General features: G+C 50.1%; 4 protein-coding genes, 1 long non-coding RNA gene and 2 other non-coding genes across 21 annotated transcripts; 4 read left to right on the top strand and 3 right to left on the bottom strand.

The window, feature by feature from the left end:
- Nucleotides 1-46,984: 46,984 nt before the first annotated feature.
- ST3GAL2 (ST3 beta-galactoside alpha-2,3-sialyltransferase 2) lies at nucleotides 46,985-140,600 on the bottom strand. 5 transcript variants are annotated; one of them, XM_043495191.1, is made up of 8 exons: nucleotides 140,381-140,600; nucleotides 79,048-79,120; nucleotides 68,270-69,536; nucleotides 62,132-62,325; nucleotides 55,327-55,506; nucleotides 53,924-53,969; nucleotides 53,175-53,294; nucleotides 46,985-51,794 (listed from the first exon to the last, which is right to left on the bottom strand). In XM_043495191.1, the coding sequence occupies exons 3-8, from the start codon at nucleotides 68,597-68,599 to the stop codon at nucleotides 51,621-51,623; spliced, it is 1,044 nt and encodes a 347-aa protein (XP_043351126.1). In that variant the 5' UTR covers nucleotides 68,600-69,536; nucleotides 79,048-79,120; nucleotides 140,381-140,600; the 3' UTR covers nucleotides 46,985-51,620. The 5 variants fall into 5 exon arrangements, with proteins under 5 accessions (XP_043351126.1, XP_038224510.1, XP_043351128.1 ...); XM_038368582.2 differs by having other exon boundaries at nucleotides 68,270-69,542; nucleotides 140,381-140,582; XM_043495193.1 differs by lacking the exon at nucleotides 140,381-140,600 and adding an exon at nucleotides 139,667-140,348.
- Nucleotides 140,601-140,762: 162 nt separating this feature from the next.
- FCSK (fucose kinase) lies at nucleotides 140,763-181,757 on the top strand. Of its 8 annotated transcripts, XM_038368342.2 has the most exons (25): nucleotides 143,902-143,986; nucleotides 146,398-146,420; nucleotides 150,488-150,581; nucleotides 152,232-152,383; nucleotides 153,136-153,186; nucleotides 156,891-157,016; nucleotides 157,498-157,570; nucleotides 159,186-159,283; nucleotides 161,057-161,137; nucleotides 163,849-163,968; nucleotides 164,986-165,157; nucleotides 166,186-166,313; nucleotides 166,847-166,948; nucleotides 168,011-168,181; nucleotides 168,532-168,602; nucleotides 169,413-169,777; nucleotides 171,639-171,849; nucleotides 172,485-172,651; nucleotides 173,353-173,580; nucleotides 174,785-174,928; nucleotides 175,635-175,754; nucleotides 177,424-177,611; nucleotides 179,381-179,480; nucleotides 180,525-180,748; nucleotides 181,042-181,757. In XM_038368342.2, exons 1-25 carry the CDS (start codon nucleotides 143,917-143,919, stop codon nucleotides 181,267-181,269), a joined length of 3,507 nt encoding a protein of 1,168 aa, XP_038224270.1. In that variant the 5' UTR covers nucleotides 143,902-143,916; the 3' UTR covers nucleotides 181,270-181,757. The 8 variants fall into 8 exon arrangements, with proteins under 8 accessions (XP_043351117.1, XP_043351121.1, XP_043351122.1 ...); XM_043495182.1 differs by lacking the exons at nucleotides 143,902-143,986; nucleotides 146,398-146,420 and adding an exon at nucleotides 140,763-140,920 and having other exon boundaries at nucleotides 150,462-150,581; XM_038368335.2 differs by lacking the exon at nucleotides 146,398-146,420 and having other exon boundaries at nucleotides 143,854-143,996; nucleotides 150,462-150,581.
- On the bottom strand, nucleotides 159,454-177,427 carry LOC122456331. The gene is made up of 3 exons (XR_006275195.1): nucleotides 176,328-177,427; nucleotides 167,438-167,442; nucleotides 159,454-159,465 (listed from the first exon to the last, which is right to left on the bottom strand). It is a non-coding gene; the product is annotated as an uncharacterized LOC122456331 (long non-coding RNA).
- A 1,856-nt stretch (nucleotides 181,758-183,613) lies between the features above and the next one.
- On the bottom strand, nucleotides 183,614-212,966 carry COG4 (component of oligomeric golgi complex 4). 4 transcript variants are annotated; one of them, XM_038367743.2, is made up of 19 exons: nucleotides 212,652-212,966; nucleotides 211,409-211,491; nucleotides 210,405-210,519; nucleotides 209,499-209,673; nucleotides 206,227-206,420; nucleotides 204,820-204,925; nucleotides 202,929-203,086; nucleotides 202,000-202,058; nucleotides 199,040-199,173; nucleotides 197,469-197,587; nucleotides 195,778-195,944; nucleotides 194,054-194,219; nucleotides 192,518-192,580; nucleotides 189,651-189,767; nucleotides 188,010-188,102; nucleotides 186,033-186,116; nucleotides 185,506-185,607; nucleotides 184,854-184,982; nucleotides 183,614-184,539 (listed from the first exon to the last, which is right to left on the bottom strand). In XM_038367743.2, the coding sequence occupies exons 1-19, from the start codon at nucleotides 212,796-212,798 to the stop codon at nucleotides 184,405-184,407; spliced, it is 2,346 nt and encodes a 781-aa protein (XP_038223671.1). In that variant the 5' UTR covers nucleotides 212,799-212,966; the 3' UTR covers nucleotides 183,614-184,404. The 4 variants fall into 4 exon arrangements, with proteins under 4 accessions (XP_038223671.1, XP_043351124.1, XP_038223672.1 ...); XM_043495189.1 differs by lacking the exon at nucleotides 212,652-212,966 and adding an exon at nucleotides 212,294-212,635; XM_038367744.2 differs by lacking the exon at nucleotides 212,652-212,966 and adding an exon at nucleotides 211,942-212,285.
- Nucleotides 212,967-213,035: 69 nt separating this feature from the next.
- Nucleotides 213,036-267,382, top strand: SF3B3 (splicing factor 3b subunit 3). Its single transcript, XM_043495243.1, has 26 exons — nucleotides 213,036-213,189; nucleotides 219,602-219,718; nucleotides 220,135-220,461; nucleotides 221,547-221,719; nucleotides 222,944-223,085; nucleotides 224,176-224,288; nucleotides 225,510-225,647; nucleotides 226,990-227,093; nucleotides 230,602-230,767; nucleotides 231,441-231,536; nucleotides 232,732-232,804; nucleotides 239,899-240,050; nucleotides 240,557-240,712; nucleotides 241,187-241,342; nucleotides 245,122-245,265; nucleotides 246,120-246,230; nucleotides 247,875-248,029; nucleotides 253,084-253,258; nucleotides 254,273-254,478; nucleotides 255,388-255,544; nucleotides 258,974-259,099; nucleotides 260,855-261,067; nucleotides 262,645-262,743; nucleotides 263,675-263,818; nucleotides 264,278-264,382; nucleotides 266,296-267,382. Exons 2-26 carry the CDS (start codon nucleotides 219,649-219,651, stop codon nucleotides 266,434-266,436), a joined length of 3,642 nt encoding a protein of 1,213 aa, XP_043351178.1. The 5' UTR covers nucleotides 213,036-213,189; nucleotides 219,602-219,648; the 3' UTR covers nucleotides 266,437-267,382.
- Nucleotides 220,810-220,887, top strand: LOC119841500. Its single transcript, XR_005288572.1, has one exon. It is a non-coding gene; the product is annotated as a small nucleolar RNA SNORD111 (small nucleolar RNA).
- LOC119841499 lies at nucleotides 223,283-223,359 on the top strand. Its single transcript, XR_005288571.1, has one exon. It is a non-coding gene; the product is annotated as a small nucleolar RNA SNORD111 (small nucleolar RNA).
- Nucleotides 267,383-284,924: the final 17,542 nt, after the last annotated feature.

The raw sequence follows: 284,924 nt of genomic DNA, 5'->3' as shown, positions 1-284,924 counted from the left end.
TCCTCCAATGATGGGGATTTCATAACCTCCCTTGGAAGCTTGTTCCAGTGCTTAACTATACTTATAGTTTGGAAGTTTTTCCTAATATGTAACCTAAATCTCCCTTGCTGCAAATCAAGCTAATTTTTTTTGTTCTACCTATAAGGGAGATGGAGAACAATTGACCACCATCATCTTTGTAACAGCCCTTAAGACTATTTCCAGTCCCCATTCAGTTCTCTTTTCTCAAGACTAAACATGTCCACATTTTTTTTTAAACCTTTCCTCAAGCTTAGCTTTTTTAAACATTTTATCATTTTTGTTGCTTTCCTTTGGTCTCTCTCCAATTTGTCAACATCTTTTTTTGTCAGAGTTCCTTCCCCACTCTGAACTCTAGGGTACAGATGTGGGGACCCGCATGAAAGACCCCCAAAGCTTATTCATAGCAGCTTAGGTTAAAAACTTCCCCAAGTAATAAACTGTCTTGTCCTTGAACAGTATGCTGCCACCACCAAGTGTTTTAACAAAGAACAGGGAAAGAGACCACTTGGAGACATCTTCCCTCAAAATATCCCCCCCCCCCCAAGCCCTACACACCCCCTTTCCTGAGGAGGCTTGAGAATAATATCCTAACCAATTTGTACAAAAACATCAAAGACCCAAACCCCTGGATATTGGAACAATGGAAAAATCAGTCAGGTTCTTAAAAGAAGGATTTTATTTTTAAAAGAAAAGAAAGAAGGGTAAAAATCATCTCTGTAAAATCAGGACAGAAAATACTTTACAGGGTATTCAGATTCAAAACACAGAGGATCCCCCTCTGGGCAAAACCTTAAAGTTACAGAAAACAGGAATAAACCTTCCTCTTAACACAGGGAAAATTCACATAAAACAAAAGATAAACTAATCCGCCTTGCCTGGCTTACCTCTACGGGTTGCAATATTGGAGACTTGGATTAGGATGGGTTGGAGAAGATGGATTTCTGTCTGGCCTCTCTCAGTCCCAAGAGAGAACAAACACGTAAACAAAGAGTACAAACAAAAGCCTTCCTCCCCCCTCCTCCCCCCCCAAGATTTGAAAGTATCTTGTTCCCTTATTGGTCCTTTGGGTCAGGTGCCAGCCAGGTTAGCTGAGCTTCTTAACCCTTTACAGGTAACAGGATGTTGCCTCTGGGCAGGCGGGATTTTATAGCACTGTATATAGAAAGGTGGTTACCCTTTCCTTTATAGTTATGATGTTCTTAAAGTGTGGCACCTAAAACTGGACACAATATTTAAAGGACATAAATCCACACTGTGTAGAGGTCAAGCACAGGAGTATATTACATACAGCGCTGATAGAGTGTCACCTTGCTTATTAGGATCATAGAATATCAGGATTGGAAGGGACCTCAGGAGGTCATCTAGTCCAACGCCCTGCTCAAAGTAGGACCAATCCCCAATTTTTGCCTCATATCCCTAGATGGCCCCCTCAAGGATTGAACTCACAACCCTGGGTTTAGCAGGCCAATGAGCTATCCCTCCCCCCTTACAATGGAATATATGGATTTTTTTATGGGTGCGGGAAAATGATGGGGTAGGCAGTCCCACACCCTCTGATAGGTCTAGCAGCAAGACATGATAGCACAGTAGCCAATGGTCAAAGGTTACATAATGTCTTCGCCCATGATCTCAAGTTGTCAAATTAATGTTTAATTAGTACTTTAATAAATATATTAGTATAAAATATATATGTTGAATTCTGATTTGTGGTCCATAAGAATGAAGTAGCTCCTTTGATTGTCTGACAAGTACATATCTAGGGGTAAAAGCAAAGAAACAGTGAAAGTATATGGCAATAAAGATTGTCTTTCAAGTTGTTCATTTGTGTTTTATGGCAGGCATTGGTCCCTGGGAAAGGGAGGAGGCCATATCTTATACTGACATGCTTGAACCTTTCATAAACTCAAGGTTGGATGTGTGGAAAGAACATCTCCCTACAGAAGAAACTAACACAACAGAAACAGGGCTTATTTTTTCTGTTTGCAACTTTGAATAAGACACAATTATTGCCCCCAACATCTGGCATTTTGCTGACCAGGCATATCTTAGCAAAAGCAAGGTTATCTTTTGGTTATTCTGCTTTCTCTTAGCTCATTGCTATTTGCTAGGCCTCTGACCTCTTGACCAAACTCTGGACTTTGGGCCTGTACACAAATCCATATACCAGGTTATTACATCAGCAATGGATTTTAACCATTCAGTATTCCAACTGGTGTCTCACCAGTGCCAAGTAGAATGGAACAATGAGCTCCGGTGTCTTATATAGGACACTACTGTTAATACACCCCAGAATGATATTGGTCTTTTTCTCAACTGTATCACATAATTGACTCGGGTTCAATTTGTGATCCACTGTATGCCCTAGACCCTTTTCTGCAGTTCTGTTGCCTAGCCTGTTGTTCCCCTTTTTAAGTTGTGCATTTGATTTTTTCCTTCCCAAGTGTAAGACTTTATTTGTCTTTACTGAATTTCATCTGGTTGATTTCAGTCCAATTCTACAATTTATCAAGGTCATTTTGAATTCTGTTCCTATCCTCCAGACCACTTGCAATCGCTTCCAGCTTGGTGTTATCCACATATTTTATAAGCATACTCTGCACACCATTACCTGAGTCAAATGAAAATAGTGAATCTTTCTGAATCCAGGACAGATCCTGTGGGACCAAACTAGATATACTTCCTAGTTTGACAGCAAACCATTGATAATTACTCCTTAAGAATATTTTTTCAACCAGTTGTGCATCCACTTTATAGTAATTTCCTCTATACCACATTTCCCTAGTTTGCTTATGAGAACGTTATGTGAGACTGTCAAAAGCCTTACTAAAATCAAGAGGAAAAGGAATACTTGTGGCACCTTAGAGACTAACAAATTTATTTGAGCATAAGCTTTCGTGAGCTACAGCTCACTTCATCGGATGCATTCAGTGGAAAATTACAGTGGGGAGATTTATATACATCGAGAACATGAAACAATGGGTGCTACCATACACTCTGTAACCAGAGTGATCACTTAAGGTGAGCTATAACCAGCATGAGAGCGGGCGGGGGCGGGGGAACCTGTTGTAGTGATAATCAAGGTGGGCCATTTCCAGCAGTTGACAAGAACATCTGAGGAATAGTGGGGGTGGGGGGAATAAACATGGGGAAATAGTTTTACTTTGTGTAATGACCCATCCACTCCCAGTTTCTATTCAAGCCTACGTTAATTGTATCCAGTTTGCAAATTAATTCCAATTCAGCAGTCTCTCATTGGAGTCTGTTTTTGAAGTTTTTTTGTTGAAGTATTTTTTCACTTTTAGGTCTGTAATCGAGTGACCAGAGAGATTGAAGTGTTCTCCAACTGGTTTTTGAATGTTATAATTCTTGACGTCTGATTTGTGTCCATTTATTCTTTTACATAGAGATCAAGGTATGTCTACAGCTTCCACCAATCTTCTAGGCGAGTAATACCACCCCTCCTTCCTGCCATCTCAAACCTCTCCCCTCATGCCCTGTACTTCTCCACCGCCTAATTCTCCTCCCAGCAAGTATTCACGTGTATAATTTATTTTCAAAAACAACTTGAGTGCCTTCTACAGTTTTCTGCTGTACTTAGATTACATCACCCTCCCAAAAAAAGCCTTTGACCGATTCTAACAACCTGCCTCCTTTTTTTTATTTTATTGAGTTTCTGTTCAGGGTTTGGTTCAAACTTAGTGGCTGTGTGATACTAAGGTTCAACAGCCAGAACATCTTCCCTTGTGCCACACAGGTGCTCTGAGGCACAACTGGCTAGCAACCTTCTTGAATGCTAAGACTTCACATGCTTAGTGTAATCTGCTTGGCATGCAAGTATTAGACACGTGGCTATCTTGAGAGTTACATGCTTTGGCAAATACTATCGAAATAGGGTTTTCAATTTTGCTCCCCCACAAGGGTAAAGATCAGAGCCCTGGTTTGATTCCTAGGTCTGTGCAAAAAAAGGTAGTAGACTCTGTGAGCCTTAAGAAATGCTATTATTCTTGGGGAGGCTGTATCTCAAGAATCTTAGTCAAATAACTCCAAATTTGTATCACTAACCCTATCCCACAGCCCCATGAGGCACACTAAGTTTCAAGGCTATCTGAGTAACCATGTGGATTTATAGGACTTAAAATAGTCCAGCTTTAACAACAGCTGAGGCAACCAATAAAGAAATGTACTGATGATTCTCTGCAAGAGACACCTGGATGTTACTGGACTTCAGATAGAACTATTGGGCAGCCAACCTTCAAACAATGGCAGCAGAGTGTATTTCTTTAGGTTCTGGATGGCTTAATAGCCTGGCCTATTATGAAGACCCAGCACACAAATGCTGGACATTTTCTTGCTATTGTGAGCTCTCAACTGGGGATCTGTGGCCCCCTGAGGATTCGCAAGCCGTTTCAGGGGGGTCCATAACTGATTTCACCAAGAAAAAAATCTTACAATTTAAACAACACACCCTGCAGGTTTACAGTATATGGTAAAAGTGACACATTTTAAATCACTTTTTAAAGTAGCATTTGGCACTATGACCAAACTGACATTGCTGAACAGTGACACTAGAAGTCCATGGAAGTGGGGGCAGAGGGAGAAGGGGAGTGTGTTTGTGTGTTGGGGGAGTGTGTGTGCGCCTCGGTGAGTGTGTCAACATGCTGTCTCTTTAAGCAGAGCACTCACCAGCCTGAACACTTGTTCAGACAGCAGCTGGCAGCAACCACTACTCCAGAGCCAGAGGCTGGTGCACAGACAGACGTCCTTGTATCCCTCTATCCCATCCCAGTAGAGCTCGGGTACACTGGCAGGTGGAGGGGGACAGCCTGACATCAGCCCATCCTTCCCTGTTCTGCACAGCAGATCAGGAGGCTCCAGATTGGAGCAGTTCAACTCTCTTAAGCGCTGCTACACCTAGCTCGGCCATGCAGAGCTGTCTTCCTGCCGCGGTGGTCCTCTTAGTGCTGTGGAGAGCAGGATTCTGCATTAATGTTTTGATTCCGTGATTCTGTCTGTGTTCTCGTTTAACACAGATTTCATAGGGCCCTATCTAGGCATGGGCATAGAATGTCTTTAGCTGTGGATTGCACTGTAGAGCTGATTCTCTGTAAAATCCTGGGTATGTCTGGCAACATGAAATGGCATGAACTGGTCCTTTCGTATGGTCTGGCTCTGGTGAGGTAAGACTAAAAGGTCATCTTTGCACAGTAGGAAAAGGACAGACTCGGGGGAATGAATTAGTCTTTTCAGCAATTCTACTTTGTAGTTCCTTGACAGCAAGATCCCAATGGAATGTGTGGATTAACCCTCCCCGGCAGGGTCAGGTTTTCTGTTTGCTCTTTTTAATTATTGAAATGCTCTTCTCTTGTTTGTAACCTATGCATATGTTTGTGAATCTAATTGCGGAGCAGAAGCAGACTGTTGTCGACATTCCGCTGAGACAACTAGCTAAAGAGAGACCTTTTCAGTAAGACCTCCCTGCAGGTTTACATGTGCATGGAGACAGCATACACGTTGGTGTCTTATTGTCAGTGAAGTTTCTCTTTCTGTTATATGTTAAATGTTTAGCTACTTGTTGCCTGGCTGTTGCCAGCTAAAAGGATTTAGTATCTGAGGAAGGATGCATCCTCCTGGTTAGAAAAAAAAGCACCAGATTTCATGACCAGATTGTTGATTTACAGGCAAGGGTACCCGCAGGCAAAGGCAGTGCCAGGGCCAGTATAACCGTGAGGCGAACTAGGTGGCCGCCTAAGGTGCCAAAAAGTGGTGCCCCCCCCCCATTATTTTTACACCATTACTGGAAAACGAATGAATAAAGAAAAGAGAAATGTCATAGAACTTGCATTTTTACTTCCGTGTTTTCCCAGACATGTCCGGCTTTTTGCTTCCTAAATCTCCGTCCGGGAGGCATTTCCAAAAAGCCGAACATGCCTGGGAAAATGCGGAGGTATGGTAACCCTAGTGATACCTGCAGGAGCCGCATGTAAGCTCCCGCTCCCAATTCCCTACTTCTGGTGCACTGAGCATGCACATCCGAACTGAGCATGCCCAGTAACCGTCGCTGTTGCCACTGCCCTCTCTCTGCCCTCACTTCTCCTTACGATTTGGTGCCTCCTCTTTGAAGGGGGTTAAAAAGGATCAAGGGGGGCAAATCGCAGCGGAGGAGTGTCAGGATCTGAGCAGGGGGCAGAAATTTACTGGCTGGGTGGATCTAGCTACTGTAGATAGCTGCAGGAGAGGGGATAGAGGGGAAAAATCGGGGGTGGGGGGTGGGAGCCAGGGTTAAGCCCGGGGTGAGAGACGCTGCCAGACCCTGTGCGGGGACAGAACCCCCGTTTCCAGAGGGGGTAAGGGGGTAATGGTTACCCCCTGGGATGAGCCACTTGCTGTGCTCGCAAATCTGGGGGGGGGGTAGTGGGACCAGAGGCGTTTTAAGTTCCCCTCCCAGGACGCTGCATGTCAGCCCCAGAGCAGAGGACAGGTTCCTGGGGCCGGGTTCTTAAAGGCCCGGGGCTCCCCATCCCTAGATTTTCAATGCTCAGACACCACAGCTCTTTTCTATCATATCCAAGTGCAGCAGAGCTAGAGCCAGGAGACTGATATTGTACAGACATGCCGTCCCTCAAACTCTGCCTCTCACATTTTGAATATGTAAAAGAGTCTTCTCTCAATTTCTATGTCTATATGAAATCATTGCAGCTCCTTTCTCTTACATAACGTCTGAGTTGGTAACTCCCTCCCAGAACCCACATGTCTGCACCCCCTCCTGTAACCCAATCCCCTACCCCAGGTCAGAGCCTGCACCCCTCACTCAAACTCCCCATAGCCTGCAACCCTCCTGCACTCCAACTCCATCCCAGAGCCCGCATCCCGAAAAGGGCCAGATTAACGTTTTGTGGGCCCCCATGGGGGCAATGGGGACATAGGGCAGGGGGGCAGAGTCCTCAGAGCGAGGGGCTTGCCGGGAGCAAGGGGAGATGGGTCACAGCATGGCAGGGACAGCCCCGCTCCATCCAGCCCAGTACAAGGGCACTGTTTACAAACCGGGAACTGCCAGACTCACACTGGCCAGCCTGGCCTTGCACTGCCATCATGCTTCTTCCCCTTGGGGGCGAGCCCATGCTGCACCAAGCTGACCCCCGCCCAGCACCCCTCTGACTCCCTACGCCCTGTGCCACACCACCCAGAGACCCCCCACAAACCTCCATGCCCAGTGCCCTCCCACAGACCACTATGCCCAGCACAGCCCCCCCCACCCCAAACTCCCCCACAGGTCCTCTCACTGCCCAGTCCCCCCCACCGCCACAACTGCACAGTGTCCTGCACAGACCCCCCACACACACTTCCCAGCACCCCGACGCACACAGATCTCTCCACCCTGCACTGCCCAGCACCCTCCCAGACCCACTAGAGACCTACTCTGCCACACCCTGACCCCCGGCCACAATAGCCGGCCCTGATGGGAGGTGACTGTGTCTGCCAGGCTGAGCTGGCAGTGCAGCCAGAGCTGGTCCTGGGGCAGGATAACTCCGGCCCCTTGGAAGTGGTGCAATCAGCCAGGCTGGAGCAGGAGCAAAGCCTACCCAGGCCAGGCTCCCTCAGGACCCACATGCCTTGCAGGACCCATCCAGCTGAGCCGCCCCACCCCCACTGTCCCCTGTGACTGGCTGAGACTGGCTCAGCCTCTGCACCAGTCCCAGGTGGCTCTTCTCCCAGGGAGGCAGGTGGGGCCCCACAGGTCCCAGGCAGCAGAGACAGCTCAGAGCTGGAGCAGTGGTGGGGAGCAGGGCAGATCCCTGGGACATGACTCCCGAGATCTCACACAGCCCACCCACACTCATTAGCCCTGTGGCCAGCAGCCCTGCCGAGCCCGCATGGTGGCCCCCAGCTGCTGGGTGATAAGCCCCCTACAGGCGCTGGCTGAGAGCTGCTCACACAGCAAGGCCTGTGTGCTGGACTGCCCCAAGTGAGGGGCTAGACCTGGCTATGTGGAGGGGTTAGAGGGGTCTGTAATGGGCCCCCTTCCCAGGGTGGGCCTGGTGTTACGGCACCGTTGGCACCATTGTACTGGTGCCCATTACTGACCCCAAGCTCCCTCCCACAGCAAAACTCATGAGTTGTCTATGTGAAATCTCATAACAGTTCACAAATTTTAGGGTTGCCTTTTGCTGCATTTATCTTGCCTGTGAATCTAGCTCCTGTGTTCACACATCATTGCTTGTGTGTAGAAGCTGATTCACCAATATTCAGTAAGTGTATTATATGGGGTCATCTTACATCCTTCCCAAGGGCAAAAATCTTCTGCAACAATGAAGGCTTGGGCTCATGAGCAGGGGCTGCAGAACTTTTGGGTGCGCAAGTCCAAATTTCTGCATCTGTATGCAAAACTCAGCAAAATAAAAGCTGCATTTACAATGGAGAAGAAAAAATAATTGCACTCTGGAGATCTGCAGCTCCAGATTCTTATTGGTCAGTCAGGGGTCTCTCTCCTAAACCAAGGTGGAATGAATTTCTTTAATGTAAGTAGTCACAACCAAAAAACAGGAAACAACGGCATCATGGAGATCTGTGTTCCAGATGTTAATGAACTTATGCTGCACACACCCAGCTCAGCAGTTAGACCAAGTCTAGTCGTGAAACCTTGATTGGTATCCAAAATACTGAAGCAGTCCAATTTCATTGTCAGCCCTCTAAAGGAACACCAGCCCATAGTTAGAAGTGATCAGCTCCTATTGTCTGACTCTAACCTAAAGAAATTCCTTGAGTCATCAGTGTATCCATAAACAAATCTAGTGTCCTCCCTTGAACCATTGTATTTTCTCTACAAAACTATCTACTATGCTCCAGTAAGTTTTCAGATGCTACTGCGGTTTCATCTACTGACTGATCCAAGAGTCTGAGCTATCACCATTGCCTAGGAAACCTCAAGCTTCTGGAGTGTGTGAGATCCTTATTTTCCCTCTCTGTTTCCTTTTCTACTTCAGGTATTAACCTATAATAATGTAACTTATTTTGTCTAGGCTCTCCTTGAGTAGTTATCACTATTAGTCCATAAATAACTTTACTCTTGTATTTGTATCTTCCACATTTATTCTGCAGCAATGCTTCTTTTACCTAAGCTACAGATCCCTGTAGTGCCCAAAAATACTCTAGGGTTTGCTCATCAAGTGGGTTACTACCGGTACAATTGTGATGTAAGAGTGGGGATAGGGACATGCTACATCTGGGAGAAATAAGGGTGTCGGCTTGCAATTGCTGTTTCATTCATTCCATTGGGTACTCAGTATATTGATAAAATTACACAAGCACACACCCCCCCGAAGAGTACCTCAAAGTAATGGGCAAAGCTGGTCACAAATCATTGAACAAACGCAGGCAGCACGTGACCCAAATCACATGTTAATTGTTGAGTAGTTGCTGTGGAGTAGGGAAACTGAAGCACAGACCTGAGCAAGCTTTCTTTTTCTTTTTCAGATCAAGCTTCTTTAGCAAGGTCTCTCTTTCTCTCGTATAGAATATTCGTTAACCTTCTGTTAAGAATCTTGCTTAGAATACCTATAGAACTGTGCAATAAGGAGTTAAGAGTTGTGCCTTAAAAATAAAGCTTTTACAGCAATACTGTTAGTAGTGAAAGAGAGGTGCTTTACAACAGCTTTATACCTAAGCAGTACATTAGTGGGGGGGGGAACCAAAAAAGTAACCCCAATAATGAGCGTACCCCAAGTAATGAGAAAATCTGGTAAAAGTTCACAAATACTAAGGGTCTTCCTGCCTAACTGCATGAATAATCAAGAATCTTTACAATACAGTTATAGTCATTTCTTAAATGGTTTGTATACCTGTAATCATGGTGATTTATTTATTGCTCCACATTTCTATATTGTTTATCTGTGTGGTCTCTGTTTTTTTTATTTTCTTTGGCTGATGTATAAGTCATTTTGCTAGGTGTAAACCAATTAAGGTGGTGGGATCTAATTTGTTAGATAATCAAGTAACATTATGTTAGGATTGATTAGGTAAATAACAGTAAAATGATCGATTAAAGGCATAGCTGAGAATGAGGTGATACTGACATGTGAATGTTATAATGGCTTCTTTATTTCAGTTTCTTCAGAATTTCAGAAAACTATTTTCTCCCAAAAAGTTGCACCAAGCAAAAAATTACCTCTACAACACACATAATGGCAAGTAAGTAGAATATTTCCACGTGTTCACATGGGGGCGGGGAGGAATAGCTCAGTGGTTTGAGCATTGGTCTGCTAAATCCAGGGACAGTACTTGGTCCTGCTAGTGAAGGCAGAGGACTGGACTCAGTGACCTTTCCAGTTCTATGAGCTAGGTATATCTCCATATATCATTAAATATTATATTACTTATTCTTTTTTTTTCAGAACCCATTATCTTCAAGAAACTCTGCTTGTGTTTTCTTTTTTTATTGACATCTTTGTGCTGTTACATTTACTGTCCTGAGTCACTATGTGTATACATGGTTACAATATTATAGGTGATATCCTTATCTCTGATAATATTCAATCTGCATTGATCGAATACAGACATAATTTGCAAGCCACAAATACTTCAAAATTATGCACGTCTTCAATTTTTTTATGTCTCTCTTGTGACTGCCCTAGGAATGATGCGTTGTTGGTTTTAGGTTTACCCTGCTTATAGGTCATGTACATCTCATACTTTCTAACTCAGCTTTGAGTCTTATATGGAGTGATATGCCACTTAAGTAACTTTTCTCTTGTAAACAATTCTCAGGGAAATCTTTTGAGGAAAAAATTGCAAATGTTTTGGCATACCTAAGGAGTAGAATATATCCTGAAGTAATGAATAAAGCAGGCAGACTGAACCTGCATCGATTTGCTGTCAACTTTTCTTTGGAAGGCACTGAATACTTTTTTAAAGGTAATACTGACACATTACACTAGAAACTTCAGCCTGTAAATGTAAATGATGGTCCTGATGTCCCAAAACTGGGATTATTTGGAGTGTTAACCTTACCTTCAAAGGGATCGGAATTGGGATCTCTAGCTTTATTAAAATTTTCCAGAAAATCTCCTTTTCTATCTATGTCGGTGGTGCAACAAACGCAGTGTACGGTTATGTGAGAAATTAGTATAAATTTTTAAAAGAAACCCTATGACTTTGCTTCATTGCTTAAGTATGTTATCCAGTCTGCTGCACGCAGCAACAACAGTCACTATATGTTCAATGAGCAATGATTTCTAACTATACACTGAACTCCCCCCCTTGTACGAAAGATATTATGAACCATACTGTATATAGATGTCTTTGATAGGCATATGCCTTATAATTAATTAATGGCTTTGCAAATAACCGGTCATAGCTTAAGTGCAACAGGTTGCCCCCACCCCAGCCCTGGCAGAAGCCGAGGGGGAGCAGGGGAAGTCCCTATGCCCGACCCAGTCTCCAGTAGAAGTGCCTGGTGGAGCAGGAGAATCTACAACACCCGCTCCTGGTCCCCTAAAGAACCGCAGCATCCAAACCCCCGCCACAGCCCTTGGACTGGAAGCGTTCTCACTCCCTGGTACAACCCTGGGGCTGTGACACAGGAACAAAGCTTCTCCAGTCCTGGGGCAGTGTGGGAGAACGGGGCAGGTGGGAAATGAGCAAAGGAGTTGTGCTGCAGGCAAAATGTTGGAGAGCTTAGGTGGGACACAGGTGAGATCCTGGGGAAGAAGATGAAAGGGATAGGCCCATACGTGCTGCAACCTGCGGACAGGGTGGGTAGGGGCCCCCTGAGAAATCTTAATCATCCTCCATGCTTAATCTTCTATGATCAACAGAGGGGACATTGTTCCATTCTTCAAAAGGAAGAAAGGTTGTCTTTGTGCATACCATGAAAGAAGCCCTGCAACTCTTTGAAAGGTATCATGACAGTCTATTGGGTGGACATGTAGGAATATTCAAAATGAGGAATATGATGACATCAAAATACTGTTGGCCAGGGTTGACCAAAGACATTGCCAGTTGGGTATGTAAAGTAATGCAACTAAATCCTGAAGAATGCTATTAACAATTGAAATAGAAGTTCAATATATATAAAAGAAATATAAAAATATATTTGGTGTGCAAAGTTGAACTCTGTGGTGCAGATTTTCAGTGAATTCAGTGCATGCAAAGTAAAGTGGAATGTGGATGTTAAAAATTAAATGCAATAAAAATCATTGATAATGTAACTTGGAAGAATGCATTCTGTATTGAATTGATCAATGATTTCAATGATTTTTCTTGTGTATTACTGAGACATTACAAACAAGAATATGTTAATTTCATAATGATTTTTGCTAACTCAGTATAACATTTTTTAAATAATTGCATTACCAATATAAATTGTGACTATATTTACCATTACAGATAGCCTTGATGAAAAAAACTGAATTGTTAATAATTGACTCCTTGTGTGATGAGATGAGATATGAACGAACATACCTGAGGAATTGGAGGTGATTTATTAAATACTGGATATGATCTGTTCTGCTGCAATTTTTTTTAAAGGAATGTAACAATAGTGAGAGTAATATCTTCCAGTTAGCTACAACTAAAACTTGAAACACCATGTACTTGTACTAAATACGCTTAGTAATGGACTTTGAGTGAACTTGTCTGATTTGACTGTGGGAAAAGACTTCATAGAATGTGGACACAAAACAGTAGCATGTTGCATGATTGAGAAGGTCTTATTATCAACATGGGGCACAGCAAATCAGGTGATACATTGTGTAAGAGTGAGACAATCATATGAAAGTAAGTGTGTATATGTGTGAGCAATAAGTCATTTCAATTGATTTGTATCTATGTCCAGAAACCAGAGGGGGGAAAAAAAGGAAAGTAAAGCTCATTTATGCAGTCCGCTAATGTACTCTCTAAAAATTTCAGAAACTTTATCAAACGATTAACTAGAAAATCCTCCTCTGATTGGAATAATAAAATTCTTCAGCATCCTAGACAAAGTGATGCCCACAACTGCGGACCACTGATCTTGAAGGTATTGCACACCAAATTACCATTATCATTTGTTATTTATGTGTAATTATCTAGGGTGCAAGTAAATGCTAGAGATTACCAGTGGGCACTGCACCGGCATCCTTGCCAAGGGTTTGTGGCCCCCAGAAGGGATGGGGTCTCTGCCGGTGGCCAGGAGCACCAGGCTCTTGTATATTGCCAGAAGACAGGGCCCCTTTTGCTCCCCCACTGTCGGCGGCCTTGCCAGTAGCATTCAACAGCATTGCTGGACCCTAAGGCAGGGCCGCTGATGCGGAGGGCGAGGGAATGTGATAAAGGGGGCAGGCATGTTAAAGCATCAAGCACTGCCACAGCAGAAGTGTAACGTCAGCAGTGTACGGGCCGGTACCGGTGGCCGGTTCTTACTGGTATGCTGGACCTGCCCACTTTCACCTCTGGTAATTATGATATTTATTCTAAATATGAGTGTTGTTAGTTTACAGAAACGTATTTGCAGCACAAAGACATCAGTATGGTAGAAACAAAACATGGGGCTAATACTGCGTTTAGAAGACAAATAGCAATTCTTCTAATGAAGGAGTCAAGTAATTACTTTCTACCAGGTACATGTGAAGAGAATAGGAAGAGTGGAATTATGTCACGTAGCAGACAGTTATCTCACAGGTTTGGTTCTGTAATGGTGACTATGAATCAATAATATCTTTAAGTACACAAAAATTTGAATGGGGTGAATGGTTGCTATTGATTGACCAGTTGAATGAAATTGGTATTCTTATATACAGGTGCAGTAAAGTAAAAATTTGAGAAAATATTATTCGCAAAAAAGAAAAACATATGTTCAAACCCATGACGGGATTAAAATATTAACATTAATTAATAAATCAAGATTTGCATTTTCAGCGTTGGTCGTAATGTATTCATCATTTCATAGCGCTATATTTATTTTTAAGAAAGCTTGGAGGACTACTGCATATACTGCAACCTTGTCAACTGTGAAAAGGAAAGATAAAATATGATTAAAAAAAAGTCTCTTGTTCAAAACATAATGCAACCAAAATAATTTTTTTATTTATATACCAGATTATAATAAACGTTTTTCATTTGAAAAAAAAATTCTTGGTATTTGTGTCCACGTGTACAATGTAAATTATAAAAGCAGCAAGGAGGAAGCAAATCAGGAGTGCTTTTGACCACAAAACCCCATCCCTCCTGATTGCAACCATCCCAGGACCAGTGATAGGTGCATGGCAGCCAAGTCATTGGAAATAAGCAAGGAGGAAGTCAGTGAATAAAATCAAAGGGGCCACTGTGGTATCACCTTGAGCTCTTAGGCATGCTCCATACCCCCAAACCTTACCTCCCTTTTCCTATACTCCCACGCAAAATGAAGCAGCACTGCTCAATCATGAAACACATCAATTGCGAACATTGCGTAGAAGGGAGGGAATTGTGACTGTTTTCGAACAAAAACCCCATCGCTCCTGATTCCCAACCCCTGGACCAGGTGGTAAAATCAATCTGTTACATTAGCAAGGAGGAAGCAAATCGTGAATGTTTTCGACCAAATCCCAATTTCTTCTGATTTGCCACCCTGGCTAGGCAGTAACAACTCCTGAGAAGTAGCCACAATGGTCACGTTGCATGGCGGAAACTGCACCTAGTTGCAAAAGGGGAGGGGTTGAAATTTGTGTTGTCACACCTGCCAATGTGTAACCTGCTTCCCCGTGCTGTGCGGGGTAGCGCCGCAGCTTTGATCAGCTCCAGCCACCAGGAAGTGCTCTCATTCCTCCGGCCGCTGGGGGCGCCACCCTGCAGGTGCTATGCGGGCCGCTGGGCCTGAGCAGGGCTGCTCTGCTGGCCTGGGCTCCGTCCTGCTGCTCCATACGCTGTTGCGCCAAGCCCCTGTCCCCCTGAGTACCGCCACCATGACACAGCCAGCCCCTGCCGCACACCCTGCCCTCCCTGCACCAGCCCTGTACCCCCTGCCCTGTCGCCAGCCAGCCTCTGCCGCACCCCCTGTTCTGCCTGCAGCCTGACCCTGACCCCCCCACGCCATTGCTGACCCTGCTCAGCACCTCCTGCCCTGTCTCCAGCTAAACCTGCCCCAGGCCCCACGCCACTGTCTGCAGCCGGCACCACGTTCACTGGTGTCCTGCACTTTCCATGGCAGTAACCTTACCCACCTGCTTCAGTGAGGGGGGGAAGGGAGCAGATGGGACCCACACATGTACACACCCTAGGGTGACCAGACAGCAAGTGTGAATAATCGGGACGGGGGTGGGCGTAATAGAAGCTTATATAAGAAAAAGACTCAAAAATCTGGACTCTCCCTATAAAATCTGGTCACACTAGCACACCCGCAGGGAGCGGCAGGGACCCACACATGCAAAACGGAGCTCATGTCTAGTTCAAGTCCAATTTTTTTAAAAAATGAAAACTTGCAGGCTTAACACACGTCTGTATTTTCCCAGACATGTCTGCCTTTTTGGTTATTAAATCGCCATCTGGGAGTAACTTTTAAATTTTAAATTTTTAAAATTTTAAAATTCCTCGTGGGAAAATAAGGATTTATGCTAATCCTATTTAAATATCTAAAAATGTCCTGGAATGCAGCTGCAACAGCGACGGTCCCCACCACCGGTGGAGTGTCCTCTCTTTTGAATGTTCAAATATGGTAACCCTTATTTTAACTTCTTCTCGGGTACATTACAGCGGTAGCCTACGCCACCTCTGTGTTGCGGCCAGGCAGAAGCGTACTTTTTCACTACGGTACAAAGTGGCTATGATGTCATTTTCTCCTCTTGCGCAGCTGTTACCCGTTCTGAGAGGCTGATTACAATATTAAGTTCACTAGTTTTCGGAGCTTGTCGGGATGGGGGTAGGGGGCAAAGTGGAAGTTTAGCCTAGGGCGCAAAATATCCTTACACTGGCCCTGCAGCGCACAGATTCTTCTGTCCTCCCACACCCAGGGGCTTCAGGGACGTGCCACTGCCCACTTAGCCCACTTAGCCTGTCTTAGCCCTGGTGCCATCCCAGAGCTGCTCCAGGTAAGCAGTGCCGGGTGGGAGCCCACACCCCAATCCCCGCCCTGAGCCTCCAGCGCATCACTCCAGCACCCCAACCCCTTGCCCTGAGCTCCTTCCTGCACAGTGCAACCCTTCCTACACCCCACACCCCCTGGCTCTGCTGTAGTACTGAGCCTGGACTCTGGTCTCCATACGTTATGAGCTGCCCCGCTTCCCCTGCAGCAGCTGATATCTCAGCTTGCTCTCTAGAGCAGGAGCAGGCAAAGTTTTTGGTCTGAGGGCCACATCAGGTTTCCAAAATTGTATGGAGGGCCGGTTAGGGGAGGCTGTGCCTCCCCAAACAGCCAGGCATGGCCTGGCCCCCGCCTCCTATCTGACCCCCACGCTTCTCGCCCCTGATAGCCCACCCAAGACTCCTATCCCATCCAATCCCCCCTGTTCCCGGACTGCCCCCGGAATTCCTGCCCCTGACTGCCCCCTGCCACCGCCCCATCCAACCCCTCCTCTCCTTCCTGACTGCCCCCCCGGGACCCCTGCCCCCATTCAACCCCCCTGTTCTCCGCCCTCTGACTGCCCCACCCCCATCCACACCTGTCATAAATATAAAGGGAAGGGGTTAAGAAGCTCTGATACAGTACTATAAAATCCTCTTACCTGTAAAGGGTTAAGAAGCTCAAGTAACCTGGTGGGCACCTGACCAAAATGGGGACAAGATACTTTCAAATCTGGGGGGAAAGATTTTGTCTGTCTGTGTGATACCTCTGCCCAAGGACAGATCAAGAAAGCAAGCAATCCAACTCCTATAGAGTTAGTAAGCAGAGCTAAAAAATGCATTAGATTGTCATGTTTTTGGCTTGTGCAATTCGCTGTGCTGGAGGGAATGTGTATGCCTGTTTTTTGTGTGTTTTTTTTTGTAATTTAAGGTTTTGCCTAAAGGGATTCTCTGTTTTGAATCTGGCTGCCTGTGAGATTATCTTCCATTCTAATTTCACAGAAGTGCTTCTTTTACCTTTTTTCTTTCTAATAAAGATCTGTTTCTTTTAAGAACCTAACTGATTTCTCTATGATCCTAAGATCCAGGAGTTTGGGTCTGTGACCACTTTGTAAACAATTGGTTAGGATATTATTCTCAAGCCTCCCCAGGAAAGGGGGTGTAAGGCTTAAGGGGAATATTTTTAGGGAATAGGAACGCCAAGTGGTCCTTTCCCTGATTCTTTGTTAAATCACTTGGTGGTGGCAGCGTCCCCCCCAAGGGCAAATTGTGCCTTGGGGAATTTTTACCCTAAGCTGGTAGAAATAAACTTAGGGGGTCTTTCATGCGAGTCTCCACATCTGTATCCTAGAGTTCAGAGTGGGGAAGGAACCCTGACAACACCCCGACCACCACCCCAAACTCCCCTGCCCTCTATCCAACCCCCCCTGCTCCCTGCCCCCTTATCGCGCTGTCTGGAGCACTGGTGGCTGGCGGCGCTACAGCCGTGCTGCTGAGAGCACCGGGTCAGGCTGCAGCGCGGCAGCTGCGCTGCCTGGCCGCCCAGAGCATTGCGCTCTATTATCTCAAGCTGACTAAACAAAGTTTTAATATTCCCAATCAAAAGAGCCTCAGGCAATGTTACACTATCTATAACTTCATGTTTACCAGCATTTCATTCAAGATGGATTCTGGCTAAAGGCACACTTACAGTAAACTCATATCTGGCAAATAATCTTCCTGCTTTAACAAGAACGATGTTAGAACAGGTGGGCAAACTATGGCCAGCAGGCTGGATCACCTCAGGGCTTTGTATCTGGCCCACGGGATTGCCCACCATGGTGCTGCAGGCCCCGTGCCGCAATCACAAGTGGCCTGCACCACGTCCTTGCGACCCTGGGGGGCGACGGGGGGGAGGGCAGAGGGCTCCATGCATTGCCCTTGCTTCCAGGCACCGCCCCCCTCAGCTCCCATTGGTTGGGAACGGAGAACCGTGGCCAATGGGAGCTTCTGGGGACGTACCTGGAGGCGCAGCAAGGGCAGCGCAAGGAGCCCTGTGCCCCCCACCACGAGGGGCCGCACAGTGACGTTGTGCCAGCAGCTTCCCAGAGCAGCGCGGTGTGGGGCCAGGGCAGGCAGGCAGCGAGACTGCCCTGGTCCCGATGCGCACCGCTGCCACCCTGGAACTGCTTTAGGTAACTGGTGCCGGGCTGCAGCCCTAAGCTCTCTGCCTGCACCTCGCACCTCTCCTGCACCCAAACCTCTTTCCCTGAGCCCTCTCATACACCCCCACCCCTCCTCTGCCCCAATCCCTTGCTCTGAGCCCGTTCCTGCACACCGCAAACCCCCTGCCCCTGCCCTGCATACAATTTCCCCATCTAGATGTGTCCTTCGCCCCAAAAAGTTTGCCCACTCCGGTGTTAGAAGCGGTAATTTGCCCTAAACAGCTTTTACCATTGATTTTTAGATTCTCTGCGCAAGTAATGGGATTACTTTCACCTGAGCTCACAGTAAAGCATTTACATAAAAGGTGGCAGTGTTGAAGTATATTTAATTACATGCAAACAACTGCTTAGAGTGAAACAACATACCAACAGTGAATAGATTCTCTACCCATCTTTGCTGGTGAGAGGACCTGGCTTTCCAGAATGATACAGTTCCTCTTGTTCCTTTATTCTCTTGACTTGAAGCTTAATCTGTCCACTTTTGCCTTAGCTTCTTGTTCCAGCAATGGAATATATGCCATTCTTTGTTCATATTCAAAACACAGGCGTTCTCTGTGCATATCAGTTATTTTTTGCTTTTCCAGCAACTGAAGATATGCCATTCTTTGTTAAAACTGCTTCCTTATCACTGGCAATTTGTCTTGGAAACTGGTCCAGATTCTTCCCTATGTGAGCGTTGGGGGAAAGGCGGCAAAGGCTTCTTGAACTGAGCTACTCCTGTTTGCTCATGCACACAACCAGCTGAGTTTTGCACACACAAGTTCTCTAGACAGCCAGCGGTCTCTAAGGCTTTGGGCTTGTTTGCCAAGAAAATCTTTGGGCCAGATTGTCAAGAAAAAAAACTTCCCCCTTGCCAATATCAGCAGCTGAAGGCTCCGTTTTGTTCACACCCAATGCAATATTTACACTGAGTGTAGAGTTCAGGCTGCTTATGGGGCTGTGGAGAAAAACTCATCTCTCTCTGTTAGCTGTGCAGAGTACACATGGATACTCTTACTTAGGTCTTCTCAGGTTGTCACCTGTGAAGCAGTAATAAATGGACTGATACTAGGCATCAAGGTCATCGGGGCTCTTCTGTGGGCCTAGGCCTGCTGGACTGACCTTTTCTGGGCCCAGGCCGGGCTGTATATGGGCCTGCGCCAGGCCCGTCCGGGTGGGCCAGGCTCTTTGTGGGCCCGGGCTGGGCAGGGGGCCTGGGCCAGGCCTGTGACGAACTGGGCCTTTGGGGCCTGAGATTGGCCAGACCAGCCCTTTGGCCATTTAAAGACATCTTGGCTACAGCCACTAGGGGAAATATTGAAAGGGTGAGTGGGAGGGATTTAGGGGAGGTTTCCTGAGCACCCGCCTCATTCATGGGCATAGACTTGCTATGCCTCTACTTGCCCTAAGTCAGCGGGAGCAGTTGGGCAGTACGGCACTACCCTACGGAGAACGCCACCAATTGCTCCCTAGCAGAGCCCACAGGCTAGTGTTCTGCGTGAGTCTATAACACAGAAGGGGCCCCTCGAAGCGAGGTACGTCGAAGGCTGTCAAGGCTGATGCCCCACTCTGGCACTTCGAGTGCAGAAGGTGGGGGCCCGCAAGGATTCTAAAAATTAATACTGGCCACTCCAGGCGTGTATTAAACTCCCAAGGTTACAGCTTCTCTCTGACCTTGTCTTGGAAAAGGCTGCCACCACCCAAATGCAAAAAATCCCCTTTGACCCAAGAAGGAGCACTTGGGATTCCTCACTGTGGGGTACTCTCAAGCCCTTTAACGCCCCCTCACCCACTCAGGGAAAGAGCTGAGAAGAAAACGAAGGAAATTAGCTGTTGTCACCAACTAATCAAACAGCATAGGCACAAACCTCTTAGGACACAACAATCCAAATCCTGTTCTTAAAAAAGGTAAATTTTATTAAAAACAAAAAGAAAGAAAATCCATCTGGAACTTAGGCTTTTCCTAGATTTTAAAAGAGCAATTCCAAAAATTAAGCACCCCGAATAGCTTTCTTGAGGGTTCAGCTTAAAGGTTACAAGCAAACAAAAGCATTTAGGGTTGGCACAGAGCAGTGTTACCAGATTTGCCCGTTACTTTGGGATACGCTCATGTGACACAGTAGGGAGTGAGGTGGTGTGACGTAGAAGGAAGGGGTGAGTGTTGACCTGGAAATGTGGCAGGGGAGTTTCAAATGGGATGGGATATCTGAGAGTCTGTAACCTGAGCCAAGAGGGGGACCAACGGAACATGAGCTGTTAACACTGTGGCCAGAGAGGCCAGTGCCCCAGGCTCAGGCACAGACTGAGGAGACCTAACCTACCCAGGGTTAACTGGGTAGGGACCCAGCTGGACTAGGGGCAGACGGCCCAAGCAAGGGGGGCTGACAGCTTAGCACCTGCTCAGGAGGGAAGAGTACCTCAGGCCAGCTCCGCCAGAGGGCTGGATGCTCCGGACTCAGGGTTCTCAGTTTACATGGTGGGCGCGGAGCTGTCCCGCCAGTGAGTGCCTTGTTCCCCTGGAGGTGGATACGAGGAAGGTCAATGGATACTGGGATACAGGTGCAGAGGTGACGCTGGCCCAACCTGAAGTAGTGCCCCCAGATCGGGTGGTGCCCGATACCTACCTGACCCTGAAGGGGTGGGTGGGACCTCATTCAAGGTGCCCGTGGTACATCTGAAATGGGGGGGCAAGGAGAGCCCCAAGGAGGGTGTACCATTATTTGCCCACTGAGGTGTTGATGGGGGGACCTAGAGGACTGGCCAAGCAACACCCAGAACGCCCTGGTCGTGACCCGTAGCCAGAGTCTGGTGGGGAGGGAGCACCGAGGGGCATGGCTCAGAGTCGATGTAGCCTCAGACCCAGCCAGTGAGAGGGAACTGGTCCCCAGCCCTTCCCCAGCTGCTGAGTTCCAGGCCGAGTTGCAGAAAGATCCCTCCTTGCGGAGGCTAAGGGATCTGGCTGACCTCAGTGTGGTACAGAACATGGAGAGAGGTTGCCAGGAGAGGTTCCTGTGGGAGAGGGGATTCCTGTACTGAGAATGGGCTTCCCCAAGGGAAATGGAGCCCTGGAGATCACGAGGCAGCTGGTGGTACCCCGAAAGTATCTCCGCAAGCTACTGTACCTGGCACATGACAGCTCCCTCTCGGCGCACCTGGCAGAGGCTGCTGCCGAACTTTTACTGGCCTGGGGACTTACCTCACCTGCTGTTCCTGTACAGGGAGATACCCCATGAATCTACCGGATTTTCGTCTTTCAAACTGTTATATAGAAGGAGGGTAAGGGGTCCCCCGGACCTGTTGAGAGACAAATGGGAGGGAAAGGCCACTCCCAATGAAGAGTCAGTGGTGGAGTATGTCCTGATCTTCCGAGAGACTTGCTGAACTCATGGGCCTGGTCAGGGAGAATCTGGCTAGAGCCCAGAAGAAGCAGGCCTGGTATGACCGCACTGTGCGGACTCGCACCTACGCCACCGGGGATCAGGTGATGGTTCTCATCCCCGGGAAAAAAAAACATATTACAGGCCACCTGGGAAGGCCCTTTCAAGGTTGTCAGGCAGCTAAATGATGTAAACTGTGTGTTGGAGCTGTCTAACTGGGCACACTGCTGCCGGGTGTACCATGTGAATAAGCTGAAGCTATATTATGCCAGGGGGAACGTGCTGTTGGCCTTGTGTGGACATTGGGAGGAGCAGGGAGACGAGCCTTTGCTAAATATACTCCCTGACCGGGGATGGTACCTCCTGGAAACAATTCCCCTCTTGGATTAGCTCACCCCTGCCCAGCAAGCTGAGCTCAAAGGGGTGCTGTATCTCTACCGACAGCTGCTTCCAACCACCCTGGATGTACTAATCTGACTGTCTAGGATCACATTCTCCTATAAGGTGCTCCCATTTCCGAGACAGAGGGAAAAATGCTCAGGACCTGGAAAGAGCAGTCAGGGACATGGCTTTGGGGGTGATCCCGCCATCTTCCAGCCCTTCGGCCTCGCCGGTGGTGCTAGGCCCCAAAATGGATGGCTCGATCCGTTTTTGTGTGGACTATCGGAAGGTCAGGGCCATCACTGTATCTGATGCCTACTCCATGCCCAAGCCTGAGGAGCTGCTAGACAAATTGGAAAGGGCTCGTTACCTTACCACCATGGATCTTACAAAGGACTACCAGCAAGTGCCGCTCGATGCAGATGACAAACTGAAATAAACCTTTATCACCCCTCTGGGGCTCTATGAGTTCCTGACCCTGCCTTTCGGCCTCAAGGGAGTGCCGGCCACCTTCCAGCGCCTGGTGGATCAGCTACTGAGGGGGATTGAGAGTTTGGCCGTGGCATATATTGATATCATCTGTCTCTTTAGCCAGACCTAGGGAGACCATGTGTCCCAGGTTAGACGTGTCCAACTGACTCCAGTAGGCGGGACGGACCGTAAAAGTGGAGAAGTGAACGGTTGGAATGGCTGAAGTATCTTACCTGAGCCATCGGGTGGGGAGCGGCTGCCTAAAGCCGGAACCAGCTAAGGTGGAGATGATAAGACACTGGCCCGCTCCCCAAACCAAAAAGTAGGTCCAAGCCTTTATTGGGTTGGCAGGATATTATCAAAGATTTGTGCCCCACTTTAGCACCATAGCCACCCCCATCACTAAGCTATGCAAGAAGGAGAAGCCAGACAAGGTGGTCTGGACCAAGGAGTGCCAGGATGCTCTCTGGGAGCTGAAGTAGGCTCTCGTCAATGACTCAGTTCTGGCAAACCCAGACTTTGAGAAGCCCTTTATAGTGTTCACCGACGTCTCAGACACGGGACTCGGGGAGGTGTTAATGCAGGAAAATGAAAAGGGGGAAGACACCTCATTGTGTACCTGAGTAAGAAGTTGCTACCCCGGGAGAAACACTACGCGGCCATTGAGAATGAATGCCTGGCCATGGTGTGGGTCCTTAAGAAACTAGAGCCATATCTCTTTGGGCAACACTTCATCGTGTACACCGACCACTCTCCCCTGACCTGGCTACAGCAGGTGAAAGGAGGCATCGCTAAGCTCCTGAGGTGGAGCCTGCTCTTGCAGGATTATGACATGGACGTGGTCCATTTGAAGTGCCAACATGATAGCGGATGCACTGTTCTGGAGAGGGGGCCCTGTACTTCCCCAGACTCCAGTCGGCTGCCCCTGGGCTACTTCCCAACTTCCCCTCTGGAAGTACTTGAGTCAAGGTGGGGTCCTCGCAGGGGTGGAGTCTATCACCATTGGATCTTTGGGGTAGTTATTGAGGGGTAGGCTCGGCAAGTCTCCCACATGCTGATCCGTTAGTGGACTCTCCCAGCAGGAGCTGGGCCAGAGGCGTCTGGCCTCTCCAGCAGCTGCCTTCCAAGTGAGCTCTGAGGTTGGGCACTTATACTTCCCATCTGGCCTCTGACTTTCTGTGGGACGGGCTTAGAGTGCTCTGGCTCCACCCACTCTGGTGTCCAGCAGAGCTCGCCCCTCTCTGGGGCACTGGGGAACCACCCCCCTCCACCCGACACCACATAAAATTGAAAATATAGTATAGTGAAAGACCAGTTCTCTAGTTTTCCACTGAACTACTGCACTGAGAATATTTCGTAAGTATTTGGTTCAGAAATATTTTTTAGCTACCTCAGAAGGCATTCTACATTATGGAGATTAAAAGATGCCTGTAGATTGTTTTTACATAAAGTATTACTCCTAGAAAATTATGAATCTCCAGCATGTACCAATTTCACTGGGACATTATTTCATGCAAATGTTTATGTATTTGTGAGTCCAATAAAATATCTTTTCTAACTTTATGAAATATTGAAGATGAAAACATGGATAGTATGTACCAATCAGAATAGGTAGAGCCCAAAGTTCTAGGCCAGAACCCCCCAATCTCTGGAGGTGAATGGTTGGCAGGCAGACAGCATTGCCCTGGAAGTCCCAACTTGTTCCACTGTGTGGAAGAGGCTGTCTTGTTCTAAAGGATGTGTTTTGCAGAAATCATGGCTTAGACCTTCGGGCTATACCTGTTCTGATTGGTACATGTTTCCCTTCTGAGATGGCCTGGGGGGGTGAAACCTATGTCAATTGGTAGAGGGTGCTGTGAGGACATCTTACGGGGTCATGGAACCCTCTTGAGGGCAGGTCATCCCAGTGCGGAACTTCCCCTATCTTATTTCTCCCCAACTATGGCCACTCTCACAAGAGGGTTCAAAAGAAGTTACTTTAGTTGTAATACTGAACCGAGGTTACGGCATGGAGGTTTTTGGATGGGCCAAGAAGATAATGTACTTTGTTGTAACTGTCTAGTCATTTTGTTGCCTCATATTAAAGAAGTTCTGTATTAAAATCACAAATGAGTTTAATTCCCCATAGTTTAAATTCCAGGGTATTACTAATTAGGAGGTCAATTAAGAGGTCTCTTGGTTTTTGGTACGGTTTCTCTCCCTCTCTATGTGATGCTTGTAAGCTGTTAATTATGTTAGTACATTTTAAGACAGAGTCTGTTTGCAAACCAATTCTTTGTAACAACAACTACTAACACACAGAGAGACTCAAAGCAATACTCTGTAAAACAGAAACAGCACACAGAGACTCCCCGCCTTTTTGTTGTATTTATCTCCCTTTGTTAACAATTGTTATTAAAATAGAGATAGAGGATGTATGTGGATGGATGCTTGGTGTGGAAAAAACTGAATGATCAGGGAGGTGCCAGCCTAAGAATCCAGGGTCCATTCGCTGAAGAAGGCGTCAAGTGGAAACAACCAGAGCACCCCCGGAGGCCAGACTGGAATCCACCCAACAGCCTCAAGGATGGGAGAACCGAAGAACAAGATAACATCTGGCAGCACGAAGCCATCAGGAACATGCCATCTGCTGATTGATTCAGCAACAGCATGATGACGCAATTCCCAGAGACTGGCATATGAATAAATTCCTATGAAAATGGAGTCTAGAAAGTGAGAACTTTGGAGTCTGATTCTGCAATCCAACTTCCAGGAGCATCAGATGAGCATCTCAGAAAGGTCTCTCCTCATGTCCAGGCCACCTGGCCAGTGGCTTGGCAAGAGCAACTCTAAGGCTGGTAACTATGATAACAACATTGCAGAACCTGTGTGTATGAATGAATGTGTGAATAAATATGAAATTGAATGGAAAGTTATAGTTATAACTAACTGCTTACTATGATTCTTTCTGTATTCACAATAAATGTGGCATTTTGCCTTCTCCGCTTTAATAAGCTCCTGCTAGTTGTTATTATATTGGTTTAATACTTTTAACTCTTTCACTGCCTTTAACCTGATAGTAAATCCAGTCTTCTTCAGACCCTGTATTTATTAGGCAGGAAGGAGAGTAGAATCCTATTATAAATTCAGCAAACCCTTTCTCTAATGCCCTACTTTGAAGGCAATTTTTCTAATATGAGCCAAGCATGTTTATATAGTTTACAAATATGGAAAAAATGGTAAAGTTCGCTAGAAATGGTCTGTAGAACTTTTGCTTGTAACTTTATTCTTCCTCTTAAAAGTAATAATTTATAAAAATGGTTTAGCGTGTCTTAATCGGCTAGTTTTCCTTAGAGCATTCAACGCTCCATGGAACTTGGGGGTGTCACCCTCTGTGTAATCCATGAGTCATTAGTCAGAGTGCTCAGGTACTAAGCTGGGAATGATTGTTTACTAATTAGGAGGTCAATTAAGAAGTCTCTTGGCTTTTGGTACGGTTTCTCTCCCTCTCTATGTGATATTTGCAAGCTGTTAATTGTGTTAGTACATTCTAAGACAGAGTCTGTTCGCAAACCAATTCTTTGTAACAACAACTACTCACACAGAGAGAGACTCAAAGCAATACTCTGTAAAACAGAAACAGCACACAGAGACTACTCACCCTTTAGTTGTATTTATCTCGCTTTGTTAACAATTGTTATTAAAATAGAGATAGAGGATGTATGTGGATGGATGCTTGGTGTGGAAAAAACTGAATGATCAGAGAGGTGCGAGCCTAAGAATCCAGTGTCCATTTGCTCAAGAAGGCGTCAAGTGGAAACAACCATCAATGATTTCCCACTCTAAAGACTGCGTGAACAGATCACGTGTGGATGTTCTGAGAGCAAAGCAGTGTCAAAGACACCCCAGGCTAGAGAGCACACAGCAGTTCAACAGTCCAGAGTGTACTCTAGGGAATGTCCCAGTTGTGACAAAGTGTGGGGTTCCCCCTTTGTTATGTTGCATGTAAGTCTTACAGTCTAGTATTTATACTGTGTGTACCTCAGTTTCCCTGTGTAGTGCACCAAGGTCTAGGTGGTGGGAACATGGATGTGTAACTTTTCCTGTGGCCCTTGGGGGCAGATGAGGCTGCCCAGTTGCCTCCATATTAGCAAAGGATAACTTTCATAACCTGATAACCAGGAAGGGGATGCAACCAAGTGACACGTTGCCCTGGAAGCCAGACAAAGACCGGAGGTGGGGCAACAGGAGGTTGGGAGCCTAGGCAACTGGGTCCAGGTCAGTCTGCTGTTGTGGATTCAAAGACAGTGGAGTCCAAGGCATCTGGCCTGGGGTTCTCCCAAGATGGACTTGGGTGAAAGTCACTTATTTCTGTACTAACAAGTTTTGTTCCATGTTAAGTTCCTGTCCATGAATAAACTTTCCATTTTACACGCCGACTGACTGCGGAGTAGGGGTGTAGGGTCCTGTCCAGGCACACTCGCTGTGGGAAGCGCACGGTGTGACAAGGGAATGCTCCAAGATCAGACCCAGAAGGCCGAAGCTGTATAGGCTTCTTGCCCTGGAGACAGTAGGGAGGCATGCTACACCAGCGTCCTGACCGGCCTAGTGACTCTGTGACACACCCGTGGTGCAGCAATTAGCAGAGTATACTCACAGCTTGTTGTTCTGAATGAAGTTTACACTTTAAGCACTGATGTACTGATTTTAATGAAGGTCATTTCGGTTAGCTGAAAACAGTCAGAGGTTACAGTTTTATTATTTTTTGATTGCTTATTTTGGGAGAGGGAAATAGAAACAGAAAAGCATAAAAATTAGAAACAAGCCAAATTAAAAGCAGAAGGAAAAAAGGGAGGAATGCCAATATCAGAAATGGGGCACTAAGAGTAGAATGACAGAAGGAATTGTAGCTGAGAGAGAAAGAGGCAGCAGCTGCATTGGAAGAACATTTGCTAACTCATGAGATCACTAGACTGGGCCACAAAGTGTTACCTGTTCACAGAACTTTGCAAAAGGTGATGTGTTAGACATTACAATGTTTAGAAATACTCGGGAGTTATCTTCATGGAATGGTGATCTCTTTCTCTCTCTCTCTGCTTTCCTTTTCTACCTCAGATATATGTTTCTAAACCTTTCCTGCAGCCTTTGTCCAGTTTCCCAGGCAGAGGTGTTACCCTCCCTCATCCTGCTCCTGGCTCAGGTTACATGCTCTCAAGTATCCTATCCCCAGTGGAACTGCCCTGCAACATTCCCAGGTCAACACTTGCTGCTCCCTGTTACGTCACACCATCCCACTTCCTACTGCGTCACATATCTCCACCTTTCGACACTGAACTGAACGGGGTCACTCTGACCAGTGACATGGGAAGCCGGAACCAATGTCAGTATGTTGCGGCCAGGATCCCCACTGACAAAGCAGCGGGCCTGGCTGCTGCTAGTGCCCTGGACTGGGAAGCAGTGAAGTGGGAGTCAGTCTCCCCCACTCTTGGGTGAAGCCTGGGTGTGCTATTTACCTGTGTTTGCTCAGTCCCAGCCTGAGGGCCTGAGCTATGACTCGGAGAGAGACGAAGCCCAACAGACCCTATCTACATGACCTTTAGGGATCAGCATACCCTAAGAAAGGTTCAAAAGGTTAATTGTTCCAAAGTAGCTAACAATGAATGCCTTAAAGTCACACTGAATTAAACATTTTCTTGTCAAATTTCAAGAAATGGTATTAATTTCATAGCTTAAAGAATCTTAAAAAAACTGCTGGCTATTTAATGAGTTCCATTTATTTGAAAGATCACTTTTGATGAAAGTTTTATATTGCTTAGGAAGGGACATTATTTCATGCAAATGTTTATGTATTTGTGAGTCCAATAAAATATATTTTCTAACTTTATGAACTATTTAAGATGAAAACATGGATTGCATAATATAGAATTAAATTGTAATTAGTAATTTATTTATCTTAAGATTCTTATTTACTTGTATCCATAGAAAAGTTAAGCAGTACTTACTGTTGAATAGTTTTTAATGTTGTGATTTACTGAGCTCTGTTGGGCATACAGAGCAACTTGTCATCACTTTGGTTAAAATTGAAAAAAAGTATTATTTCAAACAAATAACTCCCTGAAACTGTTTTCCAGTACTAAGAGCCTAGATACTTTATTTCTGTAATTGGCCTGGTTGCCATCTTGGTAACAGGTAAAGGCCTTTTATGTAACCGAGGTGAACAGCTGATTGATTTTTTTTGGAGGACCCAAAACGACTTCAAGTGTTCTCCCTGAATAATTAAAGTAGTAACTTGCCATTCTTCTTAGAGTTCTTGACTGTGTCCACTCCAATCAGGTGTGCGCACGACAGCTGGAAGGTTTTTCCCTTAGTAGCCTCTGTAGGGTTGGTCTGGCCTCCCTGGAGTCGTGCCTCCATGGAGCCCAATATAGGGCCCTGCCGATCCCACATCCTCTCAGTTCCTTCTTACCGCTGGTGACTGCTACTTGGAACAACTGTCGCTCGTTCATTGCAAGCACTTTTGACAGTGTCCACTTCAGTCTTTGTTTAAATTTGTTTAAATAGTTGTAGATAGTTATTAGTTATAGTTACTTGTTGTAGTTGTCGTGATTGTTGGGGGTTCCCCCCAACAACATTTCCCCCTGTTTTGGGGCATGCCCCAATCCCCAGATTTCAAACTCTGTGAGGACTATGGCAAGTTTATGCCAAAGACTCAAGATCCTGCTAATGGAAGTGGCACTCCGACTGCAGTCCGACGTGGGATGTGCAGAACCCATGCCGAGCACTTCCTCGTCAGTCCGCAATGCTCCGGCGCCAGCGGTACGTGAGCCAGTGCTGAGGAAGGACTCTAAGGACTCACGACACTGCTACAGCTCCTCCGTCTGTCCAGCACCATTCTCAGTCCCCTGGGGCACAGAAGAAAAAAAGGCCAAATATGGGGTCTCTCTCCCTCTCTAAAGACTAAGGGACCTGTGGCATCCAAGCACATCTCAAGCCAGGCCACCTCGTCTCTCCTGCCCTCCAAGGTCTTGTTGACTCCTGCCCCGTTTGGGGTTCAGTTGAGTCTGAACCTTCAATGATCCCTGGCCTGCCAAAGTGATGACCTGGAGCTCCCCTCGTCGCCGGAGGCATTCGAGGCAGCCAAAGACCTCACATGCCTCATGGCGTCGTCCTCCTTGCAGAGGAGAGAAAAATCGGCGGTGACTGTGTGGCCCCAATTTCCATCAAGGGGCAAACCAGAGCTGATGGCGCGCCGATCCCTATTTCCAGCACACCTCTCCCTCCACGCAGGGGAGCTGCACCTGTTCCCAACCTCTCCTCAGTGTTCTCCAGGAACCCAGAGTACCGCTCCTCCATGGTCCTCCTAGTTGGAGACCTTGGAGGCAGACTCCTATCGTTCTGACAGGCTCAGGGGCAGGAGGTCCAGATCCCGCCAAGACCAGCAGCCCTACCCGGCACCCTGGCCTCCGCAATGGCAGTCTTCGACACAGTGGCCCTTTTGGAAACCCTGGGTGTATCGCCAGGGACAGGTACAAGATCCAGGTTGGCACCGGTGTCCTCAGCATCTTTCGTCCCCCTGCAGGCACTATCTGCAACGGCATCGCTGACAGAGGTGCCGCCAACACTGCTGTTGTCCCCTACAACTGCCACACCGCTGATGGCTGCAGCATCAGTACCACTAGCGCCGATAATGCCAGCACCGCTAGAACCAACAATTTTGGCACTGCCTGCCTCGGCACCGGTATTTCTGCTCCCAGTGGCCCCGGTATCACATGCTTCGGAGCTAGGAGCTCAGCAATACCGCACGCCGCGAGACCCACGGCCAGGCGGTTCTGCCCCATCTGCAGGTGCCAACCCTGCAGCTCCCATTTGTCCCATTTGCTAGCCAATGAGAGCTGTGGGGGGCACTTGGGGCAGGGGCAGCGTGCTGAGCCCCCTGGCTGCTCGTACACATAGGAGCCACAGGGGGACGTGCCACTGCTTCCAGGAGTCACGCAGACCAAGCCCTCGACCTTGCTCCCACGCCCCGGCAGGAGCTCGAGGGCCGGATTAAAACGTCTGAAGGGCTGGATGCAGCCCCTGGCTGTTGTTTGCCCACCGCTGGTCAAAAGTTACCCTCTTCATGGAGCTTAACATTATTAACAAACAAAACAAGAAGACGATACTATTAAAGAACTGGTGAGACCTTGGCTGCTGTGAGGATTCCTCTGTCACCACTGCTCAGCCCACACCTTAGAAAAGCCTCTATCTCTTAGCACCAGTCCCCCCTCTTATAGCCACAGGGTAATAAGACACATGCCTCAGTGAATCAGCCAAACTCACTTCTCTCTTTTCCAGCTGTATTAACACTGGCTAACATGGTGAAGTTTTTCAGATAAACACTGCCAGCCCGTTACCATTAATTGTTGAAATCTTGGCCCAATTGAAGTCAATGACAAAACTCCTATTAATTTCAGTGGGCTCAGGATTTCACCCACTATGTTTCATTTAGCTATGTTGCCTTTGGGAAAAAATTGCTCTATATACCTTTTAAATGACAATTGCACTAGGATTGCTATTAATTTATATCATGTACAGTAATTTAACTCATTTTGGTTTGTTTTTATTGTGTGGAAAATCTGTTCCTTTCCCCCACCGTGCACAAGCCAAGCTGAGGGCAGGTCTACACTTAAGTCGATGTAACTTACGTTGCCTGAGGTGTGAAAAAGACACCCCCTGAGAGAGGGAAGTTACAGAGAGGTAAGCACTGTCCACATCAGCCCTATGTCAGCGAGAGACACCTTTCTGCCAATACAGCTTCGGCCTCTCGCGGAGGTGGAGTAATGATGCCGAAGGGACAGTGCACTCCTGTTGGCATAAAGCGTCTTCACCAGACACCCCCCACACGAGCTGGCTGATGTACAGTTTCTAGTGTAGACATGCCCTCAGGTATAATGAATTCAGAAATTGTGAAACAGAAGCCAAAAATAATTTGTACCAATCTTGGGGGAGAGACCATTGGTGGTGAGAGGAGAGGAACAGGAGTGTAGTGAGCGATCTGTGTCCAGTGTACTGGATGAGACAGAGAAAATAATATTACGCTGGGATTTTCAAAGAAGCCTTGGACAGTCCCAGTCTTGTCATTAGTTGAGCTGTTTAAAAAAATGCATTCAGACACTGATACAAAATAAAATAGCTTGGCAAGTATATCCTGATTACACCAGGGTTTGGGTGTGCTCTCAAAATAGGGGAATTGTCAGGTGACGGTGGTATTTGTCAGAGCTCTAGAGGACGGCAAATTGTGAAGCGAATGCTCCGAGACCCTTCAATCTGAAGTGGACACATGTTATTTTCTTTGTTAAGAATCCAGTAGATAATTGAGGACCGTTTGTTTTGTGTTTACGTGTGGCTGTGGCCCAGTGGCTCCCAAATTTTAACAACCCGCGAACCCCGATCACTAAAATGATAAATCTCGCGAACCCCTCCTAAAAATGAACATTTCCAGGGATTTTCTCCTTTACCTGAGTATAAATGATGAGAGCAGCGATTTTGGAAATATAACATGTGTTTTTATGACATACTTATTACACACTGTTTATTTTTAATTATTTATCATGACAATATTTTTATTACATTATGAACAGGGTAACACTCTTCCCAGTTCTCACTTTCGTAGCTGGTATCACTTGCAATAAGTCTATTATAAGACAAAGCTCTTAGGTTTCATCAAGGAGTGTCAGATGTGAAACAGCATAAAGATGTTAAGAAACCAACTCAAAGAGTTCCTCCTGCACAAACATTCGGTTCTTGAGCAGGCTCTGGGCTGGGATGAACATACAGGCTCTGGGAGGGACTTTAAGGGCGGGAGGGGTGTGTGGAGGGGCTACAGGTTCTGGGAAGAATTGGGTGTGTGTGTGGCGCTTACCTAGGACTCGTAAGCAGGGCAGGTGGGGGGGCCTCCGCGCGCTGCTACCCCCAGGCACTGTCCCTGCAGCTTCCTATTGGTTGCAAGGGTGTTTGGGACGGGAGCAGCACGCGTGGACACAGATCCGACCCATCTAACCCAGGGGCTACCGGGAGGGGCCAGCAGTCATGTGGTGGGTGGGGGCTCTGAGGCATTTAAAATCACCTGGGGGACATGCAGGGGAAGCACTTGGGGGGGTTGAAGGTGGGGCCGGGGAGAGACCCGGTCTCAAACAGTGCTGGGCCAGCCCATCGAACTCTCTGCCTATGGTTGCTGCCCCATGCTGAATTGTAGAGTAATGGCTGCTGGACAATTTTACATTTTAACTGAAAAGCATTTTGTTTTATAATTTTTTTGTTAGGTGTTTTACAAAAGGAAGGAATGAGACAGTGTCATATGTGACTCAAATTCTTAGGATTTCAGCTATATCCAGGCTAATTCCAGAACAAAGAACAAAAGTCCATAAAGCTGATGTGTCTTGTCATGATTTGTATTATTCACTGGGCACCATCTCTGTGCTCAGCACTGTTCAGAATATGTCTAAAAAATGTTGTTCACGCACATTGCGGTGAGATGCCCAGTCACTGACAGCCTGGATCTTGTGCAGATCCATCTTGATGCCTTCTATGGACAGGATGAAACCCAGGAATTCTGTTGAGGTATAATCAAATGCTCACTTCTCTATTTTAGTGTACAGACCGTGTTCTCGTAGTCTCTCCAGGACTCTGCGGCCATAAGTGGTGTGTTGGTCCAGGTCATCCGAAAACATCAATATGTCATCTAAGTACACTACCGCAAACTGGTCCAGTAGTTCTCATAGCACATCATTAATGAAATGCTGGAATGTTGCTGGAGCATTAGTCAGCCCTAATGGCATAACTAAATATTTGAACTGGCTGTATTGGATCAGCAAGGTGGTCTTCCATTTATCACTTTCTTGGGTACAGATGAGATTGTAAACTCCACACAAATGTAGCTTTGTGCATATGCAGTCAGCTCCCATGCGGGCCAACAACTCAGGTATCGGGATAGCAAGCAGTGGTTCCAGATTGTGATCTGATTTAGGGTGTTCGATAACCGACACAGAGGGGGATGCTTCCATCTTTTTTTTTTTTTTTTAATGGAAAACACCAGGTGCTGACTGGTGAAGTCAATTTGCGGCTGAACCCCTGCACCAGGTTGTCTCGGAGATATTCTCGCAATGCTGCTAATTTGGGCATGACATTTGTATTTGTCCAAATTGTATCTTTGCCCCTGGCTGATGTTCTCTGAGGCAGTTGAGCCAATGTAGGGGGTGGGGTTTCTGCTTTCTTCTTCTTCTCAAAGATGTCAGTGTAGTCACAGTACCTGGAGGGGAGTTACTTAATTCTCCCAGTAGGAGTTTCAATGCAGGCAACTACCCCTACTCCAGCCTCCTTGTCTCTGAGTGCAATGTTCGTTGGTCCCTGGCCATGGTGTTGGCAGAATTCTGATGGAAAGGTGACTTTCTGTTCTCTCCAGTGAATGAGGGTGTCATGAAGGATCAGCAAAGAGATGCCAAGGATGAGGGGAGAATGCGGGGAATGGATCACACTGAATTGTGTCATTTCTCTGTGTCCCTGAATAACGGCCTTCAGGGGGACAGTCTCCTTCACAACTGGACCTGAGGACACTGGGGAGCACTCAATAGTTTTGACTGTGTCAGGCATAGCCTTGCGCAGCAGGGCGATCTGTAGGATCTGAGCTGCAGCAGCATCCATGAAGTTCTCCACTGCTTCAGAATCAATGAGGACCTGTTGGAGGGGAATCTGTCAGGGATCCCACAAGCTGCACATCTGGACAGGCACCTGCAAATGAGAAGCCTGTGATGGGGTTCAGGGTGCAGCTCAGTGAGAACTAGGGTACAGGGAAGTTTCCTTCTCTCAAGTTCCAGTCGTATTCCCCCACTGGACCTGGGTCAACTTGTTTCCCCATGCTCTTCAGAGTGGGCGGGTGAAAGATGGCCTGGCCCGTTTCATCACCGTAGAAACAGAGAGAGTGCTTTTCTTCAGATGTGAGTTGCTGGCGAGCCAGATTGGCTTGCTTGGGTTTGGCAGGTGGTACAGAAGCTGGAGACCTGGTACGTGGCCAGGGAGGCTGCAGGCCCTTTCTTCTCCCTTCATTCTAGCAACCACAAGAACCCTGACATGGCACAAAAAATTGCACTTCCATATAATGCAGCAGACTGGGCAGTATTCTTACATTATCTTCCACAAGACATTAGGAGACTTTCACTGCACCTTTGTAAATGTCCAGCTCTCACTTGTATCCAGCCTGCTAGTAGTTCAAGCTGAGGTAGATGGAAGCATGTTTCCCTTTGACTGACTCATCAATTCATCCAAAAATTACTGCAGTCCCAAGGCAAGTGGAGGCCACAGAAGAGATGCAGAACCAGCAGCAGGCAAGGGAAAAGGTGAGATACACATTACCACTGCCCAAATAAGCAGGAAAGCCAGGTCTTTGCTTGGGTACTTGTTTTCAACATTACCAAACTTCTACTGGTCATTCTCTGTAAATAAACCCTTCTCATGTACATCCAGCCTCTGTGATTCTTACAAGGGGACAAAAGTGCACTTTGGGAATTGATCCACCCCTCTCTGTTTGTCCTGGGTGCACCCTGCTTAGCTTGGAGGGGTGCCACAGGTCGGTGGTGGGAAGAATATGAGCCCAAAGTCCTAGGCAAGTGCTCCCAAGTGCCAGGGATGCCTCAGGTGGTTTTGGGGGTCTCCTTTGGAGGAAATTGGTGTGTGGGGGGTCAACACCTGCTCCTCTGCTCTAATTCTCTCTCAGGCTTGGCTAGGCATGGGTGACAACTAGTAGCTTTGAAGTGGCTCTCTGTAGCTCTGGTGGAGAAGATGGGGTCCCAGGGCTACCAGACCTTCCCCCCCCAAGTGCCATGGATACCTCAAGTTGATTCTGTGGGTATGTTTCAGGTGATCCAGAGAACAAATGCTACCTTATGCAGACACTCCCTTCCTCCTTCATTCTGGCCAGCCTGGCTGGGACCTCTGACCTCACCCTGCCTGTGGAAGCAGTGGCTCAGGATGGAAGCTGAGTTATCCAGGGGTCCAGGCCTGCTACCCGAGGTGGATCCCTGTACTCCTGGTCAAATTGGTGAGACACAGGTATCAGCTGTGGTGGGCCGAGGGGAGACGGGGGGAAAGAAAAAAGCAAAAAGAACAATTGCAACAGGAAGAAAGAATTATAAAGAAAATCTGCCTATATCTCCTGGGATTCCCAGATGTTCTCCCAACCAAGTACTAGCCAGGCGCACGAGAGTTCAGCTTCTGCCATCAGACAACACTGGGCGCATTCAGCCTGGTATAGCTATAGGCACTTGCCTCCCTGCCTCCTTGCCAGCTTCCCTGTACTGACACACAAGCCTGCAAAAACCAAAACCAAACCAAACCCCACACGCCCTGCCATGCTTGGAGGGTGGGATTGGCGCCCCCTTCAGTTCTTCAAATTGGCTTCTCTCATTCTCCCCAGGAAGCTAGGTGTGGTGGCTGTGGGAGAAAATACAGACTTCCAGGGGCCCGATCCTGGCTGAGAAAGAGGCTTCCCGTCGCTACTGCTGGGGAGGGAGAGCCCTAGACAGCTTGTTGGGTGGCAGGCAGCCTGTCCCAGTGGGCTTGATCTTTTTTCCCCTTTGAGTTCTGGGGCTCCCTTGGCTGGTTCATCAGTTTGGACTGGATCCTCCCCACACCGTCAGGCCAAGTCCCGCCAGCCAACAGGTCAACTGCAGAAAAAGTGGAAAACATTTTCTAAGTTTAACTGGCCATCAGGTCAACCCCATTCTAGTCAATTGGTTGATGTAACAGCTGGTAATATCACAGCTGTCCACAGGAGGCCACTCAAATTCTGTTTGTCACCTGTTCAAACCGCACAGGCAGATTCGTCCCCCTGCACAGCTCCACTGATGGAGCCTAGTGCCTTCCCATTAACTCCTGTGCAAAAAGTCCATGGAGACTTGGTGGACAAGGTTTTCAGCACCTGCTTAGGACAGAGCTGAGCCCAGGGGCTCAATCCCAGTGTTGTTCCTGACCTATACGAGGGGAAGGCAGACATTTAAAGGTGGAAACCAGCCCTCCGGTGCTCCTTCCAGTCGGTGCCGTTTTCCCTGGCTCGTGGTCTCGGATGACTCTGGAGCCATCCCAGTGGCCCAGACTCGAGATCAGACAGTGGGTGGCCTTGCCTGGGAGGGCCGTCCGTGCACTGACGCTGCTCCCAGGATGCCAGTGCACAGGTGGGATGGGGTCATCTTCCTTTTCTCCTGCCAGACCCCAGGATAACGACACTGTCCTTGGGGAATGGGCATGGGTGCCCCTCGGGGAATGGATTCGGGTGCATGCCTTGGCTCCTACTCCTCTTGCCGTCTGACCATTTACTGGAGTGACAGGGAGGGCCCTTCATGGGCCAGCATCTCTCCCAGGGTGCCAGTGTTGAAGCAGATTGGGACCACTGGTCCCTCTAAGTTGTGCGCGTGCACGCGCACACACAGATCCTAAACCCTGCGCACATCAGAACACCACGCGCACAACCATTTGCACAGAAGCACAATTTGCACAGAAGAATTTTTTTGCGCACACGGTCTGTCAAAAATTAGAGGGAATACTGACTGGGACCCTCCTCCTTTTTGTGTACCACACCCAGGGACACCCGAGGGTCTCCTCAGGGAAGAGAGTCTGGGTAGGGGGCTGGCTGATCTCTGCCAAGTGAGGCTGAGCTGCTCTGTGAGCCCATCCGGGGATCAGCTACGTCCCAGAGATGCGAGTGTCGGTTGCAAAAGTGAGTAGGGGCATGCTGTGGAGCCCACCACACACGGTGGCTCACCCTTGTGCATGCTGGGGTGGTCCCCTCCCTCTTGGTGGGACCCTCATAGTCCCCTCTTGCAGGAGCTCCAGTCTGCCCTGCTGCCAGCCCGGTCTCTGTTGCTGCTATCTTCTCTACAGTTGTCTCGAAGGCATGCATGGGCCCCATGCCAGCTAGCCATGTTGTCTCAAAAGGCCCTTGGGAAACAGGGAGAAGGGGGTCTCCATACCCCATCCTATATTCCGCTGTCCTTTGCTTGTGTGACCCAGGGAACTGGGGGAAATGCTTTCATGATTCTAGATAACCTTGGGCCACGCACACGACCCTGTGCTGAGATGGTGCAACAATGTCTGTCCTATCAACTTTTGATGGTATTTCATGTACCTAAGATGGTGACCATGGGTAACAGGAAATCAGGGTTCAATTCCAGAGACGGAGCCTGGGAAACAGCTACCGCATCTGAGGAAGGCGGCAGGCATCCACATTACCCACACTCAACCTGGGGAGGTAGTTATTGAAAAACAGCAATATGGGACTCTTTTGAGGCCCTGTGATTGGAATGAGTACACTTTAAATCCTTTAACGAGACTCCATTGGTGCCAGCAGCTGTGGTAATTCCAGCTCAAACAGGGTATATTGAAATTGCTGCAATTAAAAAGCTTGTACTTGGATACTGGAATAGGCATCAAGCTCCCCTCTACCTGGAGGTGCTCGACCGCCCCCCCAAAGCCTGTCCCCACTTCACTCCTTCTTCCAAACTCCCACCCCTGCCTGGCTGCCTCTTCCTGCCGCCCCTCTGCCCCAGATCCCACCCTCACTCCACCCCTTCCCCCACAGCCCCACCTCTTCCCACTCCTGCTCTGCCCCATCCCTGCCTCTTCCCTTCCCCTAGAGAGCCCCATTCATGCTCCTCCCCATCCCTCCCACAGCCTTCTGCATGCTGCTGAACAGCTGTTCCACAGCATAGAGGAGCTGGGAGGGAGTGGGAGGAGTTGATCAGCAGGGCCGCTAGCAGGCGGATGGGCGACACTGTGGGGGGGAGGGGGGAAGCTTGGCTGCTTGTGGGTGCTAAGCCCTGGAGCACCCAGAGTCGGCGTGTATAGATATTGGGATCGACCTTGCAGTCTGCAGTGAGGCGAGCTTCTGCTTCTGCCAGATGCCTCTCCATGTGCACGGTGGGGTGCCAGGCATGGGGATGTTCAGGCAGTCCCCTCCCTGGTAGTCCTGTCCCCTGCCACATGAGAGGGAAAGATTGAGGCTATTCAAGGAGGTTTCTTCCAAGCAGGCTGGTCCACCATGGGGTCACTTTAATGCCTTCCTCCATGTATCTGAGCTGCCCCGGGTGCCACTATGCTTCTGTTTGTTCCTGTCACCGGGACTATCCTTCCCAACTGCATGCTGTGCTGGCAAATGCGAGTGCTTGGACAGGGCTGGGACTGGGCATGAACTGAGACCCCGCCCCCCCCATCAGAGGTGATGCGCTCTAGAAGCCCAGGGAGGCAGACTTACTGGCTAATCCACAATTGGGATGGCTCATCCATGGAGGGGAGGCCTGAGCAAGTGAAGAAGTGGGTCATTTTGGTAGAGTGGTCGACGAGCATCAAAACTGTTGTAAATCTGTTGACCCTAGCCAAGGTCTTTATTCAGAAATTCACTTCACCTGCCTGGGCACCCATCCTCTTTGTTAAAAATAAAAATGACAGAACACTTTAACTATGTGTTGAGTAGTGGGCCCTAAATCAAGTGACCAATAGAAAACGATATCTGTTACCACGAAGCCTCAAGCTAAGGGACCGTGTAAGTATCACCCAGCTGTACACAAAACTAGACCGCCTGGGGCATACAAGCTGGAACACATTAGAGATGAGGATGAATGGAAGACCACCTTTTGAATGCATTATGGTCACTTCAAGTATCTCATGGCTTTTTGGATGACAAACACATCTGTGATGCACCAACATTTTATTAATGATGTACTCCAGAACATTCTGAACACAGTAGCATACCTGGACAGCTGTGACCAAATGCACCCCTGCATTCACATCCTACACACTACTGCAATAATCTTCATACAGATTATGCCTTGGAAGATATCATTTGAAAACTAACAATTCACTGGTCAATAGTATCATGATGAAATGTGTAGCATCATTATATATAAAGTTATAAACTTAAGATGAAATTAGGTCTGAAATGTGTTTACTGGACAAGTTTGAGTAAAACAGTTTCTCAGTGACAAAGGACAAGCTGGCACTAAAGTGTCATTAAAGTTCTTGGGCAATCATCGGTCAAGTGGCCATTCTTTGGCAAGGAAGGAAGCCGGGAACAAACAGATCTGCATTTTAGCGACCAATAGCATGTCACTTCTTTCACTATGACACTCCTTGTCTCCATCCTCACAGTGGGAATAAAATTTATCTAGGGATAACCCTCAGGAAAATGCTTTTCAAAAGTGGCATGAACTATAAAAGTGAGCAGCAAGAAGACACCCCCCCATGTAGCTCTCCCTCTCTCTCTCTCTCTCTCTCTCACTTAAGATGACAAAAGAAACAGACTTTGTAATCAGATCCTGGCCTGAGAATTTGGTCATCAGTGTTACTGGGAACATGGAGTTCACTTTAAACCAAGTCCAGTTTTTTTTAAGTTTTAGTACAGGGCAGCCTTTTATCTTCATTTCTCTTGTAATCATTTCTGACTCTAATACCCTATAGCTGTATTCATTTAAAATTTCTCTCTTTGAAGTTAAATGAACTTGTTTTATTCTTTAATTAAAACTAATTCACTGTTGTCATTAAACTGAACTGAGTGGGTAACTCCATTTAAAGTAACAAACTGTTTTATATTGCTCCTTTACAGGGGCAGCAGACCTAAAATATCTGAAATGTCCAGGAGAGGGCTGGACAGTGCAAAACACACGGCAGAGGCAGCGGAAATTTGGGACTAAGATTGTGTTGGAGGTTATCCTGCAAGTAGTAACCAAGGCTGCTAGAAGCCTGAGTGTGGTTGGTGTGCTGCTGATCAGCTGCTGGGTTCAGAGTTCCTGGACCAGGTCCGTAGCTATATACAGACACTCGGTGTGATCATGAATGATCCAAGTTCGAAACCACAACAACAGCTCAAGTATTAAGCCTTCCTGTGAGGTTTCTGCTGCTGGGGAGCCTAATCCCCTGGGGAGGGAAGGGGCATTTGGCGGCAAATCCCACTCAAGAAAGAATTCTGGCTAACAAGTCAACCCATTTGGTGGCCTGGTGATTTAGTCCTTGGGGCCAGCAGGTCAAGCCAACTCTCCAACAAGTATGGGAGGCGGCCACTGAGATGCCCTCCCAGCTCCAAATCCTTGTCAGCCAGCTGGTCAGGCCAGGAGCCCCAAAAGGGACAGCAAGGAGGTGGCCAGATCATCTTGCCACCAGGGTCTCACCACCCTCTCTCTTCCCCACTGCCACTGGGCCCCAGTCCCGTTTGGCTGCCATGTCAACCCAGGAAGTAAGGTAGGAATGCGGCAAGGGAGAAAATCAAGCTGAGCATGGCAAGCAAAGCTAATCTTGCCTTGCTGGCCCGCCTGCGATAGTTTTCTTCTGGAGTGCCCTGACTGAACGAACAGCCTCATGAGAGTAGCAACAAGCAAAAGGCAAGGACCAGAGTAGCTCAGCTGTGAGTACATTAGACTGAAGCTCCCTGGCTCAGTCCTGAGCTTTGGCATGCCTCTTGCATCCAGGGTGTCTTTTGCTGGTGATGCATTTTCTGGGAGTGCAGCTGCGCCCTTTTAACCAACAAGAATTCCTGGGGCCCGGCTCCTGAGCAAAGGAGAGTGTGTGAGCGTATGCTTCTGCACCTAGGTGGCCCACCTGACCTTTCTTTCTTGCCTTGCTCAGGAAGGCGAGGAAAAAGCAGCTCTTCTTCAAGCCAGAGTCAAATCAGCAACATACAAATGACTTCCCAAGCCCCCGCTACAGCCCTCCACTCTACCAGCTGAGCTATCAAAGGGCAGCAACAGCAGGTTGCCGGCTGCTGCAGCCACTACTTCTTCCAGGTTCGTCCAGAAGCAAGTGGAGTTTCTGTAGTTTAGTGGTTATCACATTTACTTAAAATGCAAAAGGGCCCCACTTCAACACCAGACAAAGCCTCTCACTTTTTGCAGCTCCCTTTGCTATCCAAGAAGACGTGCCCCTTTCTGCCACTGGCTGGTAACAGGGATTCCCCCTGCACAAGAAATAGCAGTAACAGCAGCCTGGGCAAGTTGGAGGCATGAGGCCAGTCACCTCTGCAAGGCTTGGCCCTGGAGGCTAGCTCCTCCTGCTGGCTCCTTTGCACCCCTTGCCAAAGGAGGAAGTAAGGCAGGATGGGGTGAAAGAAGCAAGTCACCATGAGGAAGGCAGGGCAGAAGTTAAGCGCCTCCATGAGGCTAACGGGGCTCAGTCGAGTGCCACCATTCCTTCTGCCATAGGCTGTGGTGGTGCGGTTGGGCCCAGGGAGGTTGAAGCGTGTTGCTGCCTCTTGGTGGGCTAGGGAGGGTAACTTGGGACCCAGGAGAAGGGGGAAATGGGTGGAAGGAAGAGGAAGCAAAGTAGAGTGAGTCGGCGTGGCCCAGCGCTCCTTTCTGGCCCAGCTGGGTACTCCGTAGTGGGCTTGCGGGGCTGCCTGCTGGCTGTGGGCACCTGTGATCCAGAGAGAACTGCTGCTCCTTTCTGGCTGTCCTGGGGCCCCATTGATGGGTTGGGAGAGGGCGGGGGGACTGGCTGTGAGGGAATGAGCTCCAGGAAGCCCCAGCCTGCCCCTCAGGGGCCTGAGTCTTCTGCTTCTCCCCTGCCTTGGAGCACCAAGTCTCAAGCCTGCCCAGCATGTGCTAAGCCTTTGTGTGTGGATTCTGCTGCTGCGGGGGGGGGGGGGCTATTTGGGGGGAAATCTTGGTTGGAAAGAATTCTGGCCACCAGGTCAACTCATGGGGTTGAATGGAGCAAGCTTGTGGCCTGGTGACTTAGTCCTGAAGGCCAGCAGCTCAAGTTGACTGGCGTGCAAGTGGGGGAAGTAGCCGCAGAGGCTTGACCTCCCAGGCCCTGTGCCCCAAATCCCTGCTGGCAAGCCCATCAGGCCAGGAGCCCAGAGGGGGCTGGCAAGGCGTTGGCCAAATCCTCATCTCACAACTGTGGCCCAGCACACTTTCTTCCTCTCTGGAGCTAACCAGCACATCTAACTATGGGGGTGAGGAAACATGTCAATCTGAGGAAGACAGGCAAAAAGCTAACTTGCCTTGCTCAGCTTCTTGAAATTACTCCTGGGGGAATTCTGCATGACTGCGCACCCACAGAAAATGCTCCCCCCGGAAGAATTCCTTTGCTTCTGGGCAGAAACCAGCAGGGAAGCAAAGAAACTGTGTGGGAGGAGAGGAGGGGGGTGACCCTAGCACTACCCCCAAAACAGAGGCAAGGCATGGAGGGGGGGAAAAATGGGGTTAGATGCCACTTCCCCCTCCCCATTTCTGCAAGCACAGAGCTGCGTCTGGGCTGAATGCAGGCTCCTAGGTCATAGTGCCAGTTGTGCTCCCCTTCTAGGTGCTGGGAGCCTTCCTATTTTCTGTGCAACAGTGAGTGGCCTTGGTGGGGCTGAGGAAATGAGGGGGGGAAGGGGGGGAAGGGAGGGGGGCTGGAATAGGGCAGGGGGAAGGGAAGTGAGGGGAGGGGGATAGAGAAGGGGAGGGGAGAGGGAAATTGCAGGAAGCAGCAGGAGCCTGGCATGCAGCATCCTCGCGGCGGCGGCAGCTGGGGGTCCCCCATTAAGCAGGCCCATCGAACCCTCACCCTGACAAACCATACCCCCTACACCTGAACCCCTCAGACAAGCCCTGCCACACCCAGACCCCCACCCCACTGATTCTCAACCAGCTGCACCTGGACCCCCATCCCATCAAGCCCCACTCCCCCAGCACCCAGACCCCCCTACCAACCCCCCACATCCAGACCCCACCCACGAGCCCCAACCGTCTTCACCTGGATCCCCTGCAGAGTCTCATTGCTCCTGCACCCGAACCTCCCAACAAGCCCCTGTGCATCCAGATCTCCCACTGAGCCGCCCACACAGAAACCTCTCACCCCACACCTGGATCCCATCATTAAGCCCCTCCACACTTGGATCCTGCTGGGCTGAGCCTGCCCACTCACATCTGGTGCAGGGGGGCAGGGCCCTGGGGCGTTTCTGGGGCAGGTCCAGTCCTTGCACTGTGTCAGGGTCAGATGCAGCCTCACTGCCGAGTCCCTGTACTGGGGGGTTGAAGACTTCAGGGTGATCTCCCACCTGCATGTAGCCAGGGTCTAGGCTCCCCATTGCCATGCTGGAGCCACATTTATTTATTGACAAATAAAATTTGCAGAATTTTAAAATATTGTTCACAATTCTAAAACTTTTGGTGCATAATTTTACATTTTTGGGTGCAGAATTCCTTCAGGAGGGTGAAATGACTTCCTTCTTGTGTGTCATGGCTGCCAAAACTGTCTCTGACAAAGTAGCAATGGGCAAAAACACCAACAGTTCTGTAGGCCCAATCTCTATGCTATGATAGATGTCACTAACTACTGGTAAATCCATCAGTGATCTTCCTGAAGACACCATCTTGGCCACTATGGATGTTGAAGCCTCTACACCAACATTCCACACAAAGATGGACTACAAGCTGTCAGGAACAATATCCCCGATAATGTCATGGCAAACCTGGCGGCCGAACTTTGTGACTTTATCCTCACCCACAACTATTTCACATTTGGGGACAATGTATACCTTCAAATCAGTGGCACTCGCATGGCCCCACAATATGCCAACATTTTTATGGCTGACTTAGAACAACGCTTCCTCAGCTCTCATCCCCTAATGCCCCTACCCTACTTGCATTGATGACATCATCATCTGGACCCATTGAAAAGAAGCTCTTGAGGAATTCCACCAGGATTTCAACAATTTCCATCCCACCATCAACCTCAGCCTGGACCAGTCCACACAAGAGATCCACTTCCTGGACACTACTGTGCTAATAAGCGATGGTCTCATAAACACCACCCTATACTGGAAACCTACTTACCGCTATTCCTACCTACATGCCTCTAGCTTTCATCCAGACCACACCACATGATCCATTGTCTACAGCTAAGCTCTACAATACAACCACATTTGCTCCAAACCCTCAGACAGAGACAAACACCTACAAGATCTCTATTAAGCATTCTTAAAACTACAATACCCACCTGCTGAAGTGAAGAAACAGATTGACGGAGCCAGAAGAGTACCCAGAAGTTACCTACTACAGGACAGGCCCAACAAAGAAAATAACAGAACGCCACTAGCCATCACCTTCAGCCTCCAACTAAAACCTCTCCAGTGCATCATCAAGGATCTACAACCTATCCTGAAGGACGACCCATCACTCTCACAGATCTTGGGAGACAGACCAGTCCTTGCTTACAGACAGCCCCCCCAACCTGAAGCAAATACTCACCAGCAACCACACACCACACAACAGAACCACTAACCCAGGAACCTATCCTTGCAACAAAACCCTTTGCCAACTGTGTCCACATATCTATTCAGGGGACACCATCACAGGGCCTAATCACATCAGCCACACTCAGACTCGTTCAGCTGCACATCTACCCATTTGATATATGCCATCATGTGCCAGCAATGCCCCTCTGCTATGTACTGGACAATCTCTACGCAAAAGAATAAATGGACACAAATCAGACGTCAAGAATTATAACATTCAAAAACCTGTCAGAGAGCACTTCAATCTCTCTGGTCACTTGATTACAGACCTAAAAGTGGCAATTCCTCAATAAAAAAAACTTCAAAAACAGACTCCGAGAGATTACTGAATTGGAATTAATTTGCAAACTGAATACAATTAATTTAGGCTTGAATAAAGACTGGGAGTGGATGTATCATTTCACAAAGTAAAACTATTTCCCCCCCTATTGTTCCTCACATGTTCTTGTCAACTGCTGGAAATGGCCCACCTTGATTATCAGTACAAAAGGTTCCCTCCCGCCCCCGCTCTCCTGCTGGTAATAGCTCACCTTACCTGATCACTCTTGTTACAGTGTGTATGGTAACACCCATTGTTTCATGTTCTCTGTGTATATAAAATCTCCCCACTGTATTTTCCACTGCATGCATCCGATGAAGTGAGCTGTAGCTCATGAAAGCTTATGCTCAAATAAATTCGTTAGTCTCTAAGATGCCACAAGTATTCCTTTTCTTTTTGCGGATACAGACTAACACAGCTGCTACTCTGAAACCTGGTAAACATATAGTGTCTATCAGCTAAGCACATCCCAAATTAACAAATCACTTCACCCAGTGTCAGTATGCAGCCACCTCTGAAACTGAATCCAGTCACTAGCTAATAATATCTAATCCCACTGAATGTTCATGAGAAAAATCTCTGCAACTGGAGGCAGTCACCCATGCTGGAATTTAGCCAGGACACTGAAGGTCCCACCCTTGCACTTTTGAAACAGGTTCTTGGATCTTTAATGCGCAACATTTGTCAGTATCCCCATCTCACTCTCCCAATGGCCAGCACCTGTCCCTGATCACTTGGCTGTGGCTTTGGCTCAAGAGTGACTCAAAGGGAAGGCTGTCAAGTGGTCCTGTTCTGCCATGGCTGGTCCTCAGTGCCGACCAACTCCCAGCCCTGTGGATCAGAGATGATCACAGCTCAAGGGGCTGCAGCTGCCAGGTAGTGACAGCAATGACTAGTCTAACAGGACAAGTGGGTGATATTTGGTTGGGGTTTGAAAATCTGCTCTGCAGGAGGGTCAGTGATCCTGAATGATGGACAGTGCATGTCTGTCAGCTCCATTGTGGTCCTGCAGTGGGATTGTAGAGAGACAGGACACTGAAAAAAGTCAATTGTATCAGCTGTGAATCATAATCAGGTCTCCCACAAAGCACGGTAATAGTCTACTAATGAACTACCGATGCTATCACTAAGCCACCAGCCTTTCCACAGCTTATTTGTGGTCTCACTGACATAAGCTATGCCTATATTTCTCTCTCACGAGTGGGAGAATTAGTATCTCTTACACTGGAGACAGGGCTCAATTCCCAGCCCAAGTAGAGAAATCGAATTTCTGTACAGCTAGACCTGGAATAGCAACTGTGGGGAATTTTTTGCTAACATTTCCTAGAAGAGACAAAGCCTGAAAATGCAGAAGGGATTTTTCAAGAGCGAAATTAGAATTTGGCCAGGAATAATTCCCTGGGTCTTATGGAAAGCTATTTCCAGTCTGAATAACATTTGTTGAATAGCATTTGGGTTATGGACAAAGTGAACAGCTCACTTTGCCTTATAAAAACAAACCAGACTATTGAATGAAAACTGTTGAATTTATGTTATTCATTAAATGTGCAGTAATCATTTCAAAAGGAATCAAATCCCCAAATAAATTAGAACAGAGCCCTATGGGTATTTCCTCCTACTCTGTATTGTTGAAGTAGAGTATGTTTATTACAAGAATTGGAAAGGCCAACCTAGCAGGTGTTATGATAGGATGGTTTAAGTGAGTATGAGAAGAACTTGTGAGACTGTATTCTTAGGTATATTGGGTAGCAATTAATGTATGTAACGCTTTGCATGGAGTATGGTAAGGCAGGGGTTTTCAAGCCCTATCCAGAGAAGGCTAGTGTGAAATCAGAGCTTTGGCCAATCTGACCAGCTTTCCTCATTAGACTAGTGACTTCCAGCTACTGCTCATCTCCAGATGAAATACCATGCAACACCAGAGGCCTAAAGTACACAGATGCCAGGAGAAGGAACAGATACAGATTTTATTTTGTACAACACAAAATAAACCCCATTTTTCCAGCCGTGGCACATGAAAGAAAACAAACCCCTCCAATACAGTAAAAGTGTGCATAATACTGAAACCAGAGGGCAGGGGAGAGCAGGCACAGCTTTGCAGGCTGCTTACAATAGAAGGAGAGGAACAGAATGCTTCAGATTAAATCCTTTTATTAACAAAAAAACAAAACAAAAAACAACAAAAAGTTTTAAGACAGTCGTGTGTAGACGTAGCAAAGTACACAGAGGCTATCGGGAAGGCTGCCAAGCTGCTTTTCGGACTGGTTTATAGGAAGAGTGGACGAAGACAGGGCTGGACCATAAGTCACCTTTACTAAGAGCCAAGCACTGCAAGGCATCTGGAAGATGACCGTAAATTCATTAGGATACCACAGGACCCATGGGTGCACCACAGAAGAACCCTCCATTTTTCCAGTTGGTGGTAGGATTTTGGGCCCCAGTCCACCAGAGATGCACATGAACAGCCCCACTAACTCGAATGAAGCTGCATGAACCTGAGCACGTGCAGGAGGAATCTATGCAGAATTGGGACCTTGGGTCGTCTTTCAAAGTTCCTCAAGACTGAACCATCCTGGACCAGCCTGAATTGACAAACTTGCTCTCTGCTGCTCCCAGCATGTCAGGGCTGCTCCGATCCTTGGGCAGCCCTGACTAAGTGCAGAGCTATTTCTGAACTGTTTTGATGGTGATGGAGATGGAGATAAACTGGGGCAGTCTCAGCTGAATCCAAGCTGGTTCCACTAGTCTCCTCTCCATCTCTGCTCCATGCTGGAAGGCACCAGTGCACCTTGCCCATAGCCTCTGTGTAGTTTCCTCTATGTACAGAACTGTGGTATTTGTAGACAATGCACCCCACATTCTCATTTCTGTGGGGGTAGGTTGCAGCATGCTCATGCAGGCGTTTGTTGGCCAGTCTGCCAAGGAAAAGTGTTAGCAAGTCCTTGTAGCAGGGTGAACTAAAGATTGTTTTCCAAGAACTAACTGGAAAATGGAATCATTCATCCTCCTACAGGACTGGCTCTTGGATTCGAGACCGCATGGAAACATCCCATTTGTTGGTAGGGTGGCTCCTGTCACTCCTTGATTGTCAAGCCAGTCCTGCCTCTGCCCATGAGCCAGGAGTGAGACCAGCCCTTCCAAAGACAGCAACTGGATTTTTAATCAGGTGCTTCTCTCATCCCGTTGCATCAGCCAGCACCGAGAGCAGCAGCAGGTTTGGAATTGCAGCAGCAGCTCCAGAAAAGGTGGCATCTGGCAGCATCTCTACTCTCCCCATGAGTGGCATTTTTCAGCTAACCCCAGCACCTCGCCCAGATATGTTTTTAACATGGCAGCATGGAAACAATGAAAGAAGCAGCCAAGACTGCCACTAAAAGCAAACATTGACATCCTGGCATGGTTCGTGAACCCCAGACACAGCATGGTCAGTGGGTGGAGTCCAGTGTGACAGACAGTATGTGATTCAAGGCACTCTTTGGTGCTCATGGTTTGTTTTTTATTTCTTAAAAAAAAAAAAAAGATAGCAGAGACTAGGCTTGCACTAAATCATGTCTCCCTCCCCTGGTTCCCAAAAAGAGAGAGGTGCAGAAAGAACACAGGTTTTACTGTCCTGTCAAACACCCCAGCATGCAATGGCTTGACGACTTTTGGTTTCCAGTACATTACTACAAGCCTCAGAGGGTCACTACTATGGAGTTACCTCTTTTATCCTTGATTATCCAAAATGACTGCTTGGCAAGCAGGTCATGTGATTGCATGACATCACAAGCAGAACCTTTCGTTTTTAAAAACGGCTTCAGACCTTCACCCACCTCACTTCTTTAGAGCACTGTAGACTGAAAACAAGAGCCATCCGTTTGGCTGCTGAAATAGGCCCAAGAACGTACATTTCACAACTGCAGAAGAAACCTCAAAAACGGGAGAGATTGCCATATAGAAAAGTCACAGATATAAAAAGAACTCCCTTTCCCTATCATAATTTCTTTAAATAACTATTTCAAAAAGGAGATCTGGCCGCTCTGGGCCCTGCATCTCCCAATATCACACAATCCAACTATGATACAAACCAGAATAAATTATTCCATTCTATACTGTTTGGCATGATTGCATTTTATTTAATTCATCAGATACCTACCTGAAAAACCCAGCCAACCAAGAAATAAGAAGCCATTCTCCTTTGATTTAGCCAATACCTGTGAGAACATTTCATAGCTGCAGGCTTTGCTCCCTAATGGAACACACCCCAGTTTGGACCAATCCCCCCAAACAAACAGGGAAGCCTCCTTTGTAGTTGGATGAGGTTATTTCACTCTCTCTTTGCATCCTACCACTAGGCCAGGAGCTCTCACCTAACTGTGTCTGTAGCCTTAAACCCCACGAAGGCAGAGTGCAAAGCAGGGACTGGCTTAGATGGCTTAGGCTGGGCTCCAGTACAGTGGCATGGTCCAAGTCAAGCTAAAATGAATGCACAGGAAGGGCAGGACATCCCTATTGGGTGAGAAGAGTTAAGAGTATGCAAAGAGGTCTCGGCTTGCGAAAAGGAGCCTGTGAAAGTCAGTGTATGAGATACTCCTTCCAGTGGTTAATAAGATTTCACTGAAGCCTTTCCCATTACCTTTAACTCAGTCTCCTGCCCAAAGGCAATTAGTCCATGGATGAGTCAAATCCTAGAGGTCAGTCATGATTAAAAATGGGGCAAGCTCTTCTAGATTTGGGCCATCTAGATTTAGTTTTCCATTTTTAAAGACACTTGATTCACCAAAATTCTAAGTGTTCTTCAATTTGCTCTTTCATCTTGCAACAGAAAGGAAATCTATTTTTTTCTTTATCTAGTGTGCAGAAGCACCCCCAGCCCAAGCACTAATGTTGTGATCTCCATCAAGGACGGCCCCTATCTTGATTCAGATAGCTTTCAGCTGATGCCTCCCTAGCAAGTTCTCTACAAATCCATCCTCCCAGCTCCTTTCTAGTCTTCCTTTGATGACCACCACCCAATTCTCACTACCTGTCCCAGCTCTCTCTTTGCAGGGGCAAATTAGCATCAGCAATGCTGAGAAGCAGCTATCTAGAGAGGAGAGTCTCTGCCCATAACATCAGCAATGAGATCAGCTGTCTATCTGCTAGGACATCCCTTTGCTACAGCTTAGCAACTAGCCATTTAGCTGGAAGTTGCCACCACAGCTTCATTCTGATGTGAGGATGAGCTGGGCAATTTATAACGAACCTGGAAAAGCAGGATCTTACTCAGCCACAGGCCACCACTTCCCAGTCATCATAATTTATAAGAATGCTGGCTTCTTGCAAAGACAAGGACTGCTTGTTGCAAGAACATGCTCTGGTGGAAGAGATAATGGAGGCAACACTTGTGGGGGAGGGACTGTGTGGGACGGTAGGGTGTGGTTTTAGATTAGAGAATTCCCCCTTCCCTCTCTGAACCCAGATGGGGTTGGGATGGAGATGGGGAAGGGGTCTAAGACTCTGCAGATTTCTTAGCTGCCTTTGGCATGGCTTCTCTTCATACCAGTCAGTCCTAGAGCAAGACACTGCCCCTTCTCATGGGAGTAAAAAGGCAGACTCCAGGTTTTAAACGGAGGTTCCCCCTCCTCTCCTTTCCTCCCACTTATTGAGACTAGCTCCCGACAAACTTTAACCACTGGGCAGTCTCAGAAACTTGCAGTCTACCAAGACCCTACATCAGAAGCACCCAAATGCTGCTTCTCCACCAGGGCAGGGTCGTCTTCCTTCCTCTTGATGTTTCCAATGGCTTTAAAATCCTCTGCTCAGCAAGAACTCTTCTCAGCAGGCTCCATTCTGAATGGTTTGGACCCAGCTGGCTGTCAAAAAGCCAGGCACAGCCCGACACCTCTTCCTCTAACTCCCTCATCCCCTCCCTTTGCCAGGATGGAACTTTCCCAGTCAAACTGATTGTGCCGACACCGAAAAGGAATTGACTGGCTGCTCAGCATTTTGAATCAGATTGTACAAAATAAAGTGACACTGGAGCCTAAAAGGAGACATTAAAAAAGGCGACGTTCACCTGGGTGTTTCCAAACTTGTTCCTAACAGCTCCGGCTGGGGCGGCTCATGTAGAAACCAACCCACTCCATAGGGTCAGTCAGGACTGAAGCTCACAGGCTAGTGTCATTGCACTGGGAGATTGGGCCAATGTGGAAAAAAAAAAACTGATTGGTCGAAACATGCAGCTTTGCCTTCAGCCTGTGGCCATGATTGGTTGGGCTTTGTTCTGAAATTATCATGATTGGTTTTAAAAAAAAAGAGCAGCATTTGGTTTGACCATGAGGAAAACCGGGCTGGAAGCCTCCAACATAACCAGGGGCCGGTTTTCTTTGTAAATCCTTTTCATCCGAAAGTTTTAAACAAAAAGAAGTTTCCTTTTCTCTCTAAACATGATTGGCCAGCAGAACCAAGTACCCCCACTTGGCCACTGGTCAGGTGGGGTCTCAGACCGAACCCTGTAGCTCATTGTGATTGGTCGGGGATCTGTCACAGCGAGACCTGTGACAGCTATCCCGTCTCTTGAAACCTGATTCTGAAATGAAAGCTAGAGGACAGAGCCCAGAGCATCAGTTGCCGCGGTAAACTTTGATCTTGCTGGTTTTCACCAGCATGTCAATGATGTGCGCCTCAAAGTCCGCATCGTGCACCCCGGTCTTCCGGAACTCCCCTGCGTAGCGATTGTTCTCCCAGTAATGGTGCCAGTTGCCCCGGCTGTCTGCCCCAAATCCAAAGACATTCACCTGCCACCAGAGATGGGGGAACACCAATTACACCAGAGCTGGGCAGGAAGCAGCACTGGGCAGGAAGGTGCATTGTGGGTTTTTCTGCCTGCCTCTGACACATCAGGCATTAGCCAAGACTGGACCCAGGATGCTGGACCAGTGACCGATCCAGCCTGGGAAATCCTGCACTCTGGTGTAACATGGGAGCTAACATGGTACATGATAGCAATCTACTCAGGGAAGCCTTTCTGTACACCAATCCAGAGCCCAGGAATTTGGAGTCATCCTACTGAGATATATGCGGACCATCGGACAGACAGAAGTTGATCCCACAAGCAACCTTTTGCTCCAATTTAAAGTCTGCATAACCCTGGATGTGCAAGGCAGGTCACGAGCACGGCCTCATTCTGTAGTTTGGTGAGGAGTGTCAGTGGCATGGGCTGGAATTAAGGTCTCTCTAGCTTTTAAAGAAAAGGAGTACTTGTGGCACCTTACAGACTAACAAATTTATTTGAGCATAAGCTTTCGTGAGCTACAGCTCACTTCATCGGATGCATTCTGATGAAGTGAGCTGTAGCTCACGAAAGCTTATGCTCAAATAAATTTGTTAGTCTCTAAGGTGCCACAAGTACTCCTTTTCTTTTTGCGAATACAGACTAACACGGCTGCTACTCTGAAATCTAGCTTTTAAGATTGGGTCACAGTTTATGGGCACCACTGTGTTACGTAACGCTGTGGAGGGGAAGGTCTCTGGCCTGGGTCACGCAGGAGGTTGGACTAGATGATCACAATGGCCCCATCTGACTTGGGATCTCTGAAACATGACCGTTTTTGGCTGCATTTTGCCTGAATGAAGAGATTCTAAGGGGCGGCTGAGGAAAGGTACCAAGTGGCACAGTGGGCTTCAAATAAACCCTGGGAAGAAGCTACCCGAGTCCAAAGCACAAAGCAGAACCCTTAGCCTAGCCCAGCCTGAGTAAGAAGCCCTGCCACCACTCCTGGCAAATCACCACCACTCCCAGAGGGAGCTGATGCTTTTCCCAGAGTAAGGAAGCCTGTAAGTCTGATGCAGAACTTGGATTGGCTTTTTCAGGTCATTTCAGCACGAGATGGATAGACATAAGAGCAAACTGCTGTCTAGGAGACAGTCACCACTGGCAACCATGGACAGACTTTGGCAACACTGTGCTCCCGTGCAGGGATGCTAGGCATGGTACCAGGTGGTACTATGGTTACTGGCCAGTGCCCTGCTTGGACTGAGTGTTACTGGCCAGTGCCCTGCTGGACAATTTGTCTCTTGCCAGCGTAGTGTGGTGGCGAGGGCAGGGGAGGGCGTCACATAGAACCTCAGATTTCTGGCCCTGTCCCGATGGCCTCACCAATTATTCCTAAACCCACCTCATCGCAAACATGAAGCGCGAAGAACAGCACTAGCATCCCCGTGGAGGGGTATCTCCCGTGGTGCTCAGTCCACCTGTCGTGAATGTATTTGAAGAAGGCTGGGTTGTAGATCTGCACCTGCAAGAAAGCCAAGGTCCAGAGGTCAGGCTATGTAAATGCTCCTCAAAATCAAACATGGGGGGGGGAGCACATGAACAAGTAGCTCAGGAGTGTAGACAGGTCTAGAACCTCCCTCCTCTGATGGTCAGAAACGTTCTTATGATTTGGGCACTGCAAAGTCAGTCCCACATTGCTTGGTTCTGCAGGAATCTGGCATGCTCTCCCAGTACTGACCAGCTCCAGGCCATCCCTCTCATGGGGACACAACTGAATGCAAAATCAGCTGTGGGAGCAGCAGAACATGGTGCAACCTTTCGAAGAAGGCAACCCCCGAACCACAAGAAGCGAAGAGTCTGAGACGTTCACGCTACCCCTCATTGTGAAGATACAGCAACATCCTCTGGCTTCTAGCTACCCCAGAGCCCACACAGCCTTGTCTGCACTAGGAATGAAACTGTTGGACAAGACTGGGTTGGAACAGTTGCCCATGTTCTCAGTGCTGAAGAGCCAAGGCAGAGTTAAGGGGAACGCCCCAGAGGGGACCAGGATTGGGGGTTTCTCTAGCCAGAAGGATGCTGAGCAGGGTGCTCTGCAACCTCCCTACGCTCAGGGCTGGGCTAGGAAAGGGAGCCTGGAGCCAGCCTTACCTTCTCCTTGTCCACGCGAAGAAAGGGCTTCACAGGCGCATATGTGCTGGAATAGCAGAGAGGCAGATTATCTCCGAGGCCACACAGCACTCCACAAGGCTTTATCGTTAGAGGGTACACACAAGGCAGGGCACAATTAACGGGAGAAGTCAGTCACTTGCGGCCCAATTCAGGAGGGTACTGCAGCACGTGCCTGGTCCTACTGACATCAGGTGCAATGCTCAGGTGCTTGAGGTTACGTACATGCCTAAATACCACCCTGAATCGGGGCCTTTGAAACAGGGATCCAAGCCTGCCAAGGTCCCCTTCTGCCCTGTGGTGAGGGGGAACTGCCAATGCACTCCTCCCTCCTGCTAGGGGGAGACAGACAGACCCCCACTTTACAAATGGGGGAACAGAAGTCCAAAGACATTATGCATTTCCCCCACCATTTCCTTTTATTTTCCCTGCATTTACCTTCCAGTCACCTTGGCAATGGCTTCTCATTCTAGTATTATGGGATAGTGTTAGAAGGAGGTGCCCTTCCGAATACTTGGGTACCTCAGGCAGTACCACACCTTTCCCCTGGTGGGCAGCAGTGAGGGGGCCCTCCCTGCATTAGGAATGGCTCCAGTTCACTCTGTGGGTAAAGCAGCGAGGGTGAGTTACCAGCCTATGAGGGCATCTGCAGAGGGTGGCAGGCAGGGATTACTGCAACACTCGCAGGGGCATGCTCTGCTCAGCATTAAACAAGCTTGACGGGGAGAGACAAGCCCAGAGATGGAAGAAGAGCTCCTCAGATTCTCCCCAGGGCACCCTTCGCACAGTCGGCATTAAAGGGTTCTGGTTTGGGATCGCAAATTCCAAGTGGGCTGGTGCCCCAAATTAAGTAGGCAGATGCTGTAATTCTCCACCCAGTTTGTGGCTCCCAGTCAAACCACCAGCTCTCGCCCACCCCGCCCTCCTGCCTTCCAAGGGAGTTCAGCACTGGCGAACGCTACCAGCCCTGCGGATCTAAGTTCCCCGTTCTGAGCACCAGCTCATGCATAGCCTGGCCAGCCTCCCTAGCACTATGTCCTACTAGCTAGTCTCCTTCCCTACCTCAAGGGGCTGCCACTTGGGGTGTGCCCTGGGCACTTCTGAATACCACAGAGAGCTGAACGAGAGGCTCATTTAGGGCCTGATCCTTTGCCCAAGGAACCAATGGGAACATTCACACTACTGATTTTCAGTGGTGCAGAATCGGATTCTTAGCAGAAGCATCATAAGATGGTGGCTTCTGTTCATTACCAGTCCTGTACTGGGAGCCAGCAGCCCAATAGGGACAGGCTCTGTGTCCCCCACGTGGCGCCAGAGGGGCTGGCACACAGCATCACAGAGCTCGTTGGCCAAAGGTGTGCTTCTTCCCACAATTGGCTACTCACAATCTGATCTGCCCGGTCGACAGGGCACTCGTGATCCACAGCAGGTCCAGGGCTTTGAAGGGAACCAGCACGAAGCTGACGTTGGCAGGCAGGTTCTTGGCACTCTCTGGGTACATGAAGTGATGGGTGGTCCTGCCCCCAACGTCTGCTTCAAACCCCACTGTGGGGGCCTGGTTCATTCTGCAGAGAGAGCAACGGTCTCATGACCTTCAGGTCATTTCCACAGAGCAATTGGATTGGTTAGACACACAGGGCAGCAATTAGAAACTGCAATCCTGATTCAGCTAGGTACACTGGGTATGTGCTTAGTAATCAACGCAAGAAACCCTTTCTATTCCCTCCCCCACTGGTCAGTCTCCAGCCTTGGTGCCGCATTAATTGAGGGCTTATTATTTTCGGCTGTCTCCTCTTTTCTTTAAAGAGGAAACAATTTTTTTGTAAAGCAATCCCAGCTACAATCCTGCAGGGTTCAGAACGGCACGGTCCCGAGCCAGCATACCTACACCTGCTCTCAGGCACACAGCCAGGGCCAGAGCTGGAGCCACGCTAAACACCCACAGCAGCCTTTGAACATCACCCGGAGTTTCGGGAGCTGAGCAGCCAGCCCTTAGCTGTAACACGACGTCACGGTGAGCGGTGTCAGTGCGACAAGAGAAGCAGGACTGCAGTCCAGCAAACATGCACTCAATGCCAAACTATAACGCTGCTTTTAAAGCCATGGTTTTCCACTTTTGGGCAGGGATTATTTCACGGTCGGTGTTTGTACAGCACCTGGCCCTGTGAAGCCCCAGTCTCAACAAGTTATAGGAACAGAGACACTGCCAGACTGGACCAGGCCAGGGATCCATCCCAGCTGAGAGCGGCCTGGGCTAGATGCTTTAGCGGAATGAGCAACTATGGGAGAACTCAGCCCCGGAGAACATACTTCCCAACTCCCAATATTCCTCAGTGCAGACCAGCTCCGTGGGCCAGAGTGAGTGACCTTGGGAATTTAACCCCCCTCCCTGCAAAGATTGGCCGAGTTCTAAATAACGAGGGCAGGGCAGGACAGTCATACAGAGCGATCTGAATTCCTTGGCAAGATGGCACAAGTCAAACAAAATGTGGTAAATATGTACACCCAAATGCAAAGTTATACACCTAGGGCCAGGACTGCAAGGAAACCAGATGGGAGACTGTGCCCTAGACAGCAGTGACTGAAAGAGATTTAGGGGCCACATGAGCTCTCGTGTGATGCTGTGGCCAAGAAGGCTCGCATGATCCTTGTTGTACAAGCAGGGAAGTGCGGAGCAAAGAGGTGATTTTACCTCTGAACATGGCATTGATAGGACCGATACTGGAATCGTGCAGCCAGTTCTGGTGTCCACATTTTTAAAAGGATGTTGAAAAATTGCAGAGGATGCAGAAAAAGAGCTGGAGAAGACACCTTAGAGCGAGAGAGTTAAAGAGCTCTGTCTGTTTAGCTCGTCAAAAGGCCAATTGCAAGGTGACTAGATTAGCATGCAGGTACCTTCACAGGGAGAACATCCCTGTTGCTAACAATAAGAAAAGGAGTACTTGTGGCACCTTAGAGACTAATAAATTTATTTGAGCATAAGCTGGTACTAACAGGGTCTTTAATCAAGATGAGAAAGACTGAACGAGAACCACTGGCTGGAAGCTGAAGCCAGACAGAAATTAGGCACAAATTCATAGAATCATAGAATATCAGGGTTGGAAGGACCTCAGGAGGTCATCTAGTCCAACCCCTGCTGAAAGGAGGGCCAATCCCCAATTTGCCCCAGATCCCTAAATGGCCCCCTCAAGGATTAAACTCACAACCCTGGGTTTAGCAGGCCAATGCTCAAACCACTGAGCTATCCCTCCCCCCATCAATTGTTCCCAGTCAGGGTGACTAGCTGACTAGCAGGGTGACACTGCCACGGGAAGCAGCGGGTTCTCCATCTCTTGATGCCTTCAGATCAAGGCTGGATGCCTTTCAGGAAGATCTCATCAAAGTCAAGTTATCGGGCTTCATACAAGGCTATCTGGGTGAAATGTAATGGCCTGTGATACACAAGTGCTCAGGCTAGCTGATCTAATGGTCCCTTCTGGCTGTGAACGCTATTAACATAGGAACTCAATGGCTCTTCCCATCAGCAGAGTCATGATGTCACATTTCTCTTGTGACTGATCTTTTCCACCAGCCAGAGCTCCTTGCTGCACTGTACCACGTCATCCGAAGTTTAAGCTGCATTTCACCACTACGTTGCAGCAATGAAGCAGGAATTGGACAAGGAGACAGTTTCTGGAGAAGCCCAGGCTGCACGTGGAACGTGACTAACCCATATATGTTCTGTTACGCATCCCCCCCACAGTTAAGTACTCGAAAGTCAGGAAACACCCCAATTACAGCCGCCTGTGCAGCCTCCCGTTAGCCCCTGGTGCTGCTGCCTGACGATGCAGGCTTTAATGACATGACCACTTTCCATGCAGCACTCCTGGCTCATTTTGTGCACAGGATGGGGCAATGCTCAGATAATGAACAGCTATGGACAGTTCTGACTGCCATCCACAGGCTAGTAACCACTGCCCCCCAAACAAACAGTGCCAGAGGCTGCTGGCACGATGACATAAGTTAGCATGGATCCCGGATCGAGCCATTGCGGGGACCAGTCTCTGCACCATGCACAGGCCAGCCTGGAAAATATTCTCCGTGAGCTTCCCTGAGAATTGGCAATTAGACAGGGCAGTAATAGAAGAGCTTGTCAGTGTCAAGAGCTGGTTTCTGGTGCAACGTCCTAATGGAAGGATCGATACAATTCCACTAGGGCAGCGAGACTGCAGCAAAGGTGGAGATGGAACGATTCCTGTCTCCTGCAGCAGCTGCTGCATTCTGGTTCCAGCACCCTTCTCGTCTAGCTACATATAGGTAGGGACCTGCCAAATTCATGGTCCATTTTCGTCAATTTCACTGTTGTAGGATTTTAAAGATCATAAATGTCATGATTTCAGCTATTTAAAATCTAAAATTTCACGGTGTTGTAATTGTAAGAGCCCTGACCCAAAAAGGAGTTGCGTGGGGGATCACAAGGTTATTGTTAGGTGGGGGTACTGCTACCCTTACTTCTGCACTGCTGCTGATGGCGGCGCTGCCTTCAGAGCTGGGCAGCCACAGAGCAACAGCTATTAGTCTGGCACCCAGTTCTGAAGGCAGCACACAACAGCTGCCGCTCTGCAGCTAGCCAGCTCTGAAAGCAGCACAGACGTAAGGCAGGCAATACCCCCCCCCCAAATAACTTTGCGACCCCCCGGCAACTCCCTTTTGGCTCAGGATCCCCAGTTTGAGAAACACTGGTCTCCCCCGTGAAATCTATATAGTGTAGGATAAAAGCACACAAGACCATATTTCCCAGGGGGAGAGCAGATTTCATGGTCCGTGATGCGTTTTTCATTGCTGTGAATTTGGTAGGACCCTACCTATGGGGCAGGAGGAACAGCTTGATTTTCAGACACCAAGCTGAGCTGGCAGGTAGAGCGAGTTTTGTTCTGGCTTAGGTGAGTGAACGGCATCGGAAAGTCAGAGGGAGATAAACAACAGCCAGGCATTTCTACAGTGCCTTCCATCCCAAAGGCTCCTCAGGACTTCACGAAACCTTTACAGGTACGGTGCAGCACCACAGAGGAAGCTGCCACAGGACGAGGATGCTGGGCTGGCAACCGACTGGCAGCATCCTGCATAACAGTCAGGTAGAGCAATGCACATAGTGAGGGCAGATTCTGGTCAGCAATGGCTGGGTAAGCCTCTGCATTGACGAAGATAGATGGGACCAGTTATCCAGGCAGACTGCCAGCCCTGTCTTGCAGCTGAGATTTTGGGGAGAAGCACATTCCTGATCACAGCCCTACTTCAGAAGCTAGGATTGTTTCCCCAGGATTCTCCCAGAAAATTACACTACACAATCTCAGCGCTTAGCACCCGACACTTGCTGCAGAGGAGCCTGGAGGCACAGGCGTGGCCTCCCACGTCATCCAAGGAGCCCCAATTCGTCTCAAAGCCCTCACCTGGGTTCGGATACTTTTGGAGCCATAATTTCCCAAGGCTGCGAAGCTCCAGTGTTTTTGATAACCCTGGGTCAGCATTAACTTAGACAGCATTAACTTAGACTCCATGAAGCTGAACCTTCCCAGCCCCATGCAGAGTCAGGGTGACATCTTCTCCTGCCCCTCCACTTCCCTTGCAGAGCAGCAACTCCTCATGGGAAGCTGGTCCCCACAGGCCTCCCTCCTGCACATAGGACAACCCGGCCCAAATATACCCTCCCTGATCCTGGGCAGTCCCAGGGCACCCAGAATCCAGCCTCAGCACAAATACAACCCACCCGTGCCAGCAGCCCCAGGGCCCGGATTTATTGACTCCTGTGTTAGAGGGTGAGCTCCAGCGGGCAGAGGACAAAGCCAGCAGGAGTGATCACAGCCGTGAGACAGCAAAGGCAACTGGGCCACATCCAGATAGAATCACAGACTAGAATCATAGACTTTAAGGTCAGAAGGGACCATTATGATAGTCTAGTCTGACCTCCTGCACAATGCAGGCCACAGAATCTCACACACCCACTCCTGTAACAAACGCCTAACCTATGTCTGAGCTATTGAAATCCTCAAATTGTGGGCTTTCCTCCTGCCTAGCTGCTAAGGGAAGAGGGAGAAGGAGAGTCTATGACAGGAACAGTGATGCGGCCCTAGCTACGCCTTGGTGCGGAGCCAGGCCTGGCCAGGAAAGGGATTGGAGAAAGAGCGCGGAGAAGGGAGGTGACTGAGAATGGCAGGGGAGCAGCCAGGTGTTCTAGCTGCTGCTGAGGGTCATCCAGTGACCAGCTCAAGGGAGACTGATGAAGATGGACAGTGAGTGGCTGATCCACCTGGACCATTCCACCAAGGCTCTTGGTAAGAGGCCTTCGGGCTTCCTGAGAGGGGAAACAAGCATGCAGAGAGGGGTACGCAGCAGTGGGGTTTTCAAAAGGGTCCAACTGACTTATGAACACCAGCTCCACCAGGACTTGTGCTTCCCAGGTGATTCAGGAGCATCTGAACCCATCCTCCAGAGATTTAAAGGGCTCTTGGGCCTATGTGAGCAATTGCACCCGGCCGTTCTTATTTTTGGGACCACATCTTTCGGGCACGGAGCATGGATCAAAGAGCAGAGTTGTCTCAGGATGCAGCTGGACTGGGAAGCGAAGGCCGGATGGAAGGAAGGTCCTCTCAGCAAGGTTATACACCTTGGAGGCCAAAACACCCAACCAGTGTCTACCCCGCAGCCTCCACCACAGCTGCCACGCACAGCAAGTGAGGGATCCCTGGTCCCTCAAGTGCAGAGATGGGCATCACGGCGGGGAGTCAAGGAAGGAAGGAGGTGGGAGTCCCCACCATGAAGGCGGATGAGCCAGTGCTATAGCCGCTGGCTGATCTGGATTTGAGGGCCAGTTCGGCACATCGTGGTCATGTAGTCTGACCTCCTGCATCACCCTGGCCAGGGGATCTCTGCCAGCGATTTCTGCACCCACCTCAGCGTGTGCTTCAACCAGAGCATGTCGTGGGGTCTCTAACCCTGGATGCTTTTCTACTGGTGATCCTGAACATTGCAAGTAGCCGACTCTTTCCTCCTTGAGCCTGCACTGTGCCATCAAAGCATGCTGAGAAACCTGCCTTCCCACCGCACCCCATTGCGGGAGGCCATGGGGAAGTTGGATACAGAGATTTTATAGTTTCGCTGTTTCAATGATCTGTGTGCAGAAAGGTCTTTAAAAGAATGGAGAAAGATTGTTCCTCCCCCCCACCACTATTTACTAAAAAGGGCCTGAGTACTTGGCTTGAGCCTCCCAGTTGGGCTTAAGGCGAGTATGAGGAGCTGGGAACTTGTGAGCGGGGAGCAGCCGCCTTCCCTTATAGCTGCTGGGCTAGGGACTCATTCCCATTGCAGCTCTGGCCCCACACCTGGCCTCCGAGGGTACATCTACACTGTATTGTAAACCCAGGGCTGGGGGACCTGGGCTTGTGGACTTGGTGTTTCCCAGACATGGTGAACCTGGGCTGACAGCTGCTGGACACAGGTCTCACAGTCATGCTAAGACCTCCTGCTTGAGCTGCAGCCACACTATGAAACAGGGCTTGGACCTGAATCACAGCGGACTCGGGCTCTGACTCACCTGCTAGCATGCTCCTACGCCCGGGTGCCGAGTGCTGGCTGACCCGAATCAGACTGACGTGTCTATGGATGGAAGAGGCTGTGGACTCAAACCTGAGTTGCAGCCTGGGCTGTGTGCAGCATAGACATAGCCAGAGAGGCTGCGACCTGACACAGCAGATGCTAAACACTGCAGCAGCAGGTCAGAGGCAGCCGCCCCTCTGCACACCGCTGCCTTCTAGGGCAGGTCCCAGCCTGGCTGCCACTCGGTGTGCATGCGTTCTGCTGTTTGTCACAGAGACAGCCACTCCTCAGTGACACGACAGCCCCGATACATGCAACTCTTCCCCTGCTCAGTGGCCATGTCCAGAGACGTGAGTTGATGAAAGGAGCCTGGAGGCAGAGGGTTCACCCCCCACAGAACCAGGCCCGAGCGAGAAGGGGGCTCAATTGCCTGGAGGAGGAAAACATGCTCTGAAATGCAGGCAAGAGCAGCACGTGTGGACAAAGCACTTCCACCTAGTTTGCTCAGACATTATCCAAAGCAAAAGCCGGCCCAACGCCGAGACTGTGCCTCCGCCCTCAGCTCACCACCCCATGGGAGCCAGCCACAGCCCCTCCCCAGTAGCACTGGCCACCCACCTCATGACGAAGTCATGCCTGTCGATCTCTCGCCCGTAGCCAGAGCCACGCAGGTTGCCCGAGTTGCCCACCACAGCGCAGCGCCAGCACTTCCTGGGGTCACGGAAACCATAGGGGTTCTCGCCTGGCACGATCTGGAAGAGCTTGCCCAGGACTTCATTAGTGTTGTGGGACTTGAACTGGGGCTGCAGCATCTGCAGAGACACACAATGGCCAGTGAGATGTCAGGCCAGGAGAGGTTTCTATAGCACCCATCTCCTTGGCACCCAGCCCCAGCCTCCCACCTGGGCTAGACAGTCCTACTGCCAAGCACTACTCAGACTGCACCCATCGACATCAGACTGGTAGCTGCTCCTGGGGCACTGGGCAAAGGAGATGGTGCCAGCCTTAGCAGCAAGTTCCTATGGGTATGGGAGCAGCATGAACAGCGGTCCTGGGACAGGACCAGAGACGTGGTGGTGGTGGAAATGGGAGGAGAAAGGAAGGGTCGAGGGCTCTGGTTGGGGGTCTGGTTGGGCTCCAGGGTGGGGCCAGAAATGAGGAGTTATGGGTGTGGGAGGGAGCTCTGGACTCTGGGGGGGTGGGGGCTCTTGGCTGGGGATGAGAGATTTGGGGTGCAGGAGGGTGCTCCGGGCTAGGATCGAGGGGTTAGGAGGGTGGGAGGGAGCAGGGCTGGGGCAGGGGTTGGGGCAAGGGGGAGGCTCTGGAGTGCAGGCTCTGGGCAGTGCTCACCTCAAGTGACTCCCGAAAGCAGCAGCTCCTATGCGGAAGCTCAGCCAGGTGACTCTCCAAGCTGTCCCATCCCCAGGCATCATCCCTGCAGCTCCCATTGGCTGTGGTTCCCAGCCAATGGGAGCTGCGAGGTCAGTGCTTGGGGTGCGGGCAGCATGCAGAGTGGAGCCCCCTGGTTGCCCTATGTGTAGGAGCCGGAGGAGGCCATGCCACTGCTTCCGGGAGCTGAGTAGAGTGGCTCCCAACCCTGCTCCCTGGCTGGAGCGCCAGAGCGGGGCAAGCCCCAGAGCCCGCTCCCCAGCGGGAGCTTGAGGACCAAATTAAAATGGCTGGTAGGCTGGATCTGGCCCATAGTTTGCCCACCCCTGTGTTAAAGGAACAGCAACATATTTTCAGGCTGGGCCCAAAACTTCTGCACTGCCCCTCAACCCCTGTGCCTTTAAAGACAAAGTTAAAAGTGCAAGACCTTGGGATGGCTTCGATCCCATCAGAGGCTCAGCAATCTGAAATACAGCTTCAGCATTAAGTAGGGTTAGCTGCAGCACCCGGAGGGCACAGACCAAAAATAGCCCACAGGGGATTACTCATGCTACCTGGGTTCAACCCCCCAGCTGGATAACAAGCCAAAGCAGTTGGCACACAGCTACCGCACATCAGCCACTGCTACGCCTGTTCGGGTCTCTCTTGCAATTGGGTGGTTGGGGAAGCCAGCGTGAGCTGTGCCGCTGAGAGGATGCCCTATCTGCAGCTTGGGTTTCTTAAATGCTTTGAACGGACTGAAAGACTTTGCATTTAAGCAGAATCCTTTTGAGACAAAAGCGTTTTGGAGAGGAGAACCAGCAACATCAGGTTTCAAATTATTTGCATTTTTAACTATGCTGTTTCCTTCCCTGTGTCATCTACACTATTTTGGCTTACTAACGTGGGAAGGCAGGGTGGGCTTTTGTCTGGTTTTCCTTCTGAAGATGGAGCTTACGACCAGGATGGTATTATGGAGTTGTTTGTGACAGCAGGGCTGGACTTGGTCTGAAAGGGTCCTCTTGGCTGGTCGTGTTCTTATGTTTGAAACCTCTTTATTCGGCACCATTAAACAGGAACACAGAATTGCCAGGCTGGATCACACCCAAAGCCCACCTAATCCATGTTCCTCCTCCAGCAACTGCAGGGACCCCAGGATAGGCATAATCTGCCTACACATGAGGTCTCCTCCTGGTCCCTAAGCCCATCTTCTTGCAGTTTTCTCCAGGCTTGGACAGCAGAACTGAGCTAATAAAGTCACCCTCCTTTCCAGTGCACAGCCCAGCCAGACTCTTTCACACTAGTGTGGCAGCAGGCTGGTTTGCCAGCACTGCAGGGGAAAGTTCTAATGAAACCCTTCGCCAGCCAGATGGAAGTGTGTCGAAAAGGATGGTTCACATAGTGCCAGCGGCAGGCCTGGTGCTTCAGAGATAAGTGAGACAACGAGGGACCCAATTCTCACTCACACTGTTCTTAACTCCGCTCACTTCCTTATTCTTAAGTTACACTCACACACAAGTGGACGTGGGCCCACCCTGCTTAAAAACAATCGCGCTGGAGGGCAGGAGGATCTAACGGATGGGGCAACAGGCTCGGACTCTGCAGATCTGGGGTCAGCTCCCTGACTCTGCCACAGATTCCCTGGCTGACCCTGGACAAGTCTCTTATTTCTCCCTGTGCCGCTGGTTATCTATAAAATGGGGTTAGCACTTTACTGGGGTGTTAAGGAGGAACTCTGTGTTTGTGGGGCTAAGGTACTGCAGGGATGGGAGTCCTCACAGGTCCCAGCCGGCGATTTTGGTCCACGTTGCCCTGAAAACATCTCATATGAAGCACTCGCCTTGTTCTGCCCAGCAGTCAAACACAGCAGGCTACAGAAAGGGAGGCGGAAGGGCAGATTGGTGCTGAGAACCAGAGTGCCGGCTCCGAGACACTGCACTGGCCCTTCCACACCTCCCAGGGCAGCAGTGAAACATGCCGTTGTGCCAGCCAATGGTTCCAAGCTGAACTTCTCCCATCCCTGCAGAGGGATGCTCTCCTGAGCTCCCACCCATCAGCCTGGCCCAAGAGCACCATTGGCTTTTACAACAGTCACTGAACACACCCTGGATGGTAAGAGTTTGCAGGACCAGCGAGGTCATACTGGAGCCAGCGACTGCGGTGGAGCAGCTCCCAGTTCCCATCCCCCCCATCCCAGTGTGGGGACTGTCTAGGAGTAACGCTGCATGAGGGCAATCATCAATAGTTAAACGGCCCAATGCTCCTGCTCCCATAGCTAGACTCAGCTGTCTGACAGAAATTAGGCCATTCCACTCCAGCAGCCATCACCTCCAGCGACAGCCCCCAGGCACGAGGGGTGCCCAGCCAGGCAGCCGCAGTGCTGTGGAAGCGGGCAGGGTCCAAGGCAGGTTCTGCAGGGGAGATACTGCATGCCGTTCTGATGCCCAGTGAGCAGCGCTCCCTGGATTGCTGAGAGTCAGGAACATGCCAGTAAAGCTCCTGTGCTGGGCAAATAACCATTCCCGAGGCACTCGCCGCAGCACAGGAGACATGGGTGGGAGTGAAGATGGTCAGTGCTAACAGAAATTCCAAAGGAACAATCCAGCCGTGCCAAGGAAAGAGCGAGGAGCACTCTATTGCCCAAGGGATTAGGGCAGTCGCCTTGGATGTGGGCACCAAAGTAATTTAGACAGAGTGGAAACAAGGAGTCCTTGTGGCACCTTAGAGACTAACAAATATTGATGCCACAAGGACTCCTCATTGTTTTTGCTGATACAGACTAGCATGGCTACCACTCTGAAACCTGTTAGACAGCGTGGGATAGCCTGAGAAAGCTCCATCCCAGAATAGCCCATAGCCCAGTAGCCAGGGCTCCCTGCTGCAGTGGGGAAGAGCCAACCTCAAAGCCCTTCTCCACATCAGGCCAGGGGGCAGGAGGGGGGACACATGAATCCAGATCCTCCCCTACCCACGGGGCTAAAGCTCACAAGGGTGGGGCCTTACCCTGGCCATTTTGGGAACCTGGCTTGCTGTTGGCAAAATGCCTGAAAGTTGAAACTAAATGTGGGGGTCAAAGGAAGCATTTAACCAAAGGAGACATTCCAGCTTCTCCCATTTGGTGGACGCGATTCAGGGAACTCGGCAGGAATTCACCAATACTTTGGGTCAGCCCCAAACTGCCTTTTTCAGCAAACAAACCGTTCAACTGAAAAACGTCACCCAGCCTTACTCGTTCGCCAACCGCAAATCCAGGGCTAGCTTAGGGAGAGTGGTGGAGGTGGGGGCCTGTGGGGAGGCAGAGTTTGCCCCCTTCTCATTTAGGAGCCTAGGTTAGTTCATCCACTAAGCCACTGGAGCTGGGCTCTCGGGGCCAGGAGCCAGCATCTGGTTCAACTGCAAGAAGAAACCCGGTAACGGAATGAGCCTCTTGTGGTGTACCGAAAGCCCATGCACCATCACTAGCAGGGACGGGCGGGAGCACCGGTGCTCTTGTGGACGTGGGAGAAAGGACCTGGGAGATCCCAAGGATGAGAGCAGACTAAGACTCTCCTTCTGCTAGCTCAGCCTGAGCCCCGCCGCTAGCAGCTGGGCAGCCTAGGCTGTGCCAAAGCAATAGCGGCCTCTCCATCACACAGCCCCGGCAATCTCCGCACAGAGCTGTGCGGCAAGAGGCAGCAAAGGCGGCGAGCCCATGGACAGACAGGGCTCGTTGCCCAGAGCTACTGGGCAAACAAGGGGCTACTGTCTCCATGCCACTCTCTCTGCCACCAATCCTGGAACATCAGCTAATGACCCTGACAGGAGGGGCGGGACAGGTCCCCCCAGTACAGGCCAGTGTTGCACATGGAGCAAGGAGAAGAGCAACCCGAATGGAAGCTGAACAGCTGGCTGGAAAACCAGAACCAAGGCGTCTCTGTGTCATGGTTCCCAAATTGCCTCTGGCACATGGCATCCAGCAGCAGGGCAGCTGCTGGCAGCAGGGCAAGATCTAAAAAGCAACGTTTTCACGTTGGCATCGCCTTTCCCATGGAAAAGAATCTTTCTGTGCATAGGCGGCAACACCAGCAGCAGAGATCCCCTCACTGCCCAGCAATCCCTGGCATCTTAATTGGGTCTCAGGACATCTGCCTCACACCTAGCCAGGTGCTCCCACAGCCCTTGTCATCTGCATAACCACCAAGACTGTGCGCCAGGAACGTGCCAGGATTCTCTAGCCAGGGTAACAAGGAGATGGGATCTTTACTTGTGGCACAGTTAAAGCACACGAGACCGGATGCGTATCTCCAGAGCAGAGGGGGTCAATCCCCGACAGCACACACTGGGAAGTGGAGTGGGAGAGCGGGGGAAGCCTTCAGCCCATGCAAGTTGATGTTTCATAGATTCATAGATATTAAGGTCAGAAGGGACCATTCTGATCATCTAGTCTGACCTCCTGCACAGTGCAGGCCACCGAATCTCACCCACCCACTCCTGCAATAAACCTCCCCTCCCCTCCATGGATACATTCATCTCCCTGCGAGGTGAGGTTCACCCCATTTTAAGCTGGGGAAAGAAAGGCCAGCAGAGTGACTCACCCAAGGCTAGGGAGCATGTCAATGGCAGATCTGGGATAGGAGCCCAGGGGTCCCGATTCTCCGCTGCCACATGCACTGGGGTGTGACTTTACACCTGTGCCGGCAGGACAGAACGGCAGAGCTGTTCTCCCTGGTGGAAGTGACTTGAGAGGCAGGCAATGGAAGGTCAGGTCCAATCGCCAGCACTGCTGTGTGCACTAACCACTAGCCCGGGCTGCTCCCTGCAGGCTAGACATGGGAGCGCCCCTACTTCCCCAAACTCCACCCTCTGTTCAGTGCACCCAGCCCCAGGGAAGGCAATGGGGCGGCACAGGGGTCAGAGGCAGCGCCCAGCCTGGGAGAGTGCATCATCAGGGGGACATGAGCTAGGAGGAGCACAGTTAGGCTCAATTCCAGCAGGGGCTCATCTCATTGCCAGATGGCCAGGGCCCGTTTGATCAGGAGGCCCCAAGAGCCAATGGGGCGGTGCCCCAGCAGGCCACTTGCACAGAGACACGTCACAGATTAGAACTAGGCTGCCAGCAGGTTCTGGGCCCCTAGAGGGGAGCGGATCAGTCATTCGAGCAGGCCAAGGAACGCGGCCTGCCCAGCAGCAGTGCAGCCTCCGGGTGGATGAGACAAACTGCAGGGAAACAGGGGCCGGGCACTATTTCCAGAGCCCGAGCTGCGGAGTGGGTGGCCAGCGGGCTGGGGTGAGGGTGGTTCTGGAGTAGAGCACGGACTGGAGGTGGGGGGACGAAGAGAAGGGGACTCCCTTCCAGCGCGAGTGCTTGAGATCGACTGACCCAGGGCCCCCTGGCAGGGGTTCACTCACCATCCACCACCTCTGGACATCCAGCGGGAGCTCCATGTTCTCCTTGGTCCACACCGGGGAGATGCTGCTGTCATAGTGGCTGGTGAACCACTCCGAGGCCCCTGCGTCCCCCGTGCACCTGTGGCAGGTGCACCCCTCCCTGAGGTGCCTGGTCTGGCTGAGGCGCTGCATGCCAGCGTAGCCGGGCACCAGTCTGACCCGGTGGAAGCTCCCCGGGCTGTCGGGGTCCAGGTAGGCCATGCTGGGGTGTGAGTACGTGAAGAGGAGTGACATGACGAATACCAGCAGGAAGGCAGTTGAGAGGAACCAGAACCGCAGGGAGCACTTCATGGTGGAGGGGGGAAAGAAAGGACCACCCTGCCGGGGCAGGGATAGGGTCACTGGGTCCGCTGCGTTGGCTGCTGACGTCCCAGCCGGCCTGTGCCACCCTCTCCGTGGCAGCAGCAGAAGGGCATAGAGCAGGCTAGGGGGACACACAAGGCCAGGGGGAAATACACTGGAGATCAGCACAGGGACACGTCTGGCTCCCTGGGGGCTCTTTAGTAACCGCAGGTGCAGTCACGGCTCTCTGGATGCCACAGAGCCCAGCTGGGCCCCAGATGCTCTGTTACAAGCCAAGGCGGGGATCCAGGGAGCTGCTGGAAGTCTGACTGCCAGGCCCCGTGGCTTTTCGCAGAGTCCCCAAGCTCTGGATTAATAAGCAACAGGAGCCCTGGTCTCTCATGGGCAAACAGCTCCCCTCTGTCTTGAGCCCCAAAGGGGAGCCGTACTTCTCATCTCCTGCAATCTCTGCTGGCCCGGGGAGTGAAGGGAGCAAGTCTTGGTGCGCGCAGACCCAGGATCTAGCCCCTTGTCGGTCGGTCACCTGCTGCAAGACCCTGTCCAGGAGGGAGAAGAAATATGCATCTCAGGGGAACTCTGTGTAAGGGGCTAGAGAGCCAGGTTCCCACTGCGCCTCACCCACACCTGGCTGGCTGCTGCTTTCCATCAGTGTCTCCTTGCAGCTGAGGGGGCCTCCCCGGCTCTAGTTGCCTAGGAGACAGCTGATATCTTGAGGAGCTCCACATCTGTAGCAGGCCCGGGAACAGCTGCAGCTCGGTGGGGGTCTCTCGACGGCTCCTGCTCAGCCCTTCCACAGGCTTTCAGGAACCTCCATCTGGCATTCAGCTGCAGCTTCCCTCATGCTCTCCGGAAGCCAGCCTTTCAATAATCCCCTGGCAATCTTCCCCTGCTGCTCAGCTGGAGGAGCTGCTGCTGTGACAAAGCCCTGGAACTGCAAGGGGGCAGGGATGGGGGAGAAAAGAGATTAAAAAAAAAATCACTAACAGCAAATAAAAATAGCTCAACTGCTAAACCCCACAGAGCCAGACACTGCCACTGCAAGCCTAAACTCAGCGAGGGGGCAGAGGTGAAGCAGAGGAGAAGCTAGATGAAGATCTCCGTGAGTGGCCAGGGAGAGTCCTGAAACGTGCCCCCGTCTCCCAGTCCTCCCCAGGCTCCGCCTGAATGGAAGACAACCATGTACATGGTACACCAGGTCCTCTCCAGTGGGAGAAGAGGAAGGGACACCCCTGCTCCGAGACCACTTTGCATGGGTCTCTTGTTCAGTGTGCCACCGGTCACAAGTGCAGTGAGGTTGGAGGTCCCTGCGTGAGTCAATCCCGGGAAATCCCCCTCTGCCCTCCCATCACGAGAGGAGACATAGCACGGTTAGGAGCGGTTGTTTGGAGAGACCCAGGGCTTCCACAGCAGGGGTACTGCAAGCTAAGACTGAGCTGTGTGGGGAGCTCAGCCCTAAACCAGGTCAGGACAGAGGTCTCCTGACAGCTGTCTGGGGGAGGAGCTGGTGATAAGCAGATCATCTTCTCTGTGTAGGTAGGTGCACTGTATAGGGAGCCCCTCACTGCCTGGAGACCCTGCCCCATGCCCCAACCGCATAGGTCCCATTAGAGCCAGCAGGTGCCACTGCCACCAGAGTTCAGGTTAGCGACGTGCCATCAGCCTGCACAGATAACACACTGCTTCTCTGGGCTAGCCCGTGACCACCTCCAGAGGGTCAGCAGAGTCACTGCAGCTCCTGGGAGACGCTGCTCGGCCCGACTGTCAGGATGGAAAGGGCAGCCCCCACACTGGCAGTCTGTCACAATAAGACCATGCTTCTTTGGAGGCTCTTTGATGCCTACCCTCCCCGGGTTTGCTGGGACACAACGTGAACCCGCTCCTGACACTCCTCTCCCTGCTCCACCTGGAGGCTGCTCATCAGCCCGCCACTGCAACACCCGAGGCACTCAACACACTCAGAAGCAGGGCCTGACCCAGACCCACAGAGCCCATGGGACTCAACCCCCTCCCCCCATGGCAACCTTCAAGATGTGACCAGCGTTTCAGGTGGACCTATGCCTGCCAGGAGGAATATCCCTGCCTCTGCCCCAGGCCAAACCAGAGCAACCAATGCCACCAGCAGGCAAAGGGCTCTGGCTACAGATCATTCCAGGGAAGGCGCTGCCCATGCACGGAGCAGCTCAGGACTGACTAAGGGAGGAATGAGCAAGAGTTAGGGTGGCCGCGTGGCTCAGGATTGGCAATGGTGTCTAGGACCTTTCACTCCTAGGTGGCCGGTTCAAACCTGGCTCACATCAGTGGCCGCCCCACCTCAGAGCCTTTGGGTGATCTTAGTCCAGTTCCTCCTGCATTTGAGAAGAGAGCACTCTCCTCAGAGATGCAGGAGGCCACATGCAGTAAGGGGGTCAGGTGCCAGTCTGGGACTCTACAGAATTGACCCTCTGTCTCCACCACCATCAGCTTCCTGTGGGCAAGTGGCTTGGTCTAGTCCTCAGTTCCCATCTGTCCAATGGGGACAGCAGGCCTGCCCTCCACAGGGGAGGAACCATGTGAAGATAGGCACATGAACCACAGGGGATGCTCAGACACCATGGTGACAGGTAGGTACCAGAGGCAGAGGAAGGCTGGGCAAGTGGTGAAGGTACAGGTGTGTGTGAGGGGTTGGGGCATCAGGAGACCCAAGTTCTATTCCCAGCTCTGCCAGTGGACACACTACACCACCCTCTGCAGGCCAGCCCCCAAGTAAGCCCCTCACTAGGGACGAGTAATTCCCTCTCACCCAACCCCACAGGGGAGGGGGACGTGTGAGATAATTTCTATCAGTGAAGTAAGTCACTGGTACAATTCATTAGTGTCTTACCAGAGCACCCAGATGCCCCAGTCACGGACCAGCATGCAGCAGTGCCAGGCGCTGTACAAGGATGCCCTTTGCCCCAAGAAGATTCACCAATGGACCGTGCTGGAGGAGTGCAGAGCCTCTGTAGGGCTGGTCTGATGCCCCTGCCTGGGGAACTCAGCCAGTGTGTATCCAGCTTTTCAAAGAACGGTCCATGTGAAATGGTTGCATTTCTGACACAAGGGAAATGTACACAGGGGTATGTATAGAACAGGATCTGGCCTGCCAGCCATTTTAATCTGGCCCTCAAGCTCCTGCTGGGGAGTGGGGTCTGGGGCTTGCCATGCTCCAGCCAGGGAGCGGGGTCAGGGGCCGCTCCATGTGGATCCCGGAAGCAGCAGCATTGCCTTCCTCCGGCTCCTATGTGTAGGGGCAGCCAGGGGGCTCCACTCTGCATGCTGCCCCCACCCCAAGTGCCACCCCTGCAGCTCCCATTGACCAGGAACCACAGCCAATGGGAGCTGCAGGTGCGGTGCCTGCAGACAGGGCAGCATGCAGAGCTGCCTGGCTGTGCCTCCGTGTAGGAGCTGGAGAAGGGACATGTTGCTGCTTCCGGGAGTTGCTTGAGATAAGCGCTGCCCGGAGCCTGCCCCTGAGCCTCTCCTCGTGCCCCAACCTCCTGCCCTGATCCCCCTCCTGCCCTCCAAACCCTTTAATCCCAACCCTGAGCATCCTCCTACAGCCCAAACTTCTCATCCCCAGCCCACACCCCCAGCCAGAGACCTCACCCCTCCACCCCCCTGCCCCAACTCTGATCCCCCTCCCGCACCCTGAACTTTTCCTTTCTGGCCCCACCCCAGATCCCACACCCCCAACCCCAGTTTTGTGAGCATTCATGGCCCGCCGTACAATTTCTATTCCCAGATGTGGTCCTCAGGCCAAAATGTTTGCCCACCCCGGTATAGAATTTCATTTCACGTGTTTGCCTACAGGCGGCTACTAGGAGGCCTATTTATACCTGCCTAGTCTCTTGTGGAAGCAGATCCTTCTCACCTAGTGAACTGCGGTTCCAGTCTGCGAGCAGTGGGCAGCATGGCCTTTCAGAAAAGCCTCCGCACTGCATTCAGTTCTGCTGGCCCTTGCTTTCCCTGAGACTGGATTGTGCAAGGATGCGGGACGAGCGTTCTGTGAGGGCGGAGGCCCCAAGTGCTGTCGAAGGCAGAAGCGTGCAGAGCCTGCCAAGGCTTGCAGTCAACTGCTCACAAACCCAGCCAAGCAGAAGATGGACAGTCTTTTCCACTGCATTGCCTGCCCCCCTGGCGGCAGTGCCAAGGTGAGCGGTGCCTCTCTGGATTTCTACCCTATTGCAGCCTTACAGCCTGAAAGACTGGAAGCACAGGGAATTTAAAGGCAAGTTCAGTGCATGGGTTATTGGAGACCTGTGTTCATTCATTGCTGTGAGCCAGGAGACACATCCCCCGCACTAACAGGCCTGGATACCACCTTGGGCAGCCTCAGGCGGTGGGCCACAGCTGGTAAGATCTCAGCTATTAAAGCCTGCCTCCCATTCAGCCCACGCACTGGCAGGGCAGGGCCCTGACATGAAGGAGTGGGCCCTGCGGACAGCCCACCCCATTGCAATAGCCTGAAGTCCCAGTCATTGGGAGCCATGTGACTTGCTGCCAGAGACAATGTCTGGAAAGTCCAGCTGGATCCTGGCTTCCAGGCCCAGAGCAGACAGGATAACGGGATGAAAGCAGGAACGTCCCATGCAGAATGGGAACGAGAAAATCCCAGCACTTTGCGGGACCTGCTGGTACTCTCGGTGGCACCTGCGATCACAGCTGTTGACTGGTATCAGAGGAAGGGAGTTTAAGCTCCTTTTTCAGTTTGCCATCACATGGGCAGAGCAGACACCATGTGCCGTTAGCGTCACAGATCCCTCTGCAACGTCCGCCCCCTTCCCTGTTGGGGTGGGTCTTTCAAACAGGGAGAGAAGACCCCAGAAAACACAGGAAAATCCAGTTGTAAAATCACAGCACCCAGTAAGGGTATGCAGGGCTGGGATAGGAGCTGGAACTACTTTTAACTCTAGGTTAACTAGCTTTTTAAGTTACAACCCTCTGAGGCCCAAACGTGGCCCTGGGTGGAGCTTTGCGGAGCAGAGAGACAGCACAAGCTTTTGGTCCCAAGGATGCAGAGAACAGCCCACTGCCCTTCCTGTGCCTCAAACACAAGCTCAACTTTCCTTCCCTGCCCCTAGCAGCAGCCCAGAGCCTGCTGGGAGTCCAGGCAAAGATTTGGGAGCAGATTGAAATGAGAGGGAGAGAATACAGAGCCTAGGGATTTCTGCGTGCAGGGGTTGGGAACAAGGAGCATGCCTGCCGGGAGAGGTCGAGTCCCCTGTGCTCACCAGAGTGAGTCCCTGTGAACAGCACTGCCGCAGGCCATGCCCCATGACAGGTAAGATGCACAGGCTACTACCAGCAAGGGCTTTGGCTTATGAACTGGTAGAGTTGCCCCAAATGGGGGAACTCCTGATTGTCCATCCCTGTACTATTTCCTCCACACAAGGGCTCCTGCTGGGAGAGACTGGGATGGGGATAGCTCAGAGCTACTTTAAACTCAAAGCAAAATATTTCCTGGACCCATCAAATGCAGAGTGGGTTCCCTATGCTCTTTGGAAAGGAAGTCAAAGGTCACATGGAAATTCTAGCTTCAACCACAAGCCAGAAGATGCTTGGAGCAGAGACAAGGGCATCATTCAAGGTGTTGATTCACATGTTACTGAAATCACATCTCTGCACCAGTGACAGGCACCCTCCAAGACTGAATTTTGTGAGTGGGCCTCCCACCCAAGTGGGACACAGACACGTGCATCTCTTCTGCAGAATGGGATAGGAACCAGGCACCTGCAAGGAGATCAGGGACCGGCTATTAATGAGGTATAACATGATTATATGACTAAGCCACAGAGAATGGGGGAGGCAAGCTAAATTAACCCTGCCAGGAACAGTGTCTGTTGGCTGCCATCGTGGGGCTGCCTCTGGTACCAGAGGGAAGGCGTAATAGCCTGGGGCCAAGGGTAATCTGAGATTGCAGGACAGCCGGGGTAAAGGAATATAGTGTGACTAGGAGAAGGAAGCTGGGGGCCACAGTTTGTGATTAAAATGCTTTCAGACTCGTGTTTTTCCAGAGACTGTCTCGGAAGCAGCCCTGAGGAGTCTCTCTCCTCTGCCACCTAGCTTAGGGGTGTCACAATCTTCATCAAGTTCTGCTGCTTGGCCAGATTTACAAAGATGACAGAAGTCCCATGTATAAACTTGGAGTCTGCACACTGGCCCAGCTGTGATTGGGCCGTTCCCGTATGCAAATCCCCATAGCATAGGTGCAAGTTGACAAAGTGCTTATATACAAATGCTAGAAGTCTAAATACTAAGATGGGTGAATGTGAGTGCCTGGTATTAAATGAGAACATTGATCTGATAGGCATCACAGAAACTTGGAGGAATGAGGACAATCAATGGGACATGTACAGAGTACAATATATATATAGGAATGACAGAATAGTTTGCGCTGGTGGGGGAGTGGGATTATATGTGAAAGAAAGTGTAGAGTCAATGTAGTAAAAATCTCACATGAATCAAACTGTTCTATAGAATCTCTCTGGATAGAAATTCCAGGCTTGAATAATAAGAGTATAGCAGTAGGGATATTCGGCCAACCACCTGACCAGAATGGTGATGGTGACTGTGAAATGCTCAGGGAGATTAGAGAGGCTATAAAAATAGAAAACTCAATAATAATGGGGGATTTCAATTATTCCAGTATTGACTGGGTACATGTCACCTCAGGACAGGATGCAGAAAAAGTTTCTAGACACCACTAGTGATTGCCTCTTGGAGCAGCTAGTCCTGGAACCCACAAGGGGAGAGGAAATTCTTAATTTAGTCCTAAATGGAGCACAGGATCTGGTCCAAGAGGTGAATATAGCTGAAGTGCTCAGCAATAGCGACCAGAATATAATTATATTTAACACCTTTGTGGAGGGGGGGAAAATACCAAAAAAACCCACCACAGGAGCATTGAACTTCAGAAATGGAACTACACAAAAATGAGGAAGCTAGTTAAATGGAAATTAAAGGGAACAATCACAAGAATTAAATGTCTGCAAGCTTCATGGAAATATTAAAAACACCAAAATAGAGGCTCAAATTAAATGTATACCCCAAATTAAAAAGAACAGTAAGAGGACCAAAAGAAGCGATTAGAGGCAAAAAGGCATCCTTTAAAAATTGGGAGTGAAATCCTACAGAGGAAAACAGAAATGAGCATAAACTTTGGCAAGTGAAATATAAAAGCCCATAATTAGGCAGGCCAAAAAAGAATTTGAAAAGCAGCTACCAAAAGACTCAAAAACTAACAGCAAAAAAAAAAAAAAATGTTTTAAGTACCTCAGAAGCAGGAAGCTGCTAAATAACCAGTGGGGACACTGGATAGTCGAGGAGCACTCGAGGAAGACAAGGCCACTGCGAAGAAACTAAATGAATTCTTTGCATCAGTCTGCACTGCAGTGGATGTGAAGGAGAGTCCCACACCTGAGAATCTTTTTAGGTGACCAAATCTGAGGAACTGTCCCACATTGAGGTGTCAATAGAGGTGGTTTTGGAACAAATTGATAAATTAAACAGTAATAAGTGTAAGTAAAATTACCCAATATAGTTAAGTCCAAAGGAGACTTCTGTTCATTCCCTCTGAAGCAGCTGGCACCAGCCACTGTGGGAAGACAGAATACTGGGCTAGATGGACCATTGGTCCGACCCATTATGGCCATTTTTATGTTCTTCATTCCTGCGCATCCCCGTGCTGAGTGTTTATTGAGGAAGTTCTGATCTATTTCCTGTTCCAGCGCTCAGGACTTAGCTGAACCCCTGCTGCTGTGTGTTTGGCTGCTTGTCTGGGACACACTGAGCATCCCACTTGAAATGTTATCCTACAGTGAGTCGCCACAGATAAAGAGCTCTGCTGAGAGCACAACCAGAGCCTGTCCCCTGATGCGCAGCCAAGGCAGAGATGGGGTTGGAATTCCATGGACCACATCCAGGATGGGTTCCAGATACAATGTGCCGATCAACTGCACAATGAGCTTGGAGGCTAACGAGCTCCCTAGAGTTAGAGCTGGGCCAGCATAACCTTCCTCCATGCTGCACCTCCCACCCCCCACCAGCAATGGGCCACAGTCCTCCCTAGAGGGATCAGCCAGTTTCCACAGCAATCCTGTGCCCTCTGAGTGGAGGACAACAGCAAGGAGGTGCCAAAGGTGGCATTGCTGCAAGTCCCTGCATCAAGACCCCACTTCCACAAAATCATAAGCCACCTAGGAGCCAGACAGCCACAGCTTTCCTCTGGGTCAAGCTGGGCTGAATTCAGACTGGTCACTGAGAGGTCAGAGGCACCAGATCCCCATTACCCATCCCCTCAGAAGAGGCAATGTGAGAGCAATTGAAAATACCAATGCAAGTGGCTTATTCATTGTGCTCAACTAGCCTGATCTCCAGCATAACAGGCCAGAGACCTGCCCCACAATCATTCCTAGCGTAGATCTTTTAGAAAAGCATCAAAGCTTGATATAGATATTGTCAGTGATGGAGAATCTCCCATGTCCTTTGGCAAATTGTTCCAATGGTTAATTGCCCTCGCTATTAAAAAACTGCACCTTATTTCCAGTCTGAATTTGTCTAGCTTCAACTTCCACCCTTTGGATTGTGTTAGACCTTCTTCTGCTAGACTGAAGAGCCCATTATTAAATATTTTCTCCCCATGTAGATATTTGTAGATTATAATTAAGTCATCCCTTAATTTCTCTGTTAAACTAAGCAGACTCAGGGATCTCAATATATCATAGAAGGCAAGTTTTCTAATCCTTTAATCGTTCCCATGGCTATTCTCTGACCCCTCTCCAATTTATCAACATCCTTCTTGAATTTTGGACCGCAGAACTGGACACAGTGTTCCAGCAGAAGTTGCACCAGTGCCAAATACAGAGGTAAAATAATTTCTATACGCTTACTCGGGATTCCCCTATTTATACATCCCAAGATCGCATTAGCCTCTTTGGCCACAGTGTCACACTTGGAGCTCATGTTCAGCTGATTTTCCACCACAACCCCCAAATCTTTTTCAGAGTTCCTGCTTTCCAGGATAGAATTGCCCACGGTGTAAAAGCATGACCTACAGTCTTTGTTCCTACATGTACACATTCATAATTTAGTCATATCAACATGCATGGTGTTTGCTTGCACCCAGTTTACCAAACGATCCAAATCTCTCTGAATCAGTGTCCTCGTCTTTATTTACCACCAATTTTTGTGTCATCTGCAGACTTTATCAGTACTGATTTTATGTTTTCCACCAGTGCATTAATAAAAATATTAACTAGCCCACTGGAAACACACCCACTCAAAGATTCCCCATTTACAGTTACATTTTGAGACCTATCAGTTAACCAGTTTTTAATCCACATAACGTGTCATGTTTATTTTATATCATCCTAGTTGTTTTTGTTAAATGAAAATGTTGTGCAGTACCAAATCGAATACCTTACAGAAGTCTGAGTATAGTATGTCAGCACAACTACCTTTATCAACCTAACTTGTAATCTCCTCCAAAAACAAAACAAAAAAAAAAAGATATCAAGTTAGTTTTACAGGATCTATCTTCCATAAACCCTGGCTGATTTGCATTAGTTATATTACCTTCCTTTGATTCTTTATTAAATTGAGTCCCATATCAGCCTCTCCACTATCTTACTTAGGATCCATGTGTCAGTTTTCTACAATTCCTAACATCTGGTTTATAATTCATTACTATTAATTTCGGGAAAGACACCATGGTACCATAATGGTAAGGATATTTGCAGCTATGAGCAGAGTCTTGCAGCCCTGGCTCATGCAAGGAGCCCAATCTAAGTCAGTAGTAGAAGAGGGTTTGCCAGGCTAGCCTTGTACTCTGATATTTCTCCGCACTGAATGCTACATATTCATGAGCTGTCTCTCACATCCAGTCGCTTTAGCTGGTCTCCCCCAAGGACCTGGTTTTTCTTTTGACTTGGCTACAGAAGCCAACAGGAGCTCCACGCCAGCAACACCAGACTGGCATGGAGCGAGAGGCAGAGGTGGCTTGCAAAGGGAAAGGAAAAGAGAAGCCATGCTGCAGATGTAGATCTGACCTGGAGGCAGATGAGCTGTGTATGAACCAGGCAGGACATGGCATATTCTGCAGCAGGTCAGCACACAGCAGGCAGGTGCAGCGCCAGGCAGTGGTTGTGTGGCACATGGGATGCAGCCTTCACAACATTTCCTGGCAACATTTCCTGGGATCCATCATTTCTCTCAGGGAATAAACACCTCATTACCCTAACAAAGCTCCACTTCAGATCAAAGCAACCAAACACAGCTTCCCTGGGCAGGAGAAAACCTGCATGGGCACATGTGTTTAAACATGGGAGCATGTGAACTGGAGCCAAAACGAATCAAAGTGGGGAGAAGGGGGAGCCAATTCAGACTGAATCCCTCCCTGCAGCCCCAGCCACCTCACTCACCTCCTCAGGTGTCTCCTCTATCCATTCAGCTGACCACCTGCTCACTCGTGCAAGCCACCACCCCTTCTGCTACCTGCAATAAAAACACAGCATCAGTGCTAGCTGCCAGCGGGTGCGGTGCACAGTGCACATTGTTCTCTCAAGACCTAACCCAATGGCTCTGCAACTCCGTCACCATGCAGGGCAGAGACCATATCCCCTCCCACCAGAACAATACCCCTGTCCCACACCCTGGTTCCCTGGCTCACTGCTTCATTTCACAGGCCACGCTGCGCTCAGACCATAGCTGAGAGCCACTGAGCTAACTGGGCTCAGAGTCATTTCAGAGGCAGACCTGTCCCTCCTCAGTTCTGCCATCAGCGATGAGGCTTTGTCTGCCAGTCCCCAGAGCCGAGCTTCTGGGGGCAGGAGGAGAGGCACTGCCTGGCTATGAAATGTGTGTCTGTCAGGGCCCAGACCTCACCCCCGGCTGCTCTTGTGGCAGATCTCTGGCCTGGCTTCTCAATGGGATGGGCACCGTACCCATGGCAGAGTTCATTCTTTCCTGCGCAGTGACCAAGTAAGTGACTGTGTGTGCAGAATGTAGCCCGTCCCCAACCCTTTGAGGGCAGGACCCTTGCTCTCCCTCTGTGGTCTACATATCACTTCACCAGCCAACCCCCAGCCCCATCTTAGGGGCTGGAATAGTAGCTGTGGCCCCTCCAAACAGGGCTCCAGACCCAGGGGGACCCAGAAACAGATCCCAAAGCCCTGCCACCTACAGCACCCCTCTGTGCACCAGCCTCCCCAGACCTGGCACAGAGGAGTTCTGCTCCTCACGGCTGCCCTATCCACACCCCTCTCGGCAGGTCTGGAGCAGGAGCATGACTTCCTGAAGAGAAGGCATCATCTGTGATTCCCCGTCAGACATGGGCCGCTCTCTTTACAGGGGTCCCTGGCAAGTTGCCCCAAGAACTCCCTTCTAGCTCTCCAGCACAAGGTGAGAGGAGAGAGTCATCTCGGAAACCAGAAACACCCGGGCTGCAGATGTTGGCACCAACTCTTGCCACAGCCAGGACGTTTCTTCCACAGCTCCCTCCCCTATGAGCTTGCTCCTGCTCGGGGGACAGACCGCTTGTAACAAGGTAAATACAAATGAAAAGGGAGGATGTGCCAGCACTCCGGTGGAGTTACAAGCAAATTCTTGACCAGAACTCCTTAGAAAGCCAGAAATAATATTTCCTCATTTCCTCTTCCCATCACAGCCCCTGAGTGCCCAAACCTGGTCACCAATCGGCAAGATGCTTCCCTCCTGCGAGCTGAGCCACCACTTCTCCCCAGGCACAGGATGGTGCTGGCGCGCGGGAACGTGCTTTGCCTCAACAGCACTTTCAGCCCAGGGGAACGCTGACCCTTCTCTGCCACGCGGAGCCCCGGACCAGGAGGGCTGGCCCAGAACGAGAGGGCAGAGCGCTTTGTGCAGCTTTGCAAGGACACCAGCAGCACGGTGACCTTGGCCCCAATTCAGATTTTGTAAAAATACACCAATAAAAAGCTCCAGATCAACAGAAATCCTCGAATGAGATGATTTAAAGAGTGATTCCAATGGAAAAACATCCCATGGCAGCAAGTGAGCCAAACATTGCAGCACTGTGCGAGTGCATGAGAACTGGAAGGGGGTGGGTGGGGGAGAGGACTAACTCACGCCCCCCCCCCCCCAAGCTGAGGAAGAGGCAGAAAGGGAAGGCAGCACAAATAGCCAAGGAATTGGTGTCTTAAAAAGGGACATGTCTCTGCTAAGAATCTGATCATTTAAAGCCCGATCCTTGAAGCATTTCCTGAGGCACACAGCTGTTCCGAACAGGTGCAATTGCATTCTGAGGCCATTATCTCTGGAAAGCCTTTAAAAAAAAATCACAGCCTCTGATAAATCTCCTGGGAGCTCAGCCCCTCCACTCCTGTCAGGCCATCTTTCTTACAAGATTCATAGGGGCCCTTTGCAAGTGGCAGAGAGTTGCTCTCACCAAAATGCAGCAGCAGACAGCTCGCGATAACCTGTGCCAAGCTGATAGTGTCCGGATGTCACATGCAGCATCCGTATATCTAGGAGACCCAGGGAAGGGAGAGTGGCTTTGACAGCTTGTGCTATTCAGAGCAGAGGCCTGGGTGCAGGCCAGGACACTGGGTAGATTCTCTTCGAGCTGCCGATCTTCAAAAATGTAAATGAGAGACAAGGTCATTTCCAGATTAGACTGTCAACAAGCTGTCGCAACACCCTCCCAGTGCTGGACAAGTGTCACTGCTTGTCAGGCTGCCTCCAGCTTAAAGCCAGGGCTTTTTCAGTCTGCCTGATGAAGCAAAGAATCTGCAAAGAATCTCCTCCACCCCCCAATAGCCCAGAGGGTAACAGAGCTGCAGGGGGCATCAGACTCCAGTTGCCCTTCCCACTTCCCCAGCAGAGGCTCCAGCCTGCAGGTTGGGGGCATGTCCCGTAGGACCTATGGAGCCACAGGTGTTTAGATCATTTCATAAATTAAGACATTTGCACAAAAATAAATGTGACCTGATGCAAGGTCCTGACCCACTCTGTGGCCGAGCAGAATCCCCTGCCATGTGCCCTCCGAATATGCATATTGCCAGGGTGAATGCATTTCCCCAGCAGTCACAGTAGGTCACTTCCAGTCCTAAACACCTGTCTTGTGTCATCGGGCACCAGCTCTAGCACTCCATTCCAGAGGTGGCTGCATTTCAGTCCTGGGGAAGGAACTGCTGCAACTCTGTGGTTTGTAAAGTGCTCTCGAGTTAGGATTTCTTAACCAGGTTTATTAAAAACAGAGATTAGGAACCAGTTATTCCACCCAAACTCATTTTGTCTCACTGATGGATCTTATCAATGCCCTGACACTAGACATCGGACTCTGTTTAACCCCTTTGCTAGAGGGCTAGGAACTCACTAGGCAGAACAAGCCAAGGGGAACCATCCCCCAGAGTGCTGGGCCTCCCACAAGAGAGTCGCAGAGTGATTGCATGCACCTGACCCCACTGTTCGGCTGAAGCCACCCCTCAGTCACAGGCATGGAGGGACAGCTGCAATGGGTCCCTTGAGACCCTTTTCCAGTGCAATGGAGCTAGAGCTGTATGGCCCCATCACTTGGGGAGCATATCATTTGGTGCTGGGGATAGTGGGGAAAGGACAGAAATGCTGCAGCCCCGCCCCGATTGTCCAACTACAAGGCTTGCACTGAAGCCATGACCTACCCCACAGGCCAAGCTCAGCAGCAGTCCTGTTCAAAATGGAGGCAAGGCCGAGGCAGCTGCCCCTTCCCCACATGCCTGCTGGTCTGGTGTCCCACAGCTAGAAGTACAAGAACAGCAAAGATCTCTTCCATGAGATGCCTTCAAGAACATGTGCTACAAAGGCAGCGGCCTCCTGGCTGTGGTCTGGTACCCAGCACCCACCCCCCAATAAGGTGCAGAGTCCTAGTTTCTCAGAGTCCATCCAGTTCTGGGGTGGGATGTAGGGTGCCCGTGGACATCAATACAAGCCACTTGCCAGGAATCACACATGGGCACTGGCAGCCAGCTTCTTTACCACACTCAGAACCTGGTGGATACTTTGCATCACCAAAGGATTAGACTAGGGAAAGGGGCCCACTGCCTTAAAAAACAGGAAGGAGACAAGCTGCGCTCACCTCTGATCAGGTTCCAGCCACAGCCCTGGGGCATCTGTAGTCCCAGTGCCAGAGATCCAGCCCTATGCTGAACCCATTGGCTGGAGGGGGATCATAGTCCTAACTCTTCTCACACGTCCGCTCCCTGAAGCAGTGACTGATCCAGTCAGAAGGCTGGCCTGAATCTTGGCTGCCCAAATTAGATTCCTTGGACATTCTTTAGATGCCCCACAAGAGATCAAATGAGGCAATGTCCCGTTATCCATAATCCCCTCCGCCTGCCCCCCAGCACTCGTCTCCAGCTCTAATGATCTCCTCTGCTCCCAGCACAAAGGCTTATGCTAATACCTCTGATCCAATCAGCTTTTATTTCTGCAGAACAGCTGAAATCTGCCTCCCTCGCTCCCCACCAGCAGGCCTGTAAATTCCTGGAATATGCTCATGCAGCCCTAATCAGCATTTATTTTAATCACATTAAAAATGATTTATGGATACAAAAGAAAGTCACAGAAGCCATGTGGGCAGCCGAGCCAGGATGGAGCTCAGCCATCGTTCCATGCTCAAAACGTTCCCACATCCTGTCAGGCCGAGCCCACAGCACTGGCCCAGGGGGTCAAAGGGAACAGACTGGACGGAGACAGAGCTTCCAGTTAGTCCCATGGCCATTAACTGTGGCCAGAACAGCTGGAGCTCTGCAGCTCTTCCTTGGCATGCAGCCCTCACCTCCCTCCCAGGATGGGTTAAAGAGGAGATGAACACTGTCCTCATCCCACTACAGAAGGGACTGACACCCCCAAATGGGGGCCAGCTTGCAAGGAACACCAAAGGACATTGCCAGGCTCCAAGAGAGAAGCACCGGGAAGGAGTTTGGATTCAAGGAAAGGGGACGGTGGCGATATGGAGGGCAGGATCTGAACTTCCCCATCGAGGGATTTATTGATCTAGCATCTTAGGAATTAGCCATAATGTTCCAATAGAATCAGGATGAATTTAAGGAAATTGCTGCAATACAAAAAACATAGATTCAACCCTTCTCCTGAATTCAGATTAAACTTAAACCCTACGCCATTAAAAAAAGTGAAGCCACAGAAGAAAAATTTGATCCCTACAGAAAATTAACTTCACACAAATTCTTTTCTTGTTTTTACCTGGGTGACAGCCAAGAGGAAAACTGCCTGTATAATCCTAAATGTTATGACTCCATAATCAATGTGCTCCTTTTTGAGCAAATGAGACAAAAGGTTTCTGGATCAAGATGGGTAACAGCCATGAGATACAGAGGGACAGGAAAAGAGATGGCCTAATAAGTAGGGTGGGAAATTGTCAACCTGGTCAAACCTGCGTGGCTTGCAAAGCCAGCACTGTGCCTTTCAAGATAAACCAGCCTCATTGTTTGAGGACAGAAAGCAATGAAGGTTCTGCCCTGGCTTTTTCTTCAGAATTCCCAAGTATTTCTCAAATCTAGGGAAGGTCTTTAAGCAAGGGAGACATTTGTTGCCTTAACATCTGCCATTTCCAATTGTTTAGAAATATTTTCAGCTCTAAACTGAATTACAGTTTTCACTTTTAAGAAAGTCTTGACCAAATCTAGTCCCAAAATAATCCAAGAACACATAGACCAATGGGCTTGCAAAGCCAGGAGAGCTTAAGCGTTAGACTTAGGCAGTTTCTCCAGCCATTGCCTTGGTAGCGGATATAAATTCATAATCAATAATCAAGAAGCACTATGCTTTGGTTAAAACAGAACGTCATCCACCCCTGCTCTACACATAGCAGCCGGAGCATAGTTAGGGAGACAGCATTCTCAAGTTTTGCACTGCCTCTAATGACCTAACATCTTTTCAGTCCCAAATTTCCACACCATGGGGCACAAATGTGAACCCTGAACCTTCTGTATCTGTGTCTGCTCTCAATCAAATTGCCGCCACGCACATAAAAAAAAACAAACCTGCCTGCCTGGAAGGCTCACCCCTTAGTCTCCTGTATATGTTTAGTCCATTCACCCCGTATGTAAAAGCAAAATGCCCAGATAAGGAAAAGGACTTGACCCATTCAATACAATTATCATCAACTGTTTGTTTAACCAACTTTGGTCTACAGCCAAATTATTTCAGCTTTTTAGTCATACACTCCTGCTGACAGAAAGTGCTAAAGTCATTTAACAAACAATTCAGACCCAAAGGAGTGTGGGACAACACAGTCATCTGGGGACTAGACTAGAGGATCGACACTGGCTGGGTCAGAATTTTAGGGGAAAAAAAATCTTGCTCCTCCTCTAATAGCCCAACTACCTCATTGATAGAAAATTTTAAGAAAGGGCGGGGGTGGTGGAGGGGGCGTCAATAAACATCCCTGATCTGCATCCTTTGTAACAGGAACAGGGTCACTTACCTGACCCTTCCATCCTAGCCTAATCCGGGCCACGGTTTGGCCATGAAGGGCTCTCCAAATGGTCTATCCCAGCCCTTGTGAGTTTCCCCCAGAGATTACCTGTATCAACAGCATCAAAAGCAGATTTCAAATCAATGAGGGCCGCCTGAAGTTTATCTGCCTTGGGGGATTGTAGCAGGGTGGTCACCCACTCCTGCCCTGAAGGGCCTAAAACAGCCCAGGAGAGGGCTGTGGCTGGGAGCAAGCAGTTCCCAGGCTGATTGGGGAAGCAGGCTCATCTGGCCCTTATAAGAGGGCCGTGGGCCAGGAGCAGACAGACTCTCTCTCTGCCTTTAGAGGGAGAAGGGCCTGGCTGCTGGGGAGTGTACCTGGGTACCTAAGATGAAGCCAGATGGGGAAGGCCAGAGGAGCTGGGAGGCTCTAGACTGGAAAAACCCCAGGCTGCAGGCCTGGCAGATGGCCTAAGATAGGTACTGGAGTTGCAGGGGGCAGCCCACGGGTAGGCAGAGGCAGCGGGTCCAAACCCCCCTTGCCTGTGATGATTGGCTTATATACTGCAGTCTGCCCCAGTGAACGGGGGGCTAGATGGTGACTGGGCAGTAGCCATATACTGAGGTGAGGTGTAGATAGTGGGTGGGGGTTCCCCTGGGAGGGGGAAACCCAGATCTGTGGGGAGTACTGCAGTGGGCAGCACCCTGGGTAAAGGGGTACCGTGGTCCAGTAGGGACACGGGGGGCCAGAGGCAAGCAGAACACCAGCCTGCAGAGGGCACTCCAGAAGCTAAAAGAGCTAATTCCCAAGGACAACCAGCAGGAGGCGCCACAGGGGTGGGTCCCAACCATTACAGGGATCAATATTTATAGATCAAATGTGAGAGCATGAAACAATTGTCTATAGTTGAGTGGTGATTCCTAAAGCTGGCTTGTTCCTCAGCAAAAAAGTTTCCGCTCTCAGCACAGTGCTCTGAACTCCTGGAGGGGGACCTGGAATAGATTTTAAAGACCACTTCTATCATCCAATTAGTCTTTTAATCACCCTGGGAATTTCTATCACCTTCTTTCATAGAGGGACAATACCTGTAAAGCGGCCTGCCAGGGAAATCTGTTATTTATAACCAATAATTTTGCTAGCAATAGGAGCCCATCAATCAATATCTTTATAGTCATCCTCTATATGGAGACCTGCAGCTATTCCAGAAGAGCATGATGAGTAAAGTCCATCGACATAGACCATGTGACTGGACTGGCATCAAAATACAGAAAACCAACTCTTCCCCAACAACATTTAGGGATAAGAACTTCAATATTTACATTAATCTTCGCCTGCAACATCCAAAATACTAAAAAGATAATTTCTCAGCAGCAGCAAGTTAAAATCCCTTCCAACGGGCCCTTTGATGATCAAACTTTTTCCTATTTAAACCATTTCTTTATCGTTCTTTCTAAAAATAACCATTTCATAATGGAATCTGGTAAGCCCCTTTCTCTAATAGGCATTACAAGAATCTGAAGCTGTTTCTTCTAACCAGCGCAATACAGATCACACCAGATTATTTTATCTTGGATGGGATGAAAATCTCTTTTCTTAGTAGCCAAATCATACCCTTTTTAAAAAAAACAAAACAAACAATCAGTAAATGCTAGACGGATGTGTAATGCATCTTTAAGTTCCAGTAATTGGCTCTTCAGGGAGTAATAGGATGTTAGAAACTGTTAAATTTGTACCTAATTCAAGAATGGAATACACTTTGCCCCCCAACCCGTGTAGAAAGGGGACAATTGAGCAACAGTTCAACTGAAGGAGTTGGGGATCACTGCCCAGTTTAGAAACCACTGCACAATTAGAGAAACAGGACCAGCTGAAAAATCAGAACTGCAATGGACTATGGAACTGCTCCCTCTAATTGAGATAAATGCAAAATGGCCCTGAACAGCACTGCATCCTCTGCCATTCAACACCTCCAAGCAAAAGCTATTTAGGATTACTGAAAATATGCAACCCAAGGTATTTCCCACTCTCACCCATGGATGGTCTAGGAAAGGCCTTTTTCAGTAAGTCAATGGGAAGATTAAAAATTTCTCCATCCCCAGCTGAGCATTAAAGTCTCTTCGAAGAACAACGTTAGCTAATGGGTAGTTTTCCATAAGTGAGTCCAGCTCTGCCCAGAGGGACTCATAAAAGGAGACCCCAAGGGGAAGACAAGCAAACATTCAGGCTTATTAGAACAACTTTATCTGGAACAATAAATCAAAGGCCTGGCAACAGGAGTTACCTGATGTTAAGTTAATATTTTTAACATTAAATTAAATAGAAACAAAGAGGACTAAAAACTGACAGGTCTACCCCTCCTTAACATGGATTCAAAGTTTGGGAGATAAAGTCCCTTTCTTGGCTAGCCAAATTTCCTGGAGGAAAATTAAATCAAACTGGGATATATAATCCTACCTTTCAAATCCTGAGATTTGCTTTTGAGACCAGCAATATCCCAGGAGACCATCTTGATAAGAGTCTTTACAGAGCTTTGATGAGACCCATCTGGTCGTTCCATCTCAGGCTTCTATTGAGAGACTGTCTTGGCAAAGAGCTCCATGGGCTTTATAATTAGGTCTCTTCACCAAAATTATAATCGTTAGCCCTATGGGTCTGGGCCATTTGACTTTGCTTGCACAACCAGGTGTAGGCCAACATCCAACCTGTTCTTCTGAGGAGCAGAAATTCTCCCCGACTGAACGTTTTTAGACTGTTTCCCTTTATCCTTTTCTATTGGGTAATCTCTGCATCTAAAAAGAGCTCTTATACCCCAGATTTTCATAATGGTCCACCAGTCCTTAAATTCCACCTCCACTCCCTTGAAGTCCTACATTAGAAACAGGGCCGGCTCCTGGCACCAGCTTTCCAAGCAGGTGTTTGGGGTGGCATTTAGAATGGGGTGGCTGTCCATGTCCCATGGTGGCAATTCGGCGGCAGCTCCGCCACTCTTCCCGCCACAGCGGCTTTCAGTGGCAGCTCTGCTGCTGTTGCAGTGGCGGCAATTTGGCGCCTACTGCTTGGGGCAGCAAAATTGTTAGAGCCGCCCCTGATTAGAAAGCTTCTGTACCTGTTGAATTTGATTTCTAGGGAGAAAATACACCACCACTCACTCTAAGGCTACCTCTACACTCCAAGCTAGGAGTGTGACGCCCTTGCTCATGGACACACTAGCTCAGTGAGAGATAACAGGAGTACAAATAGCAGCATAGCCACCATCGTGCAGGTAGTGGCAGTTGTGGCACGGCTTAGCCATGCCGAATACAGACCCACCTGAAACTGGTGGGTATGGACCTGGCATGGCTTTGGCGTTGCCTGTGCTACTACTATTTACACTTACCATAGCATGCATTGAGCTAGTGCAAGCATGTGAATGTGAGCTTTTTCCAATTCCAATATTGGAAATATATTAGAATTGGAAAAAAATATATTAGGATTGGAAAAATTACAGAGAAGGGCAACAAAAGTGATTTGGGGTATGGAACAGCTTCCGTATGAGGAGAGATTAAAAAGGCTGGGACTGTTCAGCTTGGAAAAGAGACGACTAAGGGGGGAGATGATAGAGGTCTATCAAATCATGACTGGTGCAGAGAAAAAAAGTGTCATTTACCCCTTATTTACCCATAACACAAGAACCAGCGGTCACTCAATGAAATACGCAACAGGTTTAAAAACAAACCAAAGGAACTAATGCACACAACGCACAGTCAACTTGTGGAACTTGTTGCCACAGGATGTTGTGAAGGCCAAAAGTATAACTGGGTTCATGGAAGATATGTCAATCATTGGCTATTAGCCAAGATGCTCAGGGATGCAACCCCGTGCTCTGGGTGTCCCTAAATCTCTGGCTGCCAGATGCTGGGACTGGACAACAGGAGATGGAGCACTCGATAATTACCCTGTTCTGTTGATTCCCTCTGAAGCTCTGGACACGGTCAGAGGACAAGACACTGGGCTAGATGGACCACTGGTCTGACCCAGTGCGGTCATTCTTATGTTCAGGGAATCACATCGCTAGCTCATAGTATAAATTTAGCCTAATATGTCTATCCATGTTCCAGTCGGGCCTGTGACTCACCTGTTTCCATTCATAAAAGCCAGTGCCACACCCCTGTTATTTCAGTTTTCATCAGTTTGAATCTGAAATATTTTCACTAAAACAAGGCTGGGAGGTTGGAATAACTCGTGGAGTTATAATTACAGGAAATTAAAGGTCCCCAAAATGGGGGTGGGAGGAGAGAGAGAGAGAGAGAGAGAGAGGCTGCACTCTACAGGCACCAGTGGCTTGTTTTCCAGCCTAGGAGAGAGCATGGGGGGGGGAACATGTCTCCACCTCATGTCCCCCCAATATAGCTCAAATATTCCCAGGATTATTCGTTCAGACCTTGCACCCACAGCTGAGCAAAACAGTGAATAATTAACCAGGCAAAACCTTGGCTGCTCCAAATAGCTTGAGCACACACTAGACAGCAACAGCCTTCTGGTATGTTGGCCCTGCAGCCTTCGCTATAGCCGTCTCTACCCACAATGTCCATTAGAAGCTGCTCTCTTGCCCAAAGATGAGCAGACCTTCGAGAAGGAAGCACTACCTCGAAAGTTCAGATCCCTGCCCTCCGGCTGCATGACAGGGCACAAAGAGATGGCCAGGCAATGGTTTGGATCCCATCAGTCAAATCTCCCCACAAGCACTTGCATGCTTCTGCCCAGGCTACTGCTGATCCCTGGGAGGAGGAGTCTGCCAGAGTCATCCACATCTCTCCCTCAAACTCACTTCCACCACCAGGCCAGCAAAGCACGTGGCTACTGTGAGCAATGAGACCACGGCTCATTACATGTCACAGCCATCTCACCAGTACCTTGTGCTCCTTATCTGCCTGTTGGCTCCTTCTACTTCAGTCATAAGCTCTGCAGGGCAGGGCCTGGGGGTGTGGGCATGCTTCCCCCCCCTCCCGAAAACCTAGAACGGGGCTACTGCAATGCAAATAAATTATAAACTTTTCCCCTCAATCCACACCCACAATTCCCAGTGTGGTCACTTGGAATCAAGGTGCAGATTGGAGGGTAGATCTGGGCAACAGGGTCATTGGTGCCCGAGAGCCCCCATTCTCCCAGCAGCACAGACTTGCCCATGCTGCGCTGCTTTACCCTGGAGCGATAGCAGCACAAGGGTAACAGAGGCAAGTCCTCCCCTCTAGCAAGGCCTTGCTCAATGGAAGAGCAGAGGGTGGGAAAGCAAGAAGGAGAATAACTGAACTCCCAACAGCTTGGAGTCTCCCATACCTGCTGGTCTCCAGGAGCCACCTGTGATCAGGTCTTAGGTTATAAAAGGCTCACAAAAAAGCCATGAACACCAGTTATACCTGATAGGGAAACTGGAGAGATGCTCAACGTTTTCATGGGCTCCTTCAATATTCAATCACATGGATACAATAGACGCCCTGGATAAGCCAACTTCTCCTCTTTGTTGGAAAAATTCCAAGAGGATACCAGGGTCTGAAATAAGTTATGTTAGTAGGTGACGTGCTAAGGGTATGGCTTAACATTTTATGTCTTCTACAGGCTCCCAACAAAGACAACTCAGGGACTGGTCAGAAATGCTATAGACTGCTCCGAGATTCTTGGGCCCCTGTTCAGAAGAGACTGTACCGCTATCCTCAGAGTGAGGCCTCATCAGGATCCCAAACTTTATGCAGTATTATTGAGTAGCTGAGTTACCAAGGATTGCAGCTTGGACTAATGGAAAGCAGGATTCAGAAGGAAAGCCCCGTCCAATTTAAGACCTTCTTGTGTTCTTCCATGGGCACTGCAGAAGGAACATATACTTAAACAAGACCCTTAATTTAGTGCCATTGGGCCAAATCCTCAGGTTATGCCAGTATACACCAGCTAATTCAAACTGTTTAACTGTGGAGCAGGGTGTTGTGAGAAGGAAAAAAGAGTTAGAGGGACAGATGCTCTTGACTTAAAATAGCCTTGTGTCAATTCACAGTGGCTGAAGATCTGAAATGCAGATGACTCCAAATTGTATGGCCAGGCCGTTGGTAAGAGGTGGGTGCCTTTTTAAAAACAAACTGTAAAACTGAAAGGCATTTTGTATTTAAGTCACATGACCCAGCCTAGCCATGTGGCTTGCTGTCTCCCTCTAGTGGCAATCCATGGAAAGAGGTTGATGAGGCTGCTACTGCTTCTCATCTCAGTGGTTCTCAGCCTGTGGTGGGATCCATGAACTATGCCCAAGGGGTCCACAAAAGACAGACTGAAAACGGACTGAACAAAATTCACCTGTATATACAGACAATAGATTGCCAATGGAGTCTGCAAATGAAAAAAGGTTGAGAACCACTAGTCTTGGCCAACAGACCTGGTCCTTCAACTCAGGCTGACGAGATTCTTGCTTTCTGATCTGGGGGGGGTCCCAGTTCAATCTCCAAAGACAACCCCACTGGGGCAATAGTCTGACGCGAGTTTTCACAAGAGAAGCAGGAATCAAAGCCTGAAGTTAGGCACCAGATGTGAAGATGGCAGAGATCAAGAGTTATTCCAGCTAGGGAAGCAGCCCTCAGAGCTCTACAGAAAGCAGCCTTGGGCTCTCGGCTCTCCAAAATGCAGCAAAACTCCCAAAACAAAGAGGAAGCAAGTGGTTTCTCTTTGGAAATTTCATGTCTGAGTAGGCTGCAAACAGATGCACATGGGAGGCGGGGAAAGGGAGCAGTGAGCAGTGTGTGCTCTGCCCAGAAGTGTAGGACAATATTTGAGATTTAAATTTGGGTGTGAATGTTTAACGTTGGTGCTAGACTGACAGCACTGGAGACTGGAGTCCTCTAGCTTAGGGCCTCATCCTACTTCCCATCACTGCAGAGTTTGAGCCCCTTCCTCATAGAGGCCTATCAGCAGTAGCCATCACTGGTGGACTTGGGGGAAGAGCCAGATGCTCTGTTTCAGGTTACAGGAACTCTGCTTGGTTTAGGGTCCTTTTTGAGGGGTCTGGGGGGAGAATAGATGCAGGGGGCAGTTGATGCTGTGAATGTTGCTGCTGATTATGAGTATCAATAGGAAGGTTCCTACAGCTTTTCCTAACAGGTGCCCCAGAATTCACAGGCAGAGCCTCTCTAACAGGCTGATCAAGCCACCCTGAAAGCAGGGAGGGCTCAGATTTCAGCCCTGCCTGTTTAGATCTAAAGGGATAGGTCAGGTCTGCAAGTGAAGAATCCTCCTTCCACGGCCCTCCCCGTGCGGGGACTGAAAACCTGCAGCGCTGGCAACAGCAATAGGTCTACAGATCTCTATCCCCATCTTTCAGGTGCCCACCCTCACCACTCCATTCACCACCCCTGGTTTCCCAGGGGCAACTCTGAGGAGGAAATAATTTCACACCCATTCTTGCTGCGTAGCATCTTCTTTGGAAAAACCTAACACACGCCATTCTTAAGCTAAGTCCAGCCAGAATAAGAACACAATCTTCAAATGAGACTGCCAGGGTAATCAAGTTTAATACTAGATTACAACATATTGCTGCATGCTCATTGCATCCAGAGTGCACATCAATAGCCTCTAAAGGCTTTGCTACTCTGATTTTCACACTAAGTCTACAAGGCTATTTATTATTGATGGGCTGCGGACGATACACAGCACTCTGCGATGTGTAAAAGAAGCACAAGGATCTCAGTACAGCTCAGAGAGAACATGACAATATTTCTAATGAGCTAATGTACTCAGTGCTTTTTTTGCCTCTGTCTTTACGAACAAGGTCAGCTCCCAGACTACTGCACTGGGCAGAACAGCATGGGGAGGAGGTGACCAGCCCTCTGTGGAGAAAGAAGTGGTTCGGGACTATTTAGAAAAGCTGAATGAGCACAAGTCCATGGGGCCGGATGCACTGCATCTGAGAGCGTTAAAGGAGTTGGCGGATGTGATTGCAAAGCCATTGGCCATTATCTTTGAAAACTCATGGTGATCAGGGGAAGTCCTGGACGACTGGAAAAAGGCTAATGTAGTGCCCATCTTTAAAAAGGGAAGGAGGAGGATCCTGGGAACTACAGGCCAGTCAGCCTCACCTCAGTCCCTGGAAAAATCAGGGAGCAGGTCCTCAAGGAATCAATTCTGAAGCACTTAGAGGAGAGGAGAGGAAAGTAATCAGGAACAGTCAACATGGATTCACCAAGGGTAAGTCATGCCTGACTAATCTAATTGCCTTCTATGACGAGATAACTGGCTCTGTGGATGAGGGGAAAGCAGTGGACGTGTTGTTCCTTGACTTTAGCAAAGCTTTTGACACGGTTTCCCACAGTATTCTTGCCAGCAAGTTAAAGAAGTATGGGCTGGACTATAAGGTGGATAGAAAGTTGGCTAGATTGTCGGGCTCAACGGGTAGTGATCAATGACTCCATGTCTAGTTGGCAGCTGGTATCAAGTGGAGTGCCCCAAGGGTCGGTCCTAGGGCCGGTTTAGTTCAATATCTTCATAAATGATCTGGAGGATGGTGTGGATTGCACCCTCAGCAAGTTTGCAGATGAGACTAAACTGGGAGGAGCGGTAGCTACGCTGGAGGGTAGGGATAGGATACGGAGGGACCTAGACAAATTGGAGGATTGGGCCAAAAGAAATCTGATGAGGTTCCACAAGGACAAGTGCAGGGTCTTGCACTTAGGACGGAAGAATCCCATGCACCGCTACAGACTAGGGACCGAATGGCTCAGCAGCAGTTCTGCAGAAAAGGACCTAGAGGTTACAGTGGACGAGAAGCTGGATATGAGTCAACAGTGTGCCCTTGTTGCCAAGAAGACCAATCCCCAACTAAATCATCCCAGACAGGGCTTTGTCAAGCCTGACCTTAAGAACTTCTAAGGAAGGAGATTCCACCACCTCCCTAGGTAACGCATTCCAGTGTTTCACCACCCTCCTAGTGAAAAAGTTTTTCCTAATACCCAACCTAAACCTTCCCCACTGCAATGCGAGAACATTACTCCTTATTCTGTCATCTGCTACCCCTGAGAACAGTCTAGATCCATTCTCTTTGGAACCCCCTTTCAGATAGTTGAAAGCAGCTATCAAATCCCCCCTCATTCTTCTCTTCTGCTGACTAAACAATCCCAGTTCCCTCAGCCTCTCCTCATAAGTCATGTGTTCCAGTCCCCTAATCATTTTTGTTGCCCTCTGCTGGACTCTTCCCAGTTCTCCCACATCCTTCTTGTAGTGTGGGGCCCAAAACTGGACACAGTACTCCAGATGAGGCCTCACCAATGCCAAATAGAGGGGAATGATCACGTCTCTCGATCTGCTGGCAATGCTTCTACTTATACATCACAAAATGCCATTGGCCTTCTTGGCATCAAGGGCACACTGTTGTGTGCTTCTCCAGCTTCTCGTCCACTGTAACCCCTAGGTCCTTTTCTGCAGAACTGCTGCTGAGCCATTCGGTCCCTAGTCTGTAGCGGTGCATGGGATTCTTCCGTCCTAAGTGCAAGACCCTGCACTTGTCCTTGTGGAACCTCATCAGATTTCTTTTGGCCCAATCCTCCAATTTGTCTAGGTCCCTCCGTATCCTATCCCTACCCTCCAGCGTAGCTACCGCTCCTCCCAGTTTAGTCTCATCTGCAAACTTGCTGAGGGTGCAATCCACACCATCCTCCAGATCATTTATGAAGATATTGAACTAAACCGGCCCCAGGACCGACCCTTGGGGCACTCCACTTGATACCAGCTGCCAACTAGACATGGAGTCATTGATCACTACCCGTTGAGCCCGACAATCTAGCCAACTTTCTATCCACCTTATAGTCCAGCCCATACTTCTTTAACTTGCTGGCAAGAATACTGTGGGAAACCGTGTCAAAAGCTTTGCTAAAGTCAAGGAACAACACGTCCACTGCTTTCCCCTCATCCACAGAGCCAGTTATCTCGTCATAGAAGGCAATTAGATTAGTCAGGCATGACTTACCCTTGGTGAATCCATGTTGACTGTTCCTGATTACTTTCCTCTCCTCTCCTCTAAGTGCTTCAGAATTGATTCCTTGAGGACCTGCTCCCTGATTTTTCCAGGGACTGAGGTGAGGCTGACTGGCCTGTAGTTCCCAGGATCCTCCTTCTTCCCTTTTTTAAAGATGGGCACTACATTAGCCTTTTTCCAGTCGTCCGGGACTTCCCCCGATCACCATGAGTTTTCAAAGATAATGGCCAATGGCTCAGCAATCACATCTGTCAACTCCTTTAACACTCTCGGATGCAGCGCATCCGGTCCCATGGACTTGTGCTCATTCAGCTTTTCTAAATAGTCCCGAACCACTTCTTTCTCCACAGAGGGCTGGAAGAAGAGAGGCTCCTTGCCAGCTTTGAAGATTGTTAGGAACTCATGGAGACAGAGGTCAAAAAGTGCTCAAGAGCAAAGACTGAACTAAAAACAGATGCAAGATCTGTCAAATCGCTACCGGGAGAGTTTACTGCCAGCAGTGTTGACTGTGCCTTGAAGCCTCTACACCAGTTGTTCCCAAACTTGTTCCGCCGCTTGTGCAGGGAAAGCCCCTGGTGGGCCGGTTTGTTTTCCTGCCGCGACTGCAGGTTCAGCAGATGGTGGTTCCCAGTGACCGTTGTTCGCTGCTCCAGGCCAATGGGAGCTGCTGGAAGCGTTGCAGGCCACTGGAAGCCACGATTGGCCGAACCTGCGGATGTGGCAGATAAACAAACCGGCCCAGCCCGCTAGGGGCTTTCCCTGCACAAGTGGTGGAACAAGTTTGGGAACCACTGCTCTACTCCTTGAGCAGGAAAGAGATTATTTGCCTGTACAGCCTGGCCATTCAGGTCAGAGGTACTTCCTAGAGGCTGCCATCTTCAGCCCCTTCTGAAGTGGCTGTTTTACAGGTGCTGCTGCTCTCAATGATCTCCAGTTGGGCAGTATGAACTTTGCTGTCCATGCAGGCTTTAATATCAACATTAAAACCGGTGCCCCGAAGGCGTAGCTGAGATCAGGGCCCCATTGGACTAGGAATGAGAACATGCCCCAAAGAACTAACCATCAAAATGGAGCGAGTTGGGAGGTGACTTGCCCTAGAAATGCTGGGAATAGACCCATCTCTCCAGTCCTTCATTTCAACCAGCTCCCACTTGCTCTAGAGGCCACAAATGTCAGATGCTTGGACACCACAGTGATGGGCCCTGCATACGGAGCTAAGGAGAAAGGACTAGGCCCTAAGCATGGTTTAGACAGTATGCGGCTAGAAGGGAGTTCTGCCAGCAAGCCAACTTCCTACAGGGGGAAAGAGTTTGGGAGCCAGAAGTAACCCTTCCCCCTATCATGCCCCAAACAATCTCAACTCAAAGGGCCTCCTCCCACCCCGCTATATACACCACACGGCTGGGTCTGCACCCCAGCTGTGCACAGTAAGGCTCAGAAAGGAGATCCCCTCCCACTCCCCGATGCTGAGGCTGTCCAAGATTCTCACAGCAACACCATCGCTACAAGCTCTGTGCATAGGAACAAGCCACCTTCCCCTTGGAGCCTAAAAAGGGGCATGTGTTACAAATACAGACAGGAGCCAAGAGAGCCATTTAACAATCTTGCTGTATCAGCCAGGCCTTCTCAGTTTCTATAGCCCCTTTCAGGGGCTTGAATTAGCCAGTGAAAGGTCACTGCTCATGGCTGTGCGGGCAGAGCCACAGGGAAACTGGATGCCTCCCTCCCTCTCCTTGGCATTTGCCAAGAGACAGGCCAACAAGGATGACACATGGCTCGGCTGGGGGAGCTGCTGCTACGGATGCCCCGAGCTACATCAGCTGCAGCGGACAGAGGAGCAAGTGCCCATGCATGCGTCAGCCAGCGCATGCTTAACTCAGCTGTGCATGCTCAGGGAGCCTGGGGGCTTGCCTGCACTGCACAGATCACCATGCTGCTGGGGGTCCAGTTACTCCATTCGCCCACCACATGCCCCAACTGAACCTGGCGCAGATCTGATGCTGAGATGGACCCTGATGGTCCTTTGACATCCCATGTGCTAGCCAGGACCTGGGCACAATTGGAGGTGAGGGGCACCCTTAGATCCCACCACAAATGCATTCAGGGACAGCCACACAGTGCCCAGGTCAAGCTACTGTCCCACCCATCCCCTCCGCACAGTGCCTTGGGTAAGGGCCACTGCTGTGCCATTCTTGCCCTGCGGAGTGCTCTCCCTCTCCAGCTGCTGGTTTTCTGTGGAGAGAGAAAACACCATTCTAGGTTGGGGTGCAGCCTCACCACACTCATGGCTGGCTGTGCCAGGCAAGAACCCCCCCCTGCAGCACCCAGCGAACAGGGCAGGCACTGTGCCCAGGCAAGACAGACATGCCTCGTCCCGCGGGCCAACACCACGCTGCTGGAGCCCAGGGAGCAGCCTCCACTATCAGCAACATGCAGCCACAGAACACCCCCTCCCCTCCCCATAGCCCCACTGGGGGGGACACGCCTGGCTGAGCCAGCTGACTAGTGACAGCTGGATTGGGCTGTGTGGGGATCACAGCACTGGGCCTCAGGGCCATGCAGAACACACTTGCGGTCCGGGCCCTGAGGGATGAGGCGGGGCACTCCGTGCACATTGTGAGTCCCCATTCCAGTGCTGCAGGCCGGAAGCAGAGAAGAAAAGAGGGAAGAGTCACTCCCTGCGCACGGCTGGACAGCAGCCAACGGAAAGGCATAAATCAAACACAGATGGGGTTGGGAGAGGAGGAAGCGGCTCTCTCAGCTCCGAGAGGTTCCTTCCAGAGTCAGGCAGATCAGTCAGGGGGAGGGCCATTTCCTTCTCTCTCAGCCCCAGGCAGATGACCCAAGCTATGCTCATTAGATGACATCATTATGCCAAGCTGCTGAGCCTTTTCCCTCCCCCTCCCTCAAGCAATCTGGATACAGACCCCCTCCCCTACTAGAGGCAGGGCATGCCAGCACAGTGCTTCTGGGAAGCTCAGACACCAAACGAGGATCCTTCCAGAGAGAGGTCCCCAAAGCGCCCTCCCCGCCTGGTTAACTCTGTACCATGCCGGGCATAGATAGGGGCCCATGGCCACATACTGCATACCTCTCATTGGGTGCCAGGCATGTGCCCAGAACCACGGGGCGGCACAAAGAGGGGAACAAACCCTCCTGCAAACAGACACACTTTCTTCTCAATCTCCACAATGAGAGCCAGATGAGTCATCAGCTGGCACCTGGTTGGATGAAACAGATCTCACCCTCCCTCCCCATACACACCCCAACACAACTTCCTACCTTGTCATGGTGTGGGACCTTCACTCCATAACCCTTATCGGTGGGATCATGCTGGACATTGGTCAGAAGCTCTGGGGCAGGGAATCGTGTTCCTGCCATGTGCCAGCCAGGCCCCTACCCATTAAATGGTCCAGTTAGTGCAAGTGCTGGTACCAACCCACAGAAGACCAAGACGGTCATGCTGTCTAGACTGGTTCACGACCGTGAGCACCAACCTCAGGGTAGGCTGTCAAAAAGCAGGACAGATGCCCCAAACTGATTGTACGGTCTACAATTAGATTTCACCAAGCCAGTAACAAATGCGATCGCCTGGATCAGTACAACAGTCTTATCATGGAGTCACAGACAGCCCCCTTGTGCATTCCAGTCTGTCTTGCCACCCAGACAAGCTGTACACAGTGATAGTTGTTTGCCACACATCAAAGAGCACAGAAGACTCAGATTGCTTCCAGTCCCCAGAGACCAGTCACTTGTCCCAGGTCAATTTGTACCTCAGATCTGACATCAAAGACAATGCTTGCAGCCAATCCTACAGTAAACTAAGAATTTATTAACTAGGAAAAAAGACACAAGAGTTATTTACAGGTTAAATCAGGCAGCGTATATACACAAATGAGTTACAGTCCATGGTTCCAAAAAGGTGACAAAGTAGTTGTGATCAATCAGCACCGACTGTCTTTTCGGGCTGACCCAGGTTGACCCTGGGGTTCTCAGCTTTTGTTTCCTAGCACCAGCCCTGGGAGAGTCCAAAAAGCACAAGAGATGAACATTTTTCATGTCCATGTTAATCTGGTTATGATTAATTCTGTGGGAAAATACATACGTAACCTAGCCCAAAAAAACCCAACAAATTTTGAGTGCTTTACTTTGTAAAAATAATCAACGGAGATGCAACTGTCAACATTGGGAATTTAAGCAGCTTAAAGAAAAGGAGTACTTGTGGCACCTTAGAGACTAACAAATTTATTTGAGTGTAAGTTTTTGAGAGATACAGCTCATGTCATCGGATGCATCCGATGAAGTGAGCTGTAGCTCACAAAAGCTTATGCTCAAATAAATTTGTTAGTTAGTCTCTAAGGTGCCACAAGTACTCCTTTTCTTTTTGCGAATACAGACTAACACGGTGGCTACTCTGAAACCTAAGCAGCTTAAGCAACTAATAAAAACAGCTCTGATATTAAAACCATTTGATAGTAACAGATTAACAAAATTGTCTTCAGATGTATTCGAACTGTACCTAGGCATCGTTTGGATGCAAAAGTGTAGTGATCTATGGAAACTAGTGGTTTATGCATCTAGAGCTATGTCAAACATGGAAAGTCCATATGCTCATATAGAAAGAGAAGCTTTAGCATTGGTTTTTTGCATGCAAAAAAATTCACACATTTATATATGGTTATAGATCTGTAATGGCAGAAACCGAGCATGAACTTTTAGTTAATATTTCAAAAGGGAATATGACAGACACACTGCCTCTGTTACAAAGATTGTTTTTTCAGTTGTATTTATAGGATTTAAAATTAGAACATCAGCCAGGCAAATCATTCACTGTTACTGATTCTCTTTTTGAAGCTTATGATGTAACCAGTGTAATTTAAGAAAATGATGTGGCACATGTAGATATACGTAAATTGTTTCCTACATCAGAAAGGATACAGGAAGAAACCGTACAAGCAACTAGACAGGATGAGAATTTACAAAGGAGTATTACAGCTATTGAAAAAGGATATAATAAAAAAAAGTTACCGAAGCCATATAATCAATTTATTCAAGGACTTATCAGTAATTGAAGGAATTCTGTTTAAAGGAAGAGAGTAGTAATTCCTTTAGGGTTAACAAGAGAGATGTTGAAACTTATACATGAGGGAAATTTAGGCACAGAAAAATGTAAGCGTAGAGCAGGAGAGGTTCTATATTGGTTACAAATGAAGCAAAACAGAGAGGATTATACAAAAGAATGTGACATGTCAAAAACATAGAAATGCTCAGTCTAATTGTTTAGAGCTATTTGAATGTAAAGGACATGCATATGTTACAGTTCTTGATTATTTTTCACATTTTCCTGAAGTATCTGCACTATAAAACATGTTTGCCAAACAAGTAATTAATAAAATGCAATCATTTTTTGCCAGGCATGGTATTCCCAATACCGTAATGACTGATAACAGATCTCAATTTCACAGTCAAGAGTTTAAAAGTTTTATCATAGCATATGATTTCAAACATATTACATCAAGTTCAGATTACCCACAATCTAATGGACTACTTGACAATAGTGTTCAAATAGTAAAAAGGTTATTAAACAAAGCTGAAAAAAGTATTTATATTTTGCATTATTAAACTATAGACAATCGCCATGACAAGGTTTATCACCTGCATAGTTGTCATTTAACAGAAAGCTTAGAAACAAATTACTTACGTTCTTTCAAGGAGGATGTAAGGAAAGGAATAAGTATAAATATCAGTCAAGGTTTGTATCAGAAGAATTACAATAGAAGATCACATAAACTACCTTATTTGAACCCAAATGATAGAATACATATCTATAATGGAAGAAAGCGGGCTCAGAAAGCCATTGTAACAAAAAAAGAGGTAGCACCTCAATCTTCTGAGGTCATGACTAATAATGGTCAATTGTATAGAGGAAATATCAGACATTTGCAATTCTCACCTGCAAGACTAGACACAGAGCGCACCAAGAAAATTAAAATGACATCATTCCTCTAAGTCAGGGGTCGGCAACCTTTCAGAAGTGGTGTGCCAAGTCTTCATTTATTCATTTTAATTTAAGGTTTTGCGTGCCAGTAATACATTTTAACATTTTTTAGAAGGTCTCTCTCTCTGTCTATATATTATATAACTAAACTATTGTCGTATATAAAGTAAACAAGGTTTTCAAAATGTTTAAGAAGCTTCATTTAAAATTAAATTAAAATGCTGATCTTACGCTGCCGGCCCCCTCAGCCTGCTGCTGGCCTGGGGTTCCGTTCACCTAGGCTGGCAGTGGGCTGAGGGGGGCCTGCGGCCAGGATCCTGGCCGGCAAGGGGCCGGCAGCCAGAACCCCAGACCGGCAGCAGGCTGAGCAGGGCCGGCAGCTGGGACTCCAGACTAGCAGTGGGCTGAGGGACTCAGACCGCTGGCAGTTAGGGGTTCCAGCCGCTGGCTCTTGCCAGCCTGGCTGCCGGCCCTGCTCAGCCTGCTGCCGGTCTGGGATCCCCGCCCTGCCCACATAGAGTAGGTACCTACCTTCTCGTTGGTTCTAGCCCATTCTCTTCCTCTCTCTCTGCACTGAGCTGAGGGTGGGAGTTCACTGAGCACAGGGCTGGGGGTGAAGGAGCAGGCTGGGTGTTGGTGTGTAGGGTCTGGCCAGGAGCTAGAATGAGGGAGGGGGCTCAGGATTGGGGCAGGTTTGGGTGTGGAGTGTTTACCTGGGCAGCTCCCATTTGGTGCGAGGGTGCAGCTGGGAATGTGGAGAGGTGGGGGGTGCAGGAGCTCCTATTTGGTGCTCAGGGTGGGGGTGGGAATGTGGGGGGTGCAAGAGTCAGGACATGGGGTGTGAGGGAGCTGGGTATGTGTGGGGGTGCAGGAGTCAGGGCAGGGGGCTGGGGGCATGTGAGGGGGTGCAGGAGTTAGGGCATGGGTGTGGGGGGCTGGGTATGTGTGGGGGGTACTGGAGTCAGGGCTGGGGTCATGGGGGGGTGCAGGGGTCAGGGCTGGGAGTGTGGGCTGAGGTCATGGGGGTGCACCCAGCCCCCTGCCCAGAGCAGCTCACGGCAGGGGGCTGGGATAGACCCTGATTCCACCCCCCCTCCCCAAGGTCCCATCCCCACCTCTTCTCCGCCTCCTCCCCGGAGCAGCAGCAAGCACGCTGCAGCTCTACTTCTCCTTCTCCCTCGCAAGGGCTGATGGGAGTCAGAGAGGGAGAGGAGGAGGTGCAGGAACCCAACATGCTGGGGGAAGAGGAGCTTGCCTGCCCTGCAGCAGCAGCTGGCAGGACCAAGCTTCTTCACCCTGCTCCGGAAGCGGGGGGGTGGGGGGGCGTGGAGAAGAGCGGGCCGGGGCAGGCAGGATTTTTAATGGCATGCTGCTGCCTGCCGGGGTCCCGGCCTGGGTTTGGCAGCAGGCTGAGCGGGGCCGGCGGCTGGGACCCAGCAGGCAGCAGCGTGCCATTAAAAAAAATCGGCTCACGTGCCATAGGTTGCCAACCCCTGCTCTTAGTAATAAGAGCAACTTCAGTAATGCAGCAAATACAGAAGTTAAACAGCCCATGCATCAAAGGCACTTTGTTAAAAGACTTATAAAAAGGTGCTAAGGTAATTCTGATTACACACACACTTCGTGCTAAAAGAAATAGAAAGGAGGTCTGGTGTTACTGTGGCTTTAAGAGAATAAACAGTGTCCCTGGGGCAGAGCTGGCTGTTTTACCTTACACTAATATTGATCAGAGTTCAAATATTCTGTCTATATATTAACTACATGTCTAATAAAGACTTATTAAATTACTAGCAATGAATTATGAAGATTAATGGATTACTTGAATATCAAAATAACACAGAATTCACCCAAAATAAACTAGGAAAAGAGCCTTGGGGTGGGGGGAGAAAAGGAGGAGATTTCCCTCCCCGCAAATCCCCTACAAGTAACGTTTCTGACAGGCTAACAGCAGAATCATTACTGGCTATTAAGAACAAGCCGGACAGAGCATCCCCCCCAGCATGACAACTCCCAGGCTGAGTTTGCAGCACTAGCAGTTATAAAATGCATGAGATCCATGCCAAGAAATATGGGCAGAGATTTTTCAGGGCACCCAAAAGGAACCTCACTTTTTAGTAAGTGCTGCGCATCCACCCCCTTTAAAAATAAATCAGGCCTCTAAAACAAACAAACAAGGGTGCACTGAATCACCAGGCCACTTTGGAAGAAAAAAAAACCCCCTCTCTCGAAATCCCACAGTGCTGTTGCTTTCTATACAGAGCCACACCTCAGTCTTTATAGCATAAGTAAGAGCGGCAAAGAACCATCAAGATAGAGCAGAGGAACTTTTCACAAGAAATGGAAACGTTTATTGGTAGTCCAGTGTTAGCATTGCAGGGTAGGGACCCAGGAAGAGAAGATTAGCAGAGCAGAAAGAGGACTAAGTAGGACAAGTTGTTTCGGATGCAAAAGATTATTCCTTGGCCCCACTTGCAGAACTGAGTGGCTTGGAGCAGGCCTGCGCTTGTCTCACGCTTTCCTTAGCCTAACTCAGAACCAGCCCCAAGAGCTGGGGATTGAAGTCATTGGCCAATGGGGCAGTGGGAGACCCTTGCCCAACCCAGAGCTGCGTTGGCAGCTTGCCAGGAGCATGGAGGCTGCCTCTAATCTGCATGGACCAGACTAGAGTAAACTGTAGCTGCTCCTGATATGATGCTGCAGCCTACAGAGACTACAGATTCCCACCATGCAACACTCCATCTTGACAGGCTACAGGTCTTTCCTGTTTGCCATGTGCTCTGCAGGGCAACATTTTGTTCTGCTAGCCGGCAGGCTAGTCATCCCGGTGTATAGCATGCACACAGTTCACACTGACAGGTTTCAGAGTAGCAGCCGTGTTAGTCTGTATTCGCAAAAAGAAAAGGAGTACTTGTGGCACTTTAGAGACTAACAAATTTATTAGAGCATAAGCTTTCGTGAGCTACAGCTCACTTCATCGGATGCATTTCGTGAGAGGCACTATGCACTAGGGAGTTCTGCCAAGCGGGGGCAGCGTGTTCTAATCCACACCTGTGTTTCATTTAGCCGAGTATTTATAAGGTCTCCACAGTTCTAGGCAATGGAGACTGTGATAAGGCGGCTCCATTTTAAGCTTGTGGGATTGGCAGTTTGCTGTTGGAAGTAAATGGGAAAGGAAAGAGTGGAAGCAACAGAATGAAAGGCCAGAAGAATGCAAGGGCATCATGCCAGATGGAGCAAGGATTCTCCATTGCTCTCTGGGCTAACTCAAAGGCATGAGCACAAATGCCAACTTCTACTGATTGTGACATGGATCCTCCATGGCCTGATGTACCAACTGCCAGAGCTGAGGACACAGAGCCGAGTGCCCCTGCAGTGCAGGAAGTCTCCCTAGCTGTCCTGTCTCCCTGCCATGAGACCTCTTGGTTCTGGAGGGGTAATAATGCCATAAGCACCTTCCTCCTGACTTTAGACTGAGCTCACCACACCACACCACCCCTCTTCAAGCTGAGAGTCCACAGTGCTTCCTGTTGCGCCAGCCCCTCCTCGGTAAAAATGTTTTGCCCCAAAGCCTTCTGTTCAAAGGGCCAATAGTAGTGGATTTGCATGCTGCTTATGCCACATCTTTAAAGCAGTGGGAAAAGCAACAAGAAATACATGCACACCCTATTGAAAATTCAATGTGCGGTGCTAAACCCCTCTGCCCCCCCAAACAAAAAAGCGTGTCATCAGTAGGGGAAGAAGTTTTAAAGGGCTACATTAAAGGTTTCCTGCAAACCTGTTCAGCTTCTGGGGTCCCATACGTCATGGCTGTCCTCCAGCGAGCATCCCAGACCCACTGCAGACCTCCAGTGGGTGCTTCCATTGAAGGGGACAGTGACCCCGTAGGCAGGGGTACGTGGGTGAGGAAAGGGAGAGCCCCAGAGAGCGTTTGCATCTGAGCCCATGGCTCCTAAGAGAGCTGCTATATGTGAAACCTGCCTCCTTCCAGCTCAGCTGGTCTCTGGCAGCAGTTTGAAATCAGAGGAAGGATAGCTGAAGAGTGGAAGTTATACCTCCAATGGGCTCCAGCAAATGCTACAACCTCCCCTACCACCATCCCTACCCTACCTGTGTTCTCTGCCACTGCACATCCACTCAGGTGCCAGGCAAAGAACTGCAGCTAGTTATCCGAGAGCAAGAATCCAGCAAAGTACCTGCAAGGTTTCCCCAGGCCCCTGAGAAACATCCAAGCAGTAGCCAGTCTCACCAGGTCTGTGTGTCTGCCACAGGGTCACGTGGGCAGTGGTTTGTGGGAGGCAAGAGAGGGGATTTTGAATCCCAATGCAAAGAGGATTTTGCAGAAGCATTTGGACTGGCCAGATCTGTCTAAATTTACAGCAGCGTCCGACACTGGGGAGACTGGCCAGGGAAATGAGAGGTCTCATAGGAACCAATGGTAAAGCCACCTGGAATGCAGCGACTGGCAGCACATAGACCCCAAATCTGGGGAAAGAGGCCCTTGAAGCCCAAACACTCTCACTCACCCAGGCTGGGACAGTGGTGCAGCACCCAGAGATTGTTCTACCCACATCGGTGCCACCCCAAGACAGGGCAGACACTTGCCTAGGCACAGAGCTAGAGATCTAGACTTCAGCAGTGCGGGACCCTGCTGCCCCACCAGACTAGCCACTTGCCTCAAGCTCAGCAGCCAACCAGCCTGCAGGATCCCAGGGGCCGGATTCTCCTGTAATGAGGAGCGAACACCCCAGCAGGCACCTGCCTGGACTGCTGTGCCCACTTCGACCCCAGTCCCGCAGACCAGGAATTGGGCTGGAGAGGGATTGGCCTCAGAGCTCCAGCACCCCTCCCCATCCAGGAGCCCACGATCCCACGCCAGGCTCCAAAGCATTTTATTCAGGCCTGGAGCCTGCATGGTAAGGATGCGGCATTCCTCCCCCCACTCAGCGGCTGGTGTGAATTAAGACCCTGCGGGCTTAAACCAATTCCTGCTAACGAGCACGAGCAACAACGTGTTCACCGGAGCGAGAGTTTAAACGGGTACGAGGTTTACCCAGCCAAAGGTACGCGCATCCCAGACACGGGACTGCTTCTCTTCCCTGCCCTCGACTGTAATCTTAATTCCAGGCAACTCGCCAAAAGACCAAACCAGAGCCGCTTATCGAAGAGACAGACTCGGCCCCGCCAGCCGGGGCAGGAAGCAGCCTCAGAGGCAGGTTCTTTTGTCTTTAGGTTACCCAGAGCTGCCACTCGTGCCGCGGGTTCAGAGGCGGATTAAAGTTTCATGGGACTCTGGGCCTCCCTCCCCCACCCATTCTGCCTGTGGCCCCGCCCACAGCCCCACTCCTTTCTTCCCCTTCTCCCACAGCCCTGCCCCTGTTCCATCCATGGTCTGCTGCATTCCGTCCCCCCACTGCAGCCCGCAATCCGTTTGTTCCTTTCTGCCCTCCACCCCCACTGCGGCCACAAGACCAGAGAAGCTCTGTCCTGCCCCCATCACCACCACCACCACCACCTGCCCCAGGGCACAGTGGGAAGTAAGAGCTAGAGCTCCTCCAGTCCCAGGTCGCAGCTGGGGTCTGGGTTTCCCCTCCCGCCTGGTGCTCCTGCCAGGGAGCAGGGGGGTGCCCAATTGGCTGGGGGCCCTGGGCCCTGTTGGCCCATTGGCTAATCCATCACTGCCCAGCAGGTTTTGGTAGCATTCAGGGTCAGCCCACAAATAGCCTTCAGCAAGGAAGGCGAGGGAGTGAAGTCTCCGAGCTACAGGCTGCAGCCCCAGCAGCAAGGGGGTGGGGGCGGCCTTCATCTCTGCTGGCTGTGAGACTTTCCACTCAGTTATGACCATAGCTTTCCTGTTGACTTCATAAGAAAGCCAACAGATGTGCATCTGTGGCAGAAACCACAATTAGAAATGGACGAGAGGCTGGATAATCCAGTGGCAGGATTGGCCACACATGAAGTGCCCTGTAAGAAGCAATCTAGTTTTAAGTGTCCCATGCAATGAGGCTACCACCAGCCTGCCCGCCCCGTGGGAGACTGCTCGCCAGCCTAACACAGCAGGGAGCTACTCCTGAATTCACCCTACATGTTCCCCTTCTTCATTGGCTCTTGTTACTCCTAGTTTTACTTCCTCCCACCCCACCCCAAATAAATTCCTGCAGGTAGACATCTACACCGTCCCACCATTTATATGTTGCTACGATCCTCACCCGAATTTGCAATGCAAACTTCATTCTGTTACATTTTGCTTTGTCGATCCCTCCTTCCAGCCTTCTAATTATTGCAGTCATGGGACAGGGAGAGAGGGGTCTGCACATATTTGGATTCCTTTGTTTATTGTGCTTGTGTAACCCACACACCTTGCAGCGGGAGACAGGAACTTTCAGGAGTCTGGATTTGCTTGCCCTGAAGTCAACCCAAGTAGCAGCATTGCGTGCTCTGCTACATACAGCTGAAAGCTCTGCAGAAACATTTCCACGCACTTCCTTTGGCACTAAGGTAGCACGGAAGGGCCTGCTGAATATTCATTACTTCATGTACATTTCAAGTGAGACAACAACCTAATCTCCCTGGTCTCCGGCTCCAGTCAGTTGCACCAAAAGACAAGAAGTGGCTTTGGAACTCTAAACTGAGCTTTTCAAAAATGAAACCAGTTTAATCCGATGGTGCTGGTTTTATTCCATGTTTCTTTATGTGCAGCAGTGCTGGGACAGAGCAAGGAACGCACGAGTTTGTGCAAGACCACTAAAGACCAGAAAAGGGATGGGGAACGGAAGTGCCTCAAACCAGACCAGGAAAGCCCCAAATGTCAAGTGATGTGGTAGCAAACTGATGCTACCATTGGGGACTAAAATTTATTTGAGCATAAGCTTTCGTGAGCTACAGCTCACTTCATCGGATGCATTCCTTTGTAATGCATTCCATCGTAATGCATCCGATGAAGTGAGCTGTAGCTCACGAAAGCTTATGCTCTAATAAATTTGTTAGTCTCTAAGGTGCCACAAGTACTCCTTTTCTTTTTGCGAATACAGACTAACACGGCTGCTACTCTGAAACCTGATGCTACCATTAAGATTCTGAAAATCAGCCTCTTAAGTGGGCAAGTACATGTGCAAAGAGGCATGTGTTAGGTGTGGAAAGTGTGCATTGGATGCATAGACATGTTGCACCCTTTTGTCCTAACTTTATTATTTGGAGGTTAGCTGACACGCTGGCAGATTTTGTGCCATTGGGAATAACTCCACCCTGGCCAGGAAGAGGAACAAGAGTGACTTACAGGTCTGTCCATCCCTATGAAACAGGACTATGTCCAGACACAGATTGCTAACAAAAAAACCTCATCCCTTGAGCAGAGATACTCAGACACAGCCAAGCGTCTAGGAATCTTGTATACACACAAGGCGCTAGGCATCTGGACAGTCCACCCATGTAGTAATTAAGATAAGCAGTGTTTGCTGGATCAGATTTAAGGAGAGTTTGACTTGCTCCACGCAGGATGCCTTTGGCAGCAACTCACTTTAAGCAGTTACTGTTTCACAGGGACCTTGTCATTTGTGTTCCATGACTGGATATTGTGGGCAGCATCAAGGAGCTCCATCAAGTCTTGCAGATGTCTATCCTCCCTATTTATAACTCCCCTCCCAGACAGAGTCAAGGAGCCCAGAAGCAGGTTGCTCTTTGAGGGGGTATGCGGACACACCTGCCCTTCCCAAAACCATACATACTCCTTCCTGTCCCCTTCCCCCATGCTAACCCAGATATTTCCTACCAAGCTTCAGGTTTATGGTGAGCTCCACTGCCATAGAGTCGATGATCCAGAAACCAGGACTCTGAGAAGTTCAGTCACACTCCCTCAGTATGCTCCCTTGTCCCATGCAGTCTGCCTGCTCTGACTACGGAGCCATTGATACATTGCAATATAACACTAATTTCTGAGAATTCAGACCACCATACAACGAACTACAGGGAAACAAAACAAGCTGCTCCCTAAAACAGGGAGGCACGACTTAGCCTACCTTACTCTAGGTTGGCTCTCCACAGATTGACTGTTGCTAGGCCCAGGACAAACACTTTCCTACCGAGGCCCCTTGCCGACAAGCAGGATCAGGAAAACCCTGAAATTTAGAGTGACATTCTACAATTTTAACACATCACAACTAATGCCCCCCAAAATGCCTGTTCAAAATCTTTTGACAGAAATGTTGTTGACGTGTTTAGAAGCTTCCTGAAAGGAGTGGGGATGGAGGAAGGAATGTTGTGGTGTTCTGGTTTCCAAAAACAGAAACTAAACCAACTTTTTGTGGTTTTAGATTGATTATCCCCCCCCACCTTTTTTTTGTTTTTTTTTAAATTTAGAAGTAGTGCAAGAAAACAAAGGAAAAAACACTTGTTCCAGTTAGAACAAAAAGAAGATTCCCCAAAAGCCACAATTGAGGAAGATGTCCATACTGACCTAGTTTAGAGGGGAAGGGAAGGCAGCTGTAAAAACAGATAAACAAATGGAAGAAAGGAGAAGTTGATAATTAATATAAATCAGAAGCCAGGAATTATAGAAATTGATAAGGGAAGCAAAGGGACAAAGGCGAAATCTATGGCCAACAGAGTTAAGGATAATAAGGAGTTTTTTTAAATATATTAAGAAACAAAAGAATACTGAATACAGTATTGGACTATTATTAGATAGAAGCGGTACAATTATCAATAATAATGCAGAAGAGGCAGAAGCATTCAATAAATATTTCTGTTCTGTATTTCAGGAAAAACATATGGTGCTAACACTCTTTCCATCCACCAGTATCTCTGGAGGATGTTAAACAGAAGCTGCTAAAGTTAGACATTTTTGAATTAGTAGGTCCAGACCACTTGCACCCAAGAGTTTTAAAAGAGCTGGCTAAGGAGCCAAGTGGACCATTAATACTGATTTTCAATAAGTCTTGGAGCACTGAGGTTCACTGGAAGAAAGTTACTGTTCTGGCAGTATTTCAAAAGAGTAAATGGGATGACCTGGGTAATTATAGGCCTGTCAAGCAGATGCTGATCCTGGGCAAGATAATGGAGCAGCTGGACTCTATTAATAAAGCATTAAAGGAAGGTACTGTAATTAATTAAAATCACATGGGTTGATGGACAATTTGATATTTTTAATGAGATTAAAAGTTTGGTTGATTTAGGTAATATCGTTGATGTAATATACTTAGACGTCTGTAAGGTGTTTGACATGTTACCACGTGACATTTTCATTAAAAAACTAAAATGATATAAAGTTAATATGGCACACATTACATAGATGAAAAACTGGCTAACTGATAGGTCACAGAATGCAACTGTAAATGGGGAATCATCATCAACCAGGTGTGTTTGCAGAGGAGCACTGCGAGGATCCATTCTGGGCCCTATGCTAGTTAATATTTTGAACAATGATCTGGAAGAAAACAAAATCACTGATAAAGTCTGCAGATGACACAAATTGGGGGAGTGAAATAACGAAGACAACAGATCACTGGATCTGGTAACGTGGGCACAAGAAAACAATATGCATTTTAATACAACTAAATGTAAAATATACATTAGGAACAAAGAGCGTAGACCATATTTACAGGATGGGGGGGCTCTATCCTGAGAAACAGTGATTTTGAAAAAAGATTTGGGGAATATGGTGGATAATCAGCTGAACATGACACTGGGACCAAAGGAGCTAATGCGATCCTGGGATGCATAAACAGGGGAACCTCAAGTTGGAATATGAAGTTATTTCATCTCTGTATTTGGCTCACATGTGACAGCTGCTAGAATCCTGTGTCCAGCCCCTTGTGCTCACAATTCAGGAAGGATGTTGATAAATTGGAGAAGGTTCAGAGAAGAACATGAGACCGATTAAAGGATTAGAAAATATAACCTTCCGGTGATCAACTCAAGGAGGTCAGTCTATTTAATTTAACATAGAGACGGTTAAGGGGATGAGACTTGATTATAATCTAAAAGTAGCTACTTGGGGAACAATTATTTAATAATGGGCTGTTCAATCTAGTAGAGAAGAGTCTCACACGAGCCATTGGCTGGAATTTGAATCTAGACAAATTCATACGGGACATAAGGTGTAAATTTTTAATGGCAAGTGTAATTAATCATTGGAACAATTTACCAAGGGTTGTGGGATTCTCCATCACTGACAATTTTTAAAATCAAGACTGGATTTTTCTAAGATCTGCTATAGGAATTATTTTGGAGAAGGTCACTGGACCTGCATTACACAGGAGGTCAGACCAGATGATCACAATGGACCCTTCTGGCTTTGGAATCTATGGGGGGAAATGCCCTTCCCCAGTGCAAAGGCCCCAGAAAGAAAGACCCACATTTTCAGGTTTCCAGATTCCCAGAATGAAACAACCTTTTGTATCCAAATCAAAATTTTCTTGTCAGAAAAATAAATTTAGTCAAAACATTTTCCTCCCCCGAGGCGGAAAATGTCAATTTTGACAAAGCCACATTTTCTGCTGGGGGGAAAAAAGGTGGGGGGTTTAGACCAAAAGAATAAAGCCATTCTAGTCATGACAGAACCAGGCCACCGAAGACAGCCTCCTGTTCTTCCTTGAATACCAAGCTGGGAAGATCTTTGCAGCAAGGCACAGGTGGCCCTTGCTAGAGAACTGCCTTCACTTTACAACAACTTTGAGAAGGCTGGTGTTAGGCCGAACAAGCTTACCTAGGAACCGATCTTTCAGGAAGCAAGAGCATTCTGTGCAAGAACCGGCATCGCCGATTGCCAGGGGATAGTTCTAAGTCACTGTGATCTTTTACAGGAATCGATTTGTTGGAAGAATAAGTCCTGTGCAGTAAGATTCTCTCATTCATACTCTCTCTCTCTCTCTCTCTCTCCAGCCTGCTGGGGGCTAGAAAACAGCTTCCTGGGATGGAAGAGGTGGTGGCAAGAAGGTGAGCGCAGGTTGTTGATGCGCTAGCACTCTGCTCATCCCATTCTTGTTCTGCAGAGCACACTGGAGAGCAGATCCTTCTGCTCCCACTCCAGCAGGACATAAGCTGACATTCCATTGACTACTGATGAAGTGAGCTGTAGCTCACGAAAGCTTATGCTCAAATAAATTTGTTAGTCTCTAAGGTGCCACAAGTCCTCCTTTTCTTTTTGCGGATACAGACTAACATGGTTGCTACTCTGAAACCTGTTACTAAGGGTCTGTGGACCCTAATTTTAGAACCACCATGCAAGAGAGCACTAGCTAGGAAGTGCAGGCGTGGCCAGAACATCTGTTATGGTGAGACAGCCCCTTTAAGGCAAGGGGTTGCCTGGGCTGTCTCCAGACAGGGCACGTAGAGAGGGGACAGCTGGCTAAGCATCATATGACTGCCTGCTAGAGGTTGTATTAGAAGAACTCTTCTGACTTACTCTTGGGACGATGACTGTTGAGGCAGGACGGCACGAGGGCCTAACAGAAGGCATCCAGGAAAGGATGCGGCTTTTTACAAAGGAAGCTGTTGACAGTGCACAGCCAGAAGTTTGGTTCAGTCTTCTCACAAAAAACAACACGACAGGACGACTCTTGAAGTTATTACAGACAACAAAGGGGAAGGGATGCAGATTGGGATAAGTAAAGAACACGTTAGAGATCTTCTGACCAATTTGAATGAATTCAAATCAGCAGGGCCTGATGCTATTCAACCCAGGGTGCTGAAGGAATTAGCTGAAGAAATCTCAGAGCCAGTACCAATAATGTTTACAAACTCATGGATGACAGGAGAGGTCCCAGAAGACGGGAGAAGGGCTAATATGGTGCCCATCTTTAAAAAGGGGGAAAGGAGGAGCCAGGGAACTATAGACTGGTCAGCCTGACTTTGATTCCTTGGAAGCTACTAGAGCAGGGGTGGGCAAACTTTTTGGCTTGAAGGCCATATGTGGGTATGGAAATTGGATGGTGGGCTATGAATGCTCACAAAATTGGAGTTGGGGTGCGGGAGAGGGTGAGGGTGAGGGTGAGGGCTCTGGGGTGGGCCCAGAAATGAGGATTTCAAGATGTGGGCCAGGGCTCCTGACTGGGGCAGGGGGTTGGGGTGCAGGGGGGATAGTGAGGGCTCCAGCTGGGGGTACAGGAGGGTGTTCTGGGCTAGGACTGGAGGGGCTCAGAGGTCAGGAGGGGGATCAGGGCTAGTGCAGGGGGTTGGGGTTCAGGAAGGGGTGAGGGGTGCAATCTTCAGGTAGCACTTACTTCAAGTAGCTCCTGGAAGCAGTGACATGTCCCCTCTCCAGCTCTGACACAGAGGTGCAGCCAGGTGGCTCTGCGTCCTGCCCCGTCCTCAGGCGCCACCCCGGCAGCTCCCATTGGCCGCGGTTGCCAGCCAATGGGAGCTGCCAGGGTGGCACTTAGGGTGGGGGTAGCACGTGGAGCCCCCTGGCTGCCCCTACACGTAGGAGCCGAATGGGGGACATTCCACTGCTTCTAGGAGTCACGCGGAGCCCTGGACCCTGCTCCCTGGCAGGAGCTCGTGAGCTGCATTAAAAACAACCGAATGCCTGGATGTGGCCCCTGGGCCGTAGTTTGCCCACCCCTGTACTAGAGCAATGTGTAAAACATTCAATTTGCGAATACCTGGAGGATGAAGGGGGTGATCACTAGTGGCAAGCATGGATTTACTAAGAACAAATCATGCCAAACCAGCTGAATTTCCTTCTTTGACAGGGTAACTGGTTTGGTGGATAGAAGGAATGCGGTGAAGATAATATACCTGGACTTTATCAAGGCTTTTGACACAGTCCCACAGGACGTTCAGATAAGTTAGAGAAATGTGGGCTCAGCAGAACTCACATTAAGTAACAATTAATGGAATTATGTTGGGTTGGAGGGAGGTCTCAAGTGGGGTTCCACAGGGCTCTGTTCTGGGTCCAGTGTTTTTTAACATCTGTATTAATGAACTGGATGTCAGAGCAGAGAGCATACTGATCAAATGTGCAGATGACAAAGCTGGAGGGAGGGGGAGGGGAGAGGTTGCCAATACTTTGGAGGGTAGAGCTAAAATTCAGAGGGATCTTGATAAATTGGAGAACTGGGCTATCGACAACACAATGAAATTCAGGAAAGACAAATGGAAGATGCTATAGGTAGGGAAGAAAAACCAAATGTACAAATACAGAATGGGGAAAAGTGGCTTGGCAGCAAAATTGCTTAGAAGGATCTGGGAGTTGTGATGGATCACAATCGCATCATGAGTCAGCAACGTGATGCTGCAAAAAAAAAAAAACAAAAACAAAAACAAAAACACACGCAAATGCCATTTTAGGTTGCATTAACAAAGGCACAGCATGCATGTCATGGGAGGTGATAGAACTGCTCTATTCAGTGCTGTTTAGGCCTCTGTTGGAGGACTGTGTCCAGTTTTGGTCACCACTGTATAGAAAGGATCCAGAGAAACTAGAAAGAATCCGGAGGTGAGCAACAAAGATGATCAAAGGAATGGAATGCAAGTTATATGAGCAAAGGCTGAAGGAACTGGGTATGTTTAGTTTGGAGATTAAGGGGGGGATATGATATAAGTATTCAAATACTTGAAAGGCTGCCATAAAAAAAGATGGAGAAAACTTGTTCTTTGGCCACAGAGGGCAGGACAAGAGGCAATGGGTTCAAACTACAGCACAGCAGATTTAGATTAAATTTTAGGAATAACTTCCTATCTGTAAGAGCAGTAGGCCAATGGAACAGAGGCCGAGGCAGGTTGTGGGAGCTCCTCCACTGGAGGTTTTCAAAGGCGGCTGGATAGCCATCTGTCTTGGATGGTTTAAACCCAAGAAATCCTACATCTTGGCAGGGGGTTAGACTAGATGACCCTTGCAGTCCCTTTTAACCCTATGATAAAGTTTCATTGCTCCTACAAAACCCAAGAACTTCACTGCACATTGCATCATCTGCTGCATCTTATCTATCAGCTATAGCTATGTACATACATATATATATATATATATATATATATATATATATATATATATATATATATATATATATATATATATATATGCAGATCCGGAGCATTCTGGTCACAGCCAGCCAAGGGGAAGGGCTCTGTTTTCCCATTACTTTGGGTATGTCTACACTACGAAATTAGGTCGAATTTACAGAAGTTGGTTTTGTAGAAAGCGTTTTTATACAGTTGATTGCGTGTGACCCCACACAAATGCTCTAAGTGCATGTAGTTGACGGACTGTGTCCACAGTACCGAGGCAACCGTTGACTTCCGGAGCGTTGCACTGTGGGTAGCTATCCCACAGTTCCCACAGTCTCCGCCACCCATTTGAATTCTGGGTAGAAATCCCAGTGCTTGATGGGGCTAAAACATTGTCGCGGGTGGTTCTGAGTACATATTGTCAGGCCCCCCTTCCCTCCCTCCTTCCGTGAAAGCAAGGGCAGACAATCGTTTTGCGCCTTTTTTCTTGAGTTACCTGTGCAGACGCCACAGCAAGCATGGAGCCCACTCAGCTAACCGTCACCGTATGTCTCCTGGGTGCTGGCAGACACGGTACTGCATTGCTACACAGCAGCAGTTTATTGCCTTTTGGCAGCAGACAGTGCAGTATGACTGGTAGCCATCATCAATGTAATCTGGGTGCTCTTTTAACTGACCTCGATGAGGTCAGGGGGTGCCTGGGCAAACACGGGAGTGACTCAGCCAGGTCATTTCCCTTTTAAGTTTCGTCTCATGGCGATTCAGTACTACCGGCAGTGCACTGTCTTTTAATCAGCAGCCAGCAGAAGATGATGGCCAGAACTCATACTGCACCGTCTTCTGCTGAGCACCCAGGAGGTGAGGATGGCTAGCAGTAGTACTGCTCAGTCTGCTGCCAGCAAGATGTATAAAGATAGATGAAGTGGCTCAAAACAAGAAATAGACCAGATTCGTTTTGTATTCATTTTCTCCTCCCTCCGCGAAATCAATGGCCTGCTAAAACCAGTTTTGAGTTCTATCCTTGAGGGGGCCATTCTGTTTCTCACAAAGCCACCACCTTTGTTGATTTTAATTCCCTGTAAGCCATTTCGTCAATCCGTCAGGGTAACGGCCGACAATCGTTCCACGCCTTTTTTCTGTGCAGACGCCATACCACGGCAAGCATGGAGCCTGCTCAGATCAGTTTGGAAATTAGGAGCACATTAAACACCACACACATTATCCAGCAGTATATGCAGCACCAGAACCTGGCAAAGCAAAACCGGGCGAGTAGCCGATGTCAGTGCGGTGACAAGAATGATGAGGACATGGACACAGACTTCTCTCAAAGCACGGACCCTGGCAATGTGGGCATCATGATGCTAATGGGACAGGTTCATGCGGTGGAACACCGATTCTGGTCTCGGGGAAACAAGCACAGACTGGTGGGACTGCATAGTGTTGCGGGTCAGGCTACGAAACTTTCGCATGCGTAAGGGCACTTTCATGGAACTTTGACTTGCTTTCCCCTGCCCTGATGCGCAAGAATACCAAGATGAGAGCAGCCCTCACAGTTGAGAAGCGAGTGGCCCTGTGGAAGCTTGCAGCGCCAGACAGCTACCGGTCAGTTGGGAATCAATTTGGAGTGGGCAAATCTACTGTGGGGGCTGCTGTGATGCAAGTAGCCAACGCAATCAGAGATCTGCTGATATCAAGGGTAGTGACCCTGGGAAATGTGCAGGTCATAGTGGATGGCTTTGCTGCAATGGGATTCCCTAACTGTGGTGGGGCCGTAGATGGAACCCATATCCCTATCTTGGCACCAGAGCACCAAGCCGGCGAGTACATAAACCACAAGGGGTACTTTTCAATAGTGCTGCAAGCACTGATGGATCACAAGGGACATTTCACCAACATCAATGTGGGATGGCCGGGAAAGGTACATGATGCTCGCATCTTCAGGAACTCTGGTCTGTTTCAAAATCTGCAGGAAGGGACTTTCTTCCCAGACCAGAAAATAACCATTGGGAATGTTGAAATGCCTATAGTTATCCTTGGGGACCCAGCATACTCCTTAATGCCATGGCTCATGAAGCCATACACGGGCAGCCTGGAGAGTAGTCAGGAGCTGTTCAACTACAGGCTGAGCAAATGCAGAATGGTGGTAGAATGTGCATTTGGACGTTTAAAAGCGTGCTGGTGCAGTTTACTGACTTGGTTAGTCCTCAGCGAAACAATATTCCCACTGTTATTACTGCTTGCTGTGCACTCCACAATATCTGTGAGAGTAAGGAGGAGATGTTTATGGCGGGGTGGGAGGTTGAGGCAAATCGCCTGGCTGCTGGTTACACACAGCCAGACACCAGGGTGGTTAGAAGAGCACAGGAGAGAATGGTGTGCATCAGAGAAGCTTGGAAAACAGTTTCATGACTGGCCAGGCTACGGTGTGAAAGTTCTGCTAGTTTCTCCTTGATGAAACTCCCCGTCCCTTGGTTCACTCTACTTCCCTGTAAGCTAACCACCCTACCCTCCTCCCTTCGATTACCGCTTGCAGAGGCAATAAAGTCATTGTTGCTTCACGTTCATGCATTCTTTATTAATTCATCACACAAATAGGGGGATAACTACCAAAGTAGCCCAGGAGGGGTGGTGGAGGAGAGAAGCACCAGGAGGGGTGATGGAGAAGGGAAGGACAAGGCCACACAGCACTTTAAAAGTTTAAAACTTATTGAATGCCAGCCTTCTGTTGCTTCGGCAATCCTTTGGGGGTGGAGTGGCTGGGTGGCCAGAGGCCCCCCCCACAGCATTCTTGGGCGTCTGGGTGAGGAGGCTATGGAACTTGGGGAGGAGGGTGGTTGGTTACACAGGGGCTGTAGCGGTGGTCTGTGCTCCTGCTGGAGCATATTAGTTTGATCCTCCAGGAGTCTCAGCATTGAATCCTGCCTCCTCTCATCACACTGCTGCCACCTTTCAGCTTCAGCCCTTTCTTCAGCCTGCCACCTCTCCTCCCGGTCATTTTGTGCTTTCCTGCACTCTGACATTGTCTGCCTCCACGCATTCATCTATGCTCTGTCAGTGTGGGAGGACAGCATGAGCTCAGAGAACATTTAATCGCGAGTGCGGTTTTTTCACCTTCTAATCTTTGCTAACCTCTGGGAAGGAGAAGATCCTGTGATCCTTGAAACACATGCAGCTGGTGGAGAAAAAAAAAGGGACAGTGGTATTTAAAGAGACATTTTATAGAACAATGGGTACACTCTTTCACGGTAAACCTTGCTGTTAACATTACATACATAGCACATGTGCTTTTGTTCCAAGGTCGCATTTTGCCTCCCCCCAGCATGTGGCTAGCCCCTCCACCCTCACCCTCCCTGTGGCTAATAGCGGGGAACATTTCTGTTCAGCTACAGGCAAACAGCCCAGCAGGAACAGGCACCTCTGAATATCCCCTTAAGAAAAGCACCCTATTTCAACCAGGTGACCATGAATGATATCACTCTCCTGAGGATAACACAGAGATAAAGAATGGATGTTGTTTGAACGCCAGCAAACATACATTGCAATGCTTTGTTCTACAATGATTTCCGAGTATGTGCTACTGGCCTGGAGCAGTAAAGTGTCCTACCATGGTGGATGGAATAAGGCTGCCCTCCCCAGAAACCTTTTGCATAGGCTTTGGGAGTACATCCAGGAGAGCCGCAAATGCCAGGGCAAAATCAATCATTAAACATGCTTGCTTTTAAACCATGTATAGTATTTTAAAAAGGTACACTCACCAGAGGTCCCTTCTCCGCCTGTCGGGTCCAGGAGGCAGCCTTGGGTGGGTTCGGGGGATACTGGCTCCAGGTCCAGGGTGAGAAACAGTTCCTGGCTGTCGGGAAAGCCGGTTTCTCCGCTTGCTTGCTGTGAGCTATCATCTTCCTCGTCCCCAAAACCTGCTTCCATGTTGCTTCCATCTCCATTGAAGGAGTCAAACAACACGGCTGGGGTAGTGGTGGCTGAACCCCCTAAAATGGCATGCAGCTCATCATAGAAGCAGCATGTTTCAGGCTCTGACCCGGAGCAGCCGTTCGCCTCTCTGGTTTTCTGGTAGGCTTGCCTCAGCTCCTTAAGTTTCACGTGGCACTGCTTCGGGTCCCTGTTATGGCCTCTGTCCTTGCCATGGGAGATTGACAAATGTTTTGGCATTTCGAAAACTGGAACGTAGTTCTGATAGCACGGATTCCTCTCCCCATACAGCGATCAGATCCCGTACCTCCTGTTCGATCCATGCTGGAGCTCTTTTGCAATTCTGGGACTCCATGGTCACCTCTGCTGATGAGCTCTGCATGGTCACCTGCAGCTTGCCATGCCGGCCAAACAGGAAATTGAAATTCAAAAGTTCGCGGGCCTTTTCCTGTCTATCTGGTCAGTGCATCTGAGTTGAGAGTGCTGTCCAGAGCGGTCACAATGGAGCTCTCTGGGATAGCTCCCGGAGGCCAATACCGTCTAATTGTGTCCATAGTACCCCAAATTCGACCCAGCAAGGCCGATTTCAGCACTAATCCCCTTGTTGGGGGTGGAGTAAGGAAATTGATTTTAAGAGCCCCTTGAAGTCGAAAAAAAGGGCTTCGTTGTGTGGACAGGTGCAGGGTTAGATCGATTTAACGCTGCTAAATTTGACCTCAACTCCTAGTGTAGACCAAGGCTTTGAGACTGTTTTGATGTCTCCTAGACTAAATAAAACCAGCTTGGAAGAAACTGGACTGGTCTAGAATTGGTGTTTTACTTTAACTCTCCAGCTGGCACACCTGCCCACTACCCTATGCAGGGCCATGGACTCCAATCCCAATCCAGATTGGGCACTCAGTCATCCCTCCCTCTTCATGTAACACCACAGTTTAATAAGATTAGGTTTTATATGGCAGGTAAATTATGTAGCAAATAACCCAGTGTTATAGGAAGTAACAAGTGAACTATTGTGACAGCAGAAACTATATAGGCAGCTGTGTCATTCATTATACATACACATAGCAACAGCTCACCACAGCCATGAGTTAGGGGATGTGTCAGAGACAACAAGCCAGGACCATAGGGATAGCCCCTGGTATCTACAGACAGAGGCAGAGGCAGAGGCAGACCCCCCCCCCCCCGAGCCTATTCCATTCCTCGATTTCTCCCCAGGGCCGTTAGAGGTAGGAATGAGCAGTCCCAAGTCCCAGATCACACAGTGGCGTTCTAGGGATCCGACTTCACTGCACAGTTCTCCGTCGCGTGAGAGCAGCCCCACTGTGAACCCCACGAATCCCGGCGTAGATGCCACAGCTTGAGTGTGGAACTAGGACTTTCAGGGCTTAGCCCATGATTCTTTGCAGCAGGCTGAGCTGCTCTGATTTTTCCCAGTGCATTGTGGGACTTTTTGTCTGTCCTTTCTGGGCACAGGGAGGGGGGAATTCTGGGAAGGCACTGGAAGACTAGGGCGCTCGCCAGTGTCCACACTGCAGAGTGGTCACATTAGCAGCTGACGAGTTGTGCTCATTTAGCCTACAACCCCTGCCAAGACAGCCACCGCACTCAAACGGAGGGGCTGTGTTCTGCGGACAGGACTCAGGTTATAACTCTTCAGTGAGGACAAGCCTGAGACAGGAAGTGGATGCTGTGTCAGACTTCATTCTCGCCGTGACCATCAATTCCCTTTTCTCCTTTGGTGCCGGCTGTGCTTGGCAGGACTGGGGGCTACTTAATTAGGGCCTGCTAAGCTTCCCATTCATTCTTCATCACAAGACCCTACGTGATCTGTGCAGGCAGCTACAGAGCAATGTGTAAGGGGATGGGGGAAGAGAGTTATAAAAAATCCCATCATGTGACAGATCAGCAATGGCTCAGACAGCTCCCAGGCTAGGAAAAAAGCAGATATAGGTCACATTGGAGCAGATACTCCCTTCCTCCCTGCCACGGGAATACCTACAGCCACTGGGATTCAGCTCTGCGGTGAACTGAATCTGAAGGGGCATCCATACAAACAGGAGAAGGAACAGGTTTGTCATCAGTGAGTCATAAGGAACCCGGTCATGAGAACAAGGACAGACAGACACACAGATACTCCTGCTGAGGATTTCTCAAGCAGCCTTGAGGGCAACCTCCCCTGCCCCCAATATAAACAGGAGGCTGGGTGAGCAGCGCCAGCCCCATCTCAGTGGTTCACACTCCAAGCCGGACAGAAAGGAAAGCAAGAGAATAGACCCCCCCAGCCTGAGGAAACGGTGATACCGCGCTGGCTTTACCTAGCCATTTTCAGAGGTCATGGCTGTTGCCTCTGCTGACTAAAATAGCTCCCTCCATGTCCCCAGTGATGGGGAACTGGCTGGATTTCAGAGGGCAGCCTCTGGACTGCAGGAAGCACAACACAGGGGAACCCCTGGTTTCACCCCAGTAGCAGCAGGCAGCTCGGCACTGGTCTGACTCCAAGCCCAGATACCAACAGGCACTACTTAAGGGGGGGGAAAGCGGGGGGGGGGGTAGTAGTCGGTGGCAGCACATGCATGCGCCTCTCTCTGCTGGGGAACAAGGGACGGCCGATTCCTGCCATTGGAGTTCACATGGTGGCAACCGACCAACTAGGCCAGGGGTCCCGAACTCCCCTGTCACAGCTCCCTCGTGGTGCCCCTCATGGCACTGTTCGACTGGGCTAGGTCCAGCCACATGGGGGCAGGGAGCTCCAACCCCTTCCTCCCAGAGAGGATCCCACTACTCACATGCAAGCGCAAAGCCTCATATCATGGGCTAGAGAAACTCGCCCCCATCCCCAACTTCTCACTGTCCTACAAGAATCCTCTGTTGGCAAAGAGAACAAGAGCAACAGCCACTGGGAGCAGGTTATGTGTCTTGTAGTATCTTCTCATCTAACCATCACTCCTAGACCTGAGAAGGGGTAGAATCTCATTGGACCACACTCCCAAAAGAAAGAACAGGAGCTAGCCTGAGACCCAGCTTCAATCATAAGAACGGCCATACTGGGTCAGACCAAAGGTCCATCTAGCCCAGCATCCTGTCTTCCAAAAGTGACCAGTGTCAGGTGCCCCAGAGGGAATGATCAGAACAGGGAATCATCAAGTGATCCATCCTGTTGCTCATTCCCAGCTTCTGGCAAACAGAGGCTGCTCTGCCACAAGACTTCCTTAGGCAAGTCACTTAGTCTGTACCTCAGATTCCCCACCTGGGCAAGGGGGATAATAGCACCCTCCTCCTCCCAGGCAGGTTGTGAGGATACATGCTCTGAGGAGGCACAGATACTACAGTGAGTAGAGACTCACTGGAACTTCCTGATGCAGACTCTGCAATGGGCAAGGTCTCAGCCCTCTCCAGCACGGAGCATGATGCACTCCAGTCAACCCTGGCCAGAGGATGGCCCCCTGAGGAACACTGCCGGCTGGCAAGGTCAGAGCTATCCCTGCACTCTATCCCAGGGCACTTGTGTAGAACTGATCAATGAAATTGGTTTTAATTGTTCACTTTATTAATGTAATTTCATAAGTAAAGTTTTATGAATGAAACTACATTCATTCATAAAACCAGGTACCCCAATAACTGGCTAATTGAGTTTCACTTTCAATCCAATTGCTGCTTAAATTGCTGAAACTTGCACTGCTTCAACATTATAACTTCTGCTCACTGTTTGCCATTTCTTACACTTGTCCATATTGTAACTCAAACTCCATTTTAACTTGTCCCAAACTCCATTTTAAAACGTTCACTCCACTTTGTAAGAGCTTGCTGCAATTTTCGTTTTTTCAAAACCCTGCTGTAATCTTATTAGTTTAGTTTAGATGTGTGAATGAGATGTATGGATGATGGAATCAACCTCTAGCCCCAGCCTGTCCTGATGAAATAAAGTGTAAACAGCTGAAGATGCAGACAATAGCCCTGAGAAAGCAAGAAGAGTCCACCCTCAAAAGAAAAGAACAAAAGTACAATTGAAGAAACATCAAAGCCAGGTCCTAGGCTGAAAGTCATGTCTGCAATTGACAGGTGATCAATCATACCGAAACCAGAGGCAGCGTGACACAGCAAGACCTATAGACTCTTGATTCAAATTAAAGCCTACAAAAAGGATGGATGAGATGGAAGACTTTGGAGGATAACATTCTGCTGCCAACATGGAAGGGCATCGGTGCATGCCCAACAGAGACCCAGCTCTTCCTTGTGCCCGGCTTTCCTGGCCAGTTAGCCACCACAAGTTACAAACCCAAGCAACGAACTCAAGCTACATTCAGGACTGGTAACTATACAGCAGCTGCAGAACATTTGGTGTGGGGGGGGTGTGCGCGCGTATATACACACCTAGGTGTTAGATATTAGTTATTGTCATAAATCAAATTGTTTTATAATAAATGTGACATCGTGTCTTGTCCCCTGAAACGATCCTGTGTAGTTTTGTCTGCATAACACTCAGCAGTAGCTGGATGTAGCAGACAGCCTGGCTGGAGGGTGCCAGTCAATCCCTCCCAACATCCACCCATGCTGCTAGATGGACTGTGCCAGCAGCCCCTCCCTGAACACCAGAGCCAGGACCGCAGCTCATTGGGGGTCTCTGCTCAGTCTAGCATGCCCAACAGAAAATTTGCTATAGAAGGTTAACCTGCAACGTCCCCTCTCTGGGATCCTAACCCAGAGCTGGGGAAAGGCCAACAGATGGGTGCAGGCACCGGGGGCGGGAGTCCGACACTGGAAGATCTGGCATAGACCTACATCGAGTCTCAGAAGGGCAAGGGCAACATACTTCACTTAAAGATACTGTAAACAAAAAACGCCCCTTTAAGAGAGGGATTGAGCTGGGCATGCCAACATCTGGAGACTCCTCCAGCCAGCTGGTCACTGGGAGGGTCACAGCTTCTTCAGCCCTTGCAGACTCTGGATCAGAGATGAGGGTGCCCCACGCTCTGCCGCCTGCCCAGCGGGCAGCAATTACCATGCCTTCCCCCGGCTGACAAGCAAGCTCAGGTCCAGGTACCCATGCAGGAGATCAGCTCTCCTAGGAGCCCCTTCTAAGGTCATTGGTCCAGTGCTTCAGCCATGGCTTGGTCTCCCAGGCTAGAGGAGCGAGCTGCGAGTTACTGGCATTCCCACTGTGCTGCAGCCTGGGGCTCAGCAGGGCTGCGACACGGCCCAGGAACAACAGCTGCAAGTGGGGTTGCCCTGCATCCAAAGGACAGATTAGGGGGTGTAAATAAGAGCTCAGCTGGTGTCAGTGGGGAAAGGGAGGAGCAGCTTGATGGGACTTGTCTGCCATCTTCCCACAAGCATCCATCAAGGAGGACTGACTGACCAGGACCTGCAGCTGTTTCCAGGACCAGGGAGGGGAGTGCCGAGCACAGCAGCTCTCACAGGTCCTGGCAGGACAGGGAGCATCCCATCTGCCTGGCTCAGACCTGGCCCCCCAAGCACCCTCTACATGCCAGATGGCGGATGACCTGCCCTCCCCAGCTGAGACCTGGCTGCAGGAATAGTGGTCACCGCTGTCGGGAGGGGTAAGAAAGGTGGCATCAGAACACCTTGACACTCTGTAGGAGACACCAACTACCAAGCTCTGCTGCCTATTGTTATGTGGCCATGGGAAGACACACACAAACTCCATGCAGCCAGGGCAGAGATACTGCCCCATCTCACTGGCTGTAACAATTAGCAGATGCTTGAAGATCAGGAGACATCTCAAGCTGTGTCATAGGCCTTATACTGCTGTGCTCCAGAGGGAGGGGCCTGGGCCCGGGCCCCTGGATAAGGAGGCTTCCTGCCCCAGTCCTGTTGTCAACATGAAGCTCCCAGGTGACATTGATTTGCTAGGATTTTGGGGGCACACAACATTGTGTTAGCTGCCACTGTAACTGCATTGGCCCACTAGGGGGCAGTCAACACTGCTCACTGGCCACACCTCTTCCTCTAGGGACTAGAAGAGTGAGCTGCGCAGGGCTATTCCACTGGGCCCACACCAGTTTTGCAGCCCTCCTGCCTCTAGGCAGTTAGGGCCACAGCTCCAGTCCTCTGACCAGAAGAGATGTGATACCAGTGCTACTGAGATCAGCCAGCAGGAGACAGTGTGAGAAGCCATCAACTCATGCTGCTTCCCCATTCCTTAACATATCGATCTCCACTAGGAACGTGTGGCAAGATCTGTCCCTACGAATTTCCCCTAACTGCAAGCTCAGCTTGGAAAAATGAGTGGGAGCTCATGCAGAATAACCGAACAAACAGTGATGGGGAAGGGTACGAAAAGGAGACAGAGGGAATTAGTCCAAACAAAGAGGCCTCAAGGACCATGTTATAATCATGCTGGTAAACAAGAGAAATGTGGGACCAAAAATCAATGGCCCAAAACCAGTGTGTCAGAAATTAGGCCTAATTGATGGCAAAATAATGAGGGGATGGTCTATTTCACCCACCTCTCCCTTTTGGGGTTCTTAAAAATAAAAGACTGTTTTGGGGGGAAGCTGCCTACCATGACACTGGCTGGCTGCAAGACAGAAGGGGAAGGAGTGCACTTCCAGGGCTGTCACCCCCAGTCTCCTGGGACCCTGGATCTTCTTCATCCTAATCCTGAGAGATGACCAACCAGACCAGAGAGGGAGCCATAGGACAAATTTTTTAGCCAGAGCGGGTGCAGGTTGCAACCACCACCTGGTATGCGAGACAAACACAGACACCTCCTCCCAGCATGTCCTTTTTCTTCCCCTCCTTGTTTCTTCTCTTTCCTGTTGCCTTCAGTCTAACAAGAGTTGGGCTTAGCCAGCCAAGACTGTAATTTTGCAACACTGCTGTAAGCCTGCGACCAGAAAGCCAATAAAAGCAATGCCCTAAACAGCCCAATACCAGGACAAGTTTGCCATGTCTGTGTGTGGCTGATCTGCCCATGGGCTGAACCTGTGTTTCTCCAGCAGCCAGGTTGCAAATGAGAGTCAACCCCAGAGACAGAAGCTGCATTTTCTTTCCTTCACTGTTCTTTCCTTTCCCTTTGCGTGTGTGTTTGTCTTGCAGGAAATGGGATCGGACTTTATCCAGCCCGTCTCAACTCAACTTTTTCTCTTTCCCCAAAAAGACAATTATTTTTGAAATCACCTAAGATGGTCAAATGAGGGGTTTTTTTCCTTCTAAAGACTATCCGGCTAAAAGAAACAAGGGAGGATGTTAAAATGGAAGCCTGACTTAATACCTTACAATGCACACGCTTTGTTTTTCCTTTTTCAGTATCTAATAAGAATGGTCACACTGGGTCAGACCAAAGGTCCATCTAGCCCAGTATCCTGTCTTCCGGTAGCCAGTGCCAGGTTAAATGGATGTTTAATGGTGTGTTCGCCTTATAAGTAGGCTGGCGTCTCTGGATACCAAACCTCATTTAAAGCTATTTGACATTGCCCTCTTGCCTCTTTGGGTCCTTTATTGCATCTCGATTAATACAAGTGAGCCTAGAGAGCAGCTCAGGATTAGAGAGTTCATAAAAGGGAGGGACTGGTGACTTGCACAGGTGTCTGACTTCCAAGTGGAAGTCTGAAAGGAAAGCAAATGCCTGCTCGAACCAGGGGCTGCTTCGGGAGAGCCGAACATCGCACAACTTGCAGTGCATGATGGGAAGCAGAGCCAAGACACAGCGACTGCTGTATTGCCAACCCCAAATGTTCAAAAATCATGAGACTGGCTTTAAAAATCCAGAGATTATGTACAAATAGATTTGGGGTTCTTTTTATTTATCTTTTGAGCCATTAGCTTCAAAATGTGACCTCTTTCTCCCCAGCCACAAGGGCTAGAAACTTACTTTTTCTTTCAGAAGGACGGCTGAACTCATCACATCCCCACCTTGACTCCAGGAGCTGGGACTTTACAGAAAACAATAATTACCCTGAGACTCATGATAAAATCATGCGAGTTGGCAACACAGTGACTGGCTGCTCTCTGGAGTGTTGGTGCTGGCTGCATTAGGAAGGTAGCTGAGCAGCAGCTCCAAGGACCATGCGGGCCAACTCCCTGCTGGCTAGACTGCAAGACCAGAGCCCAACACCTGGCCTTGCTCCCAGGAGTTAGAGATCCTGGGTCCTTGGAGTGCCTGCCCCCATGACAATGCTGTGCCCTGCGGATCTCAGGGGCTCTCTCATCAGAGCCCCAAGTGGCAAAAGACAGGTCCCTAGCCACTGAAGGACCAATGTCTGACCTAGCTGGAGTCAGTAGCCAAACTCCCCTCAATTTCAGGAAGGCAAGATCAATCCCCAGGGATTGCTCAGGGGGCAAAACAGCGGAGGGGTGGGGTCAGGGGAGCTCCCAGTGCTACCCTGGCATCAGGCACTTCCATAGATGGCCCTAGGAGAGAAACCCATTAGTGCCAAGATGAGGGACATGCCTGCTTTAAACTCCTATAGTGCAGAGCAGTAAATACTGCCTCCCCCAGGTGTTCCATGCTCCACGGAGACAAGCTGCAAGGAAAAAAGCTGCAGTCAGATGGGAGGTCTGGACAGGCTAGACTGCCTGAGAGTAATAGGGGGGAGCAGCGGGAGAGTACAGAGATCAAGCAGGAGGTAACCCAGTGTAAGCACTTCACAGACACTGAATCTCCATGTCCAAGAAGCCCTCCAGGGCTTCCTGTTTGACAGATGAGAAAATGGAGGCGCATGCAGGTGAAGCAATTCACCAGGGTTAGCTGCATAGCAGGGAGTAAAACTCCAGCTCCTGGCACCCAGGTGCCATCCTGCACCCCATGCCAGGATGCCACATGCACCCCAGATGCACTCCCCTAATGATACATCTGGTGGTCTCATTTGCACCAGCTGGGGATCTGACCTCAAGGGGGGCATGATCCAGATGTTAGGGGGCTATGGCTCCAAACTCCTTGCTCTGCCACCATGACATTCCCCTCTGATATTGTCTGGACTGGTGATCTGCTAGGCCACTCCAATCCTTGACTCCGGGAGCCAGCCTTACCCTGCTCTGCTGTGAGAACCCCCACTCCTGGGCTGTTCATGCACAGCCTCTGGCATGTAAGCTGCTCCCAGCTACTTGCAGCCAAATGACATTAGCCAATATCTCCAGTCCCAGACACAACCCTAGGAACCTCCGTCTGCAGTGTCAGTTATACCCACTGGAGGCTGCAAGCTTACATGAGTTTGTCAATTTAACAAAGAAATTGATATGTACCAGGCTTATTATCCCAAGGGGAGACTGACACCCTTCAAACCAAACACACTGCTTCAGGTAAGATAAACAAACAGATTTATTAATTATAAAGATGATTTTTAAGTGATTATAAGTCAAAGCGTAACAAGTCAGAGTGGTTACCAAAATAAAAATATAAACACATGGTCTAAACTCTCAACCCTATTAGACTGGGCAGCAACTAGATTAAGCAGTTTTTCTCACCCCACTGGATATTGCAGTCCTTAATATACAGGTTTGTTCCTTAAACCTGGGCCAATCTCCTGTGTTGGAGTCTTGTGTTCTTCTCAGTGTCTTGGTTGCTTACACCATAGGTGGGGTTAGGAGAAGGGCCCAGTATGTGTCCACTCTGTCTGTTTTATACCCTCAGTCCATGTGCTTGTAGAACACACGTGGGGGTCATTGCTGAGTCTCTCCCAGCAAGGTTGAGTAATTCCCCTGGTGTGGCCTCATGCAGGTGAGTCATTGTACTGTAGCTCCCTTGCTGGACAATGGCTGTTGATGGTTGTTTGACACCCCGACCGAGCATTGGTACTTTCTTTGCTGTTGCCTCTGTTGAGCTAAAATCTGGCTGAACCCCAATTTACAGCATGCTTTACAACACAATTCTCATAACTCCATATGCATTAATGATACACATATATGGATAGAGAAATGACTTTCAGCAGTTCATAACCTTTCCCCTGATACATATAAAGTATGCCTTGTAAGGTAAGACCATGATTATATGAAAATGAGGAATATGGGGGTTACAGTGCACTCCAAGGTATAGAATGTCACAGCTATACATTTCCTGTGGGACCTTGGGCAAGTCTTAGTTTCTCTGTGCCTCAGATCCCCAGCCTAGAGATGAGGAACTGAGGTACAAAGGTTAAATGGCCCCCCCTTTTGTATAACTGTGCTCTAAAACAGCATTAATAAGACTCAGAGCAGGTCACGTGAAAGAATCTCACTGTAATGGCTAGTAACTTGCTAAATTTCAGTTCTCAATTAATCTTCTTAAGACTATTACATACAGCACCTTTACACGAGGATTGGAAGTCATCCCTTTGAATGGGGTGGGGCGGAGGGGGGAATAGACTATGGTGCAAAAAAACCCAGAACAAATCACACCGTGTTGAGTTACTCAAATTTCCGTGTGGCAATTCCGCCAAGCAATTCCCCACTCCTTCCCCAACATCACATCTATAACAGACTCCTCCTAAACGGACAGGAAGTTAGGTTGTTTCCAAGCACCAGGTATCTAGTTCCATCATCTGAAGTAGGAAGAGTTAATGAACCAACTGACTGTGCTCCAGTTTTCACAACAGTTCATGTCATTACTTAACAGTGAGCCCTTATGTTTGCCAGGCTATAATTTGCTTTGCTATTGTTCTGTTCAAATATAGCACGTGGGTGAAATAAGTCTTCACATGTAATCAGACTTCCTTCTCTTAAAGATATAGAATCATAGAATATCAGGGGAGGGATGGACCTCAGGAGGTCATCTAGTCCAACCCCCTGCTCAAAGCAGGACCAATCCCCAATTTTTGTCCCAGATCCCTAAATAGCCCCCTCAAGGATTGAGCTCACAACTCTGGCTTTAGCAGGCCAATGCTCAAACCACTGAGCTATCCCTCTCCCCACTGTCTCACGCTTACCTAAGATACTAAAAAGGGGACAGGGTATTTGAGACTTGGAGAGTGCTCATATAGCCACAGGCTGTGTTGTTATCCACAAGGATTCATAGTGAAGATGGAACAAAACGTTCCATAAAGGCTGAGTTAAGATGAATTTATGCGTTTAACGAGTGAGATTTGATTTTAAATACTGAACTTAAGTCAAGTTTCTAAAACTTCTATTACAGTGGTTCTCACATGTTCAGGCTGCAATGCTACATCACTCGAAATTGCCCTCTTCTGATAATTCCCTCTGAAGCATCTAGTACTGGCCACACAGAAGACAGAATACCAGGCTAGATGGACCATTAATCTGACCCAGTCTGGCTATTCTTATGTTCTTCTACATCTTCTTCCTTTCGACCCCACCCCAAATGGCTGAGCCCAATCACACAACTACAGTGGTCATGTAGCAGACTGGCAAAGCATGGACTGCATAGGGCACTCCAGAGGCCTCTATTGGCTGGTTCACTAAAGGTCAGCAGCCTACTACTGCCATTAGCTAGCCTAGCTACTCCTGTAGCTCAAGCAGGAGCCGCTCATATTGTGCTGCTGAAGGTCCTTGGTTTTAAACCTACCTCCCACCCAGGGTGGCCCATTGTACTTGGTTAGAAGAAACTCACATTGGAGTGTGCCAATGAGACAAGGTGAAGATGGCCCCACCTGCTTGGCTTCATTTGCTCATTCCCAATTGTGGGTCGGTGCCAGTCCTTCCTGGGAGCAAGGATTTATACCTAATGTGCCCCTTGCAACCTCCATCCCTCTGATTCCCTGCAGATCACATGGCAGCACAGGTTCTCCCTCACATGTCTGCATGCAACAGAAGTTGCAGTCAAGCAGGGGGAGGTTTAGGGCTCAGTTGCTGAAGCCTCCAAGAGCTCAACAGAATAGCCTGGGCTGGATGACTGCTAACAGCAATACGGGCCAAACCCTGCTCACCTGAGCACTCCACAATAGTGAATTACTAATGGCATTGCAGTATCCCTGTGGCACTGAGCACTGCACAGTGACAGCCCAGAGAACCTATGGCCTAACTAGACAAGTCAAAGCATGGGAAAGGAACTTGAGGCACAGGGAGACAGGTCACTGGCCAAGTCGGGAATAGAACCCAGATCTCCTGACTCCCATTCCAGTGCCTTTATCCACTGAAACACAGTGCCTCTCAAGTAGGATCTAGCCCTTAACGTGGCAAGAAGAGACATTTTGCGTGCTCTGGAAGTAGCAAGCCAGGGTGAACAAGCCGTGCGTCTCTGGAGAGCTCCACAGGCTGCTGCCCCAGGCCTAGACCAGTTTGCTTCAATGAGCTCTGCCTGGGACAGCCATGTCACAGTCTCTTCACCTGGCTGCGGAGGAGGGTGATTAGTGTTCAAGTGAGGAGTGAGCTGGGAAGGAGCCATGGTCTGCAGGTACATGAGTAATACAATCCCTGCCTTCACGAGATCAGGGAGAAGAAGGCCTCGGCATCTGGCAAGCTTCCTGGAGCAGCTGAAATGCTGATCTTTCCCCAAGGAGGCTGCCAGGGCCAAGACCATTTTAATCTAGTCCACAGACGTTTTGGTGCAGGAGAAGGGGAAGGAAATGGAAGAGAAGCCTAGACCTCCCTCCTCCTCCCTAATGCTGCCCCTAGCTCCAGGGTGTAGCCTAGTGGACAGATCTCTTTATGGAAGGACCCAGCTGCCTTGGACCTCCTGGAGGGGGGATTGAACATGGGTCTCTGGGCATGGCAGCTGCTTCTCCTCCACAGGAGCAGGACATTGTCCTTCTGGCACTGGGTCACTGTCCAGCACTGCTTCATGGCACCCCATCGTGCTCTGCTGGCCTACCAAGGAGCACCTTGCGCATGGAGACTGCTAACCCATGTTCTCACATGCCCTGGAGAGGGGAGGGGGAGGGTTCCTTGGCACCAACTGAGAAAAAACAGCCGAGACGGCTGCTGCTTAGCAGGGGCCAGTGGTTCTGAAATTACAGACGAGCGTCTCCATGGGATTGCAAAAAGCAGGGAAATGAGTTTACAATGGTTCCCTCCTCTTCCTCTCCACTGCTGTTGCAGTGGAGGTTTGAGACATTTCAGACACCAGAAACCCTAGGAGGCCTTGCAGGCGGGAGAGGCACAACTGGGCTCTGCAGCGGGCCGCAAGCTGTGTCTGAGGAGGACCTATGAAAATCCAGTTGGCCGCTCACCAGGCCGGCTGCTACCATTGCTCTACCCACTCCACTTCACTTCAGTCCAAGGGCCTCATTCTGTAGCCTTCCTGCACCGACACCCGTTCCTGCTTTCCTAGCAGAGGTGCTGGAACTAGGGGCACTGCCACACCCCCTGGCTTGACATGATTTCCATTACATAGGGTTTAAAGTTTGGTTCAGTGGCTCAGCACCCCCACTATAAAAACTGCTCCAGTATCTGTTTCCTAGCGCAATAGGAGGTGGAGCAGGGGTGTCCCGTGGACCACTTGCAGCTCAGGAGGGGCAACCAATGTCAGCAACAGGCCCCAGCACACACAGTGCAATGAGGCTACTGCAATCGAGATGGAATATTGCATGCTGATACTTGCAGCCTCTGCTGGCACGTCTCCAAGTTGCCTTGCAAGTTCTGTGCAGCTGTCAGGCTCCTGTTAAGCTGTTCGTAGTGTCATTGGCTAGGCAAGTCTGGGCACCCTCCTCCAGAGCCAGATCGGGCACTAGTGCAGGTTTCTAGACATGTGGGGGATACCTGGAGAGGCATCCAGATAAAGAGGGCAGAGGAGCTGCTGGTCCTAAACCAGACTTCTCAAAGCCAGGATCACAGATTAATAAACCCGGTGTGAGAGATGGCCGGAAGGAGGCAAACAAAAGTATCGTAGCTTATGTCACCAGCGTGCCAAGTGGATGTGCCCAGCCCTTGGGGCCCAAGGAATCAGTTGCATCAGATATGTTAGCACTTGAGCACTAGTAGCTCTTTTCCAACTACGCCCCTCTTGGCACCAGACCAGGGCTGGTTTCTTCAGGTCATGCTGAGGAAGATCCAGCGTGTGGACTGCTGCTGGAGAAGCTAGAGCAGCAGCACAGTGAAAGGAACCAGCTGCTGCCGTTCAGAGAGCTGCTGAAGAGCTGGAATGTCATGCTCTAACTTCCACTGGACGCTCTTTGGAGAAGGACCATCTCTTTGTTCTGGGTTTGTACAGCACCTAGCGCAATGGCTGGGGTCCCCAAGTGCTACCACAGGACAAATCAATATTAATAAGTCTCACCCTGCTGTGGGAGGTGGCTCCCGGATCCTTCTCCCTCCCGAAAGGAGAATCGCTGGAGAAATCCACCTTCTTCTCTGAGAAAGTGCCATCAACTTAGCCCTAGTGAGACTGTCTGATGAGAAAGTCTGCCCTCTCAGACCAAGTAACCAGAGCAGAGACGGCAGAGTCTGCAGACAGCTCATGATCGGAGCCTTTCCTTTAGGAGCTAGCCCAAGGGTGGGCAAAATTTTTGGCCTGAGGGCCATATCTGGGAATAGAAATTGTATGACGGGCCACGAAAGCGGGGTTGGGTTGCGGGGGGTGCGGTGAGGGCTTTGGTCGAGGTGTGGGCTCCAGGATGGGCCCAGAAATGAGGAGTTCAGCGTGCAGGAGGGGACTCCGGGCTGAGGTGGGGGAGTTGGGTGCGGGGGTGGGGGTAAGGGCTCTGGCTGGGGGTGTAAGCTCTGGGGTGGGGCTGAGGATGAGGAATTTGGGGTGTAGGAGGGTGCTCCAGCTGGGACTGAGGGGTTTGGAGGGTGGGAGGGGGGATCAGGGCTGGGGCAGGGGGTTGGGGTGCAGAAAGGGGTGCAGGTTCTGAGTTGGGGTGTGGGCTCTGGGGTGGGGCTGGGGATGAGGGGTTTGGGATGCAGGAGGGTGCTCCGGGCTGGGATCAAGGGGTTTGGAGAGTGGAAGGGGGATCAGGGCTGGGGCAGGGGATTGGGGCGTGGAGAGAGGCTCGGGGTGCAGGCTCCAGGCAGCGCTTACTTCAAGCAGCTCCTGGAAGCAGCAGCAGCAGCAGCAGCAGCATGTCCCCACTCGGGCTCCTTCATGGAGCCACAGCCAGGCAGCTCTGCATGCTGCCCCATCCGCAGGCACCACCTCTGCAGCTCCCATTGGCTGCAGTTCCTGGCCAATGAGAGCAGCAGGGGCAACACTTGGGGTGGGGGCAGCATGCAGAGCGGAGCCCCCTGGCTGCCCCCTACCCGTAGGAGCCAGAGCAAGGCCATGCCGCTGCTTCTGGGAGCCACATGGAGCAGCCCCCGACCCTGCTTCCCAACTGGTGCAGGGCAAGCCCCAGACCCCGCTCCCCAGCAAGAACTCGAGGGCCGGCTTAAAACGGCTGGCAGCCTTGATCCGTAGTTTGCCCACCCCTAAGCTAGCTACAGAGAGATCAGCCTTCTTCTAGAAGCAGCTAAGTGAAAACTGAGCCAAGCCTCATCCATCTCCGTCATTCAGAACCTGTGGGTGGTAGCGACACTGACGAGCATCAAGTCCATTTTCTCAGCGCCGCTGGCAGGCTAGCTATTTGCTGCGACATTGGACCCAAGACAGAGGCTGGGCCGGTTAGAAGACAGATCCTCGCCGTAGCAGCACCCAGGATACTGAGAAAGGGGTACAAAGTAGAGTGCTCCACAGCAGCCGAGAAACTCTGGTGTGTGAGGGATGAGGGCCTGGAAGGAGTGCGTCACCTACAACATTTTATACTGGCCGCCGCTGAGCAAGCATTTTAGAAGAGCTGCTAAAGCATGGGGAGAAATAAAGATCTCCCTCCAGGAGCTGGACACTTCCCACAAAAAGTGAGTCCAAGGATCTAGGATAAAAATTAAGCCATGATCCCCACCTTCAAAATAACACGGCTGTTGTGTAACTCGACTGGAAGTGTGAAAGTCCAGTGTGCCACTCCCACAACAGGATCACACTGGATCTCCACCTTCCTGAGGTCAGGACAGCTACAGTCTGGGAAGGGATTAAGAATCAGGATTCAAATGCCCCCAACTTCCATAGAAACAGAAAGCCACACGGCCATTTCGGAGATCACAGGGGCTAGAGAAATACCCTAGCGAGCTCTGTAGCCATGGGGCACCTACCAAGTGAGATGTAGCGTGAGGGGGTCACAAACTGGTATCGTGGTGTTCTTCAGCTAGCACACATGGCCTTTGGTAGGGGCAAATCCTGGACAATGCCCCCTAAATGGAACAGGAGGATGCTCAGCAAACACAGGATAGGGCCCCTGCCTCATGCACCATAGACTAAATGCATGCAAGCTTAGCACCTCTACTCCATCACATCATCCTTCTCACACGCTCCCTCCCCTTGTCCTGAACTGGGCCCGATTACAGAGATGTGTGAATAGCTTCCCCAGTCACAACCCTCCTCCACCTGCCTGCTTCGTTCAGTCTCTGTCTCCTGCATGACGTTAGGGACTGAATCAGCCAGGCAGCAATGGCATCAGCCAGGTTTGCCATCTGCACCAATGGGGAAGGGAACCAGCACAAGGCAGGGACACCGAGCAGGGAACAGTGACTGACGCGCAGTCTGCCGGGGGGCTCCACCGGCTCTGTTCTGCCCTCACTTCCCAGCTACGCCACAAGTGCTAGGATTTCCCCCATCACGCAGGCTATTCCTGCACACACACAGGCTCCCAGGAGCTCTTAGCCAGCAAGCTAAAGCTTTGGCAGGGGGAGGGGAAGATGTCAGGGCGAAGGGGAAAGCAAGTCAAAGCTTCATGCAGGGGGACTTCCAACCTGCCTGCCAGCCACACTCCAGGCTGGAGGAGTTCAAGGTATTCCACTGACTAATCAGGATCACACCGCCATCTGTAGCGATCTCTCTGCAGCCTGCCAGGGCTGATGCTGGAAGCTCTGGATTCACCAGAAGCAATGGGAAAGGACCAGCTATCCCAAGTCTAATTTAAAATTTTATTTTGGAGCCCTGGGAGTGACTCTGAAGGGAGAATGGGAACGGATGAACCCTGACCCGAGGAAACGGGGTTGGGGAGGAGAGTAGCCTTGTTGAGCTGAGCACACAGGATACTGATCAATTTTAGATATATTTTCTCATTGGTTTTATCTTCGCTCTCTCTGAAGCGCACACAGGAAGGGACACTCCTACTGGCTTTGCTGCCCATTGCTAGGAACTGCCTTTACAACAGGGGAAGAAACACTCCTCCTTCCATGGGTGAACAGTCAAAGCATGGAAACACTTGTCTTATGGGTACCTTTTCCTAAGACAGGGAGCAAGTCAGGAGACTCATGAGAACTACTTCCCACCTTCTTCACCACTGCACATTCTCTCTGTAGGCAGATGTTTAGATGCCTCTCTGGGAAGCATGTTCTCCTAGTGTAGTGGTTTTATTAGCGGTTAGGTGTCAGGTGGTGATTTACCTGCACAATGTGTGCCTCTGCTCTGAATAGCAGTGCAGGAAAGGAAGAGTTATTTGCATTTCTTTAATTATCTGACTTATAGCAGCCCCTGAAGGTAACCAATCTGGGTGCGCTTGTGCTCAGTATGGTACAAACCAATAAGTACCAAAGAGTGGCTGGAGAGCTTACATTTCTTTTTGAAAAGAGCCTCTGGCATCAAATCTCTTTTAAAAAGCCACTGTACTGGCACACTGGACCATTTTAAAAAAATGCACGTCCCATTATTCTATCATAATGCCCCCAAATCCACTACAGCTTAAGCTAGCAACACTACAGCATTTGGTGTCATTACCCAAAATAGGAAATTCCATAGGACAGTAGCATGTAGGGTGCGACCTCCCACTCCCCCACTTCTGGGAATACGCAGGGCTAGCAGGCAGGAAGGGGACCTGACCGCTGGTCTCAGATTTCATTTAAAACACATCAAGGTCAGATTTTGACGCACGCGGTGACTCGACGGCAAACATGCCGTGCTCACAAGGAAAGACGCTTTTCCCTAACTGCTGGCACTGCAAGCTCAGAACACTCAAGGCACACGCAACCCAGCCCCACTCAACTACCCCCTACCTGGTCATCATCCCCAGTTACGCGACCTCTGCAGAGAGAAGGGGCCATTCCGGTCTGCTGCTGACGTACCAGACAGAAGAGCTAGACTCGCCTGCTGGGCTCAGGAGTCAATGTGGCTGGTGTAAGAACTCTTCAGTCATTAAAGCAAGCAGCTCTGGTGGTTACCACTAGACAAGCAGCCCCAAGGGGCAGTGTACCCAAATATATACACATCAGCTGAAGAACTGGGCTCAGCAGACAAAGGATTCTGCTAAATAGCTGGAGGACAGCCTGGGCTACCACCTAGTCCCAACTGCAGCTGATGGGCAGTGTGATCTCCCAGGTGCCTCAGCTCCCCCTGCTATGGAACAGGGCTGTTTCCCCCCTTAGCTCTCAAGAATTGAGGATCAGGTACCCTGGAAGGCTACAGAAAAGCACCACGGGCTGCTATAGCTACGAAAAAGCACCACCTGCTTTCCCAGTGGAGGGTTCTTCCATGCACATGACTCCCGTAGGGCAAAAAGGGAGGTCAGTGCACACAGAGACCCTGCAGGATGGGGCCCAAGGTCAATGCTAAGCAGCAACTCCCATTCCTGCTCATCAGGACAGGAACTGGCAGGAAGCAGCGGACTCCACACCAGGAACACACCACGCAGGCTTCTCTTCGGGTTTCCATTCTAATTAACAATTGCTGACAGAGTCCAACCAACTCCACCACCTTCACTTGGCAGAAGCCTTTAATAAACCTGGGAAGCTGCCAATTTCAGTTCTATTAAACTGACAGCATTTGAGTGCTGAGCTACAGGTTACTGCCGGTGACAGAACCTCCATCCTGTTATCTAGGACTCCAGCAACTCTATCCCATGGTTAAGTCTCTTCCCTTTGGTCTTTGGGTAACTAGATATATTTTTGAACCGTCAGCACCAAGTAAATGGGACCACAATGAAAACCCTTTGGACAGGCATCTGCAGTGCAACAACAGGAAACCCAAAGGCTGCCCTGAGAGAGAAAAAAAATTGCAGCGAACCCAAGTAGCTGCAGAGGCTACCCTGTCTTGGATTACAAGGTTAACAGTTTCCTTTCCCTCTCCTTCCCCCCTGCCCCAGTCTCTGCTGCAAACAGATCATCTGGCTCTGATCAAATCTGCTCACTCCTGCACACTGCATAACTTTCAAAATAGGCTTCCCATCCATGCCTCAGCCGGTCACCGCCAAGCTCCATCAGATGGCAGCAATCCAAATGGGAAGTAAAAACTTGCACATTGCAGCAGCAGCGCACTCTCCCATCCTTGGCGCAAGTTTTCTAGAGCAGAGAGAGTTAGAGGCTCTGATCAGCCCAGGAATGACAATAAGGTCCCAATTTGCAGAGGTACCCACCACTCACATATCCCACCAGCGTGGTTACAATGCAGAAGACAGCACAATCCCCAGGAGCACACCTAGACCTTTCTTAACAGCAGTGCATTGCAGGCAGCATGGTGGACAGCGGGCTTTGCTAATGAAAGCCTGTTACCTCTGAACAGACTCATCCCACAACCAGCTGGCAGAGAGGAGGGAGAAATAGAAATCAATGCCAAACTGCCCACCGCTGGGCTTAATGGCTGTCGTTTCAGCAAACACATGGTGGGATGGAAGAGTGGGTTTGCTTATGGAGAGGCAGGAGCCCCCCAGACCATATGGAGCACAAGGAAAATGCAACAGTGGATCAGGAGGACAGGAAGCAGCAGGCCACACACTGGCCTATGTGGTACTCACTTAGCCTTAGCAGGAGGGAGGAAGAGTCGACATCATAGGGGTCATGAAGCACTCTCAAAGGGGATGGCTTGTTTGGAGCCTCAGGTTGAACATACCTAGAGAACCCAACCCCCAGAGGTCCACATGCTGACATGGCCAATTCAGTCATTCATCCTTCTGGAGAAAGAAACTGAATCCTATTGGCTTTACAGCATCAAGACTTTTTTGGAACCTGCCTGGTAGAAGTCCTGTCTCCTGTGCATGGACATTAAGAGTCCAGTTACCAGGAGAAGACCCTGTGAAGAAGGGGTACCACTTGCTGGGTGCCACAGCTGCTGACTTTCAAGCTGTACACAATTTTTTAATGTTGGTCACCCAGCATTGAGAGCTCATTTCCATTCTGCGCTGTACAACAAGAGAATATTAATTACAGAATCTCTCCTGGCCTGGACTAGGCATATCCCAGGAAAAACCCAGCTTGACTGAGATTCCAGACTTGAGTTAGCAAAGGGCTGGGGAGAAGCCAAAATTTTCACTTGAGAACCGAGAAGACAGGATACCAACGTCACTGAGAGGCACTCGGGATCTCATGACACAGGAGTCTGTTGGCAGGTTTTTAGAGCAGTTTGATTCTGGAGAAACTCACTGCAAGTATCCCATGGAAGTGCTAAGAAAAGAAGGGGTTTGTCCCTAAATCATTGCTCGAGAGTCCCTTTCTTCCTACTGCTAGTGCATGCCATCCACCACCCGAGAACAGCCCGGGCATATACGATCAGTCAGTTCATGAAGTACTTGGAGACACTTCATCATGGAAGGCCCTCTAATTTGGCTGTAAGGCCCAGGCTCTTGTCCTCCACCAGACATCTAGTGCCCATGCCACAATGCACAAAGGCCAGGAGCCATATGGCACTGGGAGGGCAAAAGGAGAGAACACGCTAGGTTTGCTGAACATCTTGGCAAATAATCCAGAACAAACCAACCCACCAGTAGCGTACCTCCATGATGCCTAGCAAGGTGCTATTGACAGTCACAAGCCGCACCAGGTGCCCAGTTAAAGCAGGCTGGCATGTAGGACTTTCTCCACTCCACGCCACAGCACAGCTCCCCTTCCTTTCCTCCCCACATGCTTGGCGAGGAGCAATTCTCACCACGCAGCAGCTGCCTGCCTTGCCTCCTTATTTCAGACCTTTAGCAGAGAGTCGCTACGCATTGACCCCAACAGGTTTCAAGACACCCTGACTCCACCTTCAGCGTTTGCTCGGCTCATCTCAGGAGCCGCACTCAGGAGGAAAGACAGAGGTGGACGTTACCAAAAAAGCCACAGAGCAATCCCGAAGGGCTAATCTAGGGCTCCCCCTCGGGCCCAGGACACGGCTTGGGCTCAAACGGCCCAATAAGTCTGCAAGCAAAGACACCCACCCTTTGGAGCGTAACGTTTACATCGAGCCGGACTTCACTTCCATGGCAGCCTCCAGGACGGTCTGGAGATCGCGCTGCGCTCACAGGGCTGCTTCGCTCGCCGCCACCGGGGAAACGCGCCGGGACCCCGGGGCCAAGGACGGATCGCAGCGGAGGGAGAAGCCGGAGCAGAGACTCTCCGACCCCCCCCCCCCCCGCCGCAGGGCAGGCCCGGGCTTCGACCCCCGCGCCGCAGGGCGAGACGCTGGCGCGGCTACGGGGCCGTTGGCTCGCCGGGGAAAGCCGGCGCTTGGCTGCGAACACCCCGCCCGGCGGCGCAAGGGGGGCGAGCGGGAAATCCCCTCCCCCAGGGCACAGCAGCGCCCCTCGGCTCCGCTGTCACCCCGCGCCCCGCCCGGGGACCCCAGAGCCCCGGCAGCGAGCCCGCCGCAGCCCCCCCCCCCCGCGCGCGCGGCAACATCGGCACCTTGCTCCGCTCCGCTCCGGGCGCCCCTCGGCGCTGCTGCGGGGCCGCCGGGGCCGGGCGCCTCGGTCACTCCCGGCCGGCAGCAGCTGCCCTTCTACCCGCCCACCCGCGGCAGCCCCACTTCAGTTCACGGGGGCTCCCCGCCCGCCGCTGACAGAGATTTCAGGGGGAGGGGGCGGTCCCACGCGACGCTGGGAGGTGTAGTCCACGCGGAGCCAACAGCCCCCGGCAGCCGCAGCGCTTCTGGGGAAAGGAAACTACAGCTCCCATGGTGCGCTGCGCGCGGAGCCGCGCCTCCTGCCGGGGCTGATGGGACTTGTAGTCACCTGACCCTCCCGGAGCTTTCTTCCCCGGGAAGGGCCTGGCCAGGGGAAACTACCGTTCCCAGCATGCAGCGCGCCCCCTAGACTAAAAGCCGCAAATACCGCGGGCTGTGATCAGAAATGGGAAAGCGCTGCTGCAGGGGGGTTAGTGGAAGGAGGAAATCAGGGATGTTGTGCAGGCCAACCAAGGCTATAACAGGGTTCAAAAAGGAACTAGGTAAATTCATGGAGGACAGGCCCATCAATGGCTATTAGCCAGGATGGGCAGGGATGGTGTCCCTAGCCTCTGTTTGCCAGGAGCTGGGAATGGGGATGGATCACTTGATGATTCCCTGTTCTGTTCATTCCCTCTGGGGCACCTGGCACTGGCCACTGTCCGCAGACAGGATACTGGGCTAGATGGACCCTTGGTCTGACCTAGTCTGACCGTTCTGATGTTTTGGGAACAGGTTAGCTATTCACAGGGTCTGACACAGACACAGCCCCACAGAGCGACCAGGGACATGGCTTGTGACAGGCTGTTCCTTCCCCACGTGCACAGTGCAGCCTAGACTCACTCCCCACTACAGTTCCATGGCCCAGGTCCACAACGGCACATGGGTGCCCAGCCCTAGTCTCAGGTTGAAGTGCATAAATTCTAGTTTTGGCTCCATTGCAAATTGATCCACCAAACTCCCGCTGAGCCTTGTAGGCACCTAAGTTTCGAGGCATCTGGATGCCTATCTCCATCTAAGCCCCAAAACAATTCAGTGGGATGGGGAGGCACATGTTCATCTTTCTAGTCACAAGCAGGGCTGGGTCTGGGAGGCATGCTCAGAGGCTGCCTACCAGGTTAGATCCCATTCACAATCTGGCAGGCAGAGGTCATAGCAGCACCCACCCACCTTATAACTCAGGGATGTGGGAGGCCCATGTTCAACTCCCCATCTGCAAGAGGGAGAGAAAGGAATTGAACAGGGTTCTCCCACCTCTTTGGAGGGTGCTCTAACCACAGAGCTATGAGCTATTATGATTTTTTGGGGGAGGAAGGGGGTTAGGGTGACCAGACAGCAAGTGTGAAAAATCGGGACAGGGATTGGAGGATAATAGGCACCTATATAAGACAAAGCCCCAAATATCGGGACTGTCCCTATAAAATTGGGACATCTAGTCACCCCAAGGTGGGTACTCCCTCAATCTCTCCTGTTGATGCTGTTCCACTGTGGACAAATAATGAAAGGAGGATTGGACCTTGGATCTGCTAAATGGTTGTCAGTAATCACTGGGTTACAGAGTCCTTCCCACTTGCTTGCTTTTTCTATCTCTCTGGCCTAATGACTAGTTAATTAGTTAATCCACAGTGGAACAGCTTCAACAGGAGAGACTGATGGATCCTTCTATCAGAATATCCATAGCTCAGTGGTTAAAGCACACGCATGAGAGATAGGAGATCCTTGTTCCTATCTTTCTTGACCCTTCCCGTGGGCTAGCTTAGGCCTAGTGTGCTGGCTTGTTTGCATTCCATTCTAAGGAACCTATCTCTCCCCATTCATTGTATAGGGAGCCTGGGAACCTAACTCAATGCTTTGTGCATCACAGTGTTGTTCCTGAGTAGCAGCCATGTTAGTCTGTATTCGCAAAAAGAAAAGGAGGACTTGTGGCACCTTAGAGACTAACAAATTTATTAGAGCATAAGCTTTCATGAGCTACAGCTCACCTCATCGACGATTCATTAGGCACTACGATGATGTTCATGGCAACGCTAAGTCCCTTTGCAGATCCGGGCCCATCCGTCCTGCCTGCCATACTCCCTCTTCTTGCTTTAAATTTACTGCTCATTTGAAAGTTAAACTGCTTTGAGCCTTAGAGACTTTCCTTAAATACACAGTTCAGCTCATAAATCCATTATCCCACTTCTCTGAACTCACTTAACTTCTTGGAATTCAAAATATCATACAATAAACCCACTTTTGTGTGTTCTGATTTTTTTTCACATTAAAAACAATTGCAAGTATTCCATAGCATCTTTAGCTAAGGGTCTCAAATCTAACTTGCAAACATTAATTCTCCCAAACACCCCATGATGTAGGTATTATTCTCTTCCTTTTAGATGGGAACCAAAGAGGCTAGAGGACTTCCCTGAAGTCATCCAATGAATCACTGGAAGTGCTTCACTGGAAACTGGGGTTTAGGAACCCCCTGCTTATTTTACCATTATACAACCCTGATTTCTGTGAGCCTGGGGGATCAGTTTAATTGCTTAACTCTACCAATTACTTTGAAAGGGACATTGCATTTTAATTGCATTGTAATTAGACTTGAGAGGCAGCACTGTCTAGTAGCAAGGAATCAGGACACTTGGGTTCTGTTCCCTGCTGTAAAAAGAAAAGGAGTACTTGTGGCACCTTAGAGACTAACAAATTTATTAGAGCATAAGCTTTCGTGAGCTACAGCTCACTTCATCGGATGCATTACTGATGCATTACGGATGCATGCTGTAGCTCACGAAAGCTTATGCTCAAATAAATTTGTTAGTCTCTAAGGTGCCACAAGTACTCCTTTTCTTTTTGCGAATACAGACTAACACGGCTGCTACTCTGTTCCCTGCTGTGTGACCTTAGACAAGTCATTTTCTCTCTACCCTTTCTCTAATTAGAATTAATATCTTTGAGGCAGAGACCCTCTGTGACTATACACATGTACTGCACCTCACTCCATGGGGACTCAACTAATAATCAGGGATTAATTTTCTTAATCAGGACAATAAGACATTCCAATAAAGGGGCAGGTGATTCTCTTCTCTGCACCAAGGCACCCTTTTTAGATTGCTTCTTTCTCCCTCTCTCTGATCTGAAAACATGTCAATTAAGCGTGTTGTGGATATTCCCGGGCTGCATCCTCTTGGCCCTGCAAAGCCTGCTGCCGCCAACCAGATGGCTCTGATGGTTCCTTCTCCTTGAGTCTTATTTTAGGTGAACAATCCTCACACGTATACAGGACCCCAGCTGGGCCGATCACGAGAGACAGAGCCAGCATGAAGGTGGCACACACTGAGCCAGAACCTTAGCTCGCAGGACTCTCTCTGCCCCATGTGAACAGGAAATGTGCCCTGTTGCTTACAACGTCGAAGCCTGCGGGCTGGGGAATGCAATGCACCCCGGGAAGTGTAGTTTAGCAACTCTATGCCCGGTGCTGCCCCATGCCCGGCCAGGATAACGAACTACAACTCCCAGCATGCACGACGGAGGGGCGGCTGGTGGGGAAAGGGCTGAGTTAAAGGGGCAGCTCTGGAAAGCATCGTCCTGCAGAGGCAGGTAAGGCAAGCCAAGCCTGCAGAGTGGGGCTCGGGGCAGGGCAAACTAGGCTCTCTCCCTGCACCCAGGGCAGGCTGGTGCAACCCCCAGGCGCAGGCTGCTCCCTTCCCCCTGCTGCACAGCGGAGGCGCCTGGGCTGGTGGCATTTAAGGAGCCATGTTTCCTTCGGTGCTTCAGGCCGGGGCCAGTGCTGGGGGAGGGCCGGCTTCCTGCTCAGGCCCCGCTAGCCCCCGAGCTTTGGATCGGCGCCTCTCCTGGCCCTCATCAGACCCTGCCGAGGGCTGAATTCACACCGCGCGTTGGAGCCGAGTTTAGCAGGAAGCGAAGTGGCTTTTGCACCTCTCCTTAGCTGGGCATGGACTTTCAGTCCCCGGAGAGGGTTAAAGCTGACCCAGGGATGGGAGAGCTGGGGAGTGTAAGACCAGCTTGGCTGCATACCCCTCTCTCCGGCTACACCTCTATGCCGGGAGTCCTGGGGGGCGGGGGTTGCATACAGACAGCTGGGCCAGCCCTTCCCCTACGGGGAATTCCCCAGGAAGCTCTTACAGCTGTTCTTGGCTCCTTGAAAGGAGTCAGAAGGGCATTGGGGAGTCAAGCTCAGAAAGACTAGCTTGAAGCAACCTGAGCAGGTGCCATGGGGCGGGCATCTGATCCCCACAAGCAGGCAGGAGCACATGTAGAGGTGGCCCCCCTCTACCTGACAGGCAGCTGTCATTCCGTGCTTGCAAGTGTCCATTCCTTACACATAGCCCCATGCTGCTGCTGCTGTGGGGTGGGGAGCAGGAGCTGCTGCTTCTGCTCCCTGCACACATGCAGGCCTGTGGGTGCCGCTCCCGTGCACATACATGCTGACATATGACAGATGTTCCTTTCACGTGTGCATAGGGATGCATTCTCTGCACCCCTTACATTGCAGGGCAGGTAACTATGATATGCACAAACACACCCTCCCTTCCATTTCCTGGGAGCCCAAACATACCCTCCCTTCCATTTCCTGGGAGCCGTGACCTATCAACTTTCATCATATGTTGTTTAGTTAGACTCTGGACACCCTTTGCAGCAAGAATTGCTCATATGGAGTGGGTTTTTCCCCGATTCTCAGGGCTTATTTTGCAATACATTAAATCCCATTTATTAGGAATGAAAACCCTGTTTGAGGAGCATTTCCAAGCACTTTCTCTAAATTACAGCAAAACCAAGCCTCCTCCAAAGCCCTGTGCTCTGCAGAGGAATTCACAGCAGTGATGGGTGGGTCCCTAGGGTCTACCAGCCCTGCTGTTGTCTGCAAACTATTTTCAGCACTATCGTTCTGTGGCTGTTCTTGTTCCAATCCATTCTGAAATGCAGCCCAGGGTGTTTACCCTGGGAACAGAAGCCCTGCTCCCGGGACACCGTTGAAGGCTATTGGAAAGTCCACAGAAATGAGATCAAATGGTTCTACATTATCCCCGGGTTTGCTGATGTGCTTGTGGAATCCCAGTAGATCCATGGATAGACTCACTGAGGGGAATGTGAACTTGGCCTTTGTTCTCTCACCAGCTTCTGGGCAGGGGAGGACTCTGTTGGGGCAGTTCCTTCTGGTTCCTAATGGAATGGCCAGAGAAAACCACATATGGATTCACAAGCTGACCCCTCGCTCTCCCCAGCTGTTCAGGGCTGGATGTTGTTTATACCCCTCTGTACACCTAGTCAAGGGGAACCTTTCCACTGATTTCGAGGCCCATGAGTTCACTCTCGGTATTTATGGCAGAGGGCAATTGCCTGATGTTAAGGGACTGTTAGTGATACGCTTCTCCAATTTGTTACAATTTTGGAACGTCTCATTCATGCCAGCATCTCACAAGACAGGTCAGTTGTCAGCCAGGGGAGGTGACAGGAGGTGGAGCCAGGAGAGGCATGAAATAATAGTAAGTGCCTGCAGGAGAGAGGCAGGGTTTGAAGCTGGCGCTTTTAGAGCACTGGGGAGGCAAACTGTAGCTGAGTGAGAGCAGGGTCTAGTGGGTGGAGAGGAGCATGCAGGAGTCCATGGTTCTGCTCTCAGCTCTGATGCTCCCTCTCTGTGTGTCCTTGGGTTGGTCATGCCACCTCTCTCCGTTTCTCGGTCTGTCAGACAGGGCTGAGCACGTTGAGACCCAGTGGAAGGTGCTATGGAAACAGAGAATATTAACATTACTTGGGGGTGTGGCTGTGAAAAAGCAACTTCTGACATCAGGGGAGGCCCAAGACCAGAGACGATGGAGTAGGGCAGTGGTCCCAAACTTTTGAGGGTCACGCCCCCCCTTACCACTGTCAACGTTTCCTCCCTCCCGCCGGGAGCAGGGCACCGCTCTGTGGAGGAGGGAGGGCATGGACAGGGATACGGGAGCCAAGGTCTGGGAGTGGGGTAGGGCCAGAGCCACAGCCGGGGCCAAGGCTGGGAGTGGGGTAGGGCCAGAGCCACAGCCAGGGGCCAAGGCTGGCAGTGGGGGCAGGAGCGGAGCCACATCTGGGTCCCCGTCTGGGTGCAGAGCCACGCCAAGGCCAGGCATGGGGCCAGGAGCTGTGGCCAGTGGTGGGGCCGGAACATAGTGGGGGCGGGGCTGTGTGGCACTCCCTCCTTGCCCCCTGTAGGAGCTGGCCTGGGCCCACTGTACGCCCCTGAACATTCCTCTGCACCCCCATAGGGGGTGCACCCTACAGTTTGGGGACCTTTGCTCTAGAGGAAGCAGCTGCCATCAGGTCTGGCTGAGGAGGTGGCTGCAGAATGAGTCTTCTTGCTGCCTATGTCTTGCTCATCTAATGGTGCTTTCATTAGTGTCGCTGCCTGCTTTGGAGGGACTGCGAGTGGGAGGAAGCTTTCCCACCAGGAGAGCGAATAAGGGACAGAGAAGGGTGCCTGGAGACCTGAGCATGAGTTGCTGAGCTGATTGCAGAAGTTGTGCTGAGCTTCTTGGGTGGTCTGAAATGTGCTGCTTTCACCTTTGATCGGCCAGCCAATGTGCTTTGGATTTCTACCAGGCACATTTATTCATAGGTTGTTGATTTGTGAGTTATTGCAATGCTGCGTGTTGGCCAAAACCATCTAGAGGTACATTTGAGGAATGGGAGGCACTTACACTTGACTGGTGGTGCACTTGCATGCATTTTGTGCATCTCTCTGTGAGATCTAGCGCTTTTGAGCATTGGGACAGCATCCGAGGTGCTAACAACCTATATCTTATTTATATAGTACTAGTTGCGTCTGGACCTTCTTGGATTACTTTGTTGGGGCAGGTGAAATCTTCTGGACTTTGTCCGCTTATAATTCAATGGCTTACTTCCCTCTTTTAGTCCCATATTTCTTTGCTTTGATTCAGGGAAAATTGGCAGTGACTATTGCAATGTACTGATATGTGCCCATTCTGGCGAGTAATCCACAGGATAGGTGTGACGTTGGTCACCAGAAAGAAGCAAAACCACTTTTGACAGGCAGCGATTAGGAGTTTTCGATTGGTGTCTGGCATTCACAGGGGCTCTGTAGGAAAGAGGCTTTTTCCTGGAAGCTGCAAGGATAAGACATTATCTGCCCTGCCTTGAGATGGCATTTGCAGGCCAGGCGGATGGACAGATTTCCTAGTTTCACTGCAGCATCTTAGGGTCTCAATAGCCCATAACATGGGGATAGCGGAAATGCAGCCTGTGGGCTAGATGGAATTCTTTGCTTTAGCTTGTGGTTGCCCTTCTCTTCAATAGCGAAGTGAGGTTCAGGGTCACATGCGCACACATATTCATGCTACATTTTGTGCCAAGCAGCCAGCCGCTGGGGACCAAATATCCCAGCATGCAATTCTACACCTGGTAGCTTGTCCATGCAGACTGCCCCTCCCAGCCTGGAACCAAGCAGCCGGAGACTGCACATCCCAACAGGCAATGTTCCATCTCATCCCAAGTGTGACCCATATTCTTGATGAGAGCTGGGGCAGTCTGCTTCATCAGCGGGCTCCCTGGGAAGCTACTAACGTGGCCCTTGGCTGGGCAAAAGCTGGGTACCCCTGTTGTGAGGCTGCAGGCATCAGGGCTGACTGTGCTAGGGGCAGTACAAACACAGAGAAGCAGTCTGTGCCCTGAAGAGCTCACAGTCTAGACAGACAAGATAAAGAGCAGAAGAAAGCCGCTTGCAACGCTTTTAGTGACAGTGTTTTGGGGGATACCCAGTGGAGCAGGCTGCAGCCCTTTAAGGCAACTCCTCCCAGCTGGCCCCATTAAGTTGCCTTCAGCAGGTTCCCCCACTCTGGCAACAAAGTCTTTCAAACCCGAACAGAACTTGGACCAAAACCCCTTCCTGACAGAAGTATTTTCCTCTCAAGCATCTCTGCTGGGGTACAGCCTTCATCCCTGGCATGGAGGCCAGGTCACCCCTCAGTCCCTTCCCCTGGGTTGGGAGAGGTCAGCAGACCTTCCCCTGCTAACATCTTCCCCGTTCTAAGGGAAGAGGCAGCTTATATACTGACCTCTTTCCCCAAGCTCATCTTGATTGGTTGAGACAGAGGAGAGCCCTGCCCCACCCTACAGTCCAAGACTTCTGATTCCAGGCCCTTAAAGAAACAGTAGCTGGCATTTCCCAGGGATCACTTCTTTTCTCCTGACACCTGCCTTTGCCATTCCCTAGAAACTTGTCTGTTCCTAAACCTCTGGAACAGGGTAGCGTGGCCTCCCAGATTTCCCTTTCTCACCTTAAAGGGCTAGTATACCCCATTACACCTGATCTGCACACAGATTCTTATAAATATTTTAAGTTTTTTTTAACCAACGTGGTTATACCAGCACTGGCCCAAATGTGGACGCCATTATAATGGCACAAAGGTGCCTTATACCTTCCCAAACGGGAATAGCTCTGTTGCGATAAGCGCACATACTGGTATAACTGCGTCCACACTAGGAGTTGCAGTTTTAACTCTTCCAGCATAGTTAAAGCGTACAACTTGTGTGAGTGGACAAGCAGGTTTTCGTATGTGACTGCTCAGGGCACAAAGCAAAGCTCATCAAGCAGGTGGGAATGGCAGTGAGACCAGACTGCAGCGTTTCTGATTCCTGAAGTTAGGTGCCAATGAGTGCTCCCTGGGAGTTTTCTCTTCCCTCCAGTGAAAGGAGGCACATTAGAGAGCTTGCAGCTGCATAGTTAAGGTTGAACTAAGTTTGGCACTTAAAGCCGGGCTTGTTCTGTACGAAGAACACAGCGTCTCCTTTCCGAATGTATAGCAAATTTCTAGAATTTACAAGCAAATGCATTGATAGAGCTAAAATAATTACAGCTTGGAATTTGCAGTTTTCCCCTTGTGACTGCAGTTTGCTCTTGTTCTCCAATCAGTGGGTGAGTTTTCCTGCCTGCCCAAAGAGATCCTCAGGGTGCGTCTACACTGCATTGTAAACCCAGGTCTGTGGGATCCAGGCTTGTGGACTTGGTGTTGCCAAGCCCGCACTTGCGCGTCCATACTGCATTGTAAACCTGGATTCACAGTTGCTGGACCCAGGCCCCACAGCCGTGCTAACACGTCCATACAGCGCTATGCAGACCTGACTCGGGTCTGCGGTATGAGCTGCATCCACACGGCAATATGAAAGGTCTTGGACTCAAGTCTCAGCAGAACTTGGGCTCTGACCCCGCTCCTTAGGAGGTCTTAGGACCTGGGTCCTGAGCGCTTGCTGACCCGAGTCAGACCGATCTGTGTGTGAACAGGAGGGGAGGTTGAGCTCAAATAGGATCTGAGCCTGAGTTGCAGTTTGGACAGACACTTGCAACCTCAGAACAGGTTTTACCCATTGCTGAGCACAGCTTGTCTTTGGCTAAGCTGTGTTCCACACTGGTTCAGCTGTATCCACCACCAACAAGGGGTCACTTTTGCAGCCTAGATAAGAGCATCCATTCTCCAGGCCACTGCGTCTGTTCAGAGAGGACCTGGTGGATGAGAACTGGGCTGGAGACAATCATCTATGGGGCCAGTTTATTTCACAAACCACCGTCGGATGGGAACAGTTTTGGGTCTCTCCTGACCTGGCTTTGAACAGCTCCCAGGCATGAAAGACTGGGTTCCCGTCACCTGAGCCGTGCCATCTCCCTGCCTATTTAATCGACTAGCGTATGTATTAAAGCTCCTGCCCCAGTTTCTGCTCAGATCCTAACCCTCCTGAGCCCCCAGCGGAGCCAGTCACAAAGTTTTCAGCTGGGGGCAGCATTCTGTGAGAACCAGCTGTGTATAGAATGACCTCCCTGTTGTGTCAAGGCTGCTGCACCAGTCGGGGACTTTCATGTCTCCTCCTCAGATAAGGTTTATCTGGCTAATGGCTGTTGGGAACCAAAACTAGCCCTGTGTGGCTGCAACTCGCCAGCCTCATGCAGCCCTTCCTCACCAGCACAGAGAGGTCCCCGATCACAGCCAGGCCCTGAGCCTGTTGCACAAGGACTTGCAAGGGATGGGTGATGGGACAGTCTTTGTGTCCCTTGTACAGAGTCAGCGGCGGTGCCAAGCAGAGAGGCCCAGTGCACCTGGATGGCGCCAAGAGGGGTGGAGTGGACCGTCATCATCCTGACCTGCCAGCACAAGGACAGCGTGTGTGCCTTCCAGAAAGGTAAGTGGGGCGGCTTGCATCCCAGGGGCTTGGTGCTGACCCAGATGCATCCCAGCTGGGGGCGGTTCCGAGCCCTCAGAGCTGTTTGCAAATCTGGGGATGGACTTGGGCTTTGTGTGGGACAAATAGCCCTGGCCAATGCCACGTGTAGCCTGGGTCGATTCTCAGCAAGCTTCCCTCCTCCTGCAGCTCATTGATCCCCATCTGCAGCCTCTTGCTGATACCACACGCAGCTCTGTTGGTGCCCCTCAATCCCCACCTGCAACCCCTTGTATCCCAGCCCTGGGCTCCAGCCCGCCTTGGCTGTGCTAGTGTCCCCCTGCTGTCCCAGCCCCAGAACCCCACACACAGCCCTGATGCATTGAATTCCTGACCCACAGCCCTGCTCCCCAGGCTGTTCTACTCCTGGGATCCGTGCATGCAGCTCTGCCAGGGGAATCTGCCCTGGCTGCTCCAGCCCTGGGAGCCCCGCTTGCCCTTGAGCTGTGCCAGAGCCTAGAGCACTTTCAGAGACGCACTGGCTCTCGCTGTGCCAAGGTGGAGTGTCAAAATGCTCGGGATGGCACCGCTGCTTTAACCCCCGTTCCCATGCCATTGGGGCAGGGCATGGAGGGACAGAGCCATACCCAGGAGCATGGGCTAGGTGCTGGCATTCCTGGTGATGGGCGCAGGACAAGAGGTGGCCGTGTGTGCTGTGACCACAGGGCAGGGATGGCCATGCGGGTGAGGTACAGGACTGTGGCTCTGGTTAACAGCACAGGAGAAGGCCGCGGGTCAGTGGGCCTATGTGCTGCTCAGATGTCACATTCTCCGTGCCTGGTGGTTCAGCCTCTGGGGGGCCCCGTGGCTTTGCCTGGCCCTGCGTGGGAGATCGGGCTGCAATGGGTGGGACCTAGGCTGGACTGAGTAGCCTCGTGGCTATTGCCAGGCAGGGACCCATGTCCAGAGCTGGCCTGGGCTGCGGGCCAGGTCCCAGTCTGCCCTTCGTAGGTTTGGATCCCCGGCTATCTGGGCCCTGGGGGAGTCCAGGCTCCACTGTGGCTGGGTGACAGGTAAAGGAAGACACGGTCCCTCTGTGCCCTGCAGTCCTGCAGCACAGGGAGCGAGCCCCCACCAAGAGAGGAGCTTTTCCTCTTGGGAGGGCCCTGCTTCACCCTCCACACACTGTGTGGCCCACGGCTATAGTGGGCAAGGATGAGCCTGTAAAGCTGGAGCTCCCAGACCACCAGCAGGGGTCAGCCACGGTCTGACCCATAGAGACGGAGCCATGGTCCTGCAGTGCCCCCCATCTCCAGCCTGGTCACTCAGCATGCCCCTGCCTCTCTCACCCTGGCCTGGTCACTCAGCATGTCCCTGTTCCCCCCAATCCTGGTCACTCAGTGCACCCTTGTTCCCCCCATCCTGGTCACTCTGCGCACCCCTGTCCTCTCTTCCCCCCCCCACCATCTGGTCACTCAGCATGCCCCTGTTCCCTCCCCATCCTAATCACTCAGTGCATCTCACTCAGTGCTCCTCTGCCCCTCCCACCCCAGCCTGGTCACTCAGTGCGTCCCTGTTCCCCACACATCCTGGTGACTCAGCTCGCCCCTGCCTCTCCCTCCTCGGCCTGGTCACTTAGCGGCACCAAATGCCTCTGCTCTTGTTTGCTAGAGCTAGAGATCCGGTGGCGGCGGGGTGTGCTGGGCCCACACCCGCTCCTGCTGACTGTCGAGGACCCCACAGCACGTGTGGGCAGTGGCGGCGCCACCCTCAATGCCCTGCTGGTGGCAGCCGAGCACCTGAGCGCCAGGGCAGGCTGCACGGTGAGTGGTGTGGCACAACGGGCTCCGGGCCATATCCAGGTGGCATCTGTGCTGAGTAGCTGCTGGGTGTGCACCCAGATGAGCTGGTTGGGCAGCTCCAATGCCCCTGTCTCCCTGTCCAAGGCTGTGCTGGCATTGCCCGCCCTGGAGGTGCCTCCCCTTCCACCCCACTCGCCCCCAGGCAAAGGGCATCCCCTCCCTCAGCCCATGGAGCTGGGAACCCCAAGTCATCTCCTCCCCCATGCCTGATTCAGCTAGCCTGCCCCCTGGACCAGCAGAGGCTGCCTGCCCCATGGGCTTGGTACCTTAGCACCATCCAGTGCCCTAGGGGACCCCCAGGTACAGGGCGCTGTAGCAAAGCAGAGCTATAATACCCTTCGCTAAAGCAGTATAGCTACCCAGGTGGGCTACAGTGACCCCAGCCCCCTGCCCACCCACTCTTGGGGGCCATATCTGGGGAGCAGGGGCAGCTCCGGACCAAGATCAGAGGAGCCTGCTCCAGATGAGAGCCCAGGCTAGCCCTGCAGCATGTAACTGTTGCGGGAAAGGCCTGCAGCCATGTGCCCAGATGGCAATGGCAGGAGGCACTGAGGCCTGGCTGGTAGGGTGCCCTCAGCTCTGTGGCCCCATAAAGCTGGCATAGGCTGTTCTGGGTTATAGTGTTTGCTGGAGGAGGGGACTCTGGTCAGAACTGCCCAGCCTTGGGGCTGGTTCCCCAGCTCAGCTAATGGGTTCCCTCTGTGCGCCTCCAGGTGGTCACTGCTGATGTCCTGCGCGAGGCCCGGATCCTCATCCTGCACATGGTGAGCCTGGCGGGGCAGGGCACAGGCCTGCTCTGCAGTGGTGGGCGCTTTCACCCTGCCCCTCTTCCCGGGGCTGCCAGCCTGGTGGCATCATGAACCCCAGCCTGGCTGCTGGTGGCTAGTCCTCACCTGGGGAGGCTGGGATGTTGGGCTGTCCCATCCAGCTGACATCTCCCTCATCCAGAGCTCCTACCTCCAGGGCACATGTCACGTTACCTCCCACCATCAGCCCCTCTGGCAGCAAACCCAACTGACCTGGCACTGAGAGGGGAGTGACACCCCAGCTCTGCCTCCCAAACCTCGGAGCACGTTGGTTCCAGGGACCGTGCAAACCGTTGCTCAATGCTACTGCATGTGCATGGGTCACTGCAGGTAATATTAGTCCCAGGTAGGTCCTACGGGGGTGGAGGGTGAACCCCAAGAGGCTGGGACCAGATCGGGTACATCCCCTACTGATAAAATCAAAGCCTCCTTGTGCATAATCAGCTGAACACAAGCTCCCAGTGCTACGCTGTGGCCAAAAGGGCTAACGCAATGCTCGGATGCATAAATGGGAATCTTGAGTAGGAGCAGAGAGGTTATTTTACCTCTGTGTTTGGCACTGGTACGACCATTGCTGGAATCCTGTTGTCCAGTTCTGGTGCCCACAATTCAAGAAGGATGGTGATCAATTGGAGAGGGGTCAGAGAAGAGCCACGAGAATGTCTAAAGGGTTAGAACAATGAGGAGTCCTTGTGGCACCTTAGAGATGAACAAATTTGTTTGGGCATAAGCTTTCCTGGGCTAGAACCCACTTAGAAAATCTTCTGTATAGTGATAGACCCCAGGAGGTCAGTCTGTTTAGCTTAACAAGAGAAGGTTAAGGGGTGACTTGATCACAGTCTGTAAGTACGTGCATGGGACACAAGATTTAATAATGTGTCTTCAGTCTCGCAGGGAAAGGTCTAATGTGATCCAACGGCTGGAAGTTGAAGCTAGACAAATTCAGACTGAGAATAAGGTGTATAGTTTTGACGTGTGCAGGAGTGAAATCAGGAGGGCCAAATCACACCTGGAGTTGCAGCTAGCAAGAGATGTTAAGAGTAACAAGAAGGGTTTCTTCAGGTATGTTAGCAACAAGAAGAAAGTCAAGGAAAGTGTGGGCCCCTTACTGAATGAGGGAGGCAACCTAATGAGAGCGATGTGGAAAAAGCTAATGTACTCAATGCTTTTTTTTGCCTCTGTCTTCACGAACAAAGTCAGCTCCCAGACTACTGCACTGGGCAGCACAGCATGGGGAGGAGGTGACCAGCCCTCTGTGGAGAAAGAAGTGGTTCAGAACTATTTAGCAAAGCTGGACGAGCACAAGTCCATGGGGCCGGATGTGCTGCATCTGAGAGTGCTAAAGGAATTGGTGGATGTGATTGAAGAGCCATTGGCCATTATCTTTGAAAACTCATGGTGATCGGGGGAGGTCCCGGACGACTGGAAAAAGGCTAATGTAGTACCCATCTTTAAAAAAGGGAAGGAGGAGGATCCTGGGAACTACAGGCCAGTCAGCCTCACCTCAGTCCCTGAAAAATCATGGAGCAGGTCCTCAAGGAATCAATTCTGAAGCTCTTAGAGGAGAGAAAGTGATCAGGAACAGTCAGCATGGATTCACCAAGGGCAAGTCATGCCTGACTATCTAATGCCTTCTACGATGAGATAACTGTCTCTGTGGATGAGGGGAAAGCAGTGGACATGTTGTTTCTTGACTTTAGCAAAGCTTTTGACACAGTCTTCCACAGTATTCTTGCTAGCAAGTTAAAGAAGTATGGGCTGGATGAATGGACTATAAAGTGGATAGATAGCTGGCTAGATTGTCCGGCTCAACGGGTAGTGATCAATGGCTCCATGTCTAGTTGACAGCTGGTATCAAGTGGAGTGCCCCAAGGGTCGGTCCTGGGGCTGGTTTTGTTCAATATCTTCATTAATGATCTGGAGGATGGCGTGGATTGCACCCTCAGCAAGTTTGCAGATGAGACTAAACTGGGAGGAGAGGTAGCTATGCTGGAGGATAGGGATAGGATACGGATGGGCCTAGACAAATTAGAGGATTGAGCCAAAAGAAATCTGATGAGGTTCAACAAGGACAAGTGCAGAGTCCTGCACTTAGGATGGAAGAATCCCATGCACTGCTACAGACTAGGGACCGAATGGCTCAGCAGCAGTTCTGCAGAAAAAGACCTAGGGGTTACAGTGGACAAGGAGCTGGATATGAGTCAACAGTGTGCCCTTGTTGTCAAGAAGGCCAATGGCATTTTGGGATGTATAAATAAGGGCATTGCCAGCAGATCAAGGGACGTGATTGTTCCCCTCTATTCAACATCGGTGAGGCCTCATCTGGAGTACTGTGTCCAGTTTTGGGCCTCACACGACAAGAAGGATGTGGAAAATTGGAAAACGTCCAGCGGAGGGCACAAAATGATTAGGAGATTGGAACCACATGACTTGTGAGGAGAGGCTGAGGGAACTGGGATTGTTTAGTTTGCGGAAGAGAAGATGAGGGGAGATTTGATGGCTGCTTTCAACTACCTGAAAGGGGGTTCCAAGAGGATGGATCTAGACTGTTCTCAGTGATAGCAGATGAGAGAATGAGGAGTAATGATCTCAAGGTGCAGTGGGGTAAGTTTAGGTGCATATTAGGAAAACTTTTTTCACTAGGAGGGTGGTGAAGCACTGGAAAGCATTACCTAGGGAGGTGGTGGAATCTCCTTCCTTAGAGGTTTTAAGGTTAGGCTTGACAAAGCCCTGGCTGGGATGATTTAGTTGGGGATTGGTCCTGCTTTGAGCAGGGTGGGACCAGATGACCACCAGAGGTCCTTTCCAACCCTGATATTCTATGATTCTGACAGTGATGGCAATTATTCATTGTAGCAATTTACCAAGGGGCATGGTGTATTTTCCGTCACTGATAATTTTAGCTCAAGCTTGGCTGTTTTTCTCAAAGCTCTGCTCTAGGAATTATCATCAAAGGGGCAGGTCGCTGGCCTGAGCTAGACAGGAGGTCAGACTAGCGATCACAATGGTCCCTGCTAGCCTTGGTATCTGTGAATCTATATGAGGAGCTCCTCCCCTGCTCTCCTGCCATACCACGGCTCTGCTTTCCTTTGGCAGCTGCTGCCATCCTCTGCCTTCCTCAGGATGTGGGTGGAGCCATGGGATCCTTGGGCGGATGGGTCACACAATCCATGCTGCTGGATGACACCCCACTAAGTTGCGAGGGACCCAGCTTTATTCCACTCCCACACATTCCAGGGCGCCACCCCTGAGTCTCCCCTGCCCTCTCAGTGCATCAGGGCAATAATCCCCTCCTAGAGCTGGAGTCTGCTGCCCAGCCACCAAGCGTTTCAATGCTGCTCCGATCCCCAGCCCTGGACTGTCCTATCCGCAGCCTGGCTGCAGATGCAGCTGCCCATGCCTGTCTGACCAGCCCCTGCCCCAGCACTCAGCCCAAGAAGGGGCGCACCTGCTCATGGGGTTCCAGGCAAGGCACCCAGGGGGCATCTGATGGGGCGTGACATTGCTGGAAGTGAGCCAAAAGGCCCAGAGGCCACAGCTCCTGGGTCGGACGGGGGCTTGGGGCCAATTTTTTTCTCCACAAGGCCTCTTGCAGGACGGAGCCTGTCACCCTCTCTGCCCTGTCTCCCACTGACCAGTGCTCTGGCTCTTTCTCCCATCAGGGCCGCGACTTTCCCTTCGATGACTGCAGCCGAGCCTTCACCTGCCTCCCCGTGGAGGACCCTAATGCCCCAGTCGAAGCGCTGACGTGCAACCTGGACAGCCTGCTGGGGACCATGACGCAGAAGGTCAGTGCCAGGCAGGGGCAGGAGGAACCCCTGGCCAGGCTCCTTTAGGAGGGCGAGACTGGGCCCTATTCAGCCCATGACCATCTCATCCTAGTCCCAGCATGCACTGCTTTCTCTCCATCTCCATCCACATCCCCAGGGCCAAGTCATATAGCATATTGGGGCCTGGGTCTTCCCATCTCTATGGCAGAGCGGGCAACCACAATTTATTCACACAAGCCTACGGATGGACCCCTGGACCCCTTGCCCGGGGGCAATGATGAGATCCAGCCAGGTAAAGTGTGGGCGCCCCCTGCTATTGAGGTTAGGAAGGCCAGACAGTAAATGGCTGCCTACCTCCCTTCCGCCCGGCCCTGCGGCGTTCTGGGGTGGGGAGGGCATGTATTCCAGGCCCTGTGCTGATCTCCTGGCGCTGAGATGTGCAACCCAGGCTCGGGTCCCAGTGGACCAGCCTCACCTCCTTTTGTGTGTCCCTCTGTAGCTGTGCAGAGGCTCCCCGCCGGGAGTGTGGGTCTGCAGCACCGACATGCTCCTCACCGTTCCCTTGACAGCAGGTACGTGCTCGCCCTGCGCCGGGGAGGGGATCCGAATCAGAGCAGGGCACAGCTGGGGAAATCATCCCAATAGCCAAACCCAACCTGGGCAGGGTGCAAGGGAGGGCTCCATGGGGCTCTAAGGTGCGGTATATCCTGCTTCTGGCATCCCACAGGGACCCTGGCGGTGGAACCAGTGTCTCTCTCCTGAGCCAGGGGAGGCTTTGGGGGCAGTGTACGGGGGGGGGTGTCAGAATTCAGTGCCCCATGAGTCCTTTACTTCTCCCTGCTGGGGCCTCAGCAGTCCCCGGAGGGCTTGCGTTGGGTGGCAGTAGCCGCTGCAGAGCCAGTCTGAGGCCTGAGAGAAGAGGCTTGGCCGACAGCTGTCCTGGCCTCTCTGCGCTGCCCGCAGAGCACAGGGCAGAACCCCTAGGGAGGCTGTGTCTGATGGTTGCAGCAAACGGCACCTGGGCACCTCTGCCTGCAGGCCTGCAGCTAAGGGCATGAGGCAGCTCGAGCCCCTTGTTCCAATGAGCTCTGGGCGTGCCCTGGTGCCACTCAGCCCTGGCTGTGGTAGGACCCAGTGCTCTGATCCTCACAGCCAGGGCTCTCCACCTTGCAGGGACAGGTGCTGTCAGCCCGGGGACTGGCTGGAGTGACGGCCTATGTCTGCACACCACAGAGGGCCAGCCTGTCTCCCAGGTGGTCCCCAGGTGAGCGCTGAGCACCTCGTAGGTGCATCAGGGCAGCCTGATGTGATGGGACCACCGCAGGCAAAGCAGGGTTGTGACCCTGCACCTGCTCCTGCTAGGGCCCAGTGCTCCAGTCCTCCCACGCCTCTGTCCCAGCGGGCCTGAGCCATGGGGCTTCCCACCCACTGACCCGCGGCAGGGGCTGTTGGTGGGCGGCTGGCACTGGGAGGATTAAAACAAGTGCCCCTGCAGCCTGTTTTGTGGGGTCTGGACTGCAGTCAGCTCCCCACTGCCGGCAAAGTGTCTCTGGGGAGGGGAACTGGAAGTCCCCCATCCATTGCTGCAGCGGCCTGGGGCAGGGGTATTGGTGTTAACAAAGGGGATCCCCTATATGGGGAAGGGCAAGTAATTCCGCCCCCTGGGAGGATCAGGGCCAGGCCGGGGCATGCAGGGTGGCAGCTCCCATGCACCCAGGCTGGGGCGCTCAGCTCAGCGTGGTCTGCGTCCCTAGTGCACCCCTAGGCTGGGCTTGTCCTGCATCCCCTTCTCATCCAGCAAGCTGGCTGCAAAGTGCCCAGGCTCAGGCCTGCTGCTGCTGAGGGCCCAGACGCCCATGCAAGCCAGGGGGAGCTAGAAGTGCTCAGTGCCTCCAGGGTTGGCCAGGAAGCCCTGGAGAGGGGTCGGCGTTTTTGAGCACCGATCTGGGAGCTGGGTGCCCAGCTGCACATGCCTGGGGTGCAGTCGGGGCACAAGCATTGTGGGGCATCCATAGCACCCACAGCTAAACAAATGGCGCTCGACCCCTCCAGCTAACATGGGAGGCTTGCTTCAGTGCCGCTCCCTTAGCGACGAGCCCCCAGTCCAGCCATGCCCATCCTGCCAGCCCCGCCTTGGGTGTGAGGTGTCCGGGCAAGGCGGCATTGGTGTCTGCTCCTCTCTCTCAGAGATCGACTGGGAAGGGTTCCGAGGTGCCAAAGTGATCTCCGTGCCGGGGAGCATCTCGTATGCCAGAAACCACGGCATCTACCTTGCTGACCAGCAGGTACACTGAGCCCAACACTTAAAGGGGTGCCGAGCCCCAGACAATGCACTGGCCATGCTCCTGCTCACCCCACTTAAAGGGGGGCAGTGCTGACCCCTCTCTTAAAGGGGCGCCATGCCCGGGGCAGTGCTGGCCCCTCTCTTAAAGGGGCACCGATCCTGGGGCAGCGGACTAGGCAAGTTCTGTTTGTCAACGTTCACCTGGTGATCTCTTGCTCTATGCCAGGAGCGGCCGGGTCGAGGGGCCCAGGACGGAGGGCCAGCCTGTCTGTTCCCAGGCCACAAGCAGTGGGGAGGGAGCTGTGATCTGCCTTCCCCTTTGCCCATGCTGCCATGGGGGAGACTAGGCTGTCTGACAGCACGTGGCCTGCTGGAGCCACCGCCGAGGAGTGGCACAGACTGGGGGGCAGTGCCACTGAAACATTCTGCCCTGAGCTGCAGGAGGGACCCTTGAGAAGCCCCTCAGGCTCCGTGGCCCACTGAATTCCTGGCTCTGCTCTGTGGCTACCCCCCAGCTCAGTTAGTGCCAGTAGGGACAGAAGATGAGCTGGTGGCATCAGGGCCCTGCATCTAATGCCTTTCCCCTGAGGGCTGTCCTCCAGCATACCCCCTCTGGGCCCTGTCGCTTGAGCCATGGGGTCCGCTCTCAGGGTCTGAGGCAGGAGGAGGGCTTACCTGCCCCAGGGTTTTCCCATGGAGTTATCAGCTAATGTGGGTACCCCCTTCCCGACTCTGAACCTTTCTGAATGGGGATCTAAAGCAGCCGGGGAGGTGCAGGCACTGGTGTGCCCATGGCTTGGTCCCTTGCTTTGCCCTTCAGTCAGGCACAGATTGCTCCCCCTGCTGCTTGCTAGCGGCCTGTGAGCTGAGCCAGCCACTGCCTGGCCCCCTCCAGCTCTGCCAACTCCACAGCGGCTTTCCATGTAGCCCTTGGGGAACAGCCTCCCGAGCCAGCTTCTCTGCGGCTCCCCGAGGACACCCAGCCCAGGATCGCATTCGGGCTCAGGCCTCTTGCCCACGCTCAGCAGTGAGTTCAGGATATGCCTCGAAGCCTCGGAGGGTCTTGCCGGAGGGGGTGTGACACTGAGCCAGCGGGGAAGGCTCCATTCTCCATTGCCAATTCGATTCCGTAGGCCAGCCGGGTCCCCTGGCTCCTGCACATGGCATACGGGATCTGCTGAGAGGTTTGAGCAGGAGCCTTGGAGCTCTGGGATAGGCTCTGGGGAGCAGCACTCATGGGCACAGAGCAGGCCCGCGGGCAGAGCGAATGGGCTCCCAGGCATTCCCAGGCTCATGGGTGCTGCAGGGAGATGGCAGGGCCAGCCAGATCTCCACTTTGATGCCTCAGTGGCATATCTGGGGTGGCACGATCCCCAGGCTGGCATGTGTGATGAGTTACCAGGATGCAGGATGGCAGCAGCACTCCAAGAAGGTAGGGACACGGACCTCCCGAGTGAGCCAGCTACCCCACAGGGAACTGAGGCAGCTGGGTCCTGCCCATGGGGTGCTATGGGGACTCGCATGCTAGGCCTGCCCCTCCCCCTTAACAACCCTGCTGTGTGTGGAGCCCATCTCTGACACACGGTACCCTGTCCCAGAGCTCGGGCTGCTCTCAGTATAGGGAGAGGTTGGGAGGCAGATGGCCAAGCCTCTAGATTGGTGGCCGCCAAGGAGGCAGGATCCATTAGCCAGCCATTCCCTAGCTGCTTTGCTGAATTGCACAAGGCACCTGGGAGCTGCTTTCCAGAGCTAATGGGTACCTTTCCTCTTGCAGGGGTTTGTGCGTGACATCATCTACCAAGGCCCAGAGGCCCGGATCCAGGAGTGCTCTGGGCCAGATGGGAAAGTGCCGCTGGTACGTCCCCTCCTTGGTTAACGAGGAGCTCGTGTCAGGGCTGCAGACTGGGAGGAAGGGCTGTGTAACTCGGCCAGCTGAAGGAGTGTAGCTCGGGTGGGGGGTGCTGCATGAAGCAGGATGTATCTGGGTTAACAATCACAGGCAGATCCTGTTTGCCGTAGATGCTGCTGGGGTAATTACTATACTCGTGCCTAGAGGCCTCAACCAAGATCAGGTCCTCGTACAATCACCCAGCGAGAGACAGTTCCTACCCCGAAGCCCTTCCCACCTAACTAGACAAGGCAGACATGGGGTGAACAGGCCCAGAGAGGGGCGGGGACTTGCCCAGGAGGTCAGTGGCAGAGCCAGGACTAGAACCGAGAGCAGGACTTGATTCACTGTTTCGTTGCTGGCCCCCACAGACAATGGCTGGTGAGGAGGAAGGAGAACAGCATCTAGCTCCTTTCACCAGTAGTCCTCACAGCGCAGCGCTATACCATTGTCCTCCTTTTACAGATGGGGAAACTGAGGCACAAGGCGGAGTGAAATGATTTGCCCCCCAGCTAGTAGCAGCTCTGGGACTAGAACCCAGGTCCTTCCAGTCCAGTGCTCTATCCACTGGGCCTAACTGTCCTCCCAGCTAGGGTGCCTAGCCACTCCTAGTTCCCGGGGATCCGACGCGATGCAGGGCTAATGGGAAAGGCCTGCAATAGGGCGCCAGGGGCAGTTCCTGTTTAATAATGTGTTGGGACACTGAGTGCTAAGGCCAGTCAGAGGAGGAGGCTCTGAGCCAGGACTCCTGGGTTCTACTCCAGCCTCTGCCACTGACTTGCTGGGTGACCCTGGATGAGTCACTCTGTTCCATGCACAGCCTCCTGGGGTGGACAGGAGAGGTTAACACGCTGACACCTGCGTGTGTTCTGCTATCAATGCGAGTCATGATGTGACAAGCCCGTGTGGAGAGAGATGCCGAGCGGGACACAGCTGCAGAGAGGGGCAGTGGCTTGCCCCTGGAGAGCTGGCACTCGGGCCTGTTGAGAAGTAATGGCCCAACTGGAGCTGGAGGAACGGCTGGGGAGCTCTGCCACTGGATGTACTGGTGAAGCAGTTGGGTTCAGCACTGCCCTGGTGGCTTTGTTAGGGTCAGAGCAGCCGTGAATCTGGCCTGGCATCGCAGACCTGGGCCTTAGCCGCACAGGTCAGATCCAGCTCTGACTTTCCCTAGAGTCTGCTTTGGTGCTGCCCAGAGGAAATGCAGGGCTGTCCCTGGGCGAGCTCCCTGCTAATCCTGCTCCTGCTGGGGGAGACAGGACAGAGAACCAGACCTTACAGGCCAGGGTACCATGGAGTATCTGCTGCCTGACTTGAACGAGCCAAGCCACCCCCGCGTAGGGTGATCAGACAGCAAGTATGAAGAATCAGGAGAAGGGTGGGGGGTAATAGACGCCTGCATAAGACAAAGCCCCAAATATCAGGACTGACCCTATAAAATCAGGACATCTGGTCACTCTACCCCAGGGGGCACAGCACCAGCCCTTTTAGAGACAGTCTGCAGCCCAGACAGGGGAGCGACTGTGCTCTGGGCCTGGGGCAGGGTCTACCTCATAGCCTCCTCCCAAGCTGAAGACACCATGGGCTTGTGCTGCCAAAACTGCCCCATGAGCCAAAGGGAAGTCGCCACCAGCAGGGCCAGATTAAGGCAGGCACTTCAGGGGCTGTAGCCCGGGGCCCTGGCTCAAGGGGGGCCCCGCAAAACTAAATCATGGGCAGCGATCTCCAGGGCACTCAGGCTGCCTGTCCCGGCCCCACGCCGCTCCCAGAAGTGGCTGGCTGCTGGCACGTCTCTGCGGCCACTGGCGGGGGGGGGGGGAGGCAGCTCCGCGCGGTGCCCCCGTCCCCAGCACTGTTCCTGCAGCTCCCAGCCAATGGGAACTGCACGGGTGGTGCTTGCGGGTGTGGGCAGCACACAGAGACACGCTGTCCCCCTCCCGGCAGGGGCGTGCAGAGATGTGCCAGCAGCCAGCCGCTTCCGGGAGTGGCGTGGGCTATGGCAGGCAGGCAGCCTGCCTGAGCCTTGCTGCACCACCAGCCGGGAGCCGCCTGTGGTAAGTGTGTCCCGGCTGGAGCCTGCACCCCACACCCCCTCCTGCACCCCAACCCCCTGCCCCAGGTCAGAACCCCCTCCTACACCCAAACTCCCTCCCAGACCTCGTACCCCCTCCTCCACTCCAACCCCCTGCCCCAGCCCCCTCCTGCACCAAACTCCTTCCCAGGCCCTGTACCCCAATCCCCTGTGCCAGCCCGGAACTCCCTCCTGCACACGAACTCCTTCCCAGACCCCACACCCCCTCCTCCGCTCCAACCCCCTGCCCCAGGTCAGAACCCCCTCCTGCACCCAAACTCCTTCCCAGATCCCGCACCCCCGCCTCCACTCCAACCCCCTGCCCCAGCCCCCTCCTGCAAACTCCCTCCCAGGAAAAAGACTTGTATACAGGGGCCCCACAAAACCTAATAGCCCTGGGCCCACAGGAGTGTTAATCTGGCCCTGGCCACCAGCCACCGCCAGCAGAAGGCTTTAGCATCGCTAACTCTAGGGGGTGACATAATCACTCACCAGTGTGCAGGCCTGAGTCTGCCCACTAGAGGCAGCAGTGAGCAGGGACGCTCTACATGGCCCCCCAGGCGTGAATTGCAGTGACACCCCCACCCAGCCGGCTCTGTGATTTCAGGTGTGCGGGGTCGTCTTCTTCTCCTCGGACACCGCAGAGCAGCTGCTGGCCACGCACGTCATCCCTCCTCTGGATGCCTGCACCTACCTGGGCCTGGATTCAGGGGCCCAGCCCATCCAGGTGATGCTCTCAGCCATTTGCCAGCTGAAGGGATCCCCTCATTGTGCCATCTGGTGCCAGCCACAAGGAGGGCCACTGTCACCTCTCCATAGCTGTTTAAAGCAGTGCCAGGGCAATCAGCCCTTCCTTCCCCCCCAGCAGATGGGTCTGCTGGCACAGGGGCAGTGGGAGGCCCTGGAACCACCACCACAAGGGGTTAAATCAGCCCACGCTGGCGTCGGGTGACCAGCAGGAGGCACTCTGTGCATGTGCAGGATCATGGCTGATCTTACCTCCCCCAGCTCCCTGTGGTGCAGACTTCTCTGCACCCCGCCCCCTGCCGAGCAGCAGGGTGTCCCCCGGACAGTCTGCCCTGCAGGGAGCCAGGTCTCCGGGAGTGCTGCGGAGGCAACACACAGCTCTGGGGTCCCTTTTATCCCTGCACCCCAGAGCTCCAGAGAACCCCACCATCCTGTGCTCCAGACCCCTGCAGCAGCATGAGCTCCCCCTGCCACCTTCTCCCCACAAGGCTGCCCCATGGGACTGTCCTGAGGAAAGCGTGACAGCCCCCTACCCCTGCTCTCCATCCCGCCATGCCTGGGGCTGAGGACAGAAGTCATCCTACTCGCCCTGCAGACCTCTTTGCCCAGGGAGGGGCAGGGTAGAGAGATACCTGCTGTCTATGCCAGCCATCTTACTCTAGTCACACAGCTCCAGAACCAGCTGGTGCCAGCTTCTCTTGCCATTCCAAAGGCCAGGTGCTGCTCCGTCCCAAACCCTGCCATTGGCACAGCCTCAGGGTCTCTCATCCCTTTTCTTTTGTCCTCCCTTGGAATCCCCCACCCCAGGAGCCCTGCCCCTCCCTGGCACCCCTCCTCCCAGTGTTGTCGCCGCTGGATCCAGTGTGAAGCCCACCCAGTGTAGACACACTGCAGTCACAGTCTCCAGCCCCTTGTGTGTCAGGGCTGGAGGGCACAGCTCAGCAGGGCTGGGGGGGTTGCTTGTACTGAGCATTTCCCATTCTCTGCCTCCCCCCAGCTGTCCCTCTTCTTCGACATCGTGCTCTGCATGGCCGACGGGGTGACCAAGGAGGACTTTGTAACTGGCAGGACCCGGGAGGTGGGCAGCGGCCAAGCCAAGGGAGCAGTGGCCCTGAGGAGCGCCCGCTCCGTGCTGTGGAAGGCCCTCCATGCCATCCCTCTCAGTATGGGTGAGTGCGACCGCCTCTGAGCGCTGTCCCAGCTCCTCGTGCCGGCCCACTCTGGCTAGAGCTCTCTGGGGCCTTGGTAGCCACCCAGCAGATGTTCCTTGGCTGGTATCGTGCCAAGGAATTGGGGAAGGTCTCTAAAGACACCGGCGGCCTGTTTCCTCCCCAGCCATTCCTCTGAGGATTGTTGTAAGCAAGGCAGGTTTAGTCCTGGTTGGTGTGTGGAGGGGAGGCCTCAAACGAGCCACCACAGTGAAGCTGGCAACTGTGCTCATTAGAAATAGGACATGGCTGGTCCAAAAAACTCTACGGTTGCTGGGGAGATGCAGGCCGTCAAGGGGAACTTTGTTAGTATAGAGAGGATTGTTGGCACGTTTCCCTGTCAGTCCAGAGTCAATGCCCCGGCATCGTGCTAGGGGGTGCTGGGCCACAGGGCAGTGAGGGTGGCGCTGTGCCCTGCGTGCATGCCCCAGCAGCGTGTCGCTAGGGTCGCCAGCCACCTTGCTGTAAGTAAGAGCAGGGCCCTGGCCTGCCAGGGGTCATTAAAGGAGTCTCAGCAGGGTAAGCAAGAACTGGCTGCTTGGCTTGTATAACTTCAGAGCCTCGTCATCTAACCCACTGGGGTGCTTCCAAGAGCCCCAGCGGGGCTGGTGGCACTAGGGACTGCGTACATCCCTGCCATGCAGAGGTGTTTGGTGAGCATCAACTGCCAGTCACAGCCAGGTGCCAGGGCCGATCCCTTTGGTCTCCCGCTGGGCGAGGCCCTCCCTGCGGTCTGGCCTGGGTTCAGTCCAGCACCCACCACCCCACTCCTCCAGTAGAGGCTGCACCCTGCTGAGTGGTGCCTGTATCATGGTGCCCAGAGGGGAGGTGATGGCCCTCTGCCAGACACAGAGTGCTCCTACCCCTCCCCTCCCCAGCCAGATGGACTCCTGGTGCCTGCCAGGTCCCCTCCCTTGCAGCCTGGCTGCCACTCCAGAGAGCTGCTGGCAGTGCATTAACGGTGTTGCCTCTCTCCTGTTTCCTGGCAGTGTGTATACCTGATGGTTACTATTACTACATGACAATGGCCGCTAGCGACCACATCCACAACCTGACGCTTCGCACCAGCTCCGCCAACACCCTTCCCTTCCGGAAAGTAGCGCATTCCCACGTAGCTGTAGGTACTTCCCTTCCCAGCCCCCCACTTGCCCCTCCCCCTGGCATCTCCTTTCCTGTCCCCGCTGCCCTGGGGCTCCAGTGGCATCTGGGTCACGTCACCTGACCCTGCTCTGAGACAGCAGAGTGGGAAAGACGCCAGCACTGGCTACACTACTACCCCATCCCTGTGGGAGAGGCAGTGTAGCTTTCTGGGTAGGACACTAGCCTGCAGGTCAGGAGACCTGGGCTGTGTTCCCAGCCTGGTCTTGGACCTCCTGGGTAACCTTGGGCATGTCATTGTCCTTTGCTGGGCCTCAGTTTCCCATCCCCCCCTTGTGTCTGTTGGCTGCTGTCAGCTGTTTGGCGCAGGGCTGTATCTGCTTGGAGCCTAGGACAATGGGGCCTCTGGTGCTCCCCTAACCCTCCATCAGTGCCACCTCCGTACGGAACCTTCAGCGAGTGCTCAGTACCCCTGCCCAGCTCCCTTTCTGCCCTCTGCCCCGCCAGGCTCCTCTCCCCACTCCTGACTTCTGGTTCCTTCTATTCCCACAGCAGCCCCAGCTCCTGGAGGATGGCTGCTCCATCACCAACAGCGTGCTGGAAGGAGCCGTGCGGGTGGAGCCCGGAAGCGTTCTCCAGCACTGCCACCTGCAGGTACTGCTCCCTCCCCTGCCCCACTCACTCGGCTGGCTCCCTGGGGGTCATGCGCTTCCCAGGCATGGGGCTGGATCGCCCTATGGCTTTGGGCTCTCGCTCTAACCCAGTCTGGGACCTGGCTGCTGGGGCTCCCTCTCTCTGCATGTTCAGGCCCATGTAGATCCTGTGCATATCCCACCCAGGGACCTGGGCAGGAGTGTGTCCTACTCCTTCCCCCCACCCCCACCTGGTTTTATCTTAATCTGTTAGGGGCCTCCAGCTGTTCCCCAGCCCAGGGTCTGTCTGCACTGCAGTCAGAGGGGGGCTGCAGCACGTAGCGCAAGGTAGCTCCAGTCCCACTAGCAGTGAAGCCGTGGCAGTGTGGAGCAGACGAGCCCACCCAAGCACTGGGGATGTACTCGCGTGGCCAGTCCCTACTGCCTCGGCTTCAGCGCTAGTGTCGTGTGAATTCGCAGGCTCTACCCTGCACCCCTCGGACGGCAGCACAATCACTCCCAGCCAACTCCCTGCCCAGGCGTTTTCCACAGCAGGAATCTTCCCCTTATTTTCAATCTGTTCCTCCTATTTCTACCCCTGCTGCCCCTCAGGACAACCCTTCCTGGCGTTCACACTCCTTGCGGACCGGTAGCCTGATCTCGCGCCCTACCCCTCATAGCCATCTCTTTCCCCAGTCTCTTAAGCACACCCGTCCCAGCTCCAGCCCCTGCTCCTCTCCCAATTCGTGACCTTGTGGCCAGGAGCTCTAGGGAGTGAATGCAGGACTCCAACAATATCCCCCATTGCTAGATTTTACCAGTGACCATCTCTGTTTCCCCCTGCCCTCCCCACCTCCAGCCTTGCCACTGTTCAAAGCACAGCTGTATGGTACGTGGAATTTAAAGGCTTTCTGAGCCTTCAGCTCCCTCTGGGGGTCCCGGGTGCAGGAGGGCGCCCAGAGACCGCCATGATGGGCTAGTTGTGACTAGATTAGAGGGAGGGGCTTCCCAGAGCTCTGATGGGGGTGGGGATCTCTGGCACTGCCCCTCGTTTCTGGAGCTGCCCATTTTGTCGCCCTCGCAGGGACCCTTGCAGATAGGCTCCGGCTGCCTCCTCACGGGGCTGGACATCTCCTCCTCGCCTGCCCTGCAGCGCTGGCAGCTGCGTGATGTGGTCCTGCAGGGGCACACCATCCGGCTGCAGGACATGCTGCGCCAGGTGTTCACTTTGACTGGGCGCCACGACGACTGGCAGGTGCTGTCTGAGACCGGGCTGGGGGGTTGTCCGGGAGAACCAGTGGATAGAGCTCAGAGGATCGTGTGACCTCCCTAGTGAACAGTCGCACCTACGGGCTGCCCACCATGTGTGATTGCCCCAGTGTGGGGCCATCTGCCAAGGAAATGGGGCACAGGGAGCCACCCCTGGGGACCGAGTGCTCTGGGGGAGGAGCGGAGGCCAGGAACGCTGCCCTGCCTCCCTGAGAGCCGGTGCGGGGTTAACGTAGAGTCTGCCGCCAGGAGAGGGCAGATCAACCCACAGTGGTGGTGCAAGTCCTGTCCCATTCTAGCCCCAGTTCTCGCTGTCTCCTCTCTCCCACCTCACAGAGCCCTGCCGGGGCGGCCAGCACCTACCTGAACGTGCCCTGGGCTGAGTTCTTCCACAGGACAGGAATACGGTACGTGCCAAACAGGCTGGGCAGAGAAGGGTCCCGGATACGGCACAGTGAGCCGAGAGTGACCGCTTTCCTCCCCTGCATTGTGCCCTGGCCTCTGCTTGGCTGAGACCTGGGAAACTCACTCTGTAATGCTGCCTGGAAATGTCTCGGTGCAAATGGAAAGGGGCAGAGAGGATCTGCCTGATGCACTGGCCTCCAGCCCGCTGTGCCAACTCCTGGGGGGCCCAGTGGGATAGAGTGAGGCCGACATGAAGCCAGCCCCTAAAGCAACCTGTCCTGCAAGAGACTGGGACGAGATCATTGGGAGCTTCCCCGCATAAGCAGCGCATGTATCTACAGTGCTTTCTGCTGGGAGAGGCTGGCAGGGCAGGAGCTGTGAGCCACTCACAGCTGGTCTCCTTAGTGCATTTCCCTCCAGCTGGCCGAGGAAGAGGCTACAGTGGTCCTGCTGGCTCCTGCTTTCAGTCTGGATGGAGGAGGCTCCATTCCAGCTGTGCAGAATTGGGGCAGGGCGGTGCAGCGGCTATCCGTTGAAACTTGCCACCAGTCATCCTGAGCATGGGGCTCTCCAGCTGGTGAGGAGGCAGCAGAGAGCTGGCAGCGGGCAGGAGTGTCAGCCCCATGCTCCCCTCTCCCCAGGCCCTAGAGAAGTGAAGGCCCTCTCAGGATCTGCTTTCCCTGGGGCAGAAATGAGGCTCTCTTTGTAGGTGGGGAGGTCAGAGGGGCAGCTGCCTACTACCCAGGCCTCCTGCCCCCATTGCACATGGCCACACGGTGCCCACTCTCTGAGGCTGCTTCTCGCTCTGGCAGGGAGGGGGATATCTGGGGCTCCGACGTCCCCCGGAGGAGCCGCTGCTTGCTGAATGCCCGCCTCTTCCCCATTCTGCACGCTGCTGAGCCCCTGGGGGTCCAGGATGTCCTGTGGTTCCTGGGCTCCCAGGAGGGCGAGGGGCTGGGGCGGTGGCGAGCCTCGTGGCGCATGTCCTGGGAGCAGCTGCTGATGTGCCTAGACCAGGAGGCGGAGCTGGCGTCCCGCCGGGCGCTCTTCTTCCACCAGGCACAGGGCAAGCTACGCAGGGTGCTGCTCGAGCACAGGGACTGCAGCCTCCTGCCCCTGATCCGCACCGCCATCAACGAGGGCTACCAGGAGGCCATGCTGAGCACTCTGGACCAGGGTGAGACCTGGGTGGAGCAGCTGCCTGTGACCTTCGTGTCACCCACACATGCTGCTCTGGGGTATCAGGATACAGACTCCAACACTGTGGTGATTTAGCCCCTGTGCAGGCCCACGAGTGCTGGTGGATTTGGGCGCTGGTGGGGACCCTTGAACACGGCCAGCCACTCTCCCTTGCTAAGCAGACTGTGCAGTCCTTACAGCAGCCAGGGGACTATTCAGTGGGATGTCAGCCCAGAGGCCTGCCGGTTTCCATCTTTGTGGATCACATTGTGCATTGCTGAGTTCCTCCTGCTGTCTTTACGGTTGGCTACAGGCAGGGCCGGCTCTAGGATTTTTGCTGACCCAAGCAAAACAATTTTTGGCCGCCCACACTTTTTTTTCATACCCCCCTGCCCCCGGCTCCGCCTCAACTCCACCCCTTCCCAACCCCTTCCCCAAATCCCTGGCCCTGCCTCCTCCCCCGGGTGTGCTGCATTTCCCCCCCCATTGCTTCCTGCAGCTCCCCACAACCCCTTGCCCTAGCTCACCTCTGCTCTGCCTGCTCCCCTGAACACGCCACCACTCTGCTTCTCCCCCCTCCCTCTCAGGCGAGGGAGAGGCAGTGCGTACAGGGGAGCAGGTGGAGCTGAGGTGAGCAAGGGTTGGGGGGAGCGCAGGAAGTAACGGGGGGGGTAGAGGAACCGCTCTCTGCCCCAGCTCACCTCCGCTCCACCACCACCACCACCTCCCCCGAGCGCACTGCCGTTCGGCTTCTCCGACCCTCCCAGGCTTGCCACGCGAAACAGCTGTTTCGCGCGCGGCCAGTCTGAGAGGGAGGGGGAAGAAGTGGAGCAGCAGCAGCATGCTCAGAGGAGCAGGCGGAGGCGAGCTGGGGCACCGGGGGCACATTTCTAGGGGCGGCATGGCCGGCGCTGGAATGCCACCCCAAAAAATGTGTCGCCCCAAGCACCTGCTTGTTTTGCTGATGCCTAGAGCCGTCCCTGGCTACAGGGCGTTCTTCATCCCCTGTGTGAAGCCGGTTCCCAAAGTGCCGTACAAACCCAAACAGCTGTACAGACTGCGCCACAGTCCCTTACCCCTTCCCCACCATGCACTCACCTCTGGAGAGGAACATGGCCACTTTGAACATCTCACAGGCATGTGGCTTACGGAGGCTCCCAGAGGGCAGTTTCCTCCCATTCTCGCTAGCGAAGCCATGTGGAAGCCAAAGCCTGAGCGCGCTTTCTGTTGTGGCAGACAGCGGGTTTCCAGCAACCCTGGCCTGTGGCCATGAGCGGGTGGAGCATGTTGGGTAACAACATGCAAATAAGTAGTGCCAAGCGCCAAGCAACTGTCTTCCGCCTGAATTGCCAGGCCCTGCGGGCTTTGGAAAGTGGAGCTACCAGAGCCTAGGTTCAGTAGGCCACAACCCATTCTAGGTGTGCTGCAGGAAGGTGCTGGCTTGAGTGCCTTGGCGCATGAAGCCCTCTATCTCCAGAACAGGCACTGCACTGGCATTGGCAGTGCCAGCTTCTGTCAGCTGCCCCCGCCCAGTGCCCCACCCTCGATTAGCATGAGGGAAGGACTTCACGCTCCATGGAGATAGTCAATGAGGGAGCTGATGATGATGGGTTATGGGATGTGGATACTAGGTTGAGAACCAGCAAACTCATTCCACTCAGGGACCATGGGGGCATGCTCTGGTTCTGGACAACTGTAGATAAGTGGCTGGAAGAGCTTAGGGGGCAGAGGAAGAAGGTAACCTTCGTGCTAGATGAGGAGGGATGAAATCCTCCCATGGGCAGCGGCCCTCTAAAGCTCCAGCCTGCTGGGCTGTGACTGGCTGCCGCTCTGATGGCTTCCCTATCCTTCCTTCACAGTGGCATCTGTTGCTGCTGACCCTGGGGTGGCAGCCCGGGCTCTCGCCTGCATCGCCGACGTGCTGGGCTGCATGGCCAAAGGGGATGGGGGCTTACGGAGCGGGCCGGCCGCCAACCGGGAGTGGGCCCCAGCCTTCCAGCAGCTGGAGAGAGGTGACATTGCTGAGGGAGTGAAGGAGCTCGCCAAAGAGAGGAGGAAATGGTTGGGCAGGTACAGCCGGACGGACTGGGCGGCTGGGCCCTTGGTGCCCGGGAGCCAGCACGGGTGGCAAAGATGTTGTGTTGAGGGCTGTGGTGCTGGGCTTGCCCTGCTGAATGGACAGGGGTTCCCATTTTGCCTCATTTCCGGCCGTGTCTCGTGGCCTTTCTGCAGCAAGCAGCGGGGTTTGCTGTGAGGTCCCAGGGCTGTCAGCTGACAGACTGGCCTGATCCCCACCTCTAGGTGCGGGACTGATGGCCCCTCCCCACCAGCAGCTTGGGCCTCTGGTCCTGCTGGAAACCCATAAACTCCCCAGTTGCTGCTGGGCATGAGCCCCATCTCTCTGCAGGGGGCTTTGTGCTGGGCTGGCTGATGTTCCAGGCATCTCCCATCTCTGCAGCCCTGGACTGTGGCTGGGAGATTGGCTAAGGCCCTGGCCACATACCAGGTGCTCAGTAACCATGACAACCTGTGCCAAAGGCGGACATGGGCACCACTGCTTTCCTGTGGCCAGTCAAGTGTGTTTCTGCTCAGTGTGGCCAGAGCAACTAACTGTGGCTGTGCCACTGGCATCCCAGGAGAAAGGCCGCTCCAATGGTGCCCTCTGCCAGCTGGTGAGCAGCACCTGTCTCCTCGTGCCGTTTCAGGCCGGCGCTGCTGGTGAGGGCCGCCCGGCACTACGAGGGGGCCGAGCAGATCCTGATCCGCCAGGCTGTGATGTCGGCGTGCCGGTTCATCGGCGTCGGGCGGGAGGAGCCCCCTCCCATCGGTCACTGGGTGCTGGTGGAATGCCCTGCCCGGATAGACGTCTCTGGTGAGCACTTCTGGGAGGGAGCACCTTCTGCAGGCCCCAGTTCAAAGGGCTTTCTCTTCTGGCCTGGGCATCACTGGGGCTGGCTTAGACTCTGTCCCAGCACTGGGGTGGATGAGGCAGTGCAGGGCCGGGGCCATGGGGAGCCCTGGTGTGAAGGGAGCAGCTCCCAGGAGGTGGACAGCACTCGTTGTAACAAAGCACATGCCGCTCCAACTGCCAGTCCCTTGCAGCTGAGCTCCAGCAATGCATCACCACAGCAAGCAGCAGCTGCCACAGTCGTTGAACGCCCGGACTGTGCTTGGTGCTTCCAGGCCACACACAGACCAGGACGGCCCTGTCGGGAGAGGCCTTGGGGCAGTAGGTTTCCTGGGTTCATGTGCATCTGTTTAAGGCGTCTCCCAGGAGGCGTGGCTTGCGGATGCTGCCTTTAGGAGGGACTTGGAGGGGGAGATGTGGCCTGGCTTATTGGGCTCTGGAGGTCATGCCCTGTGTGGCAGGCCGCATGGGGAAAGCGGGTAGGGAGAAGGAATCTGAGGAGGGGTTTATAGCTTCCAAAGGAGCATTGTGATCATCTTGTACCACCTCCTGCAGGACATGGCCAGGGCACTGCCCTGTCTTAGGCTGGCAGCCTGGAGAGGACAGGAGATGAGGGCTGATCTGTGGGCAGCTGTCCTGCATGAGGGTCCCTCTGTACCTTGCAGGGGGCTGGAGTGACACTCCTCCAATCACTTACGAGCACGGGGGAGCCGTGGTGGATGTTGCCATCCTGGTGGATGGGCGTAGACCAATCGGGGCTCGGGCCCGGCGCATCGCCGAGCCGGAGCTCCGGCTGGTCAGTGCTAGCGGCGTGCTGGAGGGCGAGGTGGTGCTGGAGCTGGTGTGCCAGGACTTGGAGGACCTGCAGGATTACTGCCAGCCTCACGCGCCAGGTAAAACCCACCCCGCTGCTCAGGATCAGGGCTCACCAGCTGCTCCACAGCCCAGGAGCTCCTGGACCAGCAGAGAGAGGAGCTGGGGGTCACTTGCAGTGCCCCATGGATGGCAGAGAGAGGGTCACTGGTGCTTGTTTATTCTCCAGGGTTGTTCTCGGATTGGTTCTTGAGGGGCACCAAGTAGTGACCTGTGCTGCATCCCTGTCACTGCACCCTCCCACCACCGAGATGGGCCATCCCCTCAGCTGGCTTGCATGCCTGCCCCATCCACTGCAGGTCTCAGAAGCAGTGTCTGTTCCCAGTCAGGCTGGCAGGAACAACAGCCACCTGGTGCCAGTGGGGTTCTGTGGGCTGGGCAGGGGATGAATTCATACAGCGTTAAAAGCAGGAGGTGGGGTGTCCCAGGGGATCAGTAATGGGCCAGAGAGCTGTCTGGGGAACCACTCCCCGAGCCCTGCCACTGAGCCCTCTCCAGCGGATGGCCGTATTGCAGCCAGTAGAGGAGTTGGGGGGCTCATTCCTAGCAGACAACAGCCGGCAGCATAAAACCCACCACCAGGGTGGCTGGCCAAGGATGGCCCAGTGAGTTTGGTGCTGATCAGGGACTGGGCTCAGTCCGTGCTCTGCTACAGGCTTCCTGTGGGACTGGGGCAAGTCCCCTAGCCTGTCTGGGCCTCGACTCCCCCTCTCTGCAATGGGATGCCAGCCCTGCCCTGCATCCCAGGGTGGGGAGGTGATAAGAGAGACCCAGGCTGGAGGCCTGCATAGCACAGACAGCCCAGGTGCCGCAGGGGATGGAGATGCTCGTCCTGTTGCTGCTTGTTCCGGACAGTGAGGCCATTGGCACCTTTCCCCCACCAGCAGCCCCACCACGATGAGCCAGTCCCGAGGGAACCCTCAGCTCAGCGAGTTCCCCCTCCCGCTCCTCCCGGACCCGCTGTTCCGTGCCACGGGGAGAGTAGGCCTCCGAGCCTGGACAGCTGGGGCTGCAGCTCTGCCCTCGCCCTGCTGGCCTGGGTGGGGGTTGCTATGAGGTTGCTATGCCTGTCAGGAGCTTGTGCTAATGGCTGACCCAACAGCCGTGACCCGGCCGGAGCACCACGTTAGTCTGCCAGCAGTGAAGGGGTTAAACCAGCAGGGGCTTGGTGGCCAGGGCATGGCTGTGCTGACCAGCCTTTCAGGGTTTCTCTCTCCTTTCCAGGGGCCTTGCTGAAAGCGGCTTTCATCTGCACCCAGATTGTCACCCTCGCTTCCCAGAAGCCCTTGCAGGCCCAGCTGCTGGAGTACTCTGGTGGAGGGTTTGAAGTGCACAGCTGGTCCAGCCTGCCGCATGGATCTGGGCTGGGTATGTTTGTGGATCCCTTTGCACAGAGCATGGTCTGGGCAGCAAGCGTAGGTAAACGTAGCCCAGGAGAGCTCTGGGGCTTGGCTTCATCTCCTGTAGAAGGCTACAGGAAAGACATTCTCAGCCATAAGCAGCCAGGCCCGCCCTGGTCACGTTCTCAGGCCTGGCTGGTCACTCCTAACAGAGTGAGAAACATTGAACAGCAGCATGGCTTGGGCTGGGCTTCCCGCAGCCTGGCCAAATGGGATGCATTCCCTGGCTGTGTCCTCAGGCACTCAGAAGAAACTCGCTCTCCCACAGCACTGCAAGGTCTGCACTGTGAACAGGCTGGCTCCGGGCCTTGTGCTTAGGCACAGCACACAGGACGCACTGGGGGACGGGCCAGGGGCACAGGAGAGGCCATGGGCTCAGCCGCTGGGGAGGGATCCTAGCCTTTTTCTGTGGCTTCATTGCTTGTCTCTGCAGGCCAGTCCCCTCCAGTCGGGCAATGCAGAGCATGGGGACTGCAGGGGTCACCCAGCACAGAGAGCTGCTTATGTCCTTCTCTGCTACTGCTCTGGGAGATGGGGACATAACCTAGCAATAGCCCCCCCCAGCCTTGCCCTGCCCTGCCTTGAGGCGCTGGGTCGTTTCATGGGCCATGGCTGAGAAGTGGTCCCCGTGCACCCTCTGCCTCACCTCCCTGCCCTGTCTTTGGCTCCTCCAGGCACCAGCAGCATCCTGGCCGGGGCGGTGATGGCGGCGCTGTACCGGGCAGCCGGGAAATCCACCAACACAGAGTCCCTCATCCACGCCGTGCTGCACCTGGAGCAGGTGCTCACGACAGGTAACAGCACAGAGCCTGGAGGGAGTGGGGGGGCCTGCCATGGCCTGGCCTGGCCGCCTGAATGGACCCACTGACCAGGTTGTGTGTGGGCAAGGGTGGCATGAGCCTCTGGCAGCCGGGGTATGCCATGCCAGGCTGCCTCTGTGCTGCACACCTCTGGCCCCTGTCAGACACACTGCCTCTCTGCCATTCCCACTCCCCTGCCAGGGGGCCCGGCCTCACCAGCTGGAGGTTTGAACTGCCACGCTAGGCCAGCCTGTCCCATGGCCCCAGCTGTTCGGGCCCATTATTCTGCTCTACTGGTTAAGGCTTTCTTTGCAACAGGCAGTGTTAACCCTTGTGGTGCATGCTGCCTGCCACTCTACTAGCCCCCATGGGGCTGTTTGATCAGTTCCCTGTCCCCAACCAAGCAGCCCACCTCCCTCTCCCACCCAGCCGGCCCCTCAGCACCACGCTGCCAGGGCCTTTCCCAATATCCTGCCTGTTGGACTCCTGGGGGACTTTAGCACCAGCACATTCAAAATTCTGCACCCAATATTTTAAAATTCTGAAAATTTTATTTGTCAAAATAACACAATATAATCACGCCAGTTTCAATTATTCTGGTAATTTACTTCAAAATCCCTGTCAGCAAGTCCGTCGGTAACAATACAGACAACAACAAAAAAGATTCAGGAAATGTTTTTTGACAAATAGATTCCTCACTAGGCATATTAATCCAGAACTTTGAGTAATAATTCATTTAAGCTGAAATACAGAAATGTATTTCCTGCACTGTTCAAAAGCAGTGCAAGGGCTTGTGGGAGTCAGGGATAACAGAGGATCTGAGAGAGAGGGGAGCCTGGGAGTGAACCTGGAGGGTTGCTGGGTGTGGGTGGGAGAAGTATGGAATAGATTTTGGCGGGAGGGATTGTTTGGGAGTTGGGGAGCTTCCCTCATGCAGACCCTGGCTGACCCGTAGCCTCTCCCATTCAGTCAGGCACATCTGCCCCTGTCCCCAAGTGTCCCTGCACCCCCATTCAGCCAGGCATATCTACATGTCCCCCATGTGGCTCTGCACTCCCCCTCCATCCCCATGTAGCCTTGCACCCTCACTCAGCTAGGCATAGCTGCCCCTGTTCCCATGTGTCCCTGCACCTCACAATCCTCCCCATCCCCATGTGGCCCTGCACCCTCACTCCCATTCAGCCCCTGGCTCAATGCTGCTACCCCACTAGCTCCTGTGCCGCCACCTCAGTCTGTTCCCCTCACTAGCCCTTCTGAACTCGTGTGACCCCCCACTGCAGCAGCCCCATGTGCCCTGCTCTGTCCAGTCCACCATAGCCCACATCTCCTCATCTGGTCTGTGGACAAGGCACTGTGAAGAAGGCAGCCTCTGCCCTCTCCCCTTCCATGGCTGGCTGCTCCAACCCATGAGCCTGCTGCCCTCTCTTCTGGCATCACATCAGCCCCTGGTGGGCAAAAGGTGTAATTGCAGCTTCCCTTCCTGACCTCCCCGTCAGAATCAATTAGTCTGCAGAAGAAAAAAAAATCTCTGGGGGAGCATTAATTCTGCACTTGCACAACGATGCAAAATACCCCTTGACTGCAGGGCTGGGACTGAAACCATTAGTGTCCTAAGGACTCATTAGTGTCCTTGCTGCTGTGTAACTGGCCCTGTTGCTGGCAGGAGGGGGATGGCAGGACCAGGTTGGTGGGCTTGTGCCAGGCATCAAGATCGGAAGGTCAAAGGCCCAGCTGCCCCTGAAGGTGGAGGTGGAGCAGATCCCCATGCTGGAGGGCTTTCCCCAGACTCTGAACAAGCACCTGCTCCTGATTTACACAGGGAAGACTCGGCTGGCCCGCAACATGCTCCAGGTAAAGCATGTGCCCCTCTATGCCTCAGGGGGTGCTCCCCACCCAGTCCCCAGCAGGGCCACAGCAGGCATGGGCAGATATAGCAGCCCCCTCCAACACCAGTTCAGCCATCCCTCGCTCTAGCTCTCCCAGTACTCTACAGAGCAGGGTCACTCCCCTCCCTATTCCACAGCTGAGGGCCAGAGCTGGAAAAGGACCTGCCCTGGCCCCATGCGGCTGAGCTGAGCCTAGTACCATGCTCCCAGCCCCCTGCTTAGTTCATTGGCCACAGCTTTATAGGGACGTTAATCTAGGACCCCGGTGCCCAGCCATGGACCCAGTCCCTGCTGCGCTAGGCACTGTACAGACACAGGACAGTCAGACGGCCCTATGCCGCACAGTTGTTGTGGCTTATTGCAGGAGATTGGTCACGTCCCTCCCTTGGCTCTGTCCCCGCTGCAGAAAGGCTCCCCACTGCAATGAAAGTGAACGCTGGCTCCCAGGAGCAGCTGTCCAATGCTCAGTCCACAGCTCATGTGGGAAGGTGGCTGGTCAGACATGCCCAGTACAAGGGGATAGAGCCAAGGGCTGGGCAGGGATACTTAGTCACACTGGGATTTTCTTTATTTGTAAGTCACAGAAATAACCTGGGCACCGCATTCCCGTGCTCTGGAGACCAGCTCGCAGCGCCCGTGGGAGGGGGATTTTCCCTAAATTGCTCCACATAGAGATCAGGCTGCAAATCATTCTCACACAACACCTCAGGATCCCGCTCAGCAATCAGGCTCCCCATGAGGCACAGAGCCCGCTGCCCCACACTCTCTGCTAGCGGGGTGCAGCTCCAGCAGCAGGGGAGTCGTAGGCAGGGGATGCAGGGGAACAGCAGAATCTAGGCCCAGTGCCTTAGCCCGTGTGCCAGCCTGCAGGACTCCGCCCGGCCGGGACATCCCATGTCCACAGGACAGCCGGTGCAAATCATCAGGAAGAGCAGCCAGGCAGAATGCAGGGCTGCTGGACAGCAGCTGTCAACTCTAGTAGGCAGAGCCCTGCCCGACAATTGGTTACAGTGCTTGGAATGCACCTGCTGGAAGCAGAGCTCAGGGGTCACCCAGCAGGCCTAAAGTAACCAGGCGCCCTGCCCCCCCTGCTTGAGTCACGGCCGGGGGGCTTTGAGGCAGGGGGAGTCCATGCAGTGTAGTGGAGATGGGGCTCAACCTGAGCTCCTGTCTGGGCTGGGGGGAGGTGGTGGGGAATTAAAGCTCTCAGAGGAGCATGGGGTTGGCCCAGTGTCCCCGGCCAAAACTGCCCTTCCCTCCGCCGTAGGGGGCGAGGCTAGCTGCCACCACAGCCCTGGCTGCTTGCTCTGGGCTGAAGGAATCTGCGTCTGCAGAGAATGTCTGAGCCTGAGGCTCCGCAGAGCCCACTGGGGCACCTCTGCCCATTTTCTGTAGTTACACCTGCTGCTCCCCCATTCATTCCCGAGCCGGTTCAGGTGCTGTTGACAGGTCACAGCTGGATCCAGGGCCAATAGCCCAGTCTCAGGGGTTAAGTCCTAATTTGTGCCTCCCAGCCGGGAGGAGCCACCCTCTTGCCATCACACAACCCCCTGCCCCCCACTTAGAATCCCTGGACCAGCAAAGCTGCCAGGAGCTGCACTGACGTTCCTGCTTTCCTTGTGCACCCCTGAGAGCCCGGGGCGGGGGGTGGGAGTGTCAGTAGCAGGCCAGAGCCCCTTGGGCTGGGAAGCATTGGTGAAGGTGATGCAGTTCATGGCTTGCCTCCCCTTGCAGGACGTCCTCAGGAACTGGTATGCCAGGCTGCCAGCTATCATGCAGAACGCTGACGCCCTAGTGAGCAATGCAGAGCAGTGTGCCCAGGCCTTTCGGCAAGGTAAAGCAGCTGCACGCTCATCTCTGGGGCCCAGGAGGCCTTTCCTGAGCCTGCCCTGAGTACATGGCCCCATGCCTGCAGAGGGGATGCCACTGCTCTTGTGGGCAAGGGCTTACATGCAAGGCTGTTCCAGCAGTGGTGCTGCGGCTAGCAGACAGGAAAGGCACCACAGCTCCTGGGCTGTATAGATCCTGTCACTGGCCCAGGCCTAGCCATGATGGGACTTGTTCTAGCACTTGACAGCTGCTGCTCTGTCAGAGCAAGGTGCAGGCCCCTGGGAGCCCAGCTCCAGCTCAAGCACGGTGGCTAGTCTGCATTGCCTGCTGGAACTTGCAGCCTGCGGGGACAAACCGGCACATCCCATTTCATGCCAATTCCGTGGAAGTCTCTCGCCAAGGCAGCCCTGCTCTGATGCCTTTAGTGCAGTTCCCACTTGTGCTTAGGAAACCAAACAACAGCTCTATCAAGGTGGGATGGGAGCCGCAATGCTGGCTAGGATGTGATCAGGGTGCCACACGGCCATGCCTTCATAGGGAGCCCAGAACCCCACAGGTGCACCCAAGAGCTGGCTGCTGGGGCATTATGCTTACGGCCTGGTTAAACTACTGTTTTAGTCAGTCGTTTCCAGCCAGTGCATGTCGATGCAGCCCCAACACCTCATCAGCTGAGCAAATTGCTTTCCCAATCTGTTCTCCTGCCCCCCTTTGTAGTAGACTGTGCAGGCCAGCATCCCCGTCCCCACCACCCAAAAGGCTGCATACAGGCGAGCCCTGCTCTTGCAGGGGTGCAACTGCAGCTGGGTTGAAACATTTGAAAAAATAACAGAAAAGCTGGCAGCTTGTTACTGGGGAGTCAGAGGCAGGAGCTTGTGAAACCCCCACAAATCTGATGTTGAGGTATCAGGCCGGCCAAGCATATGATTTAGTTCTGATAGCACTGGCAGGGCAGACCCTCCCCACACCCCTTGCGAGACCAGGCGTGGGGGAACAGCTGTAGCTCTCCTGGATATAGACCAATTCTTGGCATTCTCTTTGTCTGCTCTAGGTAACCTCCCTCTCCTTGGGGAGTGCCTGACCCGCTACTGGCAGCAGAAGAAGTGCATGGCCCCGGGTTGTGAGCCTCTGGCTGTCAGATGCATGATGGATGCTCTCCAGCCATATGTCTATGGGCAGAGCTTGGCTGGAGCTGGAGGCGGCGGGTTCCTCTACATCTTAACCAAAGAGCCCAGCCAGAAAGACGTTATACAGCAAATTCTAGCAAACACAGAGGTGAGCCATGCACCTTCACTCCCATCCATCTCCGGAGCGATCAGAGCAGCAGACGGTTCCGCAGGGCCTTGCATGTCCCATGCACTGCGAGAGGGGTACAGACTACAGCAGCCTATGCCATGTTGGCCAGGCAGTGGGGGAAGGGGTTAGAACTAAGCAAATAGCCTAGCTGCGTGGAACTTGCCCCCCAGTGTCAAGGGGTGAGAGATTCCTGGCCACCCAGTGCTACACCCACAGCTATTACCACATAACAGCAAGGCCCCTGCTGACTCTTTACTAACCTTTTATTGTAGGGCCTGGGGAATTTCAGCATCCACACTGTTGAAGTGGACACAGCCGGCTTCTCTCTGCAGCTAGTGGGGAGCAACCCTAAAGCAAGAGGCGACACAGGGAGTGGAGGGCATAACCTGTCACGTGAAGGCCTTCAACAGGACTCTGGTCTTTGTGCACTGCCTGTGAACGTTCACGCCAGCAGCAGACAGCAGCCAACCTCCCACCCTGGCGTGAAAAACCTGCCCTAGGATTTTCCACTCACAGGAGCTGCAGGTGAATCTGTCCTGATTTAGTTTCAATGCAGGGTGACTTCGGGCTTCATCAGCAGCAGCTGCACCGATTGCATGATCATCTTTGCAGAGTACATGCCTTTATCATTGGGCTGACAGAGCAGGGAAGCCCTCGGCCCCTACAGCAGCCTAGGCTAGTGCATGCTACAGAACCAGGACAGGTTCACAGGCTGCCAAAGTGAAGAAAGGCGTCTCTCTGTTTGATAGCAGTCCCACCCGCAGGCTGTGGTAATGCTGCTGTATAAATAGGCTGGGCAGAATTTGATTTGTATTTTTTTATCATTTTGACTGATATCAATGTTTATTTTTAAGCATTTTTTCTGGTCATCAATTAAAATGTATATAGGAGTGGGAAATTATGGAGGGGTCATCCTAATTATTTAATGACAGACACAGAGTCCAAAAATTAAAGCTGTAACTGTTAAAACACAAACTGTGAACATCGTGTCAAAATCTGCAGGTAGCCTTACATCACACCTCCAAGTCTTCAAGCAGCAGTTTGTCTTACTTTTCCTATCTCAGGGGTGGACAAACTTTCTGGCCTGAGGGCCACATCTGGGAATAGAAATTGTATTGCAGGTCATGAATGCTCACAAAATTGGGGTTGGGGTGCGGGCTCGGCTTGGGGGTGCAGGAAAGGCTCTGGGGTGGGGCTGAGGATAAGGAGTTTGGGGTGTAGGAGGGTGCACTGGGATGGGGATCAGAGCTGGGGCAGGGGGTTGTGATGCAGGCTCTGGGACCAAGGGGTTTGGAGGGTAGGAGGGGAGTCAGGGCTGGAGCAGGGGGTTGGGGTGTGGGGGGAGGCTCAGGGGTGCAGGCTCCAGGCAGCACTTACTTCAAGCGGCTCCCAGAAGCAGTGGCACGTCCCCCTCCAGCTCTTACGCGGAGGCTACGCGGCTCTGCACACTGCCCTGTCCACAGGCACCGCCCCTGCAGCTCCCACCTGCCATTGGCCAATGGGAGCTGCAAGGGTGATGCGCGGGGGGGGGGGGGCAGCATGCAGAGCAGAACCCCCTGGCTGCATCTATGTGTAGAAGCCAGAGGGGGGCCATGCCGCTGCTTCCAGGAGCTAAGTAGAGCGGCCCCCAACCGTGCTCCCCAGCTGCAGCAGGGCAAGTTCCAGACCTGCTCCCCAGCAGAAGCTCGAGGGACAGATTAAAACGGCTGGTGGGCCAGATCTGGCCCACGGGCCATAGTTTGCCCACCCCTGGCCTATCTGTACATTTCAATCATTCACTGAAATTTGTTTTTCATCTTTTTGGATGTACAGTGAAATCAGTGTTTCAACATTTGCTGATAATACACTAATCCTTCCAAGCCTCTGTACAGCGGAGATAGCCCCCGCAGTTGCTCAGGTCCTGTACCTGTATTTTTATATGGACCTTCTGCAGATCGCATCAGTAACTGGGTCCATGGGAATGGTGACTAACCCTTGATTTGCAGGTATCTCCTGCACCGAGCCATCTCATAAGAACAGATTAGTGTAGCCACTTTTCCTAGTGCCAGTAGGATTAGACCACAAAGTCTGTCGAATGACTCATGAATAGCAGAGCAGGACGGTGAATGGTCCAGCATGCTCTGAGACACGTGTGCATAGCCGTGCAGGGGGATTGAGCCAGAGCCAAGCCCAGCCTCCACGTTCTAGTCTAGCCGTTTACAGCTGAACAGTCCCTGGGGCAGCCCAAGCCCTGCCAGTTCCGTGCATGTAGGGATCCTCTGCTTCCCACCAGCAACTCTCTCACAGGCAGTGCTGCCTGGGAGGGCAGGCCTGGCTTCCAGGAGCTGCCAAGTCCCTTCACACTACATAAGCTTTTAGTTTTGTGGTGTCATTGCTCCTTCCCCTCCAACCTTTTTCTGACTACCAAGAGCTGAGAGTTTCCCCATACATGAAAGGACCCCCCGTAGTGTGCTGTCACAACACTCGTCCTTCCCAGCGGGCTGTGCATTCCCCACAGAGCCCTGGGCTTGAGACAGCTCAGCCCGCCCAGCTGGAGCCCAAGGCTTTTCAGAGAGGTACAGCCAGTCGGCACCCAGGGATGGCTGAGAGCATTACACAGCACAACTGCAGGACAGGGCGACAGGGCTAGCACAGTACTAGGCTAAGCAGTGCAAATTCAGCATCATTTAGAATAGCTCAGTGCCAACTGCAGCTGGCAACTATGTGCTCTCAGGGCACCTGGCAGATGGACAGGACAAGCGTATACCACACTGTAGGTAGGGAAGGAGCCTGCAGTAGGTTCCAGCCTTAGCTCCCATTGGCTCTGCACTCGCCCAGCCTGTAACACAGGTCACGAGAGAAACATTACTCCGCACTCCTCCATCTTTATTCACCACCTCACTGCACAGCGTGTAAACAGATATAAGAGGAGCCAGAGCCCTGATTCCGGAAGGGACTTGACCATCAGCAGCCCCGTGTGAATTTCAGACAATCCCCACTTACGCCCCAGCCTGAAGAACTCACCCACCCGGCACTGGGAGAACAGCTCCTCCTCCAGGACAGGGACTGCCCACTGGAACTCCAGCAGCTGAAGAACACCAGGATTACACCCCTGGTGGGCCAGGGCAACCATGGACTCTGAGCCAATGGTCTGCAGAAGGTCACTGGTGCTTGAGTCACCTCATAGGGGCAGCATCTGGAACTGCAGCCACGTACTTCACAGAACCTGTCATGAGACGGGAAGGTGAGCAGAGGAAGGCATGAGCAAGCTATAACCCTCTGTCAGAACAGCCTGATCCTTTAGTGTTAGTGTCATGGGGGAGGGCACCCCAGCGAGGAGCCCTGCTGGAATGCCACTGCTCTCAACATGAGAGATTCCACAGCCGCCGTATCTCTGCTCCCTGAAAGGCAGTGAGCTGAACTGGGCCTTCCTGAGTCCAGGTCTCCCCTACCAGGAAAGCCGGGTGTGGAGCACTGGGGAGCAGCACTAGAGTCATCACAGGGCTGGTGGCTGACAGAGCCAGCTGTCCGCCCGAGCCTATCACAGCCCTGCTGCAGCAAGCGCTGGAAGCATGAGGACAGGCTTCATGGGATTCTACGTTCATACTATGAAGCGCGTCCGAGGATGGCCAGGAGCTGCAGATAGCGCGCGCCAGCTACAGGCGCAGCCTCTTAATGTCCTCGCTGCGGAAGTCGATTCGGAGGGCCAGCACCTGACGGACCTCTGCTGGGGTGAGGCGCCAGGTCAAGGGACCTGAGTTGGGGCCCCAATAATCCAGGATCTCTGTCACCTGGAGAAAGAAAGAAAGTCAAGCTGTGGGAAATGACAACACATGAATATGCCATTCTACCCCCCAGCTCCAACTACATGGAAGATCACAGACACTCCAGAGCATGGGGTGGGAGTGACAGGTGGGCAGAAGCTCCAAGTTCCTGCAACTACCCCTCCCCACACCAGCAGTGAGTGCTGCAGGAACAGCAGGCACAGGGGGTGGGGGGCTGCTAAATCGGGCTGAGCCTAGTAGACCTCTGTGGAGGCTGGCTCGGGAAGTTGCTGATGTTGATCAGTCTACCACCCCCAGCACTGAGTCAGGGGAGAGCTCACCCTTTCCAGATTGAGGATGGTCGCCATCTGGGAAAGACGAGCAAACTTGTCCCGGATGGTCCACGTGGTCACGGTGGTGAGATAGGCTATCAACGATCTCAGCTCCTTATCGAACTGCAGGCCGCCAAGCTGAGGGTACCAAGCAAAGCATGTTACTCTTCCACATTCCAGAGGCCCATGGCTTTGCATCTTACAGATGTCATGATGGGTGAGGAGAGGGAGGAATTCCATGGAATATGATGCTCTGGAGCTGGAAAGTAGGCAGTGGCTTATAGCCGGACACTTTAGGGGCCAATGCCTTTTTCGCTGCAAGGTCTCCCTAGCCCCACTGCCAAAGGCTTCCTCTGACAGTTCGCTCAAATCGGGGCTCTTCTGAGCTGCTATGTCTAGTCACAAGCACTAGTGTCACTGAGTGGGAAGGAAAACCGAAGCTTTAGCTTCAAAGGCTGGAATTGCAGGGTAGCAGGAGCCTTGACGCAACAGCACAGCAAGAAGCTCAGAGCGACTGCCAGCGGGGCAACGGCTGTATGGTGAGTTCTAGCTCAGCCTCACCACCTCTCTTAGAGTAGGAGAGGGTTGAAGGTGGGACTTTCCTGGGCCAGGAGTCTGGCGGTTGCTACTCAAGAAAGGGAGGACCCAGCTGTCTGCTTACCCTGCTGAAGGTAGATTTGAGAACCACCTTCTCCAGCTCAATGGCAATGAGACTGGTGGTCAGGCTGCTGAGGCTGTCATAGATCACGAGCGAGAGCCCAGCCTGGGGACAGAAAACCAAGTCATTGTCCTGGCAGTGCAGCCACTGGGAAGAAGTCAACAGAAACCAGCGCCAGTGAAAGAGCCTCCAGGGAGGCCTGGAGTCAGTGAGAACAGCCACCTTTATGGTGCTAGTGACCATGCTTAAAGAGTGGAGCCAAACAAAACCAGAATGGCTCAGCAGTCAGGCCTGGGGCACCGGGACTTGGGAACACCCACAGATGTGAGGATCACAGACCTCTCCGGGAGGGATCAGCGCTGGAGAATCAAAGCAAAGGGGGTGACTTTGGGTTGTTTTAAACAGCATGAGCAATCAGGGGAGGACTGTGTCAATCACTCGCCAGAGCAGGGAATTTGAATCAGGCAATGCCACTGTGCATGACTGGCCCAAAGCCTCACATTAAGTTACTGGTGCTCAGGAGAACTCACCTTGAACTCTGCCATTTGCTGTTCCAGGTTGATGATGAACTGCTGGACCCATGGGTCGTTGGCTTCATAATCATTGAACTCTTCCTAGCATTGGAGCAGAATGCAGGGGTAATTACTTATCCCCAACACCCCTTGGCTTGTGAAGAGCTGCACTGTCAGGACTGGGAGAACCTGCTGGAGCCACATAAGCCCTAATAGGCCTTACATCCCTGCTGCACTGCAGCAAGTCCTCCACTGTTTCTCTACTTAGCTTTATCTGGCCTGAAAGATTTAGCAGACCCCAGGATGCCCAAGAGTTATTTGCACTAAAGAGTCTTTTCGTGCTCATCTGTGTTGCCGCTTGGGAGAGGCCAGGAGAAAGGACAAGGTCATGCCTGACCTGGGCCCAGCACTTTCCAATGGCTAGGCAGATAGCATACTTACTAACATATATAGTTGTGCATGCTCAAGATGATCTAAGGCCCTGCTTCAGGGGATAAACAGATTGCCTGGGACTTAGGAAGGATTCCCCCCTCCCTCTGCATAGAATCACAGAATTGTAGTACTGAAACGCACTTCGAGAGGTCATCTAGCCCTGTACTCACAGCTGGACTAACTATTATCTAGACCATCCAACAGGTGGTTTGTTCAACCTGCTCTTAAAAACTTTCAATGATGATGAAGATTCCACAACCTCCCTAGACAATTTATTCCAGTGCAGAACCATCCTGACAATTGGGAAGTTTTTCCTAATGTCCAACCTAAACTGCCCTTGCTGCAATTTAATCCCGTTGCTTCTTGTCCTGTCCTCAGAGGTTAAGAACAATTTTTCTCCCTCCTCCTTGAAAAAACTTATGTACTTGAAAACTGTTATGTTCCCACCTCTCTGTCTTCTCTTCTCCAGACTAAACAAACCCAATTCTTTCAATCTTTCCTCATAGGTCATGTTTTCTAGACCTTTAATGATTTTTGTTGCTCTTCTCTGGACTCTCTCTAATTTGTCCACATCTTTCCTGAAATGTGGTGCCCAGAACTGGACACAATACTCCAGTTGAGGCCTAATCGGCGTGGAGTAGACCGAAATAATTACTTCTCATGTCTTGCTTACAACACTCCTGCTAATACCCAGCAGGATGTTCGCTTTTTTTGCAACAGTGTTACACTGTTGATTCATATTTAGCTTGTGATCCACTATGACCCCCCAGATCCCTTTCCGCAGTACTCCTTCCTAGGCAGTCATTTCCCATTTTGTATGTGTGCAACTGATGGTTCCTTCCCAAGTGGAGAACTTTGCATTTGTCCTTATTGAATTTCATCCTATTTACTTCAGATCATTTCTCCAGTTTGTCCAGATGATCTTGAATTTTAATCCTGTCCTCCAAAGCACTTGCAACCCCTCCCAGCTTGGTATCGTCCACAAACTTTATAAGTGTGCTCTCTATGCCATGTACTCCAATACACAACTTGACCAGGTGTGTTACCAGCAAGGCATTTCTGCCTTGCTCTGAAGCATCAGATACAAGGCAAGGATGCAGGACTACCTGGATCAATGGTCTAATCCAGTACGGCTACTTAAAGCAACAACCCACAGAGTTACCCCTCAGTCACCAGCATAGAGCATCCTAAGGGATTGTCCAGGGGTGGGGAGCAGATATTCCTTCATGCCAAAACTTGCCCCTGTCCCACACAAACTGGCTAGCATGATGCTTTTCAGAACTGTGTGTCACTGGCATGAGAAGTCTTGAGTTGTGACACCGGGATAGGAAAGGTCCCTGACAGTACAGCATTCTGTACCCCTCACCATGTTTTCCTGGGGGTCCTATTTTCTAGGTTTCAGTCCCACGGGTGGTCCTTGGATGGCCAAGGAGTTCACTGCCTGGCCATGCTGAGGTAACAGCAGGGAAGATCTTTGGGTCGTGAGCCAGGCCCTCACCACCGTTACAGGTGCAGAGCCCTATGGAGCTGGACGCTTCGGGAGCAGAGAAAGGTGAGGCTTACCTCCTCAATATTATGGGAGACCGAAAGGAAGACGTTGATCCAGGGTTTCACCTGTGGTTTGACAGCTGTGCTGTTCAGCTCACTGAGTCCTTCCTGGGGAGGAGAGGAAGAGGACCTGGCAAATGACTGAACATACCTTGATTCCAACGAACATGCACCATTCAGCCATGGCTATGAAACTGCTCTTCTCACCCTACCTGGAGTCTGCTCTGTTAGCCAGGGGAGTATGACCTCCAGAAGGGGAAACGAAGCCTGGAGAGAGACTTGCGCAGGGTCAGACAGCAAGTCGAGATGGGAATGGAACCCACGAGTCTGGATGCCAAGCGCCATGCTCATAAGCCCCAAGATGGGAGGGGGAAGGCCACTGACTGACGTGGCCTTCTGCTTGCTCAGGGCCAGATATGGCAAGGAGGCAGTCATGGCCAGATTCCAAAGGCCCCCCGCTCCCCCAGCATAGCTTTGTTCAACAGGAAAAACTTAGAGAAGAGCTAGCTGTAGCAGCAGTGACTCTACTTTCCCAGGAAGCAGCAGTTCCACGTTGCCCATACCCCTCCCCACACGCAGCAGCTTAGGCTGTTGGGGGCCTAGGTAAGTCCTAGGTAGCTGCAAGGCTAGAGTGCTTGTGAAGGGTCTCCAGTGCCAAGCAGACTAGCTGCCTGGCTCAGCGGGACACGAGGGGTCACCCTGCAAAAAGCTTCTCACCAGGCAGTTGTTCGAAGTTTTTAAATTACAACTGGCATCTCGGAGTCTGCTGCTGGCAGCTATTCTTTTCCACTGAAAGGGGATATCTGTGACTTAGGCAGGATGGGAGCTCAATTGCTTCCCATCCAGCTTTAACAAGGTTCCTGCGTGGTTTCAGCATTAGCCATGGGCCTTGGATACCACCTGCAGGAGAGGCTCCACGCAAGCTGGGGACAGTGCATGGCAAAGCAAGAGAAAATGGTTTTGCTCTCCCCGCTCCTCTGACAAGGTGAAAGATGGCTTCAGGGTTTGCTCAAACCAAGTTCTCTGCTGCTTGGTTTCCATACACCAGACATTAGGCCTTCCTCTCCCTCTCTTTGGCAAGCTCGCTGGAGGACTTGATCAAGGATGTCATGAGATTGTAGCCTTAGCAGCAGCTACCCACTGAGAGACGGAGAAGCTGGATATTTCGATAGGGGAAGAGAGATGCTGGTTCTTGGATTACATCTGTGGGGTGGCCGGAGCGCCTCAGATGCCATCCTTAGACAGACCCTCTGGAGGTCTTGCCAAGGTTCCCCCCAAAGAGGAAGAAGGGAAGATCTGAGAACTCATGGTTCTAATTTAAAAATACTGCACCTTTACCTGGCAAGACCACCTTTGCTTAGCACAAAGCAGCAAGGGGAACCACATTCCTTCTGCTCCGCAGCTTGCCTTTAATGCTTATCCCTCCCCAGCCAGGAGGCATCACTGTTACTCAGCACACGATCAGTGTTTACTCCCCTTCCATTAAAGCTGGACCCCTCTGCACCATCTTACATCGTATGGACTGGACTCAGATCCAAAGTTAGCACAGGTCCTGGGCTGATGATCTCCCATTTGTGAGCGCATCTCAGAGCCAGCCGAGTGGCAAAGCCAGGCTACCTCAGCCAGAGCGCACCACCTACACGGCAAACAGCTCACCTGCAACAGATCTCGGAACTTGTTAGACACTGCAGCCATGTCAGCGAGGCAGCTGTCGATCTTGGCTTCAGCTTGTTCGCCCCCAAAGCCTTGGCTAAGCAGCTTGGCACAGTCGCTCTGTGGGAAAGATACCCCCATACGCAGACTGTAGTACTATGGGACACTTGGCGCTCTCTGCCCTGGCATAGCAGATTGTCAGATCTTTGAGGCAGGGATTTATTCTGTGTTTGTACAGCACCCAGCACAACAGGACCCTGCTGCAGTAATACAAATAAATCCTCCTCACCCTCACAACCCTGCCCACCCCCAACATGCTTGCAGAGAACACTTGGTGTCTGCTGGTGGGATAACGTAACTAACACGGATATATTACAAAGGACCAGCCAACAGGCTGGAGAAGCACTGAGTGATTCAAGGAAAGAGGCTGAAGGGGATGGGACATGTTGTAGGGTGTCAAAAGCCATAGTCCCAGACAAGCGCTTGATGGGACTTAGTGGAAAATGGGAAAGAGGAGGAGAAAAGGTGTCACAAGAAAACCATTGAGAAAGATGCCACTGTCGTGGAAAGAGACCACAGTGGAGCAGGAAACGTGGCACTAGACAGACGGAGGTGGAACCACCTGGTTGCCTCGTGTCACAAGGCGTAAGTGCATCTAACCCAAGACATAGGGAACTGATCTCCATGTTACAGATGGAGAAACAAGGGGTGGAGGGTTCTTTTAGCATTTTCACAAGGTCTAACGGAGCGCTGACAAGCTAGCCCTTGGCCTGGCCAGAGGAGAGATTTCAGTCCATTCAACCGTGTTTTCAGAAAAGGACAAGTTCCAACGTGAGTGTCTCTTTTACTGGAATGAACATCAACAGCCCAACCCTACCAGAAATGGGGTGAGCACTAATATTCATTTATTTTGCAGTTTCACCCTGGAACCCATCATGGAGCAGCACCTCAGTGTGCTAGAAGCTGTACGACATAACAGACAGTCCCTTCCCCAAATGGCGTACCAGATGGAGAAAGGCTATCTTTCCCAGCTGCACCCGATCTGCAGCTCCAGCCTCTGGATTTGGGCAGGCACAAGTCTGCATGTGCTTTGTTTGCACTGGCAAATCTGGTTACTCAATTGTGTCTGCAAATCAGGTTCTTCAGTAACTAGACCACCTTCTTCCCCCCCAGCTTCTACTTCCCCACTCTACGCCCTCAGTCACTGCCCTTCTCCACTACTTCCCTCCCCAACTGCAACCCCACACGCACCCCAATAATAAAAATACAGATAAGTATTAACACCTACTGAAGATAAACCCTCGCTAATTTAAGAACCATTAAGATACCTGCTCAACTCTAACCAGCCACAAGTTTTTCGTAACTTGTTCCCCTTCCCACGGCCCCACCCATAGTCTTTCTTGCATCGGCTGCTTGGATCACATCTATTTAGCTATAAGCTCTGCAAGGCATGGGCTAGATCTTTTACATGCTTTGGACAGCAGTCACTCTGTTTTGACACTAGGTATTAATTTAGCAGCTGAGCTGCATCCCCTTTAAAAAAATATCGAGTTCTCATGGCTGGTTTTTTTTTTTTTTTTTTTTTTTTTTTTTTTTTTTTTTTAAAGAGAGTCCCTGTCTGTATCATCAGCATTTTCTTCTGGTTAGTCCACAGGCCTACCACATATAGGTAATCAGGACAAAATGAGTTTGGAAATATAAGTCATTATTAAAAATAACCAGGTACATTAAACAGAGTTCAAAGGTAATCAGCAGAAATGGTTTTGCAGATTTGGGGTTTGTCTACATGTACAGAGCTACAGTGGAAGACACAGGGAAGCTTCTCCCATCAGTGTAGTTCCGGGGTTCTCAAACTGTAGGTCAGGACCCCAAAGTGGGTCATGACCCCATTTTAATGGGGTTGCCAGGGCTGGCTTATACTTGCTGGGGCCCGTTGCTAAAGCCAAAGCCCAAGCCCTGGGCGGCGGGGCTCAGGTTACAGGCCCCCTGCTTGGGGATGAAGCCTTTGACCTTGAGCTTTGGCTTTGCCCTCTCTTCCCCGCCAGGGGTGGTGGGGCTCAGGTTTTGGTCCCCTGCCCAGGATAGGGGTCCAGGCAGGCTCAGGCTTCGGTCCCCCCTCCTCAGGTCATGTAGTAATTTTTGTTGTCAAAAGGGGGTCGCAGTGCAATTAAGTTTGAGAACCCCAGTGTAGTTAATCCATCTCCCCAAGAGACGGTAGCTATGTCAATGGGAGAAACCCTCCCACCGACACAGCACTGTCTACACGAGAGGTTACATTGATATAATTATGTCACTCAGGAGTGTGGAATTTTCACATCCCTGAGCGATACAGCTATACCGATTTAGGTCTGTAGTGTAGACCTGGCCTTGGAAAACGAGAGTGATAAAGAAAGGTTAAAACCAGAACACAGTCAGTCAAGAGAAAAGAGGTTCAGACATAGATGCTGTATGCGAATGAGCAAATACTCAGATACAGATCAAACATGTAGTAAACGCCCCACAAGAGGAAGATTTAGGTATAAAACGAAAACAGGAAACAAACTGCCATCCCTGTAAACAATGAAGGGTTCAGCCTCACAGAAAATTTTGAAATTCATTAGGGATAATTACATCTATTCTACCAGGAGGTAGGTGGATAGACTCAAGGAATTGATAGTGGTCCCATCCAGCCCAATTTTTCTACCAAGCTATTTGAGCTAGCAGGACAGGTCATCCAAGGTTAAATAAGATCAATAAAAGTTAATTTAGGCCAAGACCACAGGAGGCTTGGAGTGCTCATTCCACAACAGAAGCCCTTAAAATATACCCAGCTGGACAGGAGTTGATTGTAAGTCTGGTTATAGGAAGCCAATAAAGATGCCAGACATTACCTCCAAAGTCTTCTTCAGGGTCATTATGTTTTCGCTGCAGACCTCCACATTGTTTAAGGTCACCTGGAACAAAGAGGAAGGAGCATAATGGAACTGCACAGTAAGTCACCTGCAAATAGGTAAGTGTAGAAGACATGATATGTTTCCAGTGATGGCCAATCTACCCTCCCCCCACTACTGTTTTATATATAAAAGTGTTTGAGTGACAGCTCTCTGCCTCATTCCTGTAGCAAGTCCCACCCTTGTGTTTTGCACCGCTTTTGTGGCAGCATCACAGAGAACACTCTGGGTTGGGAACGCCCAGAGCCAGCTGCTTACACTCAAGTACGTAGCAGATGACAAGTAAAAGTCCAGGAAAGCGGTGATGAAAAGCAATTCTTTGATGGGCAGGCAGGAGAGCACAGAAATTCTTCTGCCCTGTGATAATCCTCATTAAAGCATCAGCAGCGGTGACACTTCGCTCTTCACCTGTTGAAGTAAATGTCAGTGCGATACTGAGATTTTCTGGAGACAGGAAAACAAGCCGGGCTGACAGGTGAATGAGGGACTCCGGCAGGAGTGCTGACATTTTAAGTACTTTCCTTCAGGAAATCCAGAGCCCTGTCACCAAACGTGTAATGAAATAAAGCCATCGGGCCTGCACCCTCCCTTCACTCATGCCTTTGTTGTTATCTATCCTCCAAGCACAATGAAATTTGCTAAAAGGAACCATCAGAAAGGGGCATGCAGGTCTGTGCCAGCCATCACCACAGCTGCCAGTCAAGGGACTTCAATTGAAGTCTGCTTGGCATCAAGGGTGTCCCATCAGTGGGAAACCCTTTCAGTGCTGGATCAGGAACCAGTCAAACAGTGCAGTCTCCCATATGCATGTGTAGGGCATGGGTGTGCTGAGATCTATACAGTGCTCCCCCAGATGGAGGGAAGCAGCAGAGCGGTGACAGAGAAGGCACTCCCGAGCGCTCACATTTCTTGCTCTGTAAAGTTGACTTCCAGGCTCTGACCCCTGAAACATGGCCAGCTGTAGCAGCATGGTGAAGAGAAAACAATGGAATGGCTCTCACACGCCAAGCGCAGTGGCCGCCTTTGTTGCATCAGCAGAGCTCATTCATCCTATGCAATCCTTCTGTGCAAGAGTTCCCCTCTGGGGAGAAGTGGCACGCTCCCAATGCCTCTCTGCATGGCATCGATGCTAATCTCAGAGCAGAGCAGACCCACTTTCCCAGCCAAGGGGAACACACAGTCATGACAGCTTGTGGGATGACTGGAGGATCTTGCTTGGCTAAGTATCCAAGGAGGAATGGATACTACTTGGGAGACCTACTCACAGGAGATGCAGCATCAACCTTCTTCCAGGAGTCAGAGGTCACCCTGCCCCATCCTGACTCTCAGGCCATGGTTGTATAACTCAAGCCCATGAGACAGACTTTCTGGTTCCTGGGAAACTAGATATTCAAGCATCTTCCTTTCCTCACATTCTCCAGGCCCTCTGTCCTCGCCACCTGCCCTCCCCTCCATCCAAGCCTGCACAAAACCCACCAGAAAGGACTGCTTGGCCTCATCAGTGCTTTCGATGCCTTTGGTGTCAAACTTGCCCTGCTGCAAGCTGCTGTGCATTATGTTCACCGCGCTGGTCACCCCCCTCTGGATGTCTTGGAATGTGGTGGCCGGGAAGCCCAGCTTCAGCTTGGTGCACAGAACCTCCCTGGGGATGGACAGAGCACACCGTGCCTTAGAACCGAACAAGCAAACCAATCAGGCGGACAGAGAAGCATCAGGTCAGGCCCAGTTGCACAAGCCCAGCCCTCTGGCCACGACTCACCCTGGGAAAAACATATGAGAATTAATATGGCCCACTTCTGCTGGGAGATTGTATAGTCCACTCCTCGACCACGTTTTGGTTCGCTATAAAATGCGCTCAACAGACCAATATCAGGACAGGTTAACTGCTAAAAGTCAATGATATTTTAGTACCGGAAAAAAGGTTCAATACGCTACCAATTTCTGGGAAGCCGACTCGTGCAGCATTGTTGAATTCACCTTACACAGAAGGCTGCTTCCAAAGTTACACAGTTCAGCTAGGAGTATTTCTAGGATGATTTTACAAGTTACAAAACTCTGTGTTACTAAAATCCAGCCCACCAGTTTGTCCCAGTTCCTTAACTTGCAATTCTGGTCCTTCCTTTGCTCTGTTGTGGATCTAGCATTCCAGGTACTGGTTCATGAAGGTACCTCCCTAGCTTGCACTGGGCAGAACATTAATGTATTTTGCCTTTGACAACTTTCTTGTTTTCTAAAGCCAAAGTTGACTTCAGCTTTGCAAAGCATTGTGAGATACATAGCACCAGTGAACAGGATTACCGAACACAGACCAAGTCAGGCCGTGTAACCACAAGAAAGAGATATACAATGTTATATTGATATTGTGTGCTTAATGCTTATTACCATTCCTAATGTGAATAAAGTGATAGACACAGATATATAATAATTAGCCTAGCAAATATTGGTCAGCAGTTCCCTTCTGCTCAAGTCAGGAGCCAGGATCTAGGCATGGCAAACAGAACCCTGCCAAATCGTTCTGCTTCTCACAATGTCCATTGCCCAGCATCCAGGGATCCTGCCAAAATGCTTCCTTCCTGAGCTCTCACCCAAATGGGCTGGTTGCAGTAGCTTGTTGAGATCAGTCACTTCTGTATTCGCTCTGGCTACTGCCATCTCGGGATGCAAAACAGGTACAGGTTGATTTCTGTACCCACATGCCCCCTGTTCAAAAGCATCAAGCAGCGACTCAAGTTGCTGCATTGAAGTGGCCCCAGGGAACCTCACCTGCCATGTGGAGCTCTAAGGTGAATGCCCGCAAGTGGCCCAGCACAGACAGTACAATCGCGCAGGTAAAACATGTATAAGTACTACACGGATTTCCTCTCAGCCCTTTTGATGACTTTTGGTCTTGAGGCTCTTGCACCCATTCACCCCACCAAGGCCAACAAGGGCCTGTTTTCACATGGCATATCGCAGAGAAGAGACATGCTTGAGGTTAGAAGCATGGGAACCCATAGGCTCTACATGCAGGAAACACCATCCTACAGCAAACGCTGTGTTTGCTAAGTACGCAACAAAACCAGATCCGAATACGGGGGGAAATCAGTTATGGCCTTTTCTGATAAATAGTGTACATTTTCTCTCACCCCCACATCCTTCCAGGGGGCACTCGGAGACAGCACTCAGTCCCAGGGACGCCTGCAGGCAGCCTGCCCCATTACCTGAAGTCGGACTCCAGCTCGGTGGTGGAGTGATTGATCATGGCACAGAGACAATCTATGCTGGAGCTGGACAGGGCGCGCCCGATGCACTTCTTCACTATGTAGAAGACATCATCCACCATGCTGGAGGTCAGCTGACCCTTCTCACACATGTCCATAGCAACGGCCTGAAGGGAAAGAAAACTCACAGCAGTGAGGGTAGCAGGTAAGGGACCAGCAAGTCCGGAAGTGACTGAGAGGTTCGCTGAGCGGCTCAGGTTCACCTTTGGCTGCAAGGCTCAAAGAAATATCCAGCTGCAAGCACAGGTCCCCCTTCCTGCAGGCTGCCCACCCACCTTCCTGGGGCAACTAGCCCTCCCAGCCCCACCTCTAGCCAGGTTATTTCTCAGATCAGCACGTCTCCAAGCCTAAGCAGCGCTGAGCGTCTACGGGTACAGCCCCATTTGTTAGTTCTCAATGTTCAATGATGGAATGGGGAAGATCACCAAGATGCCCCTTCTTCCACCCCAACCCCTATGTGCTCTGAGAGCTCCACACCTTTGCAGTGCTCACTCCCCCAGCAGCACACTGCCTCTCCACAGCACACCCAGCCAGGGACCTCAGGCCCTGACATCAATCATCCACATGACAACACAATATGCAGCTGATAAAAATCAGAGCCAGGCTGGGGGGGTCTATCTATTAACACACAATCTGTCTCATAGGGATCAAACCCAACCTATTTACATCATCCCCCTCCAGGATATGAGATACATGCTTGTCACCATGTGACGGAAGAGTCTCTTGCACTGCATGGGGCATGAAAGGAATTTGGAGTACGTGAAACTTATTGTTATGTCACGTTAGGAAGCATCTTAAGGTCCAGTCCTGGCTAAGGGTCCTTTGGCATGGCATGCTCAATGGCAGCGCATGGGAGGGCAAGCTGAGGAGCAAACTGCTAGTAATGGCTTTCAACACCAGGATCCAGCAAACGTCACAAGCTCTGCACAGAGGAGTCACTTCATCCACTCCTGACATACATCCACCTCTGTGGTGCCTGGAGCTGTTCAACAGCGCACACTAAGCATTTAGTACAGGAAGCTAAGTATATGAGCATGGCTGACACTGCAGGATATCCAGGTCAGTGGAGTCATTCCCCAAGTTAGAACGTAGCCAGGACAACAAGGTTAACACTCCTACTCTACCAAGAGGCGCCAGGACCACAGTTCTACACCCCATCAGCCCAGCAACGCCTTAAGCCACCCTTGGACTACTACTGACTCTGAGGAAAACTGCTCCCAACAGCACCTCCAGCAGTGCTCTGGGTTTTCCTTAGGAGACTGTGGCCAGGTGCAACTCTGCGAAGCCTACTGAGTCTGACCAGACCATCTGCGTGGGGGTGTCCGGTTGCAAGCCTTACTCCATATCAATATGGGGGACACTGGGCTGGGAAGCTTAGGAAGGAGTTTTTCAATTAATTCTGTACATTGTTCATGTGAAATTGTTCCCAATGACCGCCGCAGAGGTCGTTTACTGAAAGGGGCCAGGGGAACGAATGGAATCCCCATACACGACGTGTGGCAGGGAGCCCCCTGCGTCTTCACACAGCAGGACCGTGGAGCAGCAGGAACCAGACGTTTCCACCTCCTTAATCCCCCTGTGGATTTCAAGGCCTGGTCCCCACCCCAGGCTACCCAGGACGCAGGCCCTACCTTGTTGACAGTCTCCCGCATGAAGTACTCCTCCATGGTGATGTAACAGCCAATCAGCTCTTGCATGGTGCGGCTCAACAGGCAGTTGTTGAGAAGCTTGTCCAAAGACTTTTGATGTGCTGCAGAGAGCAAATCAGAACCACCACCAGTGATGGAGCATCCGAAAGCACTTCACCACGGCCACCTCAGCGGGGCAGCAGCGACCTGCCTGAATGGCACCTGACAGGCACACACTGTACAAACCCTGCCGCCCTGAACGAAGCGTGTCTAAACTGTGCAGCAAAGAACAGCGGACAGCACTGCCACGCTGACTCTGGGGGTATCCTGTACCTCGCGCTGCAGTCGCGCTGCCTGAGCTGAGAGAAGCCGGGTGAGCTGCAGAAGCAGCATATTTAGTTACTGGGCAAAGGACAAACATGGAACTCATCTATCAGCTGCTCCTCCTGTGGGAGAGATGAGCTCCAAAGGGAGGCCCACCCAAACTGCAGCTGGGAAGATGACAGCTATAGCTGTGGGTCCTCGAAAGCGCAAGGTGTAAATTACAGGATCCTCAGGACTCCAGCAGTGAGACTAAGCACCCAGTGGGATATGAGAGGAAAATGGAAGCTAGCCATGACCTCAATTAAGACACCAGACGAGCCCTTCATTTAAATTCCTCACCGCTTCCCAGGCTACTGCTCCCTTCCCCAGATCTCCAGCCTACGTGTATCGAAGTTCACTCTGCTCAGAGAGAGACTTCGTTACCTTAAGGATTCTACACCGAAAAGGGGGCAGTTTGCTTTAGTGCCATGGCTCGCAAACTTGGATTTGCGGAGAGTGAGTGGGTCACATGCTGCTGGCTCACCTCTGTTTCCAGCTACTATACAACAGACAGATGCTAGTGCGAGCTGGCCCATGCAGCCATGAAAGAAAGTGGTGGTGTCCATGACACACTCTCCCCTCTTTCAGCTGCCTTCCATGCTTCAAAAATATTTAAGAACCCTGTTTTAGAGAACTAAGGTAGTGCATGCAAAGCATGCCAGACACCTGCCAGCCAGGGAGAGAGATAGAAGAAAAGCCCTGCACCAAATGAGGTCCAGGGCAACACCATGATGTGATGTCACCTCCAAATTTCAACAATGGCACTGTCCACCTGCTTTGGGTGGGTGCGGGAGAGTCCATCCTTTGCATTTGTTAAGTCCGACGTGCAACCCTGCCAGCTGCGGAGAAAGGAGACCAAGTAGCAGAAGGTAGAAGCTAGTCTCCAAACCAGCTAGCAGAAGAGCCTGACTATGCCTTAGAGGGCCAGGTTTCCTGTGCACACTGCTCTTCAGGTCTCCCAACAGTGAAGGAGGAGGACATGCTCCAAGAGATGCGCTACTGAGGGGTCAGACTGTGGAGGAGATTGGATGCATGAAACGCTATTGTGAAAATGGGGGTCCCCATGCCACATGGTCCAGCCCTCCAGAGCGCTATCCCAGAAGCTGCCTTCAACGAGCCGCTGCACAGCGGTGCCTGCTCTCACCCAGTCAGCTACCCACTGAGGAGCTGTAAAGACAGAGCCAGAGAAGCAATGGCATTCAAGGGATTACCTTGCTTTACCTCCTCCGAGGCCATGGAGTCTTCCACTTCAAAGTCCGAGACGATCCGTCTCTTGATAAATCTGAGGTACAGCTCGCTGCGGGCATTCATCAGGGTGACCTCTGTCAAAATGGGGTCAAGTTCCCTGCAAGGGGCACAGTGAGAAAAAAAAATGTAGCAAGCCCATGAAAGGAAGGGCACTCGTTTACCTAAACCAAATGACACGACAAGACAGCATACTCTATAGAATCATGAATGCTCATTTCCGAGGGAGCTGGGAGAGCCAAAGCTCTGCAAGATGGCTCAGAACAGCCCGTCATTCCCTTTACTTTCAAATGCATTGCTGAACTCAGGCCTGCTGAGATTTGCTTCTGGCCAATTTATTATGGGTAGTAAAACACAGGACCTGCCAGACTTGAGCAGGCCAGGAATCCAGCCAGCCCAAAGTGCCACCTGAGAGTGGCCTGCACCAGATATTTCAGAGAAAAGTGCAAGACACCTACAGTGAACAATTACCGAAAAACCTGCCCAAAGAGGAAGTTTCCTCCTATCCCCAAGCAGTTAGGAGACTTCTTGTGTCTTGAAGCAAAAGGGATTATGATTGGTATTAAATTCAGGGTCACAAGACAGTCACTGTCCCAACCAATTTACCATGTAAAATAACTACCCTGACGTATAATGCACAAAAGGAGCAAAGGATGGATTTATCAAAAAGCTCTGCAAAAATAATTAAAGAACAATGTTCACTATGTTGGTGGATGTGACTACCATTGATAGGCTGGGACAGAAGCCGTACTAGACCCAGCTAGCAATAGGTGTGATCCCTGCCCAGCCAGGGCTGGAATCTCCTGGACACTGCTCCCTCTGTGTGTGCTTTGGTATACAAACACTCATTACAAATCCTTGCAAGAGCTAGTCCAATCAGTTGCAAACAACAAGGGGTTTGTCTTGATTCAGCAGGTGAGGAAACACACAATGGTACCTGCATGCAAAGAATAGTACATTGAGTGTGCAGAGAAAAGGTAGCTTCTTGTGTAATTTAAAAGGAAACATACTCCTCGAGCCTGCTTCAAAATCACTGTGCAAACATGACTTAAGCCTTGTCTACGCTGACAGCAACATGTAGGGCACGTGTAGCTACATGCCGTAGTGAAAAGCAGGCTGTATCCATGCTGGTGTGTACTACACCTGGCAGTGAAAGGTTCTGGCGGGAGGAGCTGCCCGAGTCTTTGCCTGCTGCCCCCCCGCCAGAGCCTTTCACTGCAGCAGGGATGCTATACTGCTAAAAATAGCTGTGTAGACATGGGAGGCACTGCTTGGGCACTGGAGAGCTGTCTAGGGTATGTGCCCTAAGGGTCTGGCATGTCTTCACTCACCTAAGCTATGCCTCATTATCTACACTGCTATTTTTACCCTTCCTGAGGAGAGGTGCAGTATACGTTCTCTATACACCACCGTAAATGTAGATGGTGCCTTACACAAAGCCTCACCACCAACCTGAGGGGCAGGGAAATATTATCATCCCATTTTACAGATGGGAAAGCTAAAGCCCAGAGAAAATAAGAACAAAATGGCCATGCTGTGTCAGACCAATAGTCCATTTAGCCCAGTATCCTGTCTTCTGACAAAAAGAAAAGGAGTACTTGTGGCACCTTAGAGACTAACAAATTTGTTAGGTGCCACAAGTACTCCTTTTCTTTTTGCGAATACAGACTAAGATGGCTGCTACTCTGAAACCTGTCTTCTGACAGTGTCCGGTGCAAGATGCTTCAAAGGGAATGAACAGAACAGGGCGATTATCAAATGATCCATCTTTTGTTGTCCAGTCCCAGCATCTGGCAGTCAGAGGTTTAGGGACACCCAGAGCATGGGGTCGTGTCCCTGACCATCTTGGCTAATAGCCATTGATGGACCTTATCCTAATGATGAACTTATCCAATTCTTTTCTGAACCCAGTTATAGTTTTGGCCTTCAAAACATCCCCTGGCAACGAGTTCCAAAACAACTTGCTGAAGGAGGTTACACACGGCGAGTGTAATAAATGGTCATATACAATCACAAAAAGAAACTGTTTGAAAAAAAATTTTTGTATTTTTTTACATGCATTTCTAGCCTTCCCCAGGGACTGCACCTTGACATGGTGGGAAGGCTTGTGTTTTCCAGTGCCCCTGAGAACTCTGCCGGCGGGAGCCTAAACTCCTGAGAGCCACCCAAGGGGAGGGACTGGACGAAAAGCTGCTCCTCCAGGTTGGGAGCTGAGCATCAGGCTAATCTAGCCTCGCTGAGACATAGGCCAACAAACTATCCTCATAAAGAAGTTAAATTATAGGAACACACCAAGGTAGGCGTGTTGTTCAGGAATGGCAGAGCTTGGTGTGCTCTAAGTGACGTCCGACTGCATGGGAAGGATTCAGCTGTATTTACCTGGCATGCACAAGCGTGGTATCTGGGCTTTAATCTGGGGCAACTGACAAGTTTAAGACCATAATGAGCGGGGAAAACGAAGTATTTCAGTTTATTAGAGAGAAACTGATGCAACAGAATCTTGCTGTGTGGAGGGAACACAGTCCAGAGCCCAGAGTTCTGATTCCAGCTCTGCCTGGACTTGCTGTTTGGGAAGTCACAGCACCTCATGGTGGATCACTTTCCCCAGCTGTAAAAGAGTCACCATCTCCCTCACCAGAGAGAGCCGGCAGAGCTGCAGATTGGGCATCAGCCTCCTGCACTGTCCTATTCCTAGGCCTTCAGGGAAGTCAAGGTCTGATACTTCAGGTAATGAACAAGCAGAACAAAGAAGCATTGAGACCATCTTTATGGACCCTAAAAGGGCAATAAAGACACACACCAAAGAGATTTTATGCTTTAGTGGTTGTCACGCATTTGGAAGATGGAAAGTGCTAGCTACCTGCGAAGCAGCGTTAATGCCAGAGGAACAGTGTGGAGGAAGAGAGCAGTGTTTTATTTTCTGTACCTTGGTTCAATCTTTTCCGTAGCTGAACTTCTCACCATGCTGTTTTGAACGTGCTGGAACTGCAATTGTGAGAACAGGAGAGCCATCACCATCTCTGCCCACCATGGCCCTTAACTCCATGCTAGGTTCCCCTATAGGACCGATCCTGCTGAGGAGCAGCTGGCACAGGGAGGTCCGAGGGAAAACCAATCCACCTGCATCCCCCATTCCCCAGCAACTGAACTTACTGTGGGGCTCAGTGAGGACTTAGGCCAGGCAGAGCGAGCGCAGATGGCCTCTAAAGGTGTGTATCTATGAGACAGCTAACAGCAGTGCTGTAGCTGGCAGGAGGATCACTGAAAGAGTTAGAGACACAGTCTAGCTCAGAATGCCCCACAAGATTTCTCCTGTTCACTCAGTCAAGCCCCAAAGGATCTTTGCTTCTCCCACTCATGTCCCATGGCCGCTATCCTTCAGGGCAAAGAGTGGATGCCCACTTCCTGGCACTCTGTCAGCCATCAGGGCAGTGATGGAGTAAAGCCAGGTCCCTTCCACCCACTCACAAGTAGGGTTGCCAACTCTGCCTGAAGCTCTTCCAGGAGATTTTTTTTCCCCAACATGACAATGTCATTTTCTTAAAATATCCCATTGAAATTTCCCAGATTGTTTTCAGTAGTCACTGGGAGATTGATGCCAATTCCAGGAGACTCAGTCCTGGAGGGTTGGCAACCCTACTCACAAGGGTGAGCTTGCTGCCTCAAACCTGCTGGCCTGGAAAGTGAGGTACCAAGCCCAGACTTCCCACGTGGCCATGCAGAGCCCAGCAACAAGGCTCATGGAGCACACACCACTTGCAAAGGATTACAGGATGTTAGAGAATTACTGGGTATGAGGCTCAGAGCTGGCTCTAGACCGCAGTCCAGTCAGTCTACACTGCACATCACTCTTACCTGCCTGTGATAGTCCCTCTGCTTGATGAACTTGTCCACCACCTTCTCCACTTGCTGGTCACACTCCACCTGCAAGTGCTTGATCAGGGTGTACAGCTTCCCTGGCCCATAGTAGGTCTCCACTATGGGCTGGTGGGTTTCCACGATCCGAGCGATTCCTGCCAGAAGATAGTGGCGGCGATTTTTCGTGGCTTTAACGGTGGTAGGAAGCCCCAGGCAGGGCAATTGCCCAATCCTGACCAAGAGCTGGGCTGTGGCATCCTGATCTAGGGCATAGGAAGGGGTACGCAGCACCTCCCCAAATGCAGCTCAGAATCCAGGCTGGTGGGATCCTCATATCACCCACCCCTACATCCTGGGGTGCCCTTCTCCCTCCCCAAAGTTATACCCTCGACCTTCTCTCCCTTTTCAATCTAGGTCTGCCCTGCGAGCGAGGGGTGCGAGTTCCCAGCTTGGATACACACACAACGGTAGCTCAGGGAGAGCTAGCAGCAGTATACCTAGCACCGTAGCCGCAGAAGCATGGGTGGCAGCAGCAGCACAAAAGCCAGTGGGCACGTACCCCGCATGGCTCAGCCATGCCGCTGCAGTTCAGGCTGCCATGGCTACGGTGCTATTTCTACTCGCACTAGCTCTAACCGAGCGACTGCGCTAGCTGCGCATGAGGGCCGCAGCAGATATCTTGAGCCACTCACAGGCAGCTCTTCGTGGGAGGCAAGCCAGCCCTCTCCCAGAGACTGAAAGGCAGCCCCTCAACCATGCTTCCAGCCTCAATGCACTCCCAGATGCCTGCTCCAGAAGCAGGGCACGTCGCGCTCGCTGCCAGCCAATGCAGCCAGCACTAGATGCAGGTGGGCCACCAAGCGCATTTGCCAGGTATAAAGCTTTGCACAGAAGAAAGCTGCAGCTCCCTAATCACCAGTTAAGCCAACTGGAGAAGAAACCTCTTCCCACAGCCAACACCAAAGCAGATCCTAAATGCCAAAGACTGAGTTCAATCCCCTACACACCCTTAATGCTACAAGAGAACAGTTCTAGCTCTAGAAAACTCATCTCAAGGCAAACTCTGCTCCTCTTCCCCAGACAGATGCTCTGAAAGCCAGCTCTGTGTTCTGCACCTCACACCACTGCCAGGTAAGCCTAGAAAATACACTCTGGGCGGTCAGCAGCAGCTGAGTGCAAACACAGGAGAGTGGATTGGCAGTAGCATAGTATGGGATGACAACAGAGCACTCTCTTCCTTTCCTTGATGGTATTCCCACAACACACATACCACTCCCTGGCCCTCCACTCTCAAGGAGGGCAAGAGCTGCCTTGCCCCAACCCCAGAGAATCAGCCCATGGAGGGACAGCAGCTCTTTGGCCTTATGGGCTGGGATTTGTTCATCCAGTCAGGTGAGGCAGGGGAGCTGTGTGTCTGGAAAACTCTTCAGCAATTAACCAATTTGTTTGGGGGAGCCGGAAGGGAAAAGGGCAGCTTTCATGCCCCATTCACCAAGCCCTTTCACATCCAGCTGACTAAGGCAAATATCTACAACTCTTCCAGTCTGGCTCTGGTTCAGTCCCTTAGTCTAAGAGAGACTGAGAAGGATAAATTCCAGGAGGAGCCATGCCTGTGGGGAGGAAGCCAGCTGGTCCTTTGCAAGTCCCTCTCCTGCCAGCCAAAACTGAACAAAGAGCGAGCTCCAGATCCTGCTGACCAGAAACAGACAGCACTCCAACCTAGCTGGGTCACTGGGCTCCAGCAACCCTTGTACTCTATTCCAGCACCACCAAGAGGAAAACAGCACTGTTCTGCTCTCCTGCAGCCAGAAACGAGAGCTTCCATATTATCTAGGCACCTTCCATCATGGAAGATTTCCAGCTGACAAACCGTGCAGAGAGGGATTACCTTCAAAGAGGAGTGTCAGTGTATCTGCAAAGATGACTGCAGCCCTACGGTCACTCATGTCGGTCTCCATCACCAGTAACAGGTTCTCCTTGGCTTTGTTAGCGACCTAAACTCCAGGGGAAGGAGTGCGTCAGTATGGTTCTGGCAGAGCCCCCCCCCCGGGAGACTTTTGCCCTCCTGCCCCATACAGCCCTTCCCTCTGCTGTTCCACCTTCCCTGCCACCAGCACGACAAGACACATGGACCTTACAGAGCAGGTATTGATGCTTTGGGTCAGATGGCAGAGGGGACTCCAGGGGTAGGGCAGTCTACATCTCTAGCAGAGATAGGTGTATTCAGCTGTGCTATGCAAACAGGAACCACTGTTAAAACAGCAGACAAATTCTAGCTTCTCACCTCTAGAAAACCTAGCGAAAGGCAGCCTAGCAAATACCCCCAACGCCATTCACCAGGGCTCTTGCGCCCCATGCAGAGAGCTGTTGGACATGAGATCAATGTTGTACAGCCTGTCTTCCTTCAGCACCTGGGTACCTGACTGTAATTCCCTTTTACACCACTGGGGGGCACCCCAAGTGCTTTCTGTGAAGAGAAAGTAGCCCAGCAAGACCCTTCCTGTCTCTCAGCCCCAAGACTAGAGGGTCAAAAAGAAGGGCCATGAGAATCTCCAAGGCACCTAACTGTACCTCTGACCTTGTTCTATGTGCTGTGATCTCCTTCCAGACACTCTTCACCCTTCCCTCCCCATTCTGCCCCATCCCAGTTCTCCCTCTCCTTCCAAGTCTCCCCACAGGCTTTCCCAGGTCTTCGCCTGTTGGGGCCCTTTCCACTTCCTCACTGTTTCCATAATCGCCCACCACCCATCCAGTCTGGTTCCTTTTCTCTAGAACAACCACAGGCAACAGCACTAGCCACAGCCCCAGGCACCAGCAGCTAGGACCAGGGGAGCAGGAGATGTAGGCCCCTCAACAAAATGCTAAGTTCTCATTTCCTGGGAGAAATCTGCCTAACCACAAGGGATCATTTAATCAGATTGCAGCACATAATGGCACCAGGAGAAGCTGATCAATGTGCCAGTGCAGCAGAGCTGGGTGCAGAGGGGCCACGCTGGCCATAGGCTGAGTGCAAGAAGCACAGTGCTGTCTCTGAGTGAGATAAGGAGGGGGGAAAAGCCACAGAGTGAGGGCCTGGGATCTGCGACTGGTCACCCAAAAGCTCCACCTGGTAGCACAAAGAGCAGGGAAAGTGCTGACGAAGCCCAATCTTGTCTCAGAGAATCAACTATTATTAGATGCACAGGAGCCAAGATCTGGTTCCTCAACACTTGCGTTGGCAGAGGCCCAATTTTACTCTCCTCTGAGGTGCTATGGCCAGCCCAGGGGCCGCCGTGGGTTCTGCAGCCCCCATTACCTGTTTGCAGAGGTACTCCGAGAACTTGCTCAGCCCCTCCTCATGTAAGCCCAGCAGGGGGAAGATCTTGAAGAAACGTTCCACCTGAGGCAGGTCTCCCTGCTTCGTAGCCACGTCAAATTTCTCAGTCACTATGATCTTCAGGCGCTGCTCTGCCTCCTGCAGGAGTTTCAGGTTGGCATCAATTATGCTGCCTGTTCAGAGGGCACAGCACTGCATTAGTACCAGGTTCAGGACATTTACCCCCCTGGCACCATGCCCCTGTTGGAACAACTCCAAGTTGGCAGTCAGGAGCCATCAAAGCCTGGAAGGAGGCAGGTCTTTGGCTCATATTCATTTCTTCCCCCAAACCACCCAGGACCTTTAACCTAGAGGTAAAAAAGGGGGGTGGGGGTGGGAAGGGTATGTGCATACATAGACTCTTCCAGCTCTGAGGGCTCACGCTGAGATCATCATATCCCTATTCCCTAAGGCCTGGAGAGAAAACCTAATTAGGGTTAAAACACGTAAGCAACTCTGATGAACATCATTAATCTCTCCCTCTCTCTCCTATTGGCCCACACCCCCATATCCACCGTGCATGGCCAATCAGATGCTCCACTGAAATACCATGCCATGCCTAGTCCCTGGGTCAGCAGAGGGGCTGTTAACTGGAACAGCCACTACATGGTCCACTCCTGGCTATGTTTATCCTGGTTCTTTAGGAAGTCACCCACCCACACCCAATGAGCACCTCACATGTTTAGCGAGAGGGCAGAATGCATGCCCCGCAACCCACCAATGCCCAGGTGTAGAAGATGGGAGCAGAGGAAGGTGGAGAGGGTTAGGAACAGCTAATTACAGAGAAATGGAACGGTGTCTGCCAATCAGAGCTCTGGCAGGATGCTATACAGAAAGGGCTTTACAAATTCACGCTCTAGCCAGTAAGGAATTTTTGTAGGTGAGACTGGATGGGGCAGAGCACTAACGCATCAACCCCTGCAATATTTAAACTTCTATTTAAAAAAAACAAAATGAGACAAGAGGATTTACAAGCCATTCTGATCATCAGCGGCACACACAGAAAGCTTTCATTACTAAATGCTGCCTGAGATTGCAGATAGACAGTCTCAGTCTCTACAGCTCAGAGCATCCCCCAACTAGCAGCAGCAGGAAATTGGCAAGAATCTGCTAGATTTTGCCATGGCTATTCAGCAAGTGAAACCGAAAAGAATCAGTCTTATTCTGCTGCCACTTGGGGAAAAACTCTGAGCTGCAGCCCAGGCATACCGGAACTATTCACAAGGACCCCACAAATGCAAGATAGGGGAGCAGAAGAGACATGGCCCTCTTCAAAAGCAGCACATAGGAAAGTCTGAATGATAGAGGGCAGGGAGAGGAAAAAAAAGCTCCTCACCCCTTCCAGAAACCAGAGGGCAGTGGGCATGTGTAGTCAGTCTGAGCCTGGCACTACCACCTGCTGCATCTGTGGTGCAGCAGCACAGAATGCTGTCCTGGAGAGAGACAACCAATGAGAGGGCAGCTTGAGCCAGGGAGGGGGCTTGGAAAAAGCTGTTAGATAAGGAGGGAAGGAGAAGAAGCTAGATGCTGAGCAAGCAGATGAATTGGCACTGGGGTAGGAGGTGAGGGGGCAAAAGAAAGGAACAGGACTATAAAAACAGAGGACTGGGAAGTGAGAAGGAGAAAAGAAAAATATAGGAAAGATTTCAGGATCAGGAGAAGCAGGAAAAAAAACCAGACCCGAGTATGTGAGCAGATATGTTAGAGAAGAAAAATAGATGGAAATGAAATCTACAGATGTACCAGAGACAGACTATCAAGGGGAAAAACTAAAGGAAATATAATTGGTGAAAAAGGGAATTGGTCAAATTTATTATTTATTTGGTGTATGCAGTCAGGTCAAGCCAAGCCACATTCTGCAGTCCTAAACAAGGTGTGTCATGGTTTGTGGCTGCCCACATTGATATAGTGGACTCTAAAACATCACTGAAATTCAGCTGCAGCACAAATTCCATGTCTGGTACGAAACCAGTTGAGAATGCGCCATTGCTTTCGTGGAAAATAAAACCTGGGTTGACGTTGAGTGGGGTCTGAGACAAGATAATTGATCAAGAAGCTGTATTAGATTAAAACAGATCCTGAAAACAGTAAGTGAGAAGCCCACCCACAAGGGACCTAAAGTACATGAACATCTGTTTGAACTGTGAACATCTGTTGAAGGAATACAGTCCAAAGGTGCCTAATGGACAAATGAGGGCCCACAAGGTAAACAAACCTGACTTATGCATAAACTCAGTGGAAAGAGGTCCACTTTCAAGAACACTAAATCTACGGAGCAGTAAAAGTCGAAGAGAAGCAAAGAACAGGACAGCAAGAGTGGAGCTGAACTTACAGCCAAGGAGAAGAAAAGTTGATTCTTCCCTGAAGTGACACAGTCTATTGTTGAATGATCTCTTTTGTTCTTGTTAATAACAATGCATTTGATATTAACTGCAGAGTAAGGAAGAATACCATGCACAACTCGCAAAGGTTAACGTGCTAGTAACCTATAGGTTATTACTATAGATAGTAAGTACTTGGTAATGTTATTTATCCTCCTGGGACAATTTGGGGTTTTTTCCCTTATTAAGTTCTAAAAATGTAAAATGATCCCTTTTGTCTTGGTTTGCATCTGCCTCACCTCACAGTTAGCATAACCTAGCCGGTTCACTGCACATGATTCAACTTTATCAGACAGACACCTACAAGCCAGTGATTTAATATAAGAAATTAAACTATAGAGCAGAATCCAGGGACAAGCTCCTAACAGGTATTCCAGCAGCCCTCTGGGCATCACACCATGATGCTGCACGGGGCCCTCCTCCCATCTTTTCTATCATGTACCACTGATTAGTGCATTTAGCCTGCTGGCTAGTAAGTGGCTGCCAAGCTCTTCAAAACCCAAGTCAGTAATTCTACATGTGTGGCAGTCTGCATAGATTTAGGGCCAGAAGGGGCCATTATGATTATCTAGTCTGACTTCAGTAGCCTTTTCAGTAACTAGCCGCCTCAGCTTTCCCCCCAGTAATATTTGAACCTAATTGTATCTCAGAAGTATTCAGACATTTCCATGTAAACGGCTACCTGCAGGAGCTGCCAACTAATTCCATAATCACTGTCTTTGTTAACACTCCCGTTGGCTTCAGTTTCTTTGGCTCTGGACAAAGTTAGAGCCTCAAAAAGCAAGAGTGCTCAGGTTATTTTACTAAACAGCTACACCTGACAGCACCTACCCTCCTGGCCTTGTCGGCTCAGCTCAATGACTGATTTGTCCAGAGACAAGTAGCGGTGGATATGAGCAGCTGCTTGTTCATAATCTTCATTTCTCAATGCTGTTTGAACCCCATCCATGCAGAACTTCAGGTCCAAGATGTCATCAGCTCTCTGGATGGCCTGATAGAGGCGGTTCTGCAAGACAAACAGCAGTTAAGACTCCCCTTCCGTGGCTGGGCCAGAGAAACAGAACTAGAGAGAGGAGAGAGTACAGCAGGAGGGGAAGGAGAGATGGCTGCCAGAGATGGAGAGGCTACTTCGGTTTGAGGTCAGCAACTAGCTGGATGAGAAGCTTGAGCTGCTTTGAGAGTTGTGATGGATGACCTTAAAGGAAGAAGGGCCCCAAGCCTGTCCACCCAAAATCTGGATTGTACTCAAGAGCCACCCCTAATTTGCACAGAACAGAGCAGATTACAGGATCACTCACCTTTAGCAGAGAGGCCTGGTCTGCACAGATTACAAGCCTCAGCATGCAATCTTTAAATCTACCTCTGTACAAAGAAGATGGTAGCTCCAGACTACAGCATGGACCTCTGAGGTTCATGTCTACTTCCATTGTCTCAACCTATTACACCAGGAATGAGGAAGGGAGGAATGCTATCTGACCAGCTCTTATAAACAGGGGGTATCCTATTATATTACTTGTACATTGGTACTGCCTAGGAGCCCGAAGGAGGTACCAGGATCCTGCCATGCTAGGTGCAATACAAACCTAGAACAAATCAGGGCTCGGCTTCAGCTCCTCTCTTCCCACATGAAGGTGAAGAGCTCATGCTCCTCTATCTGTTAAATTCAGTACTTGCTCATCTACTCACCCACACACAGCAGAAAGAGCTCAGGACAGAGCTCCCCCATTGTCTCGTTACCTTAGCAAGATCAAGCTGCCGAACTTTACTGCTGACGTTTTCAGCCAGGTTACAGGTGAAGGTGATCATCCCAGCCAACTGTCTAGCATCCCCCTCAATCAGCTGCAGGTTAGGACTGGAAACAGACGCACGGAACATTGGTCATACATGTGAAAAGTGGATATGAAGCAGCAGTACATTCTGCATTGCATTTCCCCACACACACACTTGCATCTGCCAGCACCATGATCTCTCACCCCTCATGAACTGCTGCGTACTTTCACTGAGGCAAGAGGCCAAATCCAAGAGTGAGATGTAGAAGAAAGCAGCACATCCAGGCCTGACCAATGGCTGCCTCCCTTGTATTAAAACAGTGTGTGGAGTCGGATTGATGCGCTGGCCTTGTGTTTTTTGGAACTGCCATCTTGTATTCCAGAATCCAATCTTTTATTAAATATTATTGAGGATCTAGCTCTTACAGTCATAAAAATAACTTACAAAATCTACAAAAAGTAGATGCAGTAATGTCTGCCCAAGTCTACAGACAGCCTGAAACAACAGAGCTGAAAAGGCATGCTATTTCCATTCATATAAATTGACTGTTAACTCTTAAGCCTACAGTTAACATTTTGAACAACTTTGCTTACAATTTCACTACTGATCAAAGCATGAGTGGGACGATTAAGAAGAACTTCACAATCTCCTTTGAATGGCAGCTCATTTTGTTGTCATAGGTGGTCACACCACAAGAGAGTATCACTATTTTTCCTCACCCCAAACTAATGCTGTATAATTCTTTTTCATGCACCTTTCATTTCAAAGTGCTTTCCAGACAGAAATTGCTTCCCCACACTGACAGGCAGCTTCATCTGTGGTAGAACGAAGCAGCTGCCGAACAATGTAAGGTAACAGTACAAGGAAAAATTTGATATCCAGAGCTTGCTTACTTTTTGTTTTTTAACCAAAGCATCAGAACACATAGTACTAGCTTCACTCAAGCAGGATTAAACTGGTGAACTACTAACCCCAGGCGATGAAGGGTGACCATCTTGCTCTCTATGGTACTCTGTTGTTCCAGGAGCACCTCCAGCTCTTCCTCCACCCCTTTCTGAAAAAGAAAGCAGCCCCACATCTCTTCATGCCCCTTTCAGACCAATCATCAGCGCCACTAGCTAAGAACCAAACTCTCAAATCAGGAGCATGAGCCAAGCAGGGCACTAAAGCTTCTGAGAGTTCAGCTCACATGCAATCCTTCAAAAGCCCAGAAATCCATCCTAATCTGACAGGTTTCAGAGTGGTAGCCGTGTTAGCCTGTATCAGCAAAAACAACAAAGAGTCCTTGTGGCACCTTAGAGACTAACAAATTTATTTGGGCATAGACTTTTGTGGGTTTGCCCACGAAAGCTTATGCCCAAATAAATCTGTTAGCCTCTAAGGTGCCACAAGGACTCCTCGTTGTTTTTGCTGATACAGACTACATTTACACCCGTCTGTTCTCAAAGGCCAATTCTGGGGCACGCAGGCAGTCCTCTATCACACATTTTTTTTTAAAAATCACCTCTGCCCGAGGTACAGGTGACCAAGCTGCCTACATGAGTGAATCAGAGTTCGGCAAGGTGCTCCCAGGCTTAGAAGATGGGGTTGCTGCAGAGGCAATAGAATCAACCTGTCAGGGCTGTGACAGGTGGTCAAAGAAGCATTTAACATTGTTCTGTAGCAATCTTTCCTGACCACCTAATGAAGTTCTAGCAAAGAGACATCCAGTCTTTCTGGTCAGAGGCTATATCACCACCAGATCGGGGGCAAAGGGAGTGGGAGTACTTGAGTAACATGACGACAGCTTCACTAAAAGAACTTAAATAGAAGAGAAGAGTTGGGAAAATGGCTATATGTTAATTTTGGAAAGTCACCCGCGCTAAGTCAGAGATATTGATGCTTTCCCTCCAAACGAGATGCAGGGGATTCCCTGCAGCGTTTTAGCACGCAATAATGGCTAGCTCATATACAATGCGTCTCAAGAGTAGGTCTCAAAGCACTTGAAGAGGAGGTCAGTGACAGCGCAAGGCAGCCAGACGCCGATCTACGCTTCAGGGAGCGTTTCAAAGAACGCCTCGCGGGTCTCCCGCAAAGGAAAAGGAGTAAGTTTGGGTCCTTTTCTCCTGTCCCAGGGACCCGTCTCTGGGGCAGGGCGGAGGGTCCCACAGACCCGACTCCCGGATGGGGCGTGGGGCAGACCCAGGACCGGCGCTGGGCGAAGCCACCCCCCACCTCCTCCCCGCACAGGCGGCTGTAGGCGGCCTCCAGCTCTGGCAGGTCGGTGAGCGAACAGATCCGCTCCATAGAGAGTGACGAGACCGAGGCGAAGACGCCTCCTTCCCCCCCTGGCAGCCACAGCCCCGAAACAGCCGTCGCCATCTCTGGTTCCGGGTGACACCGTCACTTCCGGAAGAGCCGCCGAGGCCCCAGAGGCGCGGTCCGCGCGGCAGTTAGGGCTGTCCCAATTGGTGCCTGAGTGGCGCATGCTCGCGAGGCCTCTCAGTTTGGGTTGGCGATGCGGAGCGAGGGGCTCGAAGGCGGCGGGGTAGGAGCCCCGGGGGCGTGGCCTCCTCTTTGTATTGGGTTCGTTCAGGCATTGAGCGGCACAGCCCCGCGTCGCGCGCGCCGAAAGCCCCGGGGGTGGGGCCGCTCAGGGCGCGCGCTGGGTCGATGGCGGGGCGGGTTGGCCGGCTCGCGGCCTAGGGAGAGTGAGCGAATCTGCCGCCATCCCGCGCGGTGAGAGCCGCCGTAGCCTGCGCCGCAGCGCCGGGTAGGAGAGTGCGACGGGCCGCGGCTGTGGGGCGGGGGATCGGCCGCGCTGTGCCCCCCGAGCGCGCACAGTAACCGTCCGGGCTCTGCGGCCCCTCCCGCTCCGGGCGGGCGTGGGGCACGCGGGGAGAGCCTGGGGGGCGGGGGCGGGGAGGTCGTGGACATCGAGGTGAGTGCAGGCTGTACTGGCGGGAGCCGCGCGTGGAATGAGGAGGGGGGAGGGGAGAAGAGGATTGTGCATATGGGGGGGGGGGGGAGTCCGCGGGGAACGCTGGGGAAGAGGGGAACCGAGCATTGAAAACTGGTGGGGAAAGGAAGAGAGATGTCAATGGGAAGAATATGCAGACGTTGCTGGGGTGGGAAAGTGCGGAGCCTTCCCCTTCCTTTCCTCTTTGTGTGCTTTGATTGCACATGTCTGCCTGGTGCTGGTCCTGTGTGTGCTGCCTCACAGTGAAGAGGTGAAAAGAAAAGGAGGACTTGTGGCACCTTAGAGACTAACAAATTTATTGGAGCATAAGCTTTCGTGAGCTACAGCTCACTTCATCGGATGCATTTGGTGGAAAAAACAGAGGGGAGATTGATATACACACACAGAGATCATGAAACAATGGGTTTTATCATACACACTGTAAGGAGAGTGATCACTTAAGATAAGCCATCACCGGGGGAGGGGGGGGGAGGAAAACCTTTCATGGTGACAAGCAAGGTAGGCTATTTCCAGCAGTTAACAAGAATATCTGAGGAACAGTGGGGGGGAGAAATAACATGGGGAAATAGTTTTACTATTAGATCTTGTAGGTGTCTGGACCAGTCCACACAAGAGATCCACTTCCTGGACACTACGGTGCTAATAAGCAATGGTAACGTAAACACCACCCTATATCAGAAACCTACTGACCACTGTTCCTACCTACATGCCTCTAGCTTTCATCCAGATCATACCACACGATCCATTGTCTACAGCCAAGCTCTACGATATAACCGCATTTGCTCCAACCCCTCAGACAGAGACAAACACCTACAAGATCTCTATCATGCATTCCTACAACTACAATACCCACCTGCTGAAGTGAAGAAACAGACTGACAGAGCCAGAAGAGTACCGAGAAGTCACCTACTACAGGACAGGCCCAACAAAGAAAATAACAGAACGCCACTAGCCATCACCTTCAGCCCCCAACTAAAACCTCTCCAACGCATCATCAAGGATCTACAACCTATCCTGAACGACGACCCATCACTCTCACAGATCTTGGGAGACAGTCCAGTCCTTGCCTACAGACAGCCCCCCAACCTGAAGCAAATACTCACCAGCAATCACACACCACACAACAAGAAAAGGAGTACTTGTGGCACCTTAGAGACTAACAAATTTATTAGAGCATAAGCTTTCGTGAGCTACAGCTCACTTCATCGGATGCATTTGGTGGAAAAAACAGAGGAGAGATTTATATACACACACACAGAGAACATGAAACAATGGGTTTATCATACACACTGTAAGGAGAGTGATCACTTAAGATAAGCCATCACCAACAGCAGGGGGGGGGAAGGAGGAAAACCTTTCATGGTGACAAGCAGGTAGGCTAATTCCAGCAGTTAACAAGAATATCAGAGGAACAGTGGGGGGTGGGGTGGGAGGGAGAAATACCATGGGGAAATAGTTTTACTTTGTGTAATGACTCATCCATTCCCAGTCTCTATTCAAGCCTAAGTTAATTGTATCCAGTTTGCAAATTAATTCCAATTCAGCAGTCTCTCGTTGGAGTCTGTTTTTGAAGCTTTTTTGTTGAAGTATAGCCACTCTTAGGTCTGTGATCGAGTGACCAGAGAGATTGAAGTGTTCTCCAACTGGTTTTTGAATGTTATAATTCTTGACGTCTGATTTGTGTCCATTTATTCTTTTACGTAGCGACTGTCCAGTTTGACCAATGTACATGGCAGAGGGGCATTGCTGGCACATGATGGCATATATCACATTGGTAGATGCACAGGTGAACGAGCCTCTGATGGTGTGGCTGATGTGATTAGGCCCTATGATGGTATCCCCTGAATAGATATGTGGACAGAGTTGGCAACGGGCTTTGTTGCAAGGATAGGTTCCTGGGTTAGTGGTTCTGTTGTGTGGTGTGTGGTTGCTGGTGAGTATTTGCTTCAGATTGGGGGGCTGTCTGTAAGCAAGGACTGGTCTGTCTCCCAAGATCTGAGAGAGCGATGGCTCGTCCTTCAGGATAGGTTGTAGATCCTTGATGATGCGTTGGAGGGGTTTTAGTTGGGGGCTGAAGGTGATGGCTAGTGGCGTTCTGTTATTTTCTTTGTTGGGCCTGTCCTGTAGTAGGTGACTTCTCGGTACTCTTCTGGCTCTGTCAGTCTGTTTCTTCACTTCAGCAGGTGGGTATTGTAGTTGTAGGAATGCATGATAGAGATCTTGTAGGTGTTTGTCTCTGTCTGAGGGGTTGGAGCAAATGCGGTTATATCGTAGAGCTTGGCTGTAGACAATGGATCGTGTGGTATGATCTGGATGAAAGCTAGAGGCATGTAGGTAGGAACAGTGGTCAGTAGGTTTCTGATATAGGGTGGTGTTTACGTTACCATTGCTTATTAGCACCGTAGTGTCCAGGAAGTGGATCTCTTGTGTGGACTGGTCCAGGCTGAGGTTGATGGTGGGATGGAAATTGTTGAAATCATGGTGGAATTCCTCAAGAGCTTCTTTTCCATGGGTCCAGATGATGAAGATGTCATCAATGTAGCGCAAGTAGAGTAGGGGCATTAGGGAACGAGAGCTGAGGAAGCGTTGTTCTAAGTCAGCCATAAAAATGTTGGCATACTGTGGGGCCATGCGGGTACCCATCGCAGTGCCGCTGATTTGAAGGTATACATTGTCACCAAATGTGAAATAGTTATGGGTCAGGAACCTATCCTTGAAACAAAGCCCGTTGCCAACTCTGTCCACATATCTATTCAGGGGACACCATCATAGGGCCTAATCACATCAGCCACGCTATCAGAGGCATCCGATGAAGTGAGCTGTAGCTCAGGAAAGCTTATGCTCTAATAAATTTGTTAGTCTCTAAGGTGCCACAAGTACTCCTTTTCTTTTTGCGAATACAGACTAACACGGCTGCTACTCTGAAACCTATCAGAGGCTCGTTCACCTGCGCATCTACCAATGTGATATATGCCATCATGTGCCGGCAATGCCCCTCTGCCATGTACATTGGTCAAACTGGATAGTCTCTACGTAAAAGAATAAATGGACACAAATCAGACGTCAAGAATTATAACATTCAAAAACCAGTTGGAGAACACTTCAATCTCTCTGGTCACTTGATTACAGACCTGAGGGTGGCTATCCTTCAACAAAAAAACTTCAAAACCAGACTCCAACGAGAGACTGCTGAATTGGAATTAATTTGCAAACTGGATACAATTAACTTAGGCTTGAATAGAGACTGGGAATGGATGAGTCATTACACAAAGTAAAACTATTTTCCCATGTTATTTCTCCCCCCACCCTAGCCCACTCCCACTGTTCCTCAGATATTTTTGTTAACTGCTGGAAATAGCCTACCTTGCTTGTCACCATGAAAGGTTTTCCTCCTTTCCCCCCTTCTGCTGCTGGTGATGGCTCATCTTAAGTGATCACTCTCCTTACAGTGTGTATGATAAACCTATTGTTTCATGTTCTCTGTGTGTGTATATCAATCTCCCCTCTGTTTTTTCCAACAAATGCATCCGATGAAGTGAGCTGTAACTCACGAAAGCTTATGCGCTAATAAATTTGTTAGTCTCTAAGGTGCCACAAGTACTCCTTTTCTTTTTGCGAATACAGACTAACATGGCTGCTACTCTGAAACCAGTGAAGAGGTGAGCAACTTTGCCTGACTTTTGTGTTCCCTGGGAGAAGCCAGGTCTCCTCCATAAACAAGGTGACTCTGTGGAGGTGTCCGAAGATAAATATTTCCATGGGAGGAGGCATAGATGCCCTTGTTCCTCCAGGACTTTATTAAAGGGGCGCTCTTGCTTGAAAATCAAGTCCGCTGGATAGATAGCTCCAGGTGCTGAGTCACTGCTGTGTTTTGTGGTTTTACTATCACTGGGAGTTATTTTTTGTTCTAAACGTTTTTCTTTCCTCTGTTGCTGTGTGAAAGACACACACACAGAGCGGAATTTTGGTCTCCCGTGGGGAAGTGGAACTGACCGCACAAAGGGTGCCGAAATGCACCACCAGTGACCCCATCACAGGACCTAACCAGATCAGCCACACCATCACCGGGTCATTCAGCTGCATGTCCACCAATGTAATATACACCATCATGTGCCAACAATGCCCCTCTGCTATGTACATTGGCCAAACTGGACTGTCCCTACGTAAAAGGATAAATGGATACAAATCAGATATTAGGAATGGCAATATACAAAAACCTGTAGGAGAACACTTCAACCTCCCTGGACACATAATAGCATATTTAAAGGTAGCCATCCTGCAGCAAAAAAACCTTTATGACCAGACTTCAAAGAGAAACTGCTGAGCTTCAGTTCATTTGCAAATTTGACACCATCAGCTCAGGATTAAACAAGACTGTGACTGGCTAGCCAACTACAAAAGCAGTTTCTCCTCCCTTGGTGTTCATACCTCAACTGCTAGAAGAGGGCCTCATCCTCCCTGATTGAACTAACCTCCTTATCCCTAGCCTGATTCTTTCTTGCATATTTATACCTCCCTCTAGAAATTTCCACTGCATGCATCTGACGAAGTGGGTATTCACCCACAAAAGCTTATGCTCCAATACGTCTGTTAGTCTATAAGGTGCCACAGGACTCTTTCCTGCTTTTACAGTTCCAGACTAACATGGCTACCCCTCTGAGAAATGCACAAAGTACACTGGAAATAATTTTTTAAAATTTCAGTTTTTTTTAGTTGTAATGTCTTAAGTGCTGCTTGTAATCATTGTAGGTTGCAGACTTCCAGGCAAGAGTGTAATCTTTATTTTGTCCCTTTAATTTAGGTGGAAGCTGCTGCCCCGTTTCCCCTATCTACCTGTAGAAATAAGAAATTCAGGCTGGGTTTCTACAGTACAGGGCAGACAGGGTAACCTGCTCTAAGCCACAATTTGCACTGGTGCAGCTTACCCCAGTTTCAAACAAAGGGTGAACTCCACTGATGAAAATAGCAGCTTTGTTTGTCTGTGCTAAGAGTTTGTGTTGTACTGCCAGCTGGCCACTGATGGCTGTGATCTGTAACCAGTCTCTTGTTTAAAATGATGCTATCAAGGTTGATGAGCCTAACATTAAACCAAACCTATTTTTAATTTTTTTTTTTTAAATGAAGCCCGGATTTATTCTTTCCTTCCTATCAGCACTTCCATACAAGAGCTGCAGTATTCTCGTCCATTACCTATAAACCCAGGGACCTAGACAATAGAGCACTAAACTGAAAGTCAGGAGACATGGGTTCTTTCCCTGTTTCTGCCACTTGCAGAGGTGACCTTGGACAAGTCACTTCACCTCTCCATGTCCTAGTTTATCCATGTGTAACATGGGAATAACGCTTCCTTCCTCTGTAAAGTGCTTGGATTGCTACTGATGAGATGGCATTATTAATGATATTATTAAATCCTCAGAAGCAGACAGAAATGGAGTAAAAATACACAGGGAACAAGGACTGAAGTCAGTTTTGACAGCTTGTCCTTCTTGCAAGAGTGTAGCCAAGGGCCTGTGCTATTTCAGCTTGTCACTCAAGTCTGGTGCCTTCAGAACCAAACAAAGCTAGTATGTCAGTTTTTATGCAGCTCAGAGTCTGTCCTAAACTTAGATCGTAAATTGTATTAAAAAATCACTGTAGGCTAATAATTTTACACCAAATTACCAGGTTTATCCTTCATTCCTTCTAAATGAGTGTGACTCATGGATGGAAATGTAAGTCATCCTAAAGGACCAAAAAAAAGCTGACCTGCTATCTTTGTTTAAAAAGGAATTAAATGTCTTCTAAAATGAAACCCCTAAATAACTAGAGTAGGAAGCTAGAGCTTTCAGTGAATAGCTGACTTGATCTAGTGGACTGAGCCATGGAATGGAGAACCAGGAATACCCAAGTTCTAATCTTGGCTCTGACTTGAAGTCTCTTGCAAGAGTCAAGCAAGTCTGAGCAAGTTTTCCTATTGTTAAAATAGGGATAATCTCATGAATACAGAGAAGGCTGGGGGGAGTCCTGATTAATCAGTGTTTGTAAGGTCCTTGAATGTTGGCCAGTTAGAATAATATGATACATGCAATCTCAAAATTGTGTCTATGGGGCACAGAAACACAGGCTGTTAATGCTGTTCCTTTGGGCTGACACAATATACGTTTTAAATGTAGATCCTGTTTTGCATAAGGCATATTCTTAGTTTTTGTTGCTGTTTTGTTCACAGCCAACTCAATAAGTGAGACGCATGAGTGAAGTGGATCTGTCGCCACCATGTTCCTTTACAATTTAACGTTGCAGCGAGCCACTGGCATCAGCTATGCCATCCATGGCAATTTCTCAGGTAATCTCTGCTCTCCTGACTAGGAAACTTTCAGGCTGAAGTAAAGCAAGCTCTCTTCAGTTATTAGCTACTTAGCTACAGCATTAGTTTTTCATTAAGGTTCTGCTCCTATTAGTGCTGCTACCTGGGTTGACTAAGAAGCTGCAGTTTGAGGGAAAGATCTGGTCTTGAGAAAGAACTTGGAACCAGGAATTTATACATTCAGATCCTGGTTTTCTCACTGAGTTTTCGGGGCCTTGTTAAATCATTTAACTTCTCTCTGCCTCAGTTTTCTGATCTGTAAACTGGATACTTGAATACTCTGGAGGCTGTGAGACTTGCTTTGGTGATTAATGTTTGAAAGGCACTTTGAATTTCCTGGGTTTTACATCTCCTAACTTATAGTTGGTAAGTTTCTCATGGCTTTGACTTCTTAGGAACCAAACAACAGGAAATTGTTGTTTCCCGGGGGAAGATCTTGGAGTTGCTCCGTCCTGATCCCAACACTGGGAAAGTACACACCTTGCTGACGGTGGAAGTGTTTGGAATTATTCGCTCCCTTATGGCCTTCAGACTGACAGGTGGAACCAAAGACTATATCGTGGTGGGTAGTGATTCAGGTCGCATTGTTATCCTGGAGTACCAGCCCTCCAAGAACATGTTTGAGAAGATTCACCAAGAAACCTTTGGCAAGAGTGGCTGTCGCAGAATCGTTCCTGGCCAGTTCTTGGCTGTGGACCCAAAGGGCCGTGCTGTCATGATCAGTAAGTCAGTGGGGAAGCTGTATGGTCTCCTTAGTTGTAGCATTTAAAGAAATGAGTGGGGGAAACTGATTCTCCTTGGAATTGTTGCTTTGCCTTTTCCTTACTTCAAGGATGATAGTTTTTGCAGCCTGCTTCTTGGCTGTAGTCTCAAGTGCTTTTCATGCGATGTATGGAATTTGTTCCTGCCTATTGTCATGATTGCACAAATGAGTGCCAAAAATTGGGCCATAACAGTGTTGGAAAGAAACCTGCTCGGGTAGTGGTAAACAAACAACCCATTTGAGGCTGATGATTGGAAAAAGGGAAGTTGGGATGCAGACTACCCAGTCATGGTGCAGCCAGTTTCCTCTGCCTGAAATGATGATATGAATTCATGTCTCTTCTCTGAGATTGACTATGGAGACAGCTGCATTTCTGATCAGGCCCTACAGGTATAAACTCTTAGATTATTCCAACTTTCAGGGTTTGCATTACCAGGCAGCTTAACAACTGTATTATAGCGAAAATAATGACAAGACTGGCTTGGAAGGAAGCTACTTGCTTCCTTTTAACCTGAAGGTAGCACTGTGCAATTCGTCTGTTATTCAGAATGATAGCTGAGTAGGATTTGCTCAGTAAATTACTGTGTATGCTGTGTATCAGCAAAGAAACGCATACCTCAATTACGGTGCAATTTTAGAGGGTTTCCATGGAACTGTTTCCCTTTCATTGCATAGCTGCTACTCTTTCCTCATCTGTTAGTTATTGTGGCTGCATGTTTTGCCAAGCAGATGCTGCTGCAGATTTTCTGCCTGCGAACTGAACGTACCTTGAGCTGTGCCTTGTGTGAGTGGAGCTTAAAAAGGTCATCTGCAAGGTTAACCTGTTCCTGAGTCACTGATTCGTTTTTAAAGATTTTAAATACTGAAGTTAGGGAGTTGACATAAACTTAAGTGTGATGGGGACATTATGGGACAAGACGTTATGTTTCTGTTTTCCTGCAAAGCTGTCAGTTGGCTGTTTTTGTGCAAAGGCCAGTGGTGGTGCAGTTGTCTTCAGCTTCGCGTCCCCAATCTAGGTATTTTATGCACTGTCGTTCCCTGCAGGTGCCATTGAGAAACAGAAGCTGGTATACATCCTGAACAGAGATGCTGCTGCCCGGCTCACCATTTCTTCCCCACTGGAAGCCCACAAGGCCAACACCTTGGTCTACCATGTGGTGGGAGTAGATGTGGGGTTTGAAAACCCAATGTTTGCTTGTCTGGAAATGGATTATGAGGTAACCAGGGACAAGGTCCTTGTCTCTTATCCTACTCCCTCTGCTCTGCTAGCTCAGTCTCCTTCCTCTCTGTCCTTCACCTAGCGTGTCCACTTATGCCAAGCCTTCTCTGCCGCGCTAGCTGTCTGGGACAACCTCCCTGGGTCTCTATTCATTGACTGTCAATCTCATTTCCAATCTTAGCTGAAATCCTCTTAATTGCTTGGTCCTTCTGTTACTAAACTGAACTACGGTCCTCAATGCTCTTTTTGTATATTCTTCTCACTCTGGCCTTGCACTTCATTCCAATGCTGCTGTTCACGTTTAGAACTGCTTCCCTCTGCTGCAGCAGTACCCCCTCCCCCCCATCACTTGCATTCTTCCTCCAAATACACTTCCCCTGTCACGCTTTCAATTAGTGATCCACTAGAATTACCGCCCCAGGTATAGATGCGTTGTCTGTGAACTCATTGAATTGGGAGTCATCTCTCTTTAGATTGTTGCAGCACTGAACATATTTCTCATGTTCAGGAAATTAATAATGGTGGTGCAGTTTGGGAGAGAATGTGCATGAATAATTTTATGCAAAATAAAGTTGCATGTCGTGTAACGACGATGCATTGTGGTTTAAAATGTACCCTAGTAGCAGCCGTGTTAGTCTGTATCCGTAAAGAGAAAAGGAATACTTGTGGCACCTCAGAGACTAACAAATTTGTTAGTCTCTAAGGTGCCACAAGTACTTCTTTTCTTTTTAAAATGTACCCTAGAATCTCTTCCATCCTGCCATAGCGTTGATGATACTAATAGCTAGCAGCTAGGGGGAACATTGAAAATCAATGTAACCCTCCGGGCGGCATTGACAGGTGTTTCTCAGTATATCTAGCTGCAAAGGCAGCTGTTTTATACCCATTCAACATTTTACAGTTACATGTTGCAACTAACCAGCGCTGCCTATCTGACTGCCACTGACAATAATTCTACCCAGTTGCTTCCTGTTGGTTACTAGAAAATGCGTGTGGTCTTGATCCTTTGAGGTGCTGCGCCCGCAGCTTCCATTGATTTCAATGGCAGTGGTGGATGCTGAACACTTTGCAAGATCAAGTCCTGGGCTGTCATCTTTGAATTGCTGTTGTGGTTGTTAATGAGTATAACACTATTCCAGAGACTTCATAAGATCTCTTTTCCTTTAAATGTACAGATAATGTTACTGGCTATAGATAAAATATCTGTGTGTTGTTTTTCTAGGAAGCTGACAATGATCCAACAGGAGAAGCAGCAGCTAACACCCAGCAGACCCTGACATTTTATGAGTTAGACCTGGGTTTGAACCACGTAGTTAGGAAATACAGTGAACCTTTGGAGGAGCATGGCAACTTCCTTATAACAGGTACTTCCCTCCCCATTGCCAAGTCACTTCCCATTCTCCCAGCAAAAAGACATGGGGGAACATACTGCGCATTTGAAAGAGAATCATGGGGGTCGTAACTTGAGCTGCTTTCCTGCTCTTAGTTGGGCCTGGAAGTCAGGTGAGAACTAAAAATTCTCATCTGATACATGGAATTTTGAAGAGGTTTGATTTTCTTGCAGCCTGAAGTGATGAGTTTTTCATGTCTCTTCTCTGAGATTTATCCTGGAGATAGCATTTCACTCTGATTGGGCTCTGAGATGGTAGTATTTGAAAGCTTCCACTGGAAAAGGGTGTGGTTTTAAAAAAAACCTGGAGAACGAGTTTGCCAGGTGACAAAATAAAACAGATGGAAATACAAACAGAGTTGTAGCTCCATGTGAACACAACCTGATTTCAAGAAGTAGTTATGGGCTAACCTTAAGCTTTGACTTTGGGGGTGGGACTTTGGCCTGCTCTACTCATTGCTGAAGTTAGTTTGGAGTTTTAGTATCCAGGATTCATTTGAAGAGCATGATTTATAGTACAGGGTCCCAAAGGCTTAATGCTGACTGGGCTACCCTGCAGTTCACTGTATCTTATATGTGTCCTGTGGATACTGTAGGCTAGTGGGCTCCAGGGGCTCTGAACACTCAGTTTGTGGCTTTCATTGCTGGTAATTTCAGTTTCTGAGAGGGAAGTACCGGGAGATCATCTGGAAACCTGCTTCTTGTGATTTGCAATAGCAGATAAATGCATGACAAATACATCGGGTTACTGGCACATTGCCAGCATGATGCCTGAGCATCTCAAAGATTTGGGTTAATTTATGGGACTGGGTGAAAGGTGTAAAAATGAAATATTAAGCAGTTGTTTATGACCCCCAAAGTTTCATTCTCCTTCCCCCGCTCTCCATCCCTAACTCTGCCTTGTGCAGATACAGAAGCCTATGCATGCAACCTGGTGTCTTCTCCACCATAAACTGAAGCAGGTTTATATACATGTGAGAATATGGAATAAAGATTATCCAGATTTCTTTTGAGCAACAGAGCTGTTTCTCTTCTCTTAATGAAGTTTCCATCTCATCCCTTAGTTCCTGGTGGCTCCGATGGTCCCAGCGGGGTGCTGATCTGTTCTGAAAACTACATTACATATAAAAACTTCGGTGACCAGCCTGATATCAGATGTCCCATTCCCAGGAGAAGGGTGAGAATTTCATCTCTTATGCCATACTTTAGAGGCTTTTTCTTTAAAGGTTCCACATAGACACTTAAAACAGCTTCTGTGCAGGGAGGCTTTTGAGGAAGGCAGTGCATAGTGATTGAAAGGCTGTCGGGCTGCCACCCTTTAGGGTGTGGAGGGAAAGCCTGCCTTACTAGCCAGTCATGTCATCTGTAAGGGAAGGTTCTGGAGTTTGCCTGTAGTCTGACGTGATGGGTTGAGTTCATCTCATCTCTGAAGTTTACCCTTGAGATAGTCATTTCTCTCTTACCAGGCTCTGAGATGGCAGCACTGGTAGCATGAATCATGATTTACATGACATGGTTGGAGATATTCACCCTAGTACATGAAGATGAATTCCACAGCTGCTCTGTTCCACCTCATGCTGTTTCCTTTTAGAAGAGTACATAAAAACAGCCGTACTGGATCAGACCAATGGTCCATCTAGCCCAGCCTAGTCTTCTGACAGTGGCCAGTGCCAGGTGCTTCAGAACAGGGCAATTCTAAAGTGATCCATCACTTGTTATCCAGTCCCAGATTCTGGCAGTTGGAGGTTTTGGGACACCCAAAGAATGGGGTTCCATCCCTCACCATCTCGGCTAATAGCCATTGCTGGACCTATCCTCCATGAACTTACCTAATATTTTTTTGAACCCAGTTATTCTTTTGGCTTCACAACATCCCTGGCAACAAGTTCTACAGGTTAACTCTGCATTGTATGAGGAAGTACTTCCTTTTGTTTAAACAAAATAGGTTGTAGCTAGCTGGCACTGGGTCACTAGCATACATTGTGTGTGGCTTTGGTGGTATTTGCCCAAAAAGCAGATGCCACAGGTCAGTTTTATATGGCTAGTGACCCTTGTGTACCACAATTGGTTTTGCAGTGTGTGAGATTGTCCATCCGGGGGGAAAAGTGGTAGGAAGGAGAATGCCTCAGAGTTTTGGCTCTTCTCAGAAACATCTTTCAGGAAGAATCCGCTTTCCTGAGAGCATTACAGATGAGTCAGGAGAGCATTGGGAAGGGGTATGCTATGCACGAAACCTTTTCCACATGCTATAGTCCCTCAAGCTTTCCATTTTGCTAGGACCATTGATCAAGGGGAGTATATCCTGCCTTGCAGGTGAATGGCTTTGCTGAAAGGTGATCTAATAGGTCCTTTCCACCTTCAACATTTATGAACTTCTTTTTTATCTTCCCTGTGACAGAATGACTTGGATGACCCAGAAAGGGGTATGATTTTTGTCTGCTCTGCTACACACAAGACCAAATCCATGTTCTTCTTCCTGGCCCAGACGGAGCAGGGAGATATCTTCAAAATCACCCTAGAGACTGATGAAGACATGGTAGGTAGATTGAGGAGGAAGCTACTTTTACTTCTTGAAATATGTCCTTGAGAAGCTTCCCAATCATGCTGCATTTCCCACTGCGATGATACTTCGTTCTAGAGCATTCTTTCCCCTAAATCAAATGATTTTTAACTTAATCTTTAGCCGTGTATAGAGACGAATGACTCTGCATCTACCCTGTTAGATGATAGTTGCCATAACTTGCTAACACGGCTGCTACTCTGAAACCTATAACTTGCTAGTCACTGCTCGCGCAACAGAGAGACAGAAGGGGACAGCTTCGAAACCACAGAAGACTTAGGTTGCTAAGTCACATGGGCACTTTTAAAAATGTTACCCATGGTCCCTGCTCCAAATCGCTTATTCCAAAATGTGGCCCAGGAGATTCTACAACACAGTTCCCTAAGGCAACAGATTCCAGAGTGCAGTGATCCTTCTTGATCTGAGCTGCCATACTTGGCTGCACCTATGGATTGAATATTTGGGTGCCTGCAGTCTGTTCACTCTTATGCAAACTAGGTGCAGCCGGTTGTGCAGAGTTTGGCCATCCCATGTCACGCAGCTTTTTTAGCTGGAATAACAAATTCTCCTCCTCAAACTAATCGGAAAAGATGGGAATTGCTTTGTGCTGCCAGTCACTGCCACCCTGGCCATCCCTCTGCATCTCCAACAGGAGATCTGTGCTGCAGTGATCCCATTTGCGGTCTCAGGAAAAAACCTTTTGAAATGCCACTAACCCCCATTGCCTTTAACATGACAAACCCTTCCCAGAAGGTGTCATGATAGAAGACTGTGTCAGTTCTGCAGTTTAAGACTGGCCTCAGGCTTTTCATAGGAACCATCATGGCATTCAGGTCTGTCAGAACTGTAAGTGGCCATTCTGAGGGACATCTACCCAATACTCTTAGTGAACGATGTGGATGCCAAGATGGGGGTTGTCTCTTTCTCAGTAGGACTGCTGAACATTTTCATATCTCTGTTGTAAGCCTTGAACTCGGATTCCCATGCAAAATAGCTTCAAGAGTGAAGCAGAAAGCCTGGCTTGTGTTTACACTCAGAATGCCATCCAGTTTGAACTTGGGGAGTGAAAGCAGCTGCCCCAAACTATCGAGAAGGCGAGTGTTCTTGGCTGTGCTCAGTCACCGCTCTTTTCCTTCCTTTGAAGGTAACTCCAAGGCAGTCTTGTAATAAGCTACAATCCCAAATGCATCAGTTACTGTATCTCTGAATGGGAAAGTGGGCTGCGCTCTTGTGTGTGAAGGAACATAGCCCATCTCTGGAGATGGACTGAACTGAGTTGTCTCACTGACCATTACTCCTTCCTCTCTGGGGCTTTCAGGTGACAGAGATCCGACTGAAGTATTTTGATACTGTTCCTGGGGCTGCTGCCATGTGTGTGCTGAAAACAGGGTTCCTCTTTGTGGCATCTGAGTTTGGAAACCAGTGAGTAAATCATTTAATTTCTTTCATGTGCCCTGTTGAATTTTACTGTTACGATGCATTAGCATGACAGGTTGTCGTGGTCATTGGTAGAATGTGTAAAAAGACAGGGGCTCTGCCTTCACGAGTTGATGGTCTAACTTGTCCAAGTGCATTGACCACAGTTTTTAAGCCCATTAATGCATCCTGGGGAACCTCCTCAGTATTGATAGGCTTTGTGGAAGTGCTCTTAGATTATCAGGTCTTTGGGGCAGTGTGGTGCTACCCGGGGATACCCAGGATTGTGAGGCCTCTCTCTACCACCTGCCCTTAATGCCAGGGAGCCTTGTCTGTGCCTGCCAGGAGTCAGCTCCCTGACTCCACCTTCCACAAGCAACATCATCACTCTCCTCTTAGCCTACACAGACTCCATTGTCTCTCAGCAGATTAGCAGTAGGCAAACTCCAACCCTGAGCCCTCTGCCACTGGACACTCACACGATTACCAGATCCACTGTACACCCCTGCTTCACTTCAGACTGCTCTGCTTAATTCACAGCACTTAGATTTTGTTATAGCAAAAAGAATAAGTTTATTTAAGAAAGAACAGAGGTTAAGTGGATAGATAGAAAGTATTGGAAACAATTGGTTATACATCAAATAAAATCAACATGCTTTCTGGAACCTAGAGTTAGTTAATAAGGTACTTTCTTGTCTAATAAAGTTTAGCTCACCCCATGTCTTTGTCACAGCGCTTCACAGCCCTGGTTGGCTATGATCCTCCATTCATAAGACATGCACGATGGCAGCTTGTCCCCTTGGTGAAGGATCCAGGGCATACCTCAGTACCCCCCAGTTATACCCCTAAAATCCATTGTCTTTACTCATTAACAGGAGACATCCTCGCCCCCCCACACACACTGTTCTTGTTTTCCTGCAGTTTTTCCTCTCTTGAGATTTTGCAATCTTGATTAGCCTGGTGACTCAATATGCAAATATATTTACATTGTGAGGCATACAATACCAATACCCAGTGCCAGAAAGAGAGAGAAGCGTCTCTTCCCTCTTGCTTGAAAGGAACCTCTTTATCCTAACTCTCAGATCTTAAGAACACAATTTCCAGCATCTATTCCTGCAGGCATTTCAAATATAATCCTTGCAGGCATTTTACAGTGATAATGACGACTACTGCATGATTGGCATTTGGTAGACACTGTATGTGCCAGCCTTTGGTGAATTAAATTGCACATACCAGACCTGGGGGGTCCTGTACCCCCTATGCATCCTATCTATACCCTCAACCAGTTGGCACCAGGGACTGTGTATTAATCATCTAGCACTATGGGTTCCTGGACCAAGAGGGGTTTTGAAGGATGGATTTAGATCCACAGGAAGTGGGAAGGTGTTCCACATGTATTGCCAAGATCAAATGTCTGGGCAGACAAAGAAGGGAATTGGAAGCTTGTTTAAGCAGGTGTCTGATCAGTTTAGCTTTTGCTGCTAATGCATACTACCATCAGACATGTGTCCATCAATTAACTATTTTTTTTTCATTGTTCCAGGTAGTGAATTTTTACCTTAACACTCTTTCATTTGTGTTTAGTGTTGTCAACTTTCTAACTGCAAAAAACTGAACACCCTTTCCCCGCCCATTCTCCAAGGCCCTGTCCCTGCTCACTCCATCCCCCCTCCCACTGTCTGTCGCTCTCCCCCACCCTCGCTCATTTTCACCAGGCTGGGGAAGAGGGTTGGGGTATGGGCTCTGGGGTGGACCCAGGGATGAGAGGTTTGGGATGCAGGAGCGGGTTCTGAGCTCAGGGGTGGAGATGAGGGATTCGGAGTGTAGGAGGGGGCTTCAGGCGGAGGCTGGCGGTTCGGGTGTGGGAGGGGATATGGGTTCTGGGCTGGGAGTGTGGGTTCCAAGGTGGGGACAGAAATGAGGTGTTCAGGGTGTGGGGGGTGGCTCTGGGCTGGAGCAAGGAGTTGGAGTGCTGTGGCGTGTGGGCTCTGGGCAGGAGTTTGGGTGCAGGAGGGGGCAGGGGGTTGGGATGTAGGCTTTGGTCTGGGGTAGGGGGTTGGGATGTGGGAGGTGGTGTGGGAAGCGAGCTCCAGAGGGTACTTACCTTGGGGGGCTCCCTGGAAGCGGCGACGTTCCTAGGCATGGGGCCAGCGAGGTGGCGCTGTGCAGTGTCTGCACTGCCCCTGCAGCTCCCATTGGCTGCGGTTCCCGCCCAATGGGAGCTGTAGAACCAGCACTCAGAGCGGGGCCAGCATGCGGAGCCCCCTGGCCGGCCCTCTGACACAAAGCCAGAGGGACATGTCGCTGCTTCCAGGAGCCGCACTGAGCCAGGTATAGAGCCTGCCAGCCCCGCCAACCGGACTTTTAGCGGCCCGGTCTGTGGTGATTACCGGGGCCATGATGGTCCTTTTTTGACAGGGTTTTCCATCGAAAACCTGTTTGTTAGACGCATGTATGCCTGTCAAAGGACCAAACCATGTGAGCTTGGAAATAGTTTCTAGTATCTTTGTAGCCCACTCTCAGAAGCAAATGCGATATTTTACCATGACTAGATGGTTTTCTTTCTTTTTCAATAGCTACACTAGTTATTCCTGCGTAATAGAAGTGCTGTCAAGCAATTTTGTTTCATGATCTGATCAGCCTTTACAGCTGTTATAACATGTAGGGGCATGTTCTCTGAAGTCTTGAGTATTTAGGTCTTGTTTCTCTGTGTGGCCGATGAAAGGTTTTGTTTCAAAGTTTCGTTTGCTGTAACCTCTCTTGGTCCAGAGTTTTACAAGTGATCTTAAGTTGCACACACAAAATACAGTGTTTTTCCACACAGTTACTAGAGTTGTATATGCAAATTTGGGGTTCATGTGCATGTGGTTTAATACCTTAGTTTCCAAACATGTCTTGCAAGTTTATGGTCAGCTCCTGTAGAGCCAGCCAGCAGGTGGAGCTCTAGCCAACTAACATAAGTCTAGCTGTTAGTTCTGATGAACAGGGCAAAAAGAACACAAACAATTCAGTCTTTCTCTATGGATCTGTTTTCCTTATGTGTGTAAAACTTGCTTATATTAATATTCTAGCTTATAAGACAGGGTAGCAGGTGATTTTTGAACATCTAGAAAATAGCACTTGACAGTGTTCCTCCCTAAACCATGCAGACTCAGAGGCTGTTAGCCAGTGGTCTGGCTCTTCAAAGGTTTCATCATTTAGCTCTTCCTGCAATGAGACAGGAAAATCTAGGAGCCAGGACAAGTGGGGTGAGCACAGAGCTGTCCAGAGTCTTCTGCCAAAAACAATTATAAAGAAGGAAGTCAGAATTGGACCTTTAAAAATAGCCCCTACCCCTTTGCCCCTCCTTCCTCTCCCCCAAGAAAACAATCCCTCCAGGTGAGAGTTGAAATAGCCAAGTATTCTGTGGAAACAGTACTGGTTCTTGCTCACCCTTCAGCCACACTGAATGCATGGCTGAACTGTAGCTGTAGTCTACTCTGACTATGGTGGTGTTCTTGCTTTGTGTCTGAAGTTACCTGTACCAGATAGCCCATCTGGGAGATGACGACGAGGAGCCGGAGTTCTCCTCCGCCATGCCCCTGGAGGAAGGAGACACTTTCTTTTTCCAGCCACGACCACTCAAGAACCTGGTGTTGGTGGATGAGCTGGACAGTCTGTCTCCTATCTTGTTTTGTCAGGTATGTCATCATCTATGAACACATGGTCCTTCCCTTTCCCACCAATCTGCCCTCTGGGGATGCAGGGCCATTACAATTGTGTAACCACAGAAGCAGATCAGTGATTCATCCATTGTACTGCTAAGTCAATTGGTCTTTGAGGTGCCTTATGAAAATGGAAACTCTTTTCAGGGAATCCACTTAAAATGGAGAAAGAAAAGCACAAGTAATGATCTCATTTCAGTCTTGCTCTGGTTATTTGCCTTGGTTTTGCCTGAGTGTGACAGTACTGCGAGCACTGACAGAAAGGTGGGTTTGCTAAATCCTGAACCCTGGGAAAAGAATGACAAGGTGTAAAGCTAAACCTCACAGTACAGACATTTGCTGAAAGTGTTATTACCATTCATCAGCTCCATCAGGGGTACATGTATACCCAGTGTTTGGAAATGGGGTGCAATACACCAGCCCAGTGCTCGCCGTCTATCATGACTGTTAGACAAGGCCTCGTGTATTCTGCAGCAGACTTGACCTAAATTTTGTGATTCTCCAGTGCAGCAGACGGGATGTTCTGTGGCAGCATCAGTTACATTAAACTACTGAAACTTTGTTCAGAAAGCAGATTACAGGGCAAACGTTTGGGGGTTTTTGTTCGTCTCCTTGCGCATGTTGTGTGACCCACCTTTCCTCTGTGCAGATAGCAGATCTGGCCAATGAAGATACACCCCAGTTATATGTGGCCTGTGGACGGGGGCCGCGGTCGTCTCTGAGGGTCCTAAGGCATGGACTTGAGGTAAGATCCCCAGAGGCAGCTCCCGAAATCCGCAGCAGGAATCTGGGGTTGTTTTGATAAGGCCCTTCTTGAACTTACGGTAGGATGCTCACAATGGCACCCCACCATAAGTAATTAAATTGGTAATAAAACAATCTGTCCTTGGTGCAACTTTTAGAGGGCTTTGTTCTTGTGCCCTTTTCTGCCATAGACACTGTGTAAATGTAATTTCTTCTTCAGACTATACAGTCAGTCCCTGTTGTCCAGTCGTAAGGGTTATGGTGCTGGAGTGTACAGGAGTGATAACCATATGTTTTCCATTCACATATTACCCTGTAATCCCTGAATGTGATCCTTTTAGGCATGCGAACAAATGGAATTGAGAGAGACAAGTTAGGTGGGGGAGGTAATATATTTTATTGGACCAACTTCAGCTGGCGAGAGAGACAAGCTTTCGAGCTATGCAGAGCTCTTTATGTCTGAGAGAGAGGCTCAGTGTATCACAGCTAAATACAAGGTGGGATGGATTGTTAAGCATAAGGGATTAAAACTTTTTGCAGGTGACTATTTAAAATGAAAACTATTTAACATCTCTGCGGTCATAGACCAAGAAGAGTTAGTGGGTTATAGAGTGTTGTAAGGTGCAACATGTGTTAACCCCCACCTTGTATGTAGTTGTGACATTCTGAGCACCTTTCTCAGACTTGAAGAAGAGCTCTGTGTATCTCGAAAGCCTCTCTCACCAACAGAAGTTGGTCCAATAAACGCCATTACCTCACCCACCTTGTGTCTCCCATATCTTGGGACTAACACGGCTACCCCAGCATGCAAACAATGTGTGGAATTGATATTCTTCCCTAGAGATTCTTTGGGTCCTTCTCTGATCCCTAACTCCCCATCTGGTAGAATCCAGGTCACAGCCACAGCCTTTTGGCTGAGGATGGATGAATAGGATTTAACACAAAGCTGCTCAGCCTGAGGTGTCACTTAATGAGGTGACATGAGTCACTTTTCTGTCTGTGTCTGGTGTGTTGAATACTTTGCCTCAACAACATTTCTAGTCCAGGGAGTGAGACTGGGAACTGCCCCAGCTGCCCTGCGTAGCTGTGAAAAGCATTAACAGCTAGTCACTGTAATGTTTCAGTGTTTGACTGGGGTAAACATCTGTTTAATCTGAACCTGTTTTCAAAGGAAACCTGCTCTTATTTCCTATTAGGTGTCTGAAATGGCCGTCTCAGAGCTGCCTGGTAACCCCAATGCTGTTTGGACTGTGAGGAGACACATTGAAGGTACATCATCCTTCCCTCAAGCACAGACTAAAACTTTCTGTATTGTCCAAGGGCACAGAAAGGGTGTTAAATAATACAGCAGTGTGCTTCGATCCAGCTGCCCTGTCTGCACAGTGTAAGGTGTGTGCAAAGACCCAGACATACTCTGTGTCTAGAAACCACCTTTGGCTTCCCCAAAATTGTTACTGTTCCCGTTTCATTGGAAAGGAAGTATCCAATATGTGAGGTAGGCAGCAGAATCCATCTCCTACGTGATGCTCCTGATATGCATTCCCAGTAGGAAGCAGCTGCCAGGTGCAAATGAAGCCAGTCTGAGTTCCAGAGGTTCTGGCTTTAATTAGTATCAATGGCAGCACACCTGCCTCATGGTGGAGAGAGGAGTGTGGTACACAGTTTTGTTTTACACACACACTCAGTGGTAACTGCAGTAGGTTTGTCTCTGTAGGGCAGTAGGAGGCTTATCAGAAAAAGGCAGATAAGAATACATCTGCTTACGGCTTTGATTTATAATACTACTTCACCTGCTAATCTGCAAAAGGTGGATACTGTTTGCAGCAGTACTTAATGCTCTGGGGTAGGCAGCATTTCCCAGCCAGACACCCAGCAGTGTGTGCGGGGTGACCAGTGCTAAGGGAGGACTATATGAAAACAGCAGCACAAAGCATAGTTTTTCATTCAGGTGAAACAATGGACTCATTTTATTAAAACAGAGGAATACAACCCCCTCTTTGGGGTGAGATTAGAGCTCTTCAGAAATACCTAGGTTGCTAGCACTATCCCTTTGAAGGCCTGAAGTGAAGCTATTACAAGTGCTAACAGACTCCCTTCTAGGTTATTTGTAAGTGATTTCACTAGCGCTGCTTACATGAGTTCTGTGCTGCAGTGCATAGCAGAGCCAGCATGCTGGAACAGAGGCTTTACTCAGCTGCTGTGACAGCCTCTCATGTCAGCAGCCTTAGTGAGTGGCATATCTCTTGCATTGGGCTCAGCGTTCTTTAGGAACCTCACACCTTGCTATGGAATTCACTTCCTGTTGGAATTGGTTCCAGTTTATTTCCCCGACTTTTCAAGACTTTGGAATACAGCCTAAGTTGAGCAACATGAAAAGAACTAAACAGGAAATGCCTGCAAGCTCCCCAGCAATAGTAGGGTCAAGGATAGAGCATTTCAGGTCTCCAGAGTGCTATTGATACCGGTCTTGCTCGTCCTTCCCAGAAGTTGGAAGCCAAGAAAGATTCCAGGTTGGCTACCGCAAACCCAAGCTACTGGGTGCTCTAGCAAATGAGGTGTCTCTAGAATGCACGAACACTCCACAGAGTAATGGATATCTGTAGCCTCATCCTACCACATTGTGACTTGCTCTTTAATGCATCTTATATGTCTGGGGCATCCAGAGGCTCACATTAGCTACTTGTCAGGAGACTATGGGTCATGGCTACGTTTACATACAATGGACCAGAATACCACCACTCACTCTTACTCCAGAACTGTAGCCCAGAGATACTGCAGGTTCCAGCTTACAATCATTCCTCTTGATCCATGCAAACAAGACTGGACTCTGTGGGCTCCATGAGCAGCGTTTCTGTTTTAAAGATGAGGGCAGCCGCATTTGGGCACAATTGTTTGTTCAACAAATCTATAAAACTGATCCCCAAATTGTAGCAATTTGTCTTCTCAGCTAGTTTTACTGGGTTTAATCAAATAGAACGCAGCACCCTTTAAAATGTGCATCTTCTCTTGAAACTGTACAGAAGTGTCACTGTCTGAGGGCTTTCGGTTTGTCTGTAATGCAGGTTACCTGGCTCTGACCAGGTACCAAATTGAATCTCTCTGCCACAACATGCACATGCTGGGAGGTTTCTGCAAGCACCTACTGGTTTGCAGCCTTCAAGGCAAATACTAACCCTGGCTGGTACGTGGTGATACACACTACCAATACCAAGCCTCTTTTTCTCTTCCGCAGGTGGCTGGTGGTGGAGGTGCTGATCACCACAGGTGTGTACCTACTGCTAGGGGCTACTGTGCTGTCTCGCAGGTTACCCCGAGAGAAATGCAATCTTGAGGCTACTTTTATGCTGAGCTTTACAGTAAATGAATTTCAGAAGTCTCTGCAGTTGGAAATCTTTATATTTGTACTGTCTGCCCCAAACCTTCATTGTATGGCTGGGGATCAGAAAGCAACTCTTTGAATCCCCATCCCCTCCCATGATCCTTTGGGAACAATAGTGGCTGTAGCTCTAAAACCTTTGTCAGCTTTCACTAAATCTAAGCCAAGATATTGCTAGCTGAGCATTTCTGTAATTGCCTTAGGTGAGCTTTCCCCTTGGATTTGCTTCCAAACTGACCGTGCAGAACTCCAACATGAGAGCAGTGAAAGATGAGCACGTTGAGTGTGTATATTTGGAGACTGCTTTGACACAGGAGTTGCCATGTAAATAGGGAGTGTATCTGTGTATTTGAATGGAGAGGTAGACCTGAGGCAAACTGGACACTCTTTTTTAACTTAATCAGTATGAAGGTCCAGGGATTCAGAGGAAAGGCCTATAATTCCTACCACAGAAATATCCCTGAGCTCTAACCTGTAAGTGGGGATTCCCAGGGAAATGTGGTGTCTTGGGACTTGATTCCGGAGTCTCCATGAAATTGCATATTCTCTACGGCTTCCTTTTACTACTGTTCCATCTGCACTTCCTAAAAGTGGGCATCCTGCTTTGCTATGGTAGAGTGCTCATCCGTTCACATGCTCACTGATCCTCCCACTTGTTCTGGCATTTATACAATGTAAACTGAGCTCTGTGGCAGTGCAGAGAAGTTAGATTAAAGGCACAGATTCCTTTTATAGGAAGGAATTTTAATAGACAAACTCAAATAGAATGTTTGTTTTATTAATAATGTGTAAGATCATAGTATAAAGTATAGTGCCTAAAATCTACATTTTTTGTGAGTCATCACGACTGATTCATGAAGCTACAGAAAATATGCTATGTGGAAACTGGAGATGGAATCCAGCTGTGACTCTTCTGAAACATCAAAATATTTTTCTCTGTTTACTAGGCCTCTTTGTTGAAAGGAGGTAACTGAAGTAATTCTAGCAATAATAAGCATCTCTGACCTTTTTTGTGTGCATGCAGAATAACACTCCTCCATTCAGAACTCCAGCCAGTAGGATTTTCTGTACACTGGATTATACTGGGTTAAATGGAGATTTTTCTTATGGAAAAAAACAGCCTTCTGTTCTAATGCTGTATTTTTCAGTGTGCCTCTGAAACCTAGTTCCAGTTAACTACTGTACGTTCTAAAGCAAAATTGCGTCAGCTGGAATCCTGATGAATGCATTTTATTCATTTATTTCATGCTGCTAAATCATGCCCTTTATTTCAAAGGTTCCAATGGAGGAACAATAAACAGCCATACAAAAGTTCAGGCAAAAACATTTTGGCTGTAATGGAAAATGAATTCATTGAACACTCCAGTATAACATGAGATTTTAGTTACTTCTTCAAATTATAGAGAGTAAATCAGTACAAAGAAAAATCTATAATCTAAGTAAGTATTAATGATCAAACAGGAATTTGATTTCGAACAGGACTCACTTTCAGCTGTTGCTTTCAAATGGGAGCAGAGTTCTTTCTGTCCTTCCCCTAAACACATGGCTGCTGGGAGATAGTCATGTGTCTCACTGGCAGCCACTTTGCAAAAGGCAACAGCCCTGGAGATGGCTAAAAAGTTACAGGGATTTTCAAAATTTGCTGTTGAAAATGTGTATTTCAGTTTATCCTTTGACAGTGTTTGTATAGATCAGTAATTATTCAGCAACTTGAATGATGGCTGGCTACTGGACCTTCATTTGAAGGAAGTTGGTATAGGCTTCCAGTGATTGAGAATGAATAAGACTTTCAGGTGATGGTGACCACTCTAGTGGAAGTACCTAGTGTATAATAATGAGGGTTCTGTAAAACCAGTAACATTTACTTGTAAAGATCACAAGACAAACAGTAACAGTGCTATTGTTAGACCATTGCATAACTGAAAAGGACTTTAGTCTTTTGGTTTGCTATTCACTGGCAAAGAATTCCATCCTTAGGGTCTGATCCTGCAATGTGATCTATCCCAGTGGTGACTTACACACACATGGAGTCTCCCTGAAGGCAGTGGAGATCTGCAGGGGTTCACCTCCACGAGTCACATTGCAGGATCAGAGCCTTAGTCACCTAGAAAGAAAAGGAGTACTTGTGGCACCTTTAGAGACTAACAAATTTGTTTGAGCATAAGCTTTCGTGAGCTACAGCTCACTTCATCGGATGCATTCAGTGGAAAATACAGTGGGGAGATGATTTATATACACAGAGAACATGAAACAATGGGTTTTATCATACACACTGTAAGGAGAGTGATCACTTAAGATGAGCCTTCATCAGCAGCAGGGGGGGAAAGGAGGAAAACCTTTTGTAGTGATAATCAAGGTGGGCCATTTCCAGCAGTTGACAGGAACGTCTGAGGAACAGTGGGGGTTGGGGGAAATACCATGGGGAAATAGTTTTACTTTGTGTAATGACTCATCCATTCCCAGTCTCTATTCAAGCCTAAGTTAATTGTATCCAGTTTGCAAATTAATTCCAATTCAGCAGTCTCTCGTTGGAGTCTGTTTTTGAAGCTTTTTTGTTGAAGGATAGCCACTCTTAGGTCTGTAATCGAGTGACCAGAGAGATTGAAGTGTTCTCCAACTGGTTTTTGAATGTTATAATTCTTGACGTCTGATTTGTGTCCATTTATTCTTTTACGTAGAGACTGTCCAGTTTGACCAATGTACATGGCAGAAGGGCATTGCTGGCACATGATGGCATATATCACATTGGTAGATGCGCAGGTGAACGAGCCTCTGATAGCGTGGCTGATGTGATTAGGCCCTATGATGGTGTCCCCTGAATAGATATGTGGACAGAGTTGGCAATGGGCTTTGTTGCAAGGATAGGTTCCTGGGTTAGTGGTTCTGTTGTGTGGTGTGTGGTTGCTGGTGAGTATTTGCTTCAGATTGGGGGACTGTCTGTAGGCAAGGACTGGCCTGTCTCCCAAGATCTATGAGAGTGATGGGTCGTCCTTCAGGATAGGTTGTAGATCCTTGATGATGCGTTGGAGAGGTTTTAGTTGGGGGCTGAAGGTGATGGCTAGTGGCGTTCTGTTATTTTCTTTGTTGGACCTGTCCCCACTGTATTTTCCACTGAATGCATCCAATGAAGTGAGCTGTAGCTCACGAAAGCTTATGCTCAAATAAATTTGTTAGTCTCTAAAGTGCCACAAGTACTCCTTTTCTTTTTGCAAATACAGACTAACACGGCTGCTACTCTGAAATTAGTCACTTAGGAGACTAGTAATTGATGTTACTAGTCTTGCAGCCCAAGATGGGATGGCTTTAGTTTTATTAAGACCTTCAGTATGGTAATCACAAAGCTGTGGTCTGTGTGCTGGGTGTTAGTAAATTGTGCATATTTTAAACTGTATGTAAGAAACTTTTCTCTCCAAAGTGTGATACAACAGGTTTGGCAACACCTGTCTGTCCAAACAGATGGGGGAGAAGAGTGACCACTTGCTGAACCATTTCAACTAACCCAGCTGGGCCTTAAAAAATAACATGTGGCTTAGCTGCAGGTTGAAAGCATGTTCGGGACTGGTCCCTGTAAGCCACTGCCCAGCATTTGCTGGCATCCTGAATTAAATCTACAAATGGCAGTGTGTCCTGTATTTTATTGCATGTTTAAGAATTGACCAGCTACTTATCCATCTCCCATTCACATGCTAACATGGGAAATACTGATCAGTGGATAAAAATCGGGACAGAGAGAAAACTCTCATGCCCCTCTCAAAGGTGTTCTTGTCTCATACTGTGATAAATAGGTCTGTAAACACTTCGCAGTGTGCTGAGTGAAACAGAATTTTCATATGTAAGAAATGGCACTTCCTGCCAGCAGTGTCAGCACTCTGTAGAGGAGTTGAGTTGTTTATCTGGGACAGTCTGGTTTCTACGTCAAAGCTCCTGGCTCCATTCCCCGGTGGGATTGATCAATTTTAAATTTATCCAGCTGTATTCATTGTTGGAAGATTTGTTTTATTTAATACATTTTTAAAAAAAAAACTTCCTGTTAGTTTCCTACCATGACAAGTGCCAGGAAAGTCTGAGACTGGAGCAGATGTGAGCTTCCCCTTCTCCCCACCCAAACGTCCTGCCTGCATTCCTATGCTTTTTCTTCTAGTGAGTCCTCCTAGCAGAAGCTGGGAATGGTGTAGCTCCTCCACCTCCAAAGCATTGTGCCTGCAGCTACACCCAGTGGGAGAGGCTGGCAATGAAGGCTAAATGCAACATTCCTACCCCATTCTAGTAAGAGCAGAGGCAGGTGTTTATGCAGAGCCCCTAACAGCCACCACTCATTCACCCACAGGGCCCATAAAGATGGCTACATAAATGTAAGGTTGTTTAGCAACTCCTGGACAAGGCTGGAGCTAGGGATATTGATGAGGGCCTCCAAGACAATGCTCTTCTGACATTATCTATATTCTAATTTGCTTTTGCAATAATACTAAATAACTCCATCCGCCCAAGTTCATTAGAAGCCCTTATTCATGTGAGTAATCATAGTGAAGTCAACGGAGCTGCTTGGGTGTGTAAAGGTCTCTAGGATGGGGCCACTGAAGCTGAGTCTTTCCAGAGACTTCAGTGGGAGGTGCTTTGGGCCCTTAAATTTCTAGAGTTGAATGGAGAAAGCATAGACTTCAAGGTTTCTGCCTTTCTTATTATCAGTTAAAGGGCAGCTGTAGTTGCTACTGCCTTCTAGAACCCAGCATATCACAAGTTGACTTTGTGTTCTGAGCCATCACTGGCTAGATCTTGAACCTTAGAGGGTCTGAGGTACAGTGCTGACTAATTCTCTTGTGTGGCATTCCCTGAAACAAACTTCTGCGTAGTGCTGCTAGTGGATGAAGGAACTACTGTTGGAATATTTTTGAGGAATAATTGTTAGTCATTTGACAGTCTCCTCACTTTTGTTTAGAGACCTTGTATCTAATCAGCAGTTCTTTTCCCTCTTTGTCTTCCTGACCAGATGAATTTGATGCCTATATTATCGTGTCCTTCGTAAATGCCACGCTGGTGCTGTCTATCGGAGAGACTGTAGAGGAAGTGACTGATTCTGGATTCCTGGGTACCACCCCCACTTTGTCCTGTTCCTTGTTGGGGGATGATGCTTTGGTACAGGTAAGGATACCCTCAGGCATCCTGTCCACCTGTATCTGCCATTCTCTACTTGGTGCAGGGCCAAGGCTTCTTCACAGCTCCTGATGTCCATGCTGAAAAGGTTCTGCGAGAAGTTCCACAAGTTTGACCAGTGTGGGCTTCTGGGAACATGGCCCTGTTATCCAGGCTTCTCTCTTTGTTCGTCTTATCAGTAAGATTGGACCTGCTGGAATCTGTTGTCCACAGTTCCTCCAGAGCCGGTTAAGTCCTGTGTCCACACAGGCTTTACAGGTTTTCAGAGGGTCCCTGCCATGAGCCCACTGGAGAGTAGTCTCCAGCTTGTAGTTTGCTTTGTTGTACAGGTCTGTGTATTGTATAGTCAATATGTCAAGAATTGCCTAGAATGGTCTCTGGTACTAGTCACTGTCAGGAGCCACTGGAGCCCCTGTGTCAGAAAAACAAGGGAGCTGGGTCCCACAATGGGTGGGTAAGTTGTATTTTATTTCTGTATTATTTTTCTGCTTTAGGTTTATCCAGATGGCATCCGGCACATCCGAGCAGATAAAAGGGTGAATGAATGGAAGACACCAGGAAAGAAAACCATCGTAAAGTGTGCTGTGAACCAGAGACAAGTGGTGATAGCACTGACTGGAGGAGAATTAGTCTACTTTGAGATGGACCCAGTATGTGGATTTAAAACTGCAGAGAGCTTTGACATGGGGACTGGAGGCTGAGTTACAGCCTCAGTGAGGATGGAATCTCTGATGTGTCCGCAGAGTAGGATTCAGTAGGGAAGAGGACTTTTAGAATGGGGCCTGGGCGGAACCCTGTAAAGCCCATCGAATGTCATTGGATGAGATAATACAAATGGACGAATCTTCAAAGGCTTGTTTTGGATGGAGCAACCCAACCTCCCAAGTCCGGAGCTCAGGCTGGAAATTATGTGCTTTCTCGTAGTTCTGTGGTGTGCTCTGGTGCTTCCAATCCTGGCCGAAACCAGGCTATAAAGAATTATTGGAAGTGGGAGATGTTATGTGAACTTAATTTGAAATCCAAAGCCTTGGCTTGAGCAATAGGTGAAGGTTGAGGTGGGTGGTTGAGTCTGACCCAGTTTGCCCATACCCTAATTGATAATCCCTTTGTGCCTTTCTTCTCAGTCAGGACAGTTGAATGAGTACACAGAGAGGAAGGAGATGTCAGCTGATGTGGTGTGCATGAGCTTGGCCAACGTTCCTCCTGGGGAGCAGCGTTCCCGCTTCCTTGCCGTCGGGTTGGTGGACAACACTGTCAGAATTATTTCCCTTGACCCTTCGGTGAGCACATCATGAGATTTGCTTTTTCCTTTGTGCTTGTTCTTTGCTCTTTGCAACTGGTCTGAAGTCTTCAGACACATTGGCTTTAGAGCTTTTGTAGAGTCTAAGACCAGAGAGGACCATGTAGAACACAAGTCAGAGAACTTTCCCAAAATAATTCCTAGAGCAGATGTTTTAGAAGAACATGTTTGCTTCCTGTGCTGCCATGTCCTTACTACATGAATGCTTCAATTGGGATTGTGTCCTGTTATTGGACCAGTACCAAGATATCTTCCATATAGTCATCCGTCGCAGCCAGTACTATAGTGTTGCTGTATTTCTTCTGCCTCAGATTTGGATGTACCAATGCCAGCAAATGCACAAAGAAGAGCTTCTTGGTTCAATGACCGTAGATTTATCTAGGCATTCTGTGAAATTAAGATTAGGGTGTGTCTGCACATCAGCTGGGTGCTGTAATCCCCACCACAGGTAGACGTGCACACGCTTGCTCCGCTCGAGTTAACGCCTAAAAAATGACAGCTCAGGCTAGCCACCTGAGGACACTCCCACCAGGCTCTCTGGGTACATATTTGGGCAGCTAGCCTGAGCTACTGTCCATGCCGCTGCAGCCACACTACTATATTTAAATGCTAGCTCAAGCCAGCTAACATTTGTCTGTTTACCCATGTTGAGAAGTACACCTCCCAGCTGCATTGCTGTTGCCCACCCTAGCTATGAGGTAAAACTTGTGGCGTATTTTAGGGAAGACTCCCTACTCTCTTTACTTTGGGCCTGATTCTCAAGCCACTCCACCCAAAGAGCTGCTGTTGAATCTAGTGCGAGCAGCTACAGAATTGAGCTCAAGATTGGATGTTTGGAGAGTTTGCTTCTGTTTTTGTGGTTCTTTGGAAAGTTGCCTGTCAGTGTGGTGGCACCTAGAAGCTGCAGACTGTAAAATTAAAGTTTGTTATTCTTTGCTACTGTACTCTTGTAATTAGAACAGTCTGTTTCTTCAGCTAAACGTAGCGCAGCCTGTGAACACTCTTCCTGTGAGTTGCAGAATTTCCTTTACAAGGAAAGTTTGATGGTCCAATCCAAACCAGAATTTTTAGCCAATGGTGGGGAATGAGTAAATTTGTGCACGTTTTGTCCCCCCTGCTGAATCAGGACTAAGTGCAGCCTTTGATTTTGAACCCTTGATAGACTCCCCTATCACAACTACCCCTTGATGTCCACAATCAGTAAGGTCTACAGGCATAAGAGGCTACACCCTGCCTCCATCATAAACTGTCTCAGTTTCCAGTAGGCACAGACTTTGGTTTCTCAAGTATGGTTGCTGATGGTTCCCTTGCAGACTTCTACTCATCCATTTATCTGTGGCAAAGAGAGTCTTTTTTTTAACGGACAGTTAAAATAGGCTTGGTTTTGCATCACCCTTTCCATGGTAAATATTAGGGCTGTCAATTAATTGCAGTTAACTCATGAAATTAACTCAAAAATTAATAGCGATTAATTGCAGTTTTAATTGCACTGCTAAACAATAGAATACCAATTGAAATTTATTAAATATTTGTGGATGTTTTTCGATATTTTCAAATATATTGATTTCAATTACAACACAGAATACATTGTACAGTGCTCACTTTATATTGTTTTTATTACAAATATTTGCACTGTAAAAGTGAAAAACAAAATAAATTTTTCAGTTCACCTCATAAGTACTGTAGTGTGATCTCTTTATCGTGAAAGTGCAACTTACAAATATAGAACTTTTTTGTTACATAACTGCACTTAAAAACAAAACAATGTAAAACTTTAGAGCGTACAAGTCCATTCAGTCCTACTTCTTGTTTGTCTTAGCGATTGGCTGAACAAGTTTGTTTACATTTACGGGAAATAATGCTGCCCGCTTCTTATTTACATCACCTGAAAGTGAGAACAGGCATTTGCATGACACTAAAAAGCATGCATTAATGAAATTTGTGAATGAACTCCTTGGGGGAGAATTGTATGTCTCCTGCTCTGTGGTGTTCACATTCTGCCATATATTTCATAGAATCATAGAATATTAGGGTTGGAAGAGACCTCAGGAGGTCATCTAGTCCAATCCCCTGCTCAAAGCAGGACCAACACCAACTAAATCATCCCAGCCAAAGCTTTTTCAAGCCGGGCCTTAAATACCTCTAAGGATGGAGATTCCACCACCTTCCTAGGTAACCCATTCCAGTGCTTCACCACCCTCCTAGTGAAATAGTGTTTCCTAATATCCAGCCTAGACCTCCCCCACTGCAACTTAACGTAACTCATGACAGTCTCAGATGATGGCCCAGCACATGTTACTTTTCAAGAACACTTTTACTGCAGATTTAACAAAACGCGAAGGAGGTACCAATGTGAGATTTTTCAAGATAGCTACAACACTCAACCCAAGGTTTAAGAATCTGAAGTGCCTTCCAAAATCTGAGAGGGACGAGGTGTGGAGCATGCTTTCAGATGTCTTAAAAGAGCAACACTCTGATGCAGAAACTACAGAACCCGAACCACCACCAAAAAAAAAAAATTAACCTTCTGCTGGTAGCATCTGACTCAAATGATGAAAATGAACATGCATTGGTCCGCATTGCTTTGAATCGTTGTCGAACAGAACCCATCATCAGTATGGATGCATGTCCTCTGGAATGGTGGTTGATGCATCAAGGGACATAAGAATATTTAGTGCATCTGGCACGTAAATATCTTGTGACACGAGCTATAATAATGCCATGTGAACACCGGTTCTCACTTTCAAGTGACATTGTAAACAAAAAGAGGGCAGCATTATCTCCGTAAATGTAAACAAACTAAGTTTGTCAGAGCCATTGTTCGAACAAGAAGTAGGACTGAGTGGACTTGTAGGCACTAAAGTTTTACATTGTTTTGTTTTTGAGTGCAGTTATTTTTGTACATAAATCTACATTTGTAAATTAAATTTTCAGGACAGATTGCACTACAGTACCTGTATGAGGTGAATGAAAAATACTATTTCTTTTGTTTTTTACAGTGCAAATATTTGTAATCAAAACTAAATATAAAGTGAGCACTGTACATTTTGTATTATGTGTTGTAATTTAAATCAATATATTTGAAAATGTAGAAAACATCCACAAATATTTAAATAAATGGTATTCTATTATCTAACAGCATGATTAATCACAATTAATTTTTTTAATCATTTGATAGCCGTAGTAAATATTAGACCCATAGGTTTTGTGCCTGAACTTGCTGCTAACTTTTTCTGACACTTCTGAATGCTTACATTGGGCCACTAGCCTCTAGCTAGAGGTGCTCAGCAGTTAAGTTGCATTGTAGTTCAGGACCACTAGCCATTGTGCCAGGCTGCTCAGATGCAAATGCAACATCATTTGAGGAAAGCCAGGAGGTAAGGCAGATGAATCCAAAACTCTTGTGCACTAGGAAACCCTAAGGGAGGGGGAGGGATAGCTCAGTGGTTTGAGCATTGGCTTGCTAAACCCAGGGTTGTGAGTTCAACCCTTGAGGGGGCCATTTAGGGATATGGGGCAGACATTGGTTGGATGATTTAATTGGGGATTGCCCTTGCTTTGAGCAGGGGGTTGGACTAGGTGATCTCCTGAGGTCCCTTCAAACCCTGATATTCTATGGTAAATAATTCTCTTGGGGTTTTCTGTGTGAATTGAACACTGTTCTTTACAAATTTTGAAGGGTCCCGTTTAGGCTCCTTAGATATAAAGCTGGATCTCCTGTGGTAATTGCATGCTAGTATCCCTTTCTGTCTCCTACAGGATTGTTTACAACCCTTGAGTATGCAGGCTCTCCCTGCACAGCCAGAATCACTGTGTATTGTGGAGATGGGCGGGGCAGAAAAACAGGATGAGTTGGGCGAACGGAGCTCCATTGGCTTCCTGTACTTGAACATCGGATTACAGGTGAGGAGTACTTGCTTGGTTCCTACAAGACCTTCTGAGAGACACTCAGCCTGAAAGACTTTATTAAATGCTCATTATGTTGTCCAGTGCAGCAGCATGATTCTTTCCATGTGGACACCCCTGTCAGGATACAAAGGTCTGCTGGGTCATGCAGTGAATTCCCCTCTGTGTATGGGCCTGTCTGGAATTCCCCAGTTGCTCCAGCTGTTAAGCAAGTCTCCATATGTAGTTAGATTTTAGGTGAATACCCACACTGGTCAAAGGAAAGCAAATCCTTTGAGACGTTGCCTAGTACAAATCGTGCATTCTTGTATTTTGGCCCGCTTTTGAAAAGAGGATGATTATAAAGAAACTATTCACTCCATGAAATGTTCTCGGGCAGCTGTGCAGAGAGCCCCTTGAGGGCAGAGCCCAGGTGCACCATGCACGTGACCCCAGTGTCTGCTCCAATAATCTCCCTGTTGTCCAGTCCTTCGCACAAGCAATGCTACGTGATCCTGTGATAGAAATGTTGTTTTGATAAGTGCTACATGGGGTAAAAATAACTGGGCTCTTCCAAATAGTCCAACCCAGGATCTTTACCTGGGCATCTTGATTGTTGCCAGACTGTAAACTCTTGATCATTAGGGAAGAGGGTTTGAGTGAGGCGATGCACTTGGAATCTGGGTTCAGTGACCAGTTCTACCATAGACTTCCTTTGTGACTTAGGGAAAGTTGCTTTGTGCCTCAGTCTTTAAAAAAAAAAAAAAAAAAAGAGGAAAAAAAGACCAATTAGTTAAAAACTGCATCTTCTCTCATTAAGTATAACTGCCTCAGCCAGTATTGCGTCTCTGTGATCATGAACTAAAAGTGAGTTTTTCTGTCGGATCTCAAGTCAACTGGAGCTCTTTCTTGATCACCAGAAGAGGTACCTTGGCTCACGCCCCGTGAAACTCTTCAGAGTCCGAATGCAAGGCCAAGAGGCGGTAAGTAAAGCAAGATGTCAAGGTGTAGTGTCAATATTTGTCACTGTGCAGTGTGAGCCAGCTTCCCTCATTGGTGGGTAGGGTGGCAAACAAGCCTCTCTGCACAACAGAACCAGCTTACTGTAGCGGACGAGGAGGAGCCGGGTGGCTTCATTCTGGATCTGCTTGGGAGATGGCTCGTTCTTGACATAACCAGCCTGGGTTGTGTCAGTCTCACCTTGTTTCTTAAAATATGATGCACTGCATGCTTGTCTGACTCCTCTTCCATCTATTGCCCCCTTTGTGCTGTGACTGCTGACTTGCAGGCCACTCCTCTGCTGTATTTGTAAAAGCTCAAAGCAGATTCTGTTAGACACTTTAAGTGTCTCTTAGCTGACCTCTTCTGCACAGATACGAAGGCTGAAAGTCCTGCATGAGCATGGAGTCTCTGGCTGCCTGATGTGTAGTGGCATTTATTTTCCTTTGGCCCAAAGCAGGTTATGGACTCCTTCTTTCTATGTTAAGAGGGCTGGAGCTGGTTAGCCAGGGGCTAGTCAGCTGCCTAGTCATCTGTGTCTGAAGCAAAATATTTGCTGGATTTGGAGTTGAGGATCCAATCCTTTAGAATCATATTTGCAGTCCTTCTTTTGTGGCACTGGGGAAAGCAGCCCTCCTCAGGTTGACCCGTTTTTGGATCACACCTCATGGGTTGAGAAGTGCTGGGTTAGTGATGGCTAGTGCAGGGGACTGGGTGAGGGGGAGTCTGGATTCTGTTCTATGTTGTGGTACATTGGGTAAGTCTCTCATCTTGCCATACACAGTCCTCTCATCTGTGAAATGGGGATAACGTATTATGGAGGATTGAGTCTTAATTCATTAATACCTGTAAAGCTCTTTAAGATCCTTGAAAGAGAGGTGTTGAAATAGAGCAATATGTTTTCTGTTTAGAGGCCAATCTCTTGCATTCCCCTCTGCACTGAGATCAAGTGACACCCTCTGAGTCTAATGTACATTAATTAGTATAACTTTGGCTGGCTGCCTAGCCAAGAACATGATCATTTCCAAATCATTGTAACTAATAATTGAGATATAAATAATCCGTTAGGTTAAAGCTGAAGGAGTTTTAAGTCTAATTTACTTCGCACTGTTTGTCATTTCTTTGCTTTCTGCATTCCTCTTAGATTGACTGACTGACTGACTGCAAATAGACTAGTTAGGTCCATTTATGTTTCTAATCAGTGTCACTTTTCATGCACTAGCACAATACTGAAATATTCAGGTTGAAACATGACAGGGAGTGTTTGTTTGTCAATGGAAGTAGGTTTCTTTAAACAAAGTTTTTTAAAAAGAAAAGCCATGGAAGTATTTCTATTGATACTGGCTTTTGTGGAGAAAATTGGATTTTCCAAAACTCCGTTTGGGACCAGGTTGTCATGACACCATTCTTGTAATCAGTGATGTCTGAACTATGAGATTGCTCCCTTGGAAGTTGCTCCTTAGTGGGGGAGTGATTTTGAAGTCGGTCTCTGGGCAGAGTGAAATTATGCCCACAGTGGCTAAGAGTCTAATTGCAGTAATGTGCACACTCTGATTAATTCTGTAGAGAGTTAACTTGCCCCTCATGTCCAGATTGGTGAATTTGCTGTCTCTCTCTTCCTTCCCCAGGTGCTGGCCATGTCCAGTCGTTCATGGCTGAGTTATTCTTATCAGTCCCGCTTTCATCTAACCCCCCTGTCCTATGAAACTCTAGAGTTTGCATCTGGCTTCGCTTCTGAGCAGTGTCCTGAGGGCATTGTTGCTATCTCCACAAACACATTGCGGTAAGGTTGATGAAACTCTCCTGCTTCTGAACTGGGGGCGCTGCTAGCTCTCAGGAGGGAGGAGAGGGCTGTACAGATGTTTGTTTGTTGGGGTCTCCTGGTATGATGCATGGATAAAGAAAGCTCTTTAACATCATCTGCCTCTCCCTAAAACCACTCTCTTTTACCGCAGACACATTTGTTCATATTCAACATCTGGCAGTTTTTAACTAAGCTAATTTATAGTGTTTGGGAGAATTTGCAGTAAAAATCCCATCTCACTGGGATCAAAAGATCTTTGAGTTTTGTCCCCCACTGGGAGATGGTCAGGCATCTTTGAGCACAAGCCAGTTGGGTGCACAGTTGGTTCAGATATTTTCCCACCCTGTCATATTTAATGTTTCTACCAGTGGATCTGCCACTCGGCCTACAGCGGGTATTCTGCAGTATACTCAGCAGCCCCATTTCGGGTTTCAAGCCGTGACTGGAAACCAGTTTTGCTCCAGATGTTCTGTTTTATTAAATTGTCTAAATGTTGTTGATTCTTCTCCTATCAAGATTAGGAGTACTTGTGGTACCTTAGAGACTAACAAATTTATTTGAGCATAAGCTTTTGTGAGCTACAGCTCACTTCATTGGATGCATGCAGTGGAAAATACAGTGGGGAGATTTTATATACACAGAGAACATGAAACAATGGTTGTTACCATACACACTGTAACGAGAGTGATGAGGTAAGGTGAGCGATTACCAGCAGGAGAGAAAAACCTTTTGTAGTGATAATCAAGGGGCCATTTCCAGCAGTTGACAAGAACGTGTGAGGAACAGTAGTGGGGGGGATAAATATGGTGAAATAGTTTTACTTTGTGTAATGACACATCCACTCCCAGTCTTTATTAAAGCCTAATATAATGGTGTCCAGTTTGCAAATTAATTCCAATTCAGCAGTCTCTCGTTGGAGTCTTTTTTGAAGTTTTTTTGTTGAAGAATTGCAACTTTTAGGTCTGTAATTGAGTGACCAGAGAGAGGTGTTTTTTTTTCTCTCCTGCTGGTAATAGCTCACCTTACCTGATCACTCTCATTACAGTGTGTATGGTAACACCCATTGTTTCATGTTCTGTGTATATAAAATCTCCCCACTCTTATTTTCCACTACAGGCATCTGATGAAGTGAGCTGTATGCTCACGAAAGCTTATGCTCAAATAAATTTGTTGGTCTCTAAGGTGCTACAAGTACTCCTTTTCTTTTTGCGGATACAGACTAACACGGCTGCTACTCTGAAACCCACCAAGATTAGTAATCCAGGGCCTTCCCGTGGGGCAGGGTTGCTCCATGTTTGTAATAGTTGAGATCGTTTTCAACTTTGGAGCTAGCTCACCAAATCATATTCTTCTTCATACATTTTAAAATCCATCGCAACAGTATCTGTCAGCTGATAGCAAGATGCAGACTCCAGCACTAGGCTCATAAAATGTAACTTGTAGTTAATTTGTAAAAGGAAATTTTTGTATGGTGATTGGTGCTTCTGACCTTGAGTTTTTAGGTCATTAAATAAAATGGGTGTAATTTTAGGTGTATTTTGTTCAGTAACAGTCTGATCTTATTTAAGCTAATAGCCACACTCAGAATGGAAAAAGAAAAGGAGCACTTGTGGCATCTTAGAGACTAACAAATTTATCTGAGCATAAGCTTTCGTGAGCTACAGCTCACTTCATTGGATAGATGAAGTTTTGGGGGTAGGAGTGTGGAGGAATGGAAAAGCAAATAACAGCTTCCTTTTGTTCTAGAAGAATTAAGTAGAGCTACCAAGTAACATTGTCTGTAATCCTGTTTCTTTCTCCATACCTATCATATTCAGTTAGTTTCTCTCTTCAAATTAGATTGTAAGCTCATCAGGGCAGGACATAAGAATACTTAAGTCAGAAAACACCTTCTGTGCTTATGGTGGCACTATGTTAAGGTGAGGTGGAAGATAACCATATTGGGACAATTATAATCACAGATCAGTTTTATTTACAGAGCAGTACTTTTCTAGCAAGGCTGAGTTCTTGTGCATGTTTCAAACCATTTGTTCTTAGTGTCCAGCTCGGTCATCTCAAGATTTTAGAATTGTATAAGGTTTTCAAGGTGGGTAGCTGTGTTAGACCAATAGGAACACAGACAGACCAAGCAATTGGTTTATTTGGAGATGCACAAGAATGCACATCGGAAATGTTTATTACAAGAATTTGTCCCCTGCATACAGCGAGCACTGTGCTTATATTTCAGCTAGTTTGCAGCTGAGAGGCATTATTTGCAATGGTTCTGATTCTTATGCCTCTAAATGAGGGGAGATTACAACACCACTGAGAAATAGGATACACAATCGTTGAGTGGGAAGTACTCGATAAACTGGGAATAAGGGAATTTAAATGCATCCCTCTGAGCTGCAGGAGGAGTGACTGAAGGACATGTTGAGTAACTCTTAGATTTCATCACTGGAAAGTACAGTGTGGGATAGCAACATTGCAAAAAGGGCCATGGTGAAGACAGCTGCCCATTCTGTGGAATAGCCATGCTGCCCTTTTTAGCAGGGCTGCCAGAGTTTGTTTAGCAGCTTTCAGAGCACTAGATAAGACGGCTTTATTTGGTTCAATGTTCGGTTTGGGTTTTGCTCATGGTGTGGCTCATTTGTGTGTTAAGAAAAGGCATTGAATTACTAAACACGAAGGCTAGGTCTACCCAGCAAGAGCTGTGCATGGGCTAGCCTCTCTGAGCTAGCTTAAATCCCGGGTAGCAGTGAAGGCAGCGTGGGCTTCGGAGCAGCTGAATGCCTTCTCAGGCTCTGTGCTAGGTTTGTACTACCGGCTTTGAGGCCCATGCTGTACAGTCTTCATTGTTATTGTTACCTGGATTCAAGCTAGCTCAGGTAGGCTGGCCCATGCACAGCTTTTGCTGTGTAGAAATACCCACAGAATCTAGACTAGTTGCCCCAGCAATGGGGCCCTGGAGAAATTAGTAAATATATGGTGGTATCAGCATTCAGAGTATTTCAGGTCTGAGGTCAGGCACCGTAGGAATATCGTATACGATCCCTATAGCTAGGAGATGACATTTCTAATATTTGCCCCCCAAAAATATCCAATCAAGTGGTCGAAAACAACCATTGATCCACAACAATAGTGCAAAGTAGGGTTGGCTTTTTTTATTTTATAGGCCTTTGTTTAGAAAATGCAACTCCACCTCTAGCTCACCATTGTGATTTTGTTCTGAGTCCTTCTTTGCCCTGACCAACGCCAAACATTTTCTCATGGAATGTCTTTCCTCAATCCCCCTTTGCTTGGTTCCCAAAATACCTCATTCTATAGGCCACCAGAAAGGTCCATTAGTGGTCCGTAAATTGCTGTGCTGTTGGATTTACTTTATAGCAAAAGAAAAGGAATTCAGCTACAAACAGATTTAAAAATGACTCTGGCTCTTACCGAGAGAGAGAGAAGGAAATAAGTTTTTCTCTGTATGGGAAGTTCTGTGGCTGGCCTATTATAATTTGGCTATATGCTGTAAAATAACAGAAAAAGGAAAGTGCTTCATGAACTGAAAAGGCTGCTCTGTAGGAAATGGAGTGAGTTGTTGGTTTGAAAATCAAAGGAATGACCATGTTTTTTGTGTTGCCTGTTTATATCTCAGCCGGGGGGGGGGGAACAATTAGGAAGAAAGTGAAAATAAAGAGGAAGCTTACATTCAGGAGCCCTGCTTTATGTGACTACAAACAGGCACTTTCTTCTTATCTGTCCTTTTTTGGCATATTAAAGCATTTGATGGTTTTTTTTTTTTTTAAAAGGAATCTTTCTGAAGGGACTCTTGGTTATTCTGGCTGCAGATGAGCTGGCATTTGTGCAGGCAAGCTGCAGAAAGACCAGCCATTCAGACATTGATATTTTTCTTGTCTTGTGACTAACCTGATTTTCACTGGAGAAACTTTTTGGGCCAGCTGTAGCTTCTAACCCACATTTGGATTCAGATGCCGTATTCCCAAGATTCCCCTATTCCATTCATCCACCTTTTTCCCCTCTGATAAAATATGATTTCTTTTGCATAACCGCACCATTTGCAAAAGGCTGTTCACCCACCACTCATTGCGTCATCTCTGGCATAGTTATAGCATGGCCTCATATTTAAAACAGGAAAGTGGGAGTCAAAGGAGACCTGAATTCTGTGCTCACTTCACTTCACCCACTGATGGGCCAGTCTCATCTCTTCCCTGTAGTTCAGTTTCCCAGCCTGCAGAGTGGGGTCATCAAAGCGAATGCATGGGATTAGTATGATCACCTGTAAGGATTACAAAGAATCATAGAATATCAGGGTTGCAAGGGACCTCAGGAGGTCATCTAATCCAACCCCCTGCTCAAAGCAGGACCAGTCCCCAACTAAATCATCCCAGCCAGGGTTTTGTCAAGCCTGACCTTAAAAACCTCTAAGGAAGGAGATTCCACCACCTCCCTAGGTAACCCATTCCAGTGCTTCACCACCTCCTAGTGAAAATGTTTTTCCTAATATCCAACCTAAACCTCCCCCACTGCAACTTGAGACCATTACTCCTTGTTCTGTCATCTGCTACCACTGAGAACAGCCTAGATCCATCCTCTTTGGAACCCCCTTTCAGGTAGTTGAAAGCAGCCATTAAATCCCCCCGGCACGCAACACAGCACAGTTGGCCTGGTGTCTTGGAGGCAGGAGCATTCACCTTCCTCTGAGGCATCAGATATTGGCCTCTGCCAGGAAACTACTAACCAGTCCATTGCTGAGCTCTCATGTAGCTCCGATATAGCATCCACTCCAAAAATCTAGCAGTGCTATTGAGAACTCCGTGGGTTTGTGCTCTGAAGAAAGAACATTGCTCTGAGAGTTGGGAAAGAGTGATTAGCACTCTTCCATCTGTTGAGGCTGCTGGCCTGGGCTGCTGAAAGAACAGCAGCTGGCCTGTATATTGATTTATGAATTGATAGCTGAAGACTGAGCTCCATCCTTGCTGTCTCTGGGGAATGGCTTGTGTTGGGAGTTGCTAAATGCATGTGGCCTTTCTCTGTCCATGTAGGATTTTGGCGTTGGAAAAGCTGGGGGCAGTCTTCAACCAGGTTGCCTTCCCACTGCAGTACACCCCCAGGAGGTTCGTCATTCACCCTGAGAGCAGCAACCTGATCATCATCGAGACAGACCACAATGCTTACACCGAGGCCACGAAGGCCCAGAGGAAGCAGCAGATGGCTGAGGTAATCAGGACAGCTCATATATGCATGTGTGTCCTTCTGGACACCCTCTCACTTGAGTGCTGAGGATCCCCGCCTATGTTAACCTCGGGGACTGGAATTCTTTTGCTGGGTATGAGCACGAAGGGCGGATGGATGGAGTGCAGTGCAGGCCCGTGGGGATGGCAGGAGAGGTTGCTCAGAGTCCTGCATTGTGTTCCACATACAGTTTGGGCTTGGGCTAATCACTTAACCTCTTCCTCAGTCTGCACGTGTAAAACGGTGTATACTTAATGCTCAGCAGGTGGCCCTGTGACACTGAATGTTTGAAAATCCACTTGAGCTCCTCTGAAGGAGCCTGTATAAGGACAAATTATTCTTTACTTTTGCTGCTGTTGATTTCTTAATAGCGGCCTCGGACTCCACGTTGCCAAATGATTAGTGGTTGGTTTTCTAGTTCAGTTATGGCGCTTCCGCGTAATCATAATTTCAGCAGATAAATCGAAGTCCAAATGCTGCCTTTCACAGCATGCAGTACCCTGATGCCTTGACAGACTTTGAGATCATTCTGCTGAGCAATGATCCTGCTTGCGTATCACACGTTCTCTAGAATTTTTTTATTATTATTGCTGAGGTTACTTGGAGTTGAATAGATTGTTTTCCTTAAAGATTTCTCTGTAGCATCAGCTGGTGTTCTGGAGGCCGTCTCCCCAAAGCAATGGCCCCATGGGCAGTGAGGAATCAACAGTGCCATACTTTGGAGCTCCATAACAGGCTGTATTGTAGCAAGGCAAGCGAAATCATGGTCTCGTAGGTTTCTTGTAGGTGTTGAGCTCTTGGCTCTCTAGCTTTGTAAAACAGAGGCTTTAACGTTCACTTGGCTTTCATATTAGTAGCACTTTGCCTTGGGGATCTCTCTCCATTGAAGCTTATCTTCTAAATCTTCACCACGCCAAGCAACTTGGGTATCAGCCTGTCTTGAAACAAATCCCCTCTTGTGCTGAGTTCTTTCTCTTCCCGATGTAATGTGTGCTGCAGGAAATGGTGGAGGCTGCAGGTGAGGATGAGAGGGAACTGGCCGCAGAGATGGCAGCCGCCTTTCTGAATGAGAACCTTCCTGAGTCCATCTTTGGTGCCCCCAAGGCAGGCAATGGCCAGTGGGCCTCTGTTGTCCGCGTGATGAACCCCATCCAGGGCAATACTTTAGATCTGGTCCAACTAGAGCAGAACGAAGCTGCCTTCAGGTAAGGAGCAGTGCCAAATATAGTCTCTGGCTGTCATGTGCTTAATACATTGCTGCTTATTTGGCCCAGCTGTCGTTTGAGTTGAAAGGCCACATTGCTGGGACGCTGGGTACTAAACCCCAGTAGACACCTCTCTGTACTCCGAAGCTCTTATCTTTTCTTCACCCAGCCCAGTCGTGCAAGGTGAGCATAGGCACTAACTCTTAATGCCAGCACATTCACTGGACCTTTAAACAAGCCGTTGAAGGGGATAGTATTCTAAAAAGGCCCCATGGGGTGCAGATGATGGAGAAGAAATAAAAAGTAGGAGCAATTATCCTTCCTCTCCCTCCTTTCCCCCTCTCTTCCTTAGCATCCTCTCTGCAGAGATTAAACCGCCAAGCAATGTTGTGGGCGCATTTAAAAGGGTGGGTACTGTGTAGAGAGAGAAGTCGGGTGGAACTGCAGCAAGGAAGATGAGTCAAGCCAACTGACACGCCGTCTGTCCGTTTTGCTTTGTGTAATCAGTCCTCGAGACGCCTGACTCTTGTGCTGATGGGCTAAGCATCAATCAGGGGAGGAGAAAGATGAAAGGAGGGAGAAGAAGTTGCTTATAATGTCCAAAACATAAATCTCCTCTCAAAAGAAAAAGCAGCAGCCCAGATTCCCACTTCCTGTCTGGGCACAGTGAATATTCCATACCTATATGCTGTCTAAATATGAATACTTAGTGTGTGTTTTCGGGGGGGGGAAGCTGGGGGTGGGGGGGATAGATGAATGAAATCAGCAATGTGAAGTCAGGCTTCCAAAGCTCTCACCCAGCTTTACCATCTACGTGTGACATGCAGATCCTATCCCGAGGCAGCTCTGGCTTTGGTTTCTATATTTTGTTCACACTAACCTCTGGGCACCTGTCTGTGTTGTCCCCAGTGTGGCAGTATGCCGATTCGCCAACGCCAGTGACGATTGGCATGTGCTGGTGGGAGTGGCCAAGGACCTGATTCTGAACCCCCGGTCGGTGGCTGGTGGGTTTATCTACACATACAAGCTGGTGAATAATGGCGAGAAGCTGGAGTTCCTACACAAGGTGAGCATGCCCTGCATGGAGTGGGCTGACCTCTCTTGTGCTAACATTGTGGGAGGTACAGACCAAGAGACGAGAAAGGGAGCCAGGAAAATCCACACTGACGCTCACTGAGTGTATGAGAGGCCCAGACAATCTTCAGATGGTTTGGAAAACTGACCACTCTAAACTACAGTTTGAGTCTCCCTGAGATATCTTGTTCCAAAGCATATACCAGATAGCCTGCCAGTTGTCACCCCCACATTCCCTCATGTGGCTGCTGCCAGTATGGGCAAATGGGCAAGCCCTGAGCTGTGCCAGGCAGGTGATAGTCAGTGCATATGCAGGAACTTTGCACAATTGGCAGTAGCTGCAAATCTCACTACTCATTTTCCAGGGCATCTAACTGGCACTAGTTGGGCTCTAGCAAAGTGACTAGATATATGGGGAGACGGTAGGCTAACCATAATTTTTCTCCTGCTTGGGGAAACTTTGAAGCAGGGAGAAGCCTGTCTGCTTTCCAGGAGGAACTGGCGGGAAAATTCTGCATCCAGAGTTACTGTCTGTCTAGCTGCTTGTTTGGTCCCAACCCCATAGTATTAGCCCCTCACAACTGTGAGCACGTTTATTCTCGCGCCCCCTGTAGGCGGTAGGGAAGGGTTATCCCCGGGTGGGGAGCTGAAGCCCAGAGACATTGACATGCCCAGGGAGGTCCGTGACAGAGCTGGAAATGGACCCTGGTCTCCTGAGGCTAGGCCAGGGCCAGGCCTGCATCGCCATGTGCTAGATTGAAAAGTAGGGACCCTATTCCTGCTCCCAGAGAACAGTTACTGAGGCCGGGGGAGGAAATGCTACCCTTTTAAAATGCAGTATTCCCATGCTTGAGGAGCTTTCATGGTGGCTGTTTCTTTACAAAGCTGACCTGCACTCAGGTCACTTGTCTTGGTGTTGAAGGTTCCCTGATATCCAGCTGTCAAGGTTCCTTCCCCACTCTGAACTCTAGGGTACAGATGTGGGGACCTGCATGAAAACCTCCTAAGCTTACTTTTACCAGCTTAGGTTAAAATTTCCCCAAGGTACAAACTATTTTACCTTTTGCCCTTGGACTTTCGCTGCCACCATTTGGTAAAAATCCTCACCAATTGCATAGGTGACCACAGACCCAAACCCTTGGATCTAAGAACAATGAAAAAGCATTCAGTTTCTTAAAAGAAGAATTTTAATAGAAGAAAAAGTAAAAAGAATCACTTCTGTAAAATCAGGATGGTAAATATTTTACAGGGTAATTAGATTCAAAACATAGAGAATCCCTCTAGGCCTTAAATTACAAAAAGACACAAAAACAGGAATATCCATTCCATTCAGCACAGCTTATTTTCTCAGCCATTTAAAGCAATCATCATCTAACAAATATCTAGCTAGATTTCTTACTAAGTTCTAAGACTCCATTTCTTTTCTGTCCCTGGCAAAAAGCATCACCCAGACAGACCCAGACCCTTTGTTTTTCCCCCCCTCCAGCTTTGAAAGTATCTTGTCTCCTCATTGGTCATTTGGGTCAGGTGCCAGCGAAGTTATCTTAGCTTCTTAACCCTTTACAGGTGAAAGGGTTTTTCCTCTTGCCAGGAGGGATTTTAAAGGTGTTTACCCTTCGCTTTATATTTATGACACCAACTTTAGGTAGTATGGGCCTGTGCACCTTCTTTCAGTTACATGCATAAGTGACTTGACTGCTCATAAGTGATCTGTGTTACTGATGGACCTCCAGGGTTTGAACAGCAGGGTTTCAGTAGCACCAAGTTTCAAAGAAACCTCTGTTCTCCCTATGCATTCCCAGCATGGTTGAGAAATGGGCAAGGGATGAGGAAGTGCTAAAGAATGTGGTGGCTTTCTTCTTTCTTCCCACATTTCCAAGTTCATCAAGAGGGGTCTGTCCTGGCCGAGGGCCACTATGATGCCTTTTAACGCCTACCATGTAGCTTACAGAGCTAGTTGGATGGACTGGCTTTTGTTAGCCAGCATGACCAAACCTGGAAAAATGTGCTGATGACTGTCAACACCAAAAACGCCAGTGGAATTAATTTTTTCCGTTGTGATCGCTGACGGATACTTTTGGATTAACAAGAATATGGCATTATCCTTAGGATAGTTTGTCTGCATTAGAGCTGCCAAGGACATCTTGAGATCTTTCAGATTTAACATCTTCTCCACTGGCTGGTCCAGAACTCTTACTGCAAGCATTGAATCGGATCAAGACTCCTGAGACTGAAGGATTGCTGATTGTAATCTGAATTGGATTTAGCAAAAAGTAAAATCTTGTTCATATTGGGAAAACAGTAAAACCACTGATTGGGTGACAGTGCCTTTTCTGCTTTGCTGCATATTCTGCTCAGTTGCTCATAGAATGATCTCCACACTCAACTCCAACTCTCTCATTTAAGTGCTATGTCTGGTACTCAGTGGCTTGGGAGTATCCTATCCAGGGTTGCATAAGCACCAGTAAAACATGGTGTTCCAGCATATAGTGTACTGCTGGCACAGGAGTTAGAAATTCTGCAGGACACATCAAGGACTCTGATTAACCTTGCATAATGACAGGTTTCAGAGTAGCAGCCGTGTTAGTCTGTATTCGCAAAAAGAAAAGGAGTACTTGTGGCACCTTAGAGACTAACAAATTTATTAGAGCATAAGCTTTCGTGAGCTACAGCTCACGACCTGGGGTATTCTATCTGCTACCCAAGATCCATAAACCTGGAAATCCTGGACGCCCCATCTCAGGCATTGGCACCCTGACGGCAGGATTGTCTGGCTATGTAGACTCCCTCCTCAGGCCCTACGTTACCAGCACTCCCAGCTATCTTCGAGACACCACTGACTTCCTGAGGAAACTACAGTCCATTGGTGATCTTCCTAAAAACACCATCCTAGCCACTATGGATGTAGAAGCCCTCTACACCAACATTCCACACAAAGATGGGCTATAAGCCGTCGGGAACAGCAGTATCCCCAATAATGTCACGGCTAACCTGGTGGCTGAACTTAGTGACTTTGTCCTCACCCATAACTATTTCACATTTGGGGACAATGTATACCTTCAAATCAGCGGCACTGCGATGGGTACCCGCATGGCCCCGCAGTATGCCAACATTTTTATGGCTGACTTAGAACAATGCATCCGATGAAGTGAGCTGTAGCTCACGAAAGCTTATGCTCTAATAAATTTGTTTAGTCTCTAAGGTGCCACAAGTACTCCTTTTCTTTCTGATTAACCTTGGCATTGAGAACTTCATTGCCAGTATCAAGGCTTTAAAGCTTCAACAGAACCACTGGATATAGGCCATTCTCCAGCTCTGCTTTATTTTGCAGTAAAGGTGCAAGTACAGTCAGTTGTCTTCAGGGGGTTTTGTCTGTCTCACTGGGCTTTCTAATGTGTGTTCCTTTCACCTCCCTGCGTAGACCCCTGTGGAGGAAGTACCTGCAGCCATTGCCCCATTCCAAGGCCGAGTCTTAATTGGAGTTGGAAAACTCTTACGTGTATATGACCTGGGCAAGAAGAAGCTGCTTCGGAAATGTGAGAACAAGGTATTGGCTTTGGTTCTTAATGGGTGCCATTTCTTGGGATGAGGGGTACGAGTAAAGAGTAACACTTGGGGATACATTTTCAAAACAGGGTTTTAGGTGTGGTATGTTTAGTGTGTGTGTTTGTTTTTGTCCTAAATAAACTCCACACCAGAGGGCCCCATCCAAAGTTCTGGGTGCCCTGTACATACACCCCAAAACGGAAATACCAAGTAAAAATCAATCACAGCAGCAACTGCTTCTCCCCCATGCCATGTTTGTCATTTGATCTCCAGTCGTGTGCAATACCTTAAAACCCCGCCATGCTTCCCTTCTAGAACTATTAATGGGTTTCTCACGCACTTGTTCTAATGAAATACATAGTCTCTCCAGTACTGCTGTGTCATATGTGGGTTTTCTCTCCTCTAAATACAAATTGAGGGTATGGTAGCATTTCCCATTTGACTATATGGGAGACACTTTCACCCCTTACACTAGGGGACAGTAGATTCTGCCAACAGTCCAGCAGAGTGTAGGCGGAAACAGCGGAGCTATGAGGCTCTGGTGTGCCATTTGATCTGGACACATTGGAGAGCTAAAGTGGGCAGCTGTTAAACTCTTCACTCTTTTACAGCCACAGAAGGAGCTGTGTGCCAGGACAGAAGTCAAAGGCTGTGTCTACACTGCACACTAAGCCAGGGTCTGTAGGATCTGGGTCTGTGCTTGAGCATCCACACTGCGTTGTAAACCCCGGGTTTACAATTGCTGGACCTGGGTCTCACAGCCATGCTGATGTGTCCGTACTGCACTACGTAGATCTTCTGACTCAGGCCTGCGGCTTGAGTTGCATCCACACTGCAAAATGACAGGCCTTGGACCCAAGTCTCAGTGGGACTTGGGCTCTGAGCCACCCCCCATAGCAGCGTCTTAGGACCTGGGTCCTGAGTGCTTGCTGACTCGAGTCAGACTGACTTGTATGTGGATGTTAGAAAGAGTTGGGCTCAAACCTGAGTCAGAACCCAGCCTTAGTGTGGAGTGTAAACATACCTAGAGAGGCTCGTTAGGTTCCATTAGGACTGCCAAGGATACTGCATTCTTTTAAGCTCTAGGCATATGGGGGGGAGAAACGGGGGTGTTTTGCTCTGCATGGCTGATACATTAGACAGCACGAAAGCAGTTAAACTACAAAGCGCTTTTTCTAGTTGGCTGCTTCTCTTTTCATTTCCTTCCCCTGCAAGTTACAGGTCTTAGGCCAATCTCTGATTGTCCACTGCACATAGACACACACCAGAAAACCCACAGGGTAAAAAGGGAACATGGAGAAGATAGATTTTTGCCTAGGTTTTGGCTCCCATCACAACTTGCAAAGTTTTCTTCTCAGATGCTTTGTGACCAGAGCTGTGAAGTGGCATTGCCTGGCCTGGAGGTCAGGAGGTATAGTCCACAAATCTGTAGATGTAGAGGTGGCATCTGTGCTCCTACACAAACCCCTGATCAGACTACTACTGCTCCAGACGGTTATTTGTGCGGTCAAGAACTGGGCACAGTGGCCACTGTAGTTCAGGTCTGCACTAACACCACTTCTCCTGTCCATGTTCTGGAGCCATAGTGGGGCGGAATTGCAGTTGTAGCCATGGTGTAAAATTGGCGATTAGTCAGTGGAGCAAGGAAGAAAAGGCGTTTAAAATGAGTTGAGTCGGGTGGATTTTCTGAGTTGGAATGAAGCCCATTTGAGTTCTTTATCAGGACTACTTACTGTTGTAATTCCCTTTCTAAAAGCACATTGCCAACTACATCTCCGGTATCCAAACCATCGGGCACAGAGTGATCGTGTCAGATGTCCAGGAGAGCTTCATTTGGGTGCGCTACAAGAGGAATGAGAACCAGCTGATCATCTTTGCCGATGACACCTACCCCCGGTGGGTTACCACTGCCACCCTCCTTGACTATGACACTGTGGCTGGAGCAGACAAGTTTGGTAACATCTGTGTGGTGAGTACGTGTGTCTGAACCGTCAGGACGCCCCAGAGACTGCAAGTACTCACTGGGAACAGCTACGTTTGTCTACAGAAATGAGAAAATGTGTCTTTAGTTAGCGCCAACGCCCTATAGCTAACGTTCATTTATTACAAGTGCCCCGTGGGAGTTATTCGTCAGTGATTCAAAGCAAACAAGTTAAAGCATTGGCATATCAGAAACTACCATTCTCAAAAATTCAGTGAACTTATTTAAAAATAAAATTTTCAGCGCAGATGCGCTCTTGACCACTGGTAGCCACTGAGCATTCCCTGGTGCTTTTGTCAAGAGCAAGGGTGTTTGCCCTCTGTATTGGCCAAATCCCAGCTCTGGTGTTTAGCTCTGCCTCCAGAAATTCCCTGTGCATTTTGGGTTGGTTACAGAATTCCATGCTGCTTCCTGACCTGTTCTTTCCTGCACTGGGGGCTGGATTTCAGTGGACTGTGTCTGCTGGTGGTGGTCCGATCAGTTTCTGAAGTACACAAGGTGCAGGCTTTGAAGCCTGAGTTCTGATGTGTCTAATGTTACTCAGCTAGCGTTTGGCTGAGGCATAAACCAGTCCTTGTCTGTTGTTACACCCCAGCCTCCATCAGGCTGGTCTGGCACAACTTAGCTATGCCTCTGTGGACACAGTCGGTGAATGCCGGTGCCAAGGCAGCCAGAGACCCATCCCATGTGACCAGGTTCTGCCCTGGTGACTTAGCTCTTAATTATCGTGAGTTTTACCTTATTTCCCCATATGTTGTGGATGCTGTGCCCTGTGTTCTTACTCTCTGCACTGATGCATACATGCTTCTCTTTGTATCCTGACACTGGCCACTTTTTGTACTTGACAATATAAAATGGTGCACACTGTTATTTAGTCTTTAATCACACTGGTGCCAAGAGATGCATTTAGCCTGGGGTGAGGATAAACCTCCAGGATGGCCCCTTTGGTGAAGGAACTTCAGTATTAGTCACCTTTCTATCTTCCTGTTCCTGTGCAGCAAGTTAACACTAGGCTGGTCTGCTCGAGGAAGTTAGATTGGCTTAACTACGTCACTCAGGGCTGTGAAAAATGTCTCGCCCTGTGCAACTTCATGAAGCCAACCTAAGACCCAGTGTAGACACCGCCAGGTCAACGAAAGAGTTCGTCTGTCACCCTGGCTACTGCCTCTCACAGAGGTGGATTCACTGCAGTGATGGAAAACCCTCTTCTGTTGCTGTGCAACAGGGGCGTGCCCATGCTACAGGGGCGCAGCTGCAGCAGCGTTTCTAGTGTAGCCATATCCACTGCTGTGAATGGCAAGAGAAGGGTCATTCCAGTGGCCTGAGGATTTCCCCAAACACTCGAGCATCCAGCATTTCTAGTGCCCCATGCGCATACCAGTGAGGGTCTGTGTTGCATTCCTGTCAGACCAGGGCACTTGATGTAATGCAAACTAAATGCTCCTGTGCTGGCAGGGAAGTGTGAATGCCCTGCAGCCAAGGGTTAACTAGCCTGTGTCCTTCTCTTGTTCACAGGTGCTGGCAACTGACCAGCACGCTGACTCTGTCCTGCTTTGTCGATACAGGTGAGGCTGCCTCCCAACACAAACGATGAGGTAGATGAGGATCCGACAGGCAACAAGGCTTTGTGGGACAGAGGGCTTCTCAATGGAGCGTCGCAGAAGGTAACCCTTCCTAGGAGAGTGGGGGGGGCAGGCAATCAGCTCCTCTGTGGAGCTGTGCAGAGTGAATGCGAGTGCATCTTTGGGGTTCCATCCTGAGGGGAGATGAATCCTGCCAGGTAAGGGTGTGTAACTAGAATGGCCACACCTTACAGTTCTGAGAGCGCTGGCGAACGCCTCCCAAGAAGTGACTTTCTCTGGGAGCAGGTGAAGTGCCCCCAGGTTACATTTCTCCACTCCCCTGCCCCTCTTATCAGCCACATCCGTGTGTGTGTGAAGAACTCTAAGCCATTTGGGTAAAGCTCTGGATTTTGTCGCATGGTTTCCAGTGGAGGAGTTTGTTCCATTCCCCTCCTGATCCTGCTGGTAGAGCTGTGCAAATGCATGAGTATCCGCTTTATATCTGTGGCCCGTTGATGCAGATGCAAATTTTGGATCTGTACAGAGTTCTGACAGTAAGAGCAGGCAGGCAGCTGTGAGGAACTGTGGCGTGGATCTTCCACCTACCCTGGGCAGAGGGTCTTGGGGGCAGAGACAGGGGCCAGGGGCTGCTCAGGCCCTACACTCAGGGCATGTGGAGGGTCTGCCACTGCTTCCCACAGCTGCCACCCAGCTCTTACGGTGGCCAAGCTGTGGCTCCAAGCTGCCCCCTTCCCCAGAGCCGGGTCGGGGAGAGCCGTGCTGGCAGCTGTGGGGAGCCCTGGTCCCTCCACCTACCCTGGGTGGGGGACTACGTGGGGGTGCCTCGGAGTCTCAGTCCAGCCCCTGCTGTAGAGCCCTGCAAATCCACAGATATCTGCAGATAATTTTTGTGGATCATATGCAGATACACATTTGTGTATCCACACAGGGCTCTACCTGCCAGCCCCTTTTATGCGTATGTCAGTTGTGGATGAACTCCAGAGGAAAATACTGACCCGTGACTTGTTTGCAGGCTGAGGTGATTATGAATTACCACGTGGGAGAGACAGTGCTGTCGTTACAAAAGACCACACTGATTCCTGGAGGGTCTGAGTCTCTCGTGTACACCACCTTGTCGGGGGGCATTGGTATCCTGGTCCCCTTCACGTCCCATGAGGTAAGAGCCATCCTGCTGCAGAAGCACTGAGTGACTGCCCAGCCACAACCAGCTCCTGTGTCAGCATCTTCTATTAGCTTGTGTGTGTTGGTCATAGACTATAGGTGACTGCAGTACAGGCTGCTGGCGCATTGCATGCTGGGAGCTGTACTGCTTTGGCCACACTTCCATCCTACACTTGAGAGCAGCTGCCACCTGTTTGGATTTATGCAGGTTTGGGGAGCACCTTGTGTTCCTGGCAGAATGGCCTGGGTGGTCTGGTTTTGGATGCTCCTGTCCCAGTGAAAAAGAAAATCGGTGCCTGGAAGTGGTAGGGGGGCCCCTTTGTGGCCAGGAGTTAACTGAGCTATGCAGGGCACAGGCTGATAGTGGAGTGCTACCATATCCTGATGTTACTCCAGTCCCACATGGGTGGGAAGATCAAAATGTTCTATCTCTCAACTACTTGTGTCCCTTCAGGATCATGACTTCTTCCAGCACGTGGAAATGCATCTGAGGTCAGAGCATCCCCCTCTCTGTGGACGGGACCACTTGAGCTTCCGCTCCTATTACTTCCCAGTTAAGGTAGGTCTGGGGTCTAAATCCACCAGGACAGCCGTAACCAAGGTTGGCATGTCTGCCACTGGACACGTTCACTGTTCCAATATATCGTGTGAACGTGTCATGGAGTAACAGGCCCACAACTCCCTCCAGGGAGCTTGCGACAGCATAAACAACAAGAGAAGCTGATGTTAGCAGAGCCCCTGTTTAATGGCATAATACAGAATATTCCCAATTATCTGAGTAGTAGTGGGGACATGGATTTTATTCAAGTAATGGAGAGTTCAGATAATCAAGAGGGCAGGCATCATTCACTGCTGGGGTGGCCTCCCACATAGCCGGGGGCGGCTCCTCGTAGTCCAGTCCAGGGGTCTCGCTCTGCCTCATTCACTCCCTCCAAGACTGGGGCTGCAGAGGGCTCCCTGCACTGGCATAGGGCTGGGGACACCCCATCCCTGCAGGCTCAAGGTGTGGATGGGGAGGCTGCGGTCCTGGCAGAATACAGACCGCCCCCCCTGCTAGCCAGCACTGCACCTTATCCCTGCACCCCAGCCCTGCAGCAGCACAGTGAGCCTGCTGTTGTGGCCCCGCTCACTCCCTCCCTCCCATGACGCGGGGCTGCAGAGGGCTCCTTGCGCAGCTGCAGGAGCCATTCAGCAGTAGGGAGGCATCCTCCATAGCCAGGGGTTCTTCCTTCTTGTAGTTCCGGCCATGGGTCTCTGCTCTGTTAGCCAAACCAAACCCCTGATCCCCCAGCATGAGCCATTCTGCAGAGGGCATGTATCTCATGCTGTGGGACAAAGAAGGGATTTGGGTAATGTGGAGGTTTGGATAACAGGGTTTCAGATAAATGGGACTGTCCTGTAATACCTGGCTTTTGTCTAGTGCTTTTCATCTATAGATCTCAAAGCACTTTACAGAGGAGATCAGTATCGTTACAGCTGGGGAAACTGAGGCACAGAGTGGTGCAGTGATTTTCCAAAGGTCACCCAGCAGGCCAGTGGTGGAGTTGTGAACAGAATACAGGTCTCCTGAGTCCCAGCCCAATGCTCTCTCCATTAGGTGACACTGTGGCCCCTCCCAGAGCCTCATATTAACAATCAGGAAGATTTAAAACTAGGCCATGGTGTGGAACGTTGGATCTACACCCTGCACAGGCACCTGCCTGTTGCACCTTCCCCAACTCCTGCTTTGTGCACCATCCTTGGGCGCCTGCATGGCTTTGCCTTGGTGTTCTGGCCATCGTGTTAGCTGTAAGCCATCACTGTGCCACATACCCAGGACTTCCAAGAAGCCTTTTTACAGCTTGCAGGATGTTTATCACTGCAGCTCTTGTAGTGTCCCTGGAGCTGTTAAGAGGGTATATAAGCAGATAGGTGTTTCAACTACTGAGGAATTGCCCAGAGATGAGTCAGACCTAGCTCACGAAAGCTTATGCTCAAATAAATGTTTTAGTCTCTGTGGTGCCACAAGTACTCCTTTTCTTTTTGCGAATACAGACTAACACGGCTGCTACTCTGAGACCTATTATTGATGGCCTTGGGGCTAGTCCCAAGACCTCAGAGACCTTTGAAACCTGATTGGAGACTTTCCCCTTCACCGATACCTCACTCACAATCTTCTCCTTCAACCCCCTCCAGCACACACCATCTAGAGACCCCGTGCCAGCCAGGACTTGCCGGCTGAAGCGAGATCAGCCTTGTCCTTCCCTCAAGTGGTCTGGGTTTGCTGGGGCTCTTGTTAATTAGTTTGACTCCAGCTGCTGTTCTCCAGCAGATGAGGTCACTGAGCCTGGTCCTGTTTCGAAAGCGAGATTAAGAAACTCCCGGCAAAGAGCTATTTGCCGTGCTGCCCTTTTGTCCGTTCTAATTAAGCGGTGTTGGGGCCGAGCCCGTTTGATACCCAGATTCTAACGTGTTCCCGTGTCTTGTCTCTAGAACGTGATTGACGGGGACCTTTGTGAACAATTCAACTCCATGGAACCCAACAAACAGAAGAACGTCTCGGAAGAGCTGGACAGGACCCCCCCCGAGGTGTCCAAGAAGCTGGAGGATATCCGCACGCGCTATGCCTTCTGAGCAGCACAGCCCCTCCTGGGACATGCCAAGGACGCTGCTCTCAGCCGGATTGGAAGGAATAATGTGTGCTTTTTTTCCCTTTTTAACTTCAGTTTGCTCGTCTTGCTCTGGCCCCTGGGGCTGGGTTTGTAAACTTAAAATCCAAAGACATGAGCATTTCCCATAAACTCGGTACCAGGAGTCGGGCTTTCCAACATGGCAAGGTGCTTGCTGGAGGCCCTGGGTGCTTGCTGGAGGCCCTGTAAACCCATCTAGTGATCATAACTGCCTGCAAGAAGAGCAGGAAAGCTCTCCAGGCCTGCCCTCCATCCCTGGGGTCAGAGGCACATGGCTGTCAGTTGTCCCTGCCTTGCTGCCCCCTCTCTTTGTCTAGGACCAGATCTTGGACCCATTTTCTGAGGCCCTTTGGGGCTAGACCCTGAATGGCCTCATGAAGCGAGCTGGGCAGGGCAGTGCTTGGCAGAGCCCTCTCCACACTGATGGCATCTGGGTCAGGAGCGCTCAGATGGGGATCTGAAGCTGCCCAGCCCTTTGGTGGGCTGTAAACAGCTAGGGTGTGACTCTGAGATGCTGCAAGGGTAATTGAAATAGCCCTGCCCCCACCCCACCCCACCCCAAACCATGTACTAGGGGTTGGGGTTCCGTGAGCCCCATGGCCAGTGTATGGAAGTCCCAGCACATGAAGCTCTAAAAAGGGGGCAGTGCCACACATGGCCTGAACCCTCCATTGGAAAGGCTGGGGCCAGCTTGGATTCCCACACTCTTTGTTTTTAACTGTTTTCCCTGTAAATATAGTTTTGTACAATGTTGACTCTGGTGGGGCGTGGGCAGAGGTTGAGCTGGGACTACATTTTGTTTTGTAACAGCTTTTGCACGAGCAGTGCCCTGTCTCCGAGCTGTGATTGGGGGCAGCACAGGAAGAATAAAAACCTGGTTTTTAAATTGATTTGAGTGCTGACCGCCTCTGGCCTTTACTCCCAAACAGTGTCTCTCAGCAGGGGCCCACACCCAGGGCAGGGGAGAGGGTCATTGAGCATGGGGAATGCTGCATGTCCTAGATCCACCTCCCCTACACTGGAAAGCCACCCAGCCACCCTCCCTGCTTCTCCTTTGGCCCTGATATAGCTGGCAACAGGGGCCACTTGCATCTGCAGGCTCTGGAAGTTTGCCACCAGCCTATGCTTCTCTCCTACGATGCCGTGATCCCCAGCCTTCTGGTGAAGGGGGTTGGGAGCTACCAACAAGGACTTGGGGCGGATGTCAGCCAAAAACCTGTGAAATAACAGAAATTAGTAGGGAAAAGGTGAGGGAACGGATTGCAGAAATGAGACAGGCTGCCTCCCATTTGCTCGCTGTTTGGCTGTGCAGGTTTGTCCGTAGAGCTAAACACCATGTGTAGGTTCCCTCCCGGGCTCCTTTTCGCACTTTGTTTTGTAAGCTGCCTTGCTCTGGAGCTGGCTGCCAGGTGTGGAGTGAGATGCTGCCCAGGATTTACAAATCAAGTTCTTGCCCATTTTGCCGAAGCACAAACTTTGCTCCCTGGCTTCCGCTCCAGCTTTGGAGGGCTAAAGCAGAGGCCAACTGTGCAGCAGTGTGGCAAAGCCCTAGTCAGCCATGAGCATGGATATGATTTTGTCACGGTAAAACTAGGCAGAATTCACGGAACAGTCATAGTAAAAATGTACAAAATCAGGGTGTGGTCATGGCAACAGAAACTGTAACAGTTTAACAATGAAGTCCTGCAGTGTGACTTGGAGAGGTTGACGGTGACCCACAGGCTGTGTGACCTGCTGAGGTGAGTCATGGGGTGAAGGGGGCACTCCCTTCCCGAGCCCCACCACCTGGGGCAGAAGTCCAAACTCATGGACATCTCTTAAAATCATGGAATTCGTGACGGAATCACAGCCTTAGCCATCAGTAGCAGATGTATGGATCTGCATCTCTCATATTGATGCAATATTGTGACCCAGGAGCACACACTCTGCAGCACTTCAGCAGACTTAAAGATTCCCCAGACTATCTCCTGATCTGTAATCCAGTCCAAAGGATGATTAGTGGCACTAGACTAGAATTTTGAGTTTGATTCCTTTGTCACGTTGGGCAAGTCACAATCAACTTTATGCCCCAGCCCTCTACCTGCTAAAGAGGGGTAATACTTCCCAACCTCACTGGAGCATAGCAAGGATGAACTAGTCACGGTTGGGAGGTGCTCAGTTGCTGTGGTGGTGAGTACTGAAGTAGATCACCCCTGTTGGTGCCCTTTCTGTTTTCCTGATTCCTTCATTCCATTTACAGGATTTTTCCTAGGGGGAAGCGGGGGATTGAGGCTGAGAGATGCTTTGCTCTGCTTCAGAACTGAGCCAACAACTTCTTCCAGCATGCTCAGGTTTGCTGCTGACATTGACACTAGGCTCTTGGCCAGGGCCACAAGGACTTGTGTTCTATGCTACAGATGTTCTTTATCACACTAGCAAATCCCTCCCACTCTTGTTGGCCCGGATGAAGGGCACAGGAGTCAAGTCCATAAAATGAGAGTCTGCAAGTTGACTAGGACAAAGCTGTGGCTAGTGACACAATACCCTGACCTCTACACTTTGGAGTGGTCCCTCGGTTCGATTGCTCTGCACAGGAATTGGAAGCATGGCTGCTGGGGCCTGTCTCGTGTTGGCTGTGGGACTTGGCTCGGCCACAGCCCCATTAAGCTCCCGTCTGAACATGGACCATTTGACAACATTGCTTCCAGGGGTTCTCATGTTTTTCTGGGAGCTGTGTAAATGAGACTGCTGCTTCTGCCACACTCCTGCAGTTGGAAGCGGGCTCATTGCTCCTGGCTGATGGGAATGAGTTTGAGAGGGCCATCAGGATCTGGTGTGAGGACATTTGGAGGCTGGGATGGAGCAGAGAGCAGCAGCTGTTCTGATTTCTTTGGGATGCCTTTCAGCCTGAAGCATTCCTGTAGGATTGCTGCAGCCCCAGCTGCATTATCCTCCTTAGCTGAGGGCTTGAATGTTGCTTATCCTTCAGAATTGGATGTGGAGAGCTGCCAGACCCTGGCTGTGGCACTGCATGCTGTCTGTTTCCTCACCCCTCCTCCAGCCTTAGGACTCTCCTCCCAGGAGCATTGGTCTGTACTCCTGTCATTGCCTCTCCTCCTCCTAGCGGGTGGTGACTCCGGGGCCGAGAGCACCCTTTGGCAGGTAGAAATTGCATCTTGCGCTGAAGGATCCCCCAAACTAGATGTGCAGCTGAATTTCAGCAGTGCTGCTGCCCAGGCAGAGGATTGAGGTAGCATTCAACCAGCCTTTTCGACAAACGCATGGCCCAGACACTGAGACACACCCCTTCACACTGACACCCCCCAACACCTCCCCCCCATAAAAACAAAAATCCATATCAAGTCCACCACAACAGAAACATGAGTGATGGACTGGGAGCCAGAGCGTTCACGCTCCATCTGGACTCCCCTGGGAGAGCTGCCATGTAGTGAAGCACTGAGGAAAGACGGGAAACTACCTCCACATCCACCTCCACCTTAGTGATTCCCAGCAGATCCCCTCGCTGCTGCGTTCCTTTGCCTCTGGGACTGGCCTCTGTTCCCAGTGGGGAGGGGAACAGGATGTGTGCGAGGTGCTCTCCTTCCACCTTGCAGAAAGCACATGGAATAAACAAACTGCTTAGCCTATCTCCCCAAGAGAACAAATCACAACAGCGATGCTATTGCTGGAAGGCTCTGCGACAGCACAGTGATGGGGGAAGGAGGTGAATAGACTGGAGTTCCCTTACCCTAGGGAAGGGTTTGACCTCCCCGGAGGATTTCTGCACTTCATCACTGCAGAACAATGGTACAAAGTCCCTACTGTGCCAAAAATGCTCCCACATACAGCTGAACTGTCTTCTGTTGCTGCTAGGTCCTTAAGTCCACACCAACCCACAGTCCAAAGCCAGACCCTTCCCAATCAGTTTCTTCTGTTGCTTCATCTAATCTAGTGTTGTAGGTCACCCAGGCTGGACCCTCCTGTGACATGTGCATGAAAGATCTCCAGCGCCCCAAGGTTGGCTGGCAACAACAGCATGTTAGCAATGCACCAGGGTAAAGAATTGTGTGGCCGATGGGAAATCAGCCAGGTAAGGAGGAACGTGTTTGCAGTGCAGGTAGAAAGGAGGGCGCACTTTGGGAGCTGGATCAAATCCCTTTTGGTCCTCAAGAGCTGTTGAATCCAGCATCTGTTTTACTACACCGTCATTCTCTTCTGTGGAACAGGGTCTCAGATGCCCCCATTGATCACTGCTGTTAGCCACAATTAGGGTAACTAGGAGGCTGTCTGGCCTGCAAGCAGAATGCACCATTCCACACTCCATCTCCACAAGGAATTGATAGAACCAACTCAGACCCAGCACATCTGGCTGGCGACTCTCCTTTATCATCTGGCTGTTGCTTCAAGGACAAGGGAAGGAATTTTCTCTGTCTTATTTGCACACTTGCGCTGCTGTGAAAATGGCAACCGTAGAAAATGTGCCTGGGTTTAAAACCATGAGTGAAGCCAGTTTCCAGCTGATGGTTGCTTGGGGCTTGTGTCACATGTCAGATCACCCAGTTCCAAGTGGCCACACCTGGGTAACAGAAACCAGGGCTGCATGTTCCCCACGGCTCATCCGTTCTAGCAGACAGGTGCATTACGGGCTCCCCGTCTCACGTGAAGGCCCTCCAGTGCCATGTGACAGAAGCTGGCACCTCATGCTGTAGCAGTCCTGCGGGGAGAGGATCCAGTCCCCAGGGCTGTCCATTCCACCACCATTCACCAGCAGGGATTTAACTGACAAATGTGTCTTTGATCAATCACCTTAGGTGTTTCATAAATTCTCTGGGAATTCCCTGCCATGAGGGAAATCAGCCCGTTTTGCAGTGGGTGATGGGCTGCTGGGGCAGAGGGAGAAACCCCCTTTCCCAAGAGCTGTGCCCAGGGAATGCAGCAGGTGTGCATCAAAGGTCCAGCCTTCAGAGCTGCGGGAACTCCTAAACCTCCACCGGGGTTTGCCCCTTTCAGGCTCAAACAGAACAGTGACATGGACCCTTCAGGGATGTGGCTTCCTCCTGCATGCCCCCCACCTTGCACATGCATCTGTTGCAATCACCGGGGTTTCTTTAAGCAAGCAGGAGCCTCTGCCAAGGCGTTGCGTTGCCAGTTGGAACTTTGTGTCTCTTTCCATCGGGTGGAAATTCCCAGCGTTTCATTTTGCAGAGAGGCATCGCTCTTATTGGTTCAACTGTTGTTTTGTTTCAACATTTGAACGGTGGGTTCCTGTCTTCCGCCCCTACAGAGCTACAAACGGCTTTTGGGACGAGGACCAGATAGGTCAGAGGCAGAGCCGGGGGATAAACCTTGCCTCCCTGGCACTGTCTAGACTGCCAGTCAAATGCTATTAATTAATGGCTCTCTTGTGCCTCGCCCCCGGCCAGCAGAGAGCTCAACAAAGCTTAGCCCTGCCAGTCACAAACTGCCATCAAATGCTAAACCCAGCCCACAGGCCTGCTGCCAGGCCCTGAATGTCCCAGTTGTGGGCTGCTGAGGGCAGTGACCATCAGAGCCACAGGCACCCTGCTGCCGCTGCCAGGTGAACTCTGACAGAGGCCTGGCGCTCACCCAGCTTTCCGAGGACAAGGTGTGGATGGGAGCTGTGAGGCCTGCACTAGAAAGCCACGGCTGGAGGTGCTGATGGACTCAGTGGCCTGCTTTGCTCACTGTGAAGCCCTGAGTAGTGACAAGTTGGATGGGTCCTATTCCATACATCCTCTGTAGACACCACAACCCCCTCTCTGGGCCTCCCTATGCCAGCAAGCCTCACCTGCCGAGCAGCCAGGGCCCTGTCACGCTACTCCCTGACACTGCTGGACCTTGGGAGAGCCATGAAACCGCAGCACCTGAAGGCAGCGGGAAGGAGACTCGTGCTGAGTGTCCATGGAGCATGGGTGGTACCACAGCAGCTGGACTCCCCTCCAACACTGAGGGAACATGACAGGAAGGGGCCTTACGGAGAAGGGTCACCCACCACCCTTGTGGGACTCCTCTGAGGCAAAGGAGCCAACTCAAAGCACCGTCATGCTGCCCACCCCACCCCACAACACCTTCCAGGCAAGTCAGCAGTGCCATGCGATCAGTGTTGTTGGAAGCAACTACCTGATCTAGCATGGATACCTTACTGGTGTCTGTCACTGGATTATCGTCGGTGTCGACGCAGGCTCCGACGCAACCAGGCTTCTTCGCTGATGGGCACCGGCAACGCCTCCCAGCTGCTGCAGCAAGTGGTACGTGGGAGCATTTTTCTTCCTTGGTGCTGGAAGTGATGTCTCAGCATGGTGAGAGGCAGCGGTATTCTTCAGGGGCAGATTTCAGATCAGCCGTGGAACCAAAGCTCTGCATTAAAGATCTCAGCACATTTGGTAGGAGTCTGTGTTAGCCTTGCTCGGCATTCTAGTGCTGGTATGCAGCCCCCTAGACTCCGCTACAGAGCAGTGATAACTCCCCTCAGCATGGCCCATCTGAGGGTCTAAAGGCACTTGGCAAGGCACGGTCAATGTTACTACCCCTTCACAGCAGGGGAAACAGGGTGGGGCTATGGCTTTAGCTGGCCCAAAGGGATAGGTGGGAATAGAACCAAATCTCATCCCTCCCTGGTCTCTGCCACCTCCCTAAGTGAAGTGAGTCTCCATTTTCCCCTCTGCCGTTGCTGAAGCAGAGATGATGGGCAGTGCCTTGGCACATCCTGAGACTGCCAAGCACCGTGAGGTCTCTTTGACCAGAAAGATGTTGTCTCAGTACTAGCGTGTGCAATTCCTACCGCTGTCCCATCTGTCCCTTTGTTTGCCTGCTGCTAGTTATTTAGGTGGAAGGCAATGACTTGAAGCAAAGGCAATAGACTGGCTGGAGTCTGGGGTACCCTGCTTAACACTGACTCTTTGCCAGAGGATTCTCAGAGCTCCCTGCTAGTGTGCAGAAGTGCTGTCCTTTCCACACATTTCCCTCATCCCCATTGCTTCCAATTAATAGCCTGTTTACCATTAATTTCCACCTCATGCTGCTGCCCCCAACCCCTGGAAGATCTGGCGACCAAGCTGCTGGCACTAGTTCAGAGAACAATTCGAGGATGAATCCTGGTCCTGCTTTGACACGCTGGCCCATATGACCTCCGTCAGTGAAGGGACCTATGGCATGGCACTCCCCCTAATTAACATTCTGCGCTAATACATTTACAGAAAAATTCCCAGAGGGGCTTGGTCTGGGGGCACTCAGCCCCCACTGGACTGGGTGCCAGCCAGAGTCCCAGCCATCTTTGTAAGTGAGAGATGTGAATACTACACAAATGTGCATGCTCAGCCTGAATCCAGGCAAGCGCTTGTGCAGTCCCATTACAGGCTGCCAAACTACTCGTGTGCATAAGGAGCAGCGCCCACTTTAGTGCTTTGCTGCATCAGTGCCTGAACACTTCCCCTCCAGCCACCATATACGGAACTGAGATGGGAGTTCCTGTCTGGCAGCCAGGACAGACTAAAAGAAAAGGAGTATTTTTGGCACCTTCCTGTCTGGCAGCCATGGAGGTGTTCCTGACTTGATACAATGGAGTTTCCCTGGATGTACACTGGGTAGCTGACCTCGGCATTTGGCCCACTGACAGAAGTGGAATTGCTCAGGCAGGTGCTGGGCAGTCCCCTACTTTCACCTCTGCCAGTGCCCCTCCATCCTGGCCTGTAGACCCCTCTCCCCAACTCTTCTAGTCTCCTGCTGTCCCACTCTGCCCAGGCATCTGAATCCTGCCCTGCACCAACCCCTGGCTACTCCAGTCTGGGAATTTCTCCCTCTGTGGGGCATGGCCTTTTTGGCTGTGTGATCCAGTGATTCCAAGGCTGCTGTTTTCAGGTGAAGGTGCTCATTCTGGGCAGAGAGACTAGCTAGCCTGAGGGACCAGCAATAGCAGGGGGACCCTTCCACAACTAGGTCATGTGTGCAAATCTGGCCCCGGCTGGCAATAACTGAAAATTGCCCCTATGTGATGGCTGCCCATCATTGTCCTGCGTGAGATGAGTTTGGTAGCCCTCAGCATGGAAGATGGCTGGCTGGGAGGTGAGATTGGCAGCATGACCACCTCTGGGTCCCATTTCATTACCAGCTCTATCACAGAGATCTTGAGCAAGTCACTTTTGTCCTCTGTGCCTTGGTTTCCCCTTTTGTGAAATAGGTGTGCGCACACCAATCTCATGGGGGCAGCTGATTTGATTAAAGTGCTCGAGAGACTCAGCCACAAGGGGCTGCTGAAGGCCTTGTGGTTATTATTTGAATCAACCCCCTATCAGAAAACTCCACTTGGCTGAAATTTCTGGATCCCAAACCTCCCAGAATCCCGAATGGCATGAACAGTTCATTTCTCATTAACAAATAAAACCTGCAAAGGAGAATACCTGGCTGTGTGCATCTGGCTCCAGCGGGAGTCACACTGTGCACTTAAAACAGTCTGCAAAATTGCTGTTGAAACACAGCAGGTCGGGTGCGACAGGTTCGGTCACAGAGACCCCCTTGGGACTGTCACCTGATGTGCTGAAATTACCTGTGAGCCCATTTTCCCTGCCAGCTTGGGCCTCCAGAAGCCTGCCTTGTTGAGTCAGACACGCTAGCCTGCTGCAACATAGATCCAGGGTCTGGACCATGCCCCCCAAACTGAAGGTTTTAAGTGAAAACAGCACCCAGACACCCAGCTCCCAATGGGATCCAAACCCCAAATAAATCTGTTTTACGCTGTATAAAGCTTATTCAGGGTAAACTCATAAATTGTTTACCCTCTATATCACTGATAGAGAGATATACACAGCTGCTTCCTCCCCCAGGTATTAATCACTTAACCTGGGTTTATTAATAAAAAAAATTGATTTTATTAAGTATAAAAAGTAGGATTTAAGTGGTATCAAGTAATAACAGAACAAAGTAAGTCACAAAGCAAAATAAAACAAAACATGCAAGTCTAAGCCTAATGCATTAAGAAACTGATTTACAGGTAATATCTCACCCTCAGAGATATTCCAATAAGCTTCTTTCACAGACTAAAAGAAAAGGAGTACTTTTGGCACCTTAGAGACTAACAAATTTATTTGAGCATAAGCTTTCATGAGGTAGCATGCATCCAATGAAGTGAGCTGTAGCTCACAAAAGCTTATGCTCAAATAAATTTGTTAGTCGCTAAGGTGTCACAAGTACTCCTTTTCTTTTTGTGGATACAGCCTAACATGGCTGCTACTCTGAAACCTTTCACAGACTAGACTCCTTCCTAGTCTGAGCCCAATCCTTTCCCCTTGTTAGTTCCAGCAGACATCTCAGGTGGTAAGTAGGAGCTTTCTCATGTCTGGGACCCTTTTGTCCCATTCCACCCCTTTTATAGCTTTAGCACAAGGCAGGAATATTTTTTCTCTCTGGATCCCCACCCCTCCTTCTAAATGGAAAAGTACCAGATTTAAGATGGATTCCAGTATCAGGTGACATAGTCACATGTCCTGTGATACCCAGCCTCCATTCTTCCTGGGCTGGCCTGCACCTACACAGGAAGGTTTGCAAGTATACGGAGCCATTCGCAGTTCACTGATTCTGAAGCAGCCTTAATGGCTTCCACTTAATATGTTTACATCAGTGATACAAGTTTATGTCTTATTCCTCTAACGCCAGACCTAGAACTCGTACCTGCAAACGAATGGGATGACCACACTCAGTAGATTATAAACTTTGTTATGATCTTTTGCATGAAGCATATTCCAGTTACACCATATTCACATTCATAAGCATATTTTCATAAAGCATGTGGAGTGCAACGTCACACTGGGTAGAACAATGCCCTTTGCTAATGCAGCACTGAATGATGCATTGCTCTCCTGTTGAAGAAGGAAAGGCTCACCAGGCAGGTAGGATTTGGCGAGGTTAGTTTAAAGCAAGACCAGATCAGGAGAATCCATGTTCATTTGCAATTTCACTCCCATCCCTGATGCAGCAGCCACAGGGAGGCACTGAAGGAGTTAATTCAGAGGCATCCCTGACATGGCATTCCTTTCCTCCTTAACCAAGAGCTGGGAGAGTGCTGAGTGGGTGGCAGTGATGAGCTGTGATGAAAAAGGCCCAGGACAGACAGATGGGAGGGCTCCACCCAAACAGCCGGCCCCCTGGGGTAGTTTTACCCATGCTGTAGATGAGCAGCTGTCGGCTCAGAACACCTGGCTATGGGTGCTGCCCCATGGAGAGTTCCCCACAGGCTGCCTTGTGCCACAGCCCAAGGCTGGAAGGGAAATGGCAAAGGGGAGACACTGACCAGGGGAAATCTCTCGCCAAGCTGAGCCCAGTTGGGGACTTTCCCAAGTGAGGTCAGCTGAAGATTTGTCCCAGGAGAGGCCTCTTGGCCGCTGCTGCAGAGCTGGGAGAAGTTACAGGAGAGGCAGGGAGGTCTCATAGACTCATAGATATTAAAGTCAGAAGGGATCATTATGATCATCTAATCTCACCTCCTGCACAATGCAGGCTACAGAATCTCACCCACCCCCTCCTGCAATAAACCTCTCACCTATGTCTGAGCTATTGTAGTCCTCAAATCATGGTTTAAAGACTTCAAGGAGCAGAGAATCCTCCAGCAAGTGACCCGTGCCCCATGCTACAGAGGAAGGCAAAAAAAACCCAGAGCCTCTTCCAATCTGCCCTGGAGGAAAATTCCTTCCCGACCCCAAATGTGGCGATCAGCTGAACCCTGAGCATGTGGGCAAAATTCACCAGCCAGATACTACAGATAATTTTTTCCTGGGTAACTCAGATCCCACCCCATCTAACATCCCATCACAGGCCATTGGGCCTATTTACCATGAATAGTTAAAGATCAATTAATTGCCATAATCATGTTATCCCATCATACCATCTCCTCCATAAACTTATCAAGTTTAATCTTGAAGCCAGATAGGTCTTTTGCCCCCACTTCCCTTTTGCCCCCACTTTGCTTCCCTTGAAAGGCTATTCCAGAACTTCACTCCTCTGACGGTTAGAAACCTTTGTCTAATTTCAAATCTAAACTTCCCAATGGCCAGTTTATATCCATTTGTTCTTGTGTCCACATTGGTACTGAGCTTAAATAATTCCTCTCGCTCTCCATATTTATCCCTCTGATATATTTATAGAGAGCAATCATATCTCCCCTCCACCTTCTTTTGGTTAGGCTTGTTGGGGACACTGGGCATGGCCACTAGGTAACTCAAGGGGATGGAAGACCATGAGTGTCGATGAAGCCCCCTCACTCTAGGCCCAGATGGCCCCCCTCCTTCCCTTTTCTGCCTGGAGATACTCACAGCCTTCAGGCTGAGAAACTTGCAACAGTATATTGCAGGCACAGACTAGCTGGAGCAAGATTAGGTCAAGCAGGACAGGAATGTTAGATAGTGCTGAACAAACAACTCCATATATGGGGAAATAGATAAGAGGAAAAAGGGGCACTGGCCGGTATACCGGATTGGCTATATGGATACTTAGGACAGCTTGCTATTGGATAAGCATGCTAAAGAATGAATGTATAAAATATGTGTAACTGCTTGCACTGGTGTGCAGGATTTGAGATTGTTGTCTCCCTGTACCGCTTGAAGCTTCAAATAAACTTTTCTACTTCTCCACCCCGTTATGATTATTGAGCGATGCACACCGGGCAACGAATCCAGCTGTTGCCTGCCTCAGGCATTTTGTGCTAGCAACAGTTTTTGGCGTCCCTGGGTGGGCGAGAGGCTACAACACAAGCCTTGCCCGGATCCCCTGAGGGGACCGGTGGGTGAGGACTCCGACCGACGCCCAGTGCACACCGGTGTGATTCCCGGGGGCCTGGGAGGGGCATAGCCTAACCGGCCCCATAGGGCACAATGGTGCAACGCGCCTGATCAGTGGAGAAGTGCTGCGGGCGACGGTGGGGAACCAGTCCTTCAGATAAGGTAGGAATCTTTGAAATCCGGATTGTCTGCTCTGTTTTGAACCTGGGGACGTGCAGAGTTATCCTGTAGGCATGGCACAGGGACAGAGCTCGGGAGGGAGGGCACAGTGTACGCTCCTAGAGTGTATCCTAGCAAATTGGAAGGTATTTGTATAGGATCCGATGACTAAGAATAAATTAAAACGATACTGTACAGTTGACTGGCCTCAATATCAACTAGAGGACCAGGAGCGGTGGCCACCAGGAGGGTCAATTAATTACAATATGATCCTCCAGTTACTTTTGTTCTGTCAGCGAACGGGGAAATGGAATGAACATCTGTATGCGCATTTGTTTTTGGCTTTGTGTAATCGATCAGATGTCTTACAGCGATGTAATTTGACTCCGACTGGTTCAGTAGTGGCTAATGTTAGTCCCCAGACCTCCACCCCAACTGTGATGGCAGGTCCAGTGTCCCCTTCGGCCCCCATGCCCCCACCTGATAGGGCCCCTACAGTGGGCTTATATCCTTTACTTACTGAGACTAAGATCTCCTGTACTGGCATGGGTGAGCGTCCGGCCACGACTATGCAGGTGTATACCATGTGCCCTTTAACCCTAGGGATTTGGCTGCTTTCAAAGTACAGGCAGGGGGAGCGTCAGCTTTCCAATGAGAGGAAGGAGGCTGTCTGCCAGGTTCCCGTTCCCATTAATCATAAACGCCTCAGAGCCTTCCTGGGCATGGCGGGGTTCTGTCGGATATGGATCCCAGAATTTGGACTGTGGGCTAGACCCCTGTATGATTGTGTAAAAGGAGCAGATCATGATCCCTTCTATTGGACCCCATAGGCTGACAGGGCATTTAAAATCTTGAAAAGGAAGCTGATGGAAGCTCCGGCTCTGGGCCTCCCGGATCTCACTAAGCCGTTTTAGCTGTATGTACATGAACAAAAGGGGGTGGCCCTAGGAGTGCTCACTCAGTTGTTGGGAGCATGGAAACGTCCGGTGGCCTATTTCTCTAAGCAGCTGGACCAAGTGGCAAAGGGATGGCCAGCGTGCCTGTGGGCAGTTGCAGCCACAGCCCTGACGCTGGCTGAAGCTGAGAAACTAACTTTGGGAGGGACAATAGAGATATATACCCCTCATATGGGCCAAGCCTTATTGGATGCAAAGGGAGGCCTTTGGCTCATGCCAGCTCGGATGGCTAAGTACCAGGCTAAACTTCTGGAGAACTCTGAAGTCACCTTACAGTCTTGCCCCTCCCTTAACCCCGCCACCCTCTTACCAGAGACTGAGGAACAGGAACATGATTGTTTAGAGATCATAGATGCCCAATATTCTAGCCGCCCGGACTTAAAAGATATACCCCTCCTAAATGCAGATCATGAGTGGTATACTGATGGTAGCAGCACTGTGATAAATGGGCAAAGGAGGGCGGGCTATGCTATCGTAACCCTCCATGACACTGTGGAAGCCAAGGGTTTGCCCACTGGGACCTCTGCCCAGCTGGCTGAACTAGTCGCCCTCATCCGTGCGCTTGAACTGTCAAAAGGAAAGCGAGTCAATGTTTTTACCGATTCAAAATATGCCTTTGGAGTGCTACATGCTCATGCTGGCTTATGGAAGCAAAGGGGAATGCTGACAGCTCAGGGCTCCCCGGTCAAGTACGGACCCCAAATCCTCCGGCTCCTAGAAACCGTACAACTCCCCTCAGAACTGGCGGTGGTACACTGTAAAGCCCATCAAAGGGAAGATCAAGATGTGGCCAGGGGTAACGCCCGGGCAGATAGAGAGGTTAAGCATGCTGCCACCCTGATATCCCCTCAGATTGAGAATGCCCATATGCATGCCCTTATCCCATCCGTGGGGGAGCTTCCAACCCCCCAGTACTCTGGAGAGGAGAGACAGCTAACCGACAAACTCGGTCTCCAGGAAAAGGAGGGATGGCTCCATTCCCCGGAAGGGAAGGTCCTTCTACCGAAGGGCCTGATCCAGCCAGTGTTACAGAAATTACATCAAACCACTCATGCTGGCAGAGAAGCACTTATCCAACTGATGGAAAAATACTTTATAACTTCTGGACTCCGACCCCTGGCTATCCAGGTACAGGCGGACTGCTTAGTCTGTCAAAAGAATAACCCCCGACCAGGACATCCAGGGCCACCCGCTGCTCTGGAACCCACTCTGGGCCCCGGGCGGGTGTGGCAAATGGATTTTACTGAGTTTCCTCGGACCCAACGGTACAAATATCTCCTTGTCTTAGTGGATCGATTCAGCGGATGGCCAGAAGCCTTCCCATGCCGCAATTGCACTGCCAGGACGGTGGCCCTTAAGTTTGTTAAGGAGGTCATTCCTCGCTTTGGACTTCCCCAGTGGATGGAATCTGACAACGGGACACATTTCACATCAAAGATTGTCCAAAGCATCTCGAATGCCTTGCAGATCCCCTGGAAACTCCGTACGCCCTAGAGACCGCAAGCCAGCGGTGTAGTAGAGCGTACCAATCAGACCCTTAAACGACATCTCTCAAAAGCGTGCCAAGAAGCCTCCCTGTGATGGCCTGATGCCTTACCCCTCATCCTGCTCCGCATCCGTGCTCTCCCAAAGGGTAGATTAGGATTTAGTCCCTTTGAAATTATGTTTGGGAGGGTATGGCCTATGAATGGCACACCGATTCTGTCAGGGGAGTGGGAGCTGGGTAATGGCTTTTTGTCCCAGTATATGTGTTCCCTGTCTGCTGTTCTCTTGTCTCTTCACAGGTATACTAAAGACTCCCAGCCTCTTCCCTTGGACTCTCCCGTCCACTCCTTACAGCCCGGCGACTCTGTGCTTGTTCGCACCTGGAAAGACGAGCCTCTCCAGGAAAAGTGGAAAGGACCCTACATCGTCCTGCTGATCTCCCATATGGCGGCAAAGGTGGAGGGACACAAGAACTGGATCCATCACTTGCGTCTGAAGGCAGTACCCACCTCTACATCAGCAGAGCAGTGGACCGTCCACCCCGTTGACTCCTCATCTAGTGACGATCTCAGGCTAAAGTCACTGTTTAAGAGACACAAACAGCGGGCACCTTAACGCCAAAATGGGCCCACTCAAAAACTAGAAACCCTGGACTGGGAGGACCCCGGTAATAATTAATCATGTAACCCTGTTATTTTCTATGCTGTTATTTCTAAACTGTGCATATCGGGAACATAATTCCTTTGTTTTACTTGTGCACCATGTTGCTACTTTAACAAACCAAACTGATTGCTGGGTGTGTGCTCCGACTCCACTTTCCCCCAGAACAGGAGTGCCCCTTGTCATGCTGCCCTTAACCCTAGCAGAATTAGCCGCCACCAAAGAGCAGGAAAGTAGAAACCGAACGGACTCACCGTTGTGGGATAAGATCTCTTTGCAGCAAGCTACCTACCAGGATCAGGAGTATTCAGTTGCAATGCTCACTGAGGGAGTGTTTTGTTTTCCTCGAAACCAATCTGATCATTATAGGCATCCTGTGGGAAGGAGCTCCTGTGTTATTACACAGTGGGCCGATGGATATTGGATAAAAACCAAGAGGGGAGGTCAACAGTGTGGATGTAATGGTTCCTCCCCTTTTGGGGAAACTCTTACAAATGATCCTTCCACAAAAAAAGGGTCAGGAAATATAAATTGCCGTTCAGTTAATAGTTCCACTATAGCAGGCCAATGGTGGGTTTGCAGCGGTCCTTCTGGTGAGTGCAATTTGAACGGCACAATTAGGAATAGCCCCCCTTGTACCCACTCAGGAGGATGGGAAGCCCCCCTGGGGGCACATGAATTGTTTGGAAAAGCGGCCTTAAATATCCCAGGAATCCCTCTAAGAAACAGTCCTTACTGGGCCCTACAGGGCCACTATTTTGTATGTGGCCGAAAGGCTTACAAGGTATTGCCAGCCAATTGGACAGGTAGCTGTTATATAGCTTATGGAGTTCCTCCTCTTTCAATAACCACCACACTGCCCAAAGGAAAGATTAGGAATACCCGAGATACCTCTGTTGAGTCACGAGAAGAGACCCTGTGGTGACTCAATGCGGCCTTGGAGGGCAATGCTAAGAATCCCCTCAACTGAAAAGCTTACAGGGTGCTCCATACTGGGAATTGTGTCACTGATTACCGGGCCAGCCATAGCATGCATAGGCCGCTATATTGTAAGGCTTCAAATGGTGCTTGAAAAAGTAGCCTTAGAATTAGAGGACTCGATTCATGATCTAGGGTCAGTAATAGTAACATTAAATAAGGAGAGGTTTCAGAGTAGCAGCCGTGTTAGTCTGTATTCGCAAAAAGAACAGGAGTACTTGTGGCACCTTAGAGACTAACAAATTTATTTGAGCATAAGCTTTCATGAGCTACAGCTCACTTCATCAGATGCATTTGGTGAAAATACAGTGGGGAGATTTATATACACACACAGAGAACATGAAACAATGGGTTTTATCATACACACTGTAAGGAGAGTGATCACTTAAGATGAGCCTTCATCAGCAGCAGGGGGGGAAAGGAGGAAAACCTTTTGTAGTGATAATCAAGGTGGGCCATTTCCAGCAGTTAACAAGAACGTCTGAGGAACAGTGGGGGGTGGGGTGGGGGGAGAAATAACATGGGGAAATAGTTTTACTTTGTGTAATGACTCATCCATTCCCAGTCTCTATTCAAGCCTAAATTAATTGTATCCAGTTTGCAAATTAATTCCAATTCAGCAGTCTCTTGTTGGAGTCTGTTTTTGAAGTTTTTTTGTTGAAGGATAGCCACCCTCAGCCACTACCCTCAGCAACCCTACAGCCACCCTGTAATTGAGTGACCAGAGAGATTGAAGTGTTCTCCGACTGGTTTTTGAATGTTATAATTCTTGACGTCTGATTTGTATCCATTTATTCTTTTATGTAGAGACTGTCCAGTTTGACCAATGTACATGGCAAAGGGGCATTGCTGGCACATGATGGCACATATCACATTGGTAGATGCGCAGGTGAATGAGCCTCTGATAGCGTGGCTGATGTGATTAGGCGCTATGATGGTGTCCCCTGAATAGATATGTGGACAGAGTTGGCAACGGGCTTTGTTGCAAGGATAGGTTCCTGGGTTAGTGGTTCTGTTGTGTGGTGTGTGGTTGCTGGTGAGTATTTGCTTCAGGTTGGGGGGCTGTCTGTAAGCAAGGACTGGCCTGTCTCCCAAGATCTGTGAGAGTGATGGGTCGTCCTTCAGGATAGGTTGTAGATCCATGATGATGCGTTGGAGAGGTTTTAGTTGGGGGCTGAAGGTGATGGCTAGTGGCGTTCTGTTATTTTCTTTGTTGGGCCTGTCCTGTAGTAGGTGACTTCTGGGTACTCTTCTGGCTCTGTCAATCTGTTTCTTCACTTCAGCAGGTGGGTATTGTAGTTGTAGGAATGCATGATAGAGATCTTGTAGGTGTTTGTCTCTGTCTGAGGGGTGGGAGCAAATGTGGTTATATCGTAGAGCTTGGCTGTAGACAATGGATCGTGTGGTATGATCTGGATGAAAGCTAGGAAACTATAGGAATAGTTTAGGAACTATGTTAGCAATTCTCCAGTCATACGGTACAACCCCTGAGTTTACAGATTCATTAAAAATTCTTGCTAATGGGCTGGCACATGAAATTGCCAATTCCTTTAATATTCTTGGATGAAGATTATCTGCCCCTGCCCCGATTTAGTCCCATTAAGCTGTTCAAATTTCACTTCTACCTCAGATATGGTAATATCTACCTCCATATCCTCATTTCCATTTGTCATGCTACCATTATCCCTAAAATCCCCATTAGCCTTATTAAAGACTGAGGCAAAGTATTTGTTTAGATATTGGGCCATGCCTAGATTATCCTTAACCTCCACTCCATCCTCAGTGTTTAGCGGCCCCACTTCTTCTTCCTTAGTTTTCTTCTTATTTATATGGCTATAGAACCTTTTACTGTTGGTTTTAATTCCCTTTGCAAGGTCCAACTCTACTTGACTTTTAGCCTGTCTCACTTTATCCCTACACCGTTCTGATCTCAATAAGGTAGCTTTTCTTGCTGATCTCTCCTATCTTCCATTCCCTGTATGCTTTCTGCTTTTCCTTAATCACTTCTCTGAGATGCTTGGTCTACAACTCCTGCCTATGAATTTTTTCCCCTTTCTTGGGATACAGGCTTCCGATAGCTTCTGCAGCTTTGATTTAAAGTAATCCCAGGCCTCCTCTGCCTTTAGATCCATAAATTCTTCAGTACAATCCACTTCCCTAACTAATTTCCTTAATTTTTGAAAGTCAGCCCTTTTGAAATCAAAAACCCTAGTTGCAGATTTATTTTTGTTTATCCTTTCGTTCAGTTTGAACTGAATTAGCTCATGATCACTTGAGCCAAGATTGTCCCCTACAACCATTTCTTCTATGAGGTCCTCACTACTCACCAAAACCAAATCTAAAGTGGCATCCCCTCTAGTCGGTTCAGCAACTATTTGATGAAGGAATCCATCAGCTATCGCATCTAGGAAAATCTGAGCCCTATTATT

This window comes from Dermochelys coriacea, chromosome 12 (genome assembly GCF_009764565.3).
Source record: "Dermochelys coriacea isolate rDerCor1 chromosome 12, rDerCor1.pri.v4, whole genome shotgun sequence".
Lineage (NCBI taxonomy): Eukaryota > Metazoa > Chordata > Testudines > Dermochelyidae > Dermochelys > Dermochelys coriacea.
The sequence above is the reverse complement of the archived record's forward strand: the minus strand, read 5'-3'. Positions and strand labels throughout refer to the sequence as shown.

What these genes read in the sequence shown, in the direction of transcription:
- SF3B3 (XM_043495243.1), top strand. Translation starts at nt 219,649, where the DNA reads ATGTTCCTTTACAATTTAACGTTGCAGCGAGCCACTGGCATCAGCTAT. An exon ending in ACTTGAACATCGGATTACAG is followed by an intron (nt 245,266 to 246,119) that starts GTGAGGAGTACT and finishes ACTAAAAGTGAG; the next exon opens with TTTTTCTGTCGGATCTCAAG. An exon ending in AGTTTGGTAACATCTGTGTG is followed by an intron (nt 261,068 to 262,644) that starts GTGAGTACGTGT and finishes TTGTCGATACAG; the next exon opens with GTGAGGCTGCCTCCCAACAC.
- COG4 (XM_038367743.2), bottom strand. Translation starts at nt 212,798, where the DNA reads ATGGCGACGGCTGTTTCGGGGCTGTGGCTGCCAGGGGGGGAAGGAGGC. An exon ending in AGAGGGACTATCACAGGCAG is followed by an intron (nt 202,059 to 202,928) that starts GTAAGAGTGATG and finishes TCACAATTGCAG; the next exon opens with TTCCAGCACGTTCAAAACAG. An exon ending in AGTTCCGAGATCTGTTGCAG is followed by an intron (nt 188,103 to 189,650) that starts GTGAGCTGTTTG and finishes TCTCCTCCCCAG; the next exon opens with GAAGGACTCAGTGAGCTGAA.
- FCSK (XM_043495182.1), top strand. Translation starts at nt 140,824, where the DNA reads ATGGGAAAGCGCTGCTGCAGGGGGGTTAGTGGAAGGAGGAAATCAGGG. An exon ending in TTCCACAGGACAGGAATACG is followed by an intron (nt 168,603 to 169,412) that starts GTACGTGCCAAA and finishes TCGCTCTGGCAG; the next exon opens with GGAGGGGGATATCTGGGGCT. An exon ending in GCCGCATGGATCTGGGCTGG is followed by an intron (nt 174,929 to 175,634) that starts GTATGTTTGTGG and finishes TGGCTCCTCCAG; the next exon opens with GCACCAGCAGCATCCTGGCC.
- ST3GAL2 (XM_043495191.1), bottom strand. Translation starts at nt 68,599, where the DNA reads ATGAAGTGCTCCCTGCGGTTCTGGTTCCTCTCAACTGCCTTCCTGCTG. An exon ending in AGGCATGACTTCGTCATGAG is followed by an intron (nt 55,507 to 62,131) that starts GTGGGTGGCCAG and finishes CTCTCTCTGCAG; the next exon opens with AATGAACCAGGCCCCCACAG. An exon ending in CGCTTCATGTTTGCGATGAG is followed by an intron (nt 51,795 to 53,174) that starts GTGGGTTTAGGA and finishes CTCTGGTGGCAG; the next exon opens with GTGAATGTCTTTGGATTTGG.